General features: G+C 47.2%; 1 protein-coding gene across 1 annotated transcript; it reads right to left on the bottom strand.

Annotated features, from left to right (window-relative positions):
* Positions 1 to 80894: 80894 nt before the first annotated feature.
* Positions 80895 to 239146, bottom strand: DOLPP1 (dolichyldiphosphatase 1). The gene is made up of 8 exons (XM_069609216.1): positions 238783 to 239146; positions 210716 to 210816; positions 186481 to 186565; positions 127625 to 127724; positions 126660 to 126758; positions 126130 to 126258; positions 125729 to 125818; positions 80895 to 81436 (listed from the first exon to the last, which is right to left on the bottom strand). The coding sequence occupies exons 1-8, from the start codon at positions 238856 to 238858 to the stop codon at positions 81400 to 81402; spliced, it is 717 nt and encodes a 238-aa protein (XP_069465317.1). The 5' UTR covers positions 238859 to 239146; the 3' UTR covers positions 80895 to 81399.
* Between the last annotated feature and the right edge of the window lie 49212 nt (positions 239147 to 288358).

The raw sequence follows: 288358 nt of genomic DNA, 5'->3' as shown, positions 1-288358 counted from the left end.
TATCACTGTGCCAGGTGATTCTATTACAGGGATTATTAAATTCTAGCAATGGTGAAAAGGCCCCCCTACGGGGAGCATGGTGCACTTGTAAAGAGGCTTTAAGCATTTTGTGGTCACTGTCATTTGGTGAGACCAAAACGAAGTCTGAAATTAGATTAAATATCGTCATGTTCTCAAAGACATAGTCTATAACGGAACACACACTCCCATTGGACCATGTATTGTGGTCCTCGGTAGCCCCCAGTAGATTATTCACACAATGCAAAGCCCAATCAGAGAGAAATTGAACCAAGTGGCTCCCTGTAAGATTTTCCGGGAAGAGCCACTATCCGCAAGAATTTGACGGCGCCCATCATGCGCTCACAATTTCCCTGAACACACCTCTGCATTAAAATCACCAGCAATAACAATATTGGGGGTATTGCACATCTCTTGACATTCCTGAATAGTACAATCAATCAATGCTATAAACTCCTTCAAGTCAAAATCGGGACACCAATACACATTGACAATCAATAGATAAGCAAAAGATTCAGAAAGACAAAGTTTTAGAAGAATTGCAATACACCCCCTTTAAATCTTGAATGTCTTATTACATTTAGAATACAGGTTACGTTTTACTGCAATGAGAAGTCCCCCAGAGGGTCTACCTTTGGATTTCTTAACCGCCAATTCTTGATGTACAAAAAACCCATCCAGTGATAGGGGGTGAGGGGCCAAGTTTCCTGCAGACAAAGAGTAATGGCATCGTGTAAGAGTGCAACGCTGGTAGAGGACTGCTTAAGCAAACGATTGCCCCTAAAGTTCCATGACAAAAGTATTAAAGGGCAGGCATTCTAGAGGTTATCTTTGATAGCTTGACTTTTGGTTATAGAGTCTCTAAGTGTCTTTGCAAGCCACATCAGGCCTGGCTCTGTGGTGGGATCCCTCATTTGATTCTTTAGAGTACCTCCCTTGCTCCCCGTCCCATGACTTCCGAAATCCCTCATGAAAGAGTTCCAAATCAAAATCAAATTGTTGCAAAGACTCTATCTCCGAAAAACAAGTTCCAAAATGGTTCTCGAATAAAAAACTATCCTTACATAATCATACCTAGTGGGATGAATGTAGTCAACAAGTTTAATGTCTCCAGAGGAGATCAAGGATAATCTAGGTACTTCACTAAATAGGGACAGGATCCACCCCCGATTAAGTGATGGTGGGCCGCCTTGTGTGAACATAAAGTTCAGCATGACACTGGGATAATCCAGAAAGTGGGGCTGCCTCCAATCCACTCTAGACGAGGATCCTATATGTGATTGCATTTTTCCTTTCTCCTCATGAGTATAGGGATGTTTAGTGCCACCCTCAGTTATACACCCATCACAAGGACTCTCCTCCCAGTCCTTATATTGAGTGTAATTTTTGCCCATTTCTTGTGGCTGTCTCACGTTCTACTGATCAGTTTTCACATTCATTGTTTCCCTAGCGATGTTTAAAGCGGAAGTGATTAGTTGGTTCCGCACTGATTCGGTTCCTTTAGGTTATCGCCTGGTATCTGTATCGCTGATGGACCAGGCGTCACTCATACCCCCATGCCTCAAAGGAATACTCAGTTGGGGGGCAATAATGGCCAGATTTTGCTCAGACCTTAACATCAATTTGCTATCTGCAACTGATCTCTCAGTCTCAACGAAGTTACCTATGTACGGAACCTCTTCGTGAACCCTGTTTATATGTGCTGGCAATTGCAAACCAACCATACCTAGAATTTTAATGTCCTCACTAGGAACAAGAGTTGCATTCTTAATATCAGTAGCCACCCCACCCTTTTTCTTTGGTCCACTCAAAGAGTTTTTACTAATGGGATTTGTGTGGATGGGTGGAGTTGGGGACATTTGGGTGTTAGGAGAACCCTGCCTTTCCTCATCCATTAAAGTAATGTTTGTCATTACTTTAGGTTTCGGCGGAAAAAATTGTTTAATCCCTGGGCTTTTGATAGAGCCCTCAGTTTGAGAGTTTCCCAAGGTCAAGTTTTCCTTTTTTTTTTAGGTACATTTTTGGGCGGATTTTGTTTGACTGAGGTGAGCTTTTTGCCCTTATGGCTCATTGCCTCTGTCAGAGTATTGGTGGCTTCACCATACTCCTTCACAGAACCAATAGCAGAGTTGGCACAAGCTGTAACAATTACACCGTCAGTACATTTTTTCATGGGCGGCGGGGTCTCCTTCAGATCCAGTGCCTTTTGACTTTCTTCATCCAACTCTGTGAAGTCAAAGACACCTTCTTCCACAGACAAGCCACAGATATCTCTGATGTTTATATTAGTATTCTGTACATTAAGTGAGGGTAAAATCTTGCTTTTTTTTAGGTACATTTTTATTTGTTGAGATAGAAATCATAGCCCTTCGCTTAAGAGCCCTAGCACACATTTTCCTCTCTCTGTAAAGGATATGTTGCACGGGGGGGAGCATCGGATTCCAGAGTAGAATCCTTATCCAAATTTCTGCCAACCTCTTGCATCTGTCCAACACCTTCTTCATTGGCCTTCAGTAAATCAGATGGACTATCTATAGCAGGGCTGTCATGGGGTATCTCAGTGTTTGGGCCACATACCGCATAGTTTAAAGATCCGGAGTTTGACGCCGGAAACAGTAAGCTAAGCCGGACCTCCATGCATTTAAGTTGTTTTACATTTAATGTGACCAAAATCTTTAATTCCTCCATACCAATTAGATTGGTTACTTGTTCTTCTTTTTTACCATGCGCCAAGGCGTCAGCATAAGATTTGAACGCTAATTGTTTCGCATCTCTCATCTTCAGTTTGAGAAGACTGATCACGAGTGATTTTTGGGTCAGACTTTATGCTGTTCCCCAAGGGGAAATTGCACTTCTCCGTTGCGAAAACAAAGCACTCCAATCTGCTTATTTTCTCGGATCGATCAAGAATCAAAAATCTTAGTTCTTGAATCTCCGTATGGGTACGCTCATGGCCCCTGTCCAAAGGATTTAATATTCTTGTCAGGACTGGAAAAGATGCATATGTGGATGCAATATCTTCCATATTAAGCCCCTCAAATGACGGGGCTATATGTGAGGCTGCATGTTCCTGAATAGATGGATGGTTCATGGAGGAGGGACTAGAACATTTCTGGGGACTAGTGCTGGGGGTGCTCTGTCCCGCCCCCCCCCCCCCCCATACAGTCAGACCCTATGCCCAATGTCTTAACTGGGTCAGATGTTTGTTTTCTTGAACTGCTGTCTTCAATTAGGTATGAGGAGGGCACAGCGTAAACTGCTTTGTGAAGATGAACGTTATCACTGCCACCCCCTCTGGCCCTGGCCGGAGTAGAGGGGCCCCTAGAGAGGTGCACTCTTCTGTCAAGCTCCGCCAAAACAGCAGGAACCAACAGAGAAGTGTTTGCCCAGTGTCTGTGATTTTCGCACTCTTCTGAGTTCATAATAGGCTGAGGACCTAAATTGTCATGCATGCTTAGAAAACCTTTTTGAGATGGAGCATTCAAGTAGTCAAATTCGCTAGATGCATCATCATTGCCCGACTTTTTTAATGGAGGAATTGGGTCTGGCCCATTATGTTTGCAGTTACCGATGGCAGTTGGGGGCTGCTCACCCTTATCAGAGTTCATGTGTAAAAACATTGAAAGTGGGAGCAAGCCCTGACTGTTACCATCGTCCGATTTCCAAACAAATTCACCACAGTCTAGCTCTCTACTATGGGTAACAATAGGGACCAGACAATTTACTAGCTCTCTTCAAAACTGCTTGGCGTTAACTACAACCTAACATTGACCCGGCAGCAAAACCTCTGCCCGTTAATTAAACACAAATATCATGACAGGTCAGAGTTTATATAGCTTCCATTGGCGGTCCTAGTCACGAATAACATATGTATAAAAGAAGAAAGGTGAGCAAACCGCTACCCGACAATCGCACCTAGCCGTCTAACAGCCCAACAGCCGGTACACTTCTGGAAGCACTTCTGGATGCGCGTGCACCGGGGTGTTTATGGCAGAAGCATGAAAATGAGGCTGAATAGGGGCCTGTCAGAAGGCGGGCCAGCAGGCGGGACTGATCTCTGCGGGAGCGTCTCACAATGTCCTCTACCCTTGGTTTCCCCAAGCAACTGTTTCGGAGTGCCAGAAGGTGAACGTACAGCTGGAAGTAAAAAAATGCTGACCTCCAAGCCGCAGACACGCAAACACCAAAGACTCAACGCACTCCGCGTCGCTCTGCTAGCCAGCAGAGATTATGTAGCTGGGGCAGAATGAAAAGTGAAGAAAGACTTCCGATTTTCTTTTAGAATTAAGTTGAAGACCACAGCAAAACACAATGTTGCAAAGATGCCAGATGTAATTCAGCCAAACACTCAACGCACTCCGTGTCATCATTAAGACAGAGTCTGTGTTTAGCCATACAAGCTTGTATGATTAGGTATAGATCGTTTAGAGGTTTTGAGTCAAGGGGATAGTCGCCTGTGATGGAGGATGAGGATTTGGATTTGGGTATCATCTGCATAGTGTAGGAGACACCCAAATGGTCCAAGTCATCGAAGAGTGGCTATGTGAAAATATTGTAGAGTGTTGGGGAGACGCAGGAGTCCTGGGGGACTGCACATGTGACTGGGGCTGGTTCAGCCGACGCAGTCGGTGCAAATGCTCTAGTGGTTCTGTTATCCAGAAATGACTGAATCCAAGCAGTCACTTTGTCAGAGATGTGAGCTGCAGACGAGAGGTGGTTGCATAGTACTTTAAGATTTACTAGATCGAAGGCAGCCAATTGGTCTAGTAGCAGTAGGAGGGCTAGGTTACCTTTGTATTTTATGTTATCCATTTGTGCTTTTAGATCTATCAGTGCTGTTTCTGAAGCCTGATTGTCAGAAGCCCAAGAGGTTGTTACTTTCGAGATGTTCTTGAATCTGAAGGTAGGCTGCCCTGTCATGAATTTTCAGAAGGAGCGTACTGTGGTGATCGGTCTGTAATTCATAAAGATGTCTGGGTCAAGGGTGGGTTTTATTAATAATGGGAGGACTTAAGCGTCTTTCAGACTGGTGGGGCTATATGCTGGTTTCAAATGAGAAGTTGATTATTGATTATTGATTATTGAAATAATAAAGGGTGCGAGATCCTTCACTGCCTCTTTAATGATCTTTGCTTATACCCTCAACATCCTTGGTGGAGAGAGGTGAGAATTTCAACAGATTATGCGGGCCCGGTGAAGATGTAGGCGGCAGATGTAGGGTAGCGTCAGTAATAAGGCTGAGTTCTTTGGATTCTATTTTGCCTTTTTTGTCCGATAGTGCTTTCTATATATTAGTGCACCAAGCTTGGTCTTTGCAGGCAGTCTCAGGTGGTGGTGTGGGAGATTCCAACTCTCTGAGGATGGTAAATAATTCTTTGGTACTTGATTTTGCTTCAGTGATTCTATCGTTCTAGGAGTTGCTTTTGGCTTGCTGGATGGCATTTTTATAAACGAGGGAGGCTTTTATGAATTGGTCTTTGTTCTGTGCTGAGGGGAGGCTTTTCCTAAGTGTTTCAGCGTTTCTTTGTTTTTTTCACAAGGTTCTAAGGTGCGGGGTGAAGCATGTTTTTATGTGAGAGCAGGGTCTAGCTTTGTGCATTTGCAATGGCATTAATAGTGTTGAGTAGTGTACCATTGTACAGGTCTACTAAGGGGGATGGGCCATTGTTAGGGAAGGGGCCGTTTATGATGCGTAGTTGCTCTCCGGTTATGTTAGGGTTGTTCCTATAAAGTGTGGGAGGTGCGTGTGGATTGCAGTGGTTATGGTGGTTGCTGTCCTGTATAGTGAATGTTTATATGTTTATTGAGTTTATATAGCGCTTTAAGCCAAAGCGCTTTACAGTATAACAACAAGGTACAATAATGAAAGAAGCATATTTACAAACATGAAACAAACCAGTGATACAGCATGTAGAACAATTTACTTAAAAGGGGGGGGGGGAGGAGGTAGGTGATTGGGGTTTCAATGTCTGATTTGAGGTCAGGGGAGTGGGAGGAAGGGAGAAGGAGAGGAGGGAGGATACAGGGAGGGGGAGGAAGGGAGTCCCCTGGTGACCTCCTACGCCCCTAAGTGGTTTCAGTGTCCAATTTGAGGTCATCAGGAGGAGGAAGAAGGAGGGAAGGGAAGGGAGGGAGTGGGTTTGAGGGGGAGAGAGGTAGGGAAGGAGAGTCAGGGGGGAGTGAAGAAGGGCTTTCAGAGAGGAGGGTAAGAATGAGTAGGTAGAGGAGGAGCAGATAAAGAGGTAGGGAGTTCCAGTGGAGGGGGGCCAGGAGTTGGAAGGAGCGGAGGCGTGAGGAGGCACATGGGGCTGGGGGTACAGTGAGAAGGTAGATATCAGCTGAGCGGAGAGAGCGGGAGGGAGAGTAAAATGAGAGGAGGGAAGAAAGATAGGGGGGCAGGTCATGGAGAGATTTGTAGACAAGACAAAGGAATTGAAATTTCAGTTGTGTGAGGAAGGGGAGCCAGCCGAGTTGAGAGAGTGAGGTAGAGATAGAGTCTCGAGGGTCAAGAAGGCATAGAATGCAGATAGAGGAGTGGTAGATGGATTTTAGGGGAGTCAGGTGAGAGACAGGGAGTCCAAAAAGGAGAGAGGAGCAGTAGAAGAGGCAGGAGAAAATAAGGGAGGAGATTAGGAGTTTAGAAGCGTGGAAGGTGAGAGAGGAGCAGATCTTGCGGATGTTGAAGAGGTGGTGCTGACAGGCACGAGAGGTTAGAGACATGTGGCTGGTGAAGGAGAGAGAGGAGTCAATATGGAGGCCAAGATTGCTGGCATGGATAATAAGATAGAATAAGACAGAATAGTGGTCAGACCAAACACAAGGTGTGTTAGAGATGGTATTGGTGTCGCAGTTAATGTCTGCGATCCAATCTACTGTTCTCCCTTTATTATGGATAGGTTAAGAGATGCGCTGTGTGAAGTCTAGTTCTAATAAGGTGCTAGCGACAGCTAAAGCATTGTCATCTTTGGGGTCGTGCAATCTTAGGTTGAGGTCTCGTAACAGCATAATTTGAGAGACAGATTTGCTCTTTGCTGTGAGTAGCAGAGAGATTTCTTCCTCGAAGGAGGCTATTGGTCCTGGAGGTCTATGCATGATGTGGATAGTTGTAGTTCAGGATGCTGTACTAGCTAGCTTGATAGATAGTAATTCACCTGAGGGGAATGTCAGATTCGGTAAGGACCTGAGGTTTAGAGAGGTTTTTGCAATAAAGGGAACGCCGCCGCCACCGCCTTTAGAGGATTCTCTATCATGTCTGGTGATTGTGTACTCGTCTGGTATGTTCAGTGAGGGCCCTGTTGCAGCATGAAGCCAGGTCTCGGTTACGGCTAAGAAGTCGAGGTTTTTCTTAGTTATAAGGTCAGCAATTTCTAGTGCGTGAGCTGGCAAGGATCTGGCGTTTATGAGTGCTCCCTTAATGAGCACAGAAGTACTATCTAAATTCTTTTCTGTGGTGGTAGTGGTTTCTTGCAGATATGGAGAAATGCAGATTTTGCTGTTCAGGGCGTTGGCTTCTTTTAAATTTGTAGGCACAGACTCACTATTAGATTCGCTTTTGTCGTTAATTGGAGAGTGGCTGGTTGTCAAGAATCTGGAGCCTAGTCTAGTGTTCCTGGTTTTAGTTGGGCAAGGTTGGTTAGGAGTAGGTCTTGCGGAGAAGGCTTGATTCATTGGGTCGGTGCGAGTGGCTGAGATTGGCTTTGCGCTGTTTGGGCATTGCAAGTGGGTTTGCTTGACTTTTGGTGGAAGGAGGGTAGAAATGTGGTTGGAATAACGCTATCCGATAGTGGTAGCCTTAAGGCCATGGATAAGAATAAACTATATGTACTGAGTGAGGCCCGGTAGTAAGTGCCGGAGTGTCATTGCTTCTACCATTTGTAATGGTGACTGAAGGGTATGAGGCCATTATGGGCAATGGGGTGAATGTATTTAGTACACTGGTGATAGTTATGACAAGCAAGTTCATGACAAGGCAAGTTAGAGCTATGATGAATGTGGTGACACGTGATCGGATTGCTAACTGGGGATGGTGTATGTAAAAGAGTGGCGGTTGGCAGGGTGCGTGTAGCAAGTAAGGCAGTAGGTTATAAAGTTTGCCAAAAGGGGCTCATGGAAGTCACTGGACATAGAGAAATGGCAAGAGTGCAGTGAATGGCTCTGCTGAAATGCTAGGGTATGAGCAGTTTAGTAGAAGTGTGGTAACACAGAGAGTAGGAGATAGTACATATAGGCCATAGCTATATAGGACAAGGCCGTATTGCTGGATATAGCCGGCAGTGAAGAAGGAAATACTGGTGGGGACAGGCTACAACAAGGGCGTAATATGCTGTCGGCTAAGGCGAAGCACTGTCTGGCCGTAGTGCCTCGCAGCTAGGGTATATCTAAGAGGGCATTATACATTGCACTTAAGAAACAGCAATAGGGCGTATTTCAATTAATGATTAAGTCGATTACTAGCTATCAAATTGGCGTAGGATCAGAGAGAATAGTTATGTGAGCAGTACACCTTGAAAAGTGGCGGCTAGTGAAAATCAAGCTAACACTTAGCAGGCAATCACATTTAAACTGGCACATACATTGCATACAAATATGGAATACTGTGAAATGGGTGGGCTAAATCATATATTATATAAGCTATAGAAATAGCTCTAGAGGCAATAGTAAACAGCAGAGATGCGAAGTTCAGGTCCTAAGTAAGCCAATGAACAGTTGACAAATTATCTAAGGACCAGAGAATGTCAGTTCGTAAGCAGTACACTTTGGATAGTAGCGGCTAGTGAAAAACGCGGTTAAACTAGCAAAGATGTGCTTTCAAGCTAGCATGCACTTGGGTAGTCAAACTGGGTAGTTTAGGCAGACAGAACTCCTGTGCGCCGTGATGCATGGGTACACTGTGCAGATCTGGACAAGGTGGCTAAAGAGAGATTACAATACCGTGTTCCAACAGCAGAAAGAGACAGTGGTTTCTCATGATATTGCCATACTTAACATTTTAGGATTTGATTAGATTACGAGCATAGTTTATGTTGTTCGGATGCGCTTTCGCCATATGCAGTGATCACAGTTCGGTTATGAGTGGCTGGGCCAAAGTCGATAGTCTTTTCTTACCGCGTGTTAGGCAAAGTTTGTATGCAGTACCCTCTGGGAACACTACAACTTCGACAACAGGTATAGGAAACCCAACCTTTGGTATACGTCTGTACTACACAGTTTTGGTAGTGTGTTGAGCATCCAGGCTTATTCTCAAGAGGGGTCAATGTGAGCTGTAGGGGAGTTACACAGAGATTCACAGTGACAAGTATTCAAATAAACCCTTGCACTCAAGGTTTCTTGAATAATTATTCATTTGTGTATCAGTCAGTTAGAATAGGCCTTCTTCAGAAGGGAGCAAGATAATAGCACACACATAGACTTCAATACAGTACACTCTTAGTTTCTAAATCAGTAAAGACCCTTTTGGGATGGCCCACAGGCACAACCTACACCCTCAGGCGACTTCAATAGCTAAGGTGCTGGGGACATTCATATCTTACTGTTGGCATTCGGAATATTGTTATAAATTGGTAAAAGTTAAAGGTTACAAGAGACCACAAATATTCTTGAGCAGGCAAGCACCTTTGGTTCCCTACAATAGTCATTCAGTATACCAGGCGAGGCCAAAGTCAATGGGCAAAAGTCTTATATAGGATGAAGGACTTCTGGTAGGTAAGTAGAAAAGTCGTTGTACAATGTTTTAGAAGTCTTTGAAGAAAAGAAGAATCAAATGTAGGGCCACAAGCCGTTAGACTTGTGAGTAGTAGAAGATGCAAGCAACTCTACAGTAAGAGCTAAGTTCGCTCAGACTTCGTACAGAACATTTGGAGTGAAGAAAAAGTGCAGCAGATGACTTCTGTTCCTGTGCAGCTCTGCAGATTTCACTGTTCATAGGCCTCAGTCGTGGGGAAAAGAGGGAGGACTTCTGGGCAATCCGTCATTGCAATGGGATGGTCACCGCTCACAACCAGCAATCTTGAAATCAGTGGCCGTTTAGTGTTTTAGCTCCTCGCGTCTACCGCAAATAGCAACACCGTGGTTCCTGGCTGTTGAGATGGACTTTCCTTGCTTCGGGGGTCCCGCACTCTGTTGGGGGGGCCTCAGACTCGGTCAGGCCCGCTTCCTGGGAGTCAGGAGGATCTTACTGTAGCTCTTGCCAGCTTAAAAGCAACACACACAATCTGGTGTTCCTCCCCCTGGCTATACGGTTTCCAGCAGCAACTCTGGAAATTCAACCAGCTATGAGATGGATGTCCAGGTGGCTTACTTTGGAGTTGATTGGTCCCTCCAACTCAAGGGGAGAAGTCGTCCTTGCAGGGGCTTCTCGGTCGATCCAAATTTGGAGTTTCAGCACAGCAGCAGGGCTTCTCTGGCAAACCATCGGTCCAGGAGTTGGTCCAGGAGTTGCAGCAGGTGTCCTCTTCAAGTTCCTCTTCGCTTCCTTCGTCCAGTTGTTGACTCTGCCTTCCAAGCCAAAAGCCTTGCCTTTTATTCAGTTCTCTCCCATTAATTCCAGCCTAGATGACAGTCAGCCGGCCAGTCACTACAGAGTGCATCTGGGTCTCCTAGGAGACTAAGCACAGGGAGTTTCAGGCACCTCCCTCACTTCCTGCCTACCCCAGACACCCTGGAGCCAGAGGCAGGCTTCAAATGATGAAAAAAGAAGAGGGGCCCATTTTGACAAACATGGCACCCTTGGGTGCTTTACTGCAGCTTTGAGCGCAGCGCGTGGTAAATGCACACCATGGTAGTTAAAACGAAACCGCTGCCACCAGCCATTCGTTGAGGAAAGGGTAAGATAAAATTGTTACACGAGAGGCTAGAGAAAGGGGTACTAGGTAACCCCTCCAGCACCCTATTGTAAGATAGTGTGTGCTGGGTCTAGAAAGTTACAATTTTAAGTAAAGTCAATTTCACTTTACTGCTCTGGGAAACAGTTTATCCCAGAGAAGGTATTTAAACCTTGGGGAAATTTGAAAGACTTCCCTGCGTCCCTGCACTGAAGGTGCTGTGTGACACAATGTAAAAGATGCCTATGGAGTTTGTCAAACTCCACAACCAAAAGAAACACAAAGCTCAGAAATCACATTAAAATACACGAGAGTGCTGAAAAAGGATCTCACTCTTTCCAGGTTAAAAAAAATCAAGTCCTCAAAATCCAGCAAAGCTGCTGGGGGTCTCTCAGGTAGAGGGAATTAGCACATTGTTGAGAATTCTCCCTAATTCCGCTTTTCTTAATATGCTGTCCACCTGGTTCTGCCAAAGTTCCCACTCGTGGCAAGAGCGCAATTCCCTGCTGAGGGAGTGTGATAGTGTTCGACTCCCGTCAGGTGACGAGGAACAACCCCTGTCCGACGGCCCAGTGCCACAATTCCTGCGCCTCTTTGGAGAGCGCTGGTGATCGAGTGCCCCCCGTTTCCTGGTGTAGGTGGTGTTGTCAGTGAAGATCCTCACCACCTTGCCCTTCACAGACAGCAGGAATGATTTGAGGGCCCAGAACACTGCCCGTAGCTCCATGATATTTATATGGAGATCATTCTCCTCTGGCAGCCACAGGCCTCTGGCGTGCAGATGTCCGATGTGGGCTCCCCAGCCCTCCAAGGAAGCATCCATGGTGACAGTTTCCTGGTATGGGTGGGTTCTGAAATCCTGTGCCTTGGGCGATGTTGGAGCAAACGCCCCACCACCATATCAACCGATGGAACTCCTCATCAAGCGGGATCTTGTCCGCGAAGCTCCCGGACACCTGTATTTAGACAGCGTCCAGGATCTCCTGAAGAAGTCGCAACCGTAACCTGCAGAGCTGGATAAGGTAGATGCAAGACCACATCATGCCGAGCAGTGACTTGATGGCTCGCACCATGGCGGTCTGCATTGACAATAAGCATTGCACTGTCCCTTGAATGGCCAATACTCTCTCCTCTGACGGCGATGCTAGGCAGGAGACTGTGTTGAGCCTGGCTCCTTGGAACAGCGCGTTCTGCGATGGCGTCAAGCAGGACTTCGGATAATTGATGGAGAATCCCAGATTAGGCAGCAGCTGGACGGTCATCTCCGTGTGTCCGACGGCTACTTCTCGCAAGCTGGCCCAGATGAGCCAGTCGCCGAGGTACGGGTACACATGTATCCCTCGTAGACCCAGATGGGCCGCCATCGGTGCCAGGCACTTTGTGAACACCCTGGGGGCGGACTTGAAGCCGCAAAGGAAGGGCCTTGAACTGGTAGTGCCTTCCCTGCACTATGAAACATAGAAACTTGGTGGTTTTTGAAAATGCAGACGTGGAAGTAGGCATCCTTCAGGTCCAGCAACGTCAAGAAGTCTCGAGCACAAGCTGCAACATGACCATCCTGAATTTTTGGGACTTAGTATTTGTTCAGACATCGATGGTCCAGGATGGGCCTCCAGACACTGGTATTCTTGAACAAAAAGTATCCGAATAGACTCTGGAGCCCCAGAGTCATCGGAGAACCATCTCTTTCACCCCTTTTCGTAGCATGGCCCGTACACCTGCTGTGTCTGGCGGCTCCCATCCTTGCCTACAATCTGCAACGTACTGGGTTAGATCCTGCTGTCCTTGCCCTGCCGACCACCTGCTTCAACTGCTCTGGACTACAGCTCTCCCTCCACTTCACTACGCCATTACCTGCTTCCTCTGCACTGGGCTGTTACGCCTCCCACCTTCTACAGCCTTAGCCTGTTTCACATACTATGCGGGCTCGATTCTGCTCCCTCTGACCTCCTCTCCACCATAACTCCTCCTTCCACCCTGTACTGCTTTGGCCACTGAGTCCGACGGCTACTCTCCGTGCCCGCATTCTGTCACGTTCAGGGTCCAATCCTGCTGCCCCTGCCTTGCCGACCATCTGATACGGCTGCTCAGTGCTGCGATGCCCTCCACGTCAAACACCTCCAGCCCTCGCTGACTCCCTGCAGCTGCTACCGTTACAACGCCATTCCCCTGTTGCACCTGCACTGAGCTCCAGCCTCCCCCCCTTGACTATCTCCCTTGCCCAGCAACTGTTTGGGCTGGATCCTGCTGCATCCGCCCTTCTCACGATTTATCTAGCTGATCTATCTACCTAGGGTCACAACCACCTACTCACTTGTGTGCCCCCTTGGCTCTACAGTGCCCCTCTCTCCGGCCTCTGTTGGCCTCCAGCCTCCTTTCTAAGCACTCCCAATACCTGACCTGGCCCTCTAGTTCACCTCTCTCCCGGGTTTCTTATGCCTGTTCCTTCTCACAGTAGCCTATAACCCTGCACCCCACTGGCCCTATCGCAGGCTCCACAATAGTCTCTTCCTTGGCTCCTGCCGATAATACGGCCTCCTTCCCGTGCACTCCTAACTTCTCAGCCTGCCCCCCTTGTCCACCTCCCTCCTGGACCTCAAGAGCCTGCTCCTTCTAATCAATAACTGTGTTCCTGCCCCACTGGCCCGGTACATTTGCACAGAACTCCCTTGCCCATTCCTTCAATCTGCCAAAACCTTTGCCTCCTCCTGCCTCTGAACGGGAGTCAAACAGGTGGAACGGGTCTGTACGGTTGGTAACACCTACTGTCTTCAAACTGCCTCTCCATCCTGCCAGTGTCTGGGCCCTCCCTCCATCGGCCCATTTTGGAGTGTCTCCCCCATTAGCCCACCTCAGTAGCAACCACCCCGTACAGCTCCTACCAATCCCACGGTTGCCTTCCAGAATCACTGCCTCCATCTTTTGATCTCCTGAAGGCTGAACCTGATCCTCCCAACCTTCTGCGTCCTCTCCAGCTTGCAACAGCTCTCTGGACTTCTTGCCTCCGAGTTTCCTGGACTTCTGCTTCAGTAGCAGCTACCTCGATCAGCTCCTACCAACCCCACTGCTGCCTTCCAGTAACAAGTTTCGGCGTCCTCTACAGCTTCTTGCAACAGCCCTCTGACTTCTTGCCACAGAGTTTCCTGGTCTCCCGCTTTGCGCCTCAACCCACTGGTCTTCCTTTCCCTCAATACCGCTGACTCCTGCCCCGACCCTGCCCTACCTCCCAGTCTGCCCCGAATCCTTTCTCCATTCCCCTCCCTCCTTAGGGTGACCTCCCACTCACAGACCCCCTGCCCACTCATATTGCTCCTTGTTATGCGCTGTTCCTCCTCTGAATCCTGCCTCTCCCTCTCTCCCCAGTCCTCTCCCCCCTCAAGACTCTGTCTTATTATCATGGCCATATCCTCTCTCAACCCCCCCTCCTCCCCCTACACCCACTCCTCTCAGTCCCCACACATCCCACTCCGACATCGCAACCTTATCTACCCACAAACCTCCCATACTCCTAACACCTCTGAAGTTGCCCTCTGGAACACCAAATCAATCTGCAACAAAACCACTGCTGTTCTCGACCTCCTCTTACGCCTTAACCTTCAGTTTCTCTGTATCACTGAAACTTGGATCCCTCCCCACAACACCTCTGTTCCAGCATCCCTCACCTCTTCTTCCTCCTCCTCCTTCGCACATGTCCCCCGGCCCTCAGGCCGTGGAGGTGGCCTAGGCCTTCTTTTTTGTCCTCACTTTACTTCCTCTCCATCTCCTACTCCTCTACCCACTCTTCCCTCCTTTGAATTCATGTATAAAATCTTTAACTCTCCCCACGCTATATCATTCCTCATCATTTATCGCCCCCCTGGCCCTGTTGGCTCCTTCTACGAGGACATTGACCATCTTCTCAGCCTCATCGCCCCCACCAGCACCCCAATATTCGTACTTGGCGACTTCAATCTCCATCTCTCCTCTACCTCTTCCTCCTCTCCTCTCCTGTCTATCCTTGATTCCTACTTTCTCACTCCTCTCCCCTCTCCCCTACTCACCAATCCGGTTCTAGCATTGACCTTCTCTTTACCTCCTCCTTTACCGCTTCTCCCATATCTTCTCTATCTACATATTTTTCTGACCACTCCTTACTCTCATTTTCCCTCACCTCCCGTTCCCCTCCCTCCCCCTCCCCTCCTTCCTCCACCCCCTTCTTCCGACGTGACCTACGCAACTTCAACCCTTCTCTCTTCCTAACTTCCTGCTCTTCTTCCCTCCCCCCTTTCCCACTTCTCTTCTCTCTCAGCCACTGAAGCCTCTTCCACCTTAACTTCCTCCCTCACCTCCACTCTTGATCTCCTCTACCCTCTTTCCCCCTTCCGCCCTTCTCGCCAACCTGCTCAACCCTGGCTCTCTCCTTACCTTTCCTCTATGCGCCGCCTTCTTAGGCGCTTTGAACAATCCTGGCTTAAGCACCCTACCTCCTCCAATCAAGATGCATACTTCTACTATCACTCCCTCTACGACTCTTGTCTCAACTCTGCTAAGCGCCTTTACTTCTCCGACCTTCTCAGCTCTCAATCTTCCCATCCTCGCTGTATCTTTCAAACCTTAACTTGACTTCTCTCTCCTCCTACCCTTGACCACTCCATCTCCTCTTCTCGCTCTGCCTCTGATCTTGCCACCTTCTTTTCTAACAAAGTCCTTAATCTCCGCCAAACTATCCACTCTTCCCCTTCTTATTCTCCTCCTCCTCCACCCCCCCTCCTCCCCCTCCCTTTTCCATGTCCTCATTCACCCCTATCTCTCAATCTGAAGTTGCCCTCCTCTTTTCTAAAAGTCATCCCATTGCTTCTCCCTCTGACCCCATTCCCACCTCCCTCATCCCTAAAATCTACCCCCTCCTCATACCATATCTTACCTCCTTTTTCAACATACGTTTATCCACATCCTCCTTCCCCACTCCTTTCAAGCAAGCTACCATCATACCCATTCTCAAAAAACCTTCAGCTAATCCCCTTCTTGCCTCCAACTATCGCCCCATCTCTCTTCTACCCTTCCTATCTAAACTTCTTGAGCGCATTGTCTATTCTCAACTTTCCACCTTCATCTCCAACCATTCTCTCCTCCCCTCCACCCAATCTGGCTTCCACCCTCTGCACTCCACGGAATCCGCTCTCCTCTCAGCCCGCTACACTAAGCATTCCTCTATCCTTATCCTCCTTGACCTCTCTGCTGCCTTTGATACTGTCGACCACCCTCTACTCCTTAGTTCTCTCTCTTCTTTTGGCCTGAAAGACACTGTACTTAATTGGTTCTCCTCCTATCTTTCTAACCGCTCCTTCTCAGTCTCCTGGAGTGGCCGCACCTCCCCTAGCTTTCCTCTCAACCATGGTGTTCCCCAAGGTTCTGTCCTTGGCCTCTTTCTCTTCTCTCTCTACACTTCCTTCTTGGCTCCCATTATCTCCTCCTTTGGTGTCTCACACCATTTCTATGCTGACGATACCCAGCTCTTCCTCTCTTTCTCCTCCTTCTCTCCTGACATCCACCATAAGATTTCCTCTTGCATCTCTGTTATTAAAACTTGGATGTCCTTTCACTCCCTTACTCTTAATTCTGACAAAACTGAAATCCTGTTCTTCCCAGCCAACACTCTTCCTGCTCCCTCCCCTCCTCCTTTTCTTCTCTTCCCCCCAACCCAACTCACCCTTCCCTCCCCACACCCGCAACCTAGGTCTCCACATTGACCCCCTGTGATAGTTTGATTAATTATGATAACAATAAGACTCTGAGTCGAATGCGTAGTTGTATGAGTTTCAACGAGAACCCAAATCTTTTTATTAACAAAGACTCTTTCTTTTGAATACTGATAAAGGATATGTTTCTCTGATCTTCTCAGGGGTCTTCAGTGAATGTCTGTTGGATTTCTTTCAGGTAGGAATCTCCTTTATTTAATTATTTGCTATTCACTATTACTTTCAGGAGTTCTTCACTTCCTCAGACCTGTCTCTTTCCTCTAGAACAGTCTCTAAGGGGTTTTCCCTTCTCTTCCTGATTCCTTCTGTTCTTCCTGAATTTTCCTCTTTCTCTCTCTCTCTCTCTCTCTCTCTCTCTTTCTCTCTCTCTCTCCCTCTCTCTCACTTCCTTGTCCTTTTCTCAACACCTGCTTTACTTCGTTTGCACTTTAGTCAGCCTCCCACTTCTTTGCAATAGGATCCTTTTCGTCGTAACCTGTTGGGCTTGTTGTTATTTATCTCCTCCTTTTCCCCAATCAGTACTCTCTATGTCTCTGCTGGTTTATAACCCCTCATAAAAGTAGGCCTGGAAGTTCGCCACCCTTCCGTGAACTGCGCTTCCCTTGTATCACGTCTTTCAGCCACAACCTCCACTTTCACCTCGGCGAGGCGCAGCTTCCTACAATTAAGGGTTCCCAGTTAAGCGTAGCGACGCCATTCGTTCACGACAGGGGGGTCACTGGGTCTTCCCTTCAGATCGGCTTCGCTGACGAGCGCAACGGCACCCGACTTCACTCAGCACAGCTGGTGACGCGGCCGCGTCTTTAATTCCCCCTGCTCACTGGGCTTGGTTTTCATGCGTGAGTCGACATCCAGCCCTTCACCTCTCACGCAAAAAATCACACCCTTCTCCGTTTTCACTGCCTCTTCCTTCTAAGCGGGCACGAGTACTCACAGTGAATCCGTCATCGGGACAACGGTCCCCTCTTGAAAAACGAACTTCGTTGTGCGCAACAGCGCAACCAACACATAACCTGGACTGGCGACAACGATTACCTTGTTTATAACACTCTCTTCTTTACTTCTCTTCACATCTCGACCGAAAACCCCGGGATTTGAGGTTCTCTCCTTTCGCCGTCTTCTCCCTCAGTAAGCCCAACTGAAACCGTTGGGCTCGATCTCCTGCTCCTCGTCGTCTCCCGTTCCCTAGGATACCAAAACACAGCCTTGATTAGAGGAAAGTCCATACAGGGATCACTTCCTGGTTCTGTATTCAGGCTTTAATAGTATTGCCCACTGTACATAACCACATGTAGACACAAGTAAGAAGGCTCATATGCTGTCACATTGTCACACCCCCTCTACTAAGCCCTTACGATCGGTAAGGGTTTCTGCTCTGGACATGTAATCAGCTTGGGCCAAGAATTTCCCAGGTTTACGAATTGTTCTAAAAGAGAAGGGCTGGAGGGAAAGAAACCATCTGAGGATTCTCTGATTGGAATCTTTGTTACAAGCAAGCCAGACTAATGGAGCATGATCAGTTATTAGTGTGAACTCTCGACCCAGCAAATAGTATCTCAGAGCGTCAATAGCCCACTTTACTGCCAAACACTCCTTTTCAATGGTTGGATAACTCAGCTCGTGAGGTAATAACTTCCGACTGATGAATAGTATTGGTCTTTCCATCTCACCCTGATCCTGGAACAGCACAGCTCCGAGACCCGTACCTGAGGCATCTGTGTGAAGGAAAAATGGGGCACTAAAGTCTGGGCAATGTAACACAGCTCTTTCGGTGAGGGCCTCCTTCAAGTTGTTAAAAGCCTGTAATGTTTCCACAGTTTTCCAAACTTTCCTTGTTGATGGGATTTTCTTCAATAGATCGGTAAGTGGAGTGGCTAAGGTAGAAAAATGTGGGATAAATCTTCTATAATATCCCACAAACCCCAGAAACGCTCGCACTTGTTTTGGTGTTTCTGAGAACTTCAACTGTTTGATAGCCTTGATTTTCTCCTCCTGGGGCCGGATTATCCCGTGACCAACATAATATCCTAAATACTTTATATGAGACATGGCCACATGAGTTTTCTTAGGGTTGATATGTAATCCCGCCTGTTTCAGGGTTTCAAGTATTTTCGCCAAATGTTGCAGATGTTCTGTCCAGGTATTGCTGTAAACTATGATGTCATCGAGATAGGCCCCAACATACTGTTCATGACCCTTTATCATATGGTTCATCAGTCGCTGGAAGGTCGCAGGCGCCCCATGTAACCCAAAGGGTAGTATCGTAAATTGATATAAACCAGTAGGCGTGGCAAACGCTGTTTTCTCCTTATCCGCGGGCAGCAGGGGAATTTGCCAGTATCCCTTGGTTAAGTCAATCGTGGTCAAGAACTTCGCCTTTCCTAATTTATTAAGCAGATCTTCTATCCTAGGCATCGGATACGCGTCGAACTTAGAAATTTCATTTAACTTCCGAAAGTCTATGCAGAATCTTACACTCCCATCCGACTTCGGAACCAAGACTACAGGGGAGCACCATTCACTGTAAAATGGTTCAATGATTCCCAGATCCAGCATTTCCTGTACCTCCTGGTTGAAGGCTCTGATCTTCGACTTGGGTATCCGATAAGGTCTTAGCCTCACTATGGCCTTAGGTTTGGTGACTATGCGATGATTAGTCAAGTTGGTCCTCCCTGGTAAGGAGGAGAATATGTAAGAAAACCTTTGTATTAATTTGGACAACTCATCCTTTTGGACAGGCGATAAGTTTGGGTTGATATTTAGTCCCTCTGAACCCGTCTTCTCTTTTAACGGCAGAAAGTGTTCTTCTGTTACATCCCTAGATATCATGGTGATTGTTTGGACTGGAGATACCCACTTTTTAAGTAGATTGGCATGATAGGTCTGATAGGGAATTTTACTGTCCGGCTGTTTCACCCTGTACGTTAATGGACCCAGAACGTCTTGAATCTCATAAGGTCCCTTCCAAGTAGCTAACATTTTGTTTTCTGAGGTAGGTACCAATACGAGTACCTGGTCTCCCTTCTTGAACGTACGTAACTGCGCAATCTGGTTGTAGTATTTTTCTTGTCTTATTTGTGCTCGAAGGAGGTTATCCTTGGCAATATTTTGTAGCTTTTCTACCCTTTCTCGCAGCTGAGAGGCATACTCCGTTAACGTTACCTCATGTTTCGGTTGTTCCTCCCATCCTTCCTTTAACACGTCCAACAAAGTACGGACAGGTTTTCCGAACAATAATTCAAAGGGTGAAAACCCCGTTGATGACTGAGGAGTGTTTCTAAGAGTCATTAAAATCCACGGTAATACTCTATCCCAGTCCTTATTCTCTGAGGAAGTTGTTTTTTTTCAGCATTTGTTTGATGGTTTGGTTGTAACGTTCCACCAACCCATCAGTCTGTGGATGGTACACAGCGGTTTTCAGATGTTCTATTTTAAGCATCTCACAGACTTGTTGGAGCACCTTGGACATGAAATTCGACCCCCGGTCGGTGACGATCTCCCGGGGTATCCCAACTCGTCCAATAAAAGGGATTATTGCGTCACAAATCTGTTGGGTATTTGTCGCCTTTAAAGGAAATGCATTGGGATATCTAGTAGCATAGTCGACCACCACAAGAATGTACTTGTGACCCCTTCGAGTTGGTTCCAATGGCCCTACCATATCAATTCCTATTCTGCTGAATGGTTCCATGACCAGGGGCATAGGCTGAAGTGGCACCTTCCTCACATTGGCCCTGTTCTTCAGCTGACACTCCTCACATGACTGGCAGTACCGGGCCACCTGTTGGTACACTCCTGGCCAATAGAACCTGTCTAGAATTTTCTTGGTTGTCTTCTCCGTCCCCAGGTGTCCTTCACCAATCTGAAGGCGAGCGACCTCTGGGATAGTCTTGTAGAATTTCTGGGGTATTAGTAATTGTTTCAGATCTTCTCCATTCCGTGACTTGCTCAATCTATAGTATAATTAATTCTCCTTAATAAAGCGTGAACCCTGTCCTGTTGTTTCTTCTCGGGCCCGTTCTCGAGCAAATTGTAGCAAGGGATCTAGTTCTTGTTCAGACCTAAAACTGTCCCCGTCTTCCTCTATCCTCCAGTCGACTGCCACAGGGAAGACATTTTTAGCTCTCCACTCTTTCTTCAGTAACCGCTTGACCTTTTTGCTCTTTTGTGATTTAGGACTCGGGCTAAGTATTTCTTCGTTACAAAATGGGGCCGTTTCCAACCAGCTCTTCTCAATTTTATGAACTAATTCTGAGAATTTTGGAATATCTGAGCCAATTAGAAGAGGTTTAGGCAAACGGGGTAACACTGCTGCAGTCACCCCCATTGTCTCCCCAACCATTTTAATTTGTATTTCCTTGGAAGGGTAAACTCTTATATCTCCATGGACACATTGGATAGGTATTTCCCCTGGAGAATAATAATCTTCACCTACCAGCTCCGATGTCACCGCCGTCTGTAGGCTTCCAGAGTCGACCAATGCGGTGGTAGGTTTTCCATCGACCTCTGCCTCACAGGTATATAGATATTGTGGCTGTCTCCCATTTATCTGTTCCGGGACTTCATTTCTCTTTTGAGATTCGAGAACTCCAACATCCATTGGTTCCACTTTCGGCTTTTTCGGACAAAATCTTGCAAGGTGTCCCCAGTCCCCACAGTCAAAACACTGTGGACCCTTAGGGGTAAGAGTAGTTTGACGAAAATGTATAGGACCTTCACTATTGGGTCTGGAACGTACATTTTCTCCTTCCGGTCTTCGCAGCATTGAGTTTGGCCATCTTGGTTGAGTCGCTGGTTTATTCAACAAGACCTTGCCTTGTCCAGCTTTTTGGTAGGCTGAAGCTACTTCTACTGCCTCGCTTAATGACAATCTGGGGTGTTGTTTGACCCATCTTTGTACAGACCCAGGGAGGGCTTCGATGAACTGTTCCAAAACGACCTTTTCTGTTATCTCTGCAGTGGTGGATGTACCAGGCTGTAACCATTTCTCCGCCAACTCTTTTACTCTGTAATATAACTGTCTTGGGGTTTCTTCCCCCTTCAGCTTGACTTCTCTAAATTTGACTCGATACGTCTCCTCGTCGTGACCCATTCGTTCTAACACCACCTTCTTCATGTCCCCATAGCTGATGTCGCCGGTGGGGTTTGCTGCCTGATATGCACATTGCATTTCACCTGTCATCAATGGTGCGATGTAATGACACCATATCTCAGCGGGCCACTGAGCATTGCGAGCCACTCTCTCAAAATTCACGAAAAAGTGTCCTGGATCCTCGCCTGCCGAATACTTTTGCAACACAGTGGTAGGGACCTGAGGACTGCTTCGTACATTTGTTACTTCAAGTAATTGGGCCTGTTGCATTTGTAAAGCCTGTTGAAAGGCTAATCTGTCAGCTTGAGCTTGTTGTGACTCTATTTGTAAGGCTTGTTGTAAGAGCTGTTGGCCTTCGCTTAATGTCTTAATTAGGTCCTCCGTGGCGCTCTCACGACCCCACTTCTGACACCAAACTGTGATAGTTTGATTAATTATGATAACAATAAGACTCTGAGTCGAATGCGTAGTTGTATGAGTTTCAACGAGAACCCAAATCTTTTATTAACAAAGACTCTTTCTTTTGAATACTGATAAAAGATACATTTCTCTGATCTTCTCAGGGGTCTTCAGTGAATGTTTGTTGGATTTCTTTCAGGTAGGAATCTCCTTCATTTAATTATTTGCTATTCGCTATTACTTTCAGGAGTTCTTCACTTCCTCAGACCTGTCTCTTTCCTCTAGAACAGTCTCTAAGGGGTTTTCCCTTCTCTTCCTGATTCCTTCTGTTCTTCCTGAATTTTCCTCTTCCTCTCTCTCTCTCTCTCACTTCCTTGTCCTTTTCTCAACACCTGCTTTACTTCGTTTACACTTTAGTCAGCCTCCCACTTCTTTGCAATAGGATCCTTTTCGTCGTAACCTGTTGGGCTTGTTGTTATTTATCTCCTCCTCTTCCCCACTCAGTACTCTCTATGTCTCTGCTGGTTTATAACCCCTCATAAAAGTAGGTCTGGAAGTTCGCCGCCCTTCCGTGAACTACGCTTCCCTTGTATCACGTCTTTCAGCCACACCTCCACTTTCACCTCGGCGAGGCGCAGCTTCCTACAATTAAGGGTTCCCAGTTAAGCGTAGCGACACCATTCGTTCACGACAGGGGGGGGTCACTGGGGCTTCGCTGACGAGCGCAACGGCACCCGACTTCGCTCAGCACAGCTGGTGATGCAGCCACGTCTGTAATTCCCCCTGCTCACTGGGCTTGGTTTTCATGCGTGAGTCGACATCCAGCCCTTCACCTCTCACGCAAAAAATCACACCCTGCTCCGTTTTCACTGCCTCTTCCTTCTAAGCGGGCACGAGTACTCACAGTGAATCCGTCATCGGGACAACGGTCCCCTCTTGAAAAACGAACTTCGTTGAGCGCAACAGCGCAACCAACACATAACTTGGACTGGCGACAACGATCACCTTGTTTATAACACTCTCTTCTTTACTTCTCTTCACATCTCGACCGAAAACCCCGGGATTTGCGGTTATCTCCTTTCGCCGTCTTCTCCCTCAGTAAGCCCAGCTGAAACCGTTGGGCTCGATCTCCTGCTCCTCGTCGTCTCCAGTTCCTGTCATGATCTCTGCTTCCAAAAGGTCAGGGTTTTCCCAACTCCCTGGGAAGCAGATCCATAACCCAGGTTCCGAGTGCCAACCAGTCCCAATTGGGACCTTTTGGACCCAGTCCTGGCGCCAGTGGCACCAGGCTCATAAATATGCCCAGTCCCAGCGCTGGAAGCGCCGGGCTCATAATGCTTGGGTGGACTTACCTGCAGCAGACCATTCTGCTTACTTGCCTGCCAGTTGAGCCTCTGATCCTCTTCTGTTTGGAACTACTTTTCCTGTTGGGTGGGACAGGAGCCACTCCCTAGATTCAGAACACTGGAACTCTTCTGGAAAGCAGGAACTCTTTTCTTACCTAGGCGTGGCTGTGGAAGGAGACACCTAGGCACTACAGGAGGCTATTTAAACCACACCCGATGGATGAATCTTGCTTTGCGTTATTCTGCATCCTCTGCAGCAGAACGCTCATCGTGTCTTCTGCATCTGATCCTGGGCCTAAGGAAAAAGGCTTACCATCCTGAATCCAGTCGTCAGCAACACCTATAAAGACAAGAAAGAACAGGTTAGCATTACGGTCTTCAGTGACAGCTCTTCACTTACCTGGTCCATCGGCTGTCACCAACGCCTCGCGCTGCATTCCGGCATCTGAAAGACAAAGGCTTACCTACTCTTCGTGCGCTCCGGAGGTCTTCACACTGCATTCCGGCATCTGAAAGACAAAAGCTTACCAACTCTTTGCACGCTCCAGAGGCCTTAGGCGCTGCATCCCGCATCTGAAAGACAAAACAAGGTGCGTTTAAAGACATTGGGGAACTTTAATACTCACGTGCCATTACTCCTTTCCAAATCTAACCCAGTGGGTATTCCGGCACCCTGCAGCCGCTCCGAACTTGTACCTGCAAAATAAAAAGACAGTTAGAGCGCATCGTGAAGCAGGCAACAAGCGCTTACTTACGTGCTTCCAGGCGCTTCTATTCATCACACGGGCTCCATCTTCAATTCACTTCAGCCCGTCATCCGCCATCGCCGGAACCCTGCAAAACTAGAAACATCATTACTAAAGACTTTAAAGACATTAGAATTACTCGAAACTTACCGTTCATGCAGTAAACGACAGACAGCAGTCCTCTCAAGTCAAGAGGCCTGCTCCCCTTATCCAGTGAAGAAACTGGTTACAGCACCCTGCCCCGAGGCAGATGGAGAGCACGGCGTTCACTTACCTAAGACATCTTACCCTTCGAGTCAGACATACAGTGCACAGAGGTCCAGCCCAAAGAGCCAGCCGTGTGTTACACATCACCTTTGAAGATACGGTATACGCCCAGTCAAGACCGGCGCCTCTACGGGAATCAGGTGAGCGTTACAGAACGCAAAGCCTACCACAAAACTCCCGTCCAGGCGCTATGGAAACCTCGGATACCGACCAGCTAGCCCAGTTACTTGGGGAACTAAGGGCAGAAGTGCATGCAGCCCGTCAGGAAACGAACGCTCTAAGAAGGGAACTGATTATTTCCAAGGAGCGAACAGATGATCTTGCTAGACAATTGCTACAGTCACAAGCCGGACAGACCCCGTTACCCGCATCTGGGGGAAATCTTCCTTCTACATCCTCTATGAATCCAGTGCAGATCAACCTACCTGGGAAGGTACCTCTGGCTCTGCCCGAACGATTTTCTGGTGACCCAAAGAGGTTTGCAGTATTTATCAATCAGTGCCGGTTGCATTTCTCATGCCGGCCAGCAGCCTTTCCAACTGATCAAGCTAAAGTAGCTTTCGTGCTTTCGTACCTTAGTGGCAATGCGGCAGACTGGTCGATCCCTCTAGTAAATCAAGATGATCCGGTCCTCCATGATTTTCAAGCTTTTCAGCTCAGTATGTAAAAACAGTTCGCAAGACATTCACAGGGGCAGGCCTTGGACAATGAGCTTCTTTCGTTGCGACAAGGTAATCAAGACCTTTTGGCTTATATTGCGTCTTTCAACAGACTGATAGTGGAAACTCAATGGCCTGAGGACAAAAGGATTACGCTGTTTTATAGAGGTCTACGTGGAGAGCTCAAAGATTTGTTAGCCCAAGTAGTGAATCCCCCCACAAGATTGTTCGGACTATATAGACTTAGTCGTTCAAATAGATCACAGACTGCAGAACAGGAAGGCCGATCGTTCCAAGTTTGATGCTCGAGTATTTTCCAAACCGCCAACTCCTTCCAAAGGAGTAGACTCCGGGGAACCCATGCAAATAGGGGGTCTGAAAGGTCCTCTAACACAAAAGGAGCGGGAAAGGAGAAAACAGTTGCAATTATGCCTCTATTGCGGAAAATCAGGGCACTTTCTTCGAGACTGTCCGGTGAAACCTGCCAAGAAGGCAGTAGGAGCTGCAGTTACCAAAGTTACAAACTCTGAGCAGGGAAACAACCTCGCCCGACAAGAATAGAGGTCCTCTTGCCGAGCGTGAAAACCAGTTCCGTGACCTCGCATTTCGTGATACCTATGGTCCTCATTAGCCCTGATAATCCGGATCGATTACATGCAATTGAAGCTTACGTCGACAGCGGTGCCATCGGCAATTATGTGGATCATGAAATGGTTTTGAGGATGAATCTAACTCTTTGTCCCAAGGCTGTAAAGGACGTCATTACTACGGTGGATGGTACGGAGATAGCCTCCGGGCCAGTAACGCATACCACTCAAGAGGTGACGCTAGTAAGTCAAGATGGACACCATGAGAAGATCGTGTTCGATGTGATCAAGCCCCCTCAGTTTCAGATTATTCTAGGAATACCTTGGTTAGAGAAACACAATCCTCTGATCGATTGGCGAGCAAGAACAGTCCAGTTTCCAGAATGTGTCTCTACTTGTCACCCTCCACCTGGTGTTGCACTGGCAGCAATTTCTTCAGAGACTCCCCAGTTACCTCCCGAATACCTAGAATACCAAGATGTTTTCCGGAAGGATCAGGCTAACTCTCTACCTCCTCATAGGTCTTATGACTGCCAGATAGACCTGATACCTGGATCTACTCCTCCTTGTAGTAGAATTTATGCCCTCACCGAGCCTGAGAACCTTCACCTTCGACAATACCTGGATCAATACCTGGCAAATGGGTTTATTCATCCTTCCAAGTCCCCTGCTTCTTCAGCTTTGTTCTTCGTTCCAAAAAAGGAAGGAGACCTTAGAACTTGTATAGATTATCGCTCCCTGAACCAGATCCCAATTAAGAATACATATCCGTTACCTTTGATCCCTGAACTCCTGGACCAAGTCAGAAAAGCATGCATGTATACAAAGCTGGATCTTAGAGGAGCTTACCACTTGGTACGAGTAAAAGAGGGCGATGAATGGAAGACGGCCTTCCGCACCAAGTATGGGCTATTTGAATATCAGGTCATGCCCTTCGGACTTTGCAATGCCCCGGCCGCCTTTCAATATTTTATGAACGATGTCCTCAGAGAGCTCATAGATGTGTGTGTTGTTGTTTACATTGACGACATCCTCGTTTATTCTTCATCGGAATCTGAACATCGGAAACACGTGAAAATGGTCCTCGAAAGATTGCGTCAACACAAACTTTTCGCTAAGTTGGAAAAATGTGTTTTCAACGTGACTGAAGTTGAATTCTTGGGATTCATATTATCACCTGGCGGAGTGCGTATGGATTCAAAGAAGGTCGATGCAGTTCTCAAATGGCCATCACCATCCTCCGTAAAAGGTGTGCAAAGCATGTTAGGCTTCGCTAACTTTTACCGCAGGTTTATCCCCGAATTCTCTCGAATAGTCCAGCCCATCACTGCCTTGTTAAAGAAAAACAAACGTTTTGAATGGTCTACCGAGGCGGAACAAGCTTTCCAGGATTTGAAGACTAAATTTATCTCTGCACCAATCTTAAAACACCTTTGCCCTGAACTCCCCTACATCGTGGAAACTGATGCTTCAAGCCTTGCCATGGGGGCAGTTCTATCACAAAAGGACCCGGTAACCAATCAGTTGCATCCCGTGGCATTTTGGTCCCGCAAATTCTCGCCTCCTGAAATCAATTACACGATTACTGACAAGGAACTTCTGGCTATCAAGTCTGCCTTTAAGGCTTGGCGGCATTATCTGCTGGGGGCCCGACACACCGTTACTGTGATTACGGATCACCGAAACCTGCAATATTTGAAAACCGCAAAAGCCCAATCCTCTAGACAACTCCGTTGGGCATTATTCTTTGCCGAGTTTGACTTCATAATTACCTATCGACCTGGTACAAAGAACGGTAAAGCTGATGCCCTTTCTCGGATGGGAGTGGAAGAACACTTGATCAACCCTAAACCTGTACCAATCATTTCCGAACAAAGAATACTGGGTGTAATCGCCACAGAATCCATAGAGGAAGTTAAGGATAAAGCCAGGCAACTTGTAACTCCAGCAGACATACAGAATTGGCATCTGCAGGGAAAGGACTTTGCAGTAAAGGACAACTTATTGTATTTCCAAGAACGATTATACCTACCCAGCACAGATTTACAGAAAAAAGTAATCTCTTGTTATCACGATTCTTTAATGGAAGGACATCCCGGTATGGCCAAGACCTCAGAAAAGATCAAGCGCTACTTCTGGTGGCCGTCTTGGAAAAAAGATATCAGAGACTTTATAATGTCCTGTGGAGTATGCGCCCAAAACAAGAGTCAAAAGGAAAGACCAGCAGGCCTCATACCCCCTATTGACATCCCACCTCGCCCTTGGCATACGCTTTCTATGGACTTCATCACCGATCTACCTCCATTCTCCGGATACAATACGATTCTAGTAATCGTGGACTTATTCTCCAAGATGGCGCATTTCATTCTGCTCAAAAGCTTGCCAACAGCAGCAACTCTGGCCCGAGAATTTCTCGAAAACATCGTCCGACTGCACGGTTTTCCTTCGGTTCTAATTTCAGATCGAGGTAGTCAATTTATTTCTCATTTTTGGCGAAGTTGCTGTCGGTCGGCTCAAACTGATGTGAGACTATCGACCAGTCACCACCCTCAGACCGACGGACAAACCGAGAGGACCAATCAAACTCTGGAACAGTATTTACGCTGCATGCTGCAACAAACTGAAAAAACTTGGAAAGACATCCTTTGGATAGCCGAATATGCCTACAATAACTCTGTCCATTCAGGAACTGGGAAAACCCCGTTTTTTCTTTTGTACGGCAGTCACCCTCGAACCTCGGAGTTGGATCCCCTCCAAGATCTTGAAACACCAGCAGTAGACTACCTGCATTCTACAATCACCCAAGCCTTTAAGGAAGCTGTTTCTCACCTTCAAAGGGCTAAAGAACAATACAAGAAAGGAGCAGATCAACATCGGAAGGAAGCCCCTCAATATCAAGTAGGGGATCAAGTCTGGTTATCCACCAAATATCTACCTCTAAAAGGGCCACGCACATTCAACCCAAGATACCTTGGTCCCTATTCCATCACTACCATAGTAAACCCAGTAGCGGTCAAGTTGGACTTGCCCCCGCACATGAAGATACAACCGGTCTTCCACGTCTCTCTATTAAAACCCGTGCAACCTCAAACCCGACTAACTAAATCTCCAAAACCTATCCTAGTTGATGGAGAACTCGAGTTTGAAGTCAAAAGCATTCTGGACTCCAACATCTCCAAATCTAAACTATTTTACCTAATTGACTGGAAAGGCTACGGCCCCCAAGAGAGATCCTGGGAACCTGCTGAATATGTCCACGCTCCTCGCCTAATCAAAAGATTTCACCGAACATTTCCTGACAAGCCAAAACCCCCGGAGAAGCCCGGTTTGGGAGGGGCCTTGAGGGGGGGGTACTGTCATGATCTCTGCTTCCAAAAGGTCAGGGTTTTCCCAACTCCCTTGGAAGCAGATCCATAACCCAGGTTCCGAGTGCCAACCAGTCCCAATTGGGACCTTTTGGACCCAGTCCTGGCGCCAGTGGCACCAGGCTCATAAATATGCCCAGTCCCAGCGCTGGAAGCGCCGGGCTCATAATGCTTGGGTGGACTTACCTGCAGCAGACCATTCTGCTTACTTGCCTGCCAGTTGAGCCTCTGATCCTCTTCTGTTTGGAACTACTTTTCCTGTTGGGTGGGGCAGGAGCCACTCCCTAGATTCAGAACACTGGAACTCTTCTGGAAAGCAGGAACTCTTTTCTTACCTAGGCGTGGCTGTGGAAGGAGACACCTAGGCACTACAGGAGGCTATTTAAACCACACCCGATGGATGAATCTTGCTTTGCGTTATTCTGCATCCTCTGCAGCAGAACGCTCATCGTGTCTTCTGCATCTGATCCTGGGCCTAAGGAAAAAGGATTACCATCCTGAATCCAGTCGTCAGCAACACCTATAAAGACAAGAAAGAACAGGTTAGCATTACGGTCTTCAGTGACAGCTCTTCACTTACCTGGTCCATCGGCTGTCACCAACGCCTCGCGCTGCATTCCGGCATCTGAAAGACAAAGGCTTACCTACTCTTCGTGCGCTCCGGAGGTCTTCACACTGCATTCCGGCATCTGAAAGACAAAAGCTTACCAACTCTTCGCACGCTCCGGAGGCCTTCGGCGCTGCATCCCGCATCTGAAAGACAAAACAAGGTGCGTTTAAAGACATTGGGGAACTTTAATACTCACGTGCCATTACTCCTTTCCACATCTAACCCAGTGGGTATTCCGGCACCCTGCAGCCGCTCTGAACTTGTACCTGCAAAATAAAAAGACAGTTAGAGCGCATCGTGAAGCAGGCAACAAGCGCTTACTTACGTGCTTCCAGGCGCTTCTATTCATCACACGGGCTCCATCTTCAATTCACTTCAGCCCGTCATCCGCCATCGCCGGAACCCTGCAAAACAAGAAACATCATTACTAAAGACTTTAAAGACATTAGAATTACTCGAAACTTACCGTTCGTGCAGTAAACGACGGACAGCAGTCCTCTGAAGTCAAGAGGCCTGCTCCCCTTATCCAGTGAAGAAACTGGTTACAGCACCCTGCCCCGAGGCAGATGAAGAGCACGGCGTTCACTTACCTAAGACATCTTACCCTTCGAGTCAGACATACAGTGCACAGAGGTCCAGCCCAAAGAGCCAGCCGTGTGTTACACATCACCTTTGAAGATACGGTATACGCCCAGTCAAGACCGGTGCCTCTACGGGAATCAGGTGAGCGTTACAGTTCCCTAGGATACCAAAACACAGCCTTGATTAGAGGAAAGTCCATAGAGGGATCATTTCCTGGTTCTGTATTCAGGCTTTAATAGTATTCCCCACTGTACATAACCACATGTAGACACAAGTAAGAAGGCTCATATGCTGTCACATTGTCACACCCCCACCTCTCCCTCTCTCGCCATATTTCTCTCACTGCCAGATATTGCCGTTTCCACCTCCATAACATTCGTAAAGTTCGCCCCTTCCTAACCTTTCACGCTACTAAACTCTTAGTCACCTCCCTTATCTTCTCCAGACTTTTCTACTGCTCCACTCTTTTCTTTGGACTCCCCTCCTGTCCCCTCTCCCCCCTTAAATCCATCTACCACTCTGCCATCCGCTCCCTCTGCCTTCTCTCTCCTCATGATTCTATCTCCTCTCCTCTCAACTCACTAGGCTGGCTCTCTTTTCACTCACAGCGTAAATTTAATTTCCTCTGTCTAGTCGTCATAGTCCTCTATGCCCTTGCCCCCCCTACCTATCCTCCCTTCTCACTTTTTATATTCCCTCTCGCTCACTCTGTTCTGTGGATCTCTTTCTTCTCTCTCCTCCTCCTCCTCCTCCAACCAGTGCCCCTTCGCGCTTCCGCTCCTTCCAACTTCTCGCTCCCTTCCATTTGAACCACCTACCCCTTCTTGTACGCTCTATTACCTCCTACTCCTCATTCTGCACTTCTCTAAAATCTTATCTCTTCCACTCACCCCCAGCTTCCTTTTTCCTCTCTCACTACTGACTCTACCTCTTCCTACTCCTCCCACCCCCTCCCTCGCTTAGCCCCTCTACTTTAGCACCTTCCTATCAATATTGTAAATTGTTCCTTGTACTGTCCTCTGGTTCTGATTCAATTGTCATGTATTGCTTATTGTATTATGCTTGTTCCTCTTGTTAAGCACTTTGGATTAAAGTGCTATATAAATAAAAATAAATACAAAATACCTCCTCCAAGAGCTGAGGGATGTGCTGCTCTTGCGGGTTACCGGAGGGATCTGCGGACACCTGTGCTGAAACTCCAGGGTACGTCCTTGGGCATGAGCACCCAGCACCCATCTGCCAGTGGTGATCTTTTCCAACTCGCTGACAAACCCTATCAGCCGGCCTCCCACCAGGGTGCACGGGTGGGAGTGTGTCAGGCTGAGAGTTGAAAAGTTGTCTGAAAAAGCTGCTGAACCCCAATAGTCCCTCGAGCATGGCACACTCCAGGGGGAAAGGGGAAGTGGATAAAACATAATAAAATCCCAGATCTCATTCAACTACTTCTTGTGGATCTCTAGAGGAAAGAAGGAATAGAGATCATGTATTGCTAATTACTACACTCATACATAAATTCCTGTGCCCTACTTCCCCTGACTCCTTAGAAAATAATTAAAAATTAAATACCTGGTACTCCTCTGCAAACGGCCCAGAGGAAGTCTTTATTTCTTGTCTGTTACTTTTAATAAACTAGTTACTTGTTAATTTAACATGAAAGTCTGAGGTTCTTGAAAAAACTAGAAAAGAGTTGGCTGATTCATTAATGCAATTTAGTTCAACTCTACATGAGCTTGCGGCTTAGTTTTAAACTGAAAAAAGCATTCAGATGAAGTATTCCATAAACACGGTCTCTGAAATCCTCCTGAGGCTTGAGTTGCAGGTTTGAAGTGAACCTGAGTTGCTCGAAGAAGCCCCTTTTTCCAAAGCCTCCAATGCAAGTCGCCTCGCTACCCGCACCATGCCTTACCAAGTCGCCGCGCTACCCGCACCATAGCAAGAATTATTGACGCAAAGTCACTGCGCAACCCAAGTTTTAAAAGATGCACACATGAACGTCAATTACCAAAGTCTCTGTGCAAACCATGCTGGGAGTCACGTTCTTTTCCAAACATGAAACAATATTTGGGAAAAGAATTGAAGTATGTGCAGGGCAAGCTGCCACACAATGAAAAAACTAAATAAAAAAATGGAAATATATTTTTTTCCCCGACAGTAAGCAAGTGCTGTTAAGAACGTGCTGGCGCCAGTCTCGGAAACCTCTTGTGTAGAAAGGCAGACTCCAATGCGCACATTGCTTATCAACAGAACGGGGCACATAGCCGACTTTCCCTTAGTGAGTTTGTTTTTTCAAAAACACAAACGAAACATAAATGAAAGGCAGTTTATTTTCACTCGAACACTATTCGCCGCTAAAATGATACTGAAACCCAAACTGACATTTTTTAAAGACAGTACGAAGGCTTTGTTTAAAATAAAGGCAAGCTTTCCACAAACTGAATTAGACAGTCTATCCAGAACATTAGCGGTAGAACACTTGGCTTATGCTGGAAATGTGATGGCTTAAATTGCTGCCTGCTTCTCTCCTCTGTTCCCGACCCAAAGACTAACTTAATTCCAAAAGATGGCCCAAAGTTTTTTGGCCTAAAGAAATGGAGCTCCTGAACAGTAGGTCTTCTGAGCTGGCTGATGATAATGAAAGGCAGTTTAGAATGCCCAGCCACTGCCCTTTGTCTCTCACCCGCCCATCAGGGTGCCAGATGCGAACCACCATCTTGGCTTGGGAGACTGTCCACACACACTGCAGATAAAAGTTAAGGCCAAACAAACCCAACCACAGAGAAAAAATATTATAGGAATTCAGGAAAATTGACAGGGGGCCCAATGTCCTGGCCAGTTCAGGCCTGGTTTGGCGCCGTCGTCCTGCCTTACGGGCGACGGCGCTCTGGCCTCCGCCAACATAGGCCTGGGAACGGCATGTGTAGGCCTCCCGAGTCATGGATCTTGAAGGATGGCAGTACGACAATGAAAAACCTTTTGACAACCTGTTCGACTTTCCTCTGGAGGAGTGAAGGGAAGAGTAGTGCTGTTGGAGCATGCCATCTCTGTATCCGCCTTGATGGCCTGCAGGGACTCGTCAACGACTTTCCCAAAAAGGTTCTCAGTTGAAAAAAAAGCCATGTCCAGCACCCTCGCCTGGACCTCCTAGCGGAAATTCTTGGCCTTCCACCAGCCCCCACGACAAAGGCAGACACTGTTCCCCATCTGCCGGATCCCAGTGTTGGCAATGTCCAACGCCACCGTGATGGTGCGTTCCGATACTACCTCGGCCTCCTTGAAGAGACCAATCGCATCCATCCTCGGGGTCAGGGAGGAACTCCAGAATCGGGCCCAGCTTGTACCGCAGCTCCCTGTCGTACCTGGCCAGGATCACCAGTGCGTTGGCACTCTTGATGGTGGACGCTGCAGTATAAATGACCTTACTTCCTATGGCGTCCATCTTCTTCCCCTCACTGTCCAGAGGTACTGAAGACCGGATTAGCCGGGCATTTCCACACGGCCGACGAAACCACAGAATCCGGCGGTGGTTGCAACCTCAGGCACTTAGGTGTGGATGCCTGTACTTCTTCTCCAGCCTATCCCGTTTGACTAGAGCTGTGCAAGGGTTCTTCAAGAGGGCCAGGCCCTCCCTCCCACATGCCATCCAGAAAGGAAACCACCATTGTCTTCCTCTCGGCCTTGCGCCTCTTGTACACGCAACCCTCCTTCTTGGAATCCTCTGGCACAAGCTGGAAAAGCTAGGAGGCTTTGGCAACCATGGAATGGAACAACCTCACCTCATCTCATCTGGTGGGGATGCCCTCGGCTGCGGGGACCCGCTGCCCACTGTGATTATATAGTCATCAGTCGTGGCCGTATCCATCCCTGTGTCCATTGGGGGTGAGGGCGCCTGGCGCAGATGTGGAGGTTGAAATGGGGCGTCGGATGATGCTTCCTCTTCTTTGCCATAGGTTGATCGGGGGCCATCGGAAACAGGCCCTGTGGCATCCTCGTCTGGATCTCCGGCACCAAAGTGTGGAGGGTCGACAGGATGTCCAGAGATACATCCCTCAGCTGGGTGATCCCCCATGCTATCGTCCTCGCCAGCGTCGCCGTCGTCCTGCAAGTCCTTGTGGTGGGTGTGTAAGGCCTCCAAGTCTGTCGTTTGTGGACGCAACTTCTACAGGGCTGGTCTGGGACCTCCTTGCCCGCCTCCTTTTTTCAACCCAGAGGGGTCCGAGGCGGGATCAGAGAATGCATTCTCTTCACCGGCATGCCAGCAGACTTTGTCACCGTCACTGCAGCGATTTCCCACCTCTGAGGCAGTGAAACCTTCTGCGCTGTGGGGGTTACCTTTACAGGGTCAGCCCCTTAAGCCTTCGTGAGAGCCTCCGCCACAAGCTCCATCGTCCACAAAGACTTCTCTTGAGCCGCTTGGGCAGGTCGGCTTCTCAGGCTTCTCCCGCCACGTAGCCGGGTTGGACGATTTCCGCTCCGAGCAGGAGCTCGATCGCTGGCAATGGAGGCGGATGGTGCGCACCCTACCCATCGCAGGTCCTGCTTGCACAGCTATCTCGATGGAACAAGACTTGCAGTGCTGGCCTTGTCTTGGGCCCCCACGGATGAGGTGCCCTCAAAGGACTTAGAAGCCCGCTCCTCGGACCGCCGTCCTGGGTGAGGCATGGCCCTGCTCGGAGCCAAGGGCAGTGGTCTTGGCATTCAGCCATGCCGCCAGTCTGTGTTGATCCTTCATCTTCTTGGAGAAGCTGAGGCAGATCTCACACTCTCCTTGCTTGTTGTCCACAAACACGTACCGTAGCCCAAACTTGGTGAAGGGCCTGAAGAGGGATCTCCCGTCTTCTCCTCTGTTATGATCGGTGGGCGCAAAGTAGGCCCGATGGCCTTCTGGAAACTGATGATGTTCGACCCTTGAGGGGTGCGGAAAGCCAACAAAGGATCCCAGTTGTCAGCAGTTGGAGAAATTAGCACACATGCTCTTCATAGAATAAAAATAGAACTTTTTTCCGTGGAAAAACGAAAATGTAGAAGTAGCTCACAGGGCAAAACACAAGGACTCCCAACACTGACGCGTGTGGTGAAAATCTGAAGATGGCTGCCAGAGGAGGGTCTTAGGAGGGGGACTGTCATTGGGTGGGGCTGGGCGGAGGGGGATTGGGGGAGTATGACCCATTTGACACTGATTGGTTTAGAGGAGAAAATACAGTTTGAAAGTGAAACAAATGCTTTCTTTTACTGAGGATTCCCAGCCTGACGATAGGGAATATTCATGAACACGTGAATCCATGCCAGAACCCAAGCTGGAGAAGGTGTTTTTAACTAGACATAGATTAAAGCAACAAAAAAAAAATACACACCATTCCTGTCCCCTGCGCCCTACAGCACCTCAGACGGAGAGATCATTTTGGTCAGTGGGGAGGGGGGTGGCATTGCGCAACAAAGGAATTTTTAAAATGCCTTTGTTGTACAAACCTCCTACCCCCACTTGCCAAAATTATCTTGGACCAGCACAAACAAACAGACACAGCAAGCACTCGGCCTCATTCACACAAGCACCCATCCTGCACTTGTTACGGAGAATTCTTTCTGTGCCAATTCCTTTTAACCTTAGAGACCCAACTCTTTTGCCCAACTACCTCCACGTAGCAGCGCTTAAGATGTCCATCAGGGGCACAGCAGACAGGAACACAGTGCTCGCAGAGATCGCTCTGGTAGAATGGGCTCTTTGACGGCTGGGCAGCGGTCTGTTTGCCAACCAGTCACAGTGGGTGATACAGCCGGAGAGCCACCTGGAGATGGAAGCCTTGTACAAGGCCTGCCCATGGTTCACAGGACCAAAGTTCACAAAAACTCCACAGGCATTTGCTTTTTGCATTGCGACACAGCACCTCTGTGCAGTGCCACTGAGAGAATAGTAAGATGACTTTGGTCTTACTTCCCTTTTCTTTTGTGGGTACAGCACACACCACCCTATGTGGAGTGCTGGCGGGGGTTACATAGTAACTCCTTATCCCGCTTCTCACGTAATTTATTGTTACACTAGCTAATTTGAATGGCTGGTGGCAGTGGTTTCCTTTTTTACTACCTTTTTTAACTACCTTTGTGCCATCCATCTGCAGGCTGATTTCTCAGCTGCAGTGCAGCACCCATAGGCGAGCTTTTTTAAAAAAATGCCCCAGTCTTCTTTTTTGCCATTTCTTGTTAGTTTGAGCTTTTACTCTGTTTGAATCCGGATGGAGTCCTTTGTGCATTTTGTCTTTGGCGGGCTTCTGATCTGAAGCCCGCCCAGGCTCCAGTGGGTCAGGGTCCCAAAACGTCCCTGTCGTTTTGGCTTTAGGTGTACCTGAGTGAAACATTTCTGATTGGCTGGCTGGGTGATTGACAGCCCAAGGGCTGTGAATGAATGGGAACTTACTTAAAAAAGGTGAGGTTTTTGGGACTAGAGGCAGAGTCGACCAATGGAGGACCAATGAAGGAGGAGAACATCCGATGAAGACGCAAAGAGACGCCAGCAGCGCCCTCCTGGGTGCGAAGTGCCTGGTGAAGCCCTGCGGCTGTGCTGACTGCATTTTTGTTTCGACTGGGAAGACTTCCTCCCTTGGGCTGGTGGGACCAACTAGCCTCGAGACTAGCTTCGTTTTGGTGCAAGCCCTGACTTTCTGTGACTTTCGAAGGCTACAGAATCCCAGTGCCCGGGAACACTGACCATCATTGAGTGGATCGTCTTTGGAAGTAGGAATCCGGCCAAAACTTTGTGGGCATCCAGATGACCTCACAGAAACAGGAAATCCTCATCCAGAGTCCCTTCACAGAGTCCAGGACCGATGGATCAAGTAACTTCTAACCAGAGCTGTTCGTTTTTTGGCGCTGAGAAAAAAGGCCCCAAAGCCACAAAAGGCTGCTGAATCCAGGAGAATCCATTGCTGCCGAGTCCCACTCCCGAGTGCTGCCGCACTAGCCCGCCAGACGTCCTCCCTTTCATCACCACGACGAAGGACCAGGAACAAGGATCTACTACACTGCAACAGGAAGGCATCCAGCTGGCACCAATTCTTCAATTCTCAAGTACTGTGAGGATTGGGGTACATCTACCGTTGGCCATTTGTGGTGCTTCCTGGCTTGGGGAGCACTATTGTAAACCTTTGAGTTGACCTCAACTCACTTGGGCTGGCCTCCCAGCTTGTGCTTCTTCAAGGTGGCTCCTCTTGAGTTTTAGAAGTACTGACTATTTTAAAACATTGTTCCAAGAAGAGTGCATCAGAACTTTTTTTTTTTTTTTTAAAACCTTTATTTTTGTTGCACTTGGTCACTACTTTCACTTGGTTACAGAGACATCATAATTATAGACATTACATTTTACAATATGAATCACATTACAGCATCAAGTTGTTCAAGTCCGCTTTTCTCGGCGAGATACTGTTTGTACCTGCCCCAAATGTTTTTCGGGCGCGAGGCTGGGAGCACAGTATCAATATACAGTTCCTCCATGTCGTTCGCCCATGCCATGTCCCTTTCCCAGTCCGCCTTAGTAGGGGAGTGCGCACTCTTCCATCTGAGGAGGATCGCCCTTTTGGCGAGGAGCAGACTTACATTCAGAAGCTTTCGCCAACTCGGGCTTATTTTCTCAATTGACCCCAACAGGCATAATCGTGGGGTCCACTCTAGTGGGTGGTCTGCCATCTCGTCTATCGTCTGACATACAGCTTCCCAGTATCCCCTCAGTGCACTGCACCCCCAAAGCATGTGATAAATGCCAGCATTGTCCGCATGGCATCTCGGGCATTCCCCTGTCATGGTTGGGTATATGCGTTTGAGTTTCTCTGGGGTGTAATGTGTTCTCTGAAGAATTTTATAGTGGATTAGCCTGTATTTGGAATTGCAGGATATCTGTTTCACGAGTGCACAGTATTGAGACCACTCCTCTTCCCCCACCTCTTCTCCAAGGTCCTGTTCCCATTTTGCCCTTGCCGGACGCTGCTCTTGTGGGCGTGTGTGGAGTATGGTCTTATACAGTGTGGAAGCTGTTATTTTTTGGCGTCCCCCCATAAACATGTATCCCAGTCCCATGTTGACTGGGGGTTCATCAGGGAAGGTTGGCCATATATTTTGTGTAGCTGCCCGCAGACCTGAGTATTGTCGCCTAGCCGTAGGTGTGTTACCCACCTCCTCCCTGATATCCTCCCATCGAATGAACTGCCCGTCCACAAATATCTGCCCCCATTGTGTTATGCCCTTAGCAGACCAGTGGCGGGCCGTCTCTCCCTCTGACGTAAAAGGAGTCTGCGGCATACCCCAGAGCGGCATACTAGGGTGGTATATCCTTTCAGTATTGTACATTTCAACAATCCTGGACCACGCAGTGATCACCACTTTAGAAGGTCTCAGGGAGTTATAATGCTTAACACCTGACCGTGTAATTTGGTGGAGTGCTAGTGTGGCCTCTTTTTCCAGTTGGTTAGGTACTGGGCCCGCTGGGTTGATAAATGTCGTCGCCCATTGGTTCGCATGTTGTGCCTGCGCGCTCAGGTAGTAGAGTTCAAAGTCTGGGGCCATCAAGCCACCGTACATGTAGTCGTTTGTAAGTGTCCCCCAGCCCACTCTCGGATGGCCATCCCATACAAATGAGGAGCACGCGCCTGCAATTTTAGTGAATAAAACACGCCCCGGCCACACCGGCACCGTGCTAAATAGGTAAAATAGCTTAGGAAGGATTATCATTTTCACCAGTGCGATCTTACCCATCATGGATACCGGGAGGGCCCCCCAGCGCTTTAGTTTCAGGCACAACGAGTCCACAAGCAGGTTGTAGTTCAATGCTCGGGATAGCTGAGCAGTCCGAGCAATCCATGCTCCCAGATATAGAACATGCGTCGGGCACCACTGTAGCCCATGCAGGCCCCGTGGCTTCTCTGTGGCCCCTGTGATAGGGAACACTTCTGATTTATTAATGTTAAGTCTGAGTCCCGAGAGTCCACCAAACCTCTCCACCACCGCCAGGACCCTCCCCAGGAGTGCATCAGAACTTTGAACTGGCCCATTGACTTTGGCATTCCTAGCACCCTAAAGGCTCCTCTTCCGGACCCATTGGCTTTGGCAGTGATTGTTCCCTTACATGTTTTCATTGTTGAACACTTATTGCTGGGATAAAATACTGCCTACATCCCTCTGGGAGAATCTAACTGTTTTATTACTTACCAAGTATGTTCTGACCCAAAGTTTCCCTACTTGAAACTCAATCTTGTAACGGTGATCACAAATAAGTGCTAGTACTGATCTCAAAGGACATCACTCAGTGTGCTGGAATATGTTTAGCATAAGAAAAGTTTACTCATTTACTTTATTGCTCTTGTTGAACTGAATCCTAACTTTTATATTAATGTTACTATTAGTTGCTACTTTTTAAAGATTGTCCAATTATCCTTGTGTATAAATAAATATTTATACTATAACTGTAAGTGTTTACTTGGATACCTGCAATTACATTATACAGCTCTACAACTCACATTAACCCTCTTAAAATAAGCCTGGCTGCTCACTCACTCTACCAACTTCTGTAGTACAGGCCATTTTGAAAAAGGTGGGTTACCGAATACCAAGAGATTAGGATTGTAAAGTCCCACACCAATTGGACTCTACAAATTCTTACCCAACATCACTCACAAGGAACAAGTTACTTAGCTGTAACTATTGTTCTCCAGCATGGGGTCTGGCATGGATTCACATGCTCATGAACATTCCACGTCAGGCCGGGAATCCTCAGTAAAAGAAAAACCAGTTTCACTTACAAACTGTCTTTCTCGTATAAACCAATTATTGAGCTCCAGGTTATAATGCCGGTAGCCAATGACTGCCGTCTCCCCGAGCCCCTCCTCTGGCAGCCATCTTCAGATTTGGTAGCGCGTAAAGTGGCAGTATGACCAAGAAGAGCCACAGAGGGGCAGGCGGGAGGGTTTGCATGTGAATCCACGCCAGACCCATGCAGGAGAATAATAGTTATAGGTAAGCACCTTGTTCCTTCTCCAGCACGGGGTCTGGCATGGATTCACATGCTCATGAATAAAGAATACATAGCAGTACAACATTATACAACCATGGGAGGTGGCAAGGCTCAGCAGAAGCAAATACTCCAGAACAGGCTCACCTTCACGCGAACAGGTTGCATAGCACTGCTTGGCTGACCCTGGAATCGTATCTTGCGACGCAATCGAATCCTGTGTGCGTGGACCTCCACGTAGCAGCGCTTAAGATGTCCATCAGGGGCACAGCAGACAGGAACACAGTCCTCGCAGAGATCGCTCTGGTAGAATGGGCTCTTTGACGGCCGGGCAGCGGTCTGTTTGCCAACCAGTCACAGTGGGTGATACAGCCGGAGAGCCACCTGGAGATGGAAGCCTTGTACAAGGCCTGCCCATGGTTCACAGGACCAAAGTTCACAAAAAGTTGAGATGTCTTCCAGAAACTCGTCGTGCGTACCACATAGAACTTCAGAGCACGAGCAAAGTCCTTTCAGCCGGGCGACGAAGGTTTCAGAAAGAACACAGGCAACACCAAAGGCTTGTTGACGAGGAAGACGGTGGGACCAAAGAGAAGACTGTTCTGGAGACCTGGTGTAGTAGGAGATGGCCACCAGATGCACCTTGAGAGAGGCTTGCACCAGCCCCGCCTTGGGCAAGGACAACAAGTACTAACGAATCTGCGGGAACGTGACCCTCAGAGGGTTGATCTTCTGCATCTGGTACCACGCCACCAAACATTTGCACTTGTGCCTGTAGCATTTCAGAGTTGACAATACCCTGGCAAGAACCACCCTGCAGTCTGCCAGCAGCTCATACCCTCCGAACTCGAAGGCTGCAGGAGCCAAGCCTTCAGGTTCAGCAATCCTTGGTCATGGTGTAGGATCACGCCTTCTCTTGCGAGCAGATCTGCAACCACTGCCAGAGGAGGGGCTTAGGTAGAGGGCAGTCATTGGCTGGGGGAAGTATGACCCAGAGCTCAGTGATCGGTTTATAGGGTAGGGGAAAGACAGTTTGTAAGTGAAATCGAAACTGTTCTTTTACCGAGGATTCCTGGCCTGACGGGGAATATTCACGAGTATGTGAATCCATGCAAGATCCCATGCTGGATAACACAAGCATACATGCATCCATACACTCAAATAATAAATGAACATACACAAATGTAGACAGCAATCACGAGCACACCAGCATCCATCATACATTCATTCACCTACTACCACAAGCGTGCATGCATCCATACACATAATTTAAATAAAAAATAAAATTAAAAAAGCAAAAACAAAAAAAAAAAAAAAAAAAAACATACCAGCACTCAGGCACCTGCTAGCATGAACAGGAATCTTCCTGGTTTCTGCTCATGCGTAGAGGAGGCCAGAGTGTGGGTGACGAGATGCCCCACTCCAGCCTGCTCCATCTGGCTGTGCGAGGAGGCTCAGGAGCACCCACTTGCACATAAAGACATGCAGCTACCCAGCAACCATTTCCAATGAGCCATGCGAGGCTGGGGAAGCAAACATCCCTAGCCTTACATGCTCTTTGAGCTTGCACGGCTAGGGAACTTTAACTGTGAAAAGGAAAACTGCATAGCCGGGTGTGGAGCACACTGCATGCACCTCATTGCGCAGGGGAAGTGGTAAACAGAAAACATAACACATACATTGGCACTGTATTCTTTCCAAAATGGCCTTGAAGGGAAGAACATACTCTTACAGACATCCAATGCAACCGCAATATTTTATATCAACAAATATGGCAGAAAACTCAAAACAACCATCCACAAAACATTTGGCACTGGTGCATACTCCGAAATATATCCATCCAAGCACATGTTCCAGGGGTTCACAACCGCCTGGCAGGCTCAGTCAGCAGGGTCCTGATACTGACAAGTGGGAACCATCAATACACTCAATGGATTTGTGCAACAAGGGGTCATCCAATAGTAGAACTATTTGTGACAAAAGAAAAAATGAAAATGCACAAATTACATATCAGGTCCCACAACCAGGCTCCCTAGGCAACGCACTAGATGAGGTAATCGGGGGGTGCACACCCTTCCTTCCCTTAACCGAAACCACTCATCCGCAAGATAATTCACAAAATGCACCAAGAGAACTTAACAATGATTCTCATTGCACCGATGTGGGCAAGACAGCCATGGTACGCACACCTAACGCACATGTCTCTGCGTCCACAAATCAAGCTTCTACCAATCCAAGATCTTTTAACACAGAAGAACAAGCAGGTAACACACCAGACACCTCATATGAACAACTTAAACCTGCTCCTGAGGTCAGAGTTCGGTCATACATCTCCCTACAAGATGTTGGATTTCCTGGTTTCTCCTAGGATATCCATTATTCTGCTGTAAAAAAAAGCCAACAGAAGCAGGCACATAGATCGCTGTGCTCCAGACATGCTGCTATATCTTATGTACGGATTAGACTAGGCCTCCTGTATAATTCACTTAAAGTACACTTAGCCGCCTACACCACATCACAAAACATCATGGTGAATACCGGTAGATAGCCTTTATGGAAAGCGTCAAATAATGCGTACAGCCATCAAGAGAAAGAGCACTAGACACCCGATGTACAGAGGGCAGTAATGTACTAACTTGACAAACCTACAAACAATAAAAACTAAACATTTTCATGTCCATAGCAACAGGGAGAGAAGGAGATGCCGTCACCAAGCAACTATTGCTAGGTCAATTGTTTGATTTATACAAATATGCTACGCCATAGCTGGTCCGACTGCACATCAAGTAGAGCGCTCGCTTTGACATCTGTGCAGAGCCTGCTGACGCAGATTCGAATCCTGGCAGGGCCAAACTCAGCCTTTCATCTTTGCAAGGTCGATAAATGAGCACCACACCCTGTGGGTAATAATAAGCAGCGCTCAGATACCTGAGGGTTCGTAGCGCTATATAAATGCTAAATTATTATTAAATATTGCCATTTACACCAAGGGCCCATTCAAGAAGCACATGAGCAACCCTTGCTTTTCTAGCAAATGTCCCCCTGGAGGCCATTAGCAAAGCAGCTACTTGGCGTTCAGTACATACTTTCACACAGCACTATTGTGTGGAGACACAAAGTCAGACCCACAGGTGGGTCAAGCAATCTTAAGACACGTATTCTCTTCCAGGCTTGCAGGATTCCTGCCTCCTTCACAAAATACTGCTTACTAATTTATGCAAAGCATGTAATCCAAGCAGATTCACAAGCTCCAGAACATAATTACTTAGCAGTAATCTTTCTGTAGATTGTATCTGCTGAGGCTTGCATGTGCCCACCCATCATCCCCACGTGGGAGCAAAGGTGTACTCACGCACACATACAAAAAGGAGGGACCACTTCATGTCAGAAAAACCATCTGAGGACTTTGATGCATGAACGATCACGAGTACCCGTAAATGGTAGGAATAGCGTTACAGGTACACCCCCGTCTACACCCATTTTTCAAATTTGTAATACTCTGCACCAACCACAAGATGGCGGCCTAGGCAAAGCATGCAATTCTAAGCAGATACAAGCTAAGGAAAGACAATTACTGGTGATATTTGCCATACACTGCCAGCATCAGGTGAATGGTTATGTTTCCGAGGCAAAGGTATTTACTGTGGCCATTGCAGAGCTATACACAAGCAAGTTATTCGAGTCATTATACAGGTCTGGGCCCTATTACCAGTAGGAGGCAGTACTGTATGCAATTATGAGCATGCATTTAAGGCGGCAATGCCAAACCTGGGGCTGTTCCATTAAGAAGGGGAAACAAGCAAGAACTCCACGCATGCCGCAGAGCTCTACGCTTATGCAAGGTAGCGCTGTACAGCACGAGTAGGGTTTAGATTGGCATAAGAAACTACTCAATAGGCACCCATTTTACTGCTGTTGTCACCTTTGAAGCTATTGGTATCACCCAATAGGCATTATACTGTTTGAAACTGGAGTTCATACAGGCCAGACTGGACTAATCCCAGCCCAAATGCAACCTTTATTAAATTCTGCACAAAGTACAGCCATGCTAACTTCATGCAGTTGTGTCCGTGAGAGCCTCTCTCTCGCCATTGCAAAGTCTCTGAAAAGTACTAATATACCATCTCCTGTGCAGATTCCAGATTAGTGATAGGTCTAGCATGGAGGCTGGAACCTTAAAAACGTTTGACTAAACCCACAGCACCAGGTGGGCCCACACATACCTGCACACCCCACCTACTCCTGGCCTAATTCCCTTGCTTCCCCAATCTTTGCACTGGACTGTCAAATACTCTTACATCACAATCCTAATTTCCCACTTTCACGATCACTACCCAAAAACGTAATCTACCCACCATGGTTGCTCACATCTCCAAAGCCAAAATCCATTGCCTTCTCCCCTTCAAATGACCGCTCACTACTTTTTCTGTAAATGTGTTACTCGCAGCCTTTCTCTCGCTCCCTCCCCAACTTTTCCCACCACCTCTCCCCAAAACTCTTCTACTCTACACCTCCCATCCCTCTCCTATTTAATGAGCACCCACCCTTAGCAGGGCTAACCAACACTTTTGCTCCTCAAATGGTCAAAAGACTTGGACTTAATCACTTTCCCCTATCTGAGCTCCTTAAATACCACCTCCTCCCCCCACTGGACTATTCCCTGCATAAGTCAAATATGCAACCATTTTACCACTATTCAAGAAACACCCGGCTGACCCAAAAGTACCAAAAAACGATCAAAATTTCTCTCCTTTCCCATTATTCAGAAATCCTTGAGCAGGTCCTTTGACGAGATCGCCAAGTACCTTAAGGATAATGGCCTTGGAGATACACTTCATTATGGCCTCCATGGTAAACACTCCACAGAGACTCCAACGTTCTCACTAATACTTGGCATTCCAAACTCTTCTAGACTCATCCTTTTGGATCTTTCTGCCGTTTGCAAAATGGTTGTCCACTCTTCTACTCACTCTCCAGGACTTTGGGCTTCACAAATCTTCTCTTTCCTGAATTGCCTCCTACCTGGAAAGTCCATCCTTTAAAATCTCTTGTAACGCAAATCTCTGACTCCACCCCTCTCCTGTCTGCATCCCCCGTATTATCAGTCCTTGGCCCTCTGCTCTTCGAACTTCATACCTCTGCCTAGGAATACTTCTCACCCTTTTGCTTTCACCATCGCCTTTTTGCTGAGGACACTCAAAATTTGCCCAGCTATCTCAGAACAGATTAATGTCTCACTTTCTTCAAGCCGCCCTGGCAGAATGCAATAAACTTCCAAACGAACAAGGATTGGCCTCTGAAGACCGATCATTCTAAATTGAAGACTCACCACAAACAAAAGCAAGACCCTTGTAAAATCTATTCATTTAGATATACACAAGTAAAAAAAAATGTTTTAAAAAAATGTCTCACTGCACTTAGTCTCTGCATGGCTCTCCACTGCCTCATGCTAAACTCTTCAGAAACGGAAGTCCTTTCTCCCGGCTTCAAATGTCACACCTCTTCCATCCCTGTTCTGCCCGACCTTCTTGCTTCCTCACCACAGGCTTCAGATCTTGGGCTCCTCTTTGATCACATCCAGCAACTTCAACAATTCATCACTGCCTCTGCTGCTCATATTAACCTTCTCAAGATGGAGTTTCCTTTTCTTACCATTCTACAAAACACTTGTGATCAGCAAACTGGACTACTGCTCAAGCCTAAAGCCTACCCATTGGCCTTCCTCTGCACACCTTCCTCACACTAGCAAAGACCTCAACATTGCTACCTGCACTTTCTACAAGCTACCTGATCGTCCCACTACTTGTACCTACTGACACGCTGGTTGGCTATTATTGAAAAAAATATCCCTTCCAAGTTGCCTCTCCTAATCTACAAAGTGATAAACGGTGTTACAATCAGACCGGTACTGAGAAGTATCTCAGTTCATTCACTATCTCGTTCCCTCTGATCCTCCTCTGCACTCAACCTCATCATCCCATACCTGCCCTGTGCCTCCCCTCGCTCCAGCTCTTTCTCCCTACTCATCCCATTCAACTGGCACCCACTGCCCAGAACAATGAATGCCAGCCCAATTATGGATCTCTTTAAAGCTCGGCTTAAACTTCTGCTTAAGCGGGAGCTCCCCCTGCCCTCTCCTCCATCATCCCAACCCCAATACTACCTCCAGTGATGCTTAATAATGTATGACACATTACTCAGGGCAATTGGTGAGAAATGTATCTGCTTAGATTCACACGCTGTGCATATAGTCCGCTATCTAGTTGCAATCGCAGAGTATTGCATCTTTTTTTCCGACAATCAAAAAAGGGACGTCGACATGGCGTGACTGCAACACAATCCCCAACGTTATGTGTAGAGCACACAAAATCCTTCATGTGTCGAGGTCCCACCATTTGTAAGGCTCCTGCGCGGCAGAACAAAAACAGAGTGACTGAGTACAGAAGAAAAGGTGTGGGGAGGAAGTATGGGCACATGTGAATCCAAGCAGATACAATCATTAGAAATACAATTACAGTAATGTAGGTCTTCTGATGCTTGTGAATCTTAGAATTGCATGCTGTGCATAGACTAGCGAGCAGTACCAGGAGATGGTGGTGGGATGTGTGAAGGAACAGTAGCAGAGATGTCTTAGCACCGCTTGTCCCACCTGAGAATCAGAGTGTCTAAGTAGTAGTGTTTCATGAAAGTATTAACAGAACTCCAGGTTGCTGCTCTGCGAACGGAATCTAGAGGAACATTTGCAATGAATGCTATGGTAGCCCCTGTGCCCAGAGTATAGTGGTGAGCTCTAGTCGTAAAGGGTAGGTCTCCCTTTGCAAGAGAGACACAGTGTGATGCATTTAACAATCCTCCTTCTCTACCAGCTGCAACAGAGACAAAAAATTGGTTTGTCTTTCACACTGGCTTAGTCTTTTCAAGGCATTATTTCACTGCTCTCCTAACATCTATTGAACCGAGTGGGCCTGCAGGTCAATAACTCTCCTAATCGAGGTAATGGGCACCAGACTGGCAGTCTTATAAGTGAGTGCCGGCTAGCCTTGCGCATAGGTTCGGAAGTAGGCGCCATTAATCTTGAGAGAACATTCAAGTCCCACCCAGGAGTTGGGTTGGAAATAGGAGGGTGAAGGCCCTTTATCCGTTCCATGAAGGCTTTTAAACACAGGAATCTTCCACCATGAAACCTTGCTCCGAGATGTATACGCAGAGAGAGCGGCAAGGTGGACCTTTAGGGAGTTGAAAACAAGTCCTCTGTCTAAACGGTGTGTTAGATAAAGGACTGTATCTTTAGGAGAACAGTCAAAGGGATTGACATTCTTAGTATTGCACCAGATAACAAAACATTTTCACTTATTTGAGTCTGGTGTTGGGTTTCTGTGCCTCTCCAAGCATGTCCATACATCTGAGGGAGTTGGAGATGCCCAAACTCTATGTCTTCAGAAGCCAAGCTGCTAAATTGAGTGTTTGGGGGCACGTATGCAGTGTTTCCCCCCCGGTCTTGCAACATGTTGTATGGGCATGGCAGTTTTCTGGGAGAGGAGACTGCCAGTCTCGTGAGATGGGAGAACCATGGCCATCGAGCCCACATTGGTGCCACCAGGATAATTGTGACTTGTCCCTGGTGCTTCTTGTGCGCCATCCTGTTGAGGGGAATTGTGGGGCAGGGGAAGGGGGAGTGGGGTGGAAGTGTTAGCAAATTTCTAGACCAGGTTATCCAGAGACCATTCCCCTTGGACTGCCTCTGCGGGTACCTGGAGCCGTAATCTGGGCATTGGCCATTCACCAGAGTTGCGAACAAGACGAATTAAGGAAAGCCCCTGTAACATTTACCTCTGGTGCCCTGCAGGAGTGCCTGGTCCGGACTGTTCCAACACATTGCCCCCACTGAATAACTTTATTAGGATGAATATCCCATTCACTCCTTTAACAACTGATCCGTTGGTGAATGAAATCCCAGACGAAAGTGAGGTTGGGAGGGGCCTGGATGAACTTGGAACCTCTGGTAAGTGGTACTTGGGGGTCTGGATGAAGACCTAGAGGTGAGTACAAGTATTCAGTATTTTGCTTCTCTCTGCTTTCCTTCCCACCTCCCTCTAGGTAGGCTGGCTGGCACACAGATGATGGAGCTCACGGTATAAAATGAAGAAAGTAGACCGGTGATGTCCGGTAAGCATCCGACTCCAGTTACTTCACGGAAGGTAATGCTCCAAGCCGGCTGCGACACACTGGATGCTGGAAATATTAAGGAGAGTTCTTGTAGAATCGTTAGATCAGAAACGTTCTTATAGTATGTTGGCCAGAAACCAATTGCATCATGTGACAAACATCGCAATCACAGAATCGTCAATGTAACCAGAGGGCGTCCATTTTGTGAAATGCCAGCCATTTGCTTTTTTCTTTTCTGTTCAAAACACTTTGCAAAATGTATTCTATGCTTCGAGCTCACACACGGTGCAAGGCCACAGCCTGAATACTGAAATACTAACACTGACAGGAATGTCAAACTATGAAGAGATAGATTGTTCTTCTCTCTCACTGAGTCCTTGAAGGCGAGCAGAAGCCGCTTCTAATCAGTAGTCCAGGTGCTGGCCTGTCTAGCAAACGCTGTAGTAAAAGGCAGTTAAACCATGAATTATATTCTTCTAGCGGTACTCCTTTGCAGAGAGTGGCATTTTCTGCTTCAGAACTGTCTGACCCTTAGCGCATGAACCGAAACACACAGATAACGCACTAAGGATTGTTTCTCTGCTACGAACATGATATTCTTGCTGAACTAAGAGTTCTATGTTCAGCATAACAAGAAAGCTGTCTCTGCTGCCATTGCTAGAATAACTATGTTTAGACTGAATGAAGACTTGTCATAACGTGTCATATTTGTCACTACTGTCGATCACCGAACCCTAACCTAAATGTACTGATTCCATGTAATGTATATATATTGTTGCTTGAGCGTTGCTCGCTCTCTTGTGTCTCACAAGGTCTGGGAACACATGTTGCAAGATGTTGAGACCCAGTCGGCCGAGATACTTGGAAATAAACCAGACTTGTTTGGAAATCGAACCTCACGTCGGTCATGTCACCAGTGTATATGGTTATTGTGCCTTAGTTTCCATATGCAGTTTTTATGGCCTAGCAAACATGGCGCCCGAATAGGGACGCTCCCACTTATGTTCCATCGTATACGTTGAGTTTGAAGAAGGCAAAAAACGAATCGAGGACAGAGCTGTCGAGCCGGGATCGAAAGGTGTTCGGAGTGCCCCTGTAGAAGTGATGAGACTCCTTTGCAGATCTGTACATAGCCGATCCCTGATCGATGAGCAGCGTCCAGAGAGCATCGAGGCAAGGGTCCTGGAACGAGGCAGATTGAGCCAGACACGCATTCACAACGATTCTTGGTTGCGTCTGTATACGGACAAATTGCGTCCTGAGTGACGAATTGGTTGATCAGGTGAGTCGTGCCCCGATTCTTAAACGTCCTGATATTGGTCGAGAGTTCCTCTTGAAAGATCAAATGCCCAGGGTAAGAAAAGGGTAAGGATTAACCATGCCTGGGAAATTGTCTTCCTGTCTAGTGAGATTTTTCCACTGCGGTAGACAATCTTTGGAAACTGGCCAGGTCGCGCCACCCGCTGGGTCACCAGCATATGGAATGTATGCAAAATACAGTATAGGGGCAATAGTGTTTAATGCAATTTGGCATAGGCCGACCAGACATGTATCAGATCTACTGTGGCCTAATGATGGGAGCTTTGAATTAGCACGTATACAACATTTAGAATCAGTATTGCTACGCAAGAAGGCCCGACCGGCAGTGTTCGACGTTGAGAGACTGGAGGAAGGAAGCTAATCTCCGTTTGAGAAGTAGAGAGAAACATGCGCGCAGACATAGAACGAATGCAGAGAAAGCGCTAGAGTATGATCAGCATCAGCAGACAGAAGCCCTTAGGAACATGGATAGGGCTTTCCAATTAGATGTACAGAAAATATATCCTCAGCAAGATTTGCATACATCAGATAAACTAATAAACAAAATATTGAATGAGCGAAGAAATGAACATCAAAGTACTGACCCCGTTGCAAGTCCTCCTTATGTACCTCCCATTCCCTTTATTCCATCTGCACCAGTAGCAAGTTCCTCTCCCCCTATGCTTGTGACATTTCCTCCACCACCGTCAGTGCATGAGTTAGCCGCTTTAGTAGGCAGTTCTACAGAGATGGGGCCTGTGCAAGGAAGCAGTAGACAGACTCGTAGTACGGTTAGCGAAGTAAGGAAAGAAGAACTGAGAGATTGGGCAAAAATGTATATTGATGGTGGTGATGAAGCAGCTGTGCAAAGTTCTATATCTGATCACAGAGGCCTTGGTGAACAGCAGGTATTATTAGAATGCATAGGGAATTGCCTTGTGAAAATATGGAGTTATTTGACCGATAGAGTGGTACCGCAAGAGTTGCGTGATTTGGCTGTCCTTTCGAAGCTACAAGCTAATGCGATGAAAGTACGAGAACACGTAGGCCGAATATTTGGGTTTAAGCACAAGCTTTGATCGGTTGTATAGAGAATTAATGAAGAAAGATAAACCGCATATGTCATATGTCGAGCAACGTTTTTTTCCGCTGTTGAAACCTGTCAGTGAAGAGATGAGAATTTGTACACGAGATGCGCTTAGATGGATTACAGATGCCGCCATTTCCCCAATGGGAGTGCATGATATGTTTAAGTCAGTATACACCAGAATTGCAGAGAAAGTTATTACAGGTCATGGTAGAGTATTTACAAGATGAATGTATGAAGAATAAGACATGCTGATTTAATGATGATTTACAAAAAGAGCATTTTCGCCTGAAATGACTGCTTTTTCTCTTGATTTAGCTTTGTTGCTTAATAAACAAACAAATGTAGAAAAACCTAGCTTGCAATTACCCATGAAGGAAGTGCCTCCCATGTTTGTCCCGAAAGTAGAAGTTGCTGCCTCTGGAGCCTCTCCAGCGCGAACGATAGAAGCCCATTATATTGCACAGTTTGTACATGTTCCTTTTTCTAGGCAAGAGGTAAATAATATCAAGCAAACGATCCCTGATATTAGGAAAAACCTGTCAGGATTCTATAAAGGAATTGAATCTGTTTTGAATTCATCTGTTTTTACATTGAGTGACATTGATTTGTTTCCTGTGATTCTTCCTGTAGACATATGGAGACAGGTCAGAAATATAAATGACATGCCGATATTAGGTGAAACATGGCAAAATTTGACTAAAATTGATAGTGAGAGAAAGGCTGGAGAAAAGCTGCAAATAATGTTGGCTTTGCCATTGCGAATAATAGAGAAATTGAAAACTTTGATGACCAAGAAAAGAATAGTTTGGGATAAATTGACTGCTTGTTTACAGGGCAAAGAAGAAGGAGGGACTGATTATTTTAATTGATTTGAAGAAGTATTTGCAGATTTTAGTGGTCAAGACTTGAGACTGAACCCAGGAAGAGATTGTTGACAAGTTTGTACGAGGGTTGCTACTGAAAATTCAAAGTTCAATAATGACATCTGAAAGTGCATGGCAAGCAAAAACACAAAGTGAAGTATTACACATGACCCAGTACTATGAAAATAGAGTAAATTCAGAGAAGGACAAAGAAATAAGGGACAATCATATCCAATAGAATATATAAAGCAAACTTCCCGCCACTCCTCAAAGAACTCAAAAGTGACCTGACACGCTGACAGAAACAGGAAATCTCCTGGTTTGGGAGAATCACAGCTCTAAAGATGACCCCAAGTCGCAGATTGCTTTATCACTTTCTCAGCCTTGCCAGCTACCATTCCGAAACAAGCGGTACAGAAGTTTCAAAAGAGCATCATGAAATATATATGAGAAGGAAAGCAGCCACGAATTCCGAGGAGGATTATGCTTCGAGGACGGGCGGTGGGAGGCCTGGGAGCACCAGATGTGGCTAGATATATCCTGGCAGCACAGCTCTCACAGGCCTTCGCCTGGACGTCCGCCACTCCGAAACCCTGTTGGCTGGAGCTGGAGGAGGCTTGGAGACCAGTTCCGATAGACTCATTGCCGCATATGAAAAGACCCAGCAATCAAACTGTCATGGAGCCTCTATTCAGCTACTGAAAACGCAGTTGCGAGCTGGAGGAAAGCGGCGCGACTGTGGAAATGCCGAAGCACAACAGGCCCACTCACCCCGATCTCGAAGAATGCGGAATTCTCACCGGACACTAGCCCTAATAATGTTCATAGATGGAAAGGAGGACTAGAGAAGGTGCAAGACTTTTTCGAAGATGGAAACCCCCTGGACTTCGAAGCCCGCAAGGCGAAATTCAAAGTTCTGGAAACGGAGAGGTTCAGATATTCATAGCTTAGACACTGGCTTTCAAGCAGTGTCATGAAAAAAACTCAGAACCAGAGACCTCACAGCCCTGGAGCGAACCCTCACAGAGACACCCCCCAAGGGAAGGATACCAACCCTCTAAGATTCGACAGAACCGATCCAGCCTGCAAGGAAACATACATGCACAGATGGGAGAAAGACATAGGGAGGTCCATTGAACCTGAGGAGCGGAACCACATCTGGACCACAGTGCACCGAAGTTCCAAATGCGTAACTAACAAGGAGGGGGCATTCAAGGTATGCTATAGGTGGTATCGAACCCAGAGACGCTCAACAAAAGTAACCCCGTGATCCCCCCATTGTGTTGGAGAGGATGTCCGGACAAAGGTACGCTGTACCACCTATTATGCCCCAAGGCCACCCAATTCTAGAAAGCTGTGCTAGAGCAGGTCAACACGATCACAGGCCTCACAATCCCATGGGACCCTGGTATTGTCCTTCTGGGAGCAAGCAGCGAGGGCCAATTCCCTCTTTCGGGCCACAGAGCAGAATTATGTGCCCACCTGCTAATTGCAGCTAAAATCTTAGTAGCCAGGCTCTGGGAAAATCCAGAAGGACCAGCAGTCCAGATATGGTGGGAAAAGTGTTGGGACATAATAGAGGCAGAGAAAATAACAGCCCTTCGGTTTGGAAAGGGAGACAAATTTTACCAAACCTGGGCCCCATTCCTAGACTACACACAGACATACCCAAGCCTGGCCAGAGAGCCTCCCTCTCTTCGATGGATGGACAAGCAAGACTGAAGAGGAGGTTGGAAGAGCAACAGCCAAGGGAAGCCAGCGGGAAAGACACAAGGGCCTGGGACTACTTCTGCCTTCCCCCCCCTCCCGCTCGCAAGAGTGTATACGAACTACTGAAGGCTTAGTGCCACACATATCCAGTCCCCACCCAATGTAGACTTGAATTGCAAACAGCAACCTCTGGCTCCTACCCCTGTTACATGACCCATCCTCTCCCCTCCCCCTTTCGTCCCCACTGAGTCTCTACAGACTTGTTTTTGTTTATGTTTATTGTCTCCTGTAATAACAAGTAACAGAGCGCTGCTTTCGGCGCATTTGATATAATGCCACAATGTCTTATTGTTTGTATAACACCAATAAAAAGAGGTTTGGAGAAAAAAAAATGAAATAAAGGACAAAGGGAATTTGAAAACAAGAGTAGTGTTGCAGCAAGTAGCAAACAATAATAGAGGTGGTGGGAATGCACAATCCAGAGTCCAATTTGCATTAGCATCCAACATGCAAGGTGGTCCAATAGGGATTAATCAATGTACCTATTGTAGACAAGAAGGCCATTGGCGAGCACAGTGCCCGCATATACAGAATCGAAATGGTACTTTCCTGAGAAGACAGAATAGGGGTTGCCTGGGAACACAAGGACAGAATAGAAACCAAAGAGTGCCACAATTTCAGAATAACCAGGGGAATCGGAATCAGAACCAACAGCGAAACAGCACAAGTGATGGAAATATTTTTGACAATCAGTCCAATGCATATTACTCTGGCGACTTTACATCTGACGATGTACTGTTTTCCTAGGACAGCCCGAGACAGAGGTTGGAACCAGTATCTAGTCCCGTAGACCAGAAAGGGCCCTACGTAGAAATGAAGGTTGGGAATAGGAACACATGTTTCTAGTGGACACAGGTGCACAAAAATGTTTGATTGACCATCAGCGGGTTCCAGATATACCACTGTCAGGGCATAAGAATGTCTCAGTAGCGTTCTCAGGTACACCAGTAATTAGTCCAGTGTCACGACCAGTACCTATAACACTAGCTCCATTCACTGAATCTTGCCCATTCCTTTTGATGAAAAATTGCGGTGAAAGTTTGTTGAGATTAAATTTGTTGAAGAAATTGAATGCCGTCATTTATTGTTCTCCTGATGGATTGTATTTGATGATATCGCCACAAAAGACTCCTGTATCACAATTTTTATCTAAGCCATTACTGACTGAATTGAGTAAAGTATCGGCAGTGAACGACAATGATGTTAGTTGCTTGAAAGTAGAGCCAGTGAAAATTGTTTTGAAAGAAGGAATTACATTGCCGCGTATTCCGCAATATAAAGTTTTGGCCGAAGGAGAGAAAGCATTGAAATGCATTGTGTCAGATTTGATTAAAAGAAACGTAATTGAAGAAACTTCTGGTAGTACTTGCAATAGTCCAATCCTTCCGGTTTACAAGAAAGGAGGTAATGACATACCGTAGTTTTTGAGCCGCAATTTCCATTAGTCCCGGATGCGACTACAATTTTGACTATGATTCCAGCATCTGCATCGTATTTTAGTCTTGTAGATTTGAAGAATTAGTTTTAGTATTCCAGTACATACAGATAGCAATATTTATTTGCTTTTACTCTAGGAGGACGTTCATTCACATTCACACGAATTCCACAGGGCTACAATGAGAGTCTGAGTATTTACAGTAGAGCATTAAAGGAACTAGATATGCCAGAATTACCAGCAGGTTGTGTTTTGTTACAATGAACAAGTTACTCTCTTACCTGGTAACGTTCTTTCGATGGGATGGTCCTACGACGTATTCCATATCTATGACAGTAATCACCACAGCTGTGCTGCTTTGGAAAATCTTTCGGCGTCTGCGTCCTGCGTCAATGTCAATACGCTGTCCGAGGGCCTCCGTCGAGCCAACGTCACCGGATGTTATAAGTAGGACGCACGACACCCATAGCCTCAGTTGTAGTTTTTTCCCAGAACATGTGGCATCAGTCTTCTGCTATTATGGCCACAGAAAGCCTTGCGGAAACGTAAGCTGCAATCGCATAAGAAATTCTGTAGCGGGGCAGGTCGGGCGGGAGCAATATGGAATACGTGGTCAGACCATCCCATCGAAAGAACGTTATCAGGTAAGAGAGTAACTTGTTCTTCGAGGGGATTGGGTCCTCCCACGTATTCCATATCTATGACAGACTCCCAAAGCAGTACCAACATAAGGAGGTGGGCAAAGAATTTAGAATATACCAATTTAGAATGCCCAATCAAATTGCAGAGTAAAGGATCGCCTTGCCAAAGGCCAGATCCTGCCCATGGATAGAATCTAGGGAGTAGTGACGTACAAAAGTATGGACTGAAGCCCAAGTGGCTGCATCACAGATGTTACGAATATGGATACCCCTCTGCAGGGCAGTAGAGGCAGCCATATCCCTAGTAGAATGGGCCCGTAAGCCTACAGGAGGGTCCTTACCCGCCAATCGGTAAGATTCAGAAATTGCCAAGATAATCCATCTAGACAAAGTCTGCTTAGTCACAGCTTGTCCCAAAAGCCTTCCAGCGTAACCAATAAAGAGCTGATCATCCACTCTGACACGGGACATGCGTGAAATGTAGAAACTTAAAGCTCTCCTAGGATCCAGCCTATGGAGCCTCTCCTCTTCCTTACCAGGATGTGGAGGAGGATAAAATGCCAGAAGAATAACCTTCTGGCTTAAATGAAATTCCGACACCACCTTCGGAAGAAAGGAAGGACGAACTTGGACAACCCTGTCCTTATGAAACACAGCGAAGGGTGGCTTAACTGAAAGTGCCTGTAACTCACTCGCTCTGCGAGCGGAAGTGACCGCAACTAAAAATATAGTTTTAAGGGTTAACAGTCTCAAAGGACAAGAATGTAAAGGCTCAAAGGGAGCACCCATTAGAAACTTGAGAACAAGGTTCAAATCCCAACTGGGCATCTGGAAAGGTGACGGAGGGAACACGTTAGTGAGCCCTTTCAAAAACTGAGCAATTAAAGGAATTTTAAAATAAGAACACTCCTCGGACGAGCGCTTGAATATGGACAGTGCTCTCAGGTAACCTTTAACGGTACCCACTTGCAAGCCCCTGTGGGCTAAAGAAAGCAAAAAAGACAGAACCACAGGAATGTCACATGAAAAAGGATCCACATTCTTAACCCTGCAGCAGTCGCAGAACTTTCTCCAATGGCAACGGTACAGGGACTTTGTTGCCGGCCATCTGGCCGAAAGCAACACCTCCATCACATGTTCCGGGAGGTCCCAATCCTCAACCTTTCAGAAGTCAAGCATGAAGGTGGAGGGATCTGTCCTCTGGATGGAGAACCTGACCTCCCTCCCATGAGAGCAGATTGTCTCGGTAGGGAAGACGACGTGGAGGGCAGATGGGCAAGTCGAGAAGGTCCAGGTACCACGTCCTTCAGGCCCATGCCGGAGCAATGAGGATCATTCGGGAACCGAACCTCCGCAACACTTGCGGGATGACGGGGACTGGAGGAAACACGTACAGCAGTGGGAAAGACCACTCCACTATGAACACGTCTCCTAAGGCTCCTGTCGGAGGAAATTCCCGCGAGCAGAACTTTTCGCACTTCCGGTTGACACGAAGAGGTCCACCTGAGGGGTCCCCCAAAGGGCGAAGATCTCCAAGAGAATTTCCTGAGACAGCTCCCACTCATGAGAGATCGTGCTCTGCCTGCTCAGAGCGTCCGCCGTCTCATTTTCGTCTCCGGCCAGATGAACTGCCGAGATCGAAATTATCCTGCTGGATGGCCCAGAACCAGAGCTGCATCGCCTCCCTGCACAGAGGAAGTGATGCTGTCCCCCCTTTTTGTTGAGGTAGTGCATGGCCACTGTGTTGTCCGTCAGAATCAGGACATTCTTTCCTCGCACAGTCGACAGGAAAGCCTTCAGGGCAAGCCTGACGGCCCTCAGCTCCAACAGATTGATGTGGAGTCTGGACTCCGCCAGAGACCAACGACCACTGACTGTCAGCTCGTTGGCATGAGCATCCCATCCTGTGAGGGACACGTCTGTCACGATCGTCACCAGCGGCCAGGGTAGCCAAAACGGAGCCCCCCCCTCATCAGATTGCCTTTGACGGCCCACCACAGAAGGTCCTGGGCGACCGAGGGCCGCACCTGAACGGGGTCCGACATCCTGCCGGAGGACTGTGACCACTGGAGCTTGAGAGCCCATTGCAAAGATCTCATCCGCAACCTGGCCTCTGGCACCAGAAGAATGCAGGATGCCATGAGGCCGAGCTCCTCAAGAACTCGAACGCTGGGAGAATCTGGGCATGTTGAAACTTGTGCACCATCTGCTGAATGTGGTGAGCCCTCACCTGGGAAGGAAAATACTGCCCCAGGGACGTGTCGAGCATTGCTCCGATGTACTGGAGCCACTGAGTTGGCGTCAAGTGGGACTTCTTTAGGTTGAGGGAGAAGCCCAGCTTGTGAAAGGAATGGCAGGTGACGGACAGATTATCGAGGACTTGCTCGGGAGAGCGCGCCCCGATCAACCAATAGTCCAGATAGGGGTAGAAATGAATCCCCCCCCTTTCCTGAGATATGCTGCCACCACCACCATGATGATCTTTGTGAAAACCCTCGGGCGGAGGTCAATCCGAACTGCAGGACCCGAAACTGAAAGTGAGAGTCACCAACCGCGAACCTCAGGTACTTCTTGTGCTTGGGATGGATCGGCACATAAAAATGAGCGTCCTTGAGGTCAAGAGACACCAACCAGTCCTGAAGTTGAAGGGCCTGGAGGACTTGAGAAAGAGTAACCATCTTGAACTTGTCCTTCCCGAGGAGCTTGTTCAAACTGCGCAGGTCCATGATGGGTCTCAATCCCCAGTCTTTCTATGAAATCAAAAAATAAGGGGAATACCATCCCTTGTTCCTCTCCGCTACAGGCACCAGTTCTATGGCACCTTTCTCCAGCAGGGATTGAATTTCCTGCGCAAGGAGTGGATCCGGACTCTTCAAAGAGAGATCCCCTGGTGGATTATCGTGAGGCCTCTGCCGGAAAGGAAGACAGTAGCCATGGGCTAGGATCTCCAGAATCCACACATCTGAAGTAATGGCACGCCATTCAACAAGATGCTGCGCCAGCCTTTCCCCAACCAGAGAAGCATGGGCCTCATGACTGAGCTGAAACGGCTGCGGCAGTGCCTGAGGGCAAAGAGGCATCTGCTCGCGCGGCCTTGGCACCTTGAGTACCTTGTTTTCCACCTCTAGCACTCCTACGGTTGCCCCTTTGACTCGCAGCTCCTCTCGATTTACTAAAGGACGAGTAATATCGAAAGGAACCTCCCCTCCATTGCTGTCCCCTAGGACGAAAAAGGCAGAGGTTGGAGAACTGCAACGCCCACCGACTTTGCTTCAGCTTTGGAGGTCTGCAACCTCTCAAGACTCTCGTCAGCCTTGGTGCCAAAAAGATGTTCACCATCAAAGGGCATGTTGAGGAGCCGGGCTTGCACATCAGGAGCAAAACCCGACTTCCGCAACCACGCAAACCTGCGTATTACGATGCTCGCCGCCATGGACCGGCTGACGCAATCAACCATGTCCAGACCCGACTGAACGGATTCACACATGGCATCCTTGCCATCCTGCACAATAGCAAGGAAACCATCCCGTTCCTCCCCTTCAGGAATATGATCAGCCGCTAAGGAAATACAGTTCCACTGAGTGTGCGTGAAACGAGACAAGGCACAAACGGAGTTGGCATCCTGAAGCGCCATACCCCCAGAAGAAAATACCTTCTTCGCCCAGCCGTCAAAATGTTTGTTGTCCCTATCAGGAGGGATGGTAGGGTACGACGCCTGCTTTGCTGGGGCCGTAGCCACCTGCATCACCAAACTCTCCGGAGTAGGGTGCGTGGTCAAGTAGCAGGGGTCGTCACTGGCTGGGCGATATTTCTTCGGCAAGGACTTGCTCACTTCCGGGAGACTCTCCGGAGAAGTCCAAGCCGCAGCCACCCTTCTCTGCAAGGCCATATGGAATGGCAGCACCGGGTCAGTGGGAGGACCTTGGTCCAGGATATCAGTCAGGTTATCCTGCTGAAAATCCCCAGGCAGGGTGGACCACCCCAGGTAATCCATGACCCTCGACATGAGGCAACGGTACGAGGATTCGGCATGCGTGCCAGGCTCATGCCTACCAAACTCCACCTCCGGAGAGGTGTCTAGACCACTAGTGTCTTGCAGCGATTGATGCAGATCCTCAAGTTGACTATGACCAGAAACAATGTCATCAGGGACCTCTGCAGGAACCTCACCTTCCTCAGACCCCTCATCCACCTCCAAAATATAATCCATAGGCTGGAAGGAGGGTACAAAAAAGGCACAAAGACAGGTTTAGCCTTAGCCAGCGCCTTTCTGGGGGGTGCCACCGAGCCACGGGGCACCTCCGACAAGGCCGCCTCGAAAGGCGTCGAGGGAATCGGCGTCGTCGAGTGCGGCGCCGACAGCTTCGATGGCATCAACACAGGCCTCGAGGGCGGAGCCCCGAGCGTGTCTCGACAACCTGTGCGCCGATGGCGTCGACAACTTCCTCGGAGGCGGGGCCTCGAGAGAGTCAGTCGCCGACCTCGGCGCCGCCGGCGTCGATGTCTTCCTCAAAGACTTTGCAGATTCTCGCGGTCTCAACCGGGACCTCGAAGGCACCCGGTGGTTGCGACGACTGCTCGAGCCAGAAGGCGGACGAGCGGTGTCTCTAGTACTGCCATGACCGGTGTCCTCAGATGGCACAGACGGAGCGGAGCCCAGCGATTAAAAAAAATCGCCAACATCTCCTTTCGGAAGGAATCCTATTCCTCAGGAGTGGAATGCTTGTTGGGACAAGCAACCCGCCGATGGGCGGAGTCCTCGGAAGAGGACGGGGAAGGTGACCTGTGACGGCGCTTCCTGGAGTGCCTCAAAGAGGCAGAGGAATGGCGGGACCGACTCCCAGACCAAGAACCCCCGGACTCACGACGACGATGCACAGTGTCGCCCCTCGAATCATCCGTTGAAAGACCAGTGGAACGCGACTTCCGGGGCTTGGCCACCTTACCGACCGAAAGCTTCTTCTTACACTCCCGCAAGGCCTTTGATGTGAGCGATTGGCATTCGACACAGTTGTCCGTATCATGGTCCTCCCCGAGGCACCAGAGGCAAGCGTTGTGCGTATCCGTCAGCGACATCTTGGACCCGCACACCCGACACTTCTTAAACCCGGACTGCGGGGTGGAAGAAGCCAAAGACATCATATGTATAGCAGTGAAGAAACAGGTTCGAAGAACCAAAAGAAACAGGATTCAGTAGATCTCCGAAGCGAACAAGTTCGCGGAAAAAACGGAACTGAGGCTATGGGCATCGTGCATCCTACTTATAACATCTGGTGACGTCGGCTCTACGGAGGCCCTCGAGGACAGCGTATCGACGTCATCGACGCAGGACGCAGAAAGATTTGCCAAAGCAGCACAGCTGTGGTGATTACTGTCATAGATATGGAATACGTCGGAGGACCCAATTGTAACGCTCACCTGATTCCCGTAGAGGCGCCGGTCTTGACTGGGCGTATACCGTATCTTCAAAGGTGATGTGTAACACACGGCTGGCTCTTTGGGCTGGACCTCTGTGCACTGTATGTCTGACTCGAAGGGTAAGATGTCTGCAGATAGAAAATATGGGATTAAGGAACTGGGTTATTGAATGTCTCTCTCTTCTTCCCTTTCTCTTCTCCTGTAGAGCCCCAAAGGTTAACGCTCTCACCTTAGGTAAGTGAACGCCGTGCTCTCCATCTGCCTCGGGGCACGGTGCTGTAACCAGTTTCTTCACTGGATAAGGGGAGCAGGCCTCTTGACTTCAGAGGACTGCTGTCCGTCGTTTACTGCACGAACGGTAAGTTTCGAGTAATTCTAATGTCTTTAAAGTCTTTAGTAATGATGTTTCTTGTTTTGCAGGGTTCCGGCGATGGCGGATGACGGGCTGAAGTGATTTGAAGATGGAGCCCGTGTGATGAATAGAAGCGCTTGGAAGCACGTAAGTAAGCGCTTGTTGCCTGCTTCACGATGCGCTCTAACTCTTTTTATTTTGCAGGTACAAGTTCGGAGCGGCTGCAGGGTGCCGGAATACCCACTGGGTTAGATGTGGAAAGGAGTAATGGCACGTGAGTATTAAAGTTCCCCAATGTCTTTAAACGCACCTTGTTTTGTCTTTCAGATGCGGGATGCAGCGCCGAAGGCCTCCGGAGCGTGCAAAGAGTTGGTAAGCTTTTGTCTTTCAGATGCCGGAATGCAGTGTGAAGACCTCCGGAGCGCACGAAGAGTAGGTAAGCCTTTGTCTTTCAGAATGCAGCGCGAGGGGTTGGTGACAGCCGATGGCCCAGGTAAGTGAAGAGCTGTCACTGAAGACCGTAATGCTAACCTGTTCTTTCTTGTCTTTATAGGTGTTGCTGAAGACTGGATTCAGGATGCTAAGCCTTTTTCCTTAGGCCCAGGATCAGATGCAGAAGACACGATGAGCGTTCTGCTGCAGAGGATGCAGAATAACGCAAAGCAAGATTCATCCATCGGGTGTGGTTTAAATAGCCTCCTGTAGTGCTTAGGTGTCTCCTTCCACAGCCACGCCTAGGTACGAAAAGAGTTCCTGCTTTCCAGAAGAGTTCCAGTGTTCTGAACCTAGGGAGTGGCTCCTGCCCCACCCAACAGGAAAAGTAGTTCCAAACAGAAGAGGATCAGAGGCTCAACTGGCAGGCAAGTAAGCAGCATGGTCTGCTGCAGGTAAGTCCACCCAAGCATTATGAGCCTGGTGCTTCCAGCGCTGGGACTGGGCATATTTATGAGCCTGGTGCCACTGGCGCCAGGACTGGGTCCAAAAGGTCCCAATTGGGACTGGTTGGCACTCGGAACCTGGGTTATGGATCTGCTTCCAAGGGAGTTGGGAAAACCCTGACCTTTTGGAAGAAGAGATCATGACACCAATCCCCTCGAAATGTGTGTGTGTGTATATATATATATATATATATATATATATATATATATATGTATATATATATATATATATATATATGATTTATTAATAACAGCAGACACAGAAGAAATTTGTAAAGAAAGTACTGTTGCACTATTGACACATTTGACAGCACATGGACACAAAGCTTTGCTAAAAAAATTCCAATATTGTCAAAAGGAAGTAACCTACTTGGGCTACCTCCTTTTGAAGGAGGGAAGAAGATTGACACCAGAAAGAATAGAAAGCATCTCTGATCTGCCTATTCCAAAGACGCAGAAAGAAGTCAGGGCTTTAATTGGCATGGCTTCATATTGTAGGCAGTGGATCGCAAACTTCTCTATGATTGTGAAACCAATAGTGGAATTGACAAGGAAAATTGTTACCTTAACTTTGCCTTGGAACATGGAATGTCGAGAAGCATTTGACCTGCTCAAAGCTGCAATATGCTCAGCTCTATTTTTAGGCACGCCAAATTATGACAAGAATGTGGCTACTTCTCTTCCACATTGGATCATGTTGCATGTGCTTTTTTCCCGCGCTGCTTGCTAGCTGTTGCTGCAGCCGCTGCATCAGTACAACAAACTGAGGGAATGGTTTTAGGTCACGCTTTAACTGGCATGGTGCTCCATTCAGTGGACGTTCTTTTAAATAGAAAGAGACGCAACACCTTACATCAGCCAGATTAACAAGGTATGAAATAGTTCTATTTGCACCACATATCCAAATTATGAGGTGTTGCGCTTTAAATCCGGCCAAGTTAATGCCTCCTCCCAACAACAAAGGGGGTGAAAAGGAACTCCCCCGTGATTGTTTAATGGTTACTAAACAAGAGACAAAAGGGAAGAATTGATCTAACTGATATCCCACAGAAAGAGCCAGATGAAGAACTGTTTTGTGACGGTTCTTGGTTTAAATTAATCAATGGTCCATCAACTGCTGCATATGCCATCACTACACTAAAAAGTATTGTAGAAAGCAAAATAATCACATACAATTCAGCACAAGCTGCAGAGATCATGGTGTTAACCAGAGCATGTGAAATTTCTGCAAACCTTAATATAAACATATACACTGACAGTCAGTATGCCTTTGGGTTGGTACACAATTTTGGTCGATTATGGGCTGAAAGGGGTTTCCTGACATCACATGGAACCAAAATCCAACATGGCACTTTGATAGTGAGACTGTTGTCAGCACTTGCGCTTCCCAAACGATTAGCAATAATGAAATGTGAAGCACATAAAAAGGTAACATGTAATGTTGGAAAGGGAAACTCATTTGCAGACAAAATTGCGAAACAAACTGCCACCGATTTACACACAAAAATGTACCTAGAAATAATTTAAGAAGTACCCTGCATGATGGTAAATGGGATTGCCACAGTTAAGGAAATGCAAGCAGAAGCTACCAAAGACCACCTGTGTAATGGCAATGGTCACTATGGCCCACAGTCCAACACACATATGTTCTAGGAAAATGATTCAACATCTAGATTCTGTATGGCAGAATCCACACATTAGAAAAACTGCTGACAGAATGGTTCAAAATTGTATGACCGGTTTACAACAGAACATTGGAAAAGGAACAGTAAAGCCAGTAGAAAGTTTTGGCCCCCCTCTATGCCGTTTGAAGACATTCATTTTAATTTCATAGAAATGGAAAGGTGCCAACACTATAAATATGTCCTGGTGGTGGTCTGCACATTCAGCAAATGGGTAGAGGCCTACCCCCTGAAAGATTGTACAGCTATGTCCACAGCAAAAGTCATGCTAAAAGAGTACTTTCCCCATTTTGGCCTACCCAGTGTCATACGGTCAGAAAACGGTCCGCACTTTATTGCAGCCGTAATATTACACATTTGTGCAGGCCTCTAAACTGACAAACAATTCCATTTGGCCAGACACCCGATGAGTGCCGGTTTGGTGGAACGTCAGAACGGTATCTTGAAAAATAAATTGAGTACGATCTGTGGGGGGAGAATTTGAAATGGCCCGATGCATCACCGTTAGCTTTGTTATGTATGAGAACATCTGTACAGGCGAGGACTGGTCTCTCCCCTTACGAGATTGTGACGGGGAGACCAGCAAATGTTTGGAATGCTCCGCAGCCGAAACGGCTGAGGGACATAGAATACCCGTTGCTTATTAATTATTGCAAACAGTTAACTCAAAACTTGTGTTTAATTCATCAGCAGGTGCAGGAGGCTCTTCCTGTCAGATATACTGGTCCAGGACATTGTCTGCAGCCTGGGGACTGGACATTGATTAAAGATTTTGAAAGAAAGTCTTCACTTGCACCACGATGGAAGGGGCCCTACCAGGTCTTATTGGCCACGCAGACTGCAGTCTGAGTGGATGGGCACAAGCACTGGATCCACGCAACGCCCACAAAAAGAATTCTGCTTCCTTTGAAAGAGCTGCTTGATCCGGACGTCGAAAGAAATACAGCTGCACTTGATCAAAGATTCCATCGCCAGCTCTCTGCCAGAAGTGCTTCCCAAGACCGAGAAAGGGCCTGGGGAGATTGCAACGAAGATCGAAAGGCCAAAGGGGCCTCACCGTTGTCCGACCGCTGCCTTATCTTGCATTGCATCACAGGCTGGCGCTGATCCTGCATCTGGAAATGAGAGTGCATTGTTCATCGACCATACTGTACCTGGAGCCATAAGGTACAATCTACGTTCACAAGATCGGAAGTGTTCTGCATTTTGTTTTGCCTTTGTTCCTGGCATGGTTGAAGTGGGAACGGAGGCCTAGGGAAAAGGCACATATGAGCTGTATCAAGCCGCATCAAAATTAAAAGCTCTGAAACACGGTTTCCCGGTGCTAGCATTGAAAAGTGAAGGACCGGTGCAACCTAGCGTGAATGAGCGGGGGCATATGGTACCAACACAATTAATGCTTGCTTCTGCCTTTTTGTAGCCCTGTGCAGATTCACATCAGCTCGCTGTCATTTGTTAAGCAGGTGAGCCTGAACTGGCCTGAACGCTTTGCTGCAGGGGAGAACTTTCCCCGACGAACATTGAAAACTTTTCCTGAGATAAACACTGCAAGACAATGTCTATATTCGCTCCTGCGCCCTCCTCCACCAATGCTGATGATATAGAAATAGAGACTAAGCCGGTTCCTAGAAAAATTTGGTTTGGAAAGAATAACATGCTAATAATTATGATACCGCTTTGCATTCTGATTACACTGGTCCCAATATTTTGGTATCTGCAAACTGTGCATCCTTTGAACTCTCTTTTAGCTGCTACCAATACTCCTACTACGAGCAGCCCAGTACATGTACTCTCTTGTACTCTCCCCCCACAAGATGTGAAAGATAGAAAAGGTTATGACAATAATACATTGCTATTGATTATGAATATGACTCATGCCATCTTGAATAGGCCCATTTGTTGGGTTTGTTCCCATTCACCCCAGCATGGTGAAAGAGGTATGGGTTGGTATGTACATCCTTTGCCACTTAATACAGCCTGTTATGCATCATTGAGAGCGTTATTCTATGGAAAGTGGAACAATAGTGTTACTGGTCAGTTCGATGGAACAAATATAAATGAATTTGAAAGAGTGGTATTGGAACCGTTGGGTTGTTCCATATTTACAAGTGGAAGCAAAATAAACACGGTAACAACGAGTCCAGTAGATAGGCTCTCTAGACCTTACAAATCCCTAATAACTTAACATGCCTCTAGTAGGAAACAAAGATGCTGTGCCTCCCTCCTATACTATTAATCACAGTCCATTTTCTGTCCAGTTTTACTTATGAAAAAAGGGTTCCTATCCAGTGGGAATGTTTACTAGATGCATGAATACTGCCGTACTTGAGCAAGAAGAGAAACCATTATATATAGGAGGTTCTGTTTAGTTTGTGGAGATCAGGCCTATCCATGGTTACCTAGAAGTTGGGAAGGGACAGGTTATTTAGGTATACTTTTACCTGGTGTATTTCTTTCCAAAACTTCATAAATATCAAAACTATCCAGATCTAGGCCATGACGAGATGATACCGCAGGACAGATTGTAGGGGATATAGCGAAGTCATTCATACCATTTTGGGGACAAGCAATAAATTCATGGAATATAAGGAAACTGTACAGGGTGTTAGAAAAAGACGATAAATGGAACTACAGATATACTCTATAATATGACACTAGAACAGAAAGCAATCAGATTAATTGCACTTCAGAATAGAATGGTCCTTGATATAATTTTGGCTGATCGTGGAGGGGTATGCAAATTGGTGGGGTCAGCGTGCTGTGTATTCGTAAGGGACTCCTCCCCCATGATATTTGAAGCAATCAAGAAATTGCATGTCCTAAGTTCTGAAATTCATGTTCCCACAGGTGGTTGGAATCTGAATAGAAGTTCATGGTTCTGGGAACTGCTGCGATCATGGGGATGGAAACTAATTGCAATCTTGGTTATGATATTTGGAATCCTCATGTTCTGCTGTTGTATAGAATGCCTGCCAATCCTCTGCTCCCAAATTACAAATGAGTGTGTACACGCAATCAAAGCGAAACCTCCTCACATATTAAGTGAAGGTGCCCAACACGAAAATGATGTTATTAAAGAATTTATTGCAATTAATATTTCCGATGAAGATTATAGTAGTGTGCATAGTTCAGAATTAGACATATGGTCTGATGAAGATGCGATTTATGGATGATGCTCTTGGCTTACGGCCAAAAGGAGGGTTTGTTAGTCCAGAAACGATCTTATAGTATGTTGGCCAGAAACCAATCGCATCATGTGACAAACATCGCAATTGCAGAATCGTAAATGTAACCAGAGGGCATCCATTTTGTGAAATGCCAGCCATTTGCTTTTTTCTTTTCTGTTCAAAACGCTTTGCAAAATGTATTCTATGCTTCGAACTCGCACACGGTGCAAGGCCACTGCCTGAATGCTGAAATACTAACACAGACAGGAATGTCAAACTATGAAGAGATACATTGTTCTTCTCTCTCACTAAGTCCTTGAAGGCAAGCAGAAGCCGCTTCTAATCAGTAGTCCAGGTGCCGGCCTGTCTAGCAAACGCTCTAGTAAAAGGCAGTTAAACCATGAATTATATTCTTCTAGCAGTACTCCTTCGCAGAGAGTGGCATTTTCTGCTTCAGAACTGTCTGACCCTTAGCGCATGAACCGAAACACACAGAAAATGTACTAAGGAATGTTTCTCTGCTACGAACATGACATATTTGCTGAACTAAGAGCTCTATGTTCCCCATAACAGGAAAGCTGTCTCCGCTGCCATAGCTAGAATAACTATGTTTAGACTGAATGAAGACTTGTCATAACGTGTCATATTTGTCACTACTGTCGATCACCGAACCCTAGCCTGAATGATACGTTTATAGGCGGATTGAATTGCCTTAGTAATTATTGCATGCAATGTATATATATTGTTGCTTGAGCGTTGCTCACTCTCTTGCGTCTCACGAGGTCTGGGAACACACGTTGCGTGACGTTGAGACCCAGTCGGCCGACAGAGATACTTTGAAATAAATCAGACTTGTTTGGAATCGAACCTTGTGTCACTAGTGTATATGGTTATTGTGCCTTACTTTCCATATGCAGTCTTTATGGCCTAGCAGAATGGTATTCTGAAGCCTTGGATGCTTTAGATGTGAAGCGTAGCTTGGTTTGCGCTGTTTTCTCGTCTTTAGTGATGCAATGAGTTTTAATTAGTCTCTTTCTCGCTTTCTTTCCAGGAGCAGAATAAACGGAATGAAGTTGCAGGAATTGCTTCAGAGCGCTGGCATAAGTAAAGGGGGTGAACTCGGACACAGGAGTTGGTGCTAAACAGGGAGCTGGGAATGGAAGTCAGGTGGTTTTGCAATTTCTTACTATTGTCTTTCTCCGCTTTCTTGTTCTCAGGAGCTGCGGTTGCGGGGGACTTCAATTGGAGAACAGGAACTCGAACAGAACTTGTGTGAGGGATAAAGTCATCTGGTTGAGCAGCTACCAGTTTGCGATGATCCAGGTAGGTGTCGGAACAAAAGCGAGAAGTGGAAGTCGTGCACTGATGCTTTCAATCTTCAGGTGAGTATGCTGCAAACAAACGTGAAGATTCATCGTACCTGGGGGAAGAGAAGCGATAAACGTTACACTGCTCTGGTAGGTAGCAGTCGAAACGCTAAGCACAGGGTGTGGCCCAGGGTGTGGTTTTATAGCCTCGGGCCATGCCTCATCAACACTAGACCACCAGTGATTTCAAATCCTTGTATCTGCTAGGTGCACTCTTAGGTTACATAGGGGGTTTGCTCTTGGCAGCCATGTTGGTGTGGGTCAATGCTACGCTCATTGAACACCTATGCCAGCCAGCCACCTTACTAGTCCACCTTCTCCCTACATTGTCCTGGGGGGTAGAGGGGGACTAACAGTCCTAACCCACCTGCCTTGTGCCCGTACTGGAAGAGGGGATGTACTCCTAGTCCTAGCCCTCCTGCTTTGTGCCTGTGCCAGAATCGTGACAGCCCCATTCTGCAAAGACGTTAAGTAGAATGTGCTCTTGCAAGTGGAAAGTAAGCCATACTTGTACCCCTTAAATATATTGGGGTGCCCCCTGATCACACTCACAGAGTGAATGCACTGCTCTAGGGAATTAGGGCCATGGTCTTGCAAGGATAACAAAACTTTAATCTGTACAAAGATGAGGATTGGTGGGGGGGGGAAATGGCAGGGGACTCGGCCCTTCCGACTAGCATTCTGCCCTCCTTGGCTGGCTCCTGCAGACTAAGGCCAGCAGGCGCCTTTTTATACTCTTCAACTTGGTCACTGGATACCGGTAGAGCTCATCCAAAACTGTTCTTCTTGCCATACCAGGGAAGCTGTAGTCTCCAGTGTTGCATGACCAGGTTCACATTTACATACTGCTGCCTCGGCAGGAATACATTGTAGCTCTCGCTTAGCATCATTTGCTGCATTATAAACATTCATACATAAACACATCTTCCCGCCATACTCTCAACACTTCACTCAATAAAATTATATTTTATCTAGTCCAGTAATTTCTACAAAACATCCTTTTCCCATAGTACTCTGTTGTGCATTGAATCTGTACACCCCTATGCTTAGTATACATGGGCTTTTGATGGACAGGAATAGCTGCTCAGCCAGGGTGTGCTCTGCCAGCTTCTGGCAGAGAGCCTGCTTTGAGATTTGATTTTAAAACTACACAGAACAACAGTTATACATGTTTTAAACTAATGGTTATTTGCACCTTACATTTTAAAAATACTACCCATCTTTATTGCCCCCTCCTCCCCCACCGGACTCTTATAGTGCTTAGAAAACAGTTAACATAAGTCTTGCCTCATTCTAAAGCGCTTGGGAAACTTGGGAATGACAAAAAGCACTAGGTTCCTTCCCAACACTCCCCCCTTTTGTTACTTCTACAGTAACAAACTCATCCCCAACCAACATATCTACAACCCCAGAAATATTAGTTTGAGTTCCACTGTTTATTTTAAGGCAAGGCGTTTTAGATCCCCCAATTGATACCATCTTCTATGCACTATAGGAACACATCCTCAGAAACCCCATTGGCACGTGCAGAAGTGGACCAAGAAGAATACGATCACAGGAATCAGTAATTTCACTGCTGCCTCCAGTCAAGACGAGACCCAATCAAAGGCAAGCAATAGCCAATCTGTATTTTGAACTTCACCTTCTTTCTTCATTATAACACCTAGATTGTGCACCGCCTTGATGACGTGGGATAGTGACCCATTATCAGCTTCCTCCAGGGCCAAAAAGTGCAGCAGCTGCTTGTACCCCAGGAGCCAAAAAGGAAAGTCTCTGCTGGGCTAAAAAGACGATACTCATCAAGTTTTCCTCTGAGCAGTGCGGAACAGTTTTTTGAGACAGTTTGATCGCTTCCTTCTTCCCCGTCGCTGAAATCATCCTTTTTCTGGCAGCATACCAAATTCTTGTGTGATCTGCAAGCTTCTTTAGGGGCTAGAGTGGCTGTTGGCACCTCGACAGGCATTTCTTCTCCCTTCAGCTGTTCTTCCAGGATTACTAGTAGCTCTGAGTACAGGGTGGCCAGTGAACACTTGCCCTTCCAAGATGGTGGGAGGTGCAGGTAGGCTTGTTGGCCACAAACCCAGCAGTAATCCATCACCGCTGCCATACCTTTCGTCATACCAGGGATCACAAGAGTATGGTTGCACTGTGTGTTTGCGCCACTAGGAACTGTTCAGTCATTGCTAAAACAAAGTTCAAAGTTTTTGGCTCCATCTATTCACACTGGCTTCTTCATTGTTGCAATCCAGGTCAGCCTTGTGATGTGTTGGGACCATATTTGCGCACAAATAGTCTCTATTTGGGATATTGCTTCTTCACTGTACTCCATCAGCCCATCTGCCAGGCACATCACTGTAGTGCCCTGCCATTTGTCATCACCATGTGAGTAATCTCCCAAGGAAAAATATGGTCCTTGTAGACACTGGCGGTATTTTGGGTTGCCATTGCAGAACGCTTGTTCTAGATCGATGCTCTTCAACTACACACTATGTGCCTGGAATGTGCCCTTTATCCCGTATAGTGCAAGATGTACTGGTCATTATGCCTCTCTAATTGGGATTGGATGTGGAACTAAAAGCTTAGGAGCCCCTGATGTGTGCAGGATAAGTGCACATACGTAACAGCGTTCATCGATTATACTCCTTCCTGTAATGCACATATCAGAGTACCAGCTATTCAATATTTCTACATTCTGGACGTCAGAAATAGTGTCAAAGCCAAACCCCTTATATAAAATCATACCTCATTCATACTTCCCATTTCATTAATCTAAGAAAATTTGTAGGGGTGGCCGGCAAAAAGTGAGACATTTTGTGATTGCGTTTTTGTTTCATTTATATATTTACACTAGTATTATTTTCCAACTGTCCATCACCCCCTTTATATGGCCAACCCATACAACAGACATAACTTCATCCACTCACTCCAACAACCATGACCAGTGTCATACAACACATCATCATCATACTACATTTGTAGACTAAATAACATCTTTATTATCATTATCCCTACATAACAGAGAGGTGGGTCAGCCATCTTTGCTTATTCCTGGAGAGGAGAAAAAAGGTCACCAAAAAAGAAAGAAAGACCATTTTTACACCAGGGCCGACCAGGTTCTAGACCTTCAAAAACATTGACAAATGATTAAAAAAAAAGAAAAATAATATATCAGGCATGTGCCACTTTGGCTATGCCCTTACTAAACTTTGCCTGGTCTCAGGTGCTCTTCAGACATGAGATGCAGACCGAGAGATGCACCCAATATCCAACTCTTTCATACGGATGGCGAGAGGAGTACAGAACACCACTTCATATGGACCTTTAAACCTGCGGTTGATCAGTTCCCCAGATAATGGTCCAGTTGTAATATGGGTAATGCTGTGTATGGACCTGTGGTTTCGCTTTCTACAGAGGTGGTCACTATTTCTACCCCCTTTACCACACGCCACTAGCGCCCTGGCGTGCTTCTGTCCTGTCCCCTGGTCAAATCTTTATGACCCATCCCCATATAATATGTCTCATTCCGTCAATGCATGGGCCATTCATCAGAGTGGGAAAATAAATAAAACTCCTGTATATAATCCAGAGTTGCGAAAACAGGGGCTGTGCAAATAGTTTAAGTCCTCAAGTTGTCTAGTCATTTTGTCAATCCATTTACTTTTAAGTCCTCAGTCCTTCCCCGAGACTTTGTAACAGTGGCCTTGTGTAGACTGCGTAGTCTAGGATCCATGCCCTACAATAATTACATAATCTCAAAAAACTGCTACATTTCCTTCACAGTACTGGGCCTAGGGGTGGTGCATACTGCTGCAGCCCTATCTGATAAAAATTGTTTTCCCGCACTGCAAAAATACGTTGTCCCAAGTATATTCCCTCCTATTGGCAGTATCATAGCTTCTTCTTATCTGCCTTGTACCCTTTGTGAGCCAGAAATTACAATAATGCAACAGAATCCCTCCTGCACTGATGTTTATTTTCACTACATACCAACCGATCATCCACATACTGGATGATTTGTGCTAAGCACCTTACTTCAATGTAATCTGTACAGGGGTCATATCTCTCAGTAACACAACATCACATGGATTAATCGTTCAGAATTGTGCTGGCACACATCGCATGTCTTCCTAAAAAAATAAAAACATCTGAGTTACCACTGACCTCAGGGGGCACTGTACCTCCCTATACTGCACCATATCACAGGGGATGCAGATTTACAAGATAATCTCTTCATTTTGTTCACTGTCTCAAATAACTCCTCAGTCATTTTCTTTAAATACACTGTCGAGTCTATACATAATATTGTGCGCCACTCACACCCAACATGGTCTGTTCCAATTAGGAGTGATCTTTTTCTGACACTGCTAGTCCTTGTAAATCTAATGACAATATTGTCCCTGCCATCATCTCGCGTGGAACCATGGGTCCAAAAATAATATTTGAGGCATTTACAAATACCTTAATATCATAAAAAGAAAACATGTCTGGGCCACAGGAAACCCATGTACTACTGACTCCCTTGCTATTGCATTGATTATTACCATTGCTTGAGTTACACACATCCCTTGAGTGGAACACACTACCCCTTGATCTGTGAATGATAGTTATATTTATTGTACTGAGCAGATCCCTGGCCAACAAGTTCACAGGGGAACTCTCTGAATATAACAAGGGGGCTCGTACTACCTCGCCTCAAACTTTTATATCCAGCGCCTCAGTGTATGGACCTTTAGAAATGGCACCAGAGAATCCCTGCATGTAAAGTTGCACTCCATGATGCGTGATTTAGTTGCACCTGAATCTAACATAAATATGAATTGCCCGTTTCCCATTTCCTCCCCCACCAAGGGCTCACCCTTCATGGTGTGTGGTTGTCAATAGGATTGGACATGCAAGTGCTTTCTGTGATCTGTCCTAATCAGAACATGTATTTTTTCGCCTGGGGAATGAAAAAAGGCCATTCCCATCATTGTAACTCCTTGGAATGGGGTGCCTGTTCCCCCTGACATTCTGTTAAACTGTGCTTGTCACACTGCTGTAGTTGTCCACGTTGCCCTTGCCTGGCATCCTCATAAAGGGAACAGATTTTGACCCCCTCTCCAAATTGCTGTGGTCTTCTTCCTTGAGGCCCTTGGAATCCCTGCCCTGAAGGTGATGGCTCATAATTAAATCTCATCCCAGGCCTGTTCCTATACTCTTCTGAAATGTCCCCATTTCCCACAATGCCAGCCTCTTGCTCATTGAAATCCTCCTTTTCCCCCTTGATGCTCCTTCATACTGCCACTGTGGGTTGGGGTACACCCCCCCCCACCCCATTGTCCCTTTCCTCCTTAACCCCATAGTACTGCAGTTGTGGCATTCACAATTTGTTGAGTCTCCTGGCCTTTCTCCCCCTGAGCCAGTGCCATCACCGGTGTTTGGACGACAACCTTATTTAATTTTTTTTCTACTAGTTTTGCTTCGTCCTTTTGCCACTTCTGGGATATCTCCCTGTCCTGCTCCTCGATTCTCTTACAATTGTGGACTATTATACTTTGTATCTCTGCCCACCCTTAGGCTTCAATTCCCACAATTGTATCTAGTGCCCTCTGGGCCCCTTTTGGTAGTGCTGCTTTACGATAAAATAGAAACTGGTACTGTCTCGACTCTCCACATTTCCTGTAACTTAAGAATAAACCTAACTGGGTCTTCATTATCACCCATTGTGCACTGTATTAAAGAATGTAAGTCAGAGGTATCTGGGTACATCCTTCGTAGGGCATCCCATACCCTTTCCCTCACCAAAGGCTGCTCCATCATGTCCATTATCTGCAAGACTTAACCCAGCCTGGTCCCAGACTATGGTGACCAGTAAACTCAAAGTCTTCTACTGCTAAGACTACCCCTGCTGTTTGTTTTTCAAATTCATAGATCCATTTACTAGCTCCATCTATAAGCTGAGGGAGAGCTTCAATCAAATTATTTTTGTCCATTTGAGGCCATGGCACATACTGCGTTATCCCTACTCCTTTATGTATTAGAGGCACCTGCATATCTATTTTGTTTTCTACCCCTTCAGTATTCTTCTGATCTTGAACTAAACATTGATTAAATCTGGTCTATTTCTTGGTCGGTCCGTCCCCACTGCCTCTTGTGGCAGAGCCAAGTTTCTCACTGCCTCCTCTCGATCTCTTTCTTGCCTTGCCTCTTCATTATTTCTACCACCTTGATCTTCCCCTCCATTATCCCTGGTTTGCTCCATTTCTTGTTCCAGGACCGTCAATACCCTCTGCCCATCTTTTTCAACACACATTTATTGCCCCAGGGTTGAATCTAAACAAAAAGTTTCCTGACTTCCAATCCCCCATTTTCTGTACCGGTACCCTTATTTCTGGTGATACTTCTTCAGGTTCTTGTAACTTGACCAACCTTTCCTGCAGTGCTCTTAACTTACTGTCTATGTCGACCTGTGGACCCTCTGGGTACACCAATGCTACGGGCATATCCCCTCCCCCCCTAGTTGCTAATACTGATAATCCTGTTGACACACTACCACTGGAGGCTTACAGACTAGGTTTGTATACCCTACTGCAGGTTTAGGCGTTACCGAGTATATCCCCTTACATTGAATCTCTTTTTCACCTTCCTGATCTTCCATATCCCCAACTAATTGCCAGAGATCTAGAATCTCTTCTCTTTTGTTGGGTCTTGTTCCCTTCATATTTTGCCGCTACAAAGATGGACATTTTTTCTAGCATGTTTCTGTTATGGGAGCCCTGCTCTGGCCAGGAGCAGGCCACCGCCCGCCCCCCGTCCCCCTTCCTTTGTTTCTACTATGCATTGTTCATTCTGTCACAACACAGTGGCGGAACCCCATGCATGTCTTTTATTGGAGTTCTTCCTCCGTAATATTGTGCGCATCCCGAATGCTTAAACCCTACTGCTATGCTGCACGTGCTTCAAAAATACAGATCAACCCACTTTTTCCCCCACCCCCTTATTTTTTCTCACTTTGATTTCACCCACACACCACGACTCATCCACTTTCCTTCCTCTTTTTACCACAAAAGACAGCAAGAGAAAATATGCAAAAAATTGACTACCATCCAGGACCATTCCTTATGATATGGAATTTATAACGCGCCTATACACAAGCATTACATGGCGCGACGAGGCAAGGGAGGGGAACAGAGGGAAGACAGACAACTAGCCTACTAGACCAGGTGTCATTCAGATCGTGCAAGGGGAGGGGGAAAAGAGGAAAGTGGGGGGGGGGGGGTGGAGACAGTGCAGTACATGGGATATAACAGAATAAATAACAAAAAGTAAAAGTAATCCCAGAAGGTGGCAAGTGCCAGGGTAAGTACAGACATCAGGTGTCAAGTGCTGGTAATGGGACTGTAGGGAAACAGAAAAATAGTCCAAGTGCGGGGGTTGCCAGGAAGGCAGTGCGGGTGTGCGACTGGCAGGGAAGGGGGCAGAGATCAGAAGGTGGCCACGTAACCAGTGCAGTATCAGTTTCAGCCAGGAAGTCAGCAGGGGAGAGGAGGAGAAAAAGCAGAAGCAAAGAGAAAGGTTTTGAGCTGCTTCCGGAGATGATTCTCCTGACGTTTCAGGGTGGCAGGGAGGCTGTTCCAGAGGGAGGCCCCAGCTGAGGAAAGATCTACCACCAACTCGTTGCTTGGAGAAGCGACTGACCCTGAGGGAGTTGGAGGCGGAAGAGCGAAGCGCTAGAGAAGGAAGATATTTAGGAAGAGAGAGTTGAAGGTATTGAGGCCCCAGAAGGCCTTTTGGACAATGCAGAGGATTTTGAACATAATCCTCGCAGCCACTGGGAGCCAGTGCAGAGATTTCAGTCCTGGAGAGACATGATCCCTGGGCTTGAGGCCAAGGACAAGTCTTGCAGTCCTGTTCAGGATGGGTTGCAGAGGACAGAGTAGAAGCAGGCAGATTTATAAAGAGGCTGTTGCAATAGACCATCCTATAGAGAGAACCAGAGCTCTGGAGACAGTGAGCTTCTGGGGGAAGGAGAACAAAGGAAGAATACCTCTGAGGAGGTGCAGCTGGTAGTGTGACTTCTTAGAGAAGTTAGAGATGTGAGGAGAGAAGGAGAGTGTGGAGTCGAAGATGACCCAGAGGTTTTCAGCCTCACAGGTGGGAGAAGGAAGAGAGGCCGGCCAGAGTGTGACAGGAAAGGAGGGAGCAGGTGTGCCAATGATGAGAATCTTGGTCTTACTGGCATTAAGGCATAGATTGTTGGCGGCACACCACTCCTGGATGGTAGACAGTCAGTCAGGGATGAGAGAGGGAGGAGAGGTGGCCGAGGGAAGCCTGAAAATGAGCTGAGTGTCATCCACATAGCACTGGAAGTTGGGGTAGAGCACGGCAATGTGGTGGGCAAGAAGTGCCAGGTATTGGTTGAACAGCCAGGGAGAGAGATTAGACCCCTGGAGAACACAACACGTAGAGATAGAGGAGAGGAAGGACCCAAGCTGAACCTGGGAGGGTCAGAGAGGAAAGAGGTCAGCCACGCCAGGGTCTGGCCGGTGATCCCCAGGTTATCACGGAGATGGTTGAGCAGGATGGCATGGTTGACCGTGTCAAAGGCAGAAGAGAGATCAAGTAAGATGAGAACACAGGGGGTGTTGGAATCAAGGTTGGAGAGCAGATCTTCACGGACGTTCAAGAGAGCAGTTTCCGTGCTTCTAGCAGCTCTGAAGCCAGACTGATGATCAAGGAGACAACCAACAGATTCAGTGTGGAGATATACCGAGTCACTAATGTTTTTCCTTATATCCTTTGTAATACCACCCATTGCTTTTTATCGTCATAAAAGAATAATGCGTGGTATTACCGTTGCAACCTGTTATGGCTGAGGATCCCTTCCCTTTCCATTATAAAAGATAGAAAATCAGAAATGTGACAATTTCAATACATAACCCACCTCTTATCCAGTCTACTCTTTAAAAACATAACCTGAAAACCTATCCAATCTATCCTGTCCAATCTTATTATTCCTTTCCATTGACCTCATACATCATCATAGTATCATTCACATCACCATAATACCATTCGCATCACCATAATATCATACATACATGTTCCCATTTTGTTATCACTTGCTAGAGTATACTCACGTGGGCGTTGTTCACTAGAGTTTTCTCTGTTCTGAAGCTGGCCTGTCGTTCTGGAGCCACACCCTGCTTCACTGAGCAGAGAGGATTTCTTTTAAAATGGCTCCTACTAAAGTCGCTCAACATACATGGGGTTTTTGATTAAACTAACTGATCACTACAGCTGGGCGTGGCTCTTTTCCTGGTGACTAGGCCTGGGTTTCGCAAAGTACGGGGCATGACTGAGGTCACATGGGGGTCACCACTGAAAGGTAGGCCATACTTGTACCCCTTAAATATATTGGGGTACCCCCTGATCACACTCACACCAGAGTGAACGCACCGCTCTATGGAATTAAGGCCACAAGTATATCTTGCAAGGATAACAAAACTTTATTCTTTACAAAGATGAGGATGGGGGAGGGCGGAGAGAATGGCAGAGGACTCTGCCCTTCCGACCAGCATTCCGTCTTCCTTGGCTGGCTCCTGCAGACTAAGACCACCAATCGCCTTTTTTCAACTTGGTCAATGGATACCAGTAGAGCTCATCCAAAACTGTTCTTGCCATACAAGGGAAGCTGTAGTCTCCAGTGTTGCATGACCAGGTTCACATTTACATACTGCTGCCTCGGCAGGAATAGATTGTAGCTCTCGCTTAGCATCATTTGCTATGTTATAAACATTCATACATCTTCCCGCCATACTCTCAACACAACACTCAATAAAATTATATTTAATCTGGTCCAGTAATTTCTACAAAAAACCCTGTTTTCCATAGTACTCAGTTCATTGAATCTGTACACTCCTATTCTTAGTATGGAAGGGCTTTTGATGGACAGGACCAGCTGCTCAGCCACTGTGTGCTCCGCCAGCCGGCAGGCTACTTTCAGCACAGTCTTTATTCCTTCTGGCAGAGAGCCTGCTTTGAGATTTGATTTTAAAACTACACAGAACATTTACAAATGTTTTCAGCTAATGGTTATTTGCACCTTAAATTTTAAATACTACCCATCTTTATTTAGTGACCCTCCTCCCCCCTGGACTTTTGTAGTTCTTACAAAACAGTTAACATAATGTTGCCCAATTCTAAAGCGCTTGGGAAACTTGGGAGTGAGGAAAAGCACTAGGCTCCTTCCCAACACAAGCGTCACTTGTGCTCTATGGGTAGGTGCAAGACTGCTGAGCACATCTGCCAGATGATTGTGTTCCCCTGAAACATGGGAAGGTACGGAACATGTGTTTAGTGCCCACTTACAGATGTTCTGGGACAGTCTGGATAGCCCTAGACAGTGAGTGCCACCCCGTTTGTTCAGGTAGTACATAGCCATGGTACTGTATGTAAGGACAGGAACTGTCTTCCGCTGAAGATGTCGGAATGCTTTTTGGGCTTTGAACGACGGAAGCAGTTCCAACAGGCTGATGTGATTGGACGCTGATGGAACCACACGCCATGCGCTGTCTGCTGAAGGCATCCCCATTCTTTAAATAAATACAAATCACGTAGGACAGTAAAGATATACAGTAGCTCAGCAATATCCTGAAGTACCCAAACCCTGAATGTCAATGTTTAAACTTAAGTTGAAGTGGCCTGCAGCATCACGGTCCATTTCTTGAACAATGTTTGCAGTGACTAGATGTTGCAGGCAAGCTGGATGAAAGGAAGCATGCCAAGGTGATGCTGGTTTGGAGGCAGAATGAACTGTTCAAGCTACGTTAGGTTGCAGCAGTACTGTATTCTATTGGCTTGCCTCTGAAGGCTTCACAATGGTGGAGGTATGAAATTAACTATTTGGAGAGCCAAATAGTAGAGAACAGCCCTGGGCCTCTGTTAACAGTGGCAAGTCTTTACCAGTGCTCCCCCTTGGACGACCTACAGAGGGATGACCAGTAAGTCCCTTTCCTGGTAATCCGGTATCCTTTAAGTTTCAACCTAGCTGAGCCAGCTGGGATAAGTGAAGAAAGTACCAACCAGTCATTTTCCAGTGGTTTCTTGAGAACACCATTGTCTGGAGGAGATCATTTCCAGACTCGTCTTGGCAAGATGCAGCAGGCCTTTGTCACAGTCTTCAAATTGGGCTGAGTCCCAAAGCAGGAAAAGGACTCCAATGTTGAGCAAACAATGTGTGCAGGCTGTTATGTTAAATGCTTACCAATAAGGTATGAAGATCAGGGTTGGCAGCAGGGGATACAGATACCTCGACGCCCATCTTCAGACAGATTTAGGTGTGTCCAGTAGTGGCTGGAAAGAGCCCAGTGACTCCAAACAATCCAGCATGTGTATGGAAAATGGAGCAGAAATGTTTTGAAAATCCCAAAAAGTGAAGAAACATAGGAAGGCAAAAACAAAATCCACACATTAAAAAGGGGAATCTTGACTAAAATATGACCTACTGTTCCATTATCCTCTTCTGTTAAGAGTGTGTGGGGGGGGGGAGTGGGGTGGTTGGGGGGACGGCTGATACATCTTTATTGGTGTTGAGTTTTCTGGGCTGCAAGAGGCATAAAGTCTGTAGGAAATTGGAGGGAACATGGGTTGGAGTTCATTTTTCTGCATAGAATTCAAAAGCTTGCGATTCTTGCTAGTATCCCTGGCCAAGAATTGTCACCACGGACCTTCACACTCATTCCAGGAGACCGTCTTCTGCACAGCTTTGCAGCTCCCTTTTTCTAATGTTTTTACCCACACAAGTAGCCGCCTCCCATACATTGTTCATGCAACTTCTTCTATAAATGCATGACCTTAATTACATGCACAGGTTTTTTGGGGTGAACAATGTTTTTCTCAAGGTAATCAGGCTTCCTAGCATCTTTAGGACCTGTATAACCATGCAAACGCCAGTAAACTAACATGTGGAGAGAGCGCTGCATAACAAAAACAGCTTCCCTAATAATGTGGTTTACCACTGATGCACTGACATGGTAGGACCTTCTATGGTTCCCTTTCTGCAATATACTCTCCGATCCTGCCTCTCCCACTCGAGCATCAATATGAAGAGGGGCAACACGCCTTTAGCATTATGACCTAGATTTACTTTCAGAGTACATATGCACACCAATGGCTCAGATACCAAACACAGTGGTGAGTGGTCGCAAATTGTGTAACTCTAGGAAACAAATACACCCAGCCTGCAACCCAAAAGGGACTAAATCTTCCAGGGACTCTACCCTTCATGCAATCGGAGATCACCAAGAAAAATTATTTGTTTAATCTTTGTTGCATTTTTTGAGGTGTAGGCCTTTCAATCTTTGCACCAGTTCAGTATCAAGATGTTAAGGCCCCATTACACATCAATGTTAGGGACACATCACCGTATCGTGATTGCATCACTAAACGAGATGCAATCGCACATACCACAAAGCGTTACTGGGTTAAAAGTAAAAACAAGAGGCATTGGGGTTTTCTACAAAGTGCAACTTGTTTATCTTCCATACAGTCTCTTAAGGCAAGAGAAAAAAAAAGTCTATGAAATGCCAAATCAATATTCTTTCCAATTATCCCACACCTCAAAAACTAAAGATCCATTAAAAAAAATTATAAATAAATAAAAAAAGTGTTTTCTCGTGCCGTAAAGATTTCACAGAAATAGGCATCTTTTTGCTTATTTTGTGTCCCCAGTATCAGTTTTTTTCATCTTTATTTCCGACAGCCCGAAGCAGGACAGAAGGGGGTGTTTTCGGTTAAATGTACACACGAGGCGCAGAGAAGCGTCCGGCTCCTGCACGATGCCACATGCATCCGTCAGTACTGAGCAGCCTGCACCAGCCCTGCATACTGCAGCCTGGGAGTGTTCCCTCGCTTTTGGTCCACCCAGTGAAAGGTTCCTCGCTGCTGCTCCCAGATTTGCACAGGTCATTGTTCCGTCTGTCTGCGTGAAATGCTAGATACAGTCACCAGCACCTTCTCACTGCAGCTTTGTACCCAGTTTGCGCTGTCGGTTTCTGTAGAAAGAATAAATAAATATCTATTTTTTAAAACTTTGTATTTTTTAAATGTTCTTTTACATTTATAGCAGCACACAAAGCCCTGAGGCATATAGGCGCTAGTTGTGGGTACAGGAAGTTAATAAGTTATACGGTTGTACGACAGTTGCAAAGTAAAAAGTGAAAGCAGTTACAATGTGGTACAAAACATTAAGATAAGTCTGCAGGAGAAGAAACTTCCATGCCTCATTACTGAGTCCTAATAATGCAAACTGGGCAAGCGGGATCACAGCAAGCATGTGCATGGGGAACAGTTAAAATTGGCTGCACAATGGCAAAGCCGCACCCAGTGGAGTTGGGGGCTACATCAGCTGTGCAAGGCAATAGAGTCAGGAATTGGTAAAGTATGTGGTGAAAACAAAAACAGTAAAATATGGAAAAGTTACTTACTTGTAACTATTGTTCTCCAGCATAGGTCTGGCATAGATTCACATGTTCATGAATATTCCCTGCCGTCAGGCCAGGAATCATCGCTAAAAGAAAAAACAGTTTCACTTAAAAAAAAATCTTTCTCCTAACAACCAATCACTGAGCACTGGATCATACTACCCCCAGCCAATAACTGCCCTCTACCTAAGCCTCTCCTCTGGCAGCCATATTCAGATTTGGTAGCACGTAAAATGGCAGTATGACCAAAAAGAGCCACAGAGGGGCAGGAGGGAGGGTTCGCATGTGACTCCGCGCCAGACCCATGCTGGAGAATAGGTAAGTAACTTGTTCCTTCTCCAGCATGGGGTCTGGCATGGATTCACATGCTCATGAATAAATAATACACACAAGTACAACATTGCACAACCACGGGATGTGGCAAGGATCAACAGAAGCAAATACTCTTACCTCCGGAACAGGCACACCTTCAAGTGAAAAGGTTGCGTAGCACTGCTTTGCCGACCCAGGACTCCTCTCTGGAATCCCTGGTGACGCAGTAGAATTTGGTGAATGTGTTCATGGACCTCCACATAGCAGCCCTGTAGATGTCCAGAAGGGGCACACCAGGCAGGAACCCCATCGTCACAGCGATTGCTTTGGTGGAATGGGCTCTCAAACGGCAGGGCATGGGTCAGTTTGCCAACCGGTGACAGTGTGTGATGCAGCCGGACAGCCACCTGGAGATGGAAGTCTTGGACAAGGCCTTCCCATGGTTCACAGGACCAAGTTCACGAATAGTTGAAACATCTTCCGGAAACTCCTCGTACGTGCCAAATAGAACTTCAGCGCATGAGCCAGATCCGGCGAGTGTAAAGTCCTTTCAGCCGACGACAAAGGTTTTGGAAAAAAAACACAAGCAACACCTTTTAGGGAGAATTCTTAGAAATGTGCCAATTCCCTCCACCTTAGAGACCCCCCGCAACTTGGCTGGATTTTGAGGACTTTATTTTATTTTTTAACCTGGAGAGAGAGAGAGAGAGAGAGAGAGACTATTTTTTCTCCACTCGTGTATTTGTACACCGTTTCTTTTGGTTGTGGCGCCTGACAAATTCCATAGGTATCATCTTTTACATTGTGTCAGACAGCACCTTCAGTGTAGTGGCACAGGGAAGTCTTGCAGATTTCCCCAAAGGTTTAAATACCTTCTCTGGGATAAACTACTGTTTCCAAAAGCAGTCAAGTGAAATTGACTTTACTGACATTTGTAACTTTCTAGACCCAGCGCACACTATCTTACAATAGGCTGCTGGAGGGGTTATCTAGTATCCCCTTTGTCTAGCTTCTCATGTAACATTTGTATGTTACCCTTTCCTCACTGAATGGCTGGTGGCAGTGGTTTCATTTCAACTACCATGGTGTGCATTTACCGCGGGCTGCGTTCGCAGCTGCAGTAAAGCACCCAAAGATGCCATTTGTCAAAACGGCCCTGGTATTTTCTCACCATTTCTTTGTGGAAACGTCCTTCTTGAGATTTACTCTGCGCGCCAAAACCAGGTTTGGTCCCATTGTTCGCTTTGCCTTTGGGGGGAATTCACGAGTGAAGCCTGCCTCTGGCTCCAGGGTGTCTGGGGTAGGCAGGAAGTGAGGGAAGTGCCGAAACTCCCTGTTCCTAGTCTCCTAAGAGACCCAAATGCACTCTGTGGTGATTGGCCGGCTGACTGTCCGTCCGTCCGTCCGTCCGTCCGTCAAGGACAGCCACCCTGCTGGGTGAGCGAGTGCTAGGCTGGAATGAATGTGAGAACTGAATAAAAGGTGAGTCTTTTGGCTTGGAAGGCAGAGTCGACCAATGGACAAAGGAACCGAAGAACAACTTGAAGAGGACACCTGCTGTAACTCCTGGACCATTGGTTTGCCCGGTGAAGCCCTGCTGGTGGGCTGAAACTCCAAATTCGTATCGACAGAGAAACCCCTGCAAGGACGACTTCTCCCTTTGACTTGGTGGGACCAATCAACTCCAAAGTAAGCCACCTGGACATCCATATCGGAGCTGGTTGAATTTCCACAGAGTTACTGCTGGAAACCGGATAGCCAGGGAGAGGAACACCAGATTGTGTGCGTTGCTTTTAAGCTGGCCTAGAGCTCCAGGAAGATCCTCCAGACTGCCAGGAAGCAGGACTGACCAGGAATGAGCCCCCCTCAGAGTGCGGGACCCCAGAAGCAAGGAAAGTCCACCTCGACAGCCAGGAACCGCAGCGTTGCTATTAACAGCCACTGAAAGTGAAGTTTGCCGGTTGCGAGTTTTGACCGTCGCAGTGTCCCAGACGTCTTCACTTGTCCCCACGACTGAGGCCCAGGAACAGTGAGATCTGTAGAGCTGCACAGGGACAGGAGTCATCTGCTGTATCTTTTCTTCATTTTTAAAAAGGTACTGTAAAAAGTCTGAGAGAACTTATCTTTTACTGTAGAGTTGCTTGCATCTTCTACTACTCACAAGTCTAATCAGCTTGCGGCCCTACATTTGATTCTTCTTTTCTTCAAAGACTTCTAAAACATTGTGCAAAGACTTTCTACTTATCTACAAAGAAGTGCTTCAGATTACATAGACTTTTGCCTATTGACTTATTGGAGGATCTGAAAGTATTTGCCTGCTTAAGAAAATGTGTGGTCTCTTGTTTGTTCTAAATAACCTTTTCCTTTGACTTACTATATGAACCTTAATGCAACAGTGATATTAACGTCCTCAGCACCCTAGCAATTGAAGTCAACTGAGTCATGTCATGTCTGTGGGCCATCCCAAAAGGGTATCTACTGATTTAGAGATATTAAGAGTGTATATTTCATGAAGTGTATTTGTGTGTTACTATTATATTGCTCCCTTCTGAAGAAGGCTTATTCTAATGGACTGATAAATGAATAATTGTTTATTCAAGAAAGCTTGAGTGTAAGAGTTTATTTGAATACTTGTAACTGTAAATCTCTGTGCAACTCCACTACAGCTCACATTGACCCCTCGAGATAAGCTTGGCTGCTCAACACGCTACCAAAACTATAGTACAAGCTTATACCAAAGGTCGGATTTCCTATACCTGTAGGCAGAGTTTTTTGTAGTGTTCCCAGAGGGTACTGCATACAAACTTGTGCCCAACACCAAAGGCTTGTTGAGGTGGAATTCCGACTGAACCTTTGGCATGAAGGAGGGGTGCATCAGCAGCATCACCCTTGTGTCGTGAAAAGTCAGATAAGGCTATTTGCAAGAAAGGGCCTGTTCTCAGCTACCCTCCTGGCAGAGGTGATGGCCACGAGAAAAGCAGTCTTCCACGAAAGGAACAAGAGGGGCCTGATGTATAGGCTCAAAGGTCCCCCCCCTTCCACCCACATCCACCATGAGCCTTGTCAGCACCCCATCGAGCTCCCACGCTGGGGAGGGGCTTTGACAGACGGTAACTATCGTAACAGTCCTATGAGGAACTCCTTGACCAGATGGTGGGACCAAAGAGATGACCATCCTGGAGACATGGTGCAGCAGGTAATAGCCGCCAGATGCAACTTGATAGAGGCATGCGCCAGCCCCGCCTTGGCCAAGGACAACAAGTACAGAAGAATCGGTAGAGCCGAGACCCTCAAAGGGTTGACTTTCTGCGTGCAGCACCACATTGTGAAACGTTTCCACTTGTGCCTGCAGCAGTTAGGAGTCGACGACACTCTGGCCCTGGCAAGGACCTCCCTGCAGTCTGCCGGCAGCTCATACCGTCCGTAGCTCTAAGGCTGCAGGAGTTAAGCCTTGAGGTTCAGCAATCCTGGGTTGTGGTGCAGGATTGCACCTCCTTCCCGGGTGATCAGATCTGCCACCACTGGCAGCTTGACTGGAAGAGACGATGGGCCGAGAAGGTCCAGGTACCAAATCTACCTCGGCCATGCCGGGGCGGCGAGTATCATCCTGCATCTGCACAGTTGGAGTTGATTGGTGACTCACAGCAGGAGAGGCAACACGTACAGGAAAAGGCCTGGAACTTGCTGACGAATTCCTGGCATTCGACACCGTCACAAACAGATCGATCGGGGCTCTGCCCCACTTGTGGAAGAGGCAGAGGCTATCCACTTGATCCTATCAAAGCTTCCAGCGCACCTCCCTGCTGAGGGAGTCAGCTATGTTTTGTTTTTGTCATTTTTTTTTTACAATGGTGTGCTTCTCTCCTGCCAGGTGGAAAGGAATGAGGAACATTTCTTGCGCGACAGCCCAGTGCAACAAGTCCTACGCCTCTCTGGAGAGCGCTGGGGAGCCCCCCCCCACTTCACAGCATTGTGGTGATATTGTCCATGAAGACAATCGCCACTTTTCCCTTGAGGGACGGCAGAAACGACTGGAGGGCTCAGAACACTGGCCGCAGCACCAGGACATTGATGTGGATATCCCTCTCCTCTGCTGTCAGAGGACTCTGGCATGGAGACGTCTGGTGTGGCTCCTCCAGGGAAGAGTCTGTAGTGACCGTCTCCTGGTACGTGGGGGTCTGGAAGTCTGTGCTCCCAGCGATGTTGGAGTGCACGCCCCACCACCATATCGCTGGACGGAACTCATTGAGAACAACCTTGTCTGAGAAGCTTCTGGACACGTGGATCCAACCAGCGTCCAGGAATTCCTGAAGGGTTGCATCCGCAACCTGCAGAGTCCTATCGGAAAAAGGCACAAGGACATCATGCTGAGCAGCGACTTGATGGTCCACACCGAGTGATCTTCAGTGTCAGCTGTTGAACCTTGCCCACTACGGCTATCCTTTCCTCCAAGGATGCCGCCGGGCAGGAGGCCGTGTTGAGCCTTGCCCCACAGAAACAGTGCATTATGCGATGGAATCAAGCAGGACTTTGGATAGTTCACAGAGAACCCCAGATCCGTCAGCAGCTGACAGTCCTGCCTTTGCACAAGACTGCTACTTCCCTAGACATGGCATGCACGAATCAGTCGTCATGGTATGGGTACACATGTATCCCTTGTAGACGCAGATGGCCCGCCACTGGCGCAGGCACTTCATGAACACCCTGGGCGCCCACTTCAGTCTGAAGGGAAGGGCCTTGAACTGGTAATGCCTTCCCTATAACACAAAGTGCAGGAACTTCCAATTCTTCTCGTGAATGGGGACTTGGAAGTATGCATCCTCCAGGTCCAGCGACAAGAAGTCTATTTCCTCCAGTTGGCCGAGCACATTCTGCAACGTGACCATGCTGAATTTTTGGGACTTTAGGCATTTGTTGAGGCACCGCAGGTCTAGAATAGGCCTCCAGTCCCCGTTCTTCTTTACCAAGCAGTATCTGGATTAGACTAGCTCCGGAACCAGCTCGATCTCCCCAACCCCCCTTTTTTTGCATGGCCCATACTTCCTGCAGGAGCTAAGGGATGTGCTGCACCTGCCAGGTCATCAGTGGTATCCGGGGACACTAGTGTCCATGGGCGAGAGCGTCCAGCACCCATCGGTCTGTGGAGCTCTTTTCCCACTCGCTGACGAAACCTGCCATCCGGCCTCCCACTGGGTTGCATGGGTGGGGGCCGCTGACGTCCTGGTCGGTTCAATCACACTTCGGGGCCTGCATGCTGCCTTGGGAGCTACGGCCACCTCCGAAACCCTTGGAGCAGCCCCTGTAGGCCTCTTGGGTCGTGGACCAGGATGGTTGATGGTATAAGGAGTACCCTCCGCCGAACCCTTTCAACGATCTGCCAGATTTTCTGCTGCAGGCACGAGAGGAAAGACTATGCTTCTGAAGAGTGTCCAGGGCACGGGCCGTCTCCATGTCAGTCTTAATGGCCGGCAACGATTCGACTGCTTTCCCAAAGAGGTTGTCCCTGTCGAAGGGCATGTCCAGCACCCTCGTCTGGACCTCTTGACAGAAGTTCGTGGCCCTCAACCAGCCATGACTACGGAACCCCGTGCCATAGTGATGGCGTGGTCCAATGCCACCTCGCCCTCCTGGAGATCTCCAGCACCTTGACCTGCTCGTCGTCGGGCAGAAATTCCAGCAGTGGTGCCATCTTATACCACAGCTCCCTGTCTTATCTGACCAGGATTACAAGCACATTCGCTGCCTTGACTGTCTTCGCCGAGTAGATCACCTTCCTACCCGTGGCGCCCAACTTCTTTCCCTCGCTGTCAGGGGGAACAGAGGATGAACATGAGGGGGTTGGAAGACTTCCTCGAAGTCATTGGCTGGGGGCATTATGACCAAGAGTTCAGTGATAGGTTTATAGGACAAAGTTTGTAAGTGAAAGTTAAACAGTTTTTTACCGAGGACTCCTAGACCGACGGGGAATATTCATAAGCATGCAAATCCCTGCCAGACCCTATGCTGGAGAAGCAGCGATTATAACGAATGGACAATAACGAACAGCAATTTGATCTAAATATTTCTAATTCAAAATTTTTTTTAAAAAAGTATATGGGATGAGGCAACGTTATAGGGGGCTCCCAAAATGCCCCACCCCCAATAGACTGGGAAAAAATTTCCGTCATGCCTACAGCCCAAACCGCTGGATGGATTTTCACCAAATTGGCAGCAGGAGCGGCAGCTTGGTCCCAAAAGCGTGCTTTTGTTCATTTGGTGTAAATCCATCCAGTCTTTTTTAAATTGCCAAAACGTAAGGCAAAAAAATGAGTGATATCTATGTCCGCTCCGCAGACTCACTTCCCTGTCCAGTCCGCGGACTGCCTTTTGATTGGCCAGGAAAATTCACAGCCTTTTGCGTGGTCCGTGGACATCGGACGCAGCCGCTGATGGGGTGATTAGAACACGTGAAATGCGGCAGTTTTCCTGAAACGCCCGCTATCTTGTATTCGCAGACTTTTTTGGGGTCCGCAGACAGCGCAGTGAAGAAAATAAAAGAAAAAAAAAAAATCAGCATTGCACTTGTCAAACTCAACAATCTCTGGGGATGTGGGGCGGCGAGATTGGATTAGATATGGCCATAAGAAGCCAAAAAACAGGTTGTTTCACCACCCCGAAAGTCCTGGGACATCTGTACCTATTTCTGCATTACAAGGTTGGGGAAAGTTGTGGGATTCTGCCAAGAGGGGGCAAAATTAGAGGGGGGGGTCCCAAAATATTGTAAAGGCATATAAATGTGGCGTCATTTGACGAATCTGCACAACATTTGGCAAAACAATTTTGGATCCAAATATAAATGGTTTTCTAAAGTTTGGTGGGATTTTCTCAAGAAGGGCGAAATAGGGGGGGGGGGGTCTCAACATTTTTAAATGGCTAATAACTTTGTTGGTATTTGACAAATAAGGACAAAAGGTTTGAGAAAGATTATAGACAACCTTCAATGTTTGTATAAAGACTGAAAGAATTTTGTCAAGTGGGGGCTAAGTTATGACTATTGTATGTACATACATTTTGATACTTTTGAAAAAATAAAACATGGGCGGATTTCAAGCAAACTCGTGAGGAGCACTGGCAAGGACACTAAAGCATGGTTTTGCAAATGTGCCTGTGTTTTATTTTTTGACAAGTGTCATAATGTAGGTGCAAAAAAATAGTCATATACCTTTGGTGACTAAGGTATAGCCTGTGGCCGTGGGCAATAGCCAGATTGACTGGGTCATGGCATAAGGTCATGACGCGGACAATCTGGCTACTAGTCATGACTGCTAGGGACGTAAAATTGTGTTAAAGTGGCTATGTCTACCTTGGACCAGCTATGTGGTAAAGTTATTCGAAGGTAAGATAGGTTTGAAAGGGGGGGAAAAAAAATTGCTTGTGGTAATACATAGGTTTTTGCAGGCTGCCATGGCAAGGGAAGAGGAGCTGTGTACGGAGCCCCACCTTCGCTTTCCATTTTGGCTGTCTTGGAAAAGGATTTTCCTTCCTGCTGCGTCCCGCTGTAGGAAGGATATTCATTCCTTCTTCCGCTTTAGGAAGAAAAAGCAATGTTTTAGCACCCTGGGTTCCCGCTTTGGGAACCAGGGATGCTAATGGCCTTTATCCCCCATTTCAGGGGCGGCAATGGACGATAATGGTCCGTAGCCTCACTTATTCATTTATAACGCGCCAAAGCCTGCAGACATCAGGCTGTGTCGTTACATTATTTGTTGAGGAAGATGAGGTGGAGGAAGACAGTTTACTACTTGCTGAAAAAGGACGACCTTTCTGAGAGCATTGCAGTCATTGGATTTGGTGTGTTGGTGCATGGAGGGGGGGGGGGGGGTCCCATAGGAGTACTGTCCAGGTAGTCTGCGACTGAGTAAGTGCATTTCACTTTGGTAGCTTTAGCCTTTGCTACACTCCCAACAGTAGCAAAGAACGGGCACTCCCACCTCTACCTCTACCTCATCTTCTTGGTCCTCTTCATTGTCTTTGAAAGTACTGTGCTTTTTTTTGTTGTGAAGGTCCTCCAGCTGGTGGTGGCTCTTGGGGAGGAGGGATGGCAAGAACTGATGCCACTTTTAAGATAAATAGCAGTTTTGATAAGTATGTACCATGTACTAGATTGGTAATGGATTAGGAGTACGAAAAGGTGTAGGAGGTGTGCAAGGGAAATTCTGAAGTTGAAAGTTCCTAGATCAGTAGAAAATGCAGTTAACGTTATTCGAAGCATGGATCCGATCACAAAGTGCAGACGCCTTCGCAAACACGTCACCATGCCACATGCAAGCGTATGGTCACGTGGCACTGTCCCGAAGGTCTGCAATTAAGTCAGGCGTTCCCAGACATCTACGGATGCCAAATTATTTCAAAAAGTTGCAAAAAGCGTATAGACATGTTAAAAATGATGCTAAAAGGTGGGAAATGGCAGAGTTTTAAGATGAAACTTTGTAAATTGGACAATAATATTGCTTATTGGCTAAGTATGATATTAGTAGGTTGTAGGTAAATAGCATGCACTGGTAAAAACCAATGAAATTCGCAACAAAAAAAAAAACTAAGGGGACGTTATTGTTAAATTGCATTAATACAAACCTATGAAATTCAATGGAAAAACATTTGTACAGGGACGTTATGATTATAGGTAAAACCGAAAAACCCCAGAAATTCACCAGTTATGGTAAGCTAAGCAACCATCACTCGCACCGCCACCGTGCACTGCTAAGACGAGCGCCCAGGACAAAGACGACATCACATATCTGGTTCACTTATTTTGGTTCACTGAAAAATCTAGGCCAGGTGGTTTTATTCACCGACAATCAGAATATAAAAATTCAAAAGGTGCTGAATATCAAAACATTAACCTTGTCGTATGTTCTTAAAGTACTTTCCTTAGGGTTTGGTCTCAGCTCATGGTGCACATGCATGGGGCCATAGCAGGCCTCAAACACACAATTCCTTTGTATACAGGAAGGTAAACTTTAATGCTATTAACATTTTCTGATGCTGTTTCTTTCTTCCTTACTTTAGTTTCCCTGTATGTGCCTCTGATTTATATGCATTGTGGGTCTTCATATGGATTGTTTGTACTAGCACAAGTGTCTTGAATTCTTAGCTAGTTATTAAATGCTTAACATTACTCAATCACTCCTGACATCTTGTTACCAACATAATAAAAACAACCCCTTGTAGGTAGGGACTTTACATCAACATTAATTTCATATGTGATGTGAACAGTGATGTCATCAATGACATTTGTGATGTCATCTTTGATGTCCTGGGTGTTAAGTCTTAGCAGTGCACGGTGGTGGTGAGAGTTATGGTTGCTTAGCTTACCAGAACGGGCGAATTTGAGGTTTTTCGGTTTTACCTATAACCATAACGTCCCTGTACAAATGTTTTTCCATTGAATTTCATAGGTTTTTATTAGTGCAACTTAACTAGAACGTCCCTTTAACAAAGATATATATATATATATATATATATATATATATATGATACATTACTCACCGTAATCGTATTTCTGATGCTTGTATCTACTTAGATTCACATGCTGTGCATAGGCCGACATCTAGTGAAGCTGCGGAGTATTAGTTTGTTTTTCGAAACTCGAAAATGGGCGTCGACACAGGGCATGTGTCATGATGCCTACCTCCAAGGAGCCAGGTCCGACCCAGCAACCCCAGAGGCAGGCATCATTTCCCCCAGCGGAGTGCCAGCGGACCCAAGCTGGGGCCCTTTGGACACAGTCCTGGCGCCAGGCTCATTTTGGACCCCTGACCTGGCGCCTTAGGCGCCAGGCTCATAAAGCTAGACATGTGTTCAAGTGTTTTAATGTGCACTTACCTGATGCAGACCATGCTGCTACATCCAGGCCCTCTTGAGGCCTGAATGGAACTACTTTACCTGTGGGACTACTTTCCACCCGGGTGTGGTCGGGGAAGGATACATACCTGATCGGTGGAAGGATACATACCTGGAACTTCTTCCAAGGCTATTTAAACCACGCCTAATCAGCAACTCACGCTTCGCGTTGTTCTGCTCCTCGCAGCTGGACGCTCACCATGTCAGCTCCTGCATCTGGACTTCAGCCACGCCCGTCAGCATCCTGGGTCACCTGCAAAGGGAGACAAGAAGAGAATTGGAGAGGAAGAAGACCTTACCTGCTAAATCTGCATCACGGAGACATCACAACGACGATCCTGAAAAGGAAGACATCATTTTTAAAAGCATTTCGCTACGATCGCAGCAGCGCTGCATTTCACTCACCTTTCCTGGGCGCCTCCATCTTCAGCAGCGATCATCCGGATCCACAGTCACTTCCCAGAGCCTAGAGAGAAAAAGACAAGAACAAAAAGGTGAGAGAAGGAAGGGAATAGTAAAAGCTCTGTTTCCTTCTAAGACTTACCTGTTGGGTCATTCCCATTTCATTTCGGGTCTTGCCGCTTCCAGGCATTTTCCGGACCCAGGCCCCTATGGGGAAAAAAGACAAAGACATTAGATGAGCGAATGCAAATACATTACCTGAACGCTCATCTAGGACTTACCCGATCTTTACTGGAACTGCACGTTTCACTTCGGGTCGGCGCCATATCTCTGGCATTCCGAACCCCGGCCCCTAAGGGGAAAAAGACATAAGCATTAGCGCTTGCTGCAATAAGACAATGAACATTATTATTAAGCTTGAACTTTTGAACTTGCAACAGAACTTTTACAGCGCCTTACCTGAATAGTCAAGCTTATTCGAACTCCCATCAAACCTCAATGCAGTGAAGTAACTGGGTTTCAACGCGCCCCTGCATCAGAAGCAGGATGGAGAACTCATCCTTCCAGACCCTAAGGTGAGACTTCACGGGGAATCGTGGAAGGGTATCCTGGAGGGTTGGAAGAGAGTGGGAGGCTTGAGCATTATTCTGTCAGTAGGTAATACTCCCTTTTCACGCACAGGGGAATATTCCTGCGAGTCAGAGAAGCCAGAGTGGAGGGGCCCTTCCTGTCCATCTTCAGAGTCCTGCGCTTCACCTTTGAAGAAGCATCAGCACTCGAAGCCAGACCTGCGCCTCCGTGGGAATCAGGTGAGCGTTATAGCATGCCAGTAATACTATTCCTAGTGACACGTCCACTGTACCCATGATCCCCCACGCATGTAGGACCCTCAGATTGCATTTTTTCTGACATGAGGTAGCATGCAGAGTAGCGGAAGTACAGATTACCAAGCAGATCGATAAGACTACAAGCATCCATGCGCCTTATCTCAGAGGGGAAGAAGGGCAGGCGCGTGAGAACCTAAGCCGATACAAGCATCAGAAATACGATTACGGTGTGTAATGTATCCCTTCTGAGGCTTGTGGAATCTGCTTAGATCACATGCTGTGCATAGATTAACGAGCAGTGTTAGAAGAAGGTGGGATGTGAGAAGGGTCATGAGCAAACCGGTGTCTTAGAGCAGCTTGTCCCACTTGAGTATGTGTCTTGGAATGAGTGTCAATGCAGTAGTGCTGAGTAAAAGTGTGAATATAGCTCCAAGTAGCTGCTTTACAAATGGTGTCAAGGGGTACATTTGCAATGAACCCAGAGTGGCCCCAGTGCCTCTTGTAGAGTGGGTTCTTGGCGTAAAAGGCAGAGTTCTTTCAGAAAGGGAGTAACATAGCTGGATACAATGGACAATCCACTTCAAGATGGCACCCTTAGAGACGCAATCTCCCTCTCTGCCTGTAGCTACGGAGACAAACAGTTGGTCTGTGTTTCTTAGCGGCCTGGTCTTGTCTACATAGTAGAGGACCGCTCTTCGCACATCTAGAGTGTGTAGTTTCACCTCAGCAGAGCTTTTGGGTTCTTGGAAGAAGGCCAGAAGCTCAATGGACTGGTTAACGTGGAATTTAGAAATGAATTTAGGAGAGAACCTAGGGTGTGTTCGTAGAACCACTTTATCCTTATAACAGTAAAGAAAGGATCCTGCACTGACAGAGCCTGAATTTCATTGACCCTTCTTATGGATGTAATGGCTACTAAGAAGGCAGTTTTATAGGTCAGGTGTTTGAGACTGGCTTTATGCATGGGTTCAAAGGGTGGGCCCATGAGTTTAGCAAGCGCCACATTAAGGTCCCATCCTGGTAATCGGTTAGAAATTGGAGGGTGGAGTCTCTTTACCCCTTCCATGAAGGCTTTAACCACTGGTACTTTCCACCACGAAACCTTGTTATGGGAGGTGGTGTGGGCTGACAGCGCCGCCAGGTGTACCTTGAGTGAGTTAAATACCAACCCTGCATCCAGCAGGTGGAGCATGTAGGTGACAATATTGGAAGGAGTGCAATCAACCGGGTTGATTTGCTTATTCAGGCACCAAATAACGAATCTCTTCCATTTATCAAAATAACAGTGCCTCGTGCTTGGTTTCCTAGATTCCTTTAGGATGTCCATGCACCTCTGTGGTAAGTTGAGATGCCCAAACTCTATGACTTCAGGAGCCATGCTGCCAAGTTCATTGAGCTGGGTTGAGGATGCACTGTTTGACCTTGGTGCTGGGGTAGTAGGTTGTGCCAGCACGGGAGTCTGATGGGTTTGCACACTGCGCAGGTGTGGGAACCACGGTTGCCTCGCCCACATGGGAGCAACTAGGATGAGCGTCATCGATTCCCTATGCATCGTGTTGACCACCTTCCTCATGAGAGGGGTTGGTGGAAAAGCATAGGCAAACATCCCTGACCAGTTCATCCACAGGGCGTTCGCCTTGGTCTGACTGAGGGAACCTGGATGCGAATCCTGGGCATTGCCCATTTTCGCTTGTGGCGAATAGGTCTATAGTGGGGAAACCCCACTGTGAGAAGATGTCTTCTACGACTTGTCTGTGTAGACACCATTCGTGTTCTTCTGGGAGGGGATCTCTGCTTAAAGCGTCTGCTAATGAATTGAGATCCCCTGGAACATGTTGATCCGTCTGAATGCCCATGTCCACATTTTCTAGGCAAGCCTGGACAGATTTGGCAAACTAGTCCCTCCCGATTTGTTTATGTAAAACATTGCTGTCCTATTGTCTGTTAGGATCTTTACCGACAGGTTCAATAGGTGGGGTTCGAATGCTCGAAGCGCTCCGAAGACTGCCAGGAGTTCTAGCAGATTGATAGGATTCTTGGCCACTGTGTGAGACCAGAGACCCTGAACAGTGTGGCGGAGGAGGTGTGCTCCCCACCCTGACAGGGACGCGTCTGTAGTGACTACAGCTTGTACCTCGGGATCGTAAAAGGGTTTCCCCTTTGACAGGTTCTCTTGTCCACCAGTGAGGACTCTGTACAAGTGTTGGCGAAACGACCACTAGATCGTCCCACTGACCACTTGCCTGAGACCACTGTTTCGCCAACCATTCTTGCATGGGTCGCATGCGCAGGCGCACATGGGGGACCAGGTAAATACATGACGCCATCATGCCTAGCAAACGCATCGCTTTGCGCACCCTTATCTGGCGATGTAGTAGATTCCGAATTCTTTCCTCTGATGGAAAGGCCAACCCCTCTTGAGTGTTTAGTACAGCTCCTAGGAACTGCTTGGCACCAGGCTTGATTTTTTTCTCGTTGATAGAGAAACACAATTCGAATAGGAGGTTGATCGATCTTTGGACGTTTGATCTGCAAATTACCGGGGTCTCCCCTGTGATGAGCCAGTCGTCCAGGTAAGGGTATACTGGGATTGCCTCCCTGCGTAGGTGTACCGCTGCCACCGCCAGTACCTTGGTGAATACCCTTGGAGCCGAAGCTATACCGAAGGGCAGCACCTTGAACTGGTAGTGCTGACTGTCCACCTTGAAGCGCAAGAATCTTCTGTGCGCTGGGAACATGGAAATATGAAAATAGGCCTCTTCCATGTCCAATGTTGCCATCTAATCCCCTTTTTAGGAGGGGGATTACTTCCTGGAGAGTAGTCATGAGAAATTTTTAGGGCTTGACATACTTAAGGCGTAAGTCTAATACTGGGCGCATTGTCAAATCTTTTTTGGCACAAGGAAGTAAATTGAATAGATACCCTTGTTTACCTGGTTGCCCGGGACGAGTTCTAGCGCGTCATTTGCGAGAAGATTGACGATTTCCTCGAGGAGGATCTTCTGGTGGTCCAGTGAATGTATCTTTTGACGTGGAGGGTGGTTGCGGGGACGCTCTAGCAGTTCGATGCAGTATCCTGCGGACACTGGACAGCACCCATCTGTCCGATGTGATCCCTTCCCATGCTTGGGTGAAGTTGGAAATGCGCCCCCATGCTGGGGGATGCGTGGGAAGGGACCCCGAGTGGAACGTCAACGCTTTGCGGGAGGCGTACCACCTCTGCCGGGGTTGCCTCTACCTCTACCACAGTCCCTCTCGTTACCTCTGCCGTAACTCTGGGTAGTCTGCTGGTTGCCACCCCATGCTGTACCCTGTCCCTGTGCATAATTTCAAAGGGACAGATAATTTTCACGCAGATCACGTTTCTACATCTCGGAAAGCATTCCACTGGCTGATGGTGGAGGACCGTATTAAATTCAAGGTGGCGTGTCCGGTTTATAAATGTTACCACAAACTCGCACCCCGATACCTAAACACGAGAATCCACCAGTATTACCCTACCAGAGACCTCTGTTCAGGAGACAAACTCCTGCTATGTGTCCCTCAGACAAAATACACCTCTAAAGGAGACAGGAGGTTCTCAGTGTTCGGCTCCAAGCTGTGGAATCAGCTGCCTTTTGGCATTCGTTCATGCACTACAGTGGCAACGTTCAGAAAGGAATTAAAAACATTCCTATTCAAATGAATTTAAGTAACCATGGTGACCCTAAGCCTCCACAGCTAAACATATAACATATAGTTAACATCTGTGCCCGAATGCAATTGCTTGCTTGGTGCGCGTAAGAAATGAATCAAAATCAAATAATTGGAGCCCCTCTGGGACTTTTGGCTGTGTGAGCGACGAAAATTCCCTCTTTGATTAGTGGGCTTATTCATCAATTGTCCCAGGGACTTTAGAGTATCATACTCGTCTTTGTCAGTTTTCAGTGCGTCCTCTACCGCTTTGCCAAACAAGACCTTCAGTTACACTGGCATGTCAATAAGGGTTGCCCGGGTCTCAGGTTTAAACCCTGACGGTCTTAGCCAAGCGTGCCTTTTAATGACCGTGCTCTCTGCTATGAGCCGGCCTGCATTATCTGCGGCGTCAAAGGTGGTCTTCAGAATGCAACCGGACACTGCTCTACCCTTCGACGTGATCTGGGCCAACTGACACTTTAGTGGTTCCGGTGCAGAGTCAATGAGAGCAGCTACCTGCTCCCACTGGTGGCAATTATAGCTTACCAGCAGAGTGGTGTTGGCGATCCTTGCCTGGTAAGCGGAAGTGGAGGCTACTTTCCTTCCTAACACATACATTCTTTGCTCTCCTTGTCTGGGGGAGCCTCAGATGATGATAGAGGTGACCCCACTCTTTTTCTGGTGTTTGTGATTACCAAGGAGTCGGGCTTCAGTTGACCCCTTATTTAAAGAGGGTCTGACTGGGCGGCCCTGAACATCTTCTCAATTCTGGGGTTCACAGCTTTGGTGAAATTAGGAGTGAGAAGGGAAGGATCAATTGTACGTTGGATTGATTTGAGAATAGGAATGGCTTGTGTCTTTTGTCCCCCCCCCCCCCCCCCCCCCCCCGAGTATCCCGGTGTAGGAAGGAAAATCCTTTACCAAGATGGCCGCCATCGCCATGGAAAGGGAAGGCGGGGTTCCATACAGGGCCCCTCTTCACAACACGTGTGCGTGGTCTTCGCAACTAGGTTTTCCACAGCGCGTGTGTGCAGTTTTCACTGCTACTTATTTTACGTTAATGCCTGTGCGCGGTCATCAGTTTTGCATGTTTTTCCTTCAACGCGCGTGCGTGTTCGGATGAGGCACGTGTGAGCTCGGATTCATCTGTTTAGAGCGTGTGTACGAGTTTGAAAAAGATACACGGATATGTGCTTCATTCAACGCTTGTGCGCAGTCTTCTCATCTACGTGTTATCTACAGGGGGTGTGTGCGGTCTTCGCAGCTACGTGTTATCTACAGCGTGTGTTCGGATGAGGCGTGTGTGAGCTCGGATTCATCTGTTAAAAGATCGTGTACGAGTTTGAAAAAGATACACGGATATGTGCTTCATTCAACGCTTGTGCGAAGTCTTCTCAGCTACGTGTTATCTACATCGCGTGTGTGCAGTCTTTGCAGCTATGTGTTTTCTACAACACATGTGCATGTTCGGATGAGGCGCGTGCGAACTTGGATTCATCTGCTAAGAGCGCGCGTGCGAGTTTGAAAAAGATACACTGCTACGTGCTTCCTTCAATGCTTGTGCGCAGTCTTCTCATCTATGTGTTATCTACAGGGGGTGTGTGCGGTCTTCGCAGCTACGTGTTATCTAAAGCGAGTGTGCGTAGTCTTTGCAGCTACGTGTTTTCTACAGCACGTGTGCGCAGTCTTCACTACTACATGTTTTCCGTTAACTCCTGTGCACGGTCATCATTTCTGCATGTTTTCTTCAACGCGTGTCTGTGTTCGGATGAGGCGCGCGTGCGAGTTTGAAAAAGAAAGTGTCTGCGCGTTTTGACTGGTGCGGTTTGTCAAAAGCAGGTGAAGTAGTTGTGCGCGTGCACTTTACTGCGTGAGCGTGGTCTACACCGTTATGTGCTTTCGTGTTCGGATGTTTTTTAGTCAACACGTTCTTTTGCTTCTTGCAGCCATATTCCATCCCATCCTCATCAACGCTCACCTCCCCAAACATTATTTGATAAGTTTGACGAGTGCAATGTTGTGTTTTTTTTAATATGTTTTACCGCGGACAAGAATCCAAGATGGCGGGTGTCTCCAAAAATCTGACACGCTTCACCAAAAATCTGACACGCTTCACCCCAGCCAATCGGAGAGCATGTCACATGTCCGCGGACATGACGCACGCCGTTTGGCCAAACTGTGTCCTGTCCGCGGAGCGGACATAGACGTCACATTTTTTTGCCTTACTCGTTTTGGTCATTTAAAAAGAAATTACTGGACGGATTTAAACCAAAAAATCCGTCCAGCGGTTTGGGCTGTAGGCGTGAGCAAAGTTTTTCCCCCATTATGTCTATAGGTTTTGGGACCTCCCTTACAACCTTGCCCCCCCTTTGGATCAAACCGCACCAAACTTCGCAAAACAATTCAGAGTGGGCCATATAATTTTTTTTTGCAAAGTTTGGTGAGGATTCGTCCAGGGGAGAGCAGGGTTATAAGCCGCCCAAAAAGTGCTCTTCCTATGGAAACAGCAACTTAACCATAACTACACAGCCACTACTGTGGCCGTGTAATACATTACTCACCGTAATCATATTTCTGATGCTTGTATCTGCTTAGATGCACATGCTGTGCATAGGAAGACATCTAGTGGAAGCTGCAGAGTATTACAGTTGTTGTTTTCAAAACTCGAAAAGGGACGTCAACAGGACGTGCCAATAACACTATCCCTAGTGTGATGTCCACTGTACCCATGATCGATCACGCGTCGAGGTCCCTCAGATTGTTATTTTTCCGACATGAGGTGTAGCGCGAGTACAGTTGTATCCAAGCAGATACGGATCAGACAAGCTCATAAGCATCCATGCGCCTTCTATCCGAGGGGAGGCGGGGGGGGGGGTTGCTTGTGATTCTAAGCAGATACAAGCATCAGAAATACAATTATGCTGAGTAATGTATCCCTTCTGAGGCTTGTGGAATCTGCTTAGATCACATGCTGTGGATAGATTAGCGAGCAGTGGGATTTAAGAAGGTTCATGAGCAAATAAATGTCTTAGAACTGCTTGTCCCACTTGTGTATCTGTCTTGGAATGAGTGTCAATGCAGTAGTGCTGAGTGAAAGCATGAATAGAGCTCCATGTAGCTGCGTTGCAAATACTGTCTAAGGGGACATTTGCAATGAGAAAGCCAGAGTGGCTCCAGTACCTCTTGTGGAGTGGGCCCTCGGCGTGAAAGGCAGTGTTATCTGATCGGGAATAGCACAGTTGGATACATCCAACTATTCACCTAGAGATGGCATTCTTAGAGATGCAGTAACCTTCTCTGCCTGGTGCTATGGAGACAAACAGTTGATCTGTCTTTCTAAGCAGTCTGGTCTTGTCCACGTAGTAGAGGACCTCTCTCCTCACATCTAGTGTGTGAAGTTTTACCTCAGCAGAGCTCTTGGTTCATGGAAGAAAGCCGGTAGCTCAATAGACTGGTTTACGTGCGTAAAACCAGTTTGTCCTCATGCATAGTTAAGAAAGGCTCCTGCACTGACAAAGCTTGGATTTCAATAACCCTTCTTATGTAAGTGATGGCCACTAAGGCGGCGGTTTTGTAATTAAGGTGTTTGAGACTAGACTTGTGCATAGGCTCGAAGGGTGGTCCCATGAGCTTCGCGAGTACTACATTAAGGTCCCAACCTGGCGGTGGGTTAGAGATTGGAAGGTGGAGTCTCTTTACCCGCTTCCATAAATGCTTTGATTACTGGTACCTTCCACCATGAGACTTCATTATGGGAAGTGGTGTAGGCTGACAAGGCCGCCAGGTGGACTTTTAGGGAGTTGAACACTAACCCTGCATCTAACAAGTGGAGCATATAGGTTAGGATGTTAGATGGAGTACAATCTATGGGGTTGATTTGCTTAGTCTGGCACCAGATTATGAATCATCTCCATTTATCATAGTAACAGTGCTTAGTATTTTGTTTTCTTGATTCTGTCAAGATATCCATGTATCTCTGTGGTAGATTGAGATGTCCGAACTCTGACTTCAGGAGCCATGCTGCCAAGTTCATTGAGTGTGGTTGTGGGTGCACGGTTAGCCCATCGTGCTGGGAGAGCAGGTTGTACTGGCACAGGAGCTTGATGGGAATCGCACATCCCCAGTTTGCGCAGATGTGGATACCACACTTGTCTTGCCCACATAGGAGCAACTAGGATAAGCGTGGTCGGTTCCTTGTTTAACTTGTTCACCACCTTCCTGATGAGGAGTTGGGGGGGGGGGGGGGGGAGCGTAGGCAAACTTCCCTGACCAGGTAATCCATGGGGCGTTCCCCTTGGAGCCTGGCTGGAGGAACCTGGACGCGAAGTCTGGGCATTGACAATGTTCGCTGGGCGAATAAGGAACAAGTTACTTACCTGTAACTGTTCTCCAGCATGGGTCTGGCATGGATTCACATGCTCATGAATATTCCCAGTCAGGCTGGGAATCCTCGGTAAAGAAAAAAAAAATCAGTTTGGTTTCTAACTGTCTTTCTACTAGTAACCAATCACTGGTCTCTGAGTCATACTGCCCCCAGCCAATGACTGCCCTCTACCCAAGCCCCTCCTCTGGCAGCCATCTTCAGATTTTTACTGCACGTTCAAGTGTTGGGAGTCCTCGTCCTTAGCTCTCAAGCTTTTACTGCATTTTTTCAGAGTGTACTCTCATTCTTTTGAGAAATTCGAGCCTCAAGCTTGTTAAGTAGTGAGCCAGAGACAGAAAGGTGTTGTAACAGATATTTAATGCCAGCAGTTATCACAACGCTTGGTTAAATATGTCACTTATATTTCATAAGGCAGAATCAGTAACATAGGACTTTCTCCATGGTTTTAAACGCTCTTCAATAAAGTTCGTCAAGGTCAAATCAGAGCGAGCCGGGTTTCAACTTAAATGCAGTCCATAAAGCGAAAAACCTCTGGTATGCAGCCTTTCCTTAAAAAAAAAAAATAAAAAAAATGCAGTTCGCACCTTAATATGGATGGAAAACCTCCTTGAAGCCAAGCGTACTTCTTACTGGATTAGAGCGTTTTCTCTGCACGCCCTTCTACTCCAGTGATTGTTTCATAACCTTTCCCCGGCTTGCTGATGACGGCCCTCCAGGATGCAGCCGTTCCTTGCTGGCCTCGGGCTTGGAATCACTTAAATAAACGTCCGGTGTCCGTTTTCACACTGGAATCTCCTTTTACTCAGGAGCCTTCATCCGCTGAGCAATCGGTCTGCAAGCCGGGTATGGGGCACTTCGGTGTGCTTTTCTTTTCCTTCTAATATGCCCACCGATATGGGGAACTGGCCTCATACCAGTCCGAGTTTGCTCCGTCAGCCTCCTTCCACTCCTGCAAGGCGAGAGAGCAGTTGAGTTGTTTTCACTCGTTTTTAACTCCTGTGGCTCTCCTCCCCAGCAATTACCATCGGGTATTCCCAGCCATGTGTTTCTCAACCCTGAGGCCAATTCTCCTCCTCCCTGCTTAACCCTTGCATAGCCTGCCTTATTTCTAACTCCTGCCTGCAAGCGTTCCTAGTTATATGATAACGTGGTTTTTCGTCTTCCCCATCTCATTTCTTTACCCCTTTTCAGGCTTTTATGTTGAACATGCATCGGCTGGGGCATTCTGCGATATGTAGATTGGGTCTTTGTTTGTTCACTCGTGTCCCTTCTACTTTGCCTAGTAGTTGGCTGGTGGGGCATTCTGGGATATGTAGTTTTTCCACTTTTGACTCTTATACTTAGTATTTTGGTATCTTGTGGGACCGTTGGCTTGTCCTCCTTACTGCTGTTTTTCCCCGCAATGCTGGCCGCTACTGTTTCCCCATCACAAAGCTCCACCGATTTTTCTTCTAATTAACGGGGACCAATTTTGGAAATGTCTACGCCCCTCAAGGGCGAATTCCAATTCTTGGAGGATTCCGGAAGATCTGAGGCCTACCCCGCGTGGACATGGCCCAGGACAAAAGAGATTTGATGCCCACTGGATCCAAGCTGTTTAGGAACTGGCCAGGATGTGCACTGCAGAACGTCTTTAAGGAGGATGAACACTCCCCGGTGCCTCTACTACCTGCACGCCAATAAGTCGCTGGTGGAGGAGGACTGTGTGTTCTGCAAGAGCATGTCCGTCCGGACCATGAAGGACCGTCGTTAACGACTCGCTGACTGGCTGGAGGCGAAGAGCCCAGCAGCAGGTGAGAAGAAGAAGTCCGAGCGGTCTTCTAAGACCTTTGAGGGCGCTCCGGCGACAGGGGCCCAACAAAAGGCAAAGCAGTGCAAGTCCGCGGGCACCGGGAACGCTGTTGGTTCGGGCTCCTCAGCTGCCAGGCACGGCGCGATGTCACCAACGCCGTCAACCATGAGCCAACACTCCGGCTCGGTGAAAAGGAAGTCGGAGAACACTGGTAAGCTTTGGGAGAAGCCCCGGTCGACCCAGACGGAGAAAGCCAAGGGGGAGCGAGGCAGTGACCCTCCACCCACGGTGAAGGCCTCAGACGCGCCCAAGGTCGTGAAGGCCCCGATTCACCCAGCTAAGGCCTCGATTGAGGGAGTTGTGGCAGCCCTGCGGAAGCCTGCGGGGGCGACCCCAGTGGAGACGACTTCCGGGCCTAGAGTTTCCCTGCTACCCAGAGGGAATCGTCTTTCCAGTCTATCAAAAAGACCCCTGGAATGAGAAAGGGGTGTGGGGGGGGGGGGGCACGGTAGCCCGAACGGACTCAGATACCTCCTCCGAGGATGAGCTGTCTGGCGTCAAAGCTATCCTGGACAAGAGGTTCGAGGAGATCAGGAACTAGGGGAAGGGTCCCTACGAGGCGGACGAGAGCGACGGTGGAGCTGACAAGGAGGAAACGGAGGACACCACGCCCCTGCCGACACTCCGGTCGCAACTGATGCCTCTGCCGCAGGACAATTCGGGAGCAATCTTGATGTCTTTGCAGACCCTGTGCACAGAGATGACGACAAGGTCGCCCTTAACTCCAGCGGCGCATGGACCGTCTGAGAGCCCTCCGAACAAGCAGAGGCGAGTCCACCCTCCCTGTCCCTTCCATCCTTCACCTCCATCCCCCTCCGCCGAGGGACGGAGACGGACGACGGTGGCAAAGACGGAATGGATCTCCCATCACCTCCCACCTGGACGTCCCCTCCCGACGAAATTGGCTCCTTTCACGCCATGATCGCTAGGGCTTCGGAGCTCTTCCAGCTGTGCCCGAGGAGCAGAAGGGGGATTTCTTTACCAATGACGGAAAGCCAAGAGGAAAACCGTACTCTCAGTCCCGCTGTTGGACGACATATGGGACGAAGGGCTGCCCCTTTTGAAGAACCCGTCCACTGCCCCTGCAAAGAGAGACCGGTACGAGAAGAAGTACCGGGTCCCGGACTCCGCTTCCATGTACCTCAGGGTGCAACCGACCCCGGATTCAGTGGTCTCTGGGGCAGCCAAGAAGAAAGCAGCAGGGGCGATGGCGACATCTTCCACTTCCCCGCCGGACGGCGAGAGGAAGAAGCTAGATGCCATGGGACGTCGGGTCATCTCGTCAGCCTGTTCGCCAAAGCAGTGGACTCGTCACTGCAGGCCATCAAGGCGGACACCGAGGCGGCCCGTGCCTTGGGCACTCTCCATCAGCGACGGCCGTCCTTTCCGACCTCCAGAGGCAAATTCCAAGGTGCCTCCAAAGGATTCGGCGGCAGTTCCTTGGCGTACCGCCAAGTGGCCCATTCCTCGTCGCAGGAAGCATACAGAGGCCGAAGCAAGGCCGGTGGATACCATCATTGTCGTCAAGGAGCCCAGGGTGGCAGGACCTTGGTGAAACAGGACTGAACTGGCCGTGAAGTCGGGCCCCCACCTGAGCACCCCGGTGGGAGGCCGGCTGGCGAACTTAGTCGGCGTGTGGGAGTCCATCTCCACCGACCATTGGGTGCTGAATGCCCTGGCACAGGGAACACTCTGGAGTTCCAAAGGAAGTGCCCCCGTTTCCCACCTGTGGCCAGGAAAGAAAGCTACATTCCACAGCTGCTTCTGGAGGTACGAGCCATGCTGAGAAAGGATGAGGTAAAACTTGTCCCAAAGAGGCTCCGGAGTACAATCGCAGTACTTCCTCATCCGAAAGACCACCGGCGGCTGGCGACCCATCCTAGACCTTCGCCGCCTCAACAAATACATAAAATCCCAGAAGTTCTGTATGGTTACCCTTCAGCACGCGCTGGGACAGCTGGAGGAAGGAGACTTCCTGTCGTCGCTGGACTTGGAGGATGCCTACTTCCACATCCCCCATAGACAAAGGACATCGAAAGTTCCTACGATTCGTGGTCCAAGGGCGGCACTACCAGCTCAATGCCCTGCCCTTCAGGTTACAGTTGGCGCCAAGTGTCTTTACCAAGTGCCTGGCACGGGTGGTGGTGCGGCTGCGCCTGCAGGGGATCCACATATACCCCTACCCAGACAATTGGCTCATCTGAGCAAAATCAAGAGAACTCGCCGCCGACCACACAGCAAAGACCGTCCGCCTGATCACGGAACTGGGATTGTCGATCAACTTTGCAAAGTCCCACTTGGTACCGTCGCAGGACGCCGTGTTCCAGGGAGCCAGACTCGACACATTGGCGCGGTTGGCTTCACCGTCGGAAGAGAGGATGAAGGCCATCCTGGGCAAGGTACAACGGTTGTTGACCATGGAAGTGGCCAGGGTGCGGTCCATCAAGTCCCTGCTCGGCATGATGTAATTGTGCATCTACCTTGTGCGTCTGTGCAGGTTGCGGATGCAGCCTCTGCAGGAGTTCCAATGCCCTTTGGATGCAAGTAGCGGGAAGCTTCGAAGACAAGATCCCCCTGAACGAGACTGTCAGTCAAGCGATTCGGTGGTGGGGCACCCACGCGCATCTCGCGGCGGGCATGGGCTTCCAGACCCCAGCGCATCAGGAAACGGTGATGACGGATGCCTCTTTGGAGGGATGAGGAGCGTGCACACTGGAGATCTCCACGCAAGAGGTCTGTGGCTCCCGGAGGAGAGGTCCCTGCACATCAATGTCCTGGAGCACCGGGCCGTGTTCTCGGCCCTCCCCAGGTCTTTCCTTCCGTCCCTCAAGGGCAAAGTGGTTCGGGTCTTCATCGACAACACCACCACAATGTTCTACATCCGGAAACGGGGGGGGGGGGCACTAGATCACCAGCCCTATCCAAGGAAGCGCAGGATCTGTGTTACTGGGCCGTCGCCCAAGGGATGTTCCTGGTACCTTTTCATCTGGCAGGAGTAAAGAACACAGTCGCCGACTCACTCGACAGGGAGCTGCGCTCTTGCCACGAGTGGGAACTTCGGCAGGATAAAGTGGATCTCCTTTTTAGACGGTGGGGCAATCCCCAGATCGATCTGTTCGCGACGGCGATGAACACCAAGTGCCGGAGGTTCACCAGCAGGTATCCCCAACTGGGGAGCATGGGCGATGCATTCTCCTTCCCCTGGGACAGCCTGTTCCTGTATGTGTTCCCGCCGCTTCCGTTGCTTCTGCGACTCAGTCAACTCAGACTGTCCCGGTGCAGGATGATCATCGTTGCACCGACACGGCCGAGGCAGACATGGTTCCCGGACCTTCTGGACATGTCAGCGTCCCCCCAGTCACACTGCCGACAGACGCGGATCTTCTCGCCGGGGAAGGAGGCGCCATCCTACATCATGACCTGGAATCGCTGAACCTGCAGGCCTGGCTCCTGCAGCACTAGAGTTCGGAGGCTACGATATCCCGGCTGACTGCAAGGAGGTGCTTGCAAAGGAAGTGCTATGGACGTAAGTGGAAGAGGTTCTCTGTCTGGTGCCGTGCACAGACGATCAACCCTCTACGGATCACGGCCCCTCAAGTGCTGCCGCGCTTGCTGTCGCTGGCCAACCCTCTACGGATCACGGCCCCTCAAGTGCTGCCGCGCTTGCTGTCGCTGGCCAAGGCGGGGCTGGCACATGCCTCCATCAAAATCCATCTGGCGGCTATCTCCCTGTACACCTGAACTTCGGGGCGGTCGTCGCTGTGGTCTCATTGCCTGCTGAAGGAGTTCATGAAAGGACTGTTCCGCTCTTTCCCGCCGGTGGTGCTGACCAGGCTCATGGTTCCGCCATTTGAGCCCTTGCATTCGGCACCGCTGAAGTTCATATCGTATTTGAATTTTTTTTTTGTATTTTGTATTTGTATAGTGCACCGAACCCTGAGGTAACTGGGCGCTTAAAATACTTACGGTTACATACAGGTAAGGTAAAACACATTTGCAATATACAATATTGTACAAGAAAGTTACAGAGGGCCCTGGTGGTAGTGATGTCTTAGGTGGGGAGGATTTGTTACTCAGCCATTCTTTTATTTTGGCTTTGAATGTGAGGAAGGAAGGTTCTTGTCCGAGGGGAATGGGGAGGGAGTTCCATCGTTTTGCCGGTTGGACAGGGAAACTGGCTCCACCAGCAGTTTTGAGGTTGAATTTCGGTACCACGAGGCTATGTGAGTGGGCTGCCCTGGTGACTGAGAGCTGCTCTTAGCGTGTTGTTCTGAAGTACCTGTAGTCTGTTTAGGTTATGTTCAGAAGAGCCCAGGAATAGTGTGTTACAATAATCCAACTTGGATAGTGCCAGTGCTCTAGCTAGCGTGAGGCAGCTGGTAGGGGATAGGAAAGATTTGCAACTATAAATCAATTTATTAGTACAGGCTGTGGAGGATGCCATGCTACCTTGTCTTTTGAGGGATAGTGTTGAGTCAAGATAGACCCCTAGAGTTTTTATCTCTTTAGAGACGGTGATCATGTTACCGTCAATGTTAAAGGATGCGTATCTGTGGTTGAGGTGGTTCAGTCGAGCTTGGGTGCCTACGATCATTAGCTTGGTCTTGTCATCGTTGAGATGTAAGCTGTTGGTGGCCATCAATGCTTGGATTTCCAGGTAGATGTCATTTAGTAGCATAATTAGTGTAGATGACACCCAGTTTGTCCAGGCAATCAAATAAGAGCTTCGTAAATATATTGTACAGAGTGGGGGATATGCAAGAGCCTTGGGGAACTCTGCAAAGTGTCAAGATAGGGTCTGCAGAGGCTGAGGGGGGAGAAGACTCGTAGTCCGATTGGAGAGAAAGGAGTTGATCCAGTCCAATGCGTCAGGGGAAAAGGCTGAGGTGAGGTGTTTAGTGAGAATTTGGTGGTCAACGAGGTCGAAGGCCGCCGATAGGAGGACGAGGAGTAGGAGAATTGCTAACTTGCCTTTGTCTCTCGCCTCGTCCATTTGGATGTTAATGTCTAGGAGTGCGGTGTCGGTGCCGTGTCTGGCTCGGAAGCCTGATTGTCGGAGGCCAAGTAGTTTGTTTTCTTCTAAGTGCTTCTGAATTTGCAAATAGGCCACTCAATCTAAGATTTTTAAAAGGAACGGGACCGTCGTGATGGCCCTGTAGTTGGTGGGGATGCTTGGGTCAAGATTTTTTTTTTTTTTTTTAGGAGTGGCATGACCCAAGCTTGCTTGAGGTTTTCTGGCACTTGATTGGACGAGAAGGAAGTATTGATCAAGGTGGTGATGAAAGGTGCCGTCTTTTTTAGCTCCGTCCTTGATGATGGAGGCTGGGCATAGATCCTCCTGACGGAGAGGGTTTGAGACTTTTTATGAGGTCTTCTACTTCCTTAGGTGTAACATGGGTGAAGGTGAAGGGTGTACAGGGGGGAGGGGGAGTCTATGGAGTCCGGAAGGGTAGGGGGGGCTGTTGAGGCTTGTCTTTTTGGAATTTATCTTGTTTTGAAGGAGGATAATTTTGTCAGCGAGTGCCTGCTGTATTTTAGTACACCAGTATGTGTCTTTAACAGTCCTGCGGTGCTGGGGTTTCGAGTTCTTTAAGGATGCCGAAGAGCTCCTTGGTGCTCGATTTGGTATTGTGGTTATAGGCCTCTTTTTTGGCTGAGAGGATTGATGTTTTGTAGGTTGTGGAGGCTGATGTGAATGCAGTTTTGTTGGTAGTGGAGGGCGTGTGTCGCCAGGTGGCTTCTGCTGCTGTTTTGATGTTTACATTTTTTAATTCAGGGGTGTACTATTTATTGAGGTGTGCAATAGGTTTAGCTTTTCTAAGTTTGAGGGGTGCTGCAATATCTAGTGCTGATTTGAGTGTCTCATTATAAAGGTTTACCAAATTGGCCGGGTCGAGGCTGGTGAATTTGGTTTTGTCGAGGATATTATGGATGAGTGGCTGTAGATTTTCAATGGTGACACTACGGCAGTTTCAAGAGGGTGGGGTGGGGGGGGGGGGGGGGCCGATATGGCTTTGGGATTAGAGGATCCAAGGATGGAAAATAGGATGAGGTGGTGATCTGACCAGGCAACTGGTGAATTTTGAAGGATGGTGATGGAACAGTTGAGGTCAGCCACCCAGTTTAATGTTTGCCCTTTGGCATGTGTAGGTGATGTCACTATGTTTGAAGCCCTGATTTGTGATGGCGTTATTGAGAGCTGAGGCCTGTGAATCATTAGGGTCATTGAGGTTTAGGACTCCGAGGAGTATGGTTTGGGATCTGGTTTTAATGTTGGTGGAGAGGAGATTAGTGATGTCTTCCTCGAAGGAGAGAACTGGGCCTGGGGGTCTGTAGACAAGGTGAATGAGAATAGTTTGGGAGGGTGAGTGCGTTAGTTTCACCGAGAGGAGCTTTGCTGATGTGAGGCTGGTATGGGGTAGGGCTCTGAGGGCAAGATGTGTTTTGACGAAGGCGACACCTCCGCCTTTGTTAGTGTTTGTCAGTTCGAATGATGGTGTAGCCATAGTGCTGGACCTGCAGCCTGGTGTAGCCACGTTTCTGTAATCGCTAGGAAATCCAGTTTGTTCGCTAAAATGACGTCGGCAATTTCAGAGGCATGGGCTACAAGGGAGCGAGCATTGATAAGTGCTCCTTTAATATCGGTAGGAGGCACAGAGATTGATGTTTTTTGGGTGTATGGCATGTGGAGTTGGTTTAGGAGTGGTGGCATTGTGATCATCGCTGTTTTTTGTATTGTACTGAAGATTTTTTGGCCTAAGGAGGGTTTTATGGTTTGGGAAGCGCGAACCAAGTCTTGAGTTCCTGATTTGGGCTGGAAGCAGGATAAGTGGCGTGGGTGGAGTTGCGAATCGGTGTAGCCATTCAATAGGGCTGAGAGTATTGCTGGCTGATGTGAGTGGTAATAGGGTGGATGGCTGGTAGAGGGTGTATTGGGGAGATGGAGTGAAGGATAGAGGCCATGGCCAGAGTGACTCTGTGTAGTGTGGTCATAATGGAGGATGGGAAGTTGGTGTCGTGCTGGTAAATTGTGGTAAGTAGGTTCTAAGGTGGTCTGGCACATAAATAATAGGGAGGCCTGGTCTAAGAGAGAAGGGGGGATAAGGTTCTGGGTGGGGTAGTTGGCTACTTAGGTATCGGTCAAAACACAATGGCTAATACATTACACAGTGGGCTGTTTCTATCTATACTTAAAAAGAAATCCTGTTACACAATGGCTAGTACAGTACACGATTGGCTGTTCTCGATCTACGTCAACCAATTGGACAAGAAAGGAGGTATTGAGGGGCGTGTAGAGCAGCGCACAGTAGGCAATTTCAATATGCAATCATCTGTTACTGCATGAGATGATGTGTCGGGGAGTAGTAGGCTATTTCAAAACAGTCTGCTAATATCAAATGCACACCGCAGTAAGGCAGAAATGTTATTTTATGTACAGTAGGCTATTTCAAAACATAATGGGCAATTTCCATAGGCAATGATAGGAGCATAAACGGCTGTTTCATATGCATATAGCGCTACGGTAGAGCAGGACGTATGATGTTGCAGCTCACCGAATTGTGCCGAAATGGGCTGATTCAAAGCTAATACGGGTCAAGCGTGATTGTTGCAGATTACAATAATTGTAAATCACGGGGCTGTTATAGATCGTGTGAGTGAGGCAGCATGACAAGATGGGCATGGTCAATAGAGGCTAGCCTGACGCAGTGCTCTGATGTGAGAAACATTGGAGGTTGGGTCGGGAGTAGCAAGTAGGTTTGGTGGCTAGGAGAGAGTGGATAGGGACAACAGGACCGTTATGGTGGTTCCGTGATGTGCACAGGGGGGGTCAGTGGGGCACTCAACGAAAAAAAGAGGACTAGTAGAATGCAGCAAGATTGGGGTGTGGCTAGAGAGATATGGTTGTTGCACATATACGATTAGGGTATTCACATACATCACCACATAGAAATTGTTGGACTCTGGTGACCGGCAGTTACGGACAGGCACAGACAGGCCCTTATATCGAGGTCCTGGGTGTAGAGGTCCACTGCCGGCTCGTGCCTTCCGGTGGTGCTGGCTTCGTGATCTAGGGAGCTGCAGCCAATCGTGGAAGACAGCGTTTCTTGTGGCCATCACCTCTGCACGACGAGTGGGAGAGATCCAGGCCCTCTCCTGTAAGCCTCCATATCTGACATTCCACGAGACAAGGGTAGTGCTGAGGACGCACCCCTCCTTCATGCCCAAGTTGCCGTAGGACTTCCATCTCAATGAGCCCTTGGTGTTACCGGTTTTCTTCCCCGTCACCTTCGTCGTCGGCTGAAAGGACTTTGCACTCGCTGGATGTGGCTAGAGCGCTGAAGTTCTATGTGGACCGCAGAAGACATCACAGAGCTGTTTGTGAACTATGGGCCTGTGAACCAAGGGAAGGCCCTCTCTAAGGATTCCATTTCCAGATGGCTCTTCGGCTGCACGGTCACCGGTTGGCAAACCGACCATTGCCCGGCCTTCCGAGAGCACATTCAACCAGAGCGATCGATGCTACTATGGAGTTCCTGTCTGGTGTGCCCCTGCTGGACATCTGCAGGGCTGCTACATGGAGGTCGACACACACCTACACGAAATTCTACTGCGTCAACCAGGATTCCAGGGAGGAGTCCAGAGTCGGCCAGGCAGTGCTGCGCAACCTGTTCGCTTGAAGGCGAGCCTGGTAAGGAGGTAAGAGATGCTTAATGTTGAGTTTTTGAAATGCTTAATGTTGAGCCTTGCCACCTCCCGTAGTTGTGCATGTGTGTACTGCTATGTATTCTTGTATTCATGAGCATGTGAATCCATGCCAGACCCCATTCTGGAGAAGGAACAAGTTACTTACCTGTAACTGTTGTTCTCCAGCATGGGTATGGCATTGATTCACATGCAAACCCTCCCGCCTAGCCCTCTTGCGGCTCTTCTCTTAGTCCTACTGCCACTTCACGTGCTACCAAATCTGAAGATGGCTGCCAGAGGAGGGGCTTAGGTAGAGGGCAGTCATTGGCTGGGGGCAGTATGACCCAGAGACCAGTGATTGGTTACTAGTAGAAAGACAGTTCAGAAAAAACGAAACTGAAACTGATTTTTTCAGCCCGACGACAGGGAATATTCACAAGCATGTGAATCCATGCCAGACCCCATGCTGGAGAAGTCTATAGTTGGGAAACCCCATTGAGAGAAGAGGTGTTCTACGACTTCTTCGTGTAGACGCCACTCGTGTTCCTCTGGTAGGGGATCTCTGCTCAGTGAGTCTGCTAGAGTGTTGAGTTCCCCTGGAACATGTTGCGATGACAGGAACATTTTCCGTCTGAGTGCCAATTTCCAGATTTTCTGTGCAAGTCTGGATAGACTTGGAGAACGTGTGCTCCCCCCGCCCCCCGTTTGTTGATATAAAACATTGCTGTGGTGCCGTCTGTTAGGATCTGCACCGACAGGTTTTTTTTAAATGGGGTTTGAATGTCTGAAGGGCTTTGAATACTGCCAGAAGTTCCAGCACATTGATGTGGCTCTGAACTGCATTGTGAGACCACAGACCCTGAGCTGTGTGGTGAAGTTAGTGAGCCCCCCACCCCGTCAGTGAGGTGTCCGTTGTGACCACTGCCTGCATCTGTGGGTCGTAGAAGGGTTTCCCTCTCATTAGGTTCTCTCGTCCACCAGCGAAGATTTTGTACAAGTGTTGGCGAAACGACCACTAGATCGTCCCACTGACCGCTTGCCTGAGACCATTGTTTCGCCAACCACTCCTGTATGTGACGCATGCACGCGTGAGGAACCAGGTTATACAAGATGCCATCATGCCTATTGAACGCATTACTTTACACACCCTTGTCTGGCGGATGGCCTGATAGTGTGGTATTTGCAGTGACACATTATTTACTCTTTCCTCTGAGGGAAAGACCAATCCTCCCTCTGTGTTTAGGATAGCTCCTAGAAACTGTTTGGAAGTGCTGGGTACTGGGCTCGATTTTTTTCTCATTTATTGAGAAGCCCAAATGAAAGAGGAGGTTGATTGTGGTTTGGATGTTTAGTCTGCAAATCAGAGGCGATTCCCCCGTTATGAGCCAGTCGTCCAGGTAAGGGTACACTGAGATTGCTCCCCTGCACATGTGAGCTGCCACTACCACCAGTACCTTTGTGAATACCCTTGGAGCCAAGGCTATTCCAAAGGGCAGCACCTTGAATTGGTAGTGCTTGTTCACGATCTTGAAACGCAAGAATGTTCTGTGCGCTGGGAACATTGAAATATGAAAATAGGCATCTTTCATATCCAGTGTTGCCATGTAATCCCCTTTTTTACTAGCAGAATTACCTCTTGTAGCGTAGTCCTGCAGAACTTTTGTGGCTTGACAGACTTGTTTGCAGGGCACAAATCTAATACAGGGCGCATTGTTAGATTTTTTTTTGGCACAAGGAAGTAAGTTGAATAAATACCCCCTGGTTGGTTGGGACCACTTCCAAAGCGTTGTTATTTCTTCTAGAAGGATCCGCTGATGTTCCTACGAGTGGACTTTCAGTCATGGGGGGTGGTCGTGAGGACATTGGAGTAGTTCTATGCATCAGCCCCCTGCTACTGTGCTACGTGGACAGCACCCATCTGTCCGAGGTGATACCCTCCCATGCGTGGGTGAAGTTGGAAATGCATCGTCCTACTGGCTATGCATGGGAGGGTACCTGGAGCAGAATGCCACTTGCTCTGAGGTGGGGTGCCACCTCGAGCTGGCCCTCTACCCAGACCACCACGACCTCTGCGTTGTCCTCGTGGATAGCCTTGGAAGGCTTGACCCAGATTATTGCCGGATCCTCTGTGAATTTTGGCCTCGAAAACAGTGAAAATTACTGTTACCTCTTTGACCAGTAGGCTTGTTTGTGAGCTGACCTAAAGATTTTAGAGTGTCATACTCATCCTTTGCTGTCTTAAGTGCATCTTCTACAGCCTTGCCAAAGAGCGCATTAGGTTCCACTGGCATGTTTATTAGAGTAGCTTGTGTTTCTGGCCTAAAGCCTGACTAGTGAAGCCATGCATGCCTCTTTATAATAGTCCCCTCTGCAATGAATCTTCCGGCATTGTCAGCTGCATCGAAATTTGATTTGAGGAGACAAGTAGATACAGCCCTTCCGTCTGCTGCCACCTGAGCTAGTTGTGATTTAACTGGCTTTGGGCCGGACGAAAATAATGCAGAAACCTCCTCCCACTTATGGCAGTTATAACTTGCCAAAAGTGTAGCATTGTTGGCTATTGTCTGGTAGGCAGCAGAAGAGGCGACCTTTCTGCCCATTGCATATATCTTCTTGCTTTTCTTATCCGTTGGTGCCTCGGAGGAAGCAAGGGTGTGCCTGCTCTTTTTCTTGTCGTGGTGACAACCAACGAGTCTGGCTTCAATTGGCCCCTTATGTAGAAGGGGTCTGATGGTGCAGGCCTGAATAGTTTTTCCACATGCGGGTTAACAGCCCGTGTGTGATTGGGTGCTTTGAAGGAAGGTTGTATTCTGCATTGTACCGATTTTAGCAGTGGGATAAACTGCATACTGTCTTTTTGTCCCCCAATATTTGTTCAGCGAAGTCTCTATTCTCCTGTACCTCCAGTGTGTAAATACGAAGTGTTCCGCCGCTTTGGCAAAGACTTCATTGAGGAGGGGTGGATTGTCGACAGGGGAATCTACCACAGGGGGGTCTTGATTAATAGGAGAACCTATGAAGTACATGTTCATCTCCTGGTGAGCGTCTGGGTCTTCATCATCCCCATAATAAAGTTAATCTGCATCCTCCTCATTAAGTTGAGGGTCAGATGTTTCCACAAATGAGATCCTCTTGGTCTTCTGGACCTATTTCAGGGTCATATAGATCTATAACTTTGCTTTGTAAGGGGACATTAGAGCGCACCCTCTTAGAAGGGGGTTGAGAGGGAAAGGCAGAGGCTTGAGAGCCAGAAGGCGCTGAAGTGGGAGGAGTGGAGTGAAAAATGTGAAAGTAATCTGGGTTCTTTTCATGAAAATTCACCATAAAGGTCATTCTTCGCATAACCCTATCAATATCGTGCGAAGACCATTCCTTCGAACTTGGGATTACAATAGGTTGAGTGGAAATGACATGCATTACTTACCGTAAAAGCATTTCTGAGGATGCCTGGGTCTCAGGCCTGAAGCCCGACGTGCGCATCCACGCGTGCCTCTTTAGGAGAGTACCCTGTGCGAGAGACCTGCCTGCTGTCTATGCGGTGTCCAGGGAATTCTTTACAACATTCTGATTGGCAAGTTTGCCCTCCGAGACAATGGCGAGAAGCTTGGCTGTGGTTGGTTCCGGAACCTCTTGAAGGCCTTCCTGGAGTAGGTTCTATTGGGTGTCGACGTAGCTTGCCAGTAACGTCATGTTATTGGCAATCCGGACGGTATAGGCCGCAGCCGACGTAACCAGTTTGCCTAAGGCCTTGTCCGGGGGCGACTCTCCCGTGGCAAGGGGAACCCCTGCTCTCTTGGGAGTGTTGGTCACCACCAGCGAGTCTGGGATTGCGTGTCCTTTGATATAAAGCGGGTCGGTGGGGGAGGGTTGGAAAAGTTTTGACCCTTGGGTTCACAGCCCTAGTCTGAGCGGGTGTGAGTAAGGAAGGGGCCAGCCGTCTCTTTACAGAGCTCAAGAGGATAGACTGGCTTGCCGGAGGCTGTTCATTAATAATGTCCTCCGCAAAATCTTGTTCGCGCAAGGCTTCAAGCGTGGCAATTTTAAAGAATTACGCTGCTTTTTTCAACATGTTGTTGAAAGCCATTTGATCATCCACCGGGGAAGCATGTCGAATCGGGGTGGATGGGGGAGAGTCGAGGCAAACGATATCAGAGTTGTGATCGTCCTGCTGGGTGTCCTCCCAGTTGTCCGTTGCTCCTTGATCTTCCCCATAGTTGTACATAAAAGACGACTCTTCTTCTGTATAGATGTCTCTATACGTGTCCATCTGGACATCTTCTTGCAAGTCAAATTGGTGTTGGATATCTAGGTGTTGGACATCTTGTGTTTGAGGGTTAGGGTCTACCTGAGCTTTTTTCGGCAGAGGTTGATCAGAAGCCCTGAAAACTGCTCCAGCCAATCCATACACCCCTCGAATTGCTCCGTGGTCCACTTGGATGACCCAAATGGACCTAGCTGAGTAGGAACTGTGTTCTCCGCCCTAAGGCGTTGAGGGGATCTCCTCAGGGTGCTTGAGAGGGATACCTGGCTTTCTTCATAAGAGTATTCGGGATAGTTTTCCAAATCCATGGAAAACTTTTTGGCGGATTGGCCCATAACTGTGGGCGGAACCGGTACTAGGCCCACCGCCGTAGCAATCTTATTGATGCTCTTACGGATAGTCACCGAATCTTCGGGAGACAGCGATGTGTCGGCAGTGAAAATGTCTTCCGCGGCTCCAGAAGGGCCAGCAGATGGCTTCTCGGGTAGAGGCCTAGTCGTAGTTTTCGGGCCTGTACGGGCCTTGGAAACCGTCGAAGTTTTTTGTTCTGAAACTTCGGTGCGTGTAGTTTGGGGAGTAGCTCCCTTGTTATGTTTGTTATGCCCAGTCGTCATGCGCTGCTGCGGATGCGAGGAAGGCTTCGGATCAGACCGATCCGTGGGTGCCGCCAAAGTTTCCGGCAGACCCGTTGGCGCTTTCGCCTTCTTCGATGAAGTCGTCGAGGAGGGCGTTTGGGTGTGCTTTGTGCAGTGCGATTGTACGCCCCTGTCACCGGGTGTGGTCCCTGTAGCAAGACCGGAGTCGAGCCTGGAAGGGTCGGGGACGGGCGTGGCGGCCCTAGAATGGTCCGCCTCAAGGTCCTTAACGTCCGCGTTGGACGTTTGGGCATCCGATGTACCCCCGTCACTTTTGGCTGGTGTCGCAGCAGGGGAGGCTCCACGCGTGACATTCCGTACGCGGCCCACCGCTTCAACCGGCGCTCCTTAAGGGTTTTAGGTTTAAGGAGTTTACACGCTGAACACCGCTTTTCGTCATGCTCTAGGGGGAGAAAAGCATTACACGACGTGTGCTCGTCTTCCCACGGATATCTGACCCTACACACAGGGCAGACTCTAAATGGAGTCCTTTCCATAGCAGAAGGGAAGGGTGACCAGACCAAAAAGGAAAGCAGTGGAAAAGAGGAAAGACATAACAGTATGGCAAACCCCGAGCCCACTCTCCCTACTGTGTAGGCTGGCCAGAAGGCCCGACCACGTGGAAGTCCGAACACCGGATCTTAGGCGCCGGAACCCACAGCCGTAGACGATTCCCCCGTAGTCTTCGTCGAAGATGTTCTTGATGGGTGAAGTGACTTAACAGGGATTAAACCGACAATTTATCTGGGCGGAAAAAAACAATCTGAGGGACCTCAGCGCGTGAGGGATTTTGGGTACTACACACGTCACGATAGGGATAGTGTTTCAGACATGCCTATGCCGACGTCCCCTTTCGGTCCCCGAAAGACAAGATGCAATACTCCGCGGTTACCACTGGATGTCAGACCATATGCACAGCATGTGATTCTAAGCAGATTAACAAGCATCAGAAACCCATATCCTCATCAGTGGGAGGTATAATCATTGGCCTAGAGTCTTTGGGTTTTATCTTTGGGCTTGGACAATATTCCCTTTTGTGATGACTTGTCCCTAGTAGGACTCTTGTCCCTATGATGGGTCTTAGAGGACTTTTTATGATGTTTTTCCCCACTCTGGGGCCCAGAGGAGTGTTTAACAGACTTCTTGGGGCCTGCCGTTTTATCAGATGATGAATGTTGAACTTCGGTGTGGGAGAGGATGATGGGCCTTCGGAAGGAGTTTTTCGTGTGACCCCCTTGCCATCTTTCGACGGTTGAACCCTGTTGTGCGGCGATCTTGAATGAGATTGTCCAGAGGACCGGGACTCAGAGGACCGGGACTCAGAGGACCGGGACTCAGAGGACCGGGACTCAGAGGACCTTTCATGGGGCGTCGAACGTTGACTAGTATTCGACTTATCTGCCAAATGTGCACTGGGGCTTGTGTGCTTTTGTAGCGCTGCAGCCGCGTGTAGTTCCCACAACATGGCTGCCGGCCTGTCTTATGGGTCGGGGGTCTGCACTTGAGTAGCCGAAAGTGCGGCATCGCTGCCATCGCTAAAGACTCCCTCTACGGCCTCGAGTTGCCTGGCATAGTGGGCCAAAAGTTTCATGGAGCGGTCCTTTAAAGTCTTAGGCTTAACGAGCCTGCACGCTCGACAAGACGTTTCGACGTGGCCTCTCGGGAGATACAAATTGCAAACTAAGTGTTTGTCGACCTAAGGGAATTTACGATTACGCTTAGGGCAAAATTTAAAATGGTGCGTTTTCCATAATTATGGGTTATGGAAATGGCAGCTGGGCAAACAAAATGTAGTAAGGGGAGCATATACATTCTAAAATGGCCTCCCACCTTCCAGGGCCGTACGGTCCGTCGCGATGGTCTCCGACGGGCAGTTTTCTTTTTCTTTCACTGGCGTGGTGTTTCAGCAGTCGATGAAAGGATAGAAAGAAAAACTATTCTAATTGTATAAAGTCAATGGCTTATCGCCGAAAGGAACTCTGCTATAAGTGTCCATCTAGCATGGCGAAAAAAAAAAACAAAATCGGAGGGACCTCGACGCGCGAGGGATCATGGGTACAGTGGACGTCACACTAGGGATAGTATTACTGGCACTCCCTGTCGACGTTTTCAAAACTCGAAAAGGGACAACTAATACTCTGCAGCTTCCACTAGATGTCGGCCTATGCACAGCATGTGATCTAAGCAGATTCCACAAGCCTCAGAAGGGATACATTACTCACCGTAATCGTATTTCTGATGCTTGTATCTGCTTGGATTCACAAGCGCCCGCCCTTCCTCCCCTTTGAGAGAAGGCGGATGGATGCTTGTCGTCCATGACACCTTGTTATGGGAGGTGGTGTAGGCTGACAGGTGTACTTTGAATGAATTAAATACTAACCCTGCATCCAATAGGTGGAGCATATAGGTGACAATATTGGAAGGAGTACAGTTAATTGGGTTGATTTGTTTATTCTGGCACCAAATAACAAATCTTTTCCACTTATCAAAGTAACAGTGTCTTGTGTTAGGTTTTCTAGACTCTTAAAATGTCCATGCATCTCTGGGGTAAATTGAGATGGCCGAACTCTGACTTCAGGAGCCATGCTGCCAAGTTCATTGAGTTGGGTTGAGGATGCACGGTTTGTCCATCATGCTGTGAGAGTAGATTGTACCAGCACGGGAGTTTGATGGGGGTCGCACACCGCCAGTTTGCATAGGTGTGGAAACCATGGTTGTCTCATCCACATAGGAGCAACTAGGATGAGCGTCATCGATTCCCTGTGTATCTTGTTGACCACCTTCCTCATCAGAGGGGTTAGTGGAAAAGCACAGGCAAACATCCCTGACCATTTCATCCATAGAGCGTTCCCCTTGGAGCCTGGCTGGGGGAACCTGTATGCGAAGTCTGGGCATTGTCTGTTTTCGCTTGTGGCGAACGGGTCTATAGTGGGGAAACCCCACTGAGAGAAGAGATCTTCTACGAAGACTTTGTGTAGTCGCCATTCGTGTTCCTCTGGGAGGGAATCGCTGCTCAAAGCGTCTGCTAGTGAATTGAGATCCCCCTGGAACATGTTGGGATGACAGGTAAATGTTCCATCTGAGTGCCTTTCTGGGCAAGCTTGGACAGATTTGGCGAACAAGTGCCCCCTTGCTTGTTTAAGTAAAACATTGCAGTCTTGCCGTCTGTTAGGATCTGCACCGACAGGTTGATAGGAGGGGTTAAAATGCCTGAAGCGCTCTGAAGACTGCCAGAAGTTCTAGCAGGTTGATGTGATTCTGAACCACTGTGTGAGATAAGAGACCCTGAGCTGTGTGGTAAAGGTGGTGCGCTCCCCACCCTGACAGGGATGCGTCTGTTGTGACGGTGGCTTGTATTTCTGGATCGTAAAAGGGTTTCCCCTTTGTAAGATTCTCTCTTGTCCACCAGAAAGACTCTACTAGTGTTGGCGAAACAACCACTAGATCTGACCACTTGCCTGAGACCACAGTTTCGCCAACCATTCCTGCATGGGTCACAGGCGCGCGTGGGGAACCAGGTAAATGCATGATGCCATCATGCCTAGCAAAAACATTGCTTTGCGCACCCTTATCTGGCGACCGGACAGAGGAATTTGCAGATTCCGAATTCTTTCCTCCGACAGAAAGGCCAACCCCTCTTGGGTTTCTAGGACAGCTCCTAGGAACTGTTTTGAGGTGCTTGGCACCAGGCTGGTTTTATTCTCGTTGATTGAGAAGCCCAATTGGAAGAGGAGGTTGATTGTTCTTTGAATGCTGGATCTGCAAATTACAGTGGTTTCCCCTGTGATGAGCCAGTCGTCCAGGTAAGGGTACACCGGGTTTGCCTCCCTGCATAGGTGCACCGCCGCCACCACTGCCAGAACCTTGGTGAATACCCTTGGAGCCGAGGCTATTCCGAAGGGCAGCACCTTGAACTGGTAATGCTGGCTGTCTATCTTGAAAACGCAAGAATCTTCTGTGCGCTGGGAACATGGAAATATGAAAATAGGCATATTTCATATCCAATGTTGCCATGTAATCTCCTCTTTAGTAGGGGGATTACTTCCTGGAGTGTAGTCATGCAGAATTTTAGTGGCTTGACATACTTGTTTGCAGGGCGCAAGTCTAATACTGGGTGCATCATTAGATTTTTCTTTGGCACAACGAAGTAGGTTGAATAAATACCCTGGTTTACCCGGTTGTCCGGGACGAGTTCTATTGGGTCCTTTGCAAGAAGAAGGACAATCTCCTCGAGGATTCTTTGGTGCTCCAAGGAGTGCATCTTCTGTCTTGGAGGATGGTTGCAGGGGCGTTCTAGTAGCTCTATACAGTATCCTGCGGTCCGAAGTGATCCCTTCCCATGCGTGGGTGAAGATGGAAATGCGCCCCCCTACTGGTGATGCATGGGAAGGGACCTGGAGCGGAACGTCACGGTTTACTGTGCGGCGTAGTGCCTTTACCTGGGCTGCCTTTCCACCTACCGCGGCCCCTCTTTTGACCTCTGGTGAAACCTTGGGTAGCCTGTTGATTGCTGCCCCATGAGGTTCCTTTACCTGGATAGTAATTGGTCCCTCTTTGGGAGTTTTGGCCGCGAAAGTGACGAAAAATATTGTTATTCCCCCTTTGACCCGAGGGCTTGTTAGTTGGCCGAGGGACTTTAAGGTTTCATATTCGTCTTCAGTGCTCCCTCCACTGCTTTCCCAAATAGATTGTTTGGTTCTACCGGCAGATCTATGAGGGTGGCTTGGGTCTCGGGCTTAAACCCCGATTGTCTGACTGTGCCTTCTGCTATTAGTCTGCATTATCCGCTGCATCGAAGTTTGCCTTAAGAATGCATCCAGACACTGATCTTCCGTCTGTTGCAATTTGGGCCAACTGGCTCTTTATAGGTTCGAGTGCAGAGGAAATGAGGGCAGCTACCTGTTCCCATTGGTGGCAGGTGTAGCTTGCTAACAGAGTGGTGGCGTTGGCAATGCGTGCTTGGTATGCTGACGTGGATGCCACCTTTCTCCCCAGAGCATATATTCTCTTGCTCTCTCTGTTCGGGGGTGCTTCAGAAGACGCTAATTGTGTTCCCGCCCTCTTTCTGGTGGTAGTAACCACCAGTGAGTTGGGTTTTAACTGACCCTTTAGGTAAAGTGGATCAGAGGGAGCGGCTCAAAATTATTTTTTCTACTCGTGGATTGACCGCTCGAATAAGATTGAGGGTTACCAGAGAAGGATCGATTCTGCGTTGAATTGATTTTAAAATGGGGATAGTTTGGGCAATGGATTTCCTGTCCCCTAGAACTTCCTCTGCAAAATCTCTCTTCTTGGACACCGTGTGTGTCAATTTGAAAATGGGCTGCAGCTTTAGCGAATACCTCATTAAGTAAAGGCTGATTGTCAACTGGTGAGCCATTCACAGGGGGGATTGTTGCGAATAGGGGAGTCAAGACTATAGGCTTCCGCCTCGTATTCCTGATCCTCATCGTCCCCATAGCAGTCGACCCCTGTCTGTTCTTCCAGCATTTGTACTTGTGACTCCTCATCATATGGCTAGTAAGTCTCATTTATGGAAGGGTCTGAAATCAAACCCTGAACTGGAGTCTCAGAACGGAGCCTCTTAGTAGAAGGTTGAGGGTCTTTGGATCCCGAAGTGCAGAGGTAGCTATGAGTACTATGATAACTATGAAAGTAATTTGGGTCCTTTTTGTAGAAATCTAAAAAAAAAAGGACATCCTCCTCATTACTCCATCAATGTCCTCAGAGTCCCATTGCTTGGAACTGGGGATAACCCTCTGCTGCTGTGTCTCTTCAATTACCTCTGTTTCCTGAGTAGTTGGAGGAACAGATCTTTCCCTGGTGGCAGGGTCAGGGACCTTGGTTTTTTCCTTGTGATTCTCCTTCTGAACCTGATGTTCAGAGGCTTTCTTATGTTGTTTTTCCCCCTCCCCCATGTGTAGAGGAAAGTTAACCTGACCCTTTGGGATTTCCTGAATGTTTCAACGCCTGGCGTCGAGATTCGGGAGTCTTGGAAGAAGGGCGTTGTATCTCAGAAGCAGATGTCGAACATGCTACTTGGGGGAAGAGGTCGGATTCGTCTTCTGATGACCGGGCCTCCGTGACTTTTGGTAGTGTGGCACCCTTGGCAACCGTGGATGGTTGATGTGCGTCATGAGGCGACCGTGACCTGGAACGCCTCGGCGGACCGCTCTCTTGGTGCCTTCTTCTGCCGGTCTCTCGACATACGTGTCGAATCTCGGCTGGGATTAGTGGGTTTGGTGGAAGAGGTGTATGTTGCGCTTTTGCCACCGGGTGTTGTCCCCACAACTGAACCGCCGGTCCGTCCTCCGAGGTCGGGGGCTTGCGCATGTGTGTCCGATGTGTGTCCGTGTGTGTCCGTGTGTGTGTGTGCGTGTGTGTGTCCCCACCCCACTTGTACAGGGCTGAGGTCGCCCAAAGTCCATTGTGTAGTCTTGGCGGCTGTTCTTCCTCAGTCTAGAGTATCAACGTCGATCTTCAGCGATCTTTCCACGTACAGTTGGATAACAGGGAATATTTATTATTACAAAGATAAATGGCTAAAGCAAAGGGAACTCCGCGATATGCTTCCGACAAGTATGGTGGAAAAATCTGAGGGTCCTACACGCATGAGGTATCATGGGTACAGTGGACGTCACACTAGGGATAGTGTTACTGGCACACCCTAGTTCGACGCCCCTTTTCAAGTTTTGAAAAACAAACCAATACTCTGCAGATTCCACCATATATCGGCCTATGCACAGAATGTGATCAAATGTATATTATATATAATAGGATTATTAATGAAGTGAAACAGGGGTTTTGGGGGGGGGGGGGCAGGGGTTTGTTTAGACAAAAGTGTTGTTTGTTATTTATTGGTTAGTTATAATCACATGTAACCAGAGGCCTAGGGTTTCAAAAGTCAATGACACCAAAGCAACATTGACCAAGGAACTCCAAGCTTACTGGACCTGCACCACTGGGTCCCATTCTTCACCACCTGGCTACTGTTGCCCAGTCGGCCACCAACAGAAGGCTGCACAATACCCCGGAATAGGGTCATCATTGTGTCTGTCCAGAAACACATCTTGTTTCTCTAAAGTCCCCCTTCCTGCAGCACAAGCACTTTTTTCTTCTGCCCCCTTGAGCTCCAACAGGAACAGGAACATAACTGGCAAACTGGAGATTGACCCTGGTGAACAAGATTTCCCAGACTTCAACTGTTCACATTTGCTTGCTTTGTTACCAAAGTCTTTAACACTGCACACATGTATTCCCTTTACCATCAGAAATGCACTTAGCTTAACCAAGTGGGGTTAAAATGTTCCAGAGGCCAAATGTAACTCTGAACTGCTAGACCCCTTAACGTATCAGGGTCTCATCCCAAGACATTGAACTATACCCATTTTAGGCACTTGCTCACCTGTTACATTTTTCCATGCACAGCAAAGACGCACATCGTGGTTAATACATTGCATGGATGCATTCGGTTTGAAGGTTATAGGTTCTCATTGTACCCGCTTGCCTCCCGAGAAAGGAGCCTGGCTGCTGCACCTCATTTACCACTAGAAGCGGTAGGTGACTTCAGGGTAACCCTGTAGCCTAGTCATGGGTGGACTCCACCCAAGTGTGCTTGAAATTCCCTGAAGCAATAGCATTAGAGTGGGAGCCTGTCCTTTGGGCTACAAAATCCAATATACCCGAGGCGGGTAGAGGATTGGGAAAGCAATGTTCAGCTTTGCAGACACGCCAATACCCATGTTAGGGTCAAGAGAACATAGGGAACTGGTGTTCAGGCAGCATACAGAGAACTCCAAACAGATTCTGAAGGGACAGCTTCTGAAGTGTGACGGCCCACAATGGTGTTGAAGACAGTAGGAAAGAGACAGAAATGCATGAGCTCCAGTGGAGGAAAAGGTATCTTCCATTCACCCCACCTCCTACCCCAGGGCCCAAACAAGAGCACCGTGAGCATCACAGTCATACGGCCATCATCACTGGTCAAACCGATGAAATAAAATAATCTTATCTAGACCTCAAACATTGATGGCGAGGCCCAACTTCCTGGCACACTCACCAAAGTGTAGTTCAATTTTATCCATTTCAGCATAGAGGCCAAACACAACGTCAGGCATGCCAGAGGTAACGGACAAGCCTCAAAGATGCCTCAAGTCCCTCTTCTAGAACACAAGCCCATAGACATTTGGGAGTTTTGTGGCACATGCAACGCTTCAACAGTCACATCCACTAGGCAGACGTGACAGTCAAACATCCTAGTTACTGCACAATGCTTTGCATACACCTCAAAGAGCAAACGAGATATGCTGGCCCCTGGTGGGATCCAGGGGTAGTAGCCGAGACCCCAACTTGCCCAACTGTACACTAATGCCCAGGACCTGTTAAAGCAGTACGACTAAAACCCTCCAACAGGGCAGCCACAGCAGTGATTAGAACAGGTCCTTTGCCACAAGGAAGATGCAAAACAAAATCTCAAACGCATCCTCTCTGCTATGGGGCATCAACGGCCAACTCAACGATCCATGCAGCGTGGTCCAATTGTGTTCTCACCCTCAAACCCAGACAAGGAAAGAGAAAAGCCAAACACCTTACAGAAATCAGAGAAGAAAGGCATTCGATGGCAGGCCTGGCTCCTCACAGGTTTCATCAGAACACAAAGAATGGGAATAGGCAATCTTAGGGTAGGGAAACAAGGTGTTCAAGCAACAACAATTTTGGGGAGGGGTCATGGTCTGTCCTACCATTGTCAGGGTCTCATGCAAACCCAACCCAACTACCTCGCCACCTCCCAGCCCAGTGCTGCATAATATGGAGGCACAGAAATCACCTGGATCTTGCAAAGCAACATGAATGGCACAGAGGAGATGGTCAATCGAACAAACTTTAAGCTGGCTGCCACATCGGGGGTGTGAGGGACTGGGGCAAAGAGGAGTGAAACACACACTTACCTGGCCTCTGCTCTAGTGACGGTATATTCAAACCACAGGATGTTGGGTATAAGACTGGTATCTCTGATCAAGAGGAACTCTGATATCGGCCTAAACCAAAGTAAAGCAGAACTACATTAGTTTGGGAGCAGCTGGTGCCTCATGTTGTAGCATTTCTAATAAGCAAGAACGACGCAGTATTGGCTGCAGAGAATGCACCCTACGTGCAGCTTTATTTGGCCAGAATCCTCAGCATCAATAAGGTGTCGTCAACTAACTTTAGTCCGAATACAAAACCAAGAGGGCTGTATACATTACATGAGATAGTATGCTAAAAGCAAATACATAAAGCCACATTCCTGATCTCTGCAGACCCTCTCCCCTCACCATCGACCCCATTTTTAGAGGAAGAAAGATTTTACCATGCAGCTATCCTAGGAAACAACGGGGTGAGGATCTCCTGGGTGAGAGCGAACCATGCAATAGCCATCAAACAGCCCACAACACCGCCATAGGCAACCTGGCTCCAGGTGTGGTACAGAAGATACACTCTGCAAGAGAGGAAAAGTCATACACCGATTAAAAGATGGGAGACAAGAGATCTGCAAAGAGCAGCACAGATTAGCGAAGGCGGATTTTTCACAAAATGCCCACAGCACAGTGCTCCCTGCATCAGTCACTGATACCGTAATATTCCAAAAGGCAGGATCAAAAGGAGACAACCACACATAAGGGGTCTCCCACACCATAGCCCACCACAAAGACTAGCAGGGCCAGGGTCACATGGTTTTGTCACACAAGGCTCCAATACATGGCATCATGGGGGCATAGCACACACTACAGGGAGCAAACCAAGGGGAGCTGGAAATCAGGAGCGAAGAGAACATCATGCAGTCGCATCAAGAAAGACACACATCCAGGGCAAAGTATGAGCAAGCAAAGCTCCCCTTACCGACTGTACGAGACCAGCAACGACCCAGTCACCAGGCACACTGAGAGAATGTGTCTCCACAGCAGGTCCAGGCAGCGAGCATTGTTCGTTTGGTGCATTCTGAGAAGAAAAGAAAATATAAAACAAGTGTTGCGGAACTGGTAGTCAACACTATCCAGCAACCTGTGTTGCAGTCCTCTTAACAGAAATCTTCAAGATGGCATACTGTTGCTGTGGACGTGGGCAGAATGTAAGATTATCCCACCCTCCACCTCCAATTGAGCAGATCCCGCTCAGTAACAGCAAGATTAAAGGGTCTGGAACATATTCAATAAAAACCAAAAATCAGTAGGTATGTTACTAACCAACAGAAGCTACAATCACAAACCCCCGTTCCCTGAATACCCTAAACCCAACTGCCTTGTTCTCCATCTTGAATGCCCTTCATCCAGATTCATTCACAAACCCTCCACATGAACCCTTGACCCCTCTGTACCCTTACCTAGTTATGCCCTTAAAGGGTACTCAACACCTCCTAGCTCACCAAAATGCAGCACTCCCACACCTATGTAGCTGTAGCAGAACCACTGACAAAGTGAGCAAGAGCGGGTCACTCTTGGTGATGGGAAGTTACTCTACACAATGTGCATGTAATCAAACATCATCCGGGATTAGGAACTGTACAGGATGCAAGTCAGAGGTGGCTGTAGAAATGTGCTGCAGCGTGAACCATTGAAATCAAGGACCATCATGATGATATACAAGTACAGAGGGAATGGCCCATCATGGTGATGTGCAGACTCTGTAGAGCATGTCAATCGGGCGGCCATCTACAGGGATAGTCTGGGTGATGTGCATGCATTGTACAATGTGAAGGAGTGAACAACTTATTGACCTACTCACTGGGCCAGTTTTATGCAGTAGCCCAAAAGATTAATGAAGGACCACAGACCCCCATGAAAAAGCATGGATAGCGTAGACCTCACCTCAAATACAGGAAGAGGAAAGCGTAGACTGAGAAGAACCACATGAACTGGGAATGGCTGGATGGCAGGCCATACTCTGTGGTGACCGTTGTATGCGCACCTATGAAAGAGAACATGGCGTACAGCTCATTTAACAGTTTCAGCAGCCCAAACAGAGTGCTACAAGTAAAGCAAGGTTAATGGGAATCACTTTAAAAGGGCCAGCACTACCACCCAACAGCTTACTCACAACACACATGCCATTCCATCCGGGAGAGGTTTCACCACCGAGAGATGGCACAGTGAGCACTTCAGACAGAAAGCACACCCCTCCTTTTCCACCACAAAAAGTACACACTTCCCCTTCTCCCACTAGAGCAAACCAATGCATTGCAGCAAAACCAGATATCAGAGAGGATGAATACTTCCACCCAGACAACACTTCATACTGGAAATGAACCATTTGCCTCTGGCTGAGGTTTGGCATGTCCTTCCATCTGCATAAACTGCCTGTAGCATAGTCCACACCATCCCCTCAGTCCTTAAAAACAACCAACAAAAGTCACAAGTGGTAAAACAGGACCAGTCTCATTATCTTTATGATAACTAGGAGTCCTCCACATCTCTAAGTTGCCTTCTCTAAGCAGAAGGTGGGCTTTAAGAAATGAAAAGATTCTTTTTGCTGCTTTACGCCCATAGACTATGGGGCACCGTTTCTTTTGCTTTTTGTTGCATCTCCTGACCTGACTTTTCGGACATAAGTAAAACCCCCTGCTTAGCTTAGAAGCCTTGTAGCTTGCTTTGGAGCAAGCACTAAATGCTGGAAAGCAAACATCCCATCTAGAAGGTGAATGCTTTTAAAAGTAAAGTTTTTTCTAAATTAGCTTAGCTATTCATTTATATAGCTCTTAGAAGTATGGAGTAAGGTGCTATATAACCTGAAACATACAATATGGGATACATTACTCACCGTAATCGTATTCATGATGCTTGTAGCTACTTAGATTCATGCGCTATGCATAGGCCTACATCTAGTGGTAACTGCAGAGTATACCACTTTTTGTTTTGGGGGGAGGGGGGGAACCAAACGTCGAAAAAGGGATCTCGACAGGGCATGCCAATAATACCATACCTAGTGCGACGCCTACTGTACCCATGGTGCTTCATGCATGGAGGTCCCTCAGATTGTTTGGTTTCTGACATGAGGTTGCATGAAGTGTAGCACGACTATAGGTGTAATAAAGCAGATTTATAACAGATGAAGCCAGAAATACATCTATGCACAGGGGAGGAAGGGGAGGCGCATGTGGCTCTAAGCAGATACAAGCATCAGAAATAAGATTGCAGTGAGTAATTTATCCCTTCTGAGGCTTGTGGAATCTGCTTAGATTGCATGCTATGCTTAAATTAGCAAGCAGTAAGGTGGTGGGTTGTGAGAAGGTACAGCGGCGAATAGATGTTTCAGCATCGCTTGTCCCGCCTGGGAATCTGCTTTAGAATGTGCATCAATGCAGTAATGCCGAGTAAAAGTGCGGATAGAGCTCAATGTAGCTGCTTTTCAAATGGGATCTAGTGGGACATTTGCGATAAAGGCCAGTGTAGCTCCTGTACCCCTGGTAGAGTGAGCTCTTGGCATGAAAGGCAGAGTTTTATGTGACATAGTAGCAGAGCTGTATTCATCCGACTATCTGGAGATGGCGTTTTTCAGAAACACGGTCTCCTTCCCTGCCAGGAGCCATGGAGACAAACAGTTTGTCTGTTTTCCTAAGCAGTCTTCTTGTTTACATAGTAAAGGACCGCCCTACTTATAACTAATGCATGGAGTTTTTCCTCAGCTGAGCTTGATGGATTTTGAAAGACAGCGGATAGTTCAATGTACTGATTGACATGGAACTTCAAGATGAACTTAGGTGAAAACCTGGGGTGTGTTCTTAATATCAGTATGACAAAGGGTTTTGCACTGAAAGCTTGCAGTTCACCGACTCTTCTTATGGAGGGGATAGCCACCAGAAAGGCTGTTTTGTATGTGAGGTGTTCAAGGCTGCATTTATGCATAGGCTCAAAGGGGTGTCCTATGAGCTTAGCAAGTACTACATTTAGGTCCCACCCTGGAGGCGGGTTGGAAATGGGAGGGTGGAGTCTTTACTCCTTCCATGAACGCCATAATGACTGGCCTTTTCCACCAGGACACCTTATTTTGAGAAGTGGTGTACACAGATAGAGCCGCTAGGTGAACTTTGATCAGAGTTAAAAACTAGCCCTGGATGCAAAGTTTAGGCATTGCATGTTTTGTCTTTTGGCGAACAAATCTAGCAGGGGGATACCCCCATAGTGTGAAGATCTGGTTTACAATATCTTTGTCAAGTTTCCACTCCTGCTCTTCTGGTAGAGTATCTCTGCTTAGTGAGTCTGCCAGAGAATCAAGTTCCCCTGGAACATGTTGCAACATTAGAAACATGCCCCGCCTGAGTGCACACTTCCAAATTATTTGTGCTAACCTGGACAGACTTGGAGAGTGTTGTAAAACATGGCTGTGTGATGTCCGTGTGGACTTTAACTGTCTGGACCGACAGGTGCACTTGGAAAGCTTGCAGAGCTTGGAGCACTGCTAGTAGTTCCAGAAGATTTATGTGATTCTGAGATGTGATCTGTGTCCACAGGCCATGCGCTTTGTGGTGAAGGTAATGAGCTCCCCACCTGGTGAGCGATGTATCTGTAGTGACAACTGCCTGCACTGCAGGATTGTGAAAAGGTTTCCTTTAACATATTCTCCTTTGTCCACCAGTGTAGAGCTTGTACTAGGGTTAGCAAAACTGTCACTAGATCGTCCCACTGACCACTTGCCCGAGACCACCGCTTACCATTCTTGCATTGGACGCATGCACAGTCGTGCGTGTGGGACCAGGTAAATGCATGAGGCCATCATTGCGAGCAAATGCATTGCTTTGCGTAGTTATTTGGTGACCAGCTAGATACTGAGGTATTTGCAGCAGTAGGTTTTGCACTCTTTCAATTATTGGAAAGACTAGATCCCTCTTCTGTTTTTATGACAGCTGCTAAAAACTGTTTGGTCTTGTTTGGAACAAGACTATTTCTTCTCATTGATTATTGAGAACCCCAATTTGAACAAGAGATTGATTGTTCTCTGGGTATTTTGCTTGCTTGCAAATTTGGGGAGGGGGTGGGGGTTCCCCAGTTATCAGCCAGTCGTCCAGATAAGGGTACACGTATTGATTCCCTGCATAGGTACGCTGCCACTACCGATAGTACCTCGGTAAATACCCTTTGAGCGGAGGCTACGTTGAAGGGTAGTATCTTGAACTGGTAGAGTTGGTTCGCCATTTTGAAACCTTCTGTGCGCTGGGATCATTGAAATATGAGTATTCATCTTTCATATCCAAGGTTGCCATGTAGTCCCCCTGCAGTAGCAGTAGGATTACCTCCTGTTATGTTATTTTATTTGTAAGGCACCAAAGCGCCATAAAGAGGGAAGAAAGTATCATAAAGCAGAATTTTTGTGGCTTGACATAGGTGTTCACCAGGTGCAGGTCTAAGACAGTCTGCATCGTTGGGTCTTTCTTTGACACAAGGAAGTACCCTTGTTTACCTGGTTTTGCCGGGACGATTTCTATGGCGTCCTTTAGAAGCAGTGCCTTCGCCTCTTCCATCAGGATCTGTTCTTCCTGGGAGGTGTGCCTTAGTCTTGGTGGGTGGTTGGATGGTTGTTGGATCAACTATACAATAACCACCCGCCACAGTGGAAAGTACCCACTTGTCCAAAGTGATCCCCTACCATGTGTGGGTGAAGTGTGAAATACTGCCTCCTACTGGAGTGACATGGGAGGGAAAGTGTAGCAGGTGGTCATTGCTGGGGCGGGGGGTGGAGGGGTTAAGCCACCTCTAGAGGAAGAAGACCTGCAGTTACTCCCAAGACCTTCTTTGGCCTCTTTGAAACCCCCATTGTGAGGATTGTCCCCGTGACGAACCCCAGTAGGAGCTTTGGCCACTATGACTACAGAGAGTTTTGCCCTCTAAAACGAGTTATACGATATGATGAGTTATTTATAATGTGCTTAATACCCAGAGGTTTCTAAATGCGGACCCGAGGATCGAACCTGTGGTGCTCTGTGTCGTCTTGCTTCCAAGGCGAGTATGTTGTCCCCGAGATACCCTCCTCTGTGTCCAAATGGTTTGTTGATGAGCTGCTAATGATTTGAGGGTGTCCCATTCCTCTTCTGCGCTTTTAAGAGCGTCCACCAGCGCTTTGCCAGACAAAGCGTTGGGTTCAATGGGCATATTAAGGAGGGTTGCCTGTGTTTCAAGCTTGAAGCCGGATTTTCGTAGCCACGCGTGGCGATTACCAGTGTGCCTTCCGCCATGATTCTTCCTGCATTGTCCACTGCATCCAAGTTGTTTGAGGATGCAGGTGGCTACTTGTTTCCCCCCCCTCGGCGATGGTGAGTGACAGCTGTGTTTTGAGGGGCTCTGGGGCCGATTCTATTTGTTCGGCGATCTCATCCCCCTTGTGACAGTTGTAACTGGCTAATAGTGTTGTTTTATTAGCAATTCTAGTTTGGTAAACTGCTGATGAAGCCACCTTCTTTCCAAAAAGGAGTAAATCGTTTTACTCTCCTTTTCCGGAGGGGCTTCGGAAGAGGCCAGAGGGGTTACCGCGGTTTTCCTTGGAGTCGTCACCACTGAAGAGTCGTGTTTTAACTGCCCCCTTGTGTATATGGGAGGTGTGGGGGCCAGTTTGAAAATTCGTTCAATGCACGGGTTAACTGCCTGCGTTAAATTTGATGCGAGCAGAGAGGGTTGGATGTGTCTCTGCACTGATGCAACAGGGGGATAAATTGGGTTGCTTATTTTTTTATCCCATAGGAAGTCCTGGTTAACCTGGGTTTCTTGTGTGTCTGGTGCTCTGCAGCATTCAGGAACAGGTCATTATATTGTAATTGGTTATCCACCGGTGAGTCTGTGCAATCATAGTACTGGTCCACGTCCAGTGTCCCCTTGGTCGTCTGTGTAGAAGTGCCAGGGACCGTGGTATAATAGTAAGTACCTTGCCCTAGGTCCTGATGTGATGGGGAATGTCAGGATTTCACAGGGCATGGTTAGGTTTCCAAGTGACAACATGCATTCTTAAGGCTCATTTTGATTCCCACATTACTGTACACGATTTAAGCATTCTTTCGGGAGGTTCAGGAGGAGGGATCAATAGTATGTTGCAGCCAGAGTTTGGTATGAGTCTTGTTGTAGAGGGAAGTGTTTGGAAATATGAACTTTGTTTTCCTTAATATGGCAACCACAAAGTCTTTGTTTCCCCAGGGCAAGATGGAGGCTTGACTTTACAGCAGTGATTGGGTGAGCTGAACATGAGGTAGTTTGGAATGTCCGAGAAGATTCTAAACTGCCTTTCATTCTAGTGTCCCAAGAGACAGGTCGCAGTTTCAATAGTTCTGTGTATAAGTTCATCAAGTATCCAGTAATCTAGATTCGAAGGAAGACTATGAGAATCCAATCTACAGAAGACTCCAGTGAAGTTTGAGTTTTTCCTTGAAGCAAGAGAGCGGGTACAGTTGAAGCAAGCTAAGTATCTCCTCTCATTTAAAGTTAAGTCTTAAGGTGTAAAATTGTTCTGAATGTTTAAGAGGGAGAAGAGTTGTTTAATCTGAACTTTTCAAATGTAAAAGTTCAAAGTAAAAGACCCAGTAATTGTTAGAAATTCAGTGTGGGCAATACAGAAAACGGCAAGCATGAGAGTGCATGTAAGGAACTGAACTAGTTGTGCCATTGCGCGTGTAAACATTAACAGGCGTGCACGACTGAGATCGATCAAGTTAAATATAATTTAGTTAAATACTAACTCTGTAAATAGTTATTAACAAACTGGTTTCCGTGAACGTTGAGTTTCCTTTTCGTCTCGCGCAAGCCTGACTTGGGGGGAGCGGGTCTGGTGGGCCAGCATCACTCCTGCAGGAAGATTTCAGACTGGTCCTGACAGAATGAAAGGCCCATGGGTTTAATCTTGCCTGAGTGATGGTGGACCCAGAGTCGAGTTTGGGTGCACTAAGAAAAATGTTAATGGAGATTAAGGAGGATTTAAGGGTGGCCAGAAGCACGACCCTAACTTTGGGAGTTAAAATGGAGGAATTGAATAGTTTGGTACATAGGTCTGAGTTCCGAGGGCCATCAAAAGGAAGTAGAGCAATAGACCAAGAATCACCAGTTTTGTACCCGGAGCGTAGTGTTAAGGAGCAGATGTCTGAATTAGAAGGGAACAAAAGTAAATTTAACTCCAGGGATTTCCTTGGTTTCCAATCCTTCAGCTCCTCCGGAGAGGTTTGGTGGAGATAGTAAGAGGTTAAAGACTTTCTTAATTTAGTGTGAATTACACTTTGTGTAGACCAGAGGTTTTTCCCACTGGAACCGCTAAGGTGGCATTTCTTATTTCCTATCTTACAAGGGAGGCTTCAGCCTGGTCAGTCGATTTTGTTGAAAGGGGACCAGTGGAATTACATGATTGGATGGAATTGAAGTGTGAGTTCTGTAAGATGTTCGACAGGAGTACATCCTCCGAGTGCAGACGGAGAGTTACTAGAGTTGCGTCAGGGGAATAGAAAGTTGGCAGCGTACATTACACAGTTAGGGCGCTTGTACAGGAGACTGGGTGGCCTGAGGAGAAGAGAGCTTCCATATTTTTATAGTCGATTACGGGAGGAACTTAAGGATGGTTTAGCCACCATAGTTGAGACCCACAATTAGTGAAGATTTAATTTCTTTGGTAATCCAATTGGATGTAAGATTATCAGAGGGGGACTGAAAAGAGGAGGAATTTTTCTGAAGGAAAAAAGTGTGGAGTACGAGTGAGCGACCAAGATTGGAGCAGTCAGGAAAGTTAAGGGGCAGGTGGTAGAAGGTCAGACAAGCCTGGTTAGGGAGCCATTGTCCAAAGAAGAAAAGGGCAGGCGGCATAGGGAGAAGTTGTGTCTGTATTGTCGAGATGGAACACACTTTGTAGGGCGATGTCTACACACCGACGATTTCCACCTGTTGCTGGAATAGGACAGTTGGTGGCAAATACCATCCAAACAGCGGTGCCACATATCACTCAGTGTATCCTTGTTTTGGGAAGGTAAGCTGAGGTGTGATTGACTCAGGAGCCACAGGACATTTCATGGATCTCGCTTTAGCAAATATGTTGGGTGTGCTTGTAGTTGAAAAGGGAGTTCCGGAACAAGTGAGGGCGGTGGATGGTACTCAATTGTCATCAGGAGTAATTACACAAATTAAATAGGTTTTAAGGATGAGGATTGGGAAGGAACATGGAGAGGATATAGTTTTTTAGTTGATCGATGCCCCACAGCTACAGATTATTTATGTATGCCTTGGCTTACTTTACACAATCCAGTAATTGATTGGGGGGAAAAAGGATAGTAGAGCTTGGTTCAGAATTCTGTAAAGAGCAATGTGCTTCAGCGTATTAGAGTGGGGTCTGGAGGAAGTGTCTAAGATTCAGGGTGCATGTTTGTTTTTGTTTATTTGTTTTGGTAATGCGCACCAAGCCCTTAGGGCGCAACAGAAACAAGAAATCTTAAAACTTAGTTACAGTACAAGGTAGCAATACATAGAGCAGTGATTGCAGTAGGAGCAAAAATACAAGTACAAGATACATTAAATACAAAGCAATGGTCTTGGTAAGTCAAGGAGGCATTATCGCGAGTAAAAATATATGCACACATACATACAGATATGTATATACAACCTTACATGTCTACGTTAACGTGTATCCATGGTGCATGCAAATATGACAGAACAGACGACCATGCGTGCATAGTTAACAAATCTACAGTGTAGTTTGAGGGAACAAAGGGTCGTGTAGGGGCTGGAGAGGTAGAAGTGTAGTTCGGCAGTTAGGTGTCGTTAGTGTGTAGCCAATTAAGCATCTTATGTCTGAATATAGGGTAGAGTTGTTCTAGTCTGAGGTCAACTGGTAATTTGTTCCAACATTGTGCCGCTTTAACAGGGAAACTGGTTCCTCCTGCTGTCGGGCGTTTGAACCTAGGAATCTCTAACATAAATGAGTTAGCAGATCTCGTAGGGCGGGTAGCTGTTCTCCTGGTAATTTTATCCATAAGGTATGGGGGTGCTAGGTTATTCAGGCATTTGGAGGTGAGGTATGCTGTTTTGAGGATGTCTAGCTGCTGGAGCTGTTGGGTAACAGTGTTGGGGCTGTGTCTCGGGTTTTACCTGAATGTTATCACAAGTTTAAGGATATGTTTGTTAAGGAGGTAGCGAGTGAGTTACCCCCTCAAAGCCTATTTGACTGTAAAATAGATCTAGAAGATGAAGCGCTGATCCCTTGTGGAAGAATTTACGCACTGACTGAAAAGGAAAACAAGCATTTAAAAGGAGCATCTAGATGAAAATCTTGTAAAGGGCTTTATTCGACATTCCCAGTCACCTACAGCCTTATTTTTTGTACCCAAGAAGGACAAGACCTTGAGAACATGTATCGATTATAGGGCCTTGAATAAGATCACGATCAAGAATGGATACCCTTTGCCTTTGATTTTAGTCATGCTAGATAGAATTCAGGGGGCGAAGATTTTCACTAAATTAGATCTTAGGTGGGCTTTTGGTGAGAGTTAGAGGAGGCGGCGAATGGAAAACAGCATTTAGAACCCGCTCTGGAACGCTCCTGTCGCTTTTCAATTTTTCATCAATCAGTTTCTTCGGGAATATTTACATGTTTTCGTAGTAGTTTATATTGATGACATCTTGATTAAACTATCAACATGAGGAACATGTGAGGAAAGTATTGATCAAGTTGAAGGAAAATAAGTTGTTTGCGAAACTGGAAAAGTGGCAGTTTCACACAGTAGAATTTTTGGGGTTTGTTCTGTCTCCGCGGGATTGGAGACGGATTTGGCCAAGGTGAAGGTGGTAACGGACTGGCCTCAGCCCACGACAGTGAAGGATCTGCAAAGTTTCATTGGATTTGTGAATTTTTATCGCAGATACATTCGAAAATGTTCACAAATTGTCTCCCCGATTACAAGACTGTTGAAGAAGGGTGTGATGTTCGAGTGGAGTGAGGAAGCAGAGAAAGCGTTCCAGTTCTTGATGGAAATTCGTTTTGGGAACAATTTTGTTACATCCAGATGTGGAGCAATCTTTTTTCCTGGAAGCAGATGCTTCGGATTGTGCGATAGGAGCTGTGCTGTCACAGCGTCATCAAGTGACCGGTCCATTGCATCCGGTAGCTTTCTTTTCAAAAAGGTTTTCTCCAGCTGAAAGAAGTTACACGATTTCAGATCGAGAATTGTTGGCAACCAAGGCAGCTTTCATCGAGTGGAGGCATCATCTTTTGGGTTTCAAGCATCGAGTCACAGTGTTGACTGATGACAGGAATTTAACTTTTCTCTGGTCTGCAAGAACCTTGACTCCAAGACAGCTGCCTTGGTTTGTTTTTCACTGAATATGATTTTGTAATCTTGTTCAAGCCTGGGCATCAAAATGGGAAGGCGAATGCGCTGTCTGAATGTGTTCCAGGGAGTTGACCATGGGGCGCCAATGCCTTTGCTTGCGGAGAAGAATTTTGTCATAGGAAAGATTGAGAATGTAAAGAATTTTCAGGAGACTATTCGACAGATGTCCGAAAAGCAGCTCTTAGATTGGGTGGCAGAAGATTCTATACGTCAGATCAAGGAGGATTTACCTTTTGTGGGAGCCAAACTGTATTTACCATCGGAGGAATTACGAATGGAAGCTTTGAAGGATTGCCGCGATTCCCTGTTGGGAATTAAGACTTTAGACCTGTTGGAGATAATTTTGGTGGAAGGAGATGCGTGAAGAATTATGTAAGAACGTGAAGTATGTATACGTTCCAAGTCTGATCATCAGAAGGCAGCAGGGCTGTTGGTGCCACTTCCGATTCCACCTCCCCTTGGCATACTGTTTCTATGGACTACATTGTCGATTTGCCACCTGATAAGGGTTGCTCAACTATTCTTGTGGTGGTTGATGTTTTTTCTAAGGCGGGGCATTTTATTCCCATCAAAGAGGCAGCTACGGCTACTTTGTTAGCTCAGGCATTTTTGCAAAATGTGGTGAAGTTACATTGCCTACCTAGTCAGGTTATTTCGGATCGAGGAACCCAATTTGTCTCCAAATTTTGGCAGGCGTTTTGTAAAGAATTGAAGATAGACATTCATTTAACTACCAATTATCATCCCAAGGGCAAATGTCAAACTGAGAGGGTCAACCAAGAATTAGAGAAGTATATACAGTGTTATCTAGGCTCAGATCAAGGTTGGCTAGAACTGCTTTGGTTTGCTGAATTTTGATACAATAATACAGCTAAGAGTTCTACCTCTATGTCCCAGTTTATTGTGAATCAAGGGTTTCATCCACACTTTTTAAGAAGTGCTGTGTTGGTGGAGGTGGAGGTGCCAGATGTTGATTAGGTTGGAGGCCAGGGGACAAACCTTGAAGCAGGCAGTTCAAGCATTAGAGAGGCATAAATTGAGCTATAAAAAATATTTGCCGACAGGAAACGTCGGAAGGGTCTTGAATATCAGTTTGGAGATCGGGTGTGGTTGTCCACTAATAATTTGGCCTTGAAGGGGAGAAATAAGTTTAGTCCCCGTTTTATTTGACCATTTGAGGTGGAGCAGGTTTTCTCTCCAGTCTCAGTGAAATTGAAGTTGCCACCTGGGTTAAAGATTCATTAAACTTTCCATGTAAATTTATTAAAGATTTGTAGGAATGACACCAGAATTCATTAAGCTCCAGGTCCTGTGTTTTCTGAAGATGAGAATGAATATGAGGTTCAGGCCAAATTAGACTCAAGAGTGGTCCTGGGACAACTTCAGTACTTGGATGACTAGAAGGGTTACGGGCCAGAGGGGAGATCTTGGGAGAAGGTAGAAAATGTACTTGTTCCTAGGTTGGTTAGGAAATTTCATCGTTTACATCCAGAGAAGGTTGGTCCTGGGACAGGGCTTTACGGAGGGGGTACTGTCAGGATTTCACAGGGCATGGTTAGGTTTCCAAGTGACAGCATGCATGCTAAAGGCTCATTTAGATTCCCACATTACTGTACACGATTTGAGCATTATTTCTGGAGGTTTAAGAGGATGGATCAGTAGTATGTTGCAGCCTTAGTTGGGCGGTGTTTGGAAATCTGATATTTATTTTCCTTAATATGGCAACCAGGAAGCCTTTGTTTCCCCAGGGCAAGAGGGAGGCTTGACTTTACAGCAGTGATTGGCTGAACTGAATGGGAGGTAGTTTGGAATGTCAGAGGATTGTAAACTGCCTTTCATTCTAGTTTCCCCAAGAGGCAGGTCGCAGTTTCAGAAGTACTGTGTATAAATTAAGTATCCAGTAATCTAGATTCAAAAGAAGACTATGAAAAGCCAATCTACAGAAAACTCCAGTGAAGTTTCAGTGTTTCTTTGAAGCAGGAGAGCGTGTACAGATGAAGCAAGCCAAGTCTCTCCACTCATTTAAAGTTACTAAATATTAAGGTGTAAAATTGTTCTGAATGTTTAAGAGATGAGTTGTTTAATCTGAACTTTTTGAATGTAAAAGACTACAGTAAAAGACAGAGTAATTGTGAGAAAATATGTGTGAGCAATTCAGAAAACAGCAAGCATGCAAGTGCATATAAGGAACTTAACTAGTTGCGCCAGTGCGCATGTAAACATTAACAGCGCACGACTAAGCTCGATCAAGTTAAATATAATTTTGTTAAATACCAACTCTGTAAATAGTTAATAACAAACAGGTTTACGCGAGCATTGAGTTTCCTTTTTGTCTCGCGCAAGCCTCGTTCGGGCAATATTTAAGAAAAGGACCCTCGTAAATTGCCTGCGTGCTGCGCGAGCATCATATTTCCAAAAAGGAATTTGAAATCAAAGACTCAACCGCAGAGTGTGTCAGAGCCATTCAGAAACTACAAAAGGCGTCAGAAAGTAGCGCAGAAGAGTTTCTGTCAAGGGAGAGAGCTCACAAGAATAAAGAGGGAGTAAACAGTCGAACAGTCGGTTGCTCATCTGTTACCGGCGAGCAAAGGAGAAATGTTTGAACTGGTCAGTCATTGCTAACAGATGTAAATGTGCTGAAGTGAAAAGACAATACAAAAGAAGTTTAGGAGGAATTTATGGTAAAGCAAGCAGAAGGAAATACCGTATATTTCAACGGAAATGAGAGGGTCAGCATAGACATTTAGTTGGGTCAGAAATTAATGGAAAGAAGTTTGCAGAGAATATTCAGTGAGAGAAAAAGGATTTAAAGGACTACAGATTTAGAGACATTAAACAGCAACAAATAAAGAAAGCCCATCAGCATCAGAGCATAGGCAGTAGGTATCGAAGGAGGGTGGCAAATCATAAGTCATAATAAAAATAAGGACAGAGACAGTAATCTGTATATTGTCTTCTAGATAATCACGGACACAGAGGCATCCAATCCAGTTCCTGAGGGCGTCAGTGAGTGCCAGTGAAGATCTGCATGTTTTATTTTCTCCATTCCCTTTTCCCCCTTGGGTTTGCCAGCTTGGTAGTTATACCTGCTAAGAGACCGTTTGGAAGGCAGACTTTGGGGGTCTGGTGGGCCAGCATCACTCCTGCAGGAAGATTTCAGACTGGACCTGACATTGACGCCTGCGTGGAGCATACGCAGGCTTTTTTGGCGGTAGGCTTGGTGGCTGCTGGCCCACTCCGAGTAGTTTCTGGTGTTCCCTGAAGGTTCTGTAGGACCACGGGGTGGTCAAAGTAATTAAAAACAGGACATCTGCCTCATAACCTTATCAAACTGCTCTGCTCTGCTCTGCTGTCCATTGAGAGGAGCATGGCAGAGGAGAGAGGCCAGGAGTAGGAGTAGTGGGTGCATTTGGTGGCTCTGGAGGGGGTGGGGGGAAAGGATTCTTTTATGGTGCATATCCCCAGACAGATTGCCCTCTGTTGTACTGAGAATCTTGCTTTCTGTAGTTGGGGTCCCGCCCCCCGTGTGGCGTCGAAGACTTAGGGTTTTTCGACATATGGCCTTTTAACAGGGCATCGGGTACGTGTTTTTTGATTAACGCGCTCATTTTCGAGCTCTGTGTGCCTTTCTTGGAGACCGTTGGCACGCCTTTCGACGCCTGGTCGTCGGAGGATTGAGGGTTTAGACACAGTGTCGGAAACTAAATTTAGAATCACTTTCGAGGGTCTGTTGTGTGGTGATAGAGACCGCGATGGCCCAGAGGACATGGACATTGCGGACCACCCACTCTATGCTGTGTGTGGACTTCCGCATTGACTTTCGGTCGTGGGTGGTGTGCTGTGTGTGGTGATACTTGGTCATGCTAGTGTTGTCCCCATTGCAGAACCACCAACCTTCCTGTTGGGGCCGGGGACTTGCACGTGGGTATCCGATGGAACCTGATCGCCTCGGCATCACTGTAGACATCGATGCTGCAGTCGCTGCAGGCTCCCTCGACGTCCATGGCGGCCTCAGCCTGCATGGCGTGGTGGGCCCAGCAAGTGTTTTGGGCCTGCACAATTTGCACTGTCCCTCAGCGTGATCCTAGATATGAAAGTGGCAATCACGTGCCAGGGCAACCATGTAGACATTGAAGAACCAGGCGGATAGGTTAGAATCCTGGGGAATGCCACAGTTTGAAAGCGTGATAGTAGAGAGAAATGACCCAAGTTCCACATGGGATGGGCGGTTGGAAAGGAAGGAAGTGAACCACGCCAGAGCGTGACCTGTGATTCCCAGGGTGTCAGACATGCAATCAGGATGTTATGGTTTACTGTGTCAAAGATAGAGAGGTCAAGAAGAATGAGAACAGAGGGAGTGTTGGTATCAAGATTTGAGAGCAGGTCTTCACGGGTGTTCAGACAGTTTTCATGCCTCTGAATGCTCTAAAGCCAGACTGATGTCATGGAAGCAACCAGCAGATTCAGTGTGGAGGGTAAGCGGAGAGATCGAAAACTTTTCCAGGAGTTTGCCCAGGAAAGGAGTGATAGAGATATGGTGGTAGTTTGCCAGAATGGAGGGAGTCGGTAGAAGGTTTAAGCAGAGGGTGCACAAGGGAGTGCTTAAGTGAAGTTGGGAAAACTCCAGTGGCAAAAGAGATTGCAGAGGAGAGTCAAGGCTTGAGCGAGAGAGTCAATGTTGTCCTGAATGGTTTTCAAGGGGCACAGGTCCACCTGTTTAGATGAAGCTTTCATAGACTGGACTTCAAGGAATAAAATAAGAAGTGTCGCATAGCATCTGTCGGTTTGCTAATTAAATTGACACTTGTGTAGCAAAGCTAGTTATTCAAGTTTCCCTGTTCAATGAAAACATAGCTCACCCTGAATTCCTCTTGCCCTCAAGGCTTTATCCACCCTCTTTTCTCGGTTCATGCCAAGTTCAAAGGGGCTAATGGACAGATTGCAGCAGTACTCATATGCTCCACTCTTAAGTGCCAAAGGCCTGTTTGGGAGCGCTAGGCAGGATTTTGTTCTTTTTCAAATAATTGCAAACCAGAAGTAATAGGGATAATACTTTAAGGAAGCCAACTTTATCCTGCCTGCCAAAGACCGGGATGTGTTCATTATTTTTTTATTTTTATTTTTTTTAAAAGACAGTCATGCAACTCCATTCAAGTTGCTACACAATGCATAATTACAGGATTGCTACTGAAAAACACTGCATTATCTCCATGCTTTACGGTAAAGGTTAGTATATCTAAATCTCATGGTGTCAACTTAATTTTATTTTGTTGGGGGAAGATGCATCATAATGACACATGGACACTTTGGAAAATGTAGATATAGCCTGATGCTTTTGATGGCAAACCTAGTTCTGTGACCTGCTGGTTGCATACATCTGTGAAACTGATGCTCCACCAATAAGATGATCCCCAAATTCCTTGACATTCCATCTCATCACTCTGCTGCTTTATACCAGCTACCCTGAAACTGAAATGGCCGCAAACTATAATTTTCAGACTAGTTTGCCTAGTTCTCTTCCTGATATGCGATCCACTCTGCTTAGTCTTTTACTTTATTTCCTCTTACATAATGAATACACAAAGCCAACTAGAAGGTTCTACAAAGTAGTGATTAATAGTTCGATTCAGTCTGTACATAACGCACACTGTTTACTTCCACAGCTCACTTTTCTCTATGATTATGATTGCATTATATAGTAGCACCTGTGGGAGAGCTGGCCAAACTGTTTATGTTTTTTTTAATATACATTTGAGTACATTCATGCAGCAAATCTTTTAAATACTCATCCAGGGATCGCAAAGTCTACTCACCCACTTGCATATTCGAATAAATTTAATTAAGGGCGAGTACCATTTTCAGGGAATGTTCGACACTAAGTTGCATTTACTTTGTTGGAGTAAATGTCAAATAAAAGTTTCACTGTGCATGGCTAGCCTCTGGGTGATAGCAGTGTGCCAAACAAAGTGGGTTTGTAGTGATCTGCATCATTTTACTGAAAGCGCATTTCAATTAATTGTCAACCATTGCAATGGGTCGAGTGTATTTCTTGTAGGTCGAATCGGTGAACTTGGAATTTAAAACAAGTTGCAAGCCATGACTCATCTCACCAATGTCTTACTTCAGCGGACACAAACATGCTGTATTGTTGCTCCGTTTAGGTCTTTGCTGAAAATAACTTCTGCTGACAAACATACATACAGCATTGCTAATCAAATATGCGTGTTTGCTAATCAAGAACCTTTTGATTGGCAAACTATGGTAATCAATTTTTGAAAACGATGTATGCCTTGCACTTGTCTGGCAACCTCATCGGGTGTGGCGGGAGTGAGAGAAGAGAGGAGAAGTGGTGGAGAGGCAAGTGGGGGCTACAGAGGTGTTGTGTATGATGTGGAAGTGAGAGGAAAGCATGTCTTGGGTTTTTTCTGTGAAGTGTGAAGCCAGGGACGAGCAAAGGTCCTGGGTGGGTGTGACAGAAGAGGAGGCTGCTGCAGGGTTGGCCAGTTCCTTACAGACTTTGAAAAGTTCAGCCATGTTTAATGCCACGAAAATGCAGGCTTGAATAAAGACTTTTCTTGGAGTGGATGCAGAGTCGATATTGCCATGAGAGGAGGCGGTAGGCCAGTTTGTCAGAGAGTTCGCCCGACAAATTCCATTTCCGCTCAGCTGCTTTACACTTGCATTTAAGGGCAGCCAGAGTTGCACTTTTAGGAAGGCTACAGTCGGACCCTCATGACAGGGGCAAGAGTATCAAGAATGTTCTAGAGGGATTGTGAAGTTAGCGAGGGCTGGTTCAGGGTGGGAGTCAGCTGCAGGAGTATCAGGCGGAGAGTAGGTGGAGGCAAAGGCAGCTGCTGTCACTCTTTTTCATGGGTCTGGTGACTTTGAAACCGGGTGGCTGTGACGATGCAAGAGGACAGCTTCAAGTGTGAAGAGAGTGGTCCGTCCAAGAGAGAGGTAGTGAGAGGGATGTCGGTAGAAACGAAAGCACACCAAGTGTGGCTCGCTGTGTGTGTGGAGCCAGAAGGTAAGAGGGAGAGATAATTGCATAGATTGTGGCAAGGTCTTGAGGAGTCGGGAGAGTCCAGATGAATGTGGAGATCACCCAGAAGGAGGAGTTGAGGGGAGGCCAGGTCAGCCTATTCCAAGAGGAAGAGTGTGGACTGTCCTGCTGGCTGAAAGAAGGTGGCCAGATAATAAATCTATTTCAGCTCATGCTGACTCATTCTCTTGCCGTCTTGAGGGGCAGCTAAGGTGGTGCATTGATACATAACAACCCGCTAATGTGTAGATTATGCGCATGATATGTCGCGGTTCTCATTTTTCCCTGTGTGTGCATTAGGGACAAGGAACGGTCTGACCGCGTAAGAGTATAGAACAGAGCACTACTGTTACAATCATTACTCACCGTAATTGTATATCTGATTATTATATCTGCTTAGATTCACAAGCTGTGCATAGAGTCCGGCATCTAGTGGTTATCGCAGAGTATTGCATCATTTTTTCCAAATAGCAAAAAGGGATGTCAACATGGGCATGACTGACCCTATACCCAACGTGACGTGTAGTGTACCCAAAATACTGCACACGTCGAGGTCCCACCGGTTGTTTTTGTTCTGCCGTGAGGAAGCTTTACAGCGCAGGAGTGGAGTACAGAAGAAGATGATGCACGATGTTCCGTCTACTCAAGAGGAGTGTAAGGGTGGGTGCATGTGAATCTAACCAGATACAATCATCAGAAATACAATTATGGTGAGTAATGTATAACTTCTGATTCTTGTGAATCAGATGTGCATAGATTAGCAAGCAGTACTAGAAGATGATGGTGAGATGTGTGAAGGAACAGTCGCAAAGAGATTTCTTAGCACCACTTGTCCCACTTAAGAGTCAAGAGAAAATGTGTGTCTAAGCAGTAGTGTTGGGTGAATGTATGAACAGCACTTGAAACTGCTGCTTTGCAAATAGAATCTAGAGGAACATTTGCAATGAATGCAAAGGTTTCCCCTGTGCCCAGAGTACAGTGAGCTCTAGGCGTAAAGAGCAAGTCGCTCTTGACAAGAAAGTAAGTGTGATGGATTTAATGGAAATAGGAGATTTGGAGACCGGATCCTCTGCTCTACCAGTTGCCAGAGACAAAGAATTGGTTTGTCTTTCTTAGATGTTTAGTCTTTTCCAGGTAGTATACAAACGCTCTCCTCTAGTGTATGGAGGCTTCTTTCAGCTGAGTTTGTGGGGGTTCTGAAAGAAAGTAGGAAGTTGGATTGATTCACATGGAACTTCCGAGATTAATGTAGGTGCAAAACTTGGGTGTGCACGCAAAACCACCATCTTTGAACAGTCACAAAAAGGTCCTGAACTGAGAGCCTGCAGTTCACCAACTCTCCTTATAGAGGTAATGGTCGCCAAAAAGGCGGTCTTGTATGTAAGGACCTCAAGAATAGCCTTATGCATTGGCTCAAAAGGAGGTCCCATTAATCTTGTGATAACATTCAAGTCCCATCCGGGAGTTTGGTTGGAAATAGGGGATTAAGTCTTTGCCCCTTCCATAAAAGCTTTAATCACAGGAATCTTCGACCATGAAACCTTGCTCGGAGATGTGGTCACGAGTCTAAAAGGTGCATTAAAGGACTATATCTTTAGGTGAATAAGAAATAGGGTTGATGTTTTTAGTGCTGCACCAAATGCAAAATGTGTCCATTTACTGGAGTAACAATGGCTGGTGTTAGGTTTCCGTGTCTCTTTGTATGTCCATCTCGGAGGTAGTTGGAGATGTCCAAACCTATCACTTCAGGAGCCAAGCTGTTGAGTGTATGGGGGCACAGATGCAGTGTTGTCCCTAGATCTTGGGACAGCATGTTGTGTGTGAAGGGCAGTTTCCTGGGAGAGGACACTTACATTCTCATGAGATGAGAAAACCAAGGCTGTCAAGCCCACATTGGTACCACAAGGATCATAGTGACTGGTTTGTGGTACGTCTTGTGCACTATCCTGTTAAGGGGAGTCGAGGGGGGAAAACGCATAGGCAAATCTCCCGGACCAAGTCATTCAGAGACCGTTTGCTAGGAAACATTTCCCTTAGGTGCAATTTTCCCTCCATTTGTGAACCCCCGGCCTCCTACCCAAACGTTTTGCTTTTGTTTTGTCAGCTGCACTCCTCTGGGCTTTCGCAATGAGAGGGTTCGCCGAAACACAGAGTAGCGAGACCATCGTTTGTTAGATGGGGCTGTATCCATGGACATCCTGCCATACATGTCTAAGTGGGAGCAAGACTTGGGGATCACTAACAGAGGATGAAGGTGGCCAGATCTGGCAGCAAGCGCTTAAGAGCTCTAAATGCACGACCCTCAAAAGACCAGCATATAAGATATGCTTCCGTTGGTATATGAAGCCACAGCGATCCATTAACCCTGACATTTTGCCACTGGTGAAATTGTGGGCCATATGTGGGGGACTTGCCCAAAGGCACAGGTTTTCGTGAAAGAAATTCAGAGTCACATTAAGGACACCCAGACAGTGGTGATATTGACAGCGGTGGATCTATATGCCCTTGCCACCCTCATTGCTCATTTGCTGGCGGCAGCAAGGATTACATTAGCCCACTGGTTTACTTTGTTTGGTACAGTTTACGGTGTGGGGGGTGGGGAAGAGGGGTTGACAAACATTTGGTGTGAATCAAAACCACTATTATGCTGTATCATAGGACTCTTGGATGTAAGCTACAATGCTGGACTAGTGATCACTGAAACTAAAAGCTCAAAAAAAAAAGAAAAGTGATCAGCCACCTTCCGAAGAAGGTTGTTGAAAAGCATCTGATCGATGGGCGATGAGTCCCTGGGTTGAGCAAGAGGAGGAGCGTCCAAAAAGATGGCCAGGGGGAGGCATAGAGTGCCACATGCCCTGATCATCCACAGAGTCCCAGTTTGGGTCGAGAGAGGGTCCTGAGCAGTGTGGCTTGGGTAAGGAACATAAATGGCCTGGTCATCCAGAAATGCATCCACCTGGGGATGTGGCTGGTGCTCACCAAGGATGTAAACTACGCACCAGGTGTAAAGAGTCTCTGGGACTTCGGAGGGATATGACATGAATCAACAGGCCTATGGAGTAATCAAACTGGCCTGAAAAGTTGATAAAAACTCAAGCCACTTTGTCCATGCATGCCTCATATTTGTCTTTATTACACCCAGAGGAGCCCAGAGTAGGGTCCAGCTGCAGGACCCTAGATAGAAGGAGAGGGCGAAACAATAGCCTCCAGGTAAGGTGGAGGCCTTTTTGGAGTCAGAGCTGTGTAAACAGGCTTTAGAAATCTTCTCTCAAAGCTCAGGAGTGTTTGACGAATGGGCCCGGTTCGGCACGCCTTTCGATTCTACCGCATCGGGGGCTGAGGATTTAGCATGAGTGCCTGCTGAAACAGGAGTCTTATTGTCATGTGCAGGCCGCAATGGTAGTGTGCAGAGCGTTGAACCACAAGGTTCAGAGGATCCCGCTGAAGTTTGACAGGCCCATGGGCATGGACTGCTTTCTCGGCAGATCAGTCGAGGAAAGTTGGGGTTGTGTGTGCGCCCTAGGCGCTGGGGTGACATTTCCCCATCGCACTGCCAGTGCCATGCTTGTAGGGGCTGGGGAAAGACATGCGGGAACACAAGGGTTCCACTATTGAGTGAACAGGCTCTGAATCTGAGCCGCAGCTGCAGACAGACTCCTCGTCCGAGGCAACGGCGCCAGTGGGGGTGTGACTCTCGGCCTGCATGGTGTAGGCCATCCGCCGCTTTGTGCACCGGTCTTAAGGTTTTGGACAAACAAATTTTCACAGGCCTTGCAACCATGCTAGTCGTTTTCACGAGGGAGGCACAGATTGCACTGGTGATGGGTATCTTTCCAGGGATATTTGCTGTTGCAAGATGGGCAGATTTAAAAGACGTTCGCTCCATAGCCGAGAGAAACAGCAGCCGGACTGAAGCAAAGAGAAGGAGGGGCAAAGAAGAGGCATTCGAGAGAAAATCTGTAATAATTGAAGCCCCACTCTCCCTACTGTGAGGCGGGGCCGGAAGGTCAAGGCTGCAACGAAATCAGTTGCCAAGTCATCGGTAGAAGGGTTATGCTCAGCGGATAAAGTCATTCCATTATCGAGGGTAAATCCCAGCACCCAGGGACAGACTGACAATACCACTATTGTTGTCAGTCAGCCCCTGGGTAAGTGAGATGGCCCTACGGCCTGGAGATGCAAGTCTACCCAACGACACGTGTGCACATTTGCAATCACTGCAAATGGCTACTAAGAGCGGCTCTTAAGAGCAGCTAGATGACTAAAATGGCTGTGCCACAAGGTTTCACTTGTCCTTTGGCCAGATTGTTCTTTAGCTTTCTTCCTGCCTGCTCGGGTCTGGAATGGCCATGAATGGAATGCTGCTGCTTCCCCAGGCAACGGCATGGTCCGTGTTTAAGCCAGTGTGTGGGGCCTTAGGCGGTCTGGTCGCAGTCCACATATAGATGACAGAGTATTTTTTGCTGGGCAGATTTAATGGTGCAGATGCTTACCATTGGTGGACTTAGGCGAGATCCTAGTCCAAATCCTGGATAAAAAGACATGTTTTAGTGCAAAATATGCACCCCTTTACACGTTTGTAGTGCAGTATAGGGAAAAATAATCTATTTGCATGTGTAGACTTGAATGTGAACATAGATTGGCTTGTCCTCTTATACCAACAATTATTCCAGTCAGTGTGCTGTTCTTGCAGATCTTCAAAATTATAATCTGCAAAACATTGCCACATATAGATCCAATTGTGTGCGCATGTGCAATGCTTTGCAGGTTAATCCCCACTCTCATTGTTTGGGCCTTATAGTTACTTATCAAGAGGACAAGCCCTTAGTCACCACAAACAGTGCATTGGAGAGGGCCATCAGTGGCACTGGTTGAGGCACAGATGGTGCAAGAAAACCCATCTATTATATGTGATCTTCTGTCACAACCTCCTGCACATGATGCTTGTACCATCCTTGCATCCTCAGCCATGTCAAATAGAGTGCCTTGGTTCCACACAGTCAGGAAAACTTTGTTCAGTGCCGAATGGCGTCAGGAATAGTTTTTCTTCTATAATTAGTACGCAAAGCCTCGAGGTAGTCGATAGTATGAAGCTGCTGTTATCAACACTGCAAATGTGCTTGTTCCTACTGTATTATGGTGGCCTGGCCTTGTGATTATCAACATAGTCACTCATCTGGATATATGTTTGAATGTCCACTCTTCGACACACACACCACAAGTGCAGTGTCTTCCTCAATATATTGCTTGATTGGAGCCAAAATAATGGGGACCGATTACATAATTTGAGGTACTGGATCGGTGAGAGAGTGACCACAGACCAATCACGTGCATTTCACCTGTTCTTGGTAATCCAGCTAAGAACGATGCATCCTCAAGAGCATTCCCTACAGATATCTGTGGCCACTGAAGGTGGTGACGTGGGGAGAGGTACTGAACAAAGACAAAGGTCAGGTTATGCACACAAGCTAAAAAAGGACATGTCTCCAAGTGGGTTTAAATGTAGACTTCTAAAAGCCACAAATCTACTATTGATAACAAAAAAAATCTTTTCTTTCAGGCAATATGGGAATCTATGCAGGAGTCTTTGGAAACTTACTTTTATTGGACATGGCACCTGATGGCTCTCGTGAGTAATTGTTTATTTATACAGCGCTTTATACACCGTTGAAGTGTTTCAAAGCGGGAAGAGAACAAGGGAATATCGCAATCATTCTTAGGCCTTGAAGTCTCTGAATGATCTTGTTGCGAAGTGACTTGCAGGCTTAACTTGGGTTACATCTTCAGTTTATTGAAGGTACTTAGATTACAGTTACATGAAAGTAAATACAGGAGTATAATCAGCCCTGGCCCCATCACCCAGGCAGGGGAGCTCTAACTGCCTGCCTCAGTATGGAACCCTCAGATCAGCATTCCATCATTCACCCAACAACATTCCATGTGACATCACACACTCACATATAGCAGACTAACACAGACAGTCACTATAACACATCTCCTTCCTTTACCAGAGCCACACACATGCACAAAACGGTCACAACAAGACCCTTTTCTGAACCTGTCTCAAACCACGCATCTAATTCAAAACTGAAAACAAACACTCACAACTTGACACAACACTACTCACCCATTCAAACACCAAATAGACTCAGCCTGTGGGGTATGACCTACTTAGCCAATAAATCCAAATACTGCAGATGAATCTGAGACACTGGCCAGACATCCCAAATCCATCTGTGTACCCGGCAAATGACCACGGACATCCCAATGCAGTATTGATAGAGACTGCCATGCCACACCCCACAATTTGGATGAGACACAGGCTTTAGCACAACTACATATATGTAAATATCACTTAGAGGCGCTACCTCCTTTAAAAATAGTGGAAACAATCTGACATGGCACTCATCCACTGAGATACCTGTCCTACTTCACACTGGCAGAAGCGCTACCTCTCGCACATCACAATGTTCCACAAACCTGAGGCGCTAACTCCCTCATATACACTTGTGTCCATTCACATCAGCGGCGCTACCTCTTGCTAACACTAATAGTGACACCTACCCGAGGCGCTAACTCCCTTATATCCACTTACGTCCATGCACATCAGAGGCATTACCGCTCTATAATACTATTCTTCGCATAAACCCGGAGGCGTTACCTCCATAAAATACCGCAGTGACACTCACCTCAGAGGCGCTACCTCACTCAAAAACCTATTGTCACCCTAACTGGAGGCGCTACCGCCCTAAAATACCCATTGAGCCACACTCAGAGGCGCTACCCCCCTCCCCCAATCAAACGTGACCCACATATCAGAGACGGTACCTCCAAGTACTCACAATGTCATCCACATCAAAGGCGCTACCTCTTGCGAACACTAATGGTGACACATACACAGAGTCGCTACCTCTCCTTCCTTGCACAATGCCATTCACATCAGAAACACTACTTCTGCAGTTTCTGCCTGCCCCATACCATCTTCACGTCCATCCTTGTGCATCTATTTCACTTCCAACTTTAACTGAATCAGGACATTTTACATTTCACTATGCAATGTTATAACTGGTGTAATTAAGTTAGCCAACATTTTTGTCCTAGAAGTCCATGGTCATCTTTTGACCCTAAGACAAATACCATGCTTCTAAAAGTCCATGTTGCTTGAAAGCAACCTGCACCTGAAAATCCTCAACAGGTTACGTTAGCTCAATCTCCCACACTCCATGGAGGCACCAACATACTCATACTTCAATCACTTACACAAAGTAACATGCAGTTTAGGTTGTGTAGTAAGAGAACACTAAAAGTCCATGGGTGGTCCACACCCTTAACCTGCAAATCCTCTACAAGTTATATCTAACGCACTGTAATATCACAGTACTTCACTTAATAAAAAGGATACATATCATGCAGCTTCGTGATGTCCTATCTTAACTTCTTTGCTGTGCTCGAACCAAACATTCCAGTGGACCTTCACAACACTGCCTCATAACATGAGCTCCAAGTCGCTGCTGCTCCTGCCGTCCAACTTTATGACTCCTCGCTCTGTGCAGAATACCGATTAACTCTAATGCTGATCAATTTTTGATCGATGTATTACTGTCTCCAAAAGCAATGCTATGTAGATGAATAGCGTGCCGCGTTACTACAGTTCACAGTAGCTCCACCACACTCATTGAATTGCACATCTTACTTTGTACTTCTTGCTGCGGCTCATACGTTGCTGCTCCCAAAAGCCTGTTATTGGCTTCTTCTCCCGTGACAACTGTTCGAATCCAACGCTTTCCGAGGGCTGCAACGCAGCACTACCACTTGATACATCCGACTATGCGGGTTCTTTTCTCAAACTCCGCAACGCATCCCATCATCATTAGCCAACAAATCATCACGTATGCGCCGAGTCTCTCATAATTACGCCTCAGACAACAGTCATTCCTTCGAACGCTACACTTGCGTTCCTTTTCATCACCAACACCCCAGGGCCTTCAGTGACGTCATCATTTCTACTCCAAAGCCGGCACCTAACAGATCTCTCCGTCACCAACCGCCACACACGCACGGGGAGACTGGTTACTGTTACTTACAGCACCGATCAATTTCTACACCACGTGCACAGCGTGTAATAAAACACTTCTGAGCAAAACGGTCACTTCTTGTTCCCTCAGGACCTCCCGTTTTCTCTGCCTAACTTGTAAGGGGACTTCGCACTTCTAGTGCTATGGGCTCCTCATTGCTTTTACTCCGGGTATCTGGCGGCCCATCAGGACAGACAGTGTCCACTTGCTCCCCTATTGATTGATGGGACTGTCATTATTGCTAGGTGGCTTCAATGCTCAATGTCCCATTACCTCGCCCTTTTTTCTCCACAAGTCCATTGCACTTAGCTCCTTCCTTTTGTTACAACTACAGCAGCTGTGGAGTATGAGTGGGACCTCTCAACCAGACTTTCCCACTATAACAGGCTCGGCTTGTTTCTACCTGGGTTTACTTCATCTTCATACTGCTTCTTACTTTAACCTGATGGGTCCTCCCACTTTTGTTGATGCCTGATGAAGTGGGGCTTCCTTGCTCTTCCCCTCCTTAAACCTGGGAGATGGGTCTCTTACTTGTATTGTGGGGGCAGTGCTGATCTCGGCTGTTTCCTCCTGTCTACTGCACCCCCAGCAGCAGGCTTCAGCTCCTCCTTTTTGTGCGCATTCTTCTCTCATCCCATCCTCGTCGCCAATGTTGCGAAGTGCCTTGCAGGCTTAACTTGGGTTACATCTTAGGTTTATTGAAGGTACTTAGATTACAGTTACATGAAAGTAAATACAGGAGTATGGAGTATTATCAGCACTGGCCCCATCACCCAGGCAGGGGAGATCCAACTGCCTGTCTCAGTATGTAACCCTCAGATCAGCATTCCATCATTCACCCAACAACATTCCATGTGACACAGTCACTATATAACAGATCTAAACAGAGAAACTAGCATACTAGGCCTGACTGCATTTATCCATAAAGTGTTACAATTGCGATCAAGCTAGGAGGGAGGGGACCAAAAAAGGGGGGTCGTGGGGGGCAGACAGACGAACTTACTAGTCCTAGTATATTTAAGTCATGCATGCATACAGATGGAGGTGCAAGGAAAGGGGGAATTGGGGGGGGAAGACGAGCGCGTCCAGTCCAGCAGGGCCTTGGGTTAAGTGCAGCGAGGTTGCCCCGTTCATGGAGCGTAAGCTGAAAGTGCAGTGTTGCTGAACATAGTGCAGCGGCCCAGAGGCAAGTGCAAAAGACTGGTGGGGGGAGCCTGGGACCTGTAAGGCTCTGGAGGTGAACCAGGCAACCAGTCAGCAAAAAATGAACAGAGTTAAGGAGGAGAAGGAGAGAAAGAACTGAGGTTAGCAGGGGAGAGGGAGAAAGAGCAGGAACAGACGAGTAAGATCTTGAGGAGTTTTCCAGAACTTAAGGTGCTCCGACTCAAGATGGAGAGAAGCAGGGAGACTGTTCCAGAGGGAGGCACTGCAGTAGATAAAGTTTGTGAAAGCAGCTCACCCACAGAGTTGGAGGACGAGCGGAGGGCTCTAGAGGAAGAGTATTTAGGAAGGGAGAGTTGTAGATAGTGCGAGCCCTAGCCCAGAAAGCCTTGTGGATTATGCAGAGGGTCTTGATCCTTGCAGCCACTGGGAGCCAGTGGAGGTATTTCAGCGCCAGAGAGATGTGGTCCGTGGGCTTGATTTGTTAGGCACAATTTGTACGCAGTAACCCTTGGGAACACTACACACAACTATGACTACAGGTGTAAGCAAACCAACTTTTGGTACAAGTCTGTACTACACAGTTTTGGTAGCGGGGCTGAGCAGCCAGGCTCCTCTCAAGAGTGGAATGTGAGCAGTAATGATGTTACACAGAGGTCTAAATTCACAGGTGTTCAAATAATTACGCTCAAAGTTTCTTGGATAACTACTAATTTATCAGTTATAAAACATTAATTAGAAGGAGGCAATTGTATAATATATTAAGCCTGCAACTTACTTTTGCTGTTGGCTTTGGCCGCGTGGGTGCCCATCCATAATTATCAAAACAATCAATACTGACATCACAAGAGCCATGGGCGACCGGAGACTGCAGGCTGTGAGCCTTTGATCCGGGTACACCAACAGAAGCAGATGCACTCTGGCAGTCCGGCAGCCCAGGCCCAGGACCAAAATGGCGGTACTAACAACAACGAAGACGCCCAAGATCGAATTGAGAGATAAGACACTCATGGCGAACATACAAAATAAAAGGAAAACGAGATCAGCAACTGATGAGGTAAGAATGGAAGATGCAGGAGCCATATTAGAAGAACCTGGCAGGCTCCTACGTAGTGGACGTTTGACAACGAGAGAAGGGTCGGATGGTTTGGCCCATCTTGCCCTGCGGGCCCCTCAAAATTCTACTCCACCTTCCCTCCCTTTGACTCTGACCCAGACCCACAGTGGTGAGATCACAAGTGGTCTCTACCGTCTTGAATCACACAAAACTATAAACAATTCCACCTCGAAATGTTCGCCCTTGGTGGCAAACCTCAGTCCTCCAATTCCACCACTGAGGTCTCCCCACAACCCACGTTCACCTTTGGACTGGCGCGGAACGGGCATCCACGTTGGAGTGACGCCCCCGCATGATGCCGGTCCGGACGGTGTCCAGGTGTCGGCGAGGCTGTGTCTCGGGGCGCAGAGGACTGGTGCGGTGGCGTGCGCCGGGGCGGAGTCAGGCGAGTGATGCAGCCCACCCGCAGTGACATCGGTGCTGGCATGCTCTGCCTCTGCTCCGGGAGGGGCGATAAATGTGGATGTGGCACAGGGCGAGCAGCTGAACACTGCTGTGGCGTCAGGCGAGTCCAAATCAACAGAGCCCCGATCATGCTCCTCCTAATACAAAGACTTGCAGCACGGACTGGCCACACGCCTTCCAAGCTGTATGAGAACCAGCCCATGGGCAATAACGTAACAAGACTAATTCCCCCTCAAAATCTGTGAGAAGTGCTAAATGCACACGAAGGCGTTCTATCATCCAGTTGGCCCAACATAAATAACGTAATTCCCCCGGTAACGGCCAGAGGCAAATTACCCAGCCCACAAGAAAATCCTCTTTCCAATGTATCCGCAATCACCTTAGAAGACCGACAAATTTGATACAGATCTCAACATTTTGAAAGACCACAACTTGGTGACAGATCTAAGCGCATTTGCGCTGGAGCCACTGGAAGGAAAGATTATAGGAGGTGACCCTTCCACCACCTTGCACTCCCTACCATCCAAGTTGGACACCGTAGGAGCCCCTCGAGAGGCAAGTTCTCATAAGACGCTGGAAGTACCTCGAATACAACGCCCTATAACAAAAAAAACAAGCATTACCTTATCATCCACACCTCAGCACAGGGCTCCTACAAAAACTCATCCTAGGAAACGGATTTCAAACATGCCCTACACTAATAACCCCATTGGTAAGTTCTTTAATAAAATGGACAAAACGTTAGAGCAATGTAGGTGAACTATCGAACACTGAAATATTGGGAGAGAATGTCTGCATCAGTCGGTGAGAACGTCTTCACTCAGAATGATAAGGTGGCCATCGCTATAGGGGTTAAATCCTTGATCCCCAATATGCCGGCACTTTGGTCAAGCCAAGCCACCTGGACTCATCAGTCACAGGCTTCCTCCGCCCCCAGGGTCAAAACAAAGTTCAGAGGGAAAAATAACAACGATTCTTCACCATAAAACGACAGAAAAGATGAATGAACTGTGGATCGTCAGCTTAGATCCCCTGAAATCAACCAACTTCCTATTTGACACACCTATTCACCCGACGGGCCTTAAAGAAGATCGTCCGACATCACCTTAAACTCCAAAGAAAAGAAACTTACTAAACACGCAGCAGCGACTTCCCGCCCGAAATTGACTTTACCCAATTCAAGAGAGGTTATCCCTGTGGACATATCAAGATTTATACCCGTCACCCCATCACAAGGGAAACCACAAAGGGATATACCTAGCTCAACAGAAAGAAACTCGCCGGGAAAGAAGACTGACATTTACCATAATGTCGGCAGTCACGGTAGCCTTGGCTCCTTTTGGAAAGCTGTATGAATCATTAAGTGAAACACCTTCTTGATAGCTAGCATGAATGCCAAGCTTTCCCCAGGGTTACATCATGGCTACGGAAGCCTGGAAGGCGAATACAAGAGACCAGGGTACAATGACAGAGTACTCACACACCAACCAATTCGGCTGAAAAGAAAAAAACAAGGTCTTTCTGTTTAAAAAACAGTCAGTAGAGGCCGAAAGCCAAACGGCCTTAACATCAAAACCAGAAAGAACTACCGGGAAAGTCCTGACGAAGGAGGTTACTAACTCAAATAGGTTGGATTGTCTGGGGAGCATCTCCCCGAATAACACCGGATCTCAACAAGGGAAAATCTTCAACAAAGACAGGGAGAAATCTTTGAGAGCTGTGAAACATTTGCTCCCCCCTATTGTTGAGAAGCAGTAGGATTATCACCTGTCAAAAGTTACAAGGTCGCCATCAGACTCCAACCAAAAGCTTGGCGGTAAAGTGGCCATATTGATTCAGACGAAGAAAATCAAATCCAAACATGAGGACTTTCAAGATCTGACCAGTACAACCCTAAGAAAAGTGCCAGTTGACTCAAAGAAAAAAACAGTAGCGCAAATACTCCGGTGCTCAACAAAAACCAGTCTAGAGAGCCTCTGAACAAAAGCCGTCGGCTTCCAAATTGCAATCTTCAAAGGGCAAACACTACCGATGCTAACGAGACTTTAACCAAATGAGTCACGGTAATAGAAAAAAAAAAAAAACTCTGAAACAAGCAAACCCATTAATTCCAAGGAGTGACATTGCAGTGCCCCAAGACGACTCGGGAAGCGACATGATCGATCAAACATCAGCGTTTATTCCGTAGAAAATTCAGACTCAGATATTTCTGCTCCCACAGGAAAATTAAAAAGGAAAGTCTTTCGCGGATGAGCCATCAATTCGACCAGGATCCCAGAAGTACTGCTCCAACAACGATACAGGGTCACCCAAAAGAGCATCTAAAAAAAAAAAAAAAAACACAACGAGGTCCCTCCTGAAAGAAAAATCGGATCAGCCCAGAAAGAAGAACCATACGTCGCTTGTCAGGTGTGAAGTTAAACAAGGGTCAACACAAAGGGGCCAGAAGCTACAGCTTCCACGTGGTTAGTCAGGGGAATCAGCAATCAACTAGTTCTAGATACAACAAAGACTCGCAAAAGGACGAAAGAAAACCCAAGGAAAACGGGTTTCCCAACGTAAGAGACAGATCGAAGCCCAACTGCTCCCATGAGCGGAGCCAGCTCCCCAAACAATATGGTGCCTATAGTCCATGGGTAAAACCCGCCGACAAAACAAACGGACACCATCGAAACAACTCTTACCTCCCTTCATACTCAGCTTCTCAACAAATACTAGTATGAGCACTCTTTACACAGAAGAGCCAGGCCACAAGAACCTTAAAGCTAGAAAAGGCCTCAAACACAGACGTACTAGAAAAAAGGCCAAATCCCAAAATTTTTTGGGATTTTGGGAAAGAAGAAAGAAAGGGTAAATCAATACACCCTATAATCCTATAAAATGCTTGCAGAAACGCCTAAGTTTAGACATTTTTTGAGATGTGAGGTGTCGACATGTTTCGGCCAAATTATGGATTTGGATCTCAAACACAGACGACAAAACCATCCTAAATAGAAGAGCAATTTTGAAGCTCTTCAAGAGAACTTTGAATGAAGACCTGTTCCGCAGTGAGGATATAAAGGTTGTAGAATTTGCGCACAAAGGGAGGTCTGATAGCATCTTCCTACCATCACAAACAAAGAAAGTTCTGCTCTCGAATGCTGGTAAACTACAGAAGATCGGTTACCATCTCTGCGAAACTACATCGGAAGAAAGAGGTATGATATCCATAATACTAATACAAGTGACAGAAAAGTGATCGATCGAATGAGTCTAGCCGTAACAAGGGGAGAGGAAAAATGTACCCATCATCAATTGTGAAAAGACAACAACTTAACCCCGCAGGGTCTTCAAGTATGAGAGATGGAGTCCATGTTAGAGACAGAACACTATCCAGAAGCCAGCCTACTGATGCAAGCAGGGCACGAACTACATAGCGGTCCTCAAGCCTGCTGGACCAAGAGCTAAACTGCAGAGCTAAACAAAATAAAAATAAACGGCGCCCCTTCAGAAACAGATAAACTGAAGATCAGTGACAAAGACCACAACAGATGGGCCTGGATTTCAGCTGCACTGTCCCATATACTAGGAAATAGCAACCAAAAACAACCAATGACAAAGGGTTACAATGCAGATAAACCATTGGATCCTGCAATACCAGAGGTTACTCCCATCTTACTCAGGCAGGCAAGATCAACATTGGTCAATTTCATCTTTTCAGCCTCCAAGAAACCTGTCTACACCTTCCGCCAACTATGGACTGATTCGAAACATTATGCCCCACATCTAAAGGAATTAAAAGGTTGCCCGAGTTCAGGCCTCCTAATAGCAGTTCGTATACGAGGGAGCCCGAGAACAAAATGCAACCTCAACCTTTATTCAAGCGGCCCTGCTGCTATGGAACCAAAGCTGGAGGTCTCCTACGACCACGAAGGCGGATTTAATACTATTCATGAATGTATATTGGAATCCCTGCATGCAACCAACCAAAGTATTCCTAAACGATGTGGATTTGATCATAACCGAGGCAATAAGTGCCCATAACGTCGACCACATCTTGATATGTGGAGACCTTAACGCCTCAATCCCTGCAAAAGGAGGGGAAAATTTAGCAAACTCGAACACCCTCCATCAAAGAGTTAAATCAATTTCGAGAGGACGTGCATGGGGCGATCTTATGGACTCCCGGGACCTACACAACTTAAACCAACTGGATAATTCCATTGAAACCAAACCTACTTGGGAGAGCACAAGCCGCAAGAGCACTATTAACCACATCTACGCCGCCAAAGAACTATACGCACCTATCGACTCAAAGTGATCAAAACCATTCGAAGTGATCACAACCTCTTAACAGCATCCTGGCCTTTTTCCAAAGAAATACCACTGGTAATGCCGCACCAGGTTGAAGCCAATCTGCAAGTTATCCGGCTAAAAATCACTAAAGAAGCCCATAGCCTAATCACGACTACCCACAAGGGAAATTATTTCCGGGAAACAGATTTGAGAGTAACAAACTTGGACTACTATCTACTTCTGGTCCTGCATCTACAGCCAAGACCAACAAGAAGTGGCCTTGGAAATCTGCACTTGCATAGTCATAACGAGGAACTAATGGCAAGAAAAGCTAGTTCCAGAAAAGCCTCAAGACTGGCCAAAATGGTGCCCTCGTTGGAAAACATTGCTCGAGCACTGGAACTGAAGAAAAGCTATAAAAACTGGCTAGAAACCCCTTGATGGAGACTTTACAAACGGGACGCAGAAACAACGGTAGGAGAAACTCTAAAGACTTTTGGTCTATCGTCAAACAAAAACTCCCACAGCCTCTGCAATCTCATGTACCATCAGCGAGGACACATGGACGAAGCACTTTACTGATCGGTTTAAACAGCCACCAACAATTGCAAACAGGGCCAAACAAGTGCCCTGCGACTGGGTCATTCCATACGATAAGCCAATCATCTTGAAAAATAATAAAGCAGCTGAACAACTCAAGAGCTCCGGGCCCTGATGGAATATCAAACATCCACCTAAAGAAAGACCCGGAAGAGTGGGCTACCTTGATATTTGAGATCTTTAACAGATCCCTCGCCACCAGAAACATACCCGGATCACGGAGAACAGCCAACATTGTCCCGATTTACAAGAAGGGACAAAGGAACGACCCTAAAAGCTATAGACCAATAGAGCTACTTGACGTTACTGGCAAGCTATTCGGAACTCTGATCTTGGATGAATTCCAAGCCTGGCAGAAAGAGTCTAAAATAGCGGCCCCTTTCCAATCTGGCTTCGTAAAACACCTGAATACCTCAATTCACATCATGATGATTAATATCTTAAAAAGGTGAGAGTGATGGAAGACCAGCCAAAAATATTAATGGATTCTATAGATCTGGTCCAGGCTTTCAATCGTGTGAATAGAGTAAAACTAGCAAAATCCAGATTTCCAGCTACCATCATAGACCCTATTAAAGCATTACACTGACACCTCAATGAGAGCGCGTATGAATGCTATGCTGAGGGCCAACTGTCCGCCTGCATTCCATCAAGGGGGGGGGGGAGGAAATCAAGCACTGTCCTCTCTACAACGCCTACATGGCCGACATTACGGACATCGAAAATGATACTCATTCTTTTCCACCAACAATAGGGGAGGCAAAGGTCACCCGGCTCCTCTATGCAGACGATGTAATACTTATGGACCAGATAGCCATTGGCCTACAGCGTCAATTAAATAGCTTGGCGATATACCTTAAGAAAAACGACCTGGATTTCAATGCAAGCAAAACAAAATCTAACAGAAAACATCTGTGGTTTATAAACTCGGAGAAATTGGAATTGGTCGAAAGCCAGCTATTTGGGGTCAAAATATCCCAGAGCTTCACTGAGGTCACTATGCAGGAACATCTATTTGCAAAAACAAGAACTCTTGCCGTTCAAGCAGCGATCTTGGAAAGAAAGTTTGGAAAATGTTCATTACTTCCAGTGACTTCTTCAAACCAAAAGCTGCACCAGCAATAATATTCGGTGCCCAGGCCATGCCCCAATTACTTTCCACATTGTGGATAAAACTTGAAGGCCTATTTTGGCGGCATGTCGGATTACCATCTTCGACCCCCATGGCTGTAATTCAAGAGAACTATGCCTACCATCAATTAAATCAGTGGTTGAGAGGAACACAATACTTTTCCTGGGAAACATCTTAAGAAAGCCAAGACCAAAAATAACGAATTGACCAACGGAAAAAGCAGGATCCTAACAGCATGGCTCAAAAACTGCCTAGACCTGCTGGAAACAATTGGAAGTTCCCAATGGGAGCTCGAATTCATTCCGGATAAAGCCAAGGGAAAATTGAAGACCTGGGATTGGATTGTCACACTCAACAGAGCCAAAGAGTACAAGTCATCCATGGACCTTTCATGGGACACACAAAAAGTGAATGAGGTTCGAAAATACTTAAAGAAATTCCCATACAAAAGGCTTCGAACAACATTCCTGAGGGCTCGTCTCAATCTTATGAATGCAAACTAAGTATTGCACTTTCGAAGGCAATCTAAGTGCAACAGATGTTGCTTCAGCGAGAATTCAAATTCCATCAAAACAGTGCGCCATCTTCTCATGCTATGACCAGGGACCGCACAACTTAGACTTACCCATCTCCAATCACACAGGCTGCAACACTTGACATTAACTGCTGAAGCCTGGTGCAACTGGGCGATGTGTGGTGAGAACTTATCCTTGACCATAGCCACAGCTAAATTCCTGCAGAGCCTCGAATTAGAGCGAAAAACCCCAAACAATACTACAAACTCAAAACTGAGAAGCTTTTATATGTAACATAACCAAGAAAGATTCACTTCATTTGTAAAATTGTCTAGTCACAATAATAAAAAAATAAAATAAAAAAAAACAAATATACTTCAATACTTTTCAAAGAGGAGTAGAACATAGAAAGACTACAATTATTCTTAAGCAGTGCAAATGCTTGAGTTCAGCAGAAGAGTCAGTTCAATCCAATAGGCTAGGCCAAAGTCAATGGGATAAAGTCTTGGATAGGATGAAGCGGTTCTGGTAAGTAAATGGTAAATTCTCTGCACAAGTTCTCGGAAGTAGTTTGTAAAAAGAATAATCATATGTTGGGTCACAAGTTGATTAGGCCTATGAGTTGCAAAGGTTTCTTCGCCGCGAGAGGGAAGTTCCCTCAGTCTTGTTTCACAGTACCTTACAATGAAGAAAGAGGCAGCTGATGACTTCTGTTCCTGGCAGTTCCTGCAGATCTCGCTGATCCTGGGCCTCAAGTCGTGGGGACAAGAGGGAGGACGTAGGGGGGACTCCTGCACTGCACTGGGACTGGTCATAAAGCTTGCAACGGGCAAACTGCAATTCCAGTGCCTGTAAGCAACGCACACAAACTGGTGTCCCTCTCCCTGGTCCTACGTTTCCTGCAGCAACTCTGAGGAAATTCAACTAGCTCCGAGATGGGTGCCCAGGTGGCTTACTTCGGAGTTGATGGGTCCCACCAACTCAAAGGGAGACTTCGTCCTTTGCAGGGCTTCTCGGTCGATGCAAACTTGGCGATTCAGACCTACAGCAGGGCTTCACCGGGCAAACCAATGGTCCAGGAGTTGCAGCAGTCATCCTCTTCAAGATCTTCTTCGGTTCCTTCGTCCAGTGATCGGCTCTGCCTTCCAAGCCAAGAGACTTGCCTTTTATTCAGTTCTCTCCCCTTCATTCCAGCCTACCTATCACTCAACCAGCATGGTGGCTGTCCTTGCCGGACAGTCAGCGAGCCAATCATCAGAGTGCATTTGGGTCTCCTAGGAGACTAAGCACAGAGTTTCGGGCACCTCCCTCACTTCCTGCCCACCCCAGACACTCTGGCACCAGACGCGGTCTTCACTCCTGAAGCCCACCAAAAGGCGAATGAACAAAGGGACCAGACCTGGTTTGGCATGCAGAGAAAAACTCGAGAAGGGCCTTTCCACAAAGAAATGCCAAAAATAAAAAAAAGAATACCGGGACCGGTTTTAACAAAGGGGGCTCAGACGCCATCTTGAAAAACATGGCTCCTGCGATTTAATGTTACCGGAGCTGCGGACAGTTTGCGGTCAGGAAAAATCATGGTAGTTTGTTGTAAAACCACTACCACCAGCCATTCTGAGAGGAAAGGGTAGCATTTGACTGCTACATGAGTATCTAGAACCAGGGGATACCAAGTACCCCCTGCCCCACAGCACTCTCTGGTAAAATAGGGTGTGATGGTCTAGGAATTTAAAAGACTAGTAAAGTCAATTTCACTTTACTTACTCTGGGAAACAGTTTCCCGTCCCCTGCACATTATCAATAGCCATAGAAGCCAAAATATTTTATAATGCATCTTAGTGGTCTCTTAAATGTTGCAGTAAAACTTAATGAAATCAGTCATATGCATGCTACTCTAAGTATGCATACATTATACAATTCCTAATCAGTGAGTCTTCAAAAACAGGTATACAATTTTTTGCAAATGGATGTATTGGTCCATGTGGGTTTGCCCAACGCGTTTCGAGAATGCTTCTCTTCAGGGGCTGATCATGTAATTCAAAACTTCAAATCTAGTTAAAAAAACAAAAACAAAAAAAAAAAAACACAAACATCTGGTGTAGCGGGAGTCAGCCACCAGATGTACTTCAATGGAGGCATGGGCTAGTCCCGATTTGGCCAATGACAACAAATATGGAAGGACTTGAGGAGTCGTGACCCGCAATGGTTTAATCTTCTGAGACTAGCACCAAAACGCTTCCATTTGTGCCTGTAGCATTTCAGAGTAGACAATGCTCTAGCCTTGGCGAGACTTCCTTGCAGTTTTCCCGGGAGATCGTACCCACCAAATTCTAGCACTGCAGGAGCCAGGCCTTCAGGTTCAGAGACCCTGGATCGTGGTGAAGAATGGCGCCCCATTGCCTGGCGAGAAGATCCACGACCACTTGCAGCTTGACTGGTGGGGACTTTGACATGCTGAGAAGGTCCGGGTCCCAGATCTGCCTCGACCACGCCAGTGCGACGAGTATCATCCGGCACTGTCCGAGTTGACTGATGACTCAAAGTAACAACGGAGGGAACACATACAGAAAGAAAAAGAGTCCTTCCCAAGGGAATCAGAATGTGTCCCCCATGCTGCCCTGCTGGGGAATCCCGGTGTTCGTCGCAGTCACAAACAAGTTGATCTGGGGATTGCCCCATTTGATGAAAAAAGGTTCTACACTAGCTCCTGCTGAAGTTCCCGCTCGTGGTAAGACCCCCCCCCCCAATACTGCCAAATGGTTTATCTCACCACCCGCTCCTGATGCCATTGCTACTCAGACCACCCCCCCCCCCACACAAGGCTACTGCTCTTAACAACCCCTCTTCATGCCCAACTCCAGTTAAAATAGATAATCAGCCTCTCAAAGGAGCACTCCTTAACGCTAGGTCTCTGGTGGCTCACGCGATTGACATAGCCGACCTAATTTCAGAAGACAACCTGGACTTCCTAGCCATAACGGAATCTTGGCTACGCGATGCTGCTGGAGCCGCACTTATGCTAGCCATCCCGGAAGGATACACCATCTCGACAAGACAGACAGTTACTGAGCCGGTGGTATAGCCATCATCTCTAGAGAGCTTATCTATGAGAATAGCCTCTCCCCAAACCTTGCAATCCTGTGAATTCATTTCCATCAAACTTCCTCTAAATAACTCCCAATCACTCACCATGCATGTAGTTTACAGACCTCCTGGGCCCATTGGATCATTTGAGGAGGACCTGCATAATATACTTGCCCGCAATCTCAAGCTGCCTCCCAAGTATTGCTCCTGGGCGATTTCAACCTAGGTCTTAACAACCCCTTGGATAAACAGGCCCTACAAATTACCAACTCCCTTAATGCATTAGGAATAAAGCAAAAAGTAAATGAACCTACTCACATCAAGGGAAGAACTCTGGACTGGGTGGCCGAGTACAACTGCACAGCAACCATAACATCCGTTTCTCTGCCATCTTGGACCGACCACTATCTTGTGTTCATGAGCCTATCCACTACCAGACCAACTATCATAGCTCTACAAGTAGCACCACTGTGTCCAACTAGATTGAAAAAGAACATCACAATCGATAGCGTAATTCCTAATATTCTACCCACTCTAAACTCTCTGCCGGATAACCTCGACCCTAGCACCTTGGTGCAGGAATATAACAAGATTATGCTCTCCACATTGGACAAAGTTAAACTAAACTAAAACTGAGACCAAGCAAGACCAAAGCACACCTTAACAAATGGTTCACCCCTCAACTAAAGGACTTGCGGTTACTAAAAAGAAAATGTGAAACTGCCTGGCGGCTTTGTCCCTCCAGCGAGAATAAAACAAAGCTAACGTCCATGGCCTCACAATACAAAAAGGAAATATTTGTCTGGCAAAACGTAATTCGTACAATGAACGCATTGCCAATTCCAACTCTAGTATGAAAGAACTGTTAATTATACTAAAGAGAATTAGAGTCCCCCACCTCCTTACCTGATATCTGCATCAAAATAAGACCTGGTGTTCGGAGCTCCAACAAGCCTTAACCAACAAAATAAACACCCTACAAACCAAAATAAAAAATAAGAAAGACACCCTGACTTATCACAGCCAATTATCCCTATCCCATCCAAAACTAAAACCATTGGTCTTCATAATAGATTCCATTTCACGAAAACCTCTGTCCTAGAAGTAGAAAAAAACATCCTATCACTAAAACCTTCCAACTGTAAAGGAGATGTCTGCCCTGCACACATCATAAAAGATGCCGCAAGAGACCTCCCATTCATTTCTAAATTGATCAACGCCTCATTTGCCTCGGGCACCGTCCCAGTCAACTTCAAACAATCATGGGTCCTCCCACTTCTAAAGAAGCAAACCTTAGACCCACTCATCGCCACAAACTACCGCCCCATCACGACAGTACCATTTGTACTTATAATCTTGGATAAGGTTGCGTACTCGCAGATCCAAAAACATCTTGAGCTACACAATCTCCTAGAGGTCAGACAATCTGGTTTCCACCCGCTACATGGGACGGAAACTGCATTGAAAACACAGATAGATGAGCTGAGAGGCAAAGGGAGGACAGCACGACTGCCGATACTTGATCTCTCAGCTGCATTCGATCTGGTGGATCACAAGGTCCTCTGCAAACACCTTGACTCAGCAGCCCACTTCTCAGATGCGGTCAAGTGGATAGAATCATTCCTGAGCGACAGAACCATTAGAGTATTCTCCCCATCAGCGGCGGCCAATCCTACCCCGATCTTGTGCGGAGTCCCTCTTGCGTGTCCCCAACTCTGTACAACATATTCACCAAGCCATTGTTCGATGATTTGGACCTTCTGGGTATCACCTACACTAACTATGCAGACGATACACAGATTCTCCTCCCACTTTCCGGGGATCATGGCAAGGACCTGGCATTGGTGAATAGGATCTACCTCATCATTCAGGCATGGATGGCCACACACGGTTTATGCCTGAATGATGACAAGACAGAGCTGATATTCTTGGCACCCCCTAACATATCCAACCTAGGTCACGATTATTCTTCTTTCATCATTGATGGCAATAACATCACAGTCTCAAAGGAGGGGAAAACCTTAGGCTTTGACCTGGACGCCACTATGTTCTTCAATAAGCAATTGAAATCCCTAGCCTCCAGCAAAGCTTACACATGCAAGCTCATTAGAGCTGGCAAGCCCATGCAAGCTCATTAGAGCTGGCAAGCCCTTCCTCTCCAACGACAGTTGCATTATACAGGCCAGAGCACCAATTCTATCCAGATTAGATTACTGTAATGCTCTATACCGTAGCGCTAGCAAAGCCACTATCCAAAAACTTCAAAATTTACAAAACAACGCTCTTGGAGCTGCACTAGGCACCAACAAAAGAGCGCACATGACTGCAATCAGGCGCCAATATAAGTGGCTATCTACCCATAACAAAATTCAACTAAAAATCGCCTCGACACACAAAGCACTTCACAATGCTGCCCCTAGCTACCTAATCAACAAACAGTCCATATAAACCTCCAGCAGGCCCATCAGAGCTGTCAATTCAAACTGCCTGGTGGTACCAAGATTCAAGTCCTCCAAGATCGGCGGCAATAGCTTCCCTGTGAAGGCCGCTAAACTTTGGAACTCACTGCCAAACGAGCTGAGAGCTGATCAACCCTATCCACTTTTCAGAAAGAACCTCATCACCCATCTTAATCTGACCGAAGACTAGTCCCAACGCTAACCATGGCACATCAGCACACCTCACCTCCTAGAGTGTAAACCTCTGTATATTATGATGCAAATAACTATTTTTGAAATCTACTTTATATGTATACCATTGCATACCTCTGTATATTATGATGTAAATAACTTTGTTGAAATGTATTACCGGCACACTCTACCTACCTATTTTGCATCTCAGGTGTCAATGTATTCTGTTCACCATAATGCAACTTTGTAAGCTTTGCATATCCTTTCCGCGCCCTGCTACCGCAGGGTCTGGTGCGCATTAGAAATTCAATAAACAAACCTGAACCCAACGGGCGGTGAGGAACTCCTGCAGCAGGCACATCCTTAACCTGCAGAGTCGGATGAAGTAAATGCATGGCGACATCATGCCAAGCAGAGACTGATGGCCCTCCCTATGGCGATCTTCAGTGCCAGCAGCCGCTGCACCTTGCCCAGGATGGCTGACATCCTCTTACGACTGACGCCAGGCATGCCACTGTGTTGAGTCGGGACCCCAGGATCAGCGCATCCTGCGATGGAGTCAAGCAGGAATTTGCATAGTTCACTGAGAACCCCAGATCCGTCAGAAGGCGGATGGTCCTCGCTGTGTAGTCAACGGTGACTTCTCTATGAGCGGGAGGATTGGCAGTAAGAAGAGGAGCCCCTGCCAAAACCCCTCGAAGATCGGGTAGACTTGCCTCCCGAAGACCAAAAAGGACAGCCGTCGCTGCTGTAGCGTGCCCAGGGCACGTGCAGTCTCTTTCCGCCTTGATGGCTTCTGGGGATTCATCCACTGCTTTCCCAAAAAGATTGTCCCGTCAAAGGGCATGTCCAAAACCCTGGTCTGAACATCCTGTCGGAAGTTGGTGGCCTTGAGCCAGTCACGACAGAGGCCACCGTGATGGCATGGTCCGACGCCTTGAAGAATCTCCAAAGTCTGACCTCTTATCGTCGAACGGAAGTCCAGTAGAGGTGCAAGCTGCCGGTCGATGCATGCCACGATATAGGGGGTTAGAGGCCTTGACCGTCGTCGCCGCAGAGTGGATGACTCTCCTACCCATCGCATCCAACTTCTTCCTCTCGTTGTCATGAGGGGTGGACGCTGCAGAAGACGTCGGGCCAGACGACAACTTCTTGGCTGCTGCAGAACCCACAGAGTCCGGTGACGGTTGGGCCCGCAAGCTCTTAGGTGCAGAGTCTGGCACCCTGTGCTTCTTCTCTAGGCGATCCCCCTTCGATGGGGCTGCAGAAGGGTTCTTCATAAGAGTCAGTCCTTCATCCCAAATGTCATCCAGGAGCAAAACAAATAATGGCCTTACTCTTTGCCTCACAGCACTGGTATAAGAACCCTCCTTCTCCAGTGTGTACAGGAAAAGCTTGGATGCTCTGGAGATCATTGCATGCTCTGGAGATCATTGCATGGAATGAATGGAACAATCCCATCTCGTCCAGCGGAGAGGATCTGGGCGGTAGCGACGGGAGGTCCCCCATCCCGCTGTCACCGTGTCTGACCCAGTCTCACCTGCGCAGGGCGGTGGAGGAGGTGAAGGGTGGCAAGGAGGCACCGGGTGCCTCTTCCTCTTTGCTGGTGGTTCCCCCGTTGTCAGCGGGGTGGCATCACCAGCATCCTCCTCTGTATCTCAGATCTCAACGTATGAAGGGTAGAGAGGTGGTCTTGAAAAGGTCTCTAGGCAGCAGCTGAGGAGCAGTGATAGGCAGCCGTGGCGTAGGAGCAGGGCTATGGCTCTCATTGTCCTTAGACTCCTAGACGGTATCCTCATCACCCTCATCATAGGGCGTGACTCTATGACGTCCCCCTCATTGCCATTGCCCTCCTGGATGGTCTGGAGGTAAACAAGTTCATCCTCCTCGGCAGAGGAGATGGCTGTGCCCTGGAGGACCTCAACGCCCCTCCCTCCCTTCTTCGCATCCAGAGGGGAGGATCTTGGGGAGATTGGCATCATCCTCTCCAGGGTCTTCTCAATGGGCTTAAATGAAGTCTCCCTCTTGAGAGGAAGGGACACCCTTGCCGTCGGAAGGGAGCCCTGTGGCCTTCGAAAGGGACGCTACCACCACCTCGATGGAAGGCACAGCCTTCATCTGGTGCACCTGGGCTTCACGGTCAGGCCAGGCCTTTTGTCCTGCTTGGCCTTCACGGTTACTCCAGACACCTTTTCCTTGGCCTTCTCCTTAGGGGTTGGCACTCGCTCCCATTTGGCCTCATCTGTCGCGGGTAGGCCGGACGCCGGACCCGATTTGGCCTTCTCCTTGGTTGTCTCTGGGGCCACCTTCAGCTTGCCTGGGTGATCTGACTTCCTCTTGGATGAGGAGCCAGAGTGTTGACTGGAGACCAATGCAGCCGGAGAGGTGGAACTCGCCTGGCCCGTAGATGAGGTCGCGGCAGCAGCGCTCCCGCCGGTAGTGGACTCACAGTGCTTGGCCTTTTGTTGGATCCCTGCGGGAGAGATGCCCTCAAAAGGACTTAAAAGCCCGCTCAGTTTTCCTGGATCCGGGAGAGGCATGCTCCTGGGAACCTCCCCAGTGCAGGGGCCTTGGCCTGCAGTCACTCTTCCCGCCGTCTACGCTGATCCTTCAACGTGTGTCTCAAAAGTTCAGGTTAAAAACACACAATCCTACTTATGCGTCGGGTACAGGCATTGGGAATGCTCATCGTCCATGTAAACATTTCGCAAACCGCAGTCAGAGCAAAGCTTGAAAAAGGAAGGGGAATCCTTCTCGTCCAACATGATCCATGCGGCAGAAGCCTGAAGGCTCTTCTGGAAGCTTCCACTAAGAAATTAGACAAAATCTGCCCCTGAGAGGCGCCGAAGAATCAAAAAAACGGGTCCCCATGTCACAATGCCTGCCCCCAGACATCAGGAGCAGACCAGACTGCCCAGAGTATTGGCACCCATGGAGACCTGTAAGGCCCCAAAGGATTGCCTAAATGCTTCCTGGACTCAGTCCTGGCGCCGTTGGCGGCAGGCTCATATCACCTTGTCAGGCAAATCAAGTCATCAAGTGGTAAAACCATGCACAGGCCACCTTGGGGCTGTTTGGAGGGATTACTTTATTTAAGGGACCATTTCATTGGGTGTGATACAGGGACTACTTTACCTGGGAACTACTTCTGGGAGGCTATTTAAACCACGCCCGGATTACAGAGCACGCTTCGTGTTATTCTGCACTCCTGCAGCGCAAGGCTCACCGTGCCTGCAGCTCCAGTCCAGTCCAGTCTTCAGCCACGCCCATCCTGTTCTTCTTGATCCGAACCAGCAGAGGAAGGAAAGGAAAAACAGATTAGAACAAGAGCCTTACCATTCTCCATCGCAATCATCCGGGAGTTGCCGCACCTGCAAGAAAAGGAACACCAGTTACCCGCGCTATACAAGATAGCATAAGCGCGATACTCGCCAAGGCTACGTCCGTCCATGCGATCCAACGAGGCATTCTAACGTGATCGCCGCTCGGAGCTGCCTCATCTGCAAAAGACAAGAAAAGATAACAGGTGAGCTGCTCCTCTCGCTTAAAGGCATTCAATCTCACGCTGCAAGATACTTACCCGAGGCAATATTCACGTGTGGTCTCACGAATCACCATCACACGTACTTCGCTCCAGGGAAGTGCCACACCTGCAGAATAAAGAGGACAATTCACTAATCACGCGAATGAACATTATTGCATGCTAAGACCTTTTTCTTCGCTTGGTGCAAATACTGCATCTTACCTTGGCATTTACTTTGTTTCTCTCGAAGAAGAGACATCTGTCTTCGGCAATTCTGCAAGGAAACAAAACTATAAAGAAATGGTACAAGAGTGGACTATAAGACAACCAGAACTCTAAAGCATTGCATGCTACTTCGGATTGGCATAAAACTTACCTCCGAGTCATTGTTGTCTGGAACTCTGCCATAAGATTACGGGATCAGGTAAGTTAATTGGATACCCAAGTCTCAACGCACCCCTGCATTCAGATGCAGGATGGAAAGCCCATCCTTCTTAACAATAAGGTGAGACACAGTAAAGAGAACACAAGGTGGTTAGGAAGCAGAAGTTAAACCTTCTATCAGTCAGCTAACTTGTCATTTTCACCACTCTAGGAAAATCTTCCTATGTGCCAGACAGACGAAACTAAGTGGGCAGGTGCAGTCGCTCATCACTTCACTACGAGTCACGCTGGTGGAGACCGTTGCAGTCCAGCTTCGTTCGGCGCCCCTGTGGAATCCAGGTGCGCGTAACACCCAGTTAATCGGAAGGAAGATTGATGGAGCATACCAGCTCGATTGACGGAAAATAGAGTAAACTTCCAAAAAAAAAAAAAAAAAAATACGCAGTAAAAGCACGAGTGCCAAGCACAAGGACTCCCAACACTTGAACGTGTGGTAAAAATCTGAAGATGGCTGCTGGAGGAGGGGCTTAGGTAGAGAGCAGTCATTGGCTCGGGGACGGTATGACACAGAGCTCAGTGATTGGTTGTTAGGAGAAAGACAGCTCAGAAATTAAACTGAAACTGATTTTTTCTTTTACCGAGGATTCCCAGCCTTGCGACAGGGAATATTCATGAGCATGTGAATCCATGCCAGACCCCATGCTGGAGAAGTCTGAAGATCAATGGAGGCAACCTGTGCAAGGCCTTCTTCTGGCCACAGTATGTGCAGGTCAACGAAGGTTGTGGTTATGAACACTATTTAGATGTCATTTCTCCAAGCCATGCACAGTCGCTCTTATGATCTTACAGCAGAGACCATGCAAGGGCATCTTTCAAGAGAAACTGGAGTAATCAAAATAGCAGTGAATTCTTGATCTGTGGGGCGCCATGTGTGTCTGCTCTTCATTTTGTACCAGGTAACGTTCTTTCGATGGGATGTTCCTCTGACGTATTCCTTATCTTGATAGATCATCTCCAGCTCGCTGGCCTTGGAATTTTTTTTTCAGTAGAGGGCGCTGCGCGTCGATGTCCCTCGAGCCGATGTCCCTCGACAGCCTCCATATCGGCGCCAACGTCATAATGCGTATAGACTCACGCAGTGTCCGTTGCTCAGTTCCTTTTTGACGTTAACAGTTGCTTTACATGAATTGGTTATTGACCCTGAAGGCGCGTAAGCTGTAACCACAAGGGAAGTTTTACTGAGGGGATGGATGGGAGGGGCGATGAGGAATACGTCGGAGGAACATCCTATCGAAAGAACGTTACCAGGTAAGAAGTAACTTGTTCTTCGAAGGGATTGTGTCCTCCGACGTATTCCTTATTTTGATAGACTCCCATAGCAGTGGTGAGTAACTGGAGGTGGGAGTAAAATTGCCATGTTTCCCTTCAAGAATGAACAGAGTGCAACACAGCTTTGCCAAATCTAGTCTCTTGGCTAGAGGAGGAATCCAGGTTGCAAAATCTTGTGAAGGTATGTGCAGGCGACCATGTGGCAGCCGCACATATGTCTCGAATCGGTACCCGCTCTTTGGAGGGCCGAAGAAGCCGCGATACCCCTGGTTGAATGAGCCCTAAAATTTTGAGGAGGCTCTTTCCCTGCCAGTTTGTAACATTCCAGAATGGCCAAAATAATCCATCTGGAAATGGTCGTTTTGTTATCGGTAATCCCAATTTGTGCCCCGAGTAACCTACGAACAGTTGGTCTGCTTGCCTAATCCTAGCAAGTCTGCTGATGTAAAAGCTCAAAGCCTGCCTTGGGTCCAGCCTATGTAGCCTTGCTTCCTCTTTCCCCGGATGGGGAGGGGGATAAAATGAAGGTAAGGTAATCTTCTGAGTGATGTGGAATTCAGAAACCACCTTTGGGAGGAAATTAGGCTTCACTTTGTCTTTATGAAAAATTGTATGAGGGGGTTTACAAGATAGAGCTTGTAATTCGCTCACCCTCCTATCAGATGTCAATGCCACTAATAAGACAGTTACCTTAGCGAACAAGAGTGGAGTGGTTCAAAATAAGTACCCATCAGGAAATTTAAGACTAAATTTAAGCCCCATAAGGGTACTTGGAATGGTCTTGGAGGATAGACATTGGTTAATCCCTTCAGAAATTGTATTACTAAGGGTAATTTGAAATACGATGGCTCCTCTGCAGTGCGCTTGAAGATCAATAGAGCTGCGAGATAGACCTTGATAGTGCCAACCTGAAGGCCCGAATTTGCCAAATAGAGTAGAAAAGATAACACTGTTGGTGTACCACATGAAAAGATTGATATTCTTTCCTCTACACCAGCTGCAAAATTTGTTCCAACGGCAGCGGTATAAAGTCTTTGTTGCTGGCCTTCTGGCTGAAAGCAACACCTCCATGACGTCATCTGGGAGGTCCCAATCCTTGTATCTCAACCTTTCAGAAACCAAGCGTGAAGGTTGAGGTTCTGATGTCTGGATGGAGAACCTGACCTCCCTTCTGCGACAGAAGATTCTCCTTGAGTGGAAGACGAATTGGAGGGCAGATGGACATGTCCAGAAGGTCCGGGTACCACGTTCTCCTGGCCCAGTCCGGGGCAATTAGGATCATGGCTTTCCGGAACCTTCTCAACCTCCTGATCATTTGAGGAATGACAGGGACTGGAGGAAACGCATACAGAAGTGGAAACGCCCAGTCCACTACGAACGCGTCCCCTAGAGCTCCTCTCGGGGGAAATTGCCTTGAACAAAACTGATCGCACTTCCCGTTGATGCTGGTGGCGAACAGATCCACTTGAGGGGTTCCCCAAAGGGTGAAGATCTGTTGAAGGACTTCCTGAGCTAGTTCCCACTCGTGGGAGACTGTACTCTGCCTGCTCAGAGCGTCCGCCGTCAAGTTTTTCTCCCCGGCTAAGTGAACTGCCGATAGAGAGATTCCTTCTTGGATTGCCCAAAACCAGAGCTGCATCGCCTCTCTGCACATAGGCAGTGATCCTACGCCTCCTCTTTTGTGGAGGTAGTGCATGGCCACTGTGTTGTCCGTCATTATCAGGACATTTTTCCCCTGTACAGATGGCAGAAAAGCCTTCAGCGCTAGTCTGATTGCTCTCAGCTCTAACAGTTTGATATGTAGTCTGGACTCCGATGGAGACCAACAACCGCTGATGGTCAAGTCGTTGGCATGGGCTCCCCACCCCGTGATTGAGGCATCCGTGACTACGGTTATCTCCGGCCATGGTTGACAAAACAGTTCTCCTTTCAAAATGTTCTCCCGACAGGCCCACCACTGAAGGTCGTGAGCCACCTTGTCCGGAACCTGAAGGAGATCTGTCATTCTCCCTGAGAATTGCGACCACTGAGTTCTTAGTGCCCACTGAAGCGATCTCATTCTCAGGCGAGCCTCTGGCACAAGGAAGATGCAGTATGCCATGAGACCTAGCAACCTCAAAAAGTCGAAGGCTGTGAGACGTTGGGCATTTTGAAATTTGGTGACCATCTGCAGAATATCTTGAGCCCTCACCTCTGGTGGCGAGGCTTTTCCCAGGGAAGTGTCCAGGACCGCTCCAATGAACTGGAGTCTCTGTGATGGTATCATCTGTGACTTCTTTAAATTGAGGGAGAAGCCCAGTTTGTGAAGGAAGTGGCAGACATAATCTAGCTGGATCTGAGCTTGTTCCGGGGATACAGCTCGGATGAGCCAATCGTCCAGGTAGGGGTAGACATGAATCACTTCCCTCCTTAGACTTGCAGCCACAACCGACATTAGCTTGGTGAAGACCCTCAGGGCGGAGGTCAGCCCAAATGGCAGAACTCGAAATTGATAATGAGAGCCACCAATTGCAAACCTCAGGTATTTCCTGTGTTTGAGATGGATTGGCTCATGGAAATAAGCATCCTAAAGGTCCAGAGATACCAGCCAGTCCTGGAGCTGGAGGGCCTGAAGGATCTGAGAGAGAGTTACCATCTTGAAGTTGTCCTTTATGAGGAACTTGTTCAATTCTCGTAAATCCAAGATAGGTCTCAGTCCTCCGTCCTTCTTCGGTATTAGGCAGTAGGGGGAGGGAGGAGGGGGGGTTGGGGGGAGTACTAGCCCTTGTTCCTCTCCGCTACAGGTACCAGTTCTATGGCACCTCTCTCCAGCAGGTCTACAATTTCCTGCAAGAGGAGCAGATCTGGAACTTTCCGAGAGCTTTTCACCGGTGGATGACTGAGGAATGCAGGCAGTAACCTTGGGCAACTGTCTCCAATGCCCAAGCATCTGACATAATAGCCTGCCATTCCGTCAGATGTTGAGTTAGCCTGCCCCCTACTGGTGTCTTGTGAGGAGAGTTCTCAGAGGCGGCTGATGCAGATGCTGAGAGTAAAGAGGCACCTGCTGCTGCTGCGGCTTTTGTATTTTTACCCCGTCCACCTCGGGTGAATCTTTTTTGACCTCTTTGAACCGACTGTCCTCTGCCTTTTCCGAATGCGGAATAAAAGCTAAAGGACTTACCTCTCCAAGAGGTTCCTGAGGGGCGATATGGCGTTTGACGGAGATCCGCTCTAAGGGATTTTGCTGCTGCTTTGGATGTCTAACTATTCTAGGCTGTCATCCGCCTTCTTACCAAACAAAGAAGAGCCACCAAAGGGCATTTTTAAGTCTGGCTTGTACATCTGAAGCAAACCCACACTTTCGCAACCACGCAAATCTGCGGGTTGTAGTACTTGCCGCCATGGCCCTACTGATAATGTCAGAAGAATCAATGCCAGTTTGAAGGGATTCGCACATTGCGTCTTTACCATCCTTAATGATGTTCAGAAACGCTTCCCTTTCTTCTCCCTCTGGGAGGCAGCCAGCCGCTGATGAAGCACACTCCCAAAGTGTATGAATGAACCTTGCAAGCGTACAAGTATCGTTAATAGATTTCAACGCCATGCTACATGCAGAAAAGACTTTCTTAGCCATAGAGTCGTATCTTTTGTCATACCTGTCCTGTGGAACAGTAGGGTATGCAGATCTACTGCCTGATGCAGTTGCTGCTTGAACAACCAGACTCTCTGGAGTTGGATGTTTAGACAAAAATTCAGGGTCAGTAGTAGATACCCTATATTTGGCTGATAACTTCTTGTTAACCGCTGAGATAACCTCAGGAGTTTCCCCAGTTAGCCAATATTTTTCTTTGTAATGCAACGTGAAATGGAACCACAGGATCCTCCTGTGGGCCTTTAACTAGAAAGTCTGTAAGGTCATCCTGTTGGAATGCAGGTGAAGGTGTAGACCAACCCATGAATTCTAGAACTCTTGCCATTAAAATTCTGTAAGGGGTCTCAGCATGTTCCCCTGGGTCTGGTTTGGCAAATTCTATTTCTGGGGAAGTATCTAACCCACTTGCCTCATGTAAGGATTCTCGAAGATCCTTTAACCCATTTTCCTCAGAGGTAAATTCCTCTGGTTCAGGTGTTGCCGATCTCTGCAACCCAAAGGGTCTTTCTTTATCCGAATCCTCCCCTTCCTCATAAATTGAAGACAAAAGGTCTGAAATGATCAGACCTTGGAAATGGCTTAAATCCCATTTCCAGAGCAGAAGGGGCTAAATTTGTCATAATTGGTTGAGAAAACGTTGACGACAGGGACGTTAAAGGCTTCGAAAACACAGAAAAAGGTGTCGAGAAGATTGGAAGAGGCCTCAAAGAACTCGAGAGGATCGGAATCCTACTCGAGGTTGTCAATGACATTCTCGAAGTCGTGTTAGAGGCCCTGGGTATAACCACTGGCTCTGAGGTAGTGGCATGATGCCTACCCTCGGGCATCCTGATCGAGTCCATCAGCCCCTGGAGCAGGCATACAGATACTCATTAAAACCCCAACAGCCCCGGCTGGGGGCTGTTTGGATTCAGTCCTGGCGCCTTAGGTGCCAGGCTCATCATAGAAATCAGTCACTTTACTTACCTTGTGCAGACCATGCTGCAAATGAGTCCAAGCCAACGTGAAGCCTGGATGGGACTATTTTATTACAGGGACTATTTTTTTACTCGGGTGTGGTTATGGGGAACTTCTTACCTGGGACTACTTTGCAGGCTATTTAAACCACGCCCGAACAGCAGCTCATGCTTCGTGTTATTCTGCATCCAGCAGCATAACGCTCACCGTGTCTGCAAGTCAGCATCCAGTCTTCTGCCATGCCCGCCTCGAATCCGGAGCTCCTAGACAAAAGGAAAAGAAAGGATAAGAGGTTAGATCACAGACATTATTTGATTCCTTATCCGATTCCGGACCCAGCACATCTCCGAGCCTGGAAAGGACATTATTTCAGCACGCGTCACTTCGCCAGCAGCACCACCACGTTATACTCACCAGTCCACTGCATCTTTCAACTCGCCGCTGTCTCCATCTTCTTCATCGAAACCCAGCACCTCGGGGGAAAACAAAAGGAATAACAAGGTGAGCCGAGAAAACCGACAAAGACAATCTCTTTGCCACCATAGGCTTACCTGCTTTACCACCGGAGGTATTATCCTTTAATTCGCCGCATCTTTCTATGCTGCACCTATAAAGGGAGAGAAAACAGCAAGTTATATGCAACTTTTACTGGACAGTGTTTGGTAATACAGACTCTTACCTGAACGCCATCAGCTGCCTCCAGGCAGTATTCTTTTGGACCCAGCTGCAACCCAACGAGGGAATGGAACAAGAGTGAACATCAGAAATATTGGACTCTTTGAACTTTATAGACACTGGAGTCATTATTCCTCCGGAACTCCTCCAGTACCTTCAAACCAGTGAAGTAACTGGTATCTTCGCGCCCCTGCATGCCATGCAGGATGGAGAGCTCATCATTTAAAAACATAAGGTGAGGTTACCAAGAGGGGATATCGGAGGTGATTAGTGGGGAGAACGAGAACAGTTGGGGGGGGGGGCATCACTAAAGTCCACGGGTGGCTAAATCCCTTTCTCCACTTGCAGGAGAATACTTCTACGAGTCCAGCAGACAAGATTAGGCGGGCCAGTCCAGACTGTCATCTCCATCTCTTCACGCATCACGTTGGTGGAGACCGCAGCTGTCCGGGTCGATCGACGCCCCTGTGGGAACCAGGTGAGCGTAACAGAACACGAAGCCTATCTACAAATCCCCACCCGGGCGTAATGGAGATCTCAGAAACTGACCAACTAGCCCAATTGTTAGGAGAACTTAGGGCAGAAGTACACTCTGCGCGCCAAGAAACTAATGCCCTCAGGAGAGAACTGATTGTGTCAAAGGAGCGCACTGATGATCTTGCCAGACAACTGCTGCAAAACCAAGCCAGGCAAACACCACTACCTGGACTTGGGGGGAATTCAACCCCTGTTTCATCGAGCAGCACTATGCAAGTGGTTCTACCAGGGAGCATTCCTTTAGCTCCACCCGAACGCTTTGCTGGGGACCCGAAAAGGTTAGCCGTGTTCAGAAACCAATGCCGCTTGCACTTTTTATGCAGACCAGGAGCTTTCCCAAACGACCAAGCCAAAGTAGCCTTTGTACGGTCATACCTTAGTGGCAGCGCAGCGGATTGGTCAATTCCATTAGTTAACCAGGATGACCCTCTTCTTCGGGTTTTTCAGGGTTTTCAATTGAGCATGGAAAGACTATTCGCCAGACATTCACAGGGACAGGCCCTGGATAACGAACTTCTATCCCTACGACAAGGAAACCAGGACCTGCTAACTTCTATCGCAACCTTCAATAGGTTGGTGGTGGAAACCAGATGGCCAGAGGTAAAGAGAATTACATGATTTCATCGTGGACTTCGGGGTGAACTCAAAGATGTTTTGGCCCAAGTTGTGAACCCACCTCAGGATTGCACAGAATATATAGACTTGGTGGTCCAGCTAGACCACCGACTTCAGAATAGAAAAGCTGATCGAGCTAAGTTCGAGAATAGGGTATTGGTTAAACCCAATGTTACTCCCAAAGAAACAGATGCATCAGAACCAATGCAGATCGGGGGGGGGGGGGGGGGGGGGGGTTAAGGGACCCTTAACTCAAAAAGAAAGAGAAAGGAGACGACAGATGCAGTTGTGTCTGTACTGTGGGGCCTCAGGACATTTTCTACGGGATTGCCCTATAAAACCATCCAAGAAAGTAGTCAGAGTTGCTGATAGAAATCAAACAGAGCACGATTCGGGAAACGAACACGCCCGACAAGCGTAGAGGTCCGCTTGCAGAGCTTAAAGAAGGACACTCGGACCTCGCACCTAATCATACCAATGGTCCTTATTGATCCAAGGCAGCCATCACGTATGCACGAAGTTAGGGCATACATTGATAGCGGGGCCGTAGGAAACTATGTGGACCATGAATTGGCTTCTAGGATGAATCTACCTCTCTGCAAAAAGACCACTTTGGATGTTATCACCACAGTCGATGGAACTGAAATTGCCTCGGAGCCTGTAACTTATTCCACCACAGAGATGACACTGTTGGGTCAAGATGGGCATCGAGAGACTATTGTGTTTGACAATCAAAGCCCCGCAGTTCCAAATAATACTGGGGATACCTTGGTTGGAAACACATAATCCTTGTATTGATTGGCGAGAGAAGAGAGTAACCTTCCCAGAGTGTGCACACACCTGTTACCCGGAAAAAACCTTGAACAAAAGCCTGTCCACAGTTGCTAATCCAGTCATGCAATTACCTCAGGAATATCAAGAATTCCAGGATGTTTTCCAAAAAGAACTGGCAAACACCTTACCACCTCATAGATCATACGATTGTCAAATCGACCTCATACCCATTGCACAACCTCCATGCAGTAGGATCTACGCCCTTACGGAACCCGAAAACCATCACCTACGACAATATTTGGACCAATACCTTGCTAATGGCTTCATTCGTCCATCCAAGTCCCCCGCATCTTCAGCTTTATTCTTCGTGCCCAAAAAGGAAGGTGACCTCAGAACGTGCATAGACTACCGCGCATTAAACCAGATCACAGTGAAGAACCGAAATCAATTGCCTCTGATCCCCGAACTACTAGACCAAGTAAAGGATGCTTGCATCTAGACTAAATTAGATCTCCAAGGGGCATATCATCTTGTACGTGTAAAGAAGGGCGACGAATGGAAGACCGCTTTTCGCACCAAGTACAGATTATTCGAATATCAGGCGATGCCCTTCGGGTTGTGCAATGCACCAGCAGCCTTCCAGTATTTTATGAACGATGTCCTTCGTGAACTCATTGACGTCTGTGTTGTCGTATACATAGACGATATTCTAGTGTACTCCTCCTCAGAATCAGACTATGTTAAGCACGATCGTGCAGTCCTTGAGAAACTACGCCAGCACAAGTTATATGCAAAATTGGAAAAATGTGTCATGCTACAGAAGTGGAATTCCTTGGATTTATCCCGACTCCAAAAGGAGTCCGAATGGACTCTCGAAAGGTGGACGCAATTCTCAAGTGGCCATCACCCAGTTCAGTTAAAGGGGTGCAAAGCATGCTTGGATTTGCCAATTTCTACCGCAGATTTATTCCCGACTTCTCATATGTTTTACACCCCATCACAGCACTTTTGCTAAAAAACAAACGCTTCTTGTGGACCGAAGAGGCTGAAAAAGCCTTCCAAGAACTGAAATTGAAATTCACGTCGGCACCCGTCTTAAAGCATCCACGCCCCGAGCTCCCATACATAGTTGAAACCGATGCATCCAGTTTAGCCATGGGGGCTGTCCTGTTCCAGAAGGATCCGGAAACCAGTCAACTTCATCCAATAGCATTTTGGTCCAGAAAATTCTCGTCCCCCGATTTAAACTATGCGGTTACCGATAAAGTTGTTAGCCATCATATCCGCCTTCAAGGCTTGGCAGCATTATCTTCTCGGTGCCAGGCATACCATTACTGTAATCACCGATCACAGGAACTTGCAGTATTTTAAAACAGCCAAGGCCCAATCATCGCGTCAACTTCGATGGGCCTTATTCCTTGCCGAATTCGATTTCGTGATCACTTATCGACCAGGTTGTAAGAATGGTAAGGCAGGCGCTTTATCCCGAATTGGGATGGGAGAAGCATATTCGAACCCAGAATCGGTGCCTATAATTCCTGAACAAAGAATTCTTGGGATAACTACTCTACAGACCTTAGAAGATATTCATTTAAAGATCAACAACTTTTCGATTCAGCAGCCCTGCAGGACTGGGTTAAAAAGGGCCCAGATAATTCAGTTGTCAATGACCTACCTTACTATCAAGGGCGTCTATTTCTACCACACAAGGAACTACAAGAACAAGTCATCTCCAATTACCATGAGGCTCTGATGGAAGGGCACCCAGGTATTGCAAAAACTGAAGCTAAAATTAAAAGACAATTCTGGTGGACCACCTGGCGAAAAGATGTAAAGTCATTTGTACTGTCTTGTGGCATCTGCGCTCAGAACAAAAGTCAAAAGAAGAAACCAGCTGGTCTTTTACAACCTTTAGATATTCCACCCACACCATGGCACACTTTGTCTTTAGACTTTATTACAGATCTACCGCCATGTAATGGATTCAACACCATTCTAGTTATTGTGGATCTTTTTTCCAAGATGGCCCACTTTATTCCTTTAAAAAGGATTACCTTCTGCTTCAATCTTGGCCAAGGAATTTCTCGAAAATATTGTTCGAATACATGGATTTCCTTCCGTATTGATCTCTGACCGAGGTAGTAAGTTCATTTTGCAATTTTGGCAGAAGTGTTGTCAATTGGCACAAATCGACGTAAGGTTATCAACCAGTCACCATCCCCAAACCGATGGTCAGATGGAGAGAACCAACCAGACTCTTGAACAATACCTACGTTGTATGCTCCACCAAACCGAAAGTAATTGGAAAGACATTTTATGGATTTCTGAATACGCATACAATAACTCTGTACATTCAGGAACCGGACAAAGCCCCTTTTATACCATATATGGACATCATCCTCGAACCTCAGAACTCGATTCGCCCCAGCATTTAGAAATGCCGGCAGTAACTCATCTGCATTCTACCATTACACAAGCTTTTAAAGAGGCAACAAAACATTTGAAACAAGCAAAAGAGAAATACAAGAACAATGCTGATCAACATAGAAGTGAGACCCCCACCATATCGAATCAGAGACCAAGTTTGGCTGGCTACAAGACATATACCTCTGAAAGGAACTCAGACTTTTAATCCTAGATATTTTGAACCTTACACCATTAAGGCCATTATCAACCCAGTGGCCGTTAAATTAGAATTACCCTCTAATATGCAGATTCATCCTGTCGTTCATGTTTCACTTCTAAAACCAGTTCAACCCGGGACAAGATTAACCAAACCACCTGACCCCATCCTAATAGATGGAGAACCTGAATTCGAGGTAAAAAAACATCCTGGACTCTAAAATGGTTAAATCAAGACTTTATTTTAATCGACTGGAAGGGTTACGGACCACAAGAAAGGTCATGGGAACCTAGTGACCACGTTCATGCTCCTCGATTGGTGAAAAAATTCCATCGGGACTTCCCAGACAAGCCAGGGCCAAGGGGAAGAACAAATTTAGTAGGGGCCTTGGAGAGAGGGGGGAGTGCTGTCATGATGCCTACCCCCAGGCATCCGGATCGAGTCCATCAGCCCTGGGAGCAGGCATCCAGATACTCATTAAAACCACAACAGCCCCAGCTGGGGGCTGTTTGGATTCAGTCCTGGCACCTTAGGCCCCAGGCTCATCATATTAATCAGTCCTGGTGCCATAGGCGCCAGGCTCAGACTTAACTTACCTTATGCAGACCATGCTGCAAAAGAGTCCAAGCCAACGTGAAGCCTGGATGGGACTATTTTATTACAGGGACTATTTTTTTACTCGGGTGTGGTTCTGGGGAACTTCTTACCTGGGACTACTTTGCAGGCTATTTAAACCGCGCCCGAACAGCAGCTCATGCTTCGTGTTATTCTGCATCCAGCAGCGTAACGCTCACTATGTCTGCAAGTCAGCATCCAGTCTTCTGCCATGCCCGCCTCGAATCCGGAGCTCCTAGACAAAAGGAAAAGAAAGGAGAAGAGGTTAGATCACAGACATTATTTGATTCCTTACCTGATTCCGGACCCAGCACATCTCAGAGCCTGGAAAGGACATTATTTCAGCATGCGTCGCTTTGCCAGCAGCAGCGCCGCGTTATACTCACCAGTCCACTGCATCAAATTCAGCGCTGCCTCCATTTTCTTCGTCGAAACCCAGCACCTGGGGGAAAACAAAAGGAATAACAAAGTGAGCCGAGAAAACCGACAAAGACAATCTCTTTGCCACCATAGGCTTACCTTCTTTACCACCGGAGGTATTATCCTTTAATTCACTGCATCTTTCTATGCCGTACCTATAAAGGGAGAGAAAACAGCAAGTTAAACTCATGCAACTTTTACTGGACAGTGTTTGGTAATAAAGACTCTTACCTGAACGCTATCAGCTGCCTCCAGGCAATATTCTTTTGGACCCAGCTGCAACCTAACGACGGAATGGAACAAGAGTGAACATCGGAAATATTGAACGCTGAACTTTATTAGACACTGGAGTCAATATTCCTCCGGAACTCCTCCAGTACCTTCAAACCAGTGAAGTAACTGGTATCTACGCGCCCCTGCATGCCATGCAGGATGGAGAGCTCATCATTTAAAAACATAAGGTGAGGTTACCAAGAGGGGATATTGGAGGTGATTAGTGGGGAGAACGAGAACAGTGGGGGGGGGGCCATCACTTAAGTCCACGGGTGGCTAAATCCCTTTCTCCACTTGCAGGAGAATACTTCTACGAGTCCAGCAGACAAGATTAGGCGGGCCAGTCCAGACTGTCATCTCTTCACTACGCATCACGTTGGTGGAGACCGCAGCTGTCCGGGTCCGATCGACGCCCCTGTGGGAACCAGGTGAGCGTAAGAGGTAGTGACAGCTGTGGGTTTGTTCTTTTTCGGCGTCGAAGACTCCGTCGATTCGATCGACCTATGCGTCGATGAGCCCTTCGATAATGGCGTCGGTGACGCAGATTTATGCGAAGGGACTTTCGATTGTGGCGTCGATGGCAGAGTGCCTTTGCTCGAGGGTTAGTGGAACTCTCGAGTAGTTTCTTTCGCCGGGTGCAAGGACTCGCAGCGTTTTGATTTTTTGGGTCTTTCACCCAGGGTATCACCCTCAGCTGTCTTCGAGGGGGTCGGGCCGCTTTCTCGAAGACGTTAAGCATCCCTTTACGGAATTCCTCCCACTCAGCCTGAGAGCTATGTTTTGTGGGGCAGGCGACTCTTTCCGGAGAAACAGAAGACGACGAGGAAGAGGATCTTCGACGTCTCTTACTTGAATGCTTGGATCTCAAAGAGTGGTGGGAACTGCTTCGAGACCTAGAACGAGAATGTTTCCTGTGTCGGCGAGGAGACGAATGTCTCGACTCTGCCGAGGAAACTCGAAGGAGTTTTAACTGTCTTACCTCTCTCAAGCTTCCCGTTACGCTCCTTCAAGGCTTTCGCCGTCATGGACATGCACAGTCCTAGCACTCCGAACATTGGTGCTCCGATCCCAGGCACCACAAACAGATCCTGTGAGGATCCGTCAACGACATTTTCTTTCCACAGTCTCGTCATTTTTTGAAACCGGACCGTGGAGTCGTCGGTTCGGATGAGGAAGCCATCGAGTAAGAGCTGGTATTCGAGGAATAATGAAGAATATATCTGACTAACGACCTGAGCAACGCGATTCCGAGGCCCACGAAGTGCGGAAAAACGGAACTGAGCAACTGACGCTGCGCAAGTCCATTTATATGCATGATGACGTTGGCGCCGATACGGAGGCTGTCGAGGGACGTCGACGCACAGCGCCGTCAACTGAAAAAAAAATTCCGAGGCCAGCAAGCTGGAGATGATCCATCAAGATAAGGAATACGTCGGAGGACACAATCCCTCTGAATGAAAGGTATTCAGAGGGCTACAGATGCAATCACCTGTAGGAAAAAATAAGAAATGTGAAAAGTTGATCTCAGTCAAATATGTGCACAGGGTATGGCTGAGACGGTAGAGCCTGGTCAGTATTAGAGGGGGAAAGCATGTACAACTGTTTTAATGCTATTTTTAGATTATGTGTGTATTCTCAGCTTGTGATTATTAAAGTCATGGCTTTTAAAAGTTGTATTCGATTTCATGTGTAATTTTGCATTTAAATGTAATATACTTCGATAGCACAAATACTGAATAAAGCTTTACCAACATTTGTTTATTAACCATCATTCTCCCCCACCAGCGGTCCCCATCAAGCCAACTGCTCTGGCACATTATCACACATATAAACAATTTAGGAAGACTCATCATTTCAATGTAGAATCTGAGGCCTACAGGCGTTATCCCAGCAATAAAGCGCTTAGATAAACACCAAGCATGAGCGAGACCGAGCTGCTTCCCATTGTTCCAAAGTATGCCAAGGATGGTCCCGTCCGTCATGCCACCCACGCAGCAGTTTAATTCCCACCACTGGAGTTGCTCAAAGGACAGCATATTCAACGTCATCCTCCATAATTCTTTGAGTGCAGCTAAGTTTCTGCACATGCAAGAGACACCTTAAAACAAGCAGAATGTCTCCCACATAGCACCTTGGACGTCACATACAGGCATTCATCAGCATTCCCACTCAGCCATCTAACTGAGCAATCTCTCCTCTGCCTTGGCCAGATCATGGACAACACAGGTTGCTGCCATCCAGCAGTTCCTCAACCTCCGATGACCTCATGCAAGCTCCCACTGTTGCTACTTCATATCACATACCTTACAGCATGCTATTGTGCCATCATAGGTTGGCTCCCCACCTCTTCCCTCCTCTCACTTATGTGCACTCTCCATATTCTTGGACAGCCACTGTGGGTCCTAAAACCTCTGGTGTCTGCAGCATACCCCATTCCTGTGCACCCTAATAGGTGCTTTTACCCCCCCCTCTCCTGGTGCGTGAGCCTCCCTATGCTACTCTCCTCCTCACCACCAACCCCCGAATAGTCGTCTGAACCGCCACCACTGCCTCTGATGTCCCTCCATGTTGTGTAAACCCGCTTAGGTCTGCCTCACCATATGTTAGGCTTCTTTCAGGATATCGTCAAAGCTCAGTTTGCTTCTGGGGCCTACAAACACGTACCTGAGTCTTCCCTCATTAACAGATTTGCTCATCTTCAGTCCTTTATCCATGTCAATGTCCCTTGGTTTCTGCAGCGTGCCTACTCTGTGAACCCACCCACTCTTTGCTCCAACTGTTCCTCCCATGACTGGTCTGCCCCACTCTAAAGCCCCCCCCATACACACTTCTTAGTGCCATACTGTCTCTCAGGTGTCTCAATACCAAGCCCAAACTGGCTCAGCTATGATATACTGGCCACACACTCTGGCTGCCTCTTGAGCCGGATATGACCCACCCCTAGGACACGACACACTCCCTCAGAACCACCAACCATGCAACAATTCTCACCTTCGCATGGTCGAGGTTCGCGAATTATGTTCTTGATTAACCAGTTGATGCCTTCATTGATTATCAGTCCCCCCAGGAAGGAAATCTGAAAGGGAAAAATACAATGGATACATAAATCACTGTAATCATATTTCTGATGCTTGTATCTGCTTAGATTCACATGCTATGCATAGGCCAACATCTAGTGGTAGGCATGGAGTATTACATTTTTTGTTTTCGAAACTCAAAAAGGGGGCGTCAACAGGGCAGGCTAGTAATACTATCCCTAGTGTGACATCCACTGTACCCATGGTCCTTCATGCGTCAAGCTCCCTCAGATTGCTTTGTTTCTGACACGAGGTAGCATTAAGTGCAGCGCGAGTACAGATGTAATAAAGCAGATAAAGCCAGAAAAAAAACGCCTATGCATCTTCTACTCCACAGGGGAGGAAGGGTTGGCACGTGTGCATCTAAGCAGATACAAGCATCATACATACGATTACGGTATCCCTTCTGAGGCTTGTGGATCTGCTTAGATCAAATGCTATGCATAGATTAGCAAGCAGTGTCTGGGGAAGGAAGTGGTTGTGAGAAGGTACACAGCAGCAAATAGATGTTTCAGCACCGCTTGTCCCACCTGTGAATCTGCTTTAGAATGTGCTTCAATGCAGTAATGCTGAGCAAACGTATGCATGGAACTCCATGTAGCTGCTTGGCAAATGATGTCCAGCGGGACGTTTGCAATAAAGGCCAAATTCCCTCCTATACCCCTGGTAGTGCGAGTGCTTGGTGTGAAAGGCAGAGTTTTGTTTTATAGGGAATAGAGCTGTATGAATTTCACTGTTCATCTGGAGATAGCATATTTCTTTTTTTTTTTTTTTAAACGTGATCGCCTTCCCTGCAGGTGCTATGGAGACAGTGGTCTGTTCTTAGCGGAGGGGGTGGGGGGTGTTAAAGCCTCTTTACTCCTTCCATAAAAGCCTTAATAACAGGGACTTTCCACCAGGACACCTTGTTCCGAGAAGGTGTACGCAGATGGAGCCGCTAGGTGAACCTTGATTGAGTTGAATACTAGGCCAAAGTCTAGTAAGTGAAGCATGTAATGAAGAATGTGTGATGGGCAACATTCAATAGGGTTTACATATTTGGACTGGCACCATATTACAAATCTTTTCCATTTGTTAAAGTAACAGTGTCTGGTATTTGGTTGATGATTTCCATACACCTTCGAGGTAGTTTTAAATGACCAAATTCTATGACTTCAGGAGCCAAGCTGCTAAGTTCATAGATTGAGGATGATGTTGTAATGTTGTTCCCCCCGACCCCTTGTGTTGGGTGAGCATGTTAAAGGGGCACAGGAGTTTTGACTGGATCACACATCGCCATTTGCGCAGATGCAGAAAACCAAATTTGCCGTGCCCACATAGGAGCAACCACGATTGGAGTTAATAGTTTCTGGTGCATCTTATCACCATCCTTTGCTGAGATGCCACTCGTGCTCTTCGGGTAGGGGATCTCTGCTTGGCGAGTCTGATAGAGAATCGAGTTCCCCTGGAACATGGAGACACTAGGAACACGTTCTGCTTTAGTACCCACATTTCTTTGGGCCAGTCTGGACAGACTTGTAGTGTGTGCCTCCCTGCGCATTTATGTAAAAGATGCCGTCTGTGGGTACTTGTACTGATGGACCCCTTAGATGCACTCTAAGGTTTGTAGGGCTTTGAGCACTTCTAGCAGCTCCACAGGGTTTAAGTGATTTTAGGCTGCGATTTGGATCCACAGGTCATGCACTGTGTGGTGAAGGTAGCGGGATCCCCACCCGGTGAGTGTTGTAATCGCTTGCACTGTAAGGTTGTGAAATGGTTTTTCCTTTAACAGATTTTCCTTTGTCCATCAGTGTAGCGCTTTAACTGGGGTTAGCAAAACAACCTCTAGAATGTCCCACTGACCGCTTGCCCAAGACCTCCGTTCGCTAACCGCTCTTGCATTGGGCGCATGTGCAACCGTACGTGCAGAACCAGGAAAACGCATGAAGCCATCATCCCGAGCAAGCGCATTGCTTTGGTTACGGTTATTCGGCGACCGGCTAGATACTGAGGTATTTCCAGCAGCATATTTTGCATTCCTGTCTTTATGATCGCTCCTAAGAACAGTTTGGTTTTGCTTGGACCCAGTCTATTTTTGCTTGGTGATTGAGAATCCCAATTAGAACAGAAGATGGATTGTTCTTTGGGTATTTTACTTGCAAATGGGAGGGATTCCCTGGTTATCAGCCAGTCGCTCAGATAAGGATACCCTGCGATAAAATCTTTGCATAGGTGCACCGACACTACTGCTGGTACCTTGGTGAATACCCTTGAAGCGGAGGCTATGCCGAAGGTTAGTGTTGGTTCGCTATTCTAAAGCTCAGGAATCTTCTGTGCACTAGAACATTGAAATATGAAAGGATGCATCTTTCATGTCCAAGGTTGCCATGTAGTCCCCGTTTCAGCAGTGGGAATACATCCTGTAGTGTTGTCATGCTGAATGTTTGTGGCTCGACATGGGAGTTTTCAGGGCGTAGGTCTGGGACAGGTCACATTGTTAGGTGTTTTTTGGGCACAAAGAAGTACATTGAATAAATACCCTTGTTTACTTGGTTTGCATTTGCCGGGGTGATTCTATGGCGTCCTTTAGAAGCAGTGCTTGACCTCTTCTAGCAGAATGCACTGTTGTTCCTCTGTAGTTTGTCTTTGTCTTGGTGGCTCATTGGCTGGTGTTTGTATTAGTTCTATGCAATAGCCCCGCCACGGTGCAAAGTACCCACTTGTCCGATGTGATCCCTCCCATGCGTGGGTGAAATGAGACCTACTGGAGAGGCATGGGAGGGGACCTGGAGTGGGTGGTCAATGCTTGGGTCAGGCGGAGCCTCCTCTTGAGGAGGAACTCTATGTCTGGATCTTCTGTGGCCCCTTCGAAGATGTTGGGAGGACTGCCCCGATTAGGAACCCCCAGGATGAACTCTGCCGGCCCTGGTTGTAGTTGGAGGACCGCTGGAAGTTCAGTCCTTTAAACCAGCATGCATTAGAACCACCTCTCTGCACAAAGGGTTTGTTTGTGAGTTGACCCAGGGATTTGAGGGGGTCATTCCTCCTTACCACTTTTCAGTGCATCCTCGACCGCTTTACCAAGTAATGCGTTGGGCTGGGCATATTCAAAAGGGTGGCCGGGGTCTCCAGCTTGAAACCAGATTGATGTAGCCATGCATGGCATTTAATGGAGGGTACAGTCAGCAAATATCCACCCTGTGGTGTCTGCTGTGTCTAAATTATTTTTAAGAATGCAGCTTGCTACGCGTCTTTCTTTGGCCACAGTCTGTAAGAGCTGTGTCCTTAGGGGCTCTGGGGCCAAGTCCTTTTGCTGTGAGATCTCATCCCACTTGTGGCCATTATAACTGGACAGTAGCGTAGTGCTCTTGGCTATCCTCACTTGATAAGCAGCCGAGGAAGCTACTTTCCTGCCTGGGATTTACCTTTTTGCTCTCTTGTCAGGAGAGGCTTCAGCAGAGGCTAGAGGTGTGCCCGCTCTCTTCCTTGTGGTGGACACTTCGAGAGTTGGGCTTTAGCTGCCCTCTAATGTACAATGGGTCGGATATAAACATTTTCAAAATGCATGGGTTGACTCCCCTTGTCAGATCGGGGGTAAGTAGAGAAGGATGAATGTGCCTTTGGACCGATTGGAGCAGTGGTATGAACTGTGCTGCAGATCTCTTATCCCTGACGATGCCCTCAACGGAGTCTTAATCGACTTGAGCTTCCTGGGTACCGATTTTAAAGTGTTCTACAGCTTTCAAAAGATCATTATACTGCAGCTGGTTGTCCACAAGGTAATCAGCCACTGGCTGTCAGTATGGTCTGAGGATTGGATGATGTATACTACATAATCATAATATTGATCTGTATCCTCCAGGTCTCCTAATGAGTGAGGGTCTTGAGTGTCGTAATAGTATAGGTCATCAGACCCAGTTTGATAGGTGGATGTACTTGGTTGTGTTAGGTCCAGGCAGGCTTTTTTGGCTTCTGGCTGCTTGTTAGCCGATTTGCCCCTAAAGGTCAGTCAGTTGATCTGGGTGTTGATCCAGAAAGTCAACGAAACTAGACATTCTTCTCATAACCCTATTAAACTGTTCCAGGGTCCATTGGGAAGAGCTTGGTAACACTACGGAAGCAGGTGTAAGCAAAGGCTCTGGAGCAGAGGGCTTTGTGGTGAATTGCCCCTGAAATTATTCCCCATCCTTTGAACCTTACGATTTTGAGGGTGTGGGAGTCTAGGATTTGAATTTTTATTTTATTTATTTCTTTGCCTTGATCAAGGGGTGAGTAATGAGTTCCCTAATTTTTGAATTTTCTGCGGGAGCAGTCAATGCGTCTTTCGACGCATGTTTGCCGGAACCTGTGGAATTTCCGGATTTGCTTGTAGTGTTGGAAACAGACCATGGCGTCTGTTTCGGGGCTGGTCATGTGGTGATCGTGTCCTTGATGGCCCAGAGGACATAGATTTCTTTTGGATCTTTCCTGCGACACCACGTGTGGCTCATAGGTTGACGTGGTCGACTGTCGGCCATGGGGGGAGGAGGGGTGTTTAGTGTGGCGTGCAGTGGAAGTGCCTGAGCCGCTGGGTGACTCCATAGCAGAACCGCCATCCTGCCTGTTGGAGTCGGGGGCTCACACGCTGGAATCCATCGGATCCCGATTGTCCTAAGCATCACTTAGGACACCGATGCTGCCATCACTGGAGGCTCCCTCGATGTTCATGGCAGTATCAGCCTGCATGGCCTGGTGGGCCAGGGTTTAGTTTTCCTGTCCTTTAAAGTTTTTGGCTGAAACAGTTTGCAGGACTTGCACTGTTTTTCAGAGTGATCCCTAAGGAGGCAAAAGTTACACACAGGGGAACTTCCTGTTACAGGAAGGTGCATTTTCCAAAGTATGGAAAGAAGTCAGCGTGGCGGAATAAAAAAGGAAGTATAGGGGAATATGCATGCTCTGAGTGAGATGGATTAGGACCTCCCCACTCGCCCTACTGTACAGTGCTGAGGCCCAGGTAGGCCGCATACAAAGTTAGTTGAGACGTGAGTCGTCGACAAATGGCCTTGTCCTCGAAAGCCGATCTTAAGGTGTACGATCGTCGAAAGGACAGGAAGAAAGTCAGTCCAACTTTAAACTTTTAATAAGTAATGGCAACAGCCAGAAGAAGGAACTCTGACTTGCGTCAGACTATGATGGTTGGAGAAAAAAAAAAAAAAAACACAATCTGAGGGACTTTGACGCGTGAAGGACCATGGGTACAGTGGACGTCACACTAGGGATAGCATTACTGGCACGCACTGTCGACGTACCTTAGTTTCGGAAACAAAATGTAATACTCGCAGCTTTAGAAGAAGGAGGTGGGATATGAGTAGGGTCACGAGCAAATAAATGTCTTAGAACCGCTTGTCCCACTTGAGTATCTGTCTTGGAATGGGCGCCAATGCAGTAGTGCTGAGTAAAAGTGTGAATAGAGCTCCAAGTAGCTGCTTTGCAAATGGTGTCAAGGGGTACATTTGCAATGAAAGCCAGAGTGGCCCCAATGCCTCTTGTAGAGTGGGCTCTTGGCGTGAAAGGCAGAGTTTTTTCAGAAAGGGAGTAACACAGCTGGATACAGTTAACAATCCACTTAGAGATGGCACCTTTAGAGACACGATCTCCCTCTCTGCCTGTACCTACGGAGACAAACAGCTGGTCTGTTTTCCTTAGCGGTCTGGTCTTGTTTACATAGTAGAGGACCGCCCTACGCACATCTAGGGTGTGCAGTTTCACCTCAGCCGAGCTTCGTGGGTCTTGGAAGAAAGCCGGAAGCTCGATTGACTGGTTCACGTGGAATTTAGACATAAACTTAGGTGAGAACCTAGGGTGTGTACGTAAAACCAGTTTATCTTTATGAACTGTAAAGAAAGGATCCTGCACTGACAGAGCCTGAATTTCACAGACCCTTCTTATAGATGTCATTGCGACTAAGAAGGCCGTTTTATAAGTCAGGTGTTTGAGACTGCTTTTATGCATGGGCTCGAATGGGGGGCCCATGAGTTTAGATAGCACCACGTTAAGGTCCCATCCTGGTGGTGGGTTTGAAATAGGAGGGTGAAGTCTCTTTACTCCTTCCATGAAAGCTTTAACCACTGGTATCTTCCACCACACTTTGTTATGGGAGGTGGTGTATGCCGACAGCGCTGCCAGGTGTACCTTCAGTGAGTTAAATACCAGTCCTGCATCCAGCATGTGGAGCATGTATGTGACAATTGTAGAGGGAGTGCAATCAACCGGGTTGATTTGCTTATTCTGGCACCAGATAACAAATCTTTTCCATTTGTCAAAGTAGCAGTACCTCGTGTTTGGTTTCCTAGATTCTTTTAGGATGGCCATTCAGCTCTGTGGTAAGCCATGCTGCCAGGTTCATTGAGTTGGGTTGAGGATGCACCGTTTGCCCTTGGTGCTGGGACAGTAGGTTGTACCAGCCCGGGAGTTTGAGGGGTTTGCACACAGCTAGTCTGTGTAAGTGTGTGAACCACAGTTGTCTCGCCCACATGGGAGCAACTAGGACGAGCATCATCGATTCTCTGTTCATCTTGTTGACCACCTTCCTGATGAGGTGTTGGTGGAAAAGCGTACGCAACATCCCTGACCAGTTCATCCACAGGGCGTTCCCCTGGGAGTCTGGCTGGGGGAACCTGGATGCAAATACTGGGCACGGTCTGTTTTCGCTTGTGGCGAATAGGTCTATAGTGGGGAAACCCCACTGAGAGAAGATATCTTCTACGATTTCTCTGTGTAGACACGATCCCTGCTCAAAGCATCCGCCAGAGAATTGAAATCCCCTGGAACATGTTGAGATGACAGGAAGATATTCCGTCTGAATGCCCATATCCAAATTATCTGCGCAAGCTTGGACAGATTTGGCGAACGAGTCCCTCCTTGCTTGTTCAGGTAAAACATGGATGTAGTGCTGTCCGTTCGGATCTGCACTGATGGATTCAACAGGTAGGGCTCGAACGCTTGAAGCGCTCTGAATACTGCCAGAAGCTCTAGCAGGTTGATATGATTCTTGGCTACTGAGTGAGACCAGAGACCCTGAGCTGTGTGGTGGAGATGGTGAGCTCCCCACCCTGTTAGGCATGCATCGGTTGTGACTACCGCCTGTATCTCGGGATCGTAAAAGGGTTTCCCCTTGGACAGATTTGCTCTTGTCCACCAGTGAAGGCTTTGTACAAGTGTTGGCGAAACGACCACTAGATCGTCCCACTGACCACTTGCCTGAGACCACTGTTTCGCCAACCATTTCTGCATGGGACGCATGCGCAGATGCACGTGGGGGACCAGGTAAATACATGAGGCCATCATGCCCAGCATTACTTTGCGTACCGTTATCTGGCGACCTGTCTGATATTGCGGAATTTGCAGCAGTATATTCCAAATTCTTTCCTCCGATGGAAAGGTTAACCCCTCTTGCGTGTCTAGGATAGCTCCTAGGAACTGTTTAGAGGTGCTTGGCACCAGACTTGACTTTTTCTCGTTTATTGAGAAACCTAATTTGAAGAGGAGGTCGATCGTTCTTTGAATGTTTGTTCTGCAAATTACTGGGGTCTCCCCGTGATGAGCCAGTCGTCCAGGTAAGGGTACACTGGGATTGCCTCCCTGCGTAGGTGTGCTGCCGCCACCGCCAGTACCTTGGTGAATACCTTTGGAGCCGGAGCTATCCCGAAGGGCAGTACCTTGAACTGGTAGTGCCGACTGTCCACCTTGAAGCACAAGTACTTTTTGTGCGCTGGGAACATGGAAATATGAAAAGGCATCTTTCATGTCCAATGTTGCCATGTAATCCCTTTTTTAGGAGGGGGATTACCTCTTGGAGAGTAGTCATGCGAAATTTTTGGGGCTTGACATACTTGTTTGCAGGGCGCAAGTCCAATACTGGGCGCATTGTCTTTTTTTGGCACAAGGAAGTAAGTTGAATAGATACCCTTGTTTACCTGGTGTCCCGGGACGAGTTCCATCGCGTCCTTTGCTAGAAGATTGACAATCTCCTCTAGGAGGATCTTCTGGTGGTCCAAAGAATGTATTTTTTGTCGTGGAGGGTGGTTTTGGGGAAGCTAACAGTTCGATGCAGTATCCTGCGGACACTGTGGACAGCACCCGTCTGATGTGATCCCTTCCCAAGCTTGGGTGAAGTTTGAAATGCATCCCCCTACTGGGGATGCGTGAGAAGGGACCCTGAACGGAGCGTCACTGTTCTCGGTGGAGGCGTGCCGCCGCCTCTACTGGGGCTGCCTCTACCTTTACCACGTCCTCTTATTACCCCTGCCATAACCCTGGGTAGACTGCTGGTTGTTATTGTTCCATGGTGTACCCTGCCCCTGGGAATAGTTTCATCCTGTCTGGGAATTTTGTCCACGTGGGCGACGAAAATTGCCATTCCCTCTTTGGTTAGGGGGGTTTATTGGTTAGTTGGCCTAGGGATTTTGAGTGCCTCATACTCGTCCTTGGCATTTTTCAGCGCATCCTCGACCGCCTTTCCAAACAATAGATCCGGCTCCACCGGTTTATCTATTAATGATGCTTGGGTTTCGGGTTTGAACCCAGATTGCAGCAATCAAGCATGCCTTTTGATAACAGTACTTTCTGCTATCAATCTGCTGGCGTTATCCGCGGCATCAAAGGTTGCTTTTAAAATACAACCAGACATGGCTCTTCCCTCTGCCAAAACTCGCGCCAATTGGCTTTTTAAGGGTTCTGGGGCGGAATCAATGAGTGCTGCGACTTCTTCCTACTGGTGGCAGTTGTAACTCGCCAGCAGGGTGGTGGAGTTGGCAATCCTTGCCTGGTAGGTGGAAGTGGAGGCTACCTTCCTGCCTAAACCATAAATCTTCTTGCTCTCCTTGTCGGGAGGAGCTTCGGACGATGACAAGGGTGTTTCCCGCCCTCTTACGGGTGTTTGTAACTACCAGGGAGTCCAGTTTCAGATGCCCCCTTATGTACAGTGGGTCCGATTGGGTTGCCCTGAAAACCTTCTCAATTCTGGGGTTTACTGCCCTAGTGAGATTGGGATTAACAAGGGAAGGGTCTATTCTTCTTTGTATAGACTTAAGGATAGGGATGGCCTGGGCAACAGGTCTCCTTTCTACCACTAACTCCTCGGCAAAGTCCCTCTCTTCTTGAGCACCTTGGGTGTCAATGTGGAAGTGTTCTGCCGCTCTGGACAGAACTTGATTCAAGAGAGGCTGGTTGTCGACAGGGGAGTCAGTAACCGGGGGTTCTTTATCTACCGGGGAATCTACCCTGTAGGTTTCTGGGTCGTCCTCCTCCTCGAGGTCCTCATCCCCATAGTAGCCCGTCCCATACTTTTGTGAGGATCCAGATTTGGGCATGTTGGAAGAACAAACTGGATCTCCCTGGTATTGAGAATAGGGCTGTACACAGAGGGGGTCTGAAGACTGTGTTGGCGCTTCAACCCGGGACTTTTTACTTGGGGGTATTGGATCCTTAGAGCCTGAGGGTGCTGACCCGTCGGGGGGTATAAGAGAGAAAGTGTTCAGGGTTCTTGGCGTAGAAATCTGCCAATGATGACATCCTTGACGTCATCACTAGACCATTCTCTTGAACTAGGGATGACTCTTTCTTGGAGGGCTTTCCCGGTTTTATCTTGACTAGACCTACTGGTTTGAGCAGGGGTCTTTGGGATAACAGAAGACTGAGACTTGTCCGTCCGTGTATGTGGAGTAGAATGTTTTTGAGGTGTGGAAGGAAACTGGGACTGCTTCCTGTTTTCCCCCCTTCCCCGTGGGTGGAAGAGTGTTTTCCCTGTTTTTTCACCCCTTCGGAGCCTTCCGACGCCGAGGTTCGGGGGTAGTGTCCCTGTCTCTAGAGCGTCGAGGTTGGGACTCGGGGACAGCCGTTACACGGCCTGCTGACGCCGACTCCTGGAGTGCGGTCTGGGGATAGAGATCGGCTTCGTCTTCCGACGATCGAACCTCGGTTACCTTGGGGAGCGAGGCACTCTTGGCAACAGTGGATGGTTGCCTGGAGTCATGCGGCGATCTAGATCGAGAACGCCCAGGACACCGATTCGGACCGTCTCCATGTGCCTCTTTCCGAGTACTCGACGTGCGCGTCGAGTCTTGGTTGGACTTCATGTGTTTTGAGGAAGTGCTGTGGGTAGCGCTTGTGTCGCCGGGGGGTTTCCCCATAGCCGCCTTGCCGGACGACCTTCCAAGGTCAGGGACTTGCGCTTGGCTGACTCTTGACGCCACGTTGCCCTCGCCGTTCGAAAGCACTGTCGCTGCCATCGCTGCCATCGCTGAAGGCGCCCTCCGCCTTGACGCCTGGCGTGGTGGGCCCAACGCTTGATAGAACGATCCTTTAGTGTTTTCGGTTTGAGCCTACTACATGCGCTGCAGTTCGCCTCGGGGTGGTCCCTCGGCAAGCAGAGGTTGCACGTGGCGTGTCTGTCAACCAAAGGGTACTTGCGGTTGCACTTGGGGCAAAATTGGAAAGGGGAACCCTCCATACGCACCTTGTGGCAGCAGGCTAATAAGTCTAGGAATATATAAGAATGTACCCATATACCAAGAGTGTAGAGTATGTCCACCCCCCACACTCCCTACTTGCAGGGCCGAGGCCAGAGGCCTTCCAAGGCCCGGACCGAGGCCAGAGGCCTTCTGAGGCCCAAATCCGTCGTGCAGCTCTCGATGGTCGATTCTTTCTCCGGGCCGGCGTCGAGTGTGGAAGTTCGGTGACTCGACGTTGGGGTGGAGAATTGGGGAAATATACAATATTTTTGCAAAAGTATGGCTAAGGCCAGGAAACTCCGCGGAATGCTTCTGACCAGTATGGCGGAAAAAAACAATCTGAGGGTCCTAGACGCGTGAGGGATCATGGGTACAGTGGACGTCACACTGAGGATAGTATTTCTGGCATGCCCTGTGTCGACGCCCATTTTCAAGTTTCAAAAAACAAACTAATAGCTTCCACTAGATGTCGGCCTATGCACAGCATGTGATCTAAGCAGATTCCACAAGCCTCAGATAGATATATATATATATATATATATATATATATATATATCTCGATCTATATATATATATATATATAATTACTCACCGTAATCGTATTTCTGATGCTTGTATCTGCTTAGATCTGTGCATAGGCGGACATCTAGTGGAAGCTACGGAGTATTACAGTTTGTTTTTCGAAACTAGAAAATGGGCATCGACACAGGGTGTGCCAGTAATACTATCCGTAGTGACGTCCAGTGTACTCGTGATCCCTCACGCGTGTAGGAGATTGTATTTTTTCTGACATGAGGTAGCATGAGCAGTAGCACGAGTAGATTATCCAAGCAGATAGATAAGACTACAAGCATCCATGCGCCTTCTCTCAGAGGGGAGGAAGAGCGGGCACATGTGAATCCAAGCAGATACAAGCATCAAATACGATTACAGTGAGTAATGTATCCTTCTGAGGCTTGTGGAATCTGCTTAGATCACATGCTGTGCATAGATTAGCGAGCATTGTTAGAAGAAGGAGGTGGGATGTGAGAAGGGTCATGAGCGAACAGATGTCTTAGAACCGCTTGTCCCACTTGAGTATCTGTCTTGGAATGAGTGTCAATGCAGTAGTGCTGAGTAAAAGTGTGAATACAGCTCCATGTAGCTGCTTTGCAAATGGTGTCCAGGGGGACATTTGCAATGAAAGCAAGAGTGGCTCCTGTGCTCCTTGTGGAGTAAACTCTTGGCGTGAAAGGCATAGTTTTGTTTGATAAAGAATAGCACAGTTGTATACATCCTACTAACCATCTGGAGATGGCATTCTTGAAAATGCGGTCTCCTTCTCTGGCTGGTGCTACGGAGACAAGTATCTGTTTTCCTCAGCGATCTGGTGGTGTTTACATAGTAAAGGGCTGCCCTCCTTACAACTAGTGTGTGGAGTTGGACCTCAGCTGAGCTGGTGGGGTTCTGGAAGAAGGCCAGTAGCTCAATGTACTGGTTTATGTGAAATTTAGCAATGAACTTTGCGTAAAACCAGCTTGTTCTTGTGTATGATAAAGAAAGGATCCTGCACTGACAATGCTTGTGATTCACTAACTCTTCTTATGGAAGTAATAGCCACTAGGAAGGCAGACTTATAGGTCAGGTGCTTAAGACTTTACTTATGCATAGGCTCGAAGGGCCCCCCCCTGAGCTTTGCGAGTACTACATTGAGATCCCATCCAGGCGGTGGGTTAGAAATCGGAGGGTGGAGTCATTTTACTCCCTCCACGAATGCTTTAATGACGGTACCTTCCATCATGATACTTCATTGTAGGAGGTGGTGTAAGCCGATAAAGCAGCCAGGTGGACCTTTATAGAGTTGAAGACCAACTCTGAATCCAACAAGTGGAGCATATAATTTTAGAATTTGTGATTGAGTACATTCTATGGGGTTTATTTGTTTAGACTGGCACCAAACTACCCCAAAAAATAAATACATTTTTTTAAAAAAATCTCCTCCACTTGTCGAAATAGCAGTGCTTAGTGTTAGGTTTTCTTCTTTCTATAGGATATCCATACACCTCTGTGGCAGGTTAAGATGTTCGAACTCTATGATTTCAAGAGCCACGCTGCCAAGTTCATAGACTGAGGTTGAGGATGCACGGTTGTTCCCCCGTGTCGAGTGACTAGATAGGTCTGGCATGGGCGTTTGATGGGATCTCCAGTTTGCACAGATGTGGGTCCCATGGCTGTCTTGCCCACAATGGAGCAACTAGGATGAGCGTCACTTGTTCCCTGTGAATCTTGTTCACCACCTTGTTCATGAGAGGAGTGGGTGGAAAAGCGTAAGCAAACCTCTCGGACCAGTTCGTCCAAAGGGTGTTCCCCTGGAGCCTGGTTGTGGGAACCTGGACGCGGAATCTGGACATTGCTTGTAACCCCATTGAGAGAAGAGGTGATCTAAGACTTCTGTGTTTAGTTGCCATTCGTGTTCCTCTGGTAGGGGATCTCTGTTTAGAGAGTCTGCTAACGTATGGAGTTCTCCTGGAAAGTTGTTGTGAGGATAGGAATATCTTCCGTTTGAGTGCCCATTTCCAAATCTGTTGTGATAGTTTGGACAGTTTGGAGAATGTGTGCCCCCCCCCCCCCCCAGTTTGTTGATGTAGAACATAGCTGTTGTGCCGTCGGTGAGGATTTGTACCGAAAGATTTGTTATCTGCATCTCGAATGCCTGAAGAGCCTTGAATACTGCCAGCAGTTCTAACAGGTTGATGTGGTTCTGTGCCATGGCACGAGTCCAAAGACCGTGAGCCGTGTGATGAAGGTGACGAGTCCCTCCCCCGCCCCCACCCGGCAAGCGAGGAATCTGTCGTCATTATAGCTTGCAATTTTGGATCGTGGAAGGATTTGCCCCATAACAGATTCTTCCTTGTCCACCAGCAATGGTTTTGTAACAGTGTTGGTGAAACGACCACTAGATCGTCCCACTGACCGACTGCCTGAGACCACTTTCGCCAGCCACTCCTGCATGGGACGCAGGTGCAGGTGCGTGTGCGTGACACAAGGTAAATGCAAGATGCCATCATGCCAAGCAATCGCATAGCTTTGCGTACGCTTATCTAGTGACCAGCCTGATAATGAGTTATTTGCAGTAACATATTTTGGACTCTTTCCTATGAGGGGAAGACTAAAGTCTCCCTTGTGTCTATTACAGCTCCTAGGAACTGTTTGGTTGTGCTTAGCACTCGGCTTGATTTGTTCTCGGTTTTTGAGAAGCCTACTTGAAAGAGAAGACTGATCGTTCTTTGAATGTTAGTCCTGAAAATTTGGAGGGGGGGGGGGGGGGTGAGAGTAGTTTCAGGGGGAGGGGGGGAGGAGGGGGGGGTTGCTGCATTAGTTCCATACAGTACCGCCCGTCACAGTGGATATCACCGATATGTCTGAGGTGATCCCCCTCCCATACTTGGGAGAAGTTTGAAATACGCACTCCTACAGGAGAGGCATGGGAGGGCACCTGAAGTGGGTAGTCACTGTTTTGGAGGTGTTGCTCCACCTCTAGAGGTGGAGGACCTACCCCGGCTGCGAGATGGGCGCAGTCCCCTCTGGTAACCCTGTGAGGCTTGGCCTCGATTGTTACCCTAGGATGTCCTTTGGTTTTGCCAGAGTGTTCATCTGCAAGTTGTCCCAAGGACTTCAGAGTATCTTACTCGTCTTTCGCAGACTTTAGTGTGTCCTCTTCTGCCTTTCCAAAGAGGACATTGACCTTGACTGGCATATTTAGCAGTGTTGCTCTAATCTCCTGCTTGAATCCCGATTGGCGAAGCCAAGCATGGCGCTTAATAGTGCCTTCCACAATAATTCATCCCGCATGTTCAGCGGCGTCTAAATTATTTTTTAGGATGCAGCTAGAGACTGCTCTGTCCTTTGCTGCTACCTGGGCCAACTGTGTGCTTAGGGGCTGATAGGTGGGACGAGAGGTGTCAGCACTATGACAATTGTAACTAGATAAGAAGGTAGTATTGTTAGCTATCCTAGCCTGAAAGGCAGCAGAAGAGGCTACTTTCCTGCCCATGGTGTAGAGGAGTTTGCTTTCTCAGGTGGTGCCTTAGAGGAAGCTAATGGAATGCCGGCTCTTTATGGTTGTCGTCACTACTGGAGAATCTGATTTAAACTAGCCCCTGGTCGAAGGTTTCTCAATGCGTGGGTTAACCGCACGAGTTTGGCATTTCCAGAGAAGGCTGGATCCTTCTCTGGACGGTTTGCAAAATTGGAATCATTTAGAAGAGGCTGGTTGCCAATAGTCAAATCAGCCACGGCCCGGGAGAGGCTATATTGTACATATCTGGTTCTTCGTCCCCATAGTTTTTCTTCTGTACCCTCTTCAGCCATACAAGTATCTAGAGCATCATCCTCATAGTCTGTGTTAGAGAGCAACGTAGGGAAGGTCAACCTGGGATGGAATATCAAGGGTGTCAGGGCGAGAGAGGGTGGGGGTGAGTAGTATGGGCATTTACAGTGGCTTGAGAGCCAGAGGCAGCTGTAGCAGGAGTGTTTTGGATGCTGTGGAAAGCTTCTGGGTTTTTCCCAAAAGAAATCCCAACAAAGGTCATCCTCATCATGACCCTAGCTAGGTCTTCACATGTCCATTGGGCTTAGCTCGGAATGGACATAGGGCATAGTGTAGAGGTCTAGGGGCCCGTAAAGGAATCTTCTTCAGAAGGAAGTGAATCCTTGTGAAGTTGAGAACCCTTGTGAGGCTGAGAATCCCTATCCTTGGATGTGGAAAGTGACCTATCTTTATGAGGCGTCTTGGAACAGTGCTTCTTAGACTCCTTTCCCTTGATAAGCCCCCTCGGGATGTGTTTTTTCACTAAGTGGGCTAGTCCTGACTGTACCGAGGCCTTAATGATTTTGACGAAGAATGTCGAACTTCGGAAGTGGAGTGGCCCGATGCCTAGTCATCTGACGTGCAACGTTCAGGTGTGGGTTTATTCACGACGTCTGTGCTGTCTTTCGACAGACGGGGTCTGTCATGTGGCGAACGGGACCTCGAATGCCCAGACGACAGAACTTGCAGATTTCACCCTAGGTGCTGTGCGGCCTTAGTCGACAACTGCGTGGAGTCTCGCCCTTGGCTATGTGTGAGCGCTGATGCCGCCGGCGGTCGTCCCCATAACAGGGCCGCTAGCCTATCTGGTGGGGTCTGTGAGGCAGAATCCTGTGCAGTTCCCTTAGAGAGCACTACAGAAGATTAAGACTACAGGTATATGCAAGAAAATCCCCTTTGGCATCAGTCTGTACCACAAAGATTTAGTTGGTAGCTGTGGCTAAGCAGTCAGACTGCTCTCAAGAGGGAGAGGAGCAGTATTCAGGGTTTACACAATAGGGCTACAGCACTATGCAACAAGGAAACACTGACCAAAGCTTTGTATCAAAAAGAATATATATTTATTTTACACACTCCGATGTTCACACACAAATCACTACTATTAAAGCAAGTTAAAACAGTCAAGAAAAGTATACACAACTCCTTATTTAAATTGTAGACAAGTTTGAGCAAGAGTGAAAACTGAGCAAAACGGCACAGTGTAAACCAAGCAGAAATGACTAACAATTTCTCAGAAGGGAGGGAAAGGACAACAGGTTTAGACTAACACACTAGCAACGCTTCCCAAGTAGATTGTGAACAAGTTAGGCAAGGCAATACTTTAGCATATGCAATACCGAGGGGAAAACCGAGCAAAATGGCACTTCACAATATTAAAAAGGGGAAGGAAAAAAGGTGGTTTTAAGAGTTAGGTGCACCAACACATTCACCAACACATTTCTAAGTGAGAAGCAATCTAGAGAAGGCAGTTGTAACAGATTTAGCCAGAGTCAATAGGCCTGTGCCAGAGTCAGTGGTACAAGGCAATGTGCCCAAGATCAAACTGTTCTAGTAGCTGCATTCAAGTCTTTGTTTAATGATTCGAAAAGGCGGTTGCAGAAGGTGAAAGACAATGTTAGAGGATAGGGGGGGCCAACACAGTAAGTAAAGGATTTAAAACACCTTTAGCGATACCCAACGAAATGGGAGGCTTGGCGGAACAATGTACCTTAAAAGTAGAAGAGGCCCCGCGGTGGCGGTAGTTCCTGGCAGTTCGGGAGATCCAGCAGAGGAAGTGAGGCTCTCGCCGTGGAGGAAGGTTAGAGTTACTGCACTGCCCAGGGATGAAGCCAGCCGCGGTGCTGCCAAACCGAATAAAAAGTTATGCTCCTTTAAATCAGTCGTGGTGGACGGGTGTCTGACTATCCGGTCTCCGAGTGCAGGGCACTGGCGATTCGACCAAGCCAGGTCCTGGAAGGCGATGGTGAACTGGTTGGCCCCACCAGCTCAAGGGAAGAAGAATCTTGCAAGCGAAGATCTTCGAGTCGTTAGGGAAAAGTGGCGAGTATCTGCAGCAGGGCTTCACAGGTGGTTCAGTCATTGCAGATGTCTTCAGCTTCTCTCCTCTTCGGTTTCTTAGTTCCAGTGGAGACGCCTTTTCTTCCAGTCCTCAGGACCCTGCTTTTATGCAGCAAGACCCCCATTCATACAGCCTAGCCGTCACTCACACAGTGGGGTGGCTCTCCTGGCGGGAGAACCCCCCGGCCTATCAGGGCAGAGTGAGACTTTGCGTGAGCAACCCTGTCCAGGGTGCCTATTCCCCCTCCCACACATCCTGTCTACCCCTGACTCAGTGGAGCCGAGAGGAGCGCTTCTGTGCAGAAGCCCACCAAAAGGATGAACAAAGGTTCCCCGACCTGGGTTAGGATTATAGAGAAAGACACGAGAAAAATATTATCAAAGTTCTGGCAATAAAAACCTACTGGAGTAAAGTTATTAAAATAAACCAGAGGTATGTTAGACACCGTCAGAAAAAGTGGCAGCCTTAACAATGGGAAAATCCTATAGGGAAAGATTTGCGGTCAAATATTTACGGTAGTAATCACTGCCACCATCCAGAAATGAGAGGGACTGTACTGTACCCCCTCAAAAATGAACACTAGGGAAAAACTATTAACCCTTTCCAGTACTTCCATAGTAAGATGGGTTGTAGTGGTTTAGTTCATAATGTCAATGGGGACTTCACATGACCCGGGAGACAGTAGTCAGTCCCAGGGTATGGAGTCTATGTTTGGGGGTACTATGACACCCCTGTGGTACGGCACATAGGGTGCTGTGTACCACACATGTTAAAAAGATGATTCCTATGAGGGTGAGAAAAACCCCATTAGATCATAATCACACAAGATAGCCTAAAACACACACTAGCAATCTGTCTAAGAGTGGGAAAAAAGTGTCTCACTCTTAGCAGGAGAAAAAAATAAAGCCTTGAAATTCAGGGTCAGGGGCTTGCACTTGGGAAACTAACATCTACCCTTCACTGGCTGAAATGGCGGCGTGGCTGCCATTGCTGAAGGTGCCCTCCACGTCGGCCTCTGCCTGTACTGCGTGGTGGGCCCAGCGTTTCATCTTACAGTCCTTCAATGTTTTTCGTTTTGCAGAGCCTGCAGACTAACAGTTCTCAACGTGATCTCGTGGGAGGTAGAGGTTGGACTCGTTGACCCACTGGCATTTTTCTTGCAAATTTTTTTTTCCCTCCCTCCCTCTTTCCCTCCCTCCCTTCCTCCCTCTCACTTCCTCCCTCCTTCCCCCTCTCCCCCTCTCCCCCTCTTCCTCTCTGTCAACAGGGCGTGCCAGTAATACTATCCTTAGTGTGATGTCCACTGTACCCATGGCCCTTCATGCGTCGAGGTGCCTCAGATGGTTTGGTTTTGTTTCTGACAGGTAAAATGAAGTATTGCGCAAGTACAGGTGTATTAAAGCAGATATGTATCAGATAAGCTCATATAACATCCATGCACCTTCTCTCCAAGGGGAGGGACGGTGGGTGCATGTGAATCTAAGAAGATACAAGCATCAGAAATATGATCACGGTGAGTAATGTATCCCTTCTGAGGCGTGTGGAATCTTCTTAGATCACATGCTATGCATAGATTAGAGAGCAGTATTAGGAGACGGTGGTGGGTTGTGAGAAGGTCCAGCTGCAAAGAGACGTTTTAGAACTGCTTGCCCGACCTTTGAATCTGCTATGGAAAGAGCATCCATGCGGTAGTGCCGAGTGAAAGTATGTACTGAGCTCCATGTAACTGCTTTGCAAATGGTGTCTAGCGGGACCTTTGCGATAAAGGCCAAAGTAGCTCCTGTACCCCTTGGGGAGCGAGCTCTTGGTGTGAAAGGCAGCATTTTGTTTGATAATGTGTAACAGAGCTGTATGCATCAGACTATGCACCTGGAGATGGCATCCTTGGAAATGCGGTCTTCTCTTGCTTGGTGCTACAGAGACAAACAGTTGTGTCCGTTTTCCTCAGCGGTCTGGTCTTGTTTACATAGTAAAGGACCGCCCTCCTTACATCTAGTGTATGGAGTTTCTTCTCAGCAGAGCTTGTTGGATTCTGGAAGAAGGCCAGTAGCTCAATGGATTGGTTCATGTGAAATTTGGAAATTAATTTATGAAAACCTAGGGTGTATGTAAAAACGATTTGTCCTTGTGTATGACCAAGAATGGGTCCTGCACTGACAATGCTTGCAGTTCACTAACTCTTCTTGTGGACGTAATAGCCACAAAGAAGGCAGTCTTGTATGTCAGGTGTTTAAGACTTGACTTATGCATAGGCTCAAAGGGAGGTCCCATGCCTGGCGTTGGGGGTTTGAAATTGGAGGGTGGAGTCTCTTTACTCCCTCCATGAACGCCTTAATGGTTGGAACTTTCCACCACAACACTTTACTCTGAGGGGTGGTGTAAGCTGATAAAGCTGCCAGGTGGACCTTTATAAAGTTGAATACTAACCCTGAATCTAACAAGTGGAGCATAGTTAGGAATGTGGAATGGAGTACAGTCTACTGGGTTTATTTGGTGCCAAATTACAAATCTGCTCCACTTAGTGAAATAACAGTGTCTGGTGTTTGGTTTACGTGCCTCCTTGAGGATATCTATACACTGTTGTGTTAGATTTAGATGTCCAAACTAAGACCTCAGGAGCCATGCTGCTAAATTCATCGAGTGAGGTTGAGGGTGTACCGTTATTCCCCCGTGTTGGGTCAGCATATTGGTCTGGCACGGAGTTTCATGGGATCGCACATCGCCAGTTTGTGCAGATGTAGGTACCATGGTGGTCTTGCCCACATGGGAGCAACTAGGATGAGTGTCAACTGCTCTCTGTGAATCCTGTTGACCACTCTACTCATTAGCAGAGTTGGGGGGAAAAGCCTAAGCACATTTCCCTGACCAGCTCATCCTAGCGTGGGGTAACCCCACTGTGAAAAGATGTGGTCTACGACATTCGTGTATAGTTGCCACTTGTGTTCTTCTGGTAGGGGGAATCGATGCTCAGTGAGTCTGCTAGAGTGTCGAGTACCCCTGGAACGTGTTGGGAAGATGGGAACATCCCCCGTCTGAGTGCCCATATCAACATTTTCTGTGATACCTTGGGACAGATTTGGAGAATGTGCACCCCCCTGCTTGTAGATGTAGAACATTGCAGTTGTGCCGTCGGTGAGGATCTGTACCAACTGATTTGTCAGCTGTGCTTCGAATGCTTGAAGCACTTTGAATACAGCCAGATGTTCCAGCAGGTTGATGTGGTTCTGTGATGCAAGTCCACAGACCATGTCCTGTGTGATGAAGATGATGCGCCTCCCACCTGGAGAGTGAAGCATCTGTCGTAACTACCGCTTGCACTGCCGGATCGTGGAAGGGTTTTCCCTTCAACACATTTTCTCTTGTCCACCAGCAAAGGTTTTCTACTAGTATTGGCGAAACAACCACTAGATCGTCCCACTGACCACTTGCCAGAGACCACTGTCGCCAACCACTCCCGCATGGGGCGCATGCGCAGATGTGCGTGTGGGACTATGTAAATCCAAGATGCCATCATGCCTATAAAACGCATTGCCTTGCGTATGCCTATCTGGTGACCGGCACGATACTGAGGTATTTAGTAGAATGTTCTGAACTCTTGCCTTTGATGAAGACTAACCCCTCTGGGTTAGTCACAGCTCTTAGGAACTGTTTGGTTGTGCTTGACACAAAGCTTGATTTTTTCTCGTTTTGGAGAAGCCCAACTGGAAGACTTAAAGGTTCTTTGAGTGTTTAGCCTGCTAAGTTAGGGTGATTCCCTGTAATCAGCCAGCCGTCCAGATAGGGGTACAATAGGATCGACTCCCTGCGCAGGTGCACTGCCACCACTGCCAGTACCTTTGTGAATACCCTTGGAGCAGATGCTAATCTGAAGGGCAGCACTTTGAATTGGTAGTGCTGGTTTGCCATCTTGAAAACTTAAGAATCTTCTGTGCGCTGGGAACATTGCAATATGAAAATAAGCATCTTTCGTATCCAATGTTGCCATGTAGCCGCACCCCCACTTTAGCAGAGGGATTACTTCTTGTAGCGTTGTCTTGCTGAACTTTTTTTGGCTGGACATAGGTGTTTGCAGGGCGTAGGTCTAACAGTGGGCGCATTGCTCGATTTTTTTTGGCACAAGGAAGTAAGTTGAATAGATACCCTTGTTTACCTGGTTCACTGGGACGATTTCTATAGCGTCCTAGAGTAACAGCGTTGCAACTTCCGAGAAGGATGTGTTCTTCCTTCGTGGTTGTTCGACGCGGGGTCGAGACAGGCGCGGCTGGCGGGCCGCCGGGCCATCTGGCCCGGGGAATAGGACCAGATGGCCTGAGTCGTGGCCGGCGGACCAGATGGCCCGAGCCGCGGCCGGCGGTGCTGGCTCCTACATGTCTCCGGTCGGATTCCATAAGGGTCACTGAAATAGCTCCACGCAATAACACTTGTCCGGGGTGATTCCCTCCAATGTGTGGGTGAAGTGTGTAATATGTCCTACTAGAGAGGCATGGGAGGGAACCTGAAGTGGGTGGTCATTGTTTAGGAGGTGTAGCTCCACCGCTGGAGGTGGAGGACCTCCCCCGGCCACGAGAGCGACACTGGCCTCTGGAAAGCTTATCCCCAATTGTTTCCCCAGGATGAGCCCTGACTTTGGCCATAACCTGGACCCCTTTGCGAGCTTTGACCTTGAAAATAATGACTTCCGCCTCTTTGGCCTGGTGGCTCATTAGTTAGCTGACCTAGTGATTTCAGCGTGTCATACGCTTCGTTGGCAGATTTTAATGCATCCTCAATGGCCTTCCCAAACAGAACATTGGGTTCTACTGGCACGTAGGAGCGTTTCCTGTGTTTCAAGTTTGGACCCAGACTGGCAAAGCCATGCATGGCGTTTAATGATGGTCCCTTCGGCTATGATCCTGTCTGCATTATCTGTGGCATCCAAGTTATTTAAGATGCAGCTGGATACTGCCTTGCCATCTACTACTGCCAGGGCCAGTTGAGATTTTGAGGGTTCTGGAGCTGAAGCCATTAGTTTTGCAACCTCATCCCACGTGGCAGTTGTAGCTTGCTTACAAAGTGGTGTTATTTGCAATTCTTGTTTGAAAGGCCGCTGAGGTGGCCACTTTCCTCCCCAGCATGTAGAGTTTTTTGCTCTCCTTACTGGGGGGCACCGATGAGGCTAGAGGTGTACCTGCCCTCTTACGTGTTGTGGTCATCACAAGTGACTCCGGTCTCAACTGCCCCCTGATGTACAGTGGGTGCAGGGCGGAACAGTTTTTCAATACGTGGGTTGACTCCTTGCGTTTGGTGGTGGTGGTGGTGGTGGTGGGGGGGGGGGGGGGGGGGGGGGGGTGTCTCGCGAGACGGTTGTATCCTTCGAATGGTCTGAATAGGTATAAATTGGGTGCCAGCTTTCCTGTCCCCCAAAAGATCTTCCACAAAATATTGATCTAGCTGAGTTTCTTGGATCTGGATTGGAAAGTGCTCAGTTGCCTTTGTGAGCATATTGTTATACAGTGGTTAATTGTCCACTATCTGCCACTAGTGGGTCTAGGTTGACAGGAGATGCTAAATTGTACACATCCTCTGTCATATTGGTCTGCCTCCTGTAATCTGTCAATGTCCTCATTGTCTGTATTAGCATCATATAGATCAATATGGACCGGTTCTAGCTGAGGTGAAAGAAGGGTGCCAGGACGTGACTTATTTGCTGGGGGCTGGGAGGACGAGGGGGCAGTAGTTGGTGGTGCGTTTTGTTCATTATGGACAGCCTGTGGATTTCTCTCAAAAAGAAAATCTGCCATGAATGGCATTCTGCTCATTACCCCAGCAATGTGTTCACAGGTCCTTGAGGGGAACTTGGAATGGACACAGGGTTCTGAGGTGTAGTAGGACCCAGAGGTGTAGGCTGACCCTTGTTCTTCAATGCTGCCGTTATAGTATCTTCTCCCTGGGAAACAGGCTCCTATTCCCTGTGAGGGTGATGGCTCCTTGAGGAGTGTTTCTTCGAATGTAGTGCCTTAAGGCGGCTTTCAGGGACATGCTTCTGCACCAACTGGGCTATTTTTGAGCTCTTGCTGTTTTTTGGCTGGATTCGACAGTTGCGCGAATTGGCGCACTTCGGCGGTGGAGAGGCCCAAAGCCACGCCTTCCGACGCTCGGCGCATGGTTTGGACACAGCATCTGTATAGTCTCCCGACTTTAGGGGCCCGATGTGTGGTGATCGGGAACACGAGTGCCCAGAGAACTGGAGGCCCTCACCCTCGACGCAGTGTGCTGGCATGTAGACGACATTGCCGTTAAATCTCTGCCCTTGGGTATGTGTTTAGTGCGAGTGCTACCGCCGCTGGGTGTTTTCCCCGTAACAGAGCCGGCCAGTCTACTGGGGTCAGGGGCTAGCACATGGGAATCTATCGGTTCCCCGTAGCCTTCGTCTGAAAAGACGGCGATGCTGCCGTCACTGGAGGCACTGGCACCCATGGCAGCCTCAGCCTTCATGGCGTGATGGGCCCACCGCTTGGTCTTTTGGTCCTTCAGTGTTTTCACTTTGAAGATCTGACAAGCTTGACAAAGCCCCTCGTGGTTGCGTGGAAGACAAAGGCTGCACACCAGGTGCTTGACCTTCCAGGGGAACTTTCTATTACAACATGGGCAGAATTTAAAAAAGGTGCAATTTCTATTTTTAGATGGAAGGGCAGCCAGGCGAGACTAGAGAGGGTAAAGGACAAAATGCATTCTCTTCTTACATACCTAAGAAATGTCCACCCCCCCCCACTCTCCCTACTGTGTGAGCCGAGGCCTAATGCGGCCTTCCAAGGCCGAAGGGGTCCACCGAATCAAGGTCTTTGTCAGACATTAGTCCTTTTCACAGCTGAAGAGGTTGTCTAAAGTCGGTGATTAAAAAGGATAGAAAGTGTAACTAACTAATGAAACAATCAATGGTGTTAGCCGAAATAGGAACTCCACTGTTAAGCGTCCGTTTCTGATGGTGGAAAAAAATGTGAGGGACCTCGACGTCACGCTAGGGATAGAATTATTTGCACGCCCTGTCGACGACCCTTTGAGTTTCTAAACCAACTGTAATACTCAGCAGCTTCCACTAGATGTCAGCCTATGCACAGCATGTGATCCAAGCAGATTCAGAAGCCTCAGAAATAAATTTAAAAAAATACACACCAAAAATATATATATCACAGTAAGCATACATAGTAAGAAACTGGAATGCAGGTAGAACAGACCAACAAGGGAGAAGAGGTGGTTGTGGGTACTATGTTCTTCTGAAGATTGTGAGACTCACCGTATGCAGCTCCCGCTTGAATATTATCAACGTCATGAAACCAATAAGAATGAAGATCGGCCCCAGGCTTAAATACGCCAGCAGCTGCCCTGAGAAGTCACCTAGCATAGAGGAAATAAGCAGTCAGAAAGGAGAACAACCATGCACATTCAGTGCACCCAAACCTTGGAGCTGTGCAAACACCAGTTCTATAGTAACATGCAGAGCAGATCCCGCTATGGCAGCTTCTCCAGCACCAACCAGGCTGGGATATGCAGAATGCAATCTGCCCGTATGCCCCCACGTCTTGCAGAAATCAAATTATGAACACTTATTTCCACAATCCCTGGAGGTACTCCTTTTCCCTTCCCTCTTCTACAGGCTGCCGAGACTGATGCGTGATGGCTTTATCTGACAAGTAGCAGCACAAAGGAAGGCCTACGTAGCACTGAGCTTTCAAAATGGTTATACCTCATGCAGCATCCTCTTCTGGATCTCTAGTTAAGTTTTCAACATTCCCCATCTTTGCATTTAAATCACACAAATGGTTAAAGCTGGACAGTACCCACCAAGAGTGTTATGCACGTCCAAGATTTCCAAATTCAGAGCATTATAAAGAAGAACAAGTTACTTAACCCATGTAACTTTCTTTCGACTGGATGTTCCTCCCACGTATTCCTCATCTTTGATATTCATCTCACCAGCTTTGCCGCTTCGGGAAAAAATTCCCAGCAGTGGGCGATGTATCCGATGTCGTGGCGTTGATGTCCCTCAAGGGCCTCCTTCGAGCGTCTACATCATTGATAGTATAAATAGCTTGTGTATGGCACGTTGGCTTCAGTTCTGTTTCCCCCCCTCCCCCGTTTCCCCATTGAGGTACTAACCAGTTGTACCCCAGACCGCAAGCTCTCAGGAAACGCAGAGTGTAATTCGCATGTATTGTATGGCGGGGTAGGCTGGGTGGGGCGATGAGTAATAAGTGGGAGGAGCATCCAGTCGAAAGAACGTTACTCGGGGTAAGTAACTTGTTATTCAAATGGATTGTGTCCTCCCACGTATTCCTCATCTCTGATAGACTCCCAAATCATTGACAATTTGGAGGAGGAAGTATCAATTAATTGATCATGAATCGAATGGAGAACTGCCTTTGCAAAGAGTAATGTTTGACAAAAGTGTGAATGGACGACCAAGTAACCGTTGAACCGATGTCATTTAGTGGGACACCCCTTTGGTGAGCTGCAGAGGTTGCCATGCCCCTAGTAGAATGTGCTTGAAGCTCTTCCAGCAGGTCCTTTCCCGCAAGTCTATAGCATTCTCCAATAGCCAGTATGATCCACCTGGATATGGTTCATTTAGTTACTGTCGGGCTCAATTTGGGGCTCGTATACCCAATAAAGAGTTGATAGTCGTGGCGAAATTTAGCCATTCTTGCAATGTAAAAGCTTAGAGCCCTTGTCGGGTCTAGCCTATGCAGCCTCTTCCTCTTTGCCTGAATGAGGAGGGTAGAAGGTTGAGGCAGGTAGAAGGTTGGTAGCGTTGTCTTCTGCAACAGATGGAAGTCGGAAACTACTTTTCGCAGGAATGATGGTTCCTCATAGAAAATAGTACAAGGAAGCTTGCATGAAAGAGCCTGCAACTCACCATGCGGGCTGATGGTAATGCAATAAGTAGGGCTGTTTTCAAAGACAGGAGCCTTAACTAACACAAATGTAAAGGCTCGAAGGGGATACAAGTTAGAAACTTTAAAAACAGATTTAAATCCCAAACAAGTACATTGAATGGGACTGGTGGATACACTTTAGTAAGCCCTTTCAGATATTGAAAAATGAAGGTTATTTTGAAATGGGGAACCTATTCCTAGGAGCGATTAAAATGGAAAGCACCACCGAACATCCTTTTAAGGTGCCAAACTGGAGCCCCAGATTAGCCAAATGCAGCAGAAAAAAAAGCACTATGGGAGTGCCACATTGGAATGATCCACATTCTTGTCCTTGCACCAGTTACTGAACTTATTCCAGCAACACTGATACAAAGATGTACCTCATCTGGGAGGTCCCAATCCTTGTATCTCAGCCTCTCAGAAACGACGCGTGAAGGCTCAGTGTCTTGACCTCTGGGTGGATAACCCAACCTTCCTCTTGCGAGAGAAGAATCTCTTTAGGGAAGGAGTATTGGAGGGCAGATGGACATGTCCCGAAGGTCCGGGTACCACGTCCTCCTGGGCCAAACCGCGGCACTTAGGATCATGAAATCCCAGGACTTTCCCAACCTCCTGATGACATGAGGAATGACAGGGACTGGAGGAAACACGTAAAGAGTAGAAATTCCCAGTCCACCATGAACGCGCCTCCTAGAGCTCCTCTTGGGGGAAATTCCCTTGAGCAATACAGTTCGCACTTCCGGTTGGTACCGGTGGCAAACAGAGCCACTTGAAGGGTTCCCCAAAGGGTGAAGATCTCCTGAAGGACTTCCTGCGCTAGTTCCCACTCTTGGGAAACTGCTCTGCCTGCTCAGAGCATCCGCCGCCGTGTTCTGCTCTCCGGCTAGGTGAACTGCCGACAGAGGTGCCTTCTTGTATTGCGCAGCACCAGAGCTGCATTGCTTCTCTGCACATTGGTACTGACCCTACACATCTCTTGTTGAGGTAGTACATTGCCACTGTGTTGTCCGTCATTATCAGGACATTCTTTCCCCTTACAGAGGGCAGGAAGGCCTTCTGTGCTAGTCCGATTGCCCTCAGCTCCAAAAGGTTGATGTGTAGTTTGAACTCTGATGGAGACCAACGCCCGCTGATTGTCAGATCGTTGGTGGTGCTCCCCACCCCGTGAGTGATGCAGCTGTCACTACCGTTTTCTCCAACCATGGTTGCCAAAAAGATTCTCCCTTGAGAATGTTGTCCTTGCAAGCTCACCATAGAAGGTCCCGAGCAACTCTGCTCGGAACTTGTAGTTGATCTGACATAGTCCCTGAAAATTGGAACTGCCGAGTCCTGAGGGCCCATTGAAGGGATCTCATTCTCAATCGGGCCTCTGGTACCAAGAAAATGCAGGATGCCATGAGACCGAGCAACCTCCGATCGAAGGCCGGAAGATGTTGGAATTTTGTTACCATCTGCAGAATGTGTGGAGCTCTCACCTCGGGTGGCAAGGCTTTCCCCGAGGAAGTATCCAGGACTGCTCCGATGAACTGGAGTCTTCGGAATGGTATCATATGGGACTTCTTGTAATTGAGAGAGAAGCCCAGTCTGAAGGGAGTGGCAGGCGACGCCTAGATGATCCTGGACTTGTTCGGGTGAGCAAGCCCGGATCTGCCAATCGTCCATGTAGGGCAGGGGTGCACAACTGATTTTGACAGAGGGCCGAAAGTACCCTACATGATGGCTATAGTGGGCAGAAAAGTAAATGTGGGTGGGGCGGTAGGCGCGGTGGGGCGTGGCAGGAGGCTTTTTCAACCCCTAATTTTTATTAAACACTATGCCCCATAGCCCCCACCCCTCAAGCAAACACTATGCCCCATGGCTCCCACCCCTCATGCAAACACTATGCCCCAAGACAGCCACCCCTCATAAAAACACTATGCCCCAAGACAGCCACCCCTCATGCAAACACTATGCCCCATGACACCCACCCCTCATGCAAACACTATGCCCCATGACACCCACCCCTCATGCAAACACTATGCCCCAAGACACCCACCCCACAAGCATACACCATGCACCCATACAGACCCGAACCCCCACCCCGAACTCAGCACACAAACCCACATGCATACACCATGCACCCATACAGACCCCACCCCCAACTCACCATACAAACTTGCATGCATACACCATGCATCCATACAGACCTGAACCCCCCCACACCCCAACTCACCAAACAAACTCACAAGCATGCACACATACAGACCCGGACCCCCCACCACCACATCTCAACATACACTGAACGTGCACACAAACACATTCAGGCAGACCCGACACACCCCCCACCCCCGCATCTCAACATACACTGCAGACATACAAATACAAACACACCTGACACAACCCCCCAACTCCGCATCTCAATATACATACAAAAAACACAGTCAGGACGGACCGGAGACAGACAGACAGACAGACAGACAGACAGACACAAACATACAGGCCCCCACCCCCCACCATGTACTTACCCAGACGTGCTGGAACGCTGGCAAGACTTCTGGCACTACGGCTGGCGTGGGCGTGACAAGGCTGAAATGCCTTCCGGCATCAAGCCTTACTGGCCACGCCAGCCGTAGTGCTGGCACTCCATTGGTGCAGTACACACGCACTACATGGTTCGTAGCAGCTGCATGGTTCGTGTGCACTGAACCAATGAGGGCCAGTGTTTTGTCCGGCCCGGAAGACAACAAAGACTTTCCTAATGGAGGGCGGCCGATGCTGCTGCTTGCGGGCCGCCCTCCATTAGGAAAGTCTTTGTTGCTGACGGGCCGGACAAAACGGCATGGCGGGCCGCAACTGGCCCGCATGTTGTGCACCCATGATATAGGGGTAGACATGAATCCCCCTCTGAGAGTTGCTGCCACTATTGCCAAAGACTTGGTGAAAACTCTCACGGCGGAGGTCAGCCCAAATGGCAGAACTCGAAACTGATAACGAGAACCACCAACCGCCGCAAACCTCAGGTACTTTCTATGCTTGAGATGAATTGGCACATGAAAGTAAGCATCCTGATGGTCCAATGATACCAACCAGTCTTGGAGTTGGAGAGCCTGACAAATCTGAGAAAGGGTAACCATCTTGAACTTATCCTTCCTGAGGAACTTGTTCAAGTTTCTCAAGTCCAAGATGGGTCTCAACCCTCCATCTCAACCCTCCGTCCTTGTGAATGAGGAAAATTAGGGGGGGGGGGGCGGAATACAAACCCTTGTTCCTCTACGCTACAGGTACATGTTTTATTGCACCTTTCTCTAGCAGGGTTAAACCTTCCTGCACAAGGAGCGGATCTGGAATTTTGACAGTCGTATTCCAGTGGATGATCCCCAAGGAGTTTTCTGAAAAGGAAGGCAGTAAATTTGGGCTACTGTTTCGAATGCCAAAGCATCTGAAGTAATACCCCGCCATTCGTTCAGATGCTGAGAAATTCTGCCTCCCACCGGGGTCTTGTGGGTCAAGTCCTCAGAGAGGCTTAGTGGCGGCTGCAGCAGTGGCTGAGGATACAGTTGCCGCCGCTGGGGCTGAATTAGCACCCCTTCCTCATCCATTACAAGGGAATCTGCTTTGTCCCCTTGGACTGGCCTGTCCACTTCTTCTACCAATTGAAGAATAGAAACAAAAAGAACGACCCCTCCAGGAGCCTGAAATGGGCTTTTGAGGTTGTTGAATGGAGGCGCCAAGAGACTTAGCTGCCGCCTTGCAGTTTCTCCACTCATCCGCGTTGCTGCCGAAACACCTTGAGCTGTCGAAGGGCATGTTGAGCAGTCTGGCCTGCACATCCGGTGCAAACCCAAACTTCCTCAACCATGCAAATCTGCGCAGTACAGTGCTTGCAACCATGGATCTGCTGATGTGGTCAGCGGTATCCAATCTTGACTAGAGACATTCCCCCCACCCATTGCCTCCTTTCCAGAAGCGAAGAAAGAGACTGCTTCCTGGCTTTAGTAAAGTGTTCAGCCGCCATGGCAGCACAGTCCCACAGGGTATAGAAATTGGGCCTTCCTCTGGCCCAATATCCAGGAGATGATTTCCCCTTGGAGGGCTGTTTGATAACCCTCCCACAGCATCACTTGACTATCCACGGAGCCTACATTGATCTCAAAATATTCAGCAGTCTGACTGAATACAGTTTACAAAATCAGGGAACCCCAGGTAATAACCATTCAGGCACCAACTCTGGGCAGGCCTCGTGTTATTTTGAGCGCCGATTACCAATGGTGAACGGACAGAAAACCAGCAGGGGAGATACTGCGCGGCTGCCACAATGTACGCTTCTTGACGCAGGAGGAAAAAGTAGTCGAGCTGGGAAAGAGGCATGGGCCCCAGAGGGGAATGAACATCCGCATTCGTGCAGGTCCATCCATACATCAGAGGCGCAGCGCCTACAAGAAGGCAGCCAATTTCGTGGGTGCATCAGGATTCCTACCTTGTATGCGTGTGATCTAGTCACATCCAATACTTCAATGGAGTCACCACCAAGGACACACAAGTCTACCTGGTGTTTAAGTGTGTCCTGGACAGTAAGGAGCTCAGCAGAGAGCAGTGGAAGGGCATACACTGCCAGGATACCAATAATTGTACCCCAGACTTCACCATCTAACAAAAACAACTCTACCCCTGGGGTCCTGATGCACAAATATTATTTTGAGGGAAGGGGGAAGGCGCCTATGAATTAAGACCAGAACACCCATGGCCCTCTAGAGAAGGCCGAATGCAACAAGGTTTTGTAGTTTGACCTACAAAAAAGTGTGCATGCCAACCCAGCCATGCACGTCTTGGTAAGTAGGGCTATGTCAGGGGAGCATCTATTCAGAAATTCTAGGACCAGCCGCCTCTTAGTGCCAGAACCGAGGCAATGGACGTTCCACATAAGAAACTTGAGTGATCGTGTCGCTACATTGGCCATTTGGATTTATGTGAGAATTTGGCAGTGTTTACAGCCTGCCCAAAGCTAGCTTGTGTGACTACGCCCACCATGTTGGACTGATATTCATAAGCAGTGACCCCAATCAAACCAAACAAGAACCAGCACTCCCCCCACACCCCCTACTACGCCCCAACCCGAAGTACCTGTCGCACGAACATTCTAAACGCCATCCCTCAAACACCAAAAAGGGGAGCAAAAAAAAAAAAAGAAGAAATGTAAAAAGGGGGGCAGGGGTGGTATCCCAATGGCCTATGCTCAGCCATCTCCGTTGCCCTTTAAAGAGCAGACTGGAACAAGTAAAATAATTGTTGTAGAGTGGGCCTCAGGCCCCGAGTGCCTCCTGCGCCATCCTTTGTCTTGCAGGGTTTGGACCTCCCCATCCTGCATACCTGGGTCATGGTCACTCGCTGGTTGGGGGATGGGTGGGGAAGATAATCAGTGGCCTAGGGGTTCCAGACCAGGGGTTGTGTGCCCCTCGTCCGGTGGAGCTCGGTTCACCCCATAGATGCAGTTCAGCCCATGCTTCTCAAGGATCTGTGAAGTGGTGGGTGACCCCGTAATAACAGGGAATAACAGACCATACTTGACTCCAAGGGTTTGTAGGCACTTCTTCAGTGGGTCAAAAGACTGCCTGGCTCGCTGCACCTCTTGTGTAGTCAGGGAAAAAGGCAATTTTAGATCTGCTGTAGGTGACCGTCCACTGTGCAAGCCATCCATAGCAACAAGTCTGTCTCAGTAATTAAGCAGTTTTGCAATTACTGTGCAAGTTGCAGCACCAGGAATAAGTCGACCTGAGGGTACCTGGTTGGCCCTCTAGATAGAAAAGAAAGTCTTGGGCGACACTCAATCAGCCAGCCACCTCTCAAGAAAGAGTTCCATGCTATGGTCCTCGGTTTTCTCCGGGAAGACCCAGAACGCAAACATTCTTGCACAGAGATCGGTCTGCCGCTTAATCTACTTGGTTTTCCATTACTTTGAGGCGTTGCCCTGACACGCAAGTGTTTTCAGGGTACCTTCAGCATCCGATATGAGGTTTTCGGCCTCCCCATACAAGATACCTTGTGCAGGTAGTACCTCAAGAGAGATACCTCCAACTGAGGTTGTCCATTTTCTTTTCCATGGATGACCAGGAGCCCGCAATGGCGTTCATTATAGCTTTCAAGGAGAGAACTTCATCAGTCACTGTGGCGCTATCTTGCACAGTCCGACTACCAGGGGCACCAAAGGCGTTCATTGCATATTGCTCCATGCTTGGACTACAGGGTTTTCTGATTATGTCCTCCAAGACAGCAAAGAAAGGGGGTTGCCCGGATTGTCACAGGGACTCTGACCGTACTGGGACCCAGAGAGGGACCACCAGGGACAGCCCCACTTGAAAACCTTGTGCCACAGGTCTGTGCAAGGCCTCTCCAATCAGTCAGTAGCTCTTCAAGCAGGGGTAGACTTTCTAGATGCTCCCCCACCTGCCACACTGGTTGGAGTCAGAATCCTCAGGCTCCCCACCCCCGGGTGTTAAGAACTGCAGACCTCTGACCTCAGGTGCAGGTGTCCTCCTTCCCATGAAAATGACTGCCCTACATCTTCCAGCAGTCCAGTAGTTCAATTCACAAGCTCTTCATTGAGCTGGATACCTTCCCAGCCTCTTTGCAGACGAGGCTCCTTGCAGTTGTATTACTGTGTGCTGGGAGAGAGGGGGGGGAAATTTCCTGCGATATCCAGAGGATGTTTAGCAGGATATTGTGGGCAATGGAGAAGGCCAAGTAGATGCTCCGCTGGCGGGCCATGCCCCTCCCCCGAACAAGATAGACAGTTGATTCTGCAGCATGAGTGCTGGCCCGTGACTGGATGAGTGAACGCAATGACGCCTGGAGGCGACAGCTCTGCAAAGGATCACAGGGGAGACAGCGACAGGAGCAGCCCGTGGGGCGACAGCAGGCAATAAGTGCACCAGCAGATAAGTCAAACAACGTGACCCCAAGGGTGCCGCAGGGCCACAGAACCCCGGTTGGAAATCTGAGCCCCCTTGGGTTGGGGCACATAATTGTCAGTCGCAAGATTGGAAGAAAATTATATACAGTATGAGGGCATTGTGGTAGTTGATCATATCCGTTCCAGCTCCTGAGCTGCCAACATCTTGTCAACTGAGCCTTTGCCCTTGTGAGCTACCCCTTGGTCTCAATCGGTCTTTCTCCTTCCTAGTCTGCCCTCACCCACTCCATGTCACCTCCATCGAGTTACAGGGCCCCGTTCGACTTCTCCTCTGAATCCCTTAAGTGGCGCCCCTAGGCTTGCTCTAACACGTCCTCCGCCTCTCAGCCTGCAACTTCTCAACTTTCTACCTCATCCATTTCTAGTCCTTGCCTGTAGTCCATAACCCCCTTCCCCCCCGTGGCCACAATTGTCATTGTATGGACTGCATTTCATACGGGTCACCACCATCTGTCCTACATTACGCCCTGCATCAATGACGCTCCATCACACTGGCCTGCTCATCTTTTTTTAAATTTTTGGGTTTTTTTTTTACATTTTTAAAGCGCTCACACAGCCCGCGGGCATCGCAGCGCTGTTACAGAAATTGTTCTTGTTTATTTAGTTGCGTAATAGTTGTTTTTAATTTTATTTTTTTTTGTCTTAGTTGCGTATTTATAACGCGCTTAAACACCCAGAGGTTTCTAAGCGCGGACCCGGGTATCGAACCTGTGTTGCTTCGTGTCGTCTTGCTTCTAAGGCGCGCACGTTGCCGCTGAGCTATCCTCCACAGACTATGGTGCTCACTGCATCTTTTATGCACACCGGCTGCAATGACCAGCGTAGTCTTTTCTACGTCCACGCCACTAGACTTTCAAAAGGAGGTAAACCAGGATGCAATTTAGTTGGAAAGTCAAATCTACGTCTTTTGAAACTTCTGGCTGTGCTTAAAAGTTATGCCTTCTACCCACAATGCTGAATGTCAAATATGAGCGTTTCGAATCTACCGGCTGTAAAGGTTAAGCCTTTTACCCTCAAGGGCGAACGTCTAACCTGTGTGCTGTGTGTAATAACTGCTACATTTATAGCTAGACTCCCCTGCCCCCCACCCGGCCCTATCCCATCCCCTCCCCTCGTCAAATTAGTGGGTTTTTTTTTTTAACTATTGGATGTGCCTCCATATTTACCTTCTCACACTCTGGAGAGCCATATCTGCATGTACAGCTGTATCCGTTATTCCCGCCCCCCCACCCTCCGGTCCCCTTAGCTAGTGTTCCTCATGCATTGTCTAGTCTCGCTCAGTTTCTCTCTCCCCCACCTCCATGGCAAATATGTATTATAAAAATCTAAAAAGCACTCCTGGCCTCCAACCCAGGCCTGCCTATCACCGACAACTACGTCAATGCTTCCTCCAGGCAAACTATCACCAACATCCTCTTGGTCATCCCTCTCCAGACCTATGGACTACCCATATGGTCTCAACCCTTTCTCCACTTCCCCCATTAATGGTGGAACCAAATGGGAAGTACTCTTGGCAAACTTCTCCTCATCCTATAGGTGTTTCATTAATGTCTATCTGAACGGCACGGTCATGGCCCAGAGCCCTCAGCTTAATCTCCTTCACATAAGTCTTCCTCCCCTCATCAACTTCCTTCCTTCCTTCCTTCCTTCCTTCCTTCTCCTGCCATTCCCCCTTCCGCCACCCCACCGCCCCCCAGCCACTTCGCCTCCACCAACAGGTGCACCTCATCCCTGCACACCTCCTCAGAAAACCTTAAGGGATGGGACCAGCTTCACTTAGCTACTCTCAACGCTGGTTCTGCCATTAAACACTTCAGGTCAAAGTCCTCAAGGAGGAGACCGATGTCAGGACGTTCTTGCCCTCACTGAGACATAGTTCAATGACAGCTATGTCACTGCTCTTGACACTTATTCCCGTGGGCTACAAGATGCTCGCCAAGTCCAGGCCCAACCGATCTGGAGGTGGCGTAGCACCGATTTTGCCTGCTACTATCATACCTACTCACCCTACTCTTCCTTAGAATGCCTCATCTGGAGGCTGGGTGTCTCCTAACCACTTGCTTACTCTCACCACCATCTACATACCCACCAGCCCGGTCTCCCTCTTTTCTGAATGGGCCGATCTTGCCTCTTCTCTCCTGACCTCTACCTCCAAGGTTCTCCTCCTCTGAGACCAACATTCATCTCGACTTCTGACGGTCACTTTACTCTTCCGCAACCTCTACCCCCCTCCTCTTCCCTCTGGTTTGGAGCACTCAGCAGGACACACCTTGGATACGCTCATCTCCGCTAGAATCCCCATCTCTAACCCCCCCCCCCTCACTACACCGCTCTCCTGGACTGCCCATGTCTCATCTGGTGCTCCCTGGATAAGCCTCTGGCCACACTGGCAGTCTCCTTATCTGTCATTCGACCGATGAAGCAAGTGCTTTTGCCGCCACTTAATCCCTCCTCCTACACCTGTCATTGACTCTACCACCAATTCAGCCCTTGCTAAATGTTTGACTCTCCAATGTCCTAGACACCCTTGCCCCCGTCATGAGGATCCGCATGAAGCCTGCCTCCAAGCGCAACAGCTGGTATGATTCCAACCTAGCCTCCCTGAAACACAAGTGCAGGGTGACCGAACGGAAGTGGCAGGCCGCAAACACATCCACCGACATACTGACCTGTCGACTACTCCAAAGGCAATACTGTCTCTCCATCCACTCCAAGAAGACGGCCCATATTAAAGCCTGCATCTCTGGGTCCAAAAAACACAGCTGAATTGTTCAAGATCTGTAAGTAACTAGCCAATCGTGCCGCGGTTTCCACTCACTTCCATCACAGGCATCTACTGCACTGGCCTCCCATTTCACAACCAAACCACAAGCCATCCTGTCCTCACTCTCCACTACCCACCTACTATTGGATGCTTACTTTGCCCCTCCCCCAACCCGGCCCCCCCCCCATACTCCTTCTCGCCTATAGCACCGATTGAGGTCTCTAAAGCTGTCCGCTCTATAGAAGTCTCCTCCAAACAGGTGCCCCCCCCCTGCTCATCCATAACTATCAAGGAAAATATCTCCTCTCCCTTGGCTGAGTTCTGTAACCAATCCTTTCCCACTGGCTCCTTCCCACAAACCCTCAAGCACACCCTTGTGCACCCTCTCCAAAAATAGAAAATAAAAGCTGTCTGCCGATCCCTCCTGCTCAGCTAACTACCGCCCCCACCCCATCTCTACTACCCCGTCCATGAGCAAACTCAGAGAAGTTGGTAATCTCCCAACTAAGCCACCACACTGAATATGTTGGCTGTCTCCATGCCCACCCATCTGGCTTTAGAGCCCCCCCCCTTTCCTCCTCCCTCAAGAATGCCCACTTCCAGCTTCAACTCAGACGGATTCTCCCTTTCCTTACCTTCCCCCAGAAACTCAATGTCTGTAGAGCTCCGGTCTTGTCTAGGCTGGATTCCTGCAACAGCCTCTTCCTGAATCTGCCCCTTTCAACCACGCCCCTTCAACTACTCCAGAATAGGACAACAAGACGCATCCTTGGCCTCAAGCCCACAGACAACATCTCCCCAGCCGTTAAATCTCTTCCCTGTCACCCGGTGGCTACGAGGATCAAATTCAAGACCCTCTGCATCATCCAAAAGGCTTCCTGGGGCCTGAGACCCTGCTACATCCAACCCTCTCTCCCTAAATTCCTTCCCGTTATAGCCCTTAAGTCCTCTAGCTCCAACTCTCTTCAGATCAGACGTTTTTCCAAGCAGAGGGGGGGGGGACGAATGGAGGTCAGGAGGGTAAATCTATGGCGGGTGCATCCCTCTGGAATGCCCTCCCTGTCCCTCTCAGACTTGAGCCAGACAACCTTAAGTTCCGGAAGCTTCTCAAGACCCTGCTCTTACCTACCTTCTTCCCTCTCCCCTGCTAACCCCTCCACTCCCCCTCACCTGCTGCGAATGCCAGACTGGTCTCATGAGCCATACAGAGCACCAGGCCCCGCTTGCTCCCTTGACCAGTCCATACCAGCATCCCCTCCCCTAAACTAGTACTGCCCTTCAAGGCACCCTTCCAAGACTAGCCTGGTGGGTTTGGCATCACTCCCGCATCTGGTTGATCTCCTGTTCTCACACTTAGCCAGTGGTGCACACCCAGCATCCCCTGGCACTTGCTTCTCTCTTACTGACCACCCCTCCCCCTCACCCCCCGTACTTGCCTAGCCCTGGGACCTTTCCCGGCCTCTCACTTAACCCCTGCCTCACACCAAACTCCCATCCCCAACCCGCTCCCCCCTTCCACTTCCCGTTACTGCACTTGTATGATCCGAATGTCACAAGGCCTAGTAGGGCCGTTATGTTTGTGCATCTCCCCTGTTCCCTCACCCCTTTTGTCTTGTGGTGCCTGGAAACACCTTTTTGCTGTATAGTGCGCCTTATAAATGTTCAATAAATAAATTATAGCAAGTGAAAGGGTGTGTAAGGAGGAGAATGACACACCAGTGACGTGATTGTAGGCAGAGACTTATTTAACAATGAGGACGGTAAAATCCTATTTCCAGCCCTCTCACTAAGAACGTAAACTAATGCGAAAAAGGGGGATCTTCTTTAATCTCTGTTCTTTTCTGACTTGCAAAACATATAGTGCAACAAATAAACAAGGACAACCTTACTCCCAGGTTGTTGTGCCATCCGAATGTCCAATGAGGTTCTTTCCTCTTAGCGTTCCAAAAATGTCACAGCTATTGTCTGTACAAATTCCTAGGGAGGTGTCTTCCCTTGCCCTAGTTTCTTCCCAGTAGGTCTCACAATCCACTTGGCCCTCACTTCAATTAAGTACTGCGATTATGTTCTTGTGTCCTCTTGTCTTCTCCTTTGTTTTACAGCCAATCCGGTACACTGTCCTGCCAGGTACCGTTTACTATGAAGAGTGCTTTAGCTCCCGCTTCCTATGTGAGCGAGTCCCAGACTTTGCCTTCTGGGTACTTGGTTTGTATTTTCTTTCTAGCTGGATTATTAATACTTTGTTGGTCACAGCCAACCTGGTATACTCACCTGCTAGGTACTGTGAATATAAAGGCCTTGGTTAGGTTTGCAAGTGCACGTCCCAGACTAGCTTTCATGCCACTCCCTTCTCCTAGCCATCTGTAACGCTCACCTGATTCCCGTAGAGGCGCCGGTCTTGACTGGGCGTATACCGTATCTTCAAAGGTGATATGCAACACACGGCTGGCTCTTTGGGCTGGACCTCTGTGCACTGTATGTCTGACTTGAAGGGTGAGATGTCTGCAGATAGAAAATATGGGATTAAGGAACTGGGTTATTGAATGTCTCTCTCTTCTTCCCTTTCTCTTCTCCTGTAGAACCCCAAAGGTTAACGCTCTCACCTTAGGTAAGTGAACGCCGTGCTCTCCATCTGCCTTGGGGCAGGGTGCTGTAACCAGTTTCTTCACTGGATAAGGGGAGCAGGCCTCTTGACTTCAGAGGACTGCTGTCCGTCGTTTACTGCACGAACGGTAAGTTTCGAGTAACTCTAATGTCTTTAAAGTCTTTAGTAATGATGTTTCCTGTTTTGCAGGGTTCCGGCGATGGTGGATGACGGGCTGAAGTGAGTTGAAGATGGAGCCCGTGTGATGAATAGAAGCGCCTGGAAGCACGTAAGTAAGCGCTTGTTGCCTGCTTCACGATGCGCTCTAACTGTCTTTTTATTTTGCAGGTACAAGTTCGGAGCGGCTGCCGGGTGCCGGAATACCCACTGGGTTAGATGTGGAAAGGAGTAATGGCACGTGAGTATTAAAGTTCCCCAATGTCTTTAAACGCACCTTGTTTTGTCTTTCAGATGCCGGAATGCAGTGTGAAGACCTCCGGAGCGCACGAAGAGTAGGTAAGCCTTTGTCTTTCAGATGCCGGAATGCACCGCGAGGCGTTGGTGACAGCCGATGGACCAGGTAAGTGAAGAGCTGTCACTGAAGACCGTAATGCTAACCTGTTCTTTCTTGTCTTTATAGGTGTTGCTGAAGACTGGATTCAGGATGGTAAGCTTTTTTCCTTAGGCCCAGGATCAGATGCAGAAGACACGATGAGCGTTCTGCTGCAGAGGATGCAGAATAACGCAAAGCAAGATTCATCCATCGGGTGTGGTTTAAATAGCCTCCTGTAGTGCTTAGGTGTCTCCTTCCACAGCCACGCCTAAGTAAGAAAAGAGTTCCTGCTTTCCAGAAGAGTTCCAGTGTTCTGAATCTAGGGAGTGGCTCCTGCCCCACCCAACAGGAAAAGTAGTTCCAAACAGAAGAGGATCAGAGGCTCAACTGGCAGGCAAGTAAGCAGCATGGTCTGCTGCAGGTAAGTCCACCCAAGCATTATGAGCCCGGCGCTTCCAGCGCTGGGACTGGGCATATTTATGAGCCTGGTGCCACTGGCGCCAGGACTGGGTCCAAAAGGTCCCAATTGGGACTGGTTGGCACTCGGAACCTGGGTTATGGATCTGCTTCCAAGGGAGTTGGGAAAACCCTGACCTTTTGGAAGCAGAGATCATGACACCATCCTGCCAACCAACCCTACCTCTGAAGAGTTTACTGGCGATCTTCGGTTGTTCACGGATGCTTTAGGCCTTCTACGCTTTGCTCTGCTGCTTCCAGGGATTGCAGTGGCTTGGCACTGGTTCCCAGTCCGAGCTGCTACTCTTTGCTTCTCCATGCCGTCCATGATACCAGTCTGGATGGGAGCTCAGGCTTTTGCTTCTCTCGGGTATATGTCTGACAGAGCTTCTGGGAACGCCTCTACCATCAGGTTAGGGTCCAGCCCTCTGTACCGTAGGTGTCCTGGGTCCTCTACTGCCGCCAGGATTCAAATCTCCTGCTTCCTTCTGGGAGGGCTTCTCTTAATTCCCAGTCATCCTTCCCCTTGATACGAATGGTATTGGCCGTTCTAACAGCATCTAGTCCACACATCTTGATTCTGCGGAACGTGCCACATGAATATGTGCCTCTTCCTCGTCTCACTAGTTAAGTCGTTATTCCTCACTAGGTTGTTTCTTGGGGAAGTGACCAGGTCTATTCTGCAGACATACATGGAAGTGTTGAGGGTATTAGGTCTTCTACAGAATAGGGTTGGGATATAGGGGAATTATACCGTGCATCTCCCGAGGGGGTCGTTCTCGTCCCATTGGGGGTTCCCTTCCCATGAGATCCACCCGCTGAGTACCACCCCCTCACCTCACTGGCCTCATGGGAAGGGGGCTCCCCCAGCCCCCTCATGGAAGCAGTGACGACATCCAGAGATTCATCCATAAGACACCACCACGACAGAAGGTTGCCAACTGCACACACATCGTTCCATTCCTCTTAAAACCATCTACAACTGGGTCAGGCACCGCTTCAACAATGAATCGTAGTACTGATGCTAAAACCACCACTGTGTCAAGTAATAGCTCACAGCAGTCTTTCAGTGCACCAAAGTGATGGCAGGCTGAAAATAAAAAAGGAACATACAGAGTCAAAGAAAAGCATTCTCCAGTGCCTGTTGCCAGTTTCTTCTAAACCAGCATTTCACACCGCGGAGCAGTGAGCGGAGGGTGTGCAGTCATCTGCAGTCCGCTGCAGGAGCCTACCGAAGAGACCGAGGCTCCCATCCCCCTACCACCTACCACCCCAACAGACCCAGCATCAGAAGCGTTCCTTCGAATTTTGCGGAGCTCCTCCAAAACTATGGAGGGCAATAAGCCCAAAGCCTCTTCATGCAGCAAAAAACCAAAGGAGGTAAGACTGCCCCCCCAAGACAACCATTTCCATCCCTCCGCCTGTAACGAGCTCCGTAAGCTCTTCAAACTCTATGAGCACAAGGAACATAGCACCAAAGTCTTTTAGCACGCCTAAGATGGATCTGAACACTGCGGAGCATGCTATAGCTGCAAAGTCAACTAATGGGCCCCCTTCCAGTTTAAGCACTTCAGCGAACTTTACATCCACCAATCCTTTACACCCCAACATAGCTGCTCTGGCTATCTCGGGGCAAGCTAGTGCTAAAACAACTTTAACAAAAAACAGCTAGGTCACAGACTTAATGCCAGCTATTACGTCGAGTCTTCCACCTCTACCTGTGTCCCCGAAGCCCCGGTCTCCCGGCGTGCTGACTCCTGTGATCCCCGTAGTTCTGGCGGACTCGGTGGGCTTCTGCTCGCCCTCTCTGCCTTTGCGTCCGACTCCGGATCGCGGCCCTACCCCCGCCTTCCCGTCTTCTATCGGAGGCGAGTGGAGCCCCGGCTTCGGATGTCGGAGGACGACCAGCCGGGGCCCCTGAGCAGGGGGCTCTGGACGCGGGATTGAGTGCTGGCCCTCCGTGGGTGGGGGGGGGGGGGGTTTGGGACGCCTCTGTGGGCTTCGGCGGGCACTCCAGAGAACCAGGACACCCGTGCTTCTCCAACGCTGCTCCTCGATGTGCAGCGGCCGGGGCAAGGGGGCCCCTCGGAGGTCTCTCAAACGGCGTCAGCACCCGGACCATCTGCAACGACAGTGGCTGTGGTAGCACAGATCCATGCTTCCACTGTCCCAAAGATACAAGTCAGCACCCATACAAACTACCGGGCTCTGCCCTTCGCAGCCCAGACAATCGATTCTGCCCTAACAAATGAAGGTGAAATACTGTCGATGCCCAGTGACACCCTAAGGGCCCCCCCCATCTGAAATCAGGTCTTCCTAGCGACGGTTTTCAGCCAGAAAAAAGGCTAAACCCTCCCTTGTGTCATACAGATCAAAGCCCTCATCCTCAATCTGAAATATATGATTCTCTCGAGACCTCAGTGCAAAAGGTGAAAAAGAAAAGTCCATAATAAACATGAAACAGAAGCCACTTAGATCAAAAAAACCAGGGAAGCAAACACTACCTGCACCACTGCTTTCCCGCGCATTTAAAGACTTCATCAACAAGCAATACAAACGAAAGCTGGATCAGACAAATGAACTATCTGATGCCGAAATTTTGGAGGCCATCCAGGACCTCCCGCCTGTAAGCAAATCAAGGAAATTAACGTCAGGGACACCTAACCAGGCTCAAATTCAATTGGCCATCCAAAATCAAATACTAGGTTCTAATAAGACCCAGAACGAGCCCGGTGCGGAGACACTATCAACAGGATCTGCGGTAAATACAAACAAACAAAGAGCCGCAACGGGTAAAGGAACCCAATAAAGAAGCCTCGGCAGATCATTCAAACGAAGAAGAGCCTGTGGCTACTGGCCTCCTAAACAAGCCACTGCCACCAGAAACTTCCCCGAAACCAAGTAATCAGACTAATAGCCAAGAACTGGGGCCAACACAGGGAAAACAAATGTCCTCGACACCGATCCGGGGCAAGGAACCTAGAACGACCTCACCTCTGATCGAACCTGAGCCTCGACCTCTTCCAGTTCGTCTTCATTTTGACGATGGCCAAACCCAAACAGACGTGCTTTTGGAAACCCTTGGCTCATCTATTCAACACCCCTCGTGGCCCCAATCTCCTCCAAAAAAAAAAAATCGCAGACTCAGCGAAATAACTAGCGCAGGACACAAGGATTCTCCATCTAAAAAAAACAGATCTCCCCATAATTATGTCTACAATTACAATAGCCTTAGCACCATTTGGAAAGCTTTATGAAGCGATCAATGTGACATTGAAAGACAACTCAGTATTAACTGCAATGATGCATTCCAAATTGATTTTTGTGGCAGGCTATATTACAGCTTTAGATCAAAGAAACAAGATCCAGAACGAGCTGTGGGACGCAAAAATAAAGAAACTAGAAGGCCTTATTCAGCATTTCAACCAACCGTTGAAAACAACCTTGGAAAAGAACACGCAAACTGAAGTATGTTCCAGTCCACCTGTCGTCGCTCCAATTTTTAAAAAACAAATGGAACATTCCCTTCAGTACCCAGTGGTTTCCTCATTAGACCAGAATGGAGCAGAAACCCTGCAACAACAAGCAACGACTGGACCAAAAAACAAGCTTTTGTTGAAAATCACCACGGTTAGTGACTCCAACTCTAACGGATCACAGAGTGTGTCGCCTTTGGATCCTCTGATGTCAACTAAAACCAATCAAAAAGACTCGACTAAAGAAAAATCGAAGTTGCTCTGCAAAAAACAAAACCTCAACAATTCAGTTATTTGCATTACTACTTCACCTAAAACCACAGAGGACTTCATAGTACATAGCTCCCTGATGGAGCTAACTCAGCACTTCGATATAACAGAGGAAATATCAACGCCACCACCAAGAGTCAACTATCAGTCTCCTGAAATTTCGAAAAGCCCAAACCAGGCATCAGTCGAGGTTAGCACCAGCCCTACAGCAAAGAAACAAGAAGTAAAAAATACTAAATCAAAAATCAATGGGACAGAATTGACACAGCAAAGAGATCTACCATCTCTAAGAGATCGACTAAACCGAAGAACCTCTCCTGTGAGACATCTAAGAAAGAGCCAAACAAGTATCAGTGGCCGGCGGCTAGAACCGACCCGGCTCTTCAAAAATCGAGCAAAAAAGCACTAATCACTACATGATTCTGAACAGAAATACAGTCCTTAGAACTTTAAAAAAAGGTGAAACTCTTGAGGAATCTAAACATCAGATGACTTTATTCTTATTGAGCCATATAGAAAGAATCAAGCAAAAGCCTTTCTACACATAAAAACCACTGCGCTCGAAGAAATCGCCCAAGAAATATACGTGGAGTTGGCCCATTTGGGTTTCAACCTTTACGAGATGAGATCTCTCAATCCAAAAGAAGCACAAAGAGAAAATTACATGAAATCTCTAAGAAAAAACTACAGGTATAAATCCCAAACAGAACATCTTTATGGACCAACAAGAAGGGAAAGAAGCCCACGTTGGACAACTAACAAAACTCAAAAAACCAGTGGATTTATGCCACATGGTTCCACTCCAAACGTTCGCCCAAGATACCCCAAAAGGAGTGACGAGAGAACAGCCTATAGAGAGGACTATAGACACAAACAAGAGTACAAAGAGAACCGATCCTACCCGTCAAGCCATCGACTCCATACTCAAGAGGAGAGATCGTCGACAATTACCAACAAATCTACAGAGAAAAATGCAGATCAGTCGCCGATCCTCTCTGAAAAAATTACTGCGAAGGGTAAATGGAATTGGTTCCGCTCTATCTTAACACCAGGAGACAAAAGATAGCAACCACCTGGGGGCACACTGCCGGAACAACTCGCCCCTTACCATGTACAGTCAACGGACTCGAATGAAATCATAAGCATCGCATCATGGAACACCAGAGGCCATGTCCATCTCACCAGGCCAGACTCACGACTTAGGCTTACATGACATCATCTGCCTACAGGAAACGTGGCTGCAGGAAAAACCAGATTTAGATGGCTACTGTATTGAAATCTCACCAGCATTTAAAGGACCCCTGGGCCGACCCTCTTCGGGCTTACTGATAGCGATCAAATCAGGATGTGGCATATCTTTCACAGAAGTCATAACCTGCAGCTATGAAATTCTGGCAGTGATAACTACATGGAACTCTGTATCAGACTCTACCAAGCGTTGCACTTCAGACTTGGTAGCTATCATAAACATCTACTGGAGTCCGCAAAAGATTTCCACTGTGAATATGTGCGACAAAGTGGCCCATACAATCGACGAGATCGCTATCAAATACAAATCCCCCAACATTTTGATTTGTGGCGAGATGAAGACAAATCGTATGCTACAACTAGGGGTCGGGCGTGGAATTCGATTATGAAATCTAGAAATCTTTTGAATACGTCCACTGTCACGCAGCATGTTTCGCCGATACCGACATGGGAGCGTGGCGGGTCTTCCACCACTCTCGATTACATCTTTGCCTCCGAATCGGTTTTTCATAACATAATTGCCTTTGAAGTTATCAAAACCAAGTACAGCGACCATAATCTACTAAATCTCACTTGCAGAAGTAAACGGCCCATACCTCAGTATTACGACACCGTCATTGAGACCAACTCTCAAAACACCCGGCTACGCATGATGGCCTCTGATGTCCATAAACTTGCTGATCAATTCTGCATCTTAACGTCTGATACAACATCGAGAACGGTAATGGCAAGATAGAGTTATATCCCTCTCCTTCTTCCTTTCAAAAAACCAAGGAAAATCTGTAATCATCTTCCCATTCAGCACACTCATGAATACAACACAGTCTTAGCCAGCAAACGCCGATCGTTGAGAAAACTAAAGAGAGGCAGCGAATATGAATCAACCAATACTTTGGGAAAAACTTTCGGTAGAAACAAGACTCTATAAACAATGGCTGAGAAACTCAAGAGATGCATTATACCAGTCGGACGCCGAGGAGATGTTGAAGGCTCTGGCAAACAAAAAATCTCGAGACTTCTGGTCTTTAATCAACAAATCAAACAAACTCCAAAACTCACAGATGATAAATCCAGTACCTGAAGGAAAATGGACCGCCCATTTTCTGAATTTGTTTGAGCCAATAAATGGAATTAACAACGAACCAGAAAAACAACAGGACTCAGTCTGGGTGGATTTGACAGAGATCGACGAGATCAAATCAATCATTTTAAAACTGAAATCGTCTAGAGCCCCAGGCCCTGATGGGCTCGCGAACTGTGATCTCAAACATCCGGACGAATGGGCAAATCTTATTAGTTCAATCTTCGAAGTTTGTCGAGAAACCCAAACCATTCCAGACTCATGGAAAAAAGCTCCGATTGTTCCGATCTTCAAAAAGGGAGCCAGAGACGACCCTCTGAACTATAGGCCAATAGCCTTGCTGGACGTCATTGGAAAGGTTTTTGCCACAATCCTGCTAAGCCATTTTCGTAATTGGGCTGCTACTGCTGGATGTTCAGATTTCCTGCAAACAGGATTCCAAAAAAACGCGAGTATGAGTGCAAATATACTGTGTCTGAACTTACTCAAAGACAGAGTTTTGACTGGATCCCCTCGGATGTTCCTAGCGTTCGTTGATCTGTCTGCAGAATTCGATAGAGTGGACAGAAAAAAACTATGGTCCAAACTCAAGTTCTGGAAATGTCCTGAGGGTATTCTGGACCCGATAATCAACCTTCACTCAAACACCAGTATAAAAATCTGCTTAAACAACCAAGGTTTAACGTCCACCAGTATACCGACTTCGCGTGGAGTAAAACGGGGATGCCCTCTGGCCCCCACCTTGTTCATATCTTTCCTCGGAGATTTTAAAGAAACTCAATCTACCATAAGATCTTTTCCACCCAAAATAGGCATTACTCAGGTCCCGAGACTTTTATACGCAGACGACCGGATATTGCTTGACCAGACCCAGGTCGGGTTGCAACGACAATTGGACAACCGGTCAGCCTATACCACCGAAAACAACTTGGAAATAAACAAAACAAAAACCAAGATAATGATGATTTTCCAAAAACCAGGGACAAAAAATAAAGGCTTTCAACTGGTTCCTCAACGACACCAAAATAGAATTGGTTGAGTCTTTCAAGTATCTTGGTGTACAACTCGACAGTACGAAGTGGGCCAGGAATCTGCAAAACGACCTATGGGCGAAGTAAAAGAATCTAGCTGCTCAATTGAGAGCAGTTGATAGAAAATTCGGCAAATTCTCTCTACAACCAGCCATCACCTTTTACAAGTCCAAGATTATCCCCTCGCTGACATATGGCATGGATGCTACCCTGCCTATTCCTCTGGGTATTTGGCTTAAACTCGAAGGATTTATCTGGAGATCCGTTCTGGGCTTACCCAATTCCACCGCTGTAGCTCCGATACGACGGGAACTTGGCCTTGTCTCCCTAAAAGCTGTGGTGGATATTTCCACACTACAACTTTACAGGAAAGTCATTCATCCAGAGAGCCTTGAAATCTATCGCATGATCGGGGAAGAGATTGAAAAGGGTAATAACCGGACCATGACCAAATGCGCTATGGATCAAAACCTGAAACTACAGGAAATTGCATGCAGCAAGGAAGATCTAAAGAATAATCCTGCTAGGACTAAATCCAAAATGCAACATACAGACTGGATCCTGACTACGGAAAAAACAACACAGAACAAACTCCTAGCCCATCTTCCAATGACCATTAACAAACTAAAAGAACCAATGACATATTGTAAGAGATATCCTAATAAATCATTGATGAGAATCTTCAAAGCCCGCCTCAACGTTCTGGAGACGCAGGAAATTCTTGCGATCAGAACAGGATCTACGGTAAAAGCCTATAGACTGTAAAAACCCTGAAGAAACAGAATCCATCAGGCATCTGCTAATGCGCTGTCCCGCCCTGCAACAAGCAAAGATCGCCTTTTTCAGCCCGCTGACTGTAAATTAGTTTGCGGGTAACGAAGAAATCTGGCGGAATCGTTTAATCACTGGGGACAAGACACGATGGCACACGGCGTCTGCCAAACTTTTGAATTTAGCGATCGAAAAAATTAAATCGAACATTGCCATTTGACTTTCGTACATCCCTTTTGGTGGAAGCACTGTTTTGTTCTTGTCCCCTTGGTGATGTCTATCATGAACTTTTCTTTAGTGCTACGGAAATGTTTTTGAGTCCTTGTAAAAATCTTATTTTGATTATATACAAGTAATAAAAAAAATAAAAAAGCATTCTCCAAAATGGCTTTACAGGTATGGGAGAGCAGTGCCCTTAGCCAGCAAAAAGGTACATTTACTCCAGCACTCTACCTGCAATTGAGCTACACCAAGCGATTAATGCCCCCAAAATGTAACGTGCTCAAAAACACTCCACCCACTCATTCTGTCCGATTATTGCCAAACATTTCATCTTTAAAAAATGCACAACATTCAGAAAGCAGTCTCCCACAAGTCTTATCACATACTTTAGCAGAATGCAATAAAGCCACCGTCCCCGCTCCACATGCGTCCTGCTAACAAAATGCACTAACTTGCCATTCTGTGCATACGGGAGGACAGCACAGGGGCACCGTGCTTGTTTTGGAAGCAAGAACACGAGGAGCAACAGAGGTTGGAATCCCGGATCTGCGCTTAGAAACCCAACTCTGGTACGAAGCAGGCTACACTTTTTTTTTTTAAACCACCACAACTATTTAAACAAGAATACAAACAAAATTATTAAAACAAAGAAATATGATGGCTGCGTAGCTTACCCAGGCTCACCTTTAAAGAAACGCTCATGCTGCCTACTCCGGTCTTCCACAGTCACCATATTTAAATCATCATCATCATGAGCACTTAAAAAAATTCCCACAAGAATTCAAAACCCACTACGCTCAAACCAATACTTAAAAGCCCTCATCGACCTGAAGAGCTCAACAAGCCATCAACCAGCTTCTGCACCACGTCAAGACAATTCCTTGCATAAACCAGGACAAGGTGCGCAATGCCTACAGGAAACCTAAGCGGCTAGGAGCGTACCCGATAACCTGAAACAGGAGGGAGCATCCTCCTTGTTAAGAGATGCATCATTCTTGGGCTTCGCCCCCCTCTGTTAGTGAGACCCCCAGCACTTTTGCTTCATCAATGAGTGGAGCCTTTTCCCACTCATTAATTCTTATAGGCTCCATCTTTTGGAACTCGGTTCTCTGTGGGGTACTTTTTCAATAGAGTCTACTACCCCTAACCCCCTTTCTTAAGGCATCTGTATTTTACTTGTGCAGCGCACAGCACCTTATGGACAGCGTTGGTGGTAACAGTTCGGGTTCTCCTTTGAGATTCTTACCTTATTCTTTCTACTGTTCTTAAGGAAAGCTTTATATTCAGAGATTGGCACACACCACCTTCTGTGGAGTACCTTTCTGCTCCTGTGACTTTCTAGTAACAGACACCCCTCTAATTATGGCAGGTGGAAATGGCCACTTTCTACCAACTATTTTCTTTACCGCAAACTGTATTCACAGTCCCGATTGTGCACAATAGGGTCACCCAAGTACTAACTTGGTGGTACCTTTCTTTTTTGCCATTTCTAGAGTGGTTTTTCTTGGTTAGCCCTTCTTGTACCATTCTGGGAGGGTGAGGTATGTGTGCGTTTTGCCTTTGGCGGGAACACTTGGGTGCCCCCGCCTAGGCTCCAGTGCGTCTGGGCAGACAAGAAGTGAGGGAGGAGTTATGCACTCCCCTGCCTTTCGTCTGCCTGAATGGAACCAGCTGCCACTGGGGTCTGGCTGTCGTGATTGGACAGCCCCCCACCCCTTTCTGTAAACTGCTGAGAGATTGCAGAGGAGTGTGGTGAAACTGACAGGTGAGGTTCCAATTATGAAAAGCTAAAATCGACCACTGAAAGCTGAAGTAACCGAAGACTACCAGAGACGCATGCAGACCCTTTGCAACACTGAAGCTACCGCTGCTGTCCTGACTCAGTTTTCTATGCGACAGATGAACTCCTAAGAGAATGACTCCTTCCCTTTGGCTGTGGGACCAACTAGCCCCGGGATGAACTACAATCTGAGCCATCTCTGAAGGTACAGTGGCGTTCCAGAGCTGCAGCCTGTGAATACCAGGAGACTTCCGACCCAATCGAAGTTCATCGACTTGCCAAGGGAGAATCCGTCCAAGTCTTTGGTGAGCTCCAGGTGAAAACTCCAGAGACAATGTGACTCATCCAAGTTCCCTCACCAGAGCGGAGGACTCCAGGAATCGAAGAAGATTGACTGGATGAATTGTGTCCTTTGTTGGTGCTGCAGAAAACGAGCCAAAAATCACAGACAGACTGACCAGAGAAGCTGAAGAAATCTGTGCCAGAGGTCCTTCCTCGAGAATGCTGCCGATGAGAGATCCCGTCCATTGTCCTGCCAGACCAATCCGGGGGTAGTGTCTAGAGCTGCCACATTCAGGCGAATCCAGCCACAAACATTTCTTCAAACCAAAGGTGTTGGAGGGAAAAGGCATTGATTACCTTGATCCAAGAAGTCCCTCCAGCACGTTGGTAGTGCAATGACAGGTTTCCAGGGTGTCCACTCTTATCTCTGACCCAAGCCGCTGCTCAAGTCCCTTTTTGAACTACTTTAACAGGGTCCCCCATGTTGCGTTATTCTTCTAAGTATCCTTATTTATAGGCTAAACCTAGCCAGAGGAAACCTTTCTGTCCTGCTGCTTCACAAGACTGAGCCCTCCCCAAACTGCCTTTTATCTAGGGTTGTGAATTGGCCTTTAAAAGCCTTAGCATGCAAAGAGACTGCCTCTAGAACCTTAAACTATACTGTTTGACTAACCCACTGTTTTCCTTCCAAAAAGACTTGGTTTCGCTAACTAAATACAATTACTCTATACCTGTGTGTGGGTGAGTGCACGTATTACAGATAATACAGTAGAACTGTCATTAAGTGTAAAAAGCTGTAACAATTGTAACCGCAAGCAACTACAAACTAAGCAGTGGCCTTTGAAAAGTATCTACAAGCAATCTTGTGTTTTCATTTAATATGCCAAGTATTTTAACACATTTTGTATATTTTTAAGTGTTTCTTTGATGTGCATTACCAACTGAGTTCGGTGTACTTGCCTAAAGCTCATATCTTCCTCTTATAAGCTTAACTGCTCTGCCCCTCTACCAAGGTTCCACGAGTAGTACAGACCGATACCACGAGTTGGGAATCAGTACAATTGGGATCACTTTATAAATTCTTACCCCAAAGCAGACTTTAGGCAAACACTCCTATGCAAACGTACCTTGAGTATTTGGTTATTATCAACTGATGGGTTACCATAGAAGACCAGAAGAGGTGGGCATTCAAGAAAGCAGACAGGCCTGGCTGGCGACATTCCACACCCACTACATATTCTACCTTGCCCTATTCTCTGCAAAAATCAACCGAGCTCAAAAGCGGTGCCATCAAGGTCTCAGCCCACTCCTCTAAACTACACACGATCCCTCCCAGCCCCTTATACCCTTTGTATGAAAGCATTTTATTAAACGTATAAAATAAACAAATTTGCACAAAGAAAACCTAGCGCCAACACTGGCGATATGTTACTTCCAGATGCCCAGGAACCACCAGAGCCCCAGACAAGCCAAATATGATCTTTGGTAACAACCAGAAAGCATAGCTCACTTGCAGCCTTTCTGGGATGGTGGCCGCCATCTGAGCCGCATTAGTGCATAGTACCCCTCGTGTATGGCACACCCACACTACCTCAGATTTGTGATACACGAGGTCAAAACTCCCAGATCCACGCCCACCACGATTGGGAACAATAAAAAAAGGGCAATCTAACAAGAGTCCTATGTCAATCTGAATTAGAAACTGAACCAAGTACAGTAACGACAATTTATAATACTACTGCCGGCCTGATTGCAAATAATCAGTAATTATTTGCAACCCTTCAACCCAAACCTGCAAGCTCATGTTATACATTGAAAAGGTTTAAAGTTTATGTATACTGGTTTATGCCTAACTGGCCCTCACTGGGGGGGCACTCTACTGCCCTGACTTGGGGGCAGGGGGTGGACAACAACTTCTCCACATACATGCCTAACTGGGGCCTCACTTGGGGGGGGGGTCACTACTGCCCTCACTTGGAGGCAGGGTCAACAACTTCTCCACATACATGCCTAACTGGGGCCTCACTCGAGGGGGGTCACTCTACTGCCCTCACTTGGGGGGGGGGGGGGCACATACATGCCTAACTGGCCTTCACTTGGGGGGGTCACTACTGCCCTCACTTGGGGGTGAGGTTCAGCAACTTCTCCGCATACATCCCTAACTGGCCTTCACTTGGGGGGGGTCACTACTGCCCTCACTTGGGGGTGAGGTTCAGCAACTTCTCCGCATACATGCCTAACTGGCCTTCACTTGGGGGGGGTCACTACTGCCCTCACTTGGGGGTGAGGTTCAGCAACTTCTCCGCATACATGCCTAACTGGCCTTCACTTGGGGGGGGGGGTCACTACTGCCCTCACTTGGGGGTGAGGTTCAGCAACTTCTCCGCATACATCCCTAACTGGCCTTCACTTGGGGGGGTCACTACTGCCCTCACTTGGGGGTGAGGTTCAGCAACTTCTCCGCATACATGCCTAACTGGCCTTCACTTGGGGGGGTCACTACTGCCCTCACTTCGGGGTGAGGGTCAGCAACTTCTCCGCATACATGCATAACTGGCCCTCACTGGGGGGGGGGGAATAACTCTACTGCCCTCACTTTGGGGGGGGGGCAAGCGGGGTCACCCTACTTGGACTCATCTTCTCAACAGGCCAGCACCTGCAATAATCCACTTTCACAACAAACCTTAACCACCCCCTCAAAACACCCCACTGCCTTGAAAGGGGCCATCTTCCTTGGAAAGTTAGCAGGTTGCATGCTGCACACGTGCACGCAAGCCCTGAGGGAGGGGCCAGTCACTGGAACACCTCAACCCGAAGTACTTGTGCACAAGAAGGGGATTCAAGGACCCACTCCCCCGACCCACCTCACTTTAGAGCGACCACGCATGCGCATGCACAGCCCTCCACCCGCGCATGCGCAGGGTTCCACCTGACCCACTCCTCCCACCCGGACCCGGGGCTCACCGGCCGGATACTCTACGTGTGTGAGGGACACGGAGCGCCACTGTGCCGCCAGCGAGCACTGACCGACGGCCGCCATCTTACCCGGACACCGGGTGTCCGCGTAACCAATAAACGGCTTCCGTGCAGGGCGCCGTGCCCATTGACTGCCCCACACTGCACAGCTGACACGCGCAGCCAATAAGACGCTTCCAAGGAAAGCGCAGTGCCCAATAAGAGGCGCCGAGCTCAGCTGATGCTGTCACCCAATGAGGGCTCAGTACTTAGCTCTGCGCCTCCAATCTGGCGCGTGGTACTGATAACCCGCCCCGCCGTGATGGGTACAACAACGCAACGCAGCGCAGGCTTCAAGTCACGAACAGCCAATGAAATGCCCGAGGCCAGCTCAGCAAAACAGCGTGCAGCCAGAAACCTAGCCAATGAAAATGGGTCAGGAGCACAGGCGACGTCCTCCCAGCCGAAGAAGGCGTACCCGAGCGCGCCATCCAATCACGAATTGCAATGTGGCTGCATTGGCGGTAGCTTGAGGCACGACGCCGCTGCAGCCGCCATCTTGGGCACGGAGGGCCGTTCGATGATTCCTGCTACTTCCTGTTATATATTGCTAAATTTCAGGAAGACCCGTAGACAGCACTAGTGTTTCTGGTTATTTATTCACAATAGGTGGTCCCCGGGTGGGTGCATCCACCAGAGCTCAAACGACGCCTCTGTATGATTCTGAAACACATGTGTGAAAGCCAATGAAAGAACAATACGATGCCAGATCAATACATTATAACATCTCCCCCTCCACCCTCTTTACAGAACACTGTTATATATAGTCTTGTACATTGTCACTGGCCTGGAGTGATTGCCATAGAATGTGATGTATGATGCAGCCAGGAGAATGTTGAGTGCATCAGTGTATGAATGTTCTGAGTGAGTCAGTTGGGGGCCTGAGCTGGAGTGAGTGGATGGCCGGTGGGTCTTCTCCTTCATGTGTACTGTACTACCTATCCCTGTCCTTGTCCTATCATCCAGACTACTGTAAATACCTGAGAGTAACTGGAACTGTACATATTGTACCAATAAAGCATACCTGGAACAACATCAGTCTCCACAGCTGGTCTGTGTGTCCCTTGTGACTAATAAGAGACTTTATTACATTGGCGACGAGAGTTAAAGAACCCAGGAATATGGACAAATACAACTTAAAAGGACAGAGTGCAACTGAGGAGCTGCAGCTACAAAAATGTACAGTAAGGAGAGCTGTGGGGGGAAGCAGCCTAAGAGTGACCCACCGTTCCCCCAAAGACTCAAAAATAAACATCCTGCCAGCTCCAGGGTTGAAAATGTATATGTGCCACTGGACTCTGGGAGGGAGGTCCCCAGCAACCAATAATTTCCCCAGAGTTCCCTCATGTAAATGCGCACAAAAAAAAATAAAAAAAAATAAAAGAGGAATAAGCCCCAGAGATCTTATGGAGACAAAAAGGGCCCTGCTAGTTGGGAATTGACTTTTTGAGCCCCGTTCAAATTAATAAGTAAAAAGATAACTCTCAGCGTAGGAGTTGGGGGCAGTGTGTGTCAATCAAATGCAATAACTTCATGGGAGCATTTTACAGTTTCATTGACCACCCTGTACATTCTGCAAACCACTGGGTGGCGCCAGAGCTCCATGCACTCAGAATATTAACTGTGAAAATAATACATAAAGGCAGTGCACAACCCGTAATGAAAGACATTGTTGTTGTGCCAAGTTTTTGTGTGTATTAAACAATGTCTCCCATGTGGAATGAACATGGATAAAGTTTGGAGTTTGATTTTATCAAAGATCCTGCCTGAATTTCAAAAAATGCTCCATGTAATACAGTTACATCAGAGGCCCAGCGAGGTCTGTTCTCCTCCAGCCCTTCGAGTGAATGATGACGTGTGTAAACATTCAGTGGGTGATGGTGATCCATGGAATGCGGAGCAGACAATGGAAGCCTGTGATGCGTGGCAATTTCGTTCCTTCAACTTAATATGGGTTAATGGAGAAAAAAGATGCTGAGTTCGCCATCGTGACGTGCAAACATGTCCGGGAAATGAATAATTTCAATGATTGCCTTAAACAAACTGGTGGTATTGGGTGCAGGAAGGAACACTTGCAAGACAAAATGTTATTTTATCAACAGAACTGAAATTACAACGTGGGGGAGATAAGTAAAAGAAGCTACAAGAAAATATATTTTCTGTTGGCTCCAAAATAGTGGATTTAATGGTTTTTGGCAAATATGCAAACACTTGCTGCCGTGTGCGTATCTTAAGAAAGCTTTAGTTTGGGGCGCTGAAAGGAACATTTTGCACGACATTTTCTTTATCATTATATACATCAATTGGGGAGCTGAAAGAAACATTTTGCACGACATTTTCTTTATCATTATATACATCAATTGGGGAGCTGAAAGGAACATTTTGCAAGACATTTTCTTTATTATTATATACATCAACGGAACTAAAGGCACAACGTGAGCAAGCAGCATATTTGTGAAATAAGCTACGGGATACCCCTTCCCTTGGCATCATTATTTTGGATTGAATTATGTTTGGCAATAATGCAAACGTGACAATTTACAATTTTTTCTTTATTTAGATTTTTTTTTTTCTTAATGAATCTGGAAAAGCCACCATGGACTTATGCAACACTTATCAATATAAATGAAAAAACGAATTTAATTTTTTTTTAAGCACAAAGTAATAATAATATTTTTTTTTTATTTTCTCAAATTTCCACCATCATCAAGAAATGTTTATATACTGAATAATGTATGTTATGGTTATGGTGTTAAGGGTCTGATTTACCCTTTGGAGAGTTGTTGAACAAAACATTAGTTACATTGGATACCCTGCAATTGACTTTGGGCCATTGTCTTGCTCAGTTTGTGTGATGTTGTGGCCCACTGTTATGTGTTCCATCCCGGCCATGACACACGTGTTGTAGTTCATGGTCGCGGTGCAGGGTATTCCTGTTAATGTGTACTAATCAAATAGTCTTGGAGATATTTGAAGCCAGGTGAGAATTTTAAATTTCCACCAGAGCCACAAAGAAAAATGTGGCGGTATGTATACTCTTTTTTGAGGTATATGTTATATGCGTACGCTCTAATGTGAGATGCTTAAGTGGCCAACCGACTGCATAAGGGTTGCGTCATGAAAGAGTTTGGGCAGCTGACTGAATAAGGGTTGCACCATAAAGAGTTTGGCCAACTGACTGAACAAGGGTTGTGCCTAAAAAAAAAGAAAAATCTTTTTTTTATTGCTGGCAAATGTACATTCTGTATATATATAGTGCGCACTTTTGCATTAGTTACTGTTAAGCATTCACCATTGTTCCTTTAGTAATAGTTTTAAGCTTAAGACCTCCGGTGCTGCCAGGAGCACCTCATCTGTTACATGTAGTTCATCTGTGTGAGATTCTGGTTGTGTTTAGATTTATGAGTGGGCGAGTGATGTGTTTTTGGCTGACCTCCCGCCACCCCGAATGAAAGGATGATGTTTGTGTGTATGAACCTGATATGAAAGGGAGATGTCACGCGTGGGTACATCCGGTATGAAAGGGAGATGTTATGTTATGGTTGAATCTGGTATGAAACGGAGATGTTATATATAGTCTTGTACATTGTCACTGGCCTGGAGTGATTGCCATAGAATGTGATGTATGATGCAGCCAGGAGAATGTTGAGTGCATCAGTGTATGAATGTTCTGAGTGAGTCAGTTGGGGGCCTGAGCTGGAGTGAGTGGATGGCCGGTGGGTCTTCTCCTTCATGTGTACTGTACTACCTATCCCTGTCCTTGTCCTGTCATCCAGACTACTGTAAATACCTGAGAGTAACTGGAACTGTACATATTGTACCAATAAAGCATACCTGGAACAACATCAGTCTCCACAGCTGGTCTGTGTGTCCCTTGTGACTAATAAGAGACTTTATTACAAACACCGAAAGATACATAGATGAAAGAAAGAGTGGAACAAGGATAGCAGGTTGACAGAAAGAAAATTAACTAAGCACTATGAACACTTTTGCAGAAACACATTCAGAAACGTAGTGACACAACACAATCCACACGAATAAACTAACTTTCTGGTTATCCTAAACTACCCTTGTGACACATTACAAAAGGATATGGCCAGATCGTAGCACACTCCAGAAACTCTTTGTCGCATGCATCCATTAATGTGGTCTCACCACAAGTTTCAGTAATACACATTTTTGTGTGATCCTCCTGTTCCTAGATGACATGACATCTTCACCAACAGTGTCATTGGGGAACTCTCCCAACTCTCGTACCTCCTCATTCCTGGGAGCCTCTTGTACCACTTTGTCCTTCAATAATTGACTCCCTTTTGCTAGTATAACATCATCACATGACCATTTCTTTCATTCCTCCAGTATTACCGATTTCTTTGAACAATCCATTACCATTTGGGGAGCTCTATATCTAGATTCACCTTTTATCACTTTCCTTGGTTCTCTTACCCAAATCCAATCACCTCTCACAATTTCACTTTCTGTCACATGCTTCCTACTATCGTAGTATTTCTTGTACTCATCTTATCTCTTTCTTACCCTCTTGACAATCTCATCCATGTTGATTTCCTTTCTCTTTCCGGGGGCAAGCCAAGCAGGTCTCAGTCTGTTGGTAGCAATCCTACCTCTCATTAGGGTAAACGGTTCTTCAGCAGTGACAGAATGTGGAGTAACCCAATATTTATTAAGTGCTTCTTTCAATGTCTCCTTCCAAGGTAAATTGTTGGCCATCGCTAATTGAATGGTTCCCTTGATGAAACCATTCTCTCGACTAACGACTAACCCATTTGTAATTGGGTGATACAGTGCAGTAGTCTTGTGTTCGATAGCTCTTTCCTTAAGGAAGTTTTGAACTTCTATCAACGTGAATTGGGCACCATTATATGAGATCAATTCTCGAGGATCTCCTTCCCTGTTTAGTATTTCCTCCAGAAATGTTACCACTTTTATGGAAGTGACCGTGCCCTCTGCTACTCCCCATTTCACCCACTAGAAAGTGTCATCTACTAACACAATAAAATATATCTTCTGAGGCCCAATGTCTTAAACGGTCCTGTTATGTCGATGGCCAATTTGGTTCACACAGATTTAGGAATTTCCACTGGTTAAAGAGGTGTGGTTTGTATATTTTTCCCTTTATTGCTCATAGCGCAAGTAGTGCAATCTTTGACTGAAATCGCCATCTGATTCCACATGTTTGGCCACCAGTACGCTTCTCGTACTCTTCTCTTAGTCAAACTTCTTCCCACATGATCTTCATGAGCGATACGCATTATTCTTTCTCTCAAAGGCGTGGGAGGAATTATCTGGTCACCTCTATAAACACACATGTCGTCACTGGAGATCTCATCCTTTATCTTCTCCCATGACTTAATACTCGTATCAAATTCTTCCCACTTACTTCTGATGGCTATCCTCAGATATTCTTGTTCCACATCATCGTTTGTCGCCCGGGTCATTCTTCCTTCGAGAAACTTGGATGTATGTGGGCCACAATGCATTCAGCGCCTTGTTCTCCTGTTGTTTCATCATCTCCAGTATCACCATGTTCACAGTCCCATGGAAGTCTAGAAAAACAGTCTGCAATAGAATTGGATTTCCCAGTGATGTACGTGACTTGCATATTATATTGCATGATGTCTAAGGTCACCCTTTTTATTCTCGGTGAAGATAAATGCGAGTTTTTAGAATTCAACACAGGGATTAATGGTTTATGGTCAGTTTTCAATTCAACTGGAACGCCCCAAATAAGACTCTTAAAATGTTCAAGAATCCATCTAACTCCCAAAGCTCCCCTTTCGATGGTGGAGTAATTTCTCTCTGCACCCTTAAGAACCCTAGACGCAAAAGCAATAGGGACCACTGTGCCTTCCTGTAGTTGTTCAAGGACACCGCCCAACCCAATGTTGCTGGCATCAACAAATATCATAGTCTTAAACTTACAATCAAACATTTTGACCTTATTCACTAATTCTTTTATTCGATTAAATTCTTCCTTGCAGTTATCTGACCATGTGAATTTTGCACCTTTGCCCATCACTTCTCTCATGTAGTTGGTTCTGTCCACATTGCGGACAATGAATTTCGAGTAGTATTCTGCTAATCCTAAGAAACTCCGGAGTTGGTCTTTATTCACAGGTTCTGGAATGTGCAAAATTGTATCCACTAGAGTTCTCTTTGGTTTAATCCCTTCAGCGTTTTATGCAGTGACCTAGGTATGTTACCTCACCCCTTCTGATTTTGCACTTGTCAATTCTGAGCGTGAGACCTTTCTCCTGGATAACCTGCAGTACCCCTAGTAATTTTGCATTATGTTCATCTGCCGTCATTGCAGAGAAAAGTATATAATCTTGAACAAAATACACACCCTGTAGGCCATTGAACAATTGGTGCATTGCCCTCTGGGAGACAGCTGCCGCTGACACTAAGCCGAACGGCATCCGTTTATATCTAAATGCCCCCAAAGGAGTGATGCATACACAGACTGTGCCAGCACTACAAGCAGGGGGCATCAGACTAACCTACTAGCTAAAATTACAACATGTGCATGAGAGTGCCAGCCACAGTGCATACATGCCAATCCTCCCAATTTAGGCGGGAAACTCCTGAATTTTCAATTAAAAAATGAATAAAATATTGCTGTTCGTGTTATCAATTTTAATTAATATTGTTAGTATAAGTATTTGATCCTACCCTAGGTCTAATGGCCAAATGTAACTGGTACCCTGTAGTAACCGTGCCGAGATGCAATTTTTCCCTTTCTCCCCCTAAAATAAATCTAACTCCAATGCAAGTCTATGGCAACATTAATTTCTCCCAATTTCCATGACAAAATCTCCCTCAAAGGTGCTTTTGAATGCTGCCATGTACAGACATGTCAACCCTCTCGATTTGCGCAGGAGGCTCTCGAAAATCAGATTACCCCATAGCTCTCAAATCACCCACTTTTGGCGGGTGTCGCCCGCCAAGTCCCTCATACACCCATTCACTTCTATGGGCTCCCACCTGCCAAAATGAAAATCGGATGTTTACACCCGCCATGGTGACACAAAAGGTTGGGAGCTATGTTATCCTCCCGACTCCTGAATGAAATGCTTTCAAACCCGATTAGTTTTCATTCCCTTCAGGTAACACTGATGAAGGCAAGGAAAGCCAATTGAATTGTAAAGTAAATGATTGACAGGCTGGATGTCAGCACTCAGCACAATCTTGTATGCTTGAACAATAACCTAATTGAACTGGATTCGCTGTTCCTCCCCCTCAACCATCTCTGATTGGCTGAAAAGATGGTTGGCTCTAATGACTCTGACTGAGCTAGTGAAATGATTTTTTAAAAACTCAACTTACACAAGCAAGTGCATTCTTCTATGTAAACATGCATTTATTTTACCACTAAGTAATAAAGCACTTACTGCACAGACATGCAAATCACGCTTCATTGTGCATGAAGACAAATATTGGAGATATAAAAATGACAGCATTTACCACAGATCGAACATGGGTTGAAGCGAAACTTGGCCATCCCCATTGTCCACTGCTGTTGCGGTGGATGGCACACCTCAAGAGCCTCAAATTACAACAAAGCACAAGCAAGACATTTCAGGAAGATCTGAGAAAGCGAGGAACTGGACCAAAACCATCCTAGAAGTCTTTTAAACCTGCTCAGATGACGCACGTACGATCCTGAAAAACTGTAACTTGCTTGGTGTCATTTCAATTGTAGGAACAACTACAAGTTGGGACACACATATTTGAATTCTGAGGGTGTATAAAAATCCTGTGTAAGCAGAAATGCAACAGTAAGCACAGCTATTATACAGGAAAATTATCTTACCAGTTCACCTTTATCACCAGTGCAGCATTTCACAAAGCTCCAGACTTGCTCTTCCTGGGTCACAAGAGTGGCTTCCCTTATTGTTGACAGTAAGAACATTCACAATGGAACTGCTGTCTCACATAGATTGAGGTCTCTGCTGTAATCTACTCTCACCGCTTTACCTTCATCACCAGTGCAGCACCATACAAAGGTCCAGACCTGCTCTTCCTAGGTCACACAATGTCTTCCCTTATTTTTGGTAATAAGAGCATTCACAATGCAACTGCTGCCTAACGTGGTTTTGTGAAATAGCCTTGACTGGATAAGAGCATCTGCACGTCACTTAGTTGTAGCAGGCTCATCTTTAAGGCCAGCATATCTTGGTCAGTTACTCATCTTCCAGGTTAGTGGACTGGTACTTCTTAGATCACAGAACCGACTCTCCACATACAGGTAAGCATTCTGTTTTTTAATGATGGTTATGGTAGATCTCTATTTGCAAATTAACAAGGGGTCCTGGGAGTCCCTCTGCCAGACATTAGTCCTGGTTACGAGAGACTTACCCAGAGTCTTTAGCTCACTATCTTTCACAGAGAAGAAATATCCCAAACATATCAGTCTTTGTCCTGCCCTGGGGCAGTCCAGCACCGAAATGCTAGGCAATTCTCCTCTGAACAAGAGTACCAACAGCAACCCCAGACACGGTCGAGATCCAAGAGCGATGGCTTTTCCCTAGCCACATGCGCAGAGGATCTATGGGGAATGGGAGTGAAAACACCCTCAGGTTTCTCACAGAATCCACACCTGCAACCTGTTAAGTGGTTGCAGGTCTATAACGAGAGACCAAAGGAGCAGCAAAAGGAGCAACACTGAGGCCTTTGTGGGAGAGACCAGCAGGGGACCATTCTTGTGAGTAGGCAGCCATGGTGGGACCTGAGAGGAAGCCAGGATGCCAGCCGATGTCGTAGAGGACCTGTGGAGCCCAGGGTGAGTTTGGCAGTTAGGCTACCACAACTGGGGGAGCCTCTGTGGTGGAGAGAGAGCAGCTGGAGCTTCAAGCAAGCAAGAAAGCAAGCAAGAAAGAAGAAAGGACGCTGTCTTCGTCCATGCAGAAAGAGCAGAGCTACTAGTGTGTGCAGGAAAGAACCCGGAGTACGAGCAGGGCTTGCAGAGGCCAGCCCGCTAGCCTCAGAGAAGCAGAAAGGAAGCAGCGGAAATTGCGTATAGACAGTGGACTGTCTAGCCACGATTCATGATTGGTGAGCCTCCAACGATCTCTGCCTTAATGCAAGTAAGACAGAGATCCTTCTCATTGTGACCCCACCCCTGCTTTCCCTCTCTCACTCTGGCCGCCCGCCTTGGGCCCTCTTCCTTCGCCTTCCAGCAAGGCAAAAAACCTTGGTGTCATCTTCGACTCCACTCTCTCTTTCTCTCACATGTCAGACGTCATCAAGAAGTCCCACTACCAGCTGCACCTCCTCAGAGGGACTCTTCCCTTTCTCACTTTACCCCAGAAGCTTAATGTCTCCAGAGCCCTGATTCTCTCAAGGCTGGACTACTGCAACACCCTGCCTTCCTCAACTCTCCGCCCTCTGCAACTAATTCAGAACAGGACTGCAAGACTTATCCTTGGCCTCAAGCCCAGGGACCGTATCTCTCCAGCCCTGAAATCTCTCCACTGGCCCCCGGTGGCTGCAAGGATCAAGTTCAAGACCCTTTGCATTGTCCAAAAGGCTTTCTGGGGCTGGGGCCCGCACTACATCCAATGCTCTCTTTCAAAATACCTTTCTTCTCGAGCCCTTTGCTCAGCTACCTCCAGCTCTCTAAGTGTTAGATGCTTCTCCGGACAGATAGTGGGGGTAGATCTCTTTCCTCTGTAAGAGCCTCCCTCTTGAATGGCCTCCCTTCCCTGCTCATACTTGCGTCGGACCACCTGAAGTTCCAGAAGCAGCTCAAAACTTTTCTCTTCTCTGCTTTCTGTCTCTCACTCCCCTGCTCAACTACCTCTCTGCTGTACCGACTGGTTGCTTGGCTACCATCAGAGTCTCGGCATTACCCAATTTGCTCTTTTATTTTTGTTTGGTAGGTCTTTTTGACCTAATTATAGCTTTATGATTTCCCTTCTTCCCTTTTGATCTACTTACCTGAACATGAGGAGCAGGGGTTGCGCAAGTGTCCCCCACTCCTCATGTTCAGGTATCATGTCCCCCACAACCTTAACAATGGAGGCAAAGGACAAAAATTGCTTGGGCCCACGTTTTCAATGAACAGTCAAAACGGGGGCCCAAGCAGTTTTACTGTGGGCAGTCTGCCGGTGAACAAAACGTTTGCGGGCAGATCACATACATCCCATATTCTCACTGGGTACCAGGTTCTTTCTTAATTAGTCACCCTGCACTGCCTCCGGGCCTACCATGCACTTAGGGACTGTAACTGTAACCCTAAAGTCCATTGTTCTCCTTGCACTACCCAGAACCGCGCTGCCCTGGCTGCACTTACTCAGAGCTTTGCTGCCCTGTTTTCACCTCCCCCTTCCCTTGCACTTCTCGTTCTCGCACTTGCACAATCTGAATGTGTACAGACACGTTATATATGACTTATCATATCATATCATATTGAATACCGAACTGAATGAAAACTTGAAACCAAGCAAAATTAAGCGTATTGAACATTGAGCTGAATAACACATTATGGGCAAAGCTAATATCTGATGAAAGCCAAAAGAGAAAGTGCCCATTTGAAAGCAACCTACGAAAAAGAGTGCCTGTGTGAAAGAGTGCAACAGAAAGGTGGGGCGTGAACAAGACCACCACAAAGTGAACTTTATGAGTGGATGCAGTTCGGCAAGACATCAAAAGGATCCCACAGATCAGCTTCCTTCCCTTACCGCTCCGAGTGAGCTCCCCTAGATGTATACACATTTAATCCTTTGCATCTTTTACCCCAAAACAAGGGCTCTTAACCATGTAGTTGTTGAAAAAATATACATATTTTAATATTTATCACAACATATCATCAATTCAAATACACAATGTTAAAACAACACATACATTTGTTCAAAACATATACTTAGCCACATATTATTGTGTGTGCATTTCCACTAGAGGCATAACAATAAACACATCAAAAACCTTGCTTATGCCTTTCTAAGGTGTATTCTCCACAAGGAGGCACCATTCTTGTTTATGCCCTTCCCAATTTATACGGGCAAAAAAAGAATGTGCCAACACTTGATACAACAATGTGTTTCTAGAACCAACATAGAAATATATCTCTTGAAAAATAGGAAAGGCAAATATTCCCTATTGCGTATCCTGTTGGTGCTGTCCTCAGGGCACTCAGACTTAGTTCATGTTCTAGTTTTCACACACTGAATGGTATACCACCATTTGCAATCTCTCTAAAAAAACAAACAAACAACTTAACTTAAAAACATGGTTTTCAACTTTGTGTGCAAAAGAAATGCTGTAAAACATCTATAACAACTTCATCTCTGTTATCTGTTTAGGCAGCAGGGATATATTCATTCTTAAGTGGTATCATTATTGACCACTTTCACACTTTTCTATAACATTAGACATGATTCACTCTCTTTATATCTTGTGTCTATAATTACACATTTTCCCTATAGGGTCTTCATTTCATTAGTCTAATGTTCTTTAAAAAAGAGAGACTTATCACTCTAATCTATCAATGGGGGGACACTTATGATGTTATTTTAAACCTCCATTATTCAGGTGCCCATCTATACTTATCTCTCAATCATTTGTGAGTCACACATCCTGAATGCTCACCTCTTGTTGAATCTTCAACTGTTATGCACTTATTCAAGTTACTCGTGTATCTGCCATATAGGCGGAATTGCCTCCCAATTGTGTTCTTTGTCACAGGCCAAAAAGAACCGTCTGCTATTTAGTACACGGCCTTGGTCTGTAATAAAAGCAACAGTCTATGTTGTTTTACTGATTTACCAATGATCGCTTCAAAGATTACAGCTAAAGAGGCAGTATGCGCCTTACAATTCTATAATATTCAAATAAGACTTACCCATGAGGTTCTCTCCACTATCTTCAAATTACTTCAATTTATACGAGGAGAACTGCGTCTTTCCTCGCCCTTAGCGTGGCTGAGCTGGGCGTGATCTAAATCGTGGCCGTGAACGAAAAAGTGGTATACCATTCAGTGTGTGAAAACCAGAACATGAACTAAGTCTGAGTGCCCTGAGGACAGCACCAACAGGATACGCAATAGGGAATATTTGCCTTTCCTATTTTTCAAGAGATATATTTCTATGTTGGTTCTAGAAACACATTGTTGTATCAAGTGTTGGCACATTCTTTTTTTGCCCGTATAAATTGGGAAGGGCATAAACAAGAATGGTGCCTCCTTGTGGAGAATACACCTTAGAAAGGCATAAGCAAGGTTTTTGATGTGTTTATTGTTATGCCTCTAGTGGAAATGCACACACAATAATATGTGGCTAAGTATATGTTTTGAACAAATGTATGTGTTGTTTTAACATTGTGTATTTGAATTGATGATATGTTGTGATAAATATTAAAATATGTATATTTTTTCAACAACTACATGGTTAAGAGCCCTTGTTTTGGGGTAAAAGATGCAAAGGATTAAATGTGTATACATCTAGGGGAGCTCACTCGGAGCGGTAAGGGAAGGAAGCTGATCTGTGGGATCCTTTGGATGTTGTGTTCAATTATCCTCACCCACTCAGCCGCTAAAAAGAGGATCATTGTGGCTCATGAAAACTTGATGCAGTTCGGCAAGGCCAAAGATTGGCAAGAGGTGTCTGACACGTTATGGCAAAGCCAAGAGGCTGACCAGAAGAAGCCAGGAGAGTGTGAAACTGCACATATAGCCAAGAGGAAAACAAAGAGCAGCTAAGTGAATGTAAATCTGTACACAGGGACTAGTGCAGAAGAACCTGTGTGGGCTGGAGAGGCTAGGGTTTCTGGTTGCGCGACCTGTGATGGGTGGATCGTGTGGTCTGACAACTGCACCAGACCAGTGAGCCCTAATTTGTAAAAGTCAAAGACATTGTGAAATAAACCAAGAAGGAGCACTGTGAGTGAACTGTTAAGGCGAGCCAGAAGGAGGGTCAAACGGACCAGGATTGGTGTTGAACTTTGAAAGATTGAAACCAATACAAATTGCTATGCTAAAATCCTGGAGAAGGTAACTGTCATGGGACCAATTCCTGGAAGATCTGGTCGAAGTGGCGCTTCTGCCATTAACGTGCAGCCATGGTTTTCAGCAGTATTCTAGTCTTTCTGTTCTGTTTCCTTTAAGTGAGTCTTAGCCCCGCCCCTCAGTACGTTGCAACTCTAGTAGTCTACACGCACTATAGTTCTGTCTGCTTGTTTGGTAGTTTTTGCTTATGGCTTACTTTTTACTCGGTCCCGGCCGAGCTCGTCCTTGTTCTTCCTTCCCTTGCCTTTTGCTCTTTCATTTTATTTTTCTTTCTCATTTGCTGGCCGCAAGTCTCCGGTCTCTCTCTCTCTCTCTTTCTCTCTATCTCTCTCTCTCTTTCTCTCTCCTTGCTCAGTGTTTACGGTCTGGTCTATTTCTCATTCTTTCTTTTCCTTGCGTTCTGTGCACTTTACCCTTTGATTCAAGCCCCTACCCACTCTCATGGTAATACGCTCGATTTTATATTTGCTAAGGACGAACTGCTATGCCCTGGTCCCATCGAACCAGTGGTATGGTCTGATAATTATTTGGTATCTTGTACTTTTACGCTTGTGAATCCTCCCCCCAAAATACTTCTGCCAAAAACTCTACTACGCTCCTGGCGCTCGGTCGAAACTAAGGCTTTAAGCACCCAAATAGCTACCGACTGTGCCTCTCAGCCTCTCAGAGGGCATTATCTCTAAAATTTCTTTCCCAAACATTTTGGCTGCCGTAGATCTGCATGCTCCTGTTAAATTAATTCAAGGGCGTTGATTATCCCCTCAACCCTGGTTTACCGACCAGCTTAAATCCGCCCGTCTGAAACTCAGACAGCTAGAGCGGAAGTGGCGTAACAGCTATAACCCAGTACTTAGAGTCTCCTACAAACTTGGACTCTCTAATTATTTGGCTGTGGTTAAGCTGGCTAAATCCTCCTTTTTCTCAAAGAAAATTGAAGATGCTTTATGTCAGCCTAAAGCTCTGTTCTCCATTGTACACTCTTTAGCTTCCTCTGAATCCCTCACTTCTAGGGTTAAGCCCTCTCAAAAACTATGTGATGATCTTGCCTCTTTCTTTAGCACCAAAATTGATGGGATTTGCTCAAACATCGCTAAATCGTCTGCAATAAGGACACCAGTTGCTATTACACCTGCATCTGTCTCCTCTACTAACCTGGAGCTGGTCCACTTTTCCTCTTTTCCTCTTTTCCTCTTTTTAGCGAAGAAGAGGTCTTAGCTGCCATCCTGAAAATTAAATCTTCATCTCCCGAGGATGCTATTCCTGCTGTTATTATGAAAAAGATAGCCCCAGATCTACTAATAGACATTACCTCGGCCATAAATGATTCATGCCAATCGGGCCTCGTCCCGCTGGAGCTCAAATCGGCCAGGGTTATTCCCCTTCTTAAGAAGTCCACACTTGACCCTACAGTCCCTGCTAATTTTCATCCAATATCTTTACTTCCCTTTCTGTCTAAACTTCTGGAGTCTCTCATCACTCCCCTCATGTCGTCGTTCTTGGAATCCTCTAAAATTCTTAATTCCGCTCAGGCTGGCATTAGACCAGGGAGTGATATGGAAACTGTACTGGTGTTGGTACAAGACGATATGTCCAAACTTGTTGACGCAGATGGAGTAGGTGCTCTGATTTTGTTGGACTTTTCAGCCGCTTTCGATACAGTTAACCATCCAATTCTGCTTTCACGTTTGGCTCAGATTGATATATCTAGCCAAGTTCTCGCTTGGTTTGCCTCTTTTCTCTCAGATGGCACCCAAACTTTGGCCATGCCCCCTATTCTTTCTTCTCCCTGCTCTCTTACCTGTGGTGTCCCGCAGGGGTCTTCAATCTCGCCAATTCTGTTTAACATATACATCTGGGCGCTGGTCTGTCTTATCCGCTCCTATGGCCTCAATTGCTATTCTTATGCAGACGATACCCAAATCCTGATCCGCTTAGATCAAGACCAGGATAGGGTGTCGTCATGCCTTCATGATTGCTTGAGAGCCGTAGGGGACTGGATGGACCAGAATTGGCTTAAACTCAATGGCGACAAAACATAGGTAAGGGTGGTGGGCTGCCCTCCGGACTCCGCACTGTGGACTGCAACTTTTTGGCCCTCCTCGCTTGGCCCGCTTCCGAGCCCAGTTGATAAAGTGAGAAATTTGGGCGTCATACGTTCTGCCACCCTCTCCATGTCTAATCAAGTGACGGCTGTCTGTTAATCCGCCCATCACCAGATCAGGCTCCTTAAGAGGGCACTAACTATGATACCTGAAGCTTTCTGCCCCCCTGTGGTGGCTGCGCTAGTGCTCTCACCTTTAGACTATTTCAACTCCCTGTATTTGTCGCAGCCTTCTGGCTTAATACAGCGGCTACACCGCATGCAAAATCTGGCGGCTAGGCTGGCTACGGGCACCCCTTATGGTGGCCACATCTCCCCAGTACTCCGCCAATTCCATTGGTTTCCAGCGGGTTCTTTTTAAGTCCCTGTGCATTGTGCACAGGGCGGTTCATATCCAAGGAGCAGAGTTCTTGCAAGCAAAATTTCTTCGCTATGTCCCCACATGGGCTATGCGCTCTTCGGCCACCAACCTTCTAGTTGTCGCTAAGATCAACCGTGAAAGGATCGGGGGCAGATCCTTCTCTATTGCTGTGGCTAGACTTTGGAACAACCTCTCCCCGACATTAAGAAGCGCCCAAAGTCATCTCGGGTTCAGAAGATCTCTTAAGACCATCCAGTTCTAATTTTTCTTCCTGGCCACCTTTTGTGGGATTAGCTTTCTCTCCCCAGCGCCATGATGCCTCGACGACCGTACGCTCTATAAATTCAACTAACATAACATAACATAACATAACCTTCTGTGCACGGTATCGGCACTCGCTCTCTCTCCCTATACCTGTTAGGTGTTTTCATTCTGGTTTAGTTTCCTTTCTTTCATCTTCTGCGTTCTGTGCAGCTTACCATCTGTACACGGCAACAGTGTTCTCTCTCTCTTATCCGCAGGTGGTAAGCATTGTCTTTGGTTACTCCGGTACTCCTATCTGCTTGGGTAAGTGCTCCTCCCATTCACCCGCAACGTGGAGCACTGGGCTGCTTGCCTACTGTTTTGCCTTGCTTTACTTTCCTCCTTGCTTACTTCATTCACCTCCCTCAGATCACTCTTAGGACTCCCCTGGAGCTGCTTTGACATTGCCTACTGCTTCACGGCTGTGTCGTTCTTCATATGAGTTTCCCTCCAAAGACCTCTTGAAAACACTTCATAGCTTGAGTCTCATTGAACACTCGCATTGGACTGCTTGCTTATCATTCTCACATCATTTAAACAGACATTTCCTCTACTTCATGGCTTGAAAGCACCCATCTCTCCAGAATACCAATCAGGTTTTTTTTGTGCCTTTTGGCTTTTTCCCCTTTCCTGGGCTGCGCAGAGAGGACGCCATTCTTGTTGGTACTGTTCATCAGTCCAAACAAGGTGGCGAGTTCCCAGAACAGACCATAACTCTTCAAAAAGAAGAGTGCTCCCGAAGAAACTACTGCAAACCTCTCAGAATCCACCGCTTCCTCCAGCAACAGCAACGTAGAAGAACAGGTGAGACATTCCCAACTTGCCAGTAACCCTGAGATTTGATGAACTGCAAATACTGCCTTGAGGACAGAGCCTCAAGACCCCTTTTCGTTTGAACTGTGTTGCAATGACCTTGTCGTAGGGAACCCTGAGGAACCTGTGTGGAACTATATTGCCTTGAACCTGGGAAAGGTAATCTTGAGACATTTGTGGAACTTTCTTGAACTTGGGGAAGGGAGTTGAAGAGGAAGCTAAGAGCTTGAAGAAGCTCAGAACTTTGTGTTGGTCTCAATGTCTTTCATTACTGACATCCCTACATATTGTTTAGCCTTAGCTGTGACGGCAAGCATAGGTTTTGGACACAGACAGACATTTAAATTGAACTCTTGGACTCAGACTTTACTTAGTTTTGTAGGGAAATCCTACCTTAGCATAGGGCAAGTTAGGCCTTCTACCATCCTGACATATCATTTAATAAACCATTTTATTTTGGTTCTGTTGTCTGTGTCTTGCTTCATGATGCCTTCACATATCCCCACCATCATTAGATTCCTTCCCCCCTACAGTCCCATGCACCAGGTTATATGGGCCCTTGAGACTCAGGCATGGGTAGTATAGCTCAGTGGCAATGCGCTTGTCTTGGAAGCAAGACGATGCAGAGCAACACAGGTTTGAATCCTGGGTCCCTGCTTAGAAGCCTCTTCGGTATCAAAAAAACAATTATAATTATTTAAAACATTATAATTATAAGCCTGCCAATAATTATTGCTATGGAGTTCAAGGGGCTGAGGCAGCCAACCGTGAAGCCCCTGTGGCAGTTCTTACTAAAGTGCAGAATGGTCCCAGAAAACACAGAAATGGGTGCATTACACAGTTCCACATCTACCCCAATTGAAGCTTTCTCTTTTGGTTCATGCTGAGGAGGCACTGATCAAGGGCTTTAATAAAATGTCACAGCACTGTCCCAGCTCAGCTTCACAGGCTGCAGGCCAGTTGCAGCTTCCCTGTTTCTTTTGAGCGGCCAATTTCCCATGTATTTCATTGCAGAGTTAAGTAAAAACAAGTGTAAAATGGTGAGTGGGACTAGCGCATTTCTATGCCACGTCACATCTCACTGGGACAGGCCCAGTAGCATTCCAAAGCCCCTCAACTGCTCCTACTTCATAGTATGTATGTTGACAACATAAACAGGATTTTAAAACTAAAGATGAGGACTAGTCTGTCTTGTGCCAGCTTGGATGACACGAAGAAAATAGGCTAACCCTTTTTGTATCATTACACATTTTATTCAGGTCCTGAATAGCAAATGTGAAGGCATCATGAACTAGGACACAGACAACACATTCAACTTTCTAAGTAATAGCTTTATTTTACACACATTCCAGGATGGAGTAAGGCCTAACTTGCCCTATGCTAAGGTAGGATTTCCCTACTATGAGGAACCTGAGGGCGTCCTCACTTCTTTCTTCCCAATATCCTCTGCTCAGGTTGCCAGAGAAGGGCCATCGCTCTTGGATCCCGACGCTGGGGGTAGATATGCGAGGGAGGCTCACCTGGGAAGGGGTGACTTAGGAAATGATGTCCTTGGGTGAAACGTGGTATCCCCCATTTCCGACCCATGATGAACCCCAAGTCCCAGCCGCATTCATGGGATATTGATACCCTTTTCCCTTTGTCTGGTATAACACCAGAAGACACTATCGATCTAGGGACACTAAGAAGAGGGTGAAGATGAGGAGGTCGACAGACAAGACATGGTATCCCCCTTTTCCTTGTAATAGTCAACCTCAGCCTCCCTCTGCCTTTATAGGCTGTTGTCAACCACTTCCCCTAATTTGCACTCATTCATACCACTATGGTACTGGGACGAGGAAAAGGCAACTAGGAGCAGTACACACTAACATGTTATTTCACCACTCTGGTACTGAGACGAGGAAGAGCCCTGCAGACTGTTGTGAGGGTCAAGCATGCTTAGAGAACTCTACTAACCATGGTCAGGCAATTGGGCTTGAGGACGCACACCTGCAACCTGTTAAATTGTTGCAGGTGTATAAAAGGTGGAGCCGCCTGAAGGAGAGGGGCCAGCTGGAGTTAGACCAGCAGGGGTAAAGCCAATCCGAGCATTGCGGACCTGCAGTGTGAGAAAGCCTGTGGAGAAGAAGGCTGCAAAGGAGGGTCCTATCGGGAAACCAGGACTCAGGAAAGTTCCCTGCAGAGACTGTGGTGCCAAGGCCCGGGCGGGGCCATGAGAGGGTCACATTGCTGGGAGCCTCCCTGGTGGGGAGCTGCAGGGCATGGAAGAAATCCAGTTGTTGCAAGTCTGCGGGAAGCAAGCGTAGATGCCGGTAACCCACAGAAAAAAGACCGGAGTGCAAGCGGGGCTAGCAATATCACAGAGATGTGTATGAGGAGCAGAAGAAGAGGAACGCAGCCGCCCGGAGGAGACGTCGGGGACAGATTAGTGAACAAAAGGGAACACTCGAACTGGGGTGCTCCTGGAGGCTGTTACAGGGCAAAAGTAATTGCTGAATGAACGAAAAGAGAAATGCAAGATACTGTGAATCGAAAGTAAAGGGTTATGGTGAAAAATAAGAATAAGATGAACTGTGAGCAAAAGATTAAGAACAAAGAACTATTGAATACTGAACTAAAAGAAAGCTTTTGACACGCCTATGAAAGCATTTGATAAGCCATTGACCGGAAGACAAGTTTGAGTGACATTCACGTACAACATATTGAAAGCAAAGAACAAATCTTATGAAATGCAGTGGAAAGCAAGTACTGAATATTATTGATGATGTGAAAGTATTGTGGTGAAGGAAAGAGAGCACCACGGAATAAACTGTTTGAAAGAATGCATTTTGGTAAAGTCAAGAGACTGGCAAAGAGGAAAACACATTGTGGCAAAGCCAAAAGGCTGGCCAGGAGGACGCTAGGTGAACCCAGGTGTAGTTACAAAGGAACCTGTGTGGGCAAGAAAGCCAAGGGTTATCGGTTGCATGACCTATAATGGGTGGACTGTGTGGTCCACCAACTGCGCCTAGACCGGGGGTACCCTATCTGTGAAAGCCAAGGCAACATACAGAGAGCAAACCTACCTGTGTGAAAGAGATTGCTGAAGTGAAGCAGACAAAAGCAATCAGTACGAACTGTCAAGAAACCAGAAGGAGTATAAAGTTGACCTGGAACTGGTTTTGAATATTAAGAGACTGAAACAAAGTATAATTTGGCATGCCCGAAGAGCTGATGTCTTGGGGAAGGGAAACCCAAGACCGTATGAACATTGTTTCTGCCTTAAGGAAGAGAACCTCGAGGCCCCTTTTTGGAACGGTGTTGTCTTTTTGTGGAAGGTAACCCCAAGACTTTGTGGAACTGTCTTAAATTTGGTGAAGGGGAACTGGAAAGCAAGCCAAGAGCTGGAAGAAGCTCAGAACTTTATTTGGAATACTATTACTTTGCTGACATCCCTACACATTGTTTAGCTTTAGTTGTGAGGGCAAGTCTAGGGTTTGGACAGAGACAGACTTACTGACTCAGACGTTCCTTAGTTTCTTTAAGTAGGGAAATCCCACCTTAGCATAGGGTAAGTTAGTCCGTCAACCTCCACTGCAAAAAAAGTCCACATTGGACCATGAAATATTGTCCAATTATTGTCCCTTTGCGGGCCTTCTGTGGCCGGCTAAAATCCATGAGAAAATCGTGACTGCACAATTGCAGGGCTTTTTGAAGAAAAATCATATTCTAGATTCCCACCAGTCAGGACTTAGACCAGGTCATGTCACTAAAACAGCCTTTCTTGCGGTCTGCGATGACCTCCTCGCGACTGCTGACAATGGAGATATAAGCATGCTTGTCATGCTTGACCTGTGGCAGCTTTCGATACAGTTGATTTTGGCGTACTCATGTCTCGACTCTCACCAACGGCACATGTATTGGATGAGGCTATTCAGTGGTTGACCTCATTGTTGAAACAGGTTAAGGCAGGTCTTTACCTGTCTGATGCACTGCCAGTAACCTGTGGAGTGCCGCAGGGCTCGTCTTTGCTGCCACTACTGTTGAATATATATATTCAACCACTACTTAATATCTTTGCTTACTTGGATCTGCGTTATCATTCACATGCGGATGACACACAGATTTACATTCTGTTAAAGCAACCTTTGGAGGCAGTGGAGCGGGTATTGAAATGTGCCGAAAAAATCCAGTCCTGGATGCTGGACAATAAGCTCCAATTAAACCCCTCCAAAACGGAGACCATTGTCCTGGGTCCGAAAGAGAAATGGGTCAATGTGCTAGATCTGGTTCCCTGGCAACTCTGTTCGGAATTGCTACTAAACATACCCAGACAGTAACCAGTAACATTCTGGGATGTATTTGGCAGCCCAGCATGGCTTGCAATCTACAAGTTGACCAAATCATCAAGTATTAAAAAAAAAAATAACAGTTTTTATTATTTGTTGATTTACAAGTGAACACTGCCCGATATAACAATATTCTCATTGTTCTCTGTGCACAAGGTAAATCTACATGTCAAATCTTGCCTGTGCTTCCTAACGCCCCCTTCCCTATCCCAACAATCAACAACCAAAATGTGCACTGCTCTCTTTTGCAACCGGTCAATTACATAGACATTTCAGCTAGTATGTAGGTCATGTCGACATTACACTATGGATGACATAGCTGTTTCTTCTGTGGGGATCAAAACACTTGCTGTGCTCACTGTAGTTGCGAACACCCCCTGTACCAATATTCTCCAAGATTCAATAACTACTTCTCCTTCCCCTGACGCTGATGAGCTGCTTTTTGCCAGACTGAGGTTTCCACCATTGTCCAGTTTTGCAGATCTCTCCAACATTGTTCCACAAAAGGACCATTTTGAGATTTCATCCCATCGCTATTCTGCATTTTGCTAACACATATGCTAGGTCTTTCAATTTCCAATTGTGTCTTGCCTTTTTCAACCATGTAAACACACCCAGTAGACAAGCAGAGGGGGATTGAACATTTAAAGTCACAGCCACGTTGGATAGTTTATGTCCTATTGCTTCCCAATTCTACTGTATCTTCGGGCAGGACCAAAACATGTGTAACATGTCAGCGTTTTCTAGCCTACATTTGGGGCAGCATTGAATAGTCGGGTTATTAAACTTTGAAACATTTTGGGATGGCATATAATTGTAAAAGTTGCAATACCCGTTTGTGATATGAAAGCGCTTGCAGCCAAGCGCCATCTGTGAAAAGTTCCCCCAAATCCTTTTCTCACATTTGACGTATATTTAGCATGGTGTCCGCCTGCTGGGAGAGAAACAGTTCATATAATAGGGACACAGTATGGCCCCCCTCTGAGACATCACACAGCATTTCAACCACTTCATTTGAATCCATCTGATCTCCCAGTTCTGGCCATTTCTGCTTAAGTATACTAAGCAGTGAATTATGCATTATGTATTGACCTTTGTGCATTCCAGTTTTTTCTGTGAGAGTCTGAACGTCTGTTAATGCTCCCTCTTGGAACAGATCACTAACAGTCGCAACACTGTTGGGCTCCCAGTACTTACGTACGATTAATCGTCCCTGCTGGCTATCTGCCACTAGTGCTACCAACGGAATCTGTGGGGAGAAGGGTGTCATAATCCCAAGTGTTTTGCAGGCTCTATGCCTCAGTCGCTTACCCAAGGCCAATAGATGTGGAGAGTGTTGTAAGTGAGAGTTATGCACCAATAGTATCTCCCTCAAGAAGAATGATTTACTGATGGGTTGTAACATTGGGGTGTCTTCAGTCGGTTCGCCGGAACAACCAACCTGTGACGAATGGCAGTTGGCTGGCCAAGAAGTGTAATTCAAACTTCGGCACCCTGATTCCCCCATTTTCGTATGGTTTCTGGAGCGTAGATAAGGCCAGCCTACATCTCCTGTTTTGCCATAAAAATCTCATGCATGTCATAACCAGCATCGTAAAGAAACTCCTGGGTATGTCATGCGGGATATTGGTGAAGTAATGTAGCAATCAGGGGAGAACCACCATCTTTGGAAGCTCTGCTCTACCCGTTAGCCAGAGGGGCAGCCTTGCCCAGAAATCATGGATTTTGCCTCCCCATCTAATGATTATTGTGTGTTGCGGACGTGTTCCGTGGGAGGGTCATGATATATGTCTATGCCTAGGTATTTGAATGTGTCTGCATTACAACGTATTGCTAGTGTGGGAAATTAGTCTTACTTCTTCCCTCTAAGCCCTACCAATGAGAACAAGCATGATTTCTTCGGACTAACCGTGTGCCCGAGAGGTCTGCAAATCTATCGAGAACCTCCAGTTTTTTACTGTAAATTGGTCTCTGGTTGTTTTATGTATAATATCATGTTGTCTGCATACAGGGATATCAGGTGGCACATGCCATGTATCTTTATGCCCGCCTCCATGTATTCGCTACAGAGAAATACTGCAATTGGTTCAAGGGCCGAAATAAAAGGCATAGGGGACAGAGGGCATCCTTGTCTGGTGCCCTTCTCTAACTCCCATTGTTCTGACACCTGACAACCCATTTTAACTCTAGCTTCTGGTTTGCTATACAGGGTTTGTATCCATTTAATGTATCTCAGCCACACACCGAATTGTTGCAATGTAGCCTGTAACCATGACCATCTGCTACAGTCAAATGCTTTGACAGCATCTAGCGAGGTTACTGCGTAATGATTGGTACAAGCGTTGGTGCAATCTATGATGTGATGTAACCTTCACGTGGCAGCCCATCTGCGCCTGCAGTCTTGCCATTCGGCAATCCCCTAATTGTAGCGGCAAACTTTTCGATAGTAATGGGGGCCTCTAATAGTTCCACAGCTGTGTTGTCTAAGCATGGAAGTTCAATTTGGGACAGAGCTTCCTCCAGTTCTGAGGATTGTACCTCAGATATTTCTTTATACAAGGCATTATAGTACTTCAAGAAGGTTTTGTTTATATCTAATTGTGTAGTGCATTGTGTACCATGGCTACTTGTAATGGAGTGAATCATGTCTCGATTGGTGTCAAGGAGTTCCCCCCTTCTCACCTGGGTCCGATGTTTGCCGGTGACTTTGATCGCTGCCTTCTTGCGAACGCTCCTGGTCTTGAACAGCGCTGCTCGAGATTCATCTGGTTCCAGGTTGCGTTTAGTTCCGGGATCACAGAGTCCAGGAATCCGGGAGACTGGAAAGGCTAGAAAAGCTCGGAACCAGGAAGGGGGAAAGGAAAAGGAGTGGGTAATAGCACTGGGACAAAGGGAACAATACCGCGAGCTACGAACACACGTCTGGGCTACTCTGCAATAGCATTGAGACGCGCAGAGCCGCAGAGGGCGTGGTCTATAAATAGACCACGCCGCGTTCAGCGCATGGAGCGAGCAAGGGCTTCAGCTCTGGACGGCCAAGTTGGAAGTAGTACGGAATGCAAGCCCCGTTGGGACAAGGACCAGGAGGTCCAAAAGGGGCGTGATCTGAAGTTCATGACAGCATGCCTCCTCCGAAGGCCTTTCCCTCCAGGTTTGCCCTGGTGTATTAGGTGAAATCCTCTGAGCAACCGAGGAGCCTTGATATTTGAAATAGGTTCCCAGGTCCTTTCGCTAGGAGGATATCCTTTCCACTCCACTAGATATTGAAGATGGCCCCGCTTATACCTGGAGTCACAAATCCGGGACACTTCATATTCCAGTTGGTTGTCATCCAGTAGAGGAGGTGGTCTACTGGGATTTAGAGAGGACTGGATGTAGGGTTTCAATAGGGATGTGTGAAAAACTGGATGAATTCTTTTCCAGGAGTCAGGTAGCTTGATTCGATATGAGACAGGATTGATAATCTCCTTTATGGGAAATGGACCATAGTAGCGGGGAGCCAGCTTGTTTGGTCGTAAGTGTCGGGGGAGTAGTTTTGATGACAACCACACTCGGTCACCGACCGTATAGGAAGGACCTGGTCTTCGCTTGGAATCTGCGTACCTGTTGGTCTGTAATCTGGCTTTCTCTAAGTGTTCTTTAGCCTCCTGGTGAATATTGATAGTTTCGATACAGGAGTCAACAGTAGGTACTGGTGTAGGGTCAGGAAGAACCGAGGGTAAGACCGATGGATGGAACCCCTAACTACAATAAAAGGGGCTGGTCTGTAGTGCTGAGTGTTCGGAGTTGTTGTAAGCGAATTCTGCAACGGTTATCAGGAGAGACCAGTCATCCTGGACCTTGGTAGCGAAACATCGGAGATATTGTCCAGGGTCTGATTTGCACGTTCTGTGGCTCTGTTGGTTTGGGGGTGATATCCTGAAGAGAGGGCACGTTGGATTCCTAATACCCGACAGAGGTGTTTCCAGAATTGTGAAATGTATTGGGGACCCTGGTCAGATATGATCTTGGAAGGAAGCCCATGTAGTCGGAAGATGTGTTCCAGAAATATTCCAGCTAGCTCTGAAGAGGAGGGTAGTTTCATCAGTGGCGTAAAATGGGCCATATGGGTAAACAAATCTATGGTGACCATGATGGTAGTATATCCTCGGGAAGGTGGTAACTCCACTATGAAGTCTGTAGCGATGATTTCCCATGGTTTAGAGGATAGAGTGGGCTGCAGAAGAAGACCCGCCGGTCTCTTGTTATCATGTTTGTTTTGGGCACAGGTTATACAAGTCTGGATGTATTGCTGCATGTCAGACTTCATTTTAGGCCACCAGAACTGTCTCTGTATAAGACGGAGGGTGTTGTTGATACCTCGGTGCCCGGAATGGAGTGTGTCATGACAAAGGTTTATTATCTTTTGCTGTAGCTTCCGTGTAGGAATGAATAGTGCGTTGTCCTTGAATAAGTAGCCTTCCTTGGTTGGCTCTTAATTTCCAGAGATTTTGTGTTGAAATGTCCTTCCATAATTCCGAGGATTGAGTTTGCGATCTGACTTCTTCCAGGAGATTAACTGCTTGGGCTACGAATATCGTGGGAGAGAACATTTTAGGAAATGCTTTATCTTCAGTGGTCACGTAGTCAGGACGGCGAGACAAGGCGTCAGCGATCAGGTTCTGAGATCCAGGGACATGGGTAATGTGGAACTGATACTGGGCAAAAAAGTAGGCCCAACGTGCCTGATGACTGTTCCTGCACTCCAGTGACTGTAGAATCTGAAGGTTTCGATGATCAGTACGGACTTGGACAGGATGTCTGGCTCCTAGAAGTAGGTGTCGCCATTCAGTGAAAGCTTGGCGAATGGCTAAGAGTTCCTTTTCCAGGACGGAGTAGTGTGTTTCACTAGGAGTTAAGGTTCTTGACAGATAAGCAACGGGGGTGTTCCAAATCGTCCTCCATCTTCTGCTTAAACACTGCTCCTATGGCGTAATTAGAGTCATCCGTTTCCACTAAAAAGGGTCGACTTGTATCGGGTTGAGCCAATATGGGAGCTTGTGTGAACTCAGTCTTTAAACGCTGGAATGCAGTTTCTTGTAAAGTTGACCAGACAAATGGGGTGTCCTTCTTTAGCAGAGCCACTATGGGTTGTACAATCTCGGAAAAGGTGGCTATGAACTTCCGGTAGAAATTGGCTAGTCCTAGGAAGGATTGGATTTGTTTCACGGACGTGGGAGTAGGCCAGGCGAGAATGGCCTTTACTTTTGAATGGTCCATGCTAATCCCCTCTGGACTAAGGATAAATCCCAGATAGTGCACAGAGGTAACATGAAACAAACATTTTTCAGGCTTGGCTAAAAGGTGATGTTCCCGGAGTCTTTGTAGAACTGCCTTAACATGTCCTTCATGCTTCTGAGGGTCCTTGGAAAAAATCAATATGTCGTCCAGAAAGACAATGACAAAGAGAAACAACATATCAAAGAACACCCTATCCATAAAACGTTGGAAAAATGCTGGGGCATTGGCTAGTCCAAAGGGCATGACCAAGTACTCGTAGTGGCCAAAGGGTGTTCTAAAGGCGGTCTTCCACTCGTCTCCTTCCGGGATACGGATCAAATGGTAGGCACCCCTGAGATCCAATTTGGTGAATATTACGGCTCCTCTCACAGCTTCCAGGATATCTCAGATCAGGGGCAGTGGGTACCGATCCTTGAGAGTGCATTGATTTAAGCCTCTATAGTCGAGGCAAGGTCTGAGTTCCTTGGTATCCTTCTTGGGAACGAAGAACAATGAAGCACCCGCTGGAGATTTCGAGGGTCTTATGGTGCCATTTTCAAGATTAGTGTCTAGTTATTGCCGAAGGGCCTTTTTCTCGGGTTCGGAATGAATGAACATTCTCCCGAAAGGAATTAAGCTGAGGGATCAGTACCTATGGCACAGTCTTCGGGCCTGTGAGGGGGTAAGGCCTGGACTATGGCAGTAGAAAATACATCAGCATATCCCTGATAGGCCTCTGGAACTTATATGATATTGGAAACCATGAGTGGTGTTTCTTGGTCTCTTGGTGGTTTTTTAGGAGTTTCCGAGGAGAGATCCAGGGACAGACAGTGGGACATAAGAACTCTAAGCCCAGGAATAATGATCCTGCTGTCCAATTGATATATGGGTTGTGCTTTTGTAACCAGGGCATTCCCAAGACCATGGGGTAATGGGCTGACTTAATGATGTCTAATGTAATCCGCTCTTGATGATGGTTTATGGAAAGTTGGATCTCTTTAGTCTGCAGGTTTATGGGCCCTGAAGAGAGCGGTCTACCGTCAATGGCTTCCACCCGCTGCATGGTGTTTCAGGTCTCGTACGGAATATGATGACTAACCACCCAGTCTTGATCAATGAAAATTCCCATAGCTCTGCAGTCCACCAAGGCCAGAATGGGATAGCTCTTGTCTTTGGAGGGTGACAGGAAGGCCTGTAGTATCACCAAACTGTTTTGTCCAGGAGAGTTCAAGGATGGAATTGATGTGGAGGAAACATCTCTCTCCCGAATCTCTGCTCCATTTAAGATCGGGAGCTGTTGTTTCCCGAACGCCGAGGAGGTGCCAGAGGACATTCCCTGACCAAATGTTTGTCTGAAGCACAATACATACACAAACCCGTATGGATCCTTCTCAATCTTTCTTGAGGTGATATGGTTCCAGGAAAGGCTCCAATTTGCATGGGTTCAGGTTCTGGGGCTGGACTTGGGTTTGCGCTGTTCTGGCTGTGCTCTCAAAGGACGTCTTGGGTGGGTTTCCCTTGGATTTCTTTCTTTCAGCCTTCCTTTCCTGGATGCGAAAGCCTATTTGCAAGGCCAGGTCCATTAGTGCTTGGAATGAATTTGGTCTGGCCACCCTGGCCAGTTCATCCTTGATCTCTTCGTTTAGGCCTCTCCTGAACAGGGTAAAACTAGCCTCAGGGGACCAGTCTGCTTCCTTGGTCAATTGTTTAAATGTGGTCACATAAGTGAGCATATCTTGGGGGCCTTGTTGAAAGTCCTGCAAGCATTCTTGGGCAGTATAGACCTGCTCTGGACGGTCAAACATGCCTTTAAGGGCCTGTATGAACCCATCGTAGTCGTCTAGGAGGGCATCGCTGGAGTTGACAAGGGGTGTTACCCAAGTTAAGGCGTTGCCGGAAAGGTGGGATATGATGAAACCCACCTTAGCCCTAGGAGTCGAAAAATAATAGGGCTTGAAGGTAAAGTGGACCAGGCATGAATCCAGGAATCCGCAGAGTGTTTTTGCCGAACCATCATAATTGTCAACAATACCGCCTAACAGGGCACCCTCCTTTGTAGCGGAATCCTGGGATAAGACCAATTGTTTGAGCGCGGTGTTTTCCGCCTTAAGATTTTGAACCTCGGTTGATAGTTCTTGCATGCGTCGCATTAAGTCCTGCACGGCGGCTTCCATCTCGTTTTTAGGTTCGGTCGGGTGGCGTCTCAAACTGTCAAGGAGTTCCCCCCTTCTCACCTGGGTCCGATGTTTGCCGGTGACTTCGATCACTGCCTTCTTGCGAACACTCCTGGTCTTGAACAGCGCTGCTCGAGATTCGTCTGGTTCCAGGTTGCGTTTAGTTCCGGGATCACGGAGTCCAGGAATCCGGGCGACTGGAAAGGCTAGGAAAGCTCAGAACCAGGAAGGGGGAAAGGAAAAGGAGTGGGTAATAGCACTGGGACAAAGGGAACAATGCCGCGAGCTACGAACACACGTCTGGGCTACTCTGCAATAGCATTGAGACGCGCGGAGCCGCGGAAGGCGTGGTCTATAAATAGACCACGCCGCGTTCAGCGCATGGAGCGAGCAAGGGCTTCAGCTCTGGACCGCCATGTTGGAAGTAGTACGGAATGCAAGCCCCGTTGAGACAAGGACCAGGAGGTCCAAAAGGGGCGTGATCTGAAGTTCATGACAATTGGTGTCATTCTTATAAAGCCAGGACAGTAACTGTCTGGGCTTGTCTGCCTCTGCGTGTTGCCTTTCTATGTATTTTGCGTAGTTCAATGTGCCTGCCTGTCCCAGAGGTTTAAGCATTATTGCCGTAGTTTGATCATGTGTGGGGGGCAAGTATTAGAGTTTCCTACACTCTTTGCCATTTCCTCCAGTACTTTTTCCACCTTGAGTAAATATTTAGTGATCTCAGCTTGTTGGCTATAGCTTCTCCTCTGAGTACTACCTTAAAAGCTTCCCATAATGTACCTGCCAATGCAACACAGCCAGTGTTGTGTTTGAAGTAGCTACTGCTACCTTCCCTCAGGTGGCTCCTAAATGTCTCATCCCGCAGAGATTCCTCTCTCAGTTTCCAGGTCGGGATACTCCCCCCTGCGGGGGACTGCTTGCCATGTAAGCAGGAGCGGGGTGTGGCCCGATAAAACTCAAGCTTATGTTCTGCATCAGTAAATTCCCCCACTATCTCTGCACCTGTAAAAAAAATAAATCATCAAGTCTTGTTATTTCCATTTGAAACTCCATAAACCCCTACTCTCGCTCCTCTCTGAGCTGAGAAGGACCGTCCAATTGTGGTAGCAGCTCTCACAGATACTAAATTGGACTACTGTAATGCTCTTTTAAATGGTATACTGAAATATCAACTTTAACGGCTTCTGGTTGCACAGAATTCAGCGTTGCTACTGAATTTCTCATTACTACGAAATACACCGATCTCGGAATTCTAAAGAGGTCTCCATTGGCTCCCAGTGAAGCAGCGGCTACAGTTCAAGGTTTTATGTCTTGTCTTCAAGTGTATATACACTCTTGCACTGACTTACTTGTCTTCAAAGATTGTAGTCCATTGCCCAACTCGCACACCGCGATCTATGGGAAAAGGCTCTTCGGTAATGCCCCCTTCCAGAACTACCACCTGGAGGGACAGACGGTTTTCCTCTGTGGGCCCTCGTGGCTGGAATTCTCAGCCATCACAACTACGACAAATTAACTCTCTAGTGGTCTTCAGGAAGCAACTGAAAACTTACCTGCTCAGGTAAATCTCTGGATGATGTTAAAGCAGGTATTCTATGTCCACTTCATATTACTCTATCTACGGCCAGATGCAGTTCTTTGCCAGGTCTGGGATATGCGTGCTACAAATATAAAATTCAAATCAAAATCAATAAACCATTCTGACATTTAAGTTAATAAAACTAATTTTGTTTGAACTCTGTTGTCTGTGTCTTGCTTAATGATGCCTTCACACTACCTAAAGAAAACTAATGATAGCCTGTGTCTGTAAGTTCAAATCAAAAGTCTGCTGTGTCCAAATCCTATACTTGCCCTGACAACTAATCATATACAATGTGTAGGGATGTCAGCAGCAAAAGAAATAGTGTTCAAAAATAAAGTTCTGAGCTTCTTCCAGCACCTGGCTTATACTCAGCTACCCCTTCCCCAAGTTCAGAACAGTTCCAAAAGGCCTCAGGTTCCCTTCCCCAAGAATTCAGCTCTTCCAGCTTCCAAACCCAAAATCAGTAAATGGCTCTGTTTCTGCATTTGAGTAAGAATTAAGCTAAAGTGGGAACCGTAAGTATATAATTATATTTTATAAAGCTAAATATTTTTATAAAATTTCAGATAGTTATTTGGTCCTGTTGCCAGAAAAGCCGCACTTGCACAGTGGGGTATGGAAAGTATCTAGGGATGTTGTCTGGGTTGGGATGTCTTAGACATCTGGAAGGACCTAGTTTGAGTCTACCACATATCGTTTACATATATATTCAAAATCCCTGTTACAAAAATAGTAGAGATAGCCCCCAGTACTCCCATACTCCCAATACCCAGCCACTTTTCAACATTAAATGGACAAAATGCTCAGCCATACTCATCGTTTTGTGGAGCATACATAGACGATATCGTGGTTCACAGTGATAGTTTGCCCAGATACGTTCAACATCTGTATAAAATCACCCGTGCTCTGAGAAAATTCGGCCTGCCCGCCAAACCACGGAATGGCATCTTGCACAATCCGCATGGGAAGTACTTTGGATTTTGCGTTGGAAACTGCCTGATTCAACCACAAACTGAAAAAGTGAATGCCATCCAACAAACTCCCACCGTTTAGACCAAGAGAGAGCTTTGTGCCTTCTTGGGCTTAACTGGCTATTAGAGAAGGTTTATACCTAATTATTCCAGCGTAGCCGCTAACCTAACAGACAAATGAAAGAATGAACAACCCCAGAAACTCCTATGGGGAAAAGAAAATAAAGCGAGTTTTGATGTATTGAAAAATCTACTTTAAAATGAACCCGTACTGAAGATGCCGGACTTCAATAGAGAGGTTATGTCACAAACAGATGCGTCAAAGTGGGGGTTAGGCACTATATGCTTCCAAGAGCACGGTGGTGTTGAAAATCCAGTTTTATACCAGAAGAAAACATTTTCCTAAGGAACAATCATATACTACTGTGGAACTGGAGGACTTGGCCATAAACGGGTTATTACCCACTTTAGATATTATCTGACTGGCAGAAAATTCAGATTGATTACGGACCACTCTCCCTTGACCTGGATGAGCCTACTAAGAGACACTAATGCCAGAGTAATGAGGTGGTTCTTGGACTTACAACCTTTTTGTTTTACCATCGAACATCAAAAGGGTCAAGAACAAGGGAATGTCGACGTCTTAAGCCACTTTCCTATCACTCAAGACAGGGAAGCCACAAACATAAGGGGAAGGTGTGAGGAACCTGAGGGTGTGCTCACTTATTTTCCCCCTTTAGCCTCTTCACAGGTGGCCAGGGAAAGACAATTGCTTTTGGATCCTGGCCCTGGGGGTGGATATGCAAGGGAGGTTCAACTGGGTGGAGGAGACTTGGGGAGTGAGGAGAGGATGTCCTTAGGTGAGACATGGTAGCCCCCATTTCCTATTCATAATGAACCCTCTACATCCCTCAAGCCTTTTTAGGTTTTTGTCAGCCCTTTCCCTGTTCTTCCCTCCAATCCTTCCCCAAAAAGGGCCAGCTCAACAGTGGGACGAGGAAGAGACCAACTAGGAAGACACATCCTCATTTTCTTAATACAGACACATATCAGCCTCAACTGTGTACTGGAATGAGGAGGAGGAGGACAGAACGAGAAGGCAAAATTACTGTTCTAATGGTGAGCGGTCGAGTGTTTCCTGGACTCATCATGGTGGCAGGAACTTTAAAAGCCGACATCCTTTTGTAAATGGAGTCAGCTGTGGAGGCAGAGGCAGTAGCTGGGAATAGAACTCTGGATCTGCGGTGTGGCAAGCAGGGTGCTTGTGACAGATGTAGAGTTTATGCAGCAGGAAGCGAAGCTAAGGAATGCTGGAGGCTGGTAGCAGTCTGCAAGAGGGAGAACAGCGTGACCGAGGGAAGCGGTTGCAAGAATCCTGACCTGCAGGTGGAGCGTCGCTGGGGAGCTACGCCACAAAGAGCTACTGGGAGCGGAAGTGAGGTACCACACGGGAAGGTGAGAACCCGTGGTGGCAGAGACCAAGCAGTACTATACAAAACACAAGGGACTGTTTTGGGATTGCTAACTGTGAGTTGCCTAATATCGTAGTCACACAGAAAAACCACACAGTTTGTCGAGTGAAAACAGATTACGAAGAGCCAGCATCTCTGGCTGAGCTTTCAGACTCGTCTATGGTGCACTGTGACATGCTAAAAGAAACATGCTAGACCACCTCAGTCTACACATGTGTCTGCTACCTTGCATATGAAATTGAATGTGGCCTACCAACATAGCACCACAGATACCGGTCGGCTGTAGAACAATCTGACCCAGTGAAAATTCCCATTCGCACAGGCTCAGCTTGTTCCTGGAAAGGATCCCCATAGTAACAAACCAGGGGTCCCATATCAGAAGTAAACCTCATGAGAGGAACCTATCGAAGAATGCTGTCTTCCTTGTTTTTAATAAAACCTGCACCTGCCAATACAGAGAAAACCCATTAAAGAACACAATGGCCCTCATTATGACCCAGGCATTGGACCATGGTGCTAATAGCACCATGGTCCATGCCGGTAACTTACCGACTCCGCCATGGCGGAATGGGGAATTACCGCCCCATTCCGACATTGGTGGGGCGGTAATTCCCCATGGCGCCATGGCCCTTCCCCATTCCCATTTTTGCCCCATAGGGCTCAATGGGAATTGGGAAGGCGCTAAGTACGGTGCCGGAAATTGCGGCACCGTACTTAGCACCAAGGTCCCTTTGCGGGTTGGTTTTGTTCACACCTGCTAAAAGCAGGCGTTAAAGTGCCACCCGCAAAGGGACCTCGTAATCAGGCGTTAAGGGTTTAACGGCGCCGCCAACTTTTACGGCACCGTTAACCCCTTAACGCCTGGGTTGTAATGAGAGCCAATGTCTTTCATCTGCAAGGCAGCAGACACATTTGTAGACTGAGGCGGTCTAGCATGTGCCTTTTAGCACGTCAGAGTGCACAATAGACGAGTCTGAGAGACCTAGCAGTGCCATAGGCTCTGACTGGTGTGTGTGGGAAACACTGGGTTGACAGGCGAATATGTGATGAGCATTATTTTGAAAACTAGCGCCGTAAGCTCCAACAGATAAGTGTGGCAAACACTGGGCTGGCAGGCAAATACGAACTGAAAGTCATTATAAATACTTGTGAATGCTGAACAGAAAAAAAGCAAGTTTCGAGCAATCGTGAGTGGAGTGAAAGAAAGGTGGTAAAATTAGCTGAAACTACAAACTGTATTTTCTGAAAACACATGTATTGGCAAAGCCAAGAGAATATGTATAATATGATCAATCAGTGCACGCCAATTCTATTTTACAAGGGTTCAATAAGGGTAAACTAATACTTCAACATATATATGGGAGCAGGGGAGGAATACCAGCCCTCAGATGAAGATGTAGCACAAATAGCAGTCAATAGTGTCCAAACTGTGGACACTCCCATCCCCTGAACACCTTAATGCTGATGAAACAGCCAAAACATACATTCTTCTTACATATATTACAAAGTTTTAAGATATAAACAGTTCAAAATCAAAGCAACATGTTTTGTGTTCCATGATAATCTTCCAATCTTCTTTAAATGTAATGTTCTTTCCCATGTTCAAATAAATGCTCTTCATGCTCTACGCATTTCAGGGTGATGAGCCCCTTCTTCAGGAGCGGACTTCTGCAAAATATATACAAGGTCCAGTTTCTAAATCGTCCGGTTTATACACTTCTGTACAAGATGTAAAACACACCACCAATTTATCCAGTGACCGTAGAAAATAAATGATTCTGTCAGTTCCCATGGTTACCACCGTCGCTGGTATTGCGCCGTATAGTGAACCCCACATCCTAATATGATACGCAACAGTGTACACAGCAGTGAACTTGTGGTCTAACTTCACACATATTATCTTAGCTCCTCAAGATAGCTCCTACATGTGTGTACTGCCACTGTTCCCACCAAAGAATGGAGAACGTGAGGAATTTCACATCTCTTCCTGTCACAAGACCCTTCATGTCGCAGTCACGTGTGTCCCTTAGCGTTCACTTTAGACCGATGTGCGGAATCTAGCGTTTCTATGTCTAGCATACCGCCATATTGGTATGGGTAAATACCTCACAGTAGAGACCCCTTCTATGTATTAATCTTGCTGTTGAGTAAATAATTAAGCCGATTTATCACGAAGTCTCGTTCAACATGACCGTCATTCAGATGTTACAAATTAAAGGGTCAGATTCTGGAAGTGGCAGTGAACCCACTATGAGTCACATTGCATACTCTACTTTCAATATTACGTTCACTATCCTTCCTATAGACAGGTGGTCAACATAATCTATAGTCAAAGATTGAATACAACTCATCACGCTTTCAACTGTGCTGTAACACTTCCATTCTCTGTATAATGACATTTATATTGCTCTCACAAGGATATTGCAATATATATATATGTATATATATATATATATGTGTTCATATCATTTAACCACACATTTACTCAAGTACACCACGGGTGTGTTTAGTGTCCAAAGGGAACTTATTCAATGTTTCAATATCATGGACACCTAATCAACAAAAAAACTTTTTCTTTTGCTTGTCATTAATCCCATCAAACATTTTATATATTAAACCTTTGTAATATATGTAAGAGGAATCTAAGTTTCTGGCGGTTTCATCAGCATTAAGGTGTGCAGGGGACGGGAGTGTCCACAGTTTGGACACTATTGACTGCTTTTGAAAGTCAAGAGACTACCCAAAAGGTTATGGTATGAGAAACTAAGTATTGGCCAAAGCCAAAAGAGTTCAAGGAACTGCATTTTATGAGGAAATCTGCATTGGCAAGAGCTAGGATAATACAAGAAGGCGTAATAAGTGTATGGTGGCCAACCAAGCCACGATACAGTGTCATGTGAGAAATCTGAGGTTCTTCTCACTCCTACTCCCCTTGGATCCTCCATGCAGGTGGCTAAGGAATGGCCATCGATATTGGATCCTGATCCTGGGGTTGAAAAAGCGACGGAGGATCACCTTGGTGAAGGGTCCCTGGGTATTGGGAGTGGGGCACCTTTAGCAGAGACATGTTATCCCCCTCTATCCTTGTGACAATCAACCTAACCCTCCCCTGATCTTTATGAGTTATCATAAGAGTGTTCCATTTCATTCCCCTTTTGGCATACATTCAAGTACTGCGACGAGGAAGAAGCAACTGAGAGTAGCAAACACTACCTACTCTCACCATTTTGGTACCGGGACAAAGAAGATGCATGGAGGTCAGGCATGCCCTGATAATGAGAGTCAGGCAACAATAATTGATGAATCCCACCTGCAGCCTGTTGCCAGAACACAAGTGCATAAAAGGTGAAACTCTGAAGCACAGAGAGAATCTTCGGAAGATGAGAGCAGTGGAAGGAGGAGGTCTGCGAGAGAAGCCGAGTCGCCGAAACACCTACTGAGCTCATGAGAATTCTGCTGGAGTAACGCTGCAGGTCGTAGAAATCCCAGGAGGGAAGGCGCACAGCAGGAGCTGTCAGGGAGCACCGGAGAAGCTCTGCACAAGAGCCGGAGTGTGCTGCGAGCAGCGCTTGGCAAGTAGGCTTTCCCACAGAAAGGGTGAAGCCATGTGGGAGAGCTGCCGAGCCCGGGTACGTGTCAGGGACACTTTACCCACTAGGTAGCTCCGAAAACCTGTGAATACAGTAGCGGGTTATGGAAACAAAGTCATATTTATTGAATACCGAACTGAAAGAAACAAGCCAAAGTATCTTTATTGAAAACTGAACTGAATTAAACCAACAAAGTTATCTCTATTGAATACTGAGCTAAATGAAATAAGCGAAAGTTATCTTTATTGAAAACTGAGTTGAAAGAAAGAAATGAAAATATATTTAAGTAAAACAATGCTAAGTAGCAGTTATGGACTATGAAATTAAATGACTGAATGAAGCAAAGTAGGAAAAGCTGCAATTTGTGAATGTTGAACTAAAAGCCAGTAGCATATTAAGTTGAATGAAAGACTGAGTATAAACTGGAATCCAGATTGAGAAACCACTCATAAATTGTGAAGTAACATTTGAGAAAATACTTGTCTGGCTGAATATTGAACTTCTTAAGGAGACATACCAGTTCCTGGTTGCGTGATCTGTAATGTGTGGACATTGTGTTCTAAAATTGCAACAAGACCAGAGAACTCCTATAAGCCAACAAGGAAGTTTACTGTGGTGAAAGAAAGTGAACAAAGAGTGGTGAACATAAGACTTGGGGAAGGGAACCCTGAGTTATACAGACTTGTGTAAATTCCATCTGGGACAGACAAAAACTCAACCCCAAATCCTGAATAAATGTTACTGGCCAGTAATTCATGCTGACATTAAACACTTTGTTCAGTCTTGTGCAATCCTACAAAAGACCAGTACCCATATGCCATCACCAGTCCCCTTATAGCCACTTCCAATCATTGAAATTCCATTCTCAAGAATTGGCATGCAAATTGTGGGGCCCCTGGAAACATCAAAATTGGGGAGCAAGTACATCTTGGAAATAGCAGACGATGCCACTCGCTATCCAGAAGGTTTTCCCCTGAGAGCCAAAACCACCCAACAGATCTTTAAACACTACTTCATCTTCTTCTGTCCCACCTCCTTCTTTCCCTTTACACAAAAAAATTTCCCTTTTGTCATTCCCACAGTTTTCCCCCGCAAATTTTGCAACCATGTCTGTCATATCATTTCCTTGGGACACATAGGGCCTCATTACACGGATGGCGGTGAACCGCAAATTGCGGTACCGTAATTAGCTCCCTGGTCCCTTTGCGGGTTGGTTTTTAATGCCTGCAAAAAGCAGGCGTTAAATTCCCCAACCTGCAAAGGGACCTCGTAGTAAGGCGGTAAGGATTTACCGGTACCGGTAAAATACCGGTACCGGTAAACCCTTACCGCCATCCGTGTAATGAGGCCCATAACCGGTTATTTTCCCATGTGGGGAACATTTTATTATTGGCACCCTTGTGGGCAGTGTCAAGGCATTCAATAGCTCATGTATCAGCGCTGTGTGCTTCACCTTCGTACCTTCTGATGTTAAGAATCCCCTTTCTGCCCACAATTTCCCAAAGCTAGGTGCAACCCCATAGGTGTAAGCCAAGTCAGTATAAATTGTTACACACATCCCTTCACTTTTTCTTAATGCTTGTATCACGGCGTGTAGCTCAGCTGCTTGCGCTGAATTCTCTAGTCCTTCCCCATATCGGCTATGTTATCCCCAGTTGTTAATGCGTATCCCGCCACTGTATCTCCTGTATCCCGCTTATAGCAGTACCCGTCACAAAACAAGATCCCATCACCATCCACTAAGGGGTGTTCCTGCAAATCTATTCTCCCCCTCGTTTCCTCTTCTGTTTGTCTCACACAGTCATGGCTTGGGCCTTCACCCTTGATTGGAATGGGTAACAATGATGCTGGGTTAAGCACATTACATCTTTCAATTTTTACATTCCTGCTAAAAAGATACATTTCATACTGGGATAGTCTGGCAGCAGTCAAATGCTGTGTCTGCGTTCTATTCAATAGTACATCCACAGCATGAGGCACTCGTACAATCACTTCATTTCCTAGTATAATGCCAGCGCTCTGCTTTAATGCTAGTGCCGCTGCTGCTCCTGCTCTCATACAAGGTGGTAATCCTGTGGAAAAATAAGCACATGGTCTTTGCTTCCCATCCTGTTCTTGCGTTAATACTGATACCGAACAGCCATCCACTTCATCAACAAATAGGTAACATACCTTGTTTTAATTAGGCGCACCTAGAGCTGGAGCGTTACATAAGGTGCTTTTTAATGCCACGTACCCCTCTTCCATCTCTTTGTTCCATTTGAAGGGTACCCAGTGTTTCTCATCCTTCAATGTTTTTAACAAGGGCTTAGCTATTACTGAGAACTCTGGTATCCAGTGCCTACAATATGACAAAATTCCCAACACCTTTCTCAATTCCTTATATGTTCGGGGAATCGGCATAGCCTGAATCAACGCAACTCGGTCTGTTGACAATGACCGCCCTTCCTTTGACAAGACATAGCCCAAATAGTCAATTTGTCGCTGTACATACTGCATTTTTGCTAAAGACACTTTCTGATTATGTTTTGCCAGGTGAGACAGTACCATAACAGTCGCTTCCCTGCAACCTTCCTCCGTATTGGCACTCATTAATATGTCATCTACATACTGGACCAAGGATGTCCCTGTTGGTAGCATTTACCCACTCAGCAGTACTTCCCCACATCACCAAGCTGCACTTCAGAAGAACCAGCAAAATGGCTGCGCTGGCTCCTGTTAGCACCATTGCCTCACCCCAAAAATGCATTTTGCAATGACAAAAAGATGGCTGCACCACCTGGCCAAGCACATATTGGGCAGGATGAAACAAGGGGGCACACTGAAAAAGCTTGCCAGGGTGTTCTTACATGTAGAAAAGAAGGGTAGTGAAAAAGCAGCGCTGTTTTGCTGCAAGCCCAACATTCCCATTGAAAAAGGGAATATTTCACCTTTAAAATGATGCCGCCATTTGTCCCTGTTCTTCATCACACCACCTTTATCAAAAATACCCTGTCATGCCTTGCCACATTCATATTGTGCTCCATCAGAAAAGAGCTTTATTCCCGAAAGACAGGCTGTGCCACCCAAACCTTAGAAGATCAACAAAAGCTTTCCTTCAGCTACATGGGCAACGCTTACATTTTTCTACAAAATGTCAAAAATCACTGCTTGAAAAGAAAATTATAGCTTTCTGTGCACATGTCAATTTCATGAAGAGTTTAGCCTTGTACAGACTGTTGTGTAAAGTAAGCTGACTACAGCTACAACAAAGCTGACCAGATTTCACTGCCAGGCGAAAGCATAGCTGACTCTACCCCAGCAAAGACCTAGATTAAGAAAATCCCACTAAAATCCCATTAGAAAAAGGGAACAAGCTGTGGTACCTTAGCATCCTGAGACCAGACCGGCTTGTCCACTACCTGTGCTCTCCAGTGTCCCGAATTGCCTAGCTGTCTTTTTTTGCAGGCGAATCCGCTACCTGGTGACCCGAGCGGTGCAGTGACCAGAACCCCGTTGACTGTTCCGAAAATTCCCAAACCCAAGCGTGGACTGTGAGTATCCCACATCCCATAACACATAGTCTACCCCATCTCGACCTGTTTATCTTTGTTCCACTCTCTAAGCAATCCTATCCCTACCCCGGTAACTTGTTAAAACTGTTAGAATCCTCAGTGCACCCTGTCGTTGAATTTCCCAGTGTTAGCGCCACTTTCCTATTTGCCTTTTGTTCTGCATTGATCATAAGTCATGAGCGATATTTTGATTAAATAAATTAATTTTCCCTAAAGAAAAGGGGTACACTGCGTGAAGGGTTACAACTGCACCGTAACTTTGATATTCATGGCTGCCGTTCCTCTTTTCTTAGCCATTAAATCTAGTGTAAGTAAAATCTGTCTTTCATTTTAACCATTTAAGTGCCATGGGTTTTTCCCCCCAGTGCCAAGGCCTTTTTTGTGATTTCGGTATGTCGCCATTCAATGCCTTGTACATTTTTGTTACATGAGATATCGCGGCCACATTTGGCTCCTTCTTTTCCCACATGTAGGCGGTCATAACGCCACCCAGGAATCCTAGGTTGCTGTAGGGGGGTGAGAGAAAATAAGCAAAAAGGGCAAAAATATTCTGTTTTTTCAAAAAATGCCAATAAAATGATGTACAATGAAGCCTGCTGTCTTTTCATTCTAAGAGCTAGGAACAAATGGTTTACTGTGCTGAATTGCCCAATTACCTGGCTTTCAAGAACAGGTTGAGTGGAAACAAAAATACATTATTTTAATGTGGTTATCAACCGTTTTGTGAGAAGTAGACGATTTTGCCCATTTTTGCCAATTGTACATGAGTGGATGGAATGGAAGAAAAGGGTAGGAAAGCCGAATTGAAGGACAGAAAGGCATGCATTTATGAAAAGTAGACATTTCCAAGTTTAGGAGGGGGTGATTTGCGCAGTTCAGGCAACAACTAGGTAGGGGAAAATTCCATAATTTGGGGAAAAAGCAGGAAAATGACCGAAAAGAAAGGTATATGGTGGACATTGTTGGCCTGGTATGGCAATGGTTTCTATGAATTTTGAGAAAAGCAATGCTCCGCTACATTCCCCCGACTCTTGCAGTTAGGAAATAACACATTTTTTGTAATGTTTCATAAAACAAGCAATACCACAAGCCAAGGTCCGGAGCCATGGTACACAGGAGTTTTATGCTTACGGCCTTAACAGACGCACTTAGCATGTGTAAATCAGGAGAACCAATGTGGTGAGGAAGGGCAAGCATACATTTTTTGAAAGACCAGAGGCAGACCTTTTCAAAGGTAGGTGACTTGTGCCGTTTACAAAAGCGTATGGTGCCTAAAGCAGCGACTAAATGTAGGTCACATTTGGGAAATGAAAGGGTTGTATGACAAAGGGCAGCAGCAAATGGATCGAAACAATATGAAAACCATGCAAACACAACAAATGTCATAATTTCTCACGTTCCCACAGGTGTCCGGACGAAAATGGTACCTTTGCCCCCAGGTAGGTGTGGGTGCACCTACCTGGGGGCAAGGGGAGAGCCAAAAACGTGGCTAACCCCAAGTCTTTTCCGACAGCTGAATTTCACGATTTATTCAGAAGGGCGCACCATACAGATATGGGTATAGGGTGTCCGAGCCACCAAGGAAAGCAGGGAACCCCATGCATTTCCAAAAAGAGGACACGAGTGAGAATACGCAGAGGTTTGACTTGCGCAAATCGGCCCAGAATTTATTACCCAGAAAGGCCATCAAATTCCGAAATGTGGCAAAAAAAAAACAATTTCTGCACATTTCACTCGGCTCACCCACCGAAACACGCCGCCAACAACACATGGCCTACCTTCCCGCATTTCCACAGGTGTCCCGACAAAAACAGTACCTCACATGTGTGGGTTCACCTACCTGGGGGCAAAGGGGAGAGCCAAAAACACGGCTAACCCCAAGTCTTTTCCTACAGCAGAATTTGATGAATTTCGTGGAAGGGTGCACCATACAGATATGGGCCTACGGTGTCCAAGCCACCAAGGGAAACAGAGAACCCATGCATTTCCGAAAAGAGGACACCCCTGGGAATCCGCAGAGGTCTGACTTGCGCAAATCAGCCCAGAATTTACTAGCCAGAAAGCCCAACAAAGTCCAAAATGTGGCGAAAAAACCCTAATTTCCGCACATTTCACTCGGCTCACCCACCGAAACCTGCCGCCAACAACACATGGCTTACCTTCCCGCGTTTCCACAGGTGTCCCGACGAAAACAGTGCCTCACATGTGTGGGTTCACCTACCTGGGGGCAAAGGAGAGAGCCAAAAACGCGCCTAACCCCCAGTCTTTTCCCACAGCAGAATTTGATGAATTTCGTGGAAGGGCGCACCATACAGATATGGGCCTAGGGTGTCGAAGCCACCAAGGAAAACCAGTAACCTCATGCATTTCCGAAAAGAGGACACCCGTGGGAATCCGCAGAGGTCTGACTTGCGCAAATCAGCCCAGAATTTATTACCCAGAAACCCCAACAAAGTAAACATTGTGTTTTTTTCCCCACCAAATATCACACTTTGTCAGGGATTGTGGCTAGTAAAAACTGGGACAATTTGCGCATGGCAGACCTCTGTGGATTCCCACTGACGTCCTATTTTTGGAAATGCATGAGGCTCCCTGTTTTCCTTGCTGGCTTCGACACCCTAGGCCCAAATCTGTAGGTTGCCCACATGAACAAAATGTGCTGTGCTAAAAGGCTTGGGGCACCTTATGCAGGCCTCCCTGGGCCTCCTACAAGCGGCTGCGTGAGGTACACACCCCCTCCATTTGGGGTGGGATGAAGAGTGCCACCAAAAATTGTGGGACAGGTCCCCCAGTGGGTGGGGCAGTAAGGTTTGGGCACCCTCTGCGCCAAGGCAAGTTTGGTAAACAAAGAAAAAAATTGAAAATGGCAGCCTGCACATTAGGGGGGGGACTGAGGGGCACCCTAAACCACCAGGTAATTTTCTAATGTAATGTGGAGTGACCCTCTCCCCCCACACCAAATGCAGGGGGGGGCATCTCATTCAGCCCCCCCTGGGGGCAGATAAGAGGGGGGGTTCTCATGCAGCCCTCCCTGGGTTTACATGCCCCTTCCTAAGAGCAGATGATTGCCCCAGGGAGGGCTGCATGACAGGACCCCAAGTGCATTTTGGGTGGGGGGGAACAACCCCTTTCCATAAAAATAATTCTCTGGTGGTCCAGTGGGGGGCATTCTCCCAACACCAGCCATGGCATTTCTTTTATTTTTTTTATTTTCTTTGCCCCCATTCTCTAGGGGCAGATGGGCTCCCATCTGCCCCAGGGGGGCCCTACCCCGCAGGCCCCATCATTTGAGGGGACTGCCCACACTTTCCTGGTGGCACTCTCCCCCCACCCCATTGGATGGGGGGCCGCCTAATATGCTACTCCCTGGGGTGAGAAATCTGCCCCCCAGGGAGGGTGACAAGGGTTCCCCCCCTTTCCAATTGGGGTGGGAGGGAGAGGGCCACCATCCTTTCATGTCTTAAAAAACATTTGTGGTGGCTAGTGGTCCCCAACCCCCTGCCCCTTCCCATTGTGTTCTATTTTTTTTCTTTCTTTTTTTTCATATGCCCCCAGAGGTCTCCATACATGTGGCCCCATGCTTTGGGGCTTTCTGGGGAAGAGGGCCGCTTACCTAGTGAGCAGCCCCCCTCCCCCACTTCAAATGGGATCCTGGTGGTCTAGTGGCCATTGCTAGCCATGGATCGAGCGCCCTGCGCCCGATCCGTGACTAGCAATGCTATCACACAGGGTGTCGTTGGAAAGGGGAGAATCTCCAGATTCTAAGGACACCACCCAAACAAAATTCCATGGTGGCTAGGGTCCCCAACCCCCTCCCCCTTCCCACTGCGTTCTCTTTTTTTCTATTGCCCCCCAACCCTGGGGGCAGATGGTCACCCATCTGCCCCCAGGGGACTCCATACATGTGGCCCCATGCTTTGGGGCCTCAGGGGCAGGGGGCTGCTTACCTAGTAAGCAGCCCCCCTCCCCCGTACTCAAAAGACATCTCTGGTGTCTAGTGGCATTGCTGCCCACGGATCGAGCGATCTGCACACCAATGCTTACACAAGTGGTGTTGTTGGAAAGGGGAGAATCTCCCCTTTCCAACAACACCTGCCTCGATCTCCGGCTTGAAATACAGCCGGAGATCGAGACAGAAGGAGACGGGCACTCACCTGCTCTCTTCTCCGCAGCAGCCCGAAATGGCTGCCATAGTGAAATTACTTTCACTTTCAGGTCGGCATGCGTAAAAACTGAAACTGAAGGTAATCCAGCCCCCTGGCAGTGGGGTGGGACCTCCCCCTCACATAGCCCGGGGGTTGGGTTACAGTTTTGAGCGATCCCTGCTTTGCAAGTTTTCCAACGTGTCATTTGGCTGCAGTATGCTCTAAACTTTCCACTTGTTTTCGAATTGTAAGCCTTTTGCTGATCCATTGCCTTATGGTTGTCAGTGATACAACATACATGCTATTGTGATAAAACATATATATATATATATCATAATTGGACCACATATTAAGTAATTATTTGTAAAATGTGAGTGTTATTTTAGGCCTTTGCCTCTCATGAGGGAAGGTCGGATCTCAATTCTGTTTAGTGCCTCTTATTCCTAACTACCTGCTGCTTTTTTCTATCAGAATTTGATTACTTGTGGGTTCATTGCAGGGGGAACCCCAAACTGGGTGCTATCTATCCCAATTCAAAAAATGTTCCCATCCACTCATGCCCTGCATATGTTCCAGGAGAAGGTCAATCAAGTGCATCGCCTCCATTTTCATTGTAATCATCACCCCATTGGTGACTGCTGCCCTATATAAAAACTGGATGATTTCTCTGAATTTCAAAAATAAATATTCTATTTTCACCAACCAGCCTGGTTCATGGTCCATTGTGACCCAGGGTATTTGAAAAAAGTGGGTGTGATACGAGTTGTGTACCATCTCATATTGAATCTGCATAAAATAAAGACAAAGGCCTCCCAGCTGTGCCCCAAATACAGGGTTGAGACCAAGGGCGCCTGACTGAAATCCTTAAAGGATAGTTCCGGGACTTTTTTTTATTGTTCCTATGGTTCGGCCATGTGTTTTTAAGCATAAATCGGTAGATCGTAGAAAACTTTCCTATGGACCTTACCCGACTTTTCGTCCATTAACGCACTCGAAAACATCCGCCATTTTATGATAATCCTCTCACTTGCCGCATCGCCCTGGCTCACCTGCTTTTGCGGCACTAAATCAAATCCCCCGCCCCTGAAACAGTCTTGATCAAAACATTCATATTCCCCGCCTCTATCCGTGACGTGACTGAGCTGCGTAGGCAAACGCGCCCAGGCGTCTTCTACGCGACTCCACACAGAACCAGGAAATCAACACAGATGAGCTCAAACAACACATCGCGCCACAATTGGGAATATGAAACTGTACTTTTAAATTAAACCGCAAGATTGTAAATTTGGTAAAGTACATTTATTTGACATCAAATGTTTTGAGAATATTCAGCGATTAGCATTTTTATTTGCTCACGTTCCAAAAAGTTCGTTTCGAGGCACACGATGTTCCTTTGCTGTACACAGGGTCTTAGATCATCTCACAATACAGCGCCACAATTCGGAATATGAAACAGTGGTTTAAAAGCAAACGGCAAGATTGTACATTTGGCAAAGTACATTTATTTGACATCAAATGTTTTGAGAATATTCAGCGATTTGCATTTTTAGTTGCTCTCGATCCAAAATATTTCGTCTTGAGGCAAGCGATGTTCGTGTGCAGTAGACAGGGTGTTGGTTTACGATAAAATAAGCTCTTCGGTCGCACTGATAATCGCATGGCTATTCCAACAACGAGGCACTAGGGCACCACAACGGTCTGTATGTTGCATCTAGCCGTTAGTACCGCGTAAGGGCATACTTGTACTTGGTGATCGTCCCACAAAATGGTCAGGGTGCTAACGTTGTTCACGCGGAGAAGCAACTGGCGGTTGAAAAACCCATCCGCCGGTGTCTGGTACTCGTGACACAGACAATAATGGACGATGTATCTATTTGAAAAACATAAAAAAAGGAAATTAGTCTCACCATCAGATCTTTATTAAAATTATTCATTTTATATATTAGGTCTGGAAATTATTTCATAGCTAGGACAGTGCAACTGGGTTTTCTACGTCAAGGGGGGCTGTAGGATACTGAGATAGTCCCCCAGTGCAGGGGTTGACAGGGAGTGCAGGTGGAGAGTGGAAGGGCCCAGGACCGAGGTCGCAGACAGTGGACAAGTTAGATAGTGCGCGGTACAAAACAATATGCCACATAGAATGAACAAGTACAACTTAACCCGTCTTTAAAGCTACTGTATAGTAATTAAATTGCAGTATAAACTCATCTAAAGAGTTACTTACATTATATTTGCATTTTCCATTGTGTCTGTGCGTAGGGCAGCCCTGAAATACCACTCCTTCTATGCCGACGTTTTATTTATTCTAATGAACGAACATGAAATGGCTTTCGTTTCTGAAATTATATTCTTTATCGTTTCTTACGTGGTCCCGGCCTGTCAAGGTCAAATAACAATAGAACCTTATACTGAGTCGTGGGCCATTCTGGCACCCGAGAAAAAATCAAAGCAGCTGACCTTCACTTTGAACGAACACACATTCCTAGTTAGCTACATTCAGTGTAAGGCCGTCTTACAGGACTTGAAATTTACACTCCATCTTTGCATTTTGTCTGCTTGCTTTGCTGCCCCACAGAACCATAAATACATAGACATTCTATATTTTTGGAAAAATAATTTATATTACTGTTTGGTTTAATTTAATGCGCAAATGAACAAGGTTGGATATATAAACATATTCAATGGGCCTGCGACATGAGGAGACTCGAGAGAACAGACAATCAAATTACAATCATTTAAACCGTGATGTGTATTTCTCAATGAGCTCTTCTTTAGGTGGACATGGAACAGAGGCAATGTTGGGTGGCAATGCAGTTGTCACCTGCACAGGTTCGTTCACAACTCCATTTATGTGCCTATCTAGGACGTCAACAATAAGTCTCTCAATAAACTCATATTGCATATCCTCAAACACTGGTTTGATCACCCATTGTTTACTTCTTTTAGTGAAGGCCTTATTGTAGCGAAGCGTCCCTAAAGTTCCGGTCGTCCTACTTTGTTGACGGCCAACATTATGGTTATGTGCCAAGACCGCTAGAAGAGTCCGATTTATCATGCCCTCCATGCCAAAATGCAATCGTTTTGGCCTGTACTTTAGGCACATATTGTGGAACACCTCCAAATCTCCTGTGTGGCAGAATTCCGTGAGTCCCCTCAAAGCTTTTGTTATAGTTTTATCAAATACAATCTTTTCAATGGCTTTGTGAGTGGGTGATGAAGGAATCAACCACTTCTTCTTCCGTGCCTCCTCTGTGGACAAATGGCCATGTTCACAATTGTGGAAATGTTGGTTCGTGTTCCAGCTGTGCACGTTTGTACAGTGTAGCATTACTGACCGCCATTTTTCCAGTAGAATTTCCAACGACCCTCCACATGTTTTTGAGCTCCACCAAAGATGGTTGCTGATTGACTTGGACCACTGTGAAATACCTTGCATATCTTTTTTTTTACCTGCAGCCGACAATTTTTTATTGATTGTTTTTGCAAGATGCCAAACGTCAAATTGGTGATTTATATTTTTGTACTCTTCTCTCATTGTCTTGGCAATTGAAACGTGTCTGTCCGTGGCTATCAGGTCGATCACCATTCCCCGCGATTGTAGTTCTTGCAATGATGCTACAAAGCCAACTTTCTCCATGGCCACTGAGGATGTACTTTGTGACACCTGCACAACCACCGAACTCACAATTTTCTTACTTTCCATGTCCTGAAAGTGGTAGGTGCAGTACTTGGCTGAAAATCCTGGGCTGTCGCACTGTCCATCACCGGCTAGCCTGAACCGTTTGCCCGCGAATGTACTATCAATAGACATTTTTTCCATTCTCCAAGCTTCGCTAATGGCTGGAAATAGATAATCGGTTTGGTATTTGTAGAACTGAGTTTTCGCAATGAAACGGATTCCCACAAACTGAAAGAAAGACTCTAATTTTTTAAAACTTGAACCACTAAAAAGTGCAGCCGCTGCACAAAGTAGATTGCCTGCTGGCAGTTGTCCCAGCGTGGGTTGTGCAGACCATGAGAAAGGATGATATTTTGTACAGGTGGCATGTATTTTAAGGTTAGTGCCTCGAATTGCACGAGTCACATTAATCAATGGCTCCCCACATACTTCCCCACCTACCGAATGCCCACATTTCAACCGAATAATAATATCAATCAAACAACTATCGAATACAATGAATTTGGCCTCTTTCCTTATACTGTCACTCTGCATCCCAGCTGGTTCGGCCTGTAACGTTGAGGACATGTCACTCACATGAAAGGTAGAATCTCTGATATCGTCTTCCGCTATGTTCAGTGATATTGAAGGTGTTTCATTGTAGTCCACTTCATTCTCTTCCATTGCAACATCTGTTCCTTCTCCGGCAATGGGTGAATAGGACAATTTCTTCAACTTTCTCGCGGTCTTAGTTTTTGCGGGTGTGGATTCTGTGAATTTATCTCCAACTGCATCCGAACTACCAGGAGGACATTCACTATCAATGGCTGGTGGTGGTATAGCTCCGTTGTCAATCACTTCATATTCTTCCCATTGGCACGATGCATCTCCAGTCTCAAGTCCCTGCCAAAAGGTTTGACAAGCAACATCTCTCGTTCGCTTCACTGTCTGTGTAGATCTAGTTCGTACACCCACTCGCAACTAGAGGACAGATTGGAAAAGGGATGTTCAGTTTAAACACAACTTACAGTATTGAACTATTAACAGTGAAAAACAACATAATATAGTGACCAGGACACTAACCTTCTTTTGCTTTCTTTTCTTTGAAACTTTCTTGCCTCGAACTTCAACATCCGGACGCTGTTGCTCCGACTCGTGTGTGCATGTCTCCACTTCCTCTTGCGCTGCAACGACTACATTTTCATGATAAGCACATCCATCACGCACTAACGCTCCATCGACTCCCTGAAACATAGAACTTTCATTAGTATGTATAATAATATCGAAAACACAAAATGTACTTGGGGACCAATACCCACGTACATCTCAATAGCAAAACACGAATGAACGCTTTGTGTAGAACATTCAAACGACAATTATTCACGCATTGTTGATCTAGTTAGATGGAACTGTCAAGATCCATACCTCGGGCTCCTCATAGACTTCCATTGATGATATTATTGAAGATGATGCTTCAGTGACTCCCTGAAACACAGTAATTGCATTAGTATGGTTTTCTATTTTGATAAAAAGAACAGAAAATTTGTGCAGGCGTGAACGGCTCATCTAAATAGACCTGCACAAATGATCAGTTGTCTAAAATAAATAATGGATATGTAAATATGATTCGATTTGCTTGATCGTTGGAAGTGTCACCACCCAGAGATCTGCATCAACTACTAGGGGTGATGTTCTTGTAGAAGAAGCTCCGTCATCTCCCTGAAACATAGTACTTGCGTTAATAAAGAAGGAAATATAGCGGATGTAATCACGTCATATGATTTCGCTTGATCGAACTGTCAGTATCCATACCTCGAAATGCATAAGAACATCAAGGGACGATGTAACTGCGGTGCACACTTCTGCAAGCTGTTGCGCCGACCCGTAACTGCATGCTCCCCCTTCTTCTTGGACTAATGCTCCATCGACTCCCTGAAACATAGGACTTTCATTAGTAATGAACACAAAATTGAAAAAAGAAGACACATAGGAGGGCGACGGAACTGTCCTGAAACGTACCTCGAGCATCTGAGTGACATCAACGGTAGTCGTCAACACGCTGGACTCCTCAGCATCTCCCTGAAAGACAGTACTTGCATTATTTTGGATAACAATAATTATAACTGAAAACAAAGACTAGAGGACGAGTACAAGGGTGTACCATTAGGTAACATAATTACACGATAAATT

Source organism: Ambystoma mexicanum, chromosome 8, assembly GCF_040938575.1.
Source record: "Ambystoma mexicanum isolate Mex_15411 chromosome 8, UKY_AmexF1_1, whole genome shotgun sequence".
NCBI lineage: Eukaryota > Metazoa > Chordata > Amphibia > Caudata > Ambystomatidae > Ambystoma > Ambystoma mexicanum.
Note: the sequence above shows the minus strand (reverse complement) of the source record. Positions and strands in the feature narration are given on the sequence as shown.

What these genes read in the sequence shown, in the direction of transcription:
- DOLPP1 (XM_069609216.1), bottom strand. Translation starts at nt 238,858, where the DNA reads ATGGCGGCCGTCGGTCAGTGCTCGCTGGCGGCACAGTGGCGCTCCGTG. An exon ending in ACACGTAGAGTATCCGGCCG is followed by an intron (nt 210,817 to 238,782) that starts GTGAGCCCCGGG and finishes CCTCTATGCTAG; the next exon opens with GTGACTTCTCAGGGCAGCTG. An exon ending in CGAACCTCGACCATGCGAAG is followed by an intron (nt 127,725 to 186,480) that starts GTGAGAATTGTT and finishes TCTCTTTCATAG; the next exon opens with GTGCGCATACAACGGTCACC.